The sequence below is a fragment of the Elgaria multicarinata genome, chromosome 9 (genome assembly GCF_023053635.1).
Source record: "Elgaria multicarinata webbii isolate HBS135686 ecotype San Diego chromosome 9, rElgMul1.1.pri, whole genome shotgun sequence".
In the NCBI taxonomy this organism is placed as follows: Eukaryota; Metazoa; Chordata; class Lepidosauria; order Squamata; family Anguidae; genus Elgaria; species Elgaria multicarinata.
In genome coordinates, this window is record NC_086179.1 from 91,535,830 (window position 1) to 91,824,187 (window position 288,358).

Sequence of the window (288,358 nt, forward strand, 5' to 3'; positions counted from 1 at the left end):
GCAGGAAGGGTTGAAACTGAAGTCTCTGGGGAAAGTTAGGTGTTACCTTGGTGTAGAGGTAGAAAAGTTTCCAAAGGAAATTACCTAAAAAGCCAGAAGCAGAAAGTTTTAAAATTGCTGAAAGTTTGCAAGTTGGAAGATTGCAAAGTAGTTCAACGCCCCAAAGCACAAAGTTTTTCAACAGTGCTTGGAAGAAGAAGAAAAGAAAAACTTACATATAAATAAGTCTCTGGGAAATGTAACACACAGAGAAATGTACACAATGTTGGGATTGTTGTAAACATGTAAAGTTGATTTCTTACAGGTGAAATGTAATGAAATGTAAATTGTATTTTTTCTGTAGTTAAAAATGAAAGGGTGTTGTGGTTAGGTTTTTAACCACAGAAGGAAAAGGACTCTAAAGAGTTAAAAAGATGTCCTTGGCCAGATTGTCTCTGCCAGGAGAAGTCCAGTATGAAGCAGATTCTTCCCTGGCCTACGTGCGGTACGAGATGTACAAGATGAAGAGACTATTGGTTAATTGGGCCAAGGAGAAAAGTGTATTTAAGAAGTCCATGTTGTATGGCTTCTTACTGCTGGAACTTACTGCTGGAACTTACTGCTGGAACTTACTGCTGGAACTTACTGCTGATGTTATACTGCTACGTTGTTGCTGTACTGTTGGTGAAAGGACTGTATATATGACCATTTATTCTGTAAGTAATTTATTTAGTGTCAGTAAAGCTTCTTACTGACCAAAGACCGTGAGTGCTTCTTTTTGTTCCTAAATTCAAGCTGAAACCATTTCCAGACTCTACGCTGCTGCTATTTCGCACTCTGCTATATTTTGGGTAAGCAATTACCCCGATAGATACAACATCATCTGCGCTAATGGAGTGACATAGTTTGATACTGCCTAATATTTCCGGGGTGGCTTAAAATATATTTCTGATAATGACTGAGCTATATCATACAACTGGTTTTCCTAAGTAGAAACTATTATAAATAGTCTAGGGCTGCTTCAAACAGTCCCTGGCCAGAGAAAAAAAGTCTACACATGAGCCTGGTTCAGACAACATGCTAAATTATGCTGCTTAACCACAAAATAGTTAATGGAACGCATTAAGGTCAATGCATTCCGTTAACCATTTTGTGGTTAAGCAGCGTGGTTTAGCGTGTTGTCTGAACCAGTCCATGGTGGGGTTTGGGAGCAAATGTTGGGCTTCCAGTCCCTACTTAAATAGACTAGCAACATTATTAGGAACATAATGCATCTCTATGCATGCTTACGCGCCTCACCTCTTTGATGTACCTACTTCTTATTTGCAGCAGAGCATATGTATAAACCAATTAAATGTGGCATTTATGGTCCTGTATGTGAGCTGGAGATTTATTCCCACCCTCCGTTCACAGAGAGCCAGCACTCTGCAGGAACTGTGTGAAACGGAGCCCTGTTTTCCTCAAATACTGTGGTTTCTGAATTACAAGACAGTGCTGTAATAAGTGAGCATGAGAATCAAGGACACATTTCTTTACGTTTCATGGCTTTCTTGGTTTTTGATGTATTAGTATAAAAAATTGGCAAATAAAAAAAAATATAATAAAAAAGATGACTTTTCCTTCTAAATGTCATTTTTGTATATTAAATGGTGAGCTCTCATACTTCTGCCAGTATCTCCAAAAGATACTGACGTTTTTGTACTATATTCTTTATTTAAATACGATCAGATAATTGGTTAAAAGGCAAATGGTAAATCAACAAAATACTTTAAAGTTTACAGCCCTATTAAGGCTGTTTTAATGTGAAGATGCCCCAATCTGGTGTGCTGCTTTACTGATTTTGTTTCTTGTTTTTATAGGAAGTGGCAGTGAGCATTTTGAAGTATCAGCTCTGCAAATATATTTGCAATCTAGAGTATGAAATAAAACTACCTTTTAGAAAATGCAAAAAAAGAAAAAAGAAAAAAGCAAACCCTAAAGCGGTCTACCCAGATGGAAAGGATGGGATTTGGAGGTCCTGTTCAGACAACACGTTAAACCATGCTGCTTAACCACAAAATGGTTAATGGAATGCATGTTGTCTGAATGGGGCCAAAGTATCAGGCATTCAGCGATACTGCCACGTTTTTTTCCTGTACAATTGCCATTTTATGAGGGTTCATCTACAGCAAGCAGATATTCCACAATGAAAGTGGTATGAAAGCAGTATATAAAAGGCAGGAGCCACACTACTGCTTTATAGTGGTATTTACAGTAAGTGTACTGACAACTGTTGGAGCCCATTGACAAATTCCATATACCGCTTTCATACCACTTTCATACTGTTATATCCTGCTTCATGTAGATGTGTCATGGGCCCCAACAGTTGTCAGTGCACTTCAGTACCGCTATAAAGCAGTAGTGTAGATCCTGCAGTGCACTTCAATACCACTATAAAGCAGTAGTGTGTCTCCTGCTTTTTATATACCGCTTTCATAACACTTTCATAGTGGAATATCCTGCTTGGTGTAGATGAGCCTTGAGAAAGGCAGCCTGCAGCTCACATTCCTATATATATTTGGAAAAGGCTCTCCCTCTCCCAGTTTTCTCAGTTTTAGGGGAAAATTCAGAATTCTCATCTGACAGAGCCTGGCTTATAAGTGGTTACTTATGACATAATGAATGTCATGGCTGTTCACACATAACGGCAGCAAATCATGGGTTGACTGATTATAGGTTAACTGTGGGTTGTTTTACCAGCGATTAACCTATAGTGTCCAGGTTTGCACATCACATAGCAATCCCTGGGGTTTGAATATTCAAAATGGCTGTGGCAAGCACCATAGCAAATTGTAGGTTAATTAAACCACAATTTGCCACCATTACATGTGAACTGGATCAATGTCTGGCTCTCAGCAGGTTGTTGCAAATTAAAATGACTGTGGGGGATCTGAATGTTTTCCTAACCAGAAGCCATATAAGCAGCCGTGGTGCATGAGCTTCTCTACATGAGCTATTTATTGCATGCTCGTGATGGGACACTCATGGATGTTTGCGGGTCCTTTACACATCTTCAACCTTCAGGACATCTCTCACACTTTCCCCCCTTTTATCTCAATTTCAAAAAGATCGGCAAGCTGTAATAAAAGATAATGCATAGCACTATAATATAACCACTAGATGGTGCTGTTTCACTGAACATATAGAGCATCGCCAAGAAAGGAAGTTTTCAATTCCAAACCACATATTTGCTGTTTAAAGGAGCCCATCGTAAACCTGGAAAGATTCTGGAAGAAGAAAGCCCAGTAAGGGTGTGGGATTTTTGCTGAATGTAGAGAAGCTCCATGTCTCTTCCACTACATTTTATTTTATTCTGCTTTTTATTCATGTGTGTTGTGTTTTGGGCTAATACATGGCAGTCAGGCCAAACTTTGGGGCACATTTAGAAAGTTTAAAATACTTAAAGGTTAAATATTTCACTTTGAAACTGTGTTTCTGTGTAGTAGTTTCTGCTTTTACCTTGGCATGTATCTCTCAATTTTTATGTAGCCCAGAAAATATGTGTTCAACTGCATTAGCCTGTATATAATACATAAGATAATTATATTTAGGAAAAATGTATATGCCCGTTCATCACTGTGCTACACCTAGGGCCAATTCTTATTCTTCAAACATCCATAATGTTAACAACTTGCACGTTATAAAAGAAGGGTACATTTCAGATATTCAGACTGTAATAATAACATCTGCACAATGGGGAAATAAAAGCATGTGAATGAGGTGCCAATATTCGGCATGAATTATGATTCATCCAACTCACACAAGAAATCATTTGCATGGTGCCAGGTAAGTGAATTCCAGAGGATTGCTCTCATCACAAGAAGGACTGAATTGGGCCAAAGATCTGGACACTTGATTTACAAAATAAAAAGGCCTGAAATGAAGGTACTATGAAAAAAAAAAATCAAGTCAACAGAACTGAGCACTAATGCCATGAATGTAAAAGGAAACAAGAAGAAACAGGAAACACAATTAAGTCACAAGGCTCACAACGAGTAAATAAAATTCTGAAGGTATTTTCTGATGCCCCAAATTGACCTAAATTGTCTTGTTAGTAGCACTTGGTTAGTAACTCTTTGTTTGTGTCAAACAAGGAATGGCTACTCAACTGACCATCTAAGACATCTAAGTTCTTCAATCTGCCAGCAGCCATTGCATGAGAGAGGTACACCTTGAAAATAGGTATAAGTAAGGGTTGATTTGTTTTTGTTAATTCTGCAGGTGGCGACTACAAATATGTTAAGTGCTGTCTTGTAACCTTTGGATAATATTCAATATAGCTACCTTTCTGTTGTTATGTATTGTTCCTTAAATTGCTTCTGGGTACAAGGCAGCCATCATACCTATTACCAACATTATTAGTTCTGGAAAGTACGATCAAAAGCAATATATTACAGACTTCATGCAATTTATTTAATATTGAACGTTTAAGAAAGGAAATAATAATATTCACGAGAGGCCAGCAGCTACACCATATAACATGGGAGGTAGTTTGAGCTTATACACATATGTTTCCAATATTTATATATATTTGCGAGGAGTGCCCATACTCATATCCTTTATCAAACTGGCACTACCTCCTATCAAGCAAGAATAACTTTGCAGAGTGCATAGCAATAGCACTTATAGTGATGTAATTTGCACATCACACCAAGTTCTTCACCTCCAGCGCTGGATCCATTAAAGTCTGGCTAAAATAAAATGATATGTAGATATGAAAGTGAGTCTAAAATGAAGATGTGCAGATACTGGTCTATTCTTGTAAGGAATTTTGTGGATCTGTCAGAAAACAACTATTCCAGTAATCTGATAAGTGGTACACCATCTCAAGAATTATTGGATTAGTAATGACAAAGTAGATGAGATGTGTAATTAATCTATATAGTTTTAAAAGCAGTAAATGATGTCAAAGGATTTCTATCATATAATGATTACATTTTAGAATTTGGATGACAAGTGATATTAGAAGTATTTTTTTATTTATGTTATATGTACATCATTTTTTAAAAAAATGCAAGGACGTCTGTAATATTTCTTTTGAAACAACATTCATAAGTCTAATGTTGGCATCTTGCACTATAAGGCAGTTATAATCAAGTATGGCATACATAGGGCTGTCTCCAAAAAGGTTGTACGCAAGTGAGACCCACTGCTTGTGCAATGGAGATTTAATTCTTCCTATAGGAGGCTCTGAAATGAGTGGAAAGGCTCATTCCTGGGTTGGGACAGGTCAGTGGTGCTCTCTTACTGAGCTCCACCAACCTGCCTCTTTCCAGAAACGAGCATTTTCGGTTGCTCTGAGAAGCACGAACTCTCCATTGTGCAAGTGGTGGGTCTGGCTACTGAAATGGGATCTGTGGGGGCACAGCACCCCATTGTATGCTGCCCAAACTAACATAGAAGGCCAGCCATACTGAATTAGAATAAACCAACCAACAATTATGAACCAGCAACCGATGGACTCATACTCATTCCACCGAACACATGGGAGCAACAAAATAATTACTTGCACCTATTTTCTAGGTTCACCACAAAAAACAAAAAAAAATACACAACTCCCCCCACAAAAAAACAAAAACGTTTTGTGCCCAGACTACATTGATGAAAATCAATCACTTATCATACAATTTCAATTTGCTTCAAAACAAAAATTGCAAATTTTTAAAAGGAATTGTATAATCTTATAAAATGATGTGGATAAACAGCCTAACAGCGACCTAGTAATCTAGCCCAGATCCTGCAAATGGAGCATTGGTGAGTATGGAAAGGGGAAAGCTCTCTGCAGAGTACAATTTCCATCACCTACCAAGAGCATATGCTCACCTGCCCTACCATGTACAAGCAAGGCTCTGGATTGTGGGAAAAGCATATATTTATATCTTGTACTTATTTAGATGTTCCATTAAAGGCAGGAAAACTGGTTATTATTTTTCCCTTGAATCTCTTCCATTGTATAATGAAAATTATTAGAGATCCCAAATTGTGTCCATAAGTCTATCATTCCACTGGCAACATTAGACACTAGTTGACTTTTGAAAATCTTATAACAGGGCCAAAAAACATTAGATTTTAGGATTAGATCTTGCCTAATCCATCAAACAAAAATCACACACCTATTTTATCTCCCTCGTTCTTCTTTTTTGGTTTATACGTCTCCACAAACCACCAATGGGGAACAATGAAATTTAGTTTTCCCCCATAAAATTTCACATACTATAAAGTTCAAGTGCAATTCAAAATCCAAGTATTATTTATACTACACACTCCTTTCGATACTCTTCTTTGCAGGTAGTTTCTTTGACCAGGTTGAACAGGTTTCTTCTTTGCTTAGAAGAAAACTTTTTTCCCTCTAAAAAATGGTTTAGAAATACATTTTCTAAAACAAAAGCTTTTCAGTGATAAAACTGAAGTGAAACTAGTGCAGACATTAATTTGGATCTTCAATTGGATGCACTGTGGAATCCAAAATTATTCTTCTTTGAAGTAAAAAAAAAATCCCATTCAAAATATTGGAGATTATAAAACGTTATAGTTATTCTTCAATATACAATTTAAGATAAAGACTGCTAAGGAGTCTTCAAATTAGCAAGAATGTTTCCACTGTCAAAGACGATACAATATTTGACAGGAATGCAAAACAGCAACAAAAAATGAAAAGCACTAGGAAGTTATTTGTATGGTCGTAGAAATCTGGAAACTTTTGATCGCAGTAACTTTATAAATGATCTTGGGAACATCTCCTTTGATTCTTGTGCCGTGTACTTGAAATAGTTTTGTGGATGTGCCAATACATCGAAAAGGGCTTTAATCAGTTTCTTGTCCTGCGGGAGACAATAAATATGTGTATATATAGAGAGAGAGCATATATAATATATATATTTCTGCAAAGGAATTCTATCCAGTCTCCCTTCCAGACCTCTGAGCACACTGACATTGTGTTCTTGACACTAGGAAGGAGCTTCTGCTTTCAATATTCTGATTTTAAAAAGGAAAGGAAAGGAACCTCTCGTGCAAGCACTTGAGTCACTGCTGACTCCTAGAGGGACGCCTGCTTTCGCTGATGTTTTCTTGGCAGACTTTGTAGCGGGGTGGTTTGCCACTGCCTTCCCCAGTCGCGGTTGCCTTTCCCCCAGCTAGCTGGGTACTCATTTTACCAACCTCGGAAGGATGGAAGGCTGAGTCGACCTGAGCCGGCTGCCTGAGAACCAGCTTCCGCAGGGATCGAACTCAGGCCATTGGGAGCGTTTCGGCTGCAGTAACTGCCACTTACCACTCTGCGCCACACGAGGCTCATTCTGATTTTAAGGGGCACTATAATCATTCATCAAGATTCACAGCTAATAGATCTAAACAATGGATGAAAAATAGCATCTTGGATATTGCAGAGTTAAAGAAAAGTTTACTAACTTTTAGAATTTCTTGATGATTTTCTGATGCGTATAGACGTCCATCTCGAACAATATCTTCTATTAACTGTTGATAATCCTCTGAAAAGCAAACAGCAAGACAACCAACTAAGCAACATTTCACTACTACATCACTGAAAGCATCTTCAGAGAGCAACTGACTCAGAAGCACTCAGGATCACACAGAATAGAGTTTATATCTATGTCTTGAACTCAGTCCTGAAGCCCCCTATGTTTTTGTTTACTTCAGCTTAACCATATTAGACAAAGTGACTTCAAACCTTGCCTACAAATTGGTTTAATGTTATCAGTGTTTAGCATTAGCATGGATGCAGGTGAACCATTACATTATGGTTAACACTGAAAAGGGGAGGATTTCGGAATTAAGAGATCAGCCAGAAAAAATGCCTGCACAAGATATTATTAAAGTCACTTGGGATTTTTGCACATAACTCTAAATCATGGTTTAGCACTATAGGAAGGAGCCTCAGATAGGAAGGAGCCTTCCTCCTTCTCCTCTAGCACAAACACAAGGAGAAGATTTTGGACAGTGGCACTTTAAAACAATGGGGGAAACCCAATAAATACGGTTTTTTACATCTTTTAAACTACTTTCCTTTAGAGATCTTTGTACTTATATGTATATTAGAGTGACAGAAAACGCCACAAACATTACCATCGTATGTTACATAGGGTACTTGGAATCCTTTCCCACTGTTCCCTTCGTTTGATTTGAACTGAATCCACAACTTGCGTGATCTGGAGGTGAATGCTATAGGCCTCTCATAGGTCTGGCAAGTTTCATAGGTAGTAATTGATGTGGGTGAAGCTGCAAAATAAAAATGCATATATGACAGGTTTTTGTAACATTTTCTCATTTTCAAGATACCCAACCCATAGTATTTTCAGTAGATTGACATAAGAAGCTGTATCAATTAACCACATTAGTTACTCAACCCAGGCCTACATAGAATCATAGGCCACAGCTAGACCTAAGGTTTATCCTGGGATCATCCAGGGTTCACCCCTGCCTGAGCATTGGATCCCCTGTGTGTCACCTAGGTGAACAGGTTTGACCCCTGGAAGATCCAGGGATAAACCTTAGGTCTAGCTATGGCCATAGAATGGTAGAGTTGGAAGGGACCTACAAGGCCATCGAGTCCAACCCCCTGCTCAATGCAGGAATCCACCCTAAAGCATCCCTGACAGATGGTAGTCCAGCCGCCTCTTGAAGGCCCCTAGTGTGGGAGAGCTCATAACCTCCCTAGGTAACTGGTTCCATTGTCATACTGCTCTAACAGGAAGTTTCCCCTGATGTCCTGCTGGAATCTGGCTTCCTCTAACTTGAGCCCATTACTCCGTGTCCTGCACTCTGGGAGGATCGAGAAGAGATCCTGGCCCTCCTCCGGGTGACAACCTTTTAAGTATTTGAAGAATGCTCTCGTGTCTCCCCTCAATCTTGTCTTCTCCAGGCTAAACATGCCCAGTCCTTTCAGTCTCTCTTCATAGGGCTTTGTTTCCAGGCCCCTGATCATCCTGGTTACCCTCCTCTGAACATGCTCCAGTGTTCAGAGGAGAACTGGATTGAGCCCAGAACTGGACTCAATACTCAAGATGAGGCCTAATACTTAGACAGCAACTCCATGATCTCAGGCAGAGGCCTGTCTGCGGTCATTTTTTCTGCACATGCTGGAGACTGAACCTGGGACCTTCTACATGTAAAGCATGAGCTCTGTGACTTGAGCTAAGGCTCTCTTCAATTAGAGATTAGGTTGCTAATCCATACCCTGCCACCCTGAAGCTGATAAATGATACATGGCTAGCTCATTCTGCTGTCCCACTTAAGACAAATATGGATACAGATGATCCTTAACCACACACAGGTGCCTTGTATATGTGTTGTTTTGAACTAATGTCTAAGCAAGTTTCTCTGCTCAGGAACAGATAGCTCTACTTGCTTGTTGCATTCCATTTGAGATGGTCTGGGGGTGAAAATAAAGCTAGGCTTAGTGAATGGCTGGATGCCAAAGATGAGAAGTGTACTGATACTATGTAACTGATACTATGATTCACAAGCTCCCAAATGGTTGGATGACAGGAAGCAGTTCCATGGAACACTCAATCCTAATAGAATCCTAGAGCAGCAGCCATTTTAGACACCATTATATGAACTGGATGGTTTTAATAAATGTCTTTATTGAACACTCTAGAGCAGCGGTTCTCAACCTGTGGGTCGGGACCCCTTTGGGGGTCGAACGGCCCTTTCACAGGGGTCACCTAAGACCATCGGAAAACACATATTTCCGATGGTCTTAGGAAACTGTATTGACTGAACTATGTCATGTATCATCTTTTGTATTATTAAAGCTATTGTTATGTATTATTTTCAATAGCAAACCATCCCATGACAATGGATCGTGTAGAGAAGTACGAAAATAATTTTATGGTTGGGGGTCACCACAACATGAGGAACTGTATTAAAGGGTCGCGGCATTAAGAAGGTTGAGAACCACTGCTCTAGAGTCTCCTGTCTGCATCATTTATTGAATTTACAACAACAGATATTAGCACCAATCTCTATGCAGATAGAACGACCAAATGGTAAGAATTTAAGGGGCCACTATGTAGTTTAGTAGCCTTCTGTATCCACCTCCAGTGGCACTGAAATTCAGTTCACTTCTGGGTTATGTTACGTTTTTGTAGATGTTTTCATGGCTTTTCTTGGACAGTAGAACAGCTTACCACTTTTCCTCATTACTAAAACATCACCACACTCATCTTCGATGGGAAGGAATATTTCCGGGACCACTATAAGAATCCGCCTCTTTGGGGGTGGGCTTATATTCCAAATGCATTCAACATTGGCTGGGTAATCTCCGGGATAGTTGGGAGACTCAATGTAGCCTGTGTAGTCTCCAAGTTCCCCACCACATTGTTGATCTATGGGGAAAAAAAGGTTAGAAAATGAGCTATGGGCTCAGTGGGCTGTCTTGCTAATTTTTCAGTTCCCTGTTTGTGAAATGAGAATTTTCACGGCCTCTCTGGATTGTTCTGAGAATGAAACGGATAGATATTGTAAATCATTTTGCATATTAAAGTGTGCTTCAGAAATTACTGTGAACAACAACGTCTCTGAGTGCCTCACTTTTGTGATCTGGATCTGCTTGTGCTGTCTTCTGTAAGCCTCTATCTACCTACCCACCTACCTAAGTACCTATCTAGATACAGATAACTGGGGCCCTAGCTAGACCTAAGGTTTATCCTGGGATCGTCCCGTGGTCATCCCTGTTAATGTAAATGACACACAGGATATCCTGGGAGCAGGCAAGGATGACCCTGGGACGATCCCAGGATAAACCTTAGGTCTAGCTAAGGCCTATATCTCTATATATAATACACACACACACAGAGAGAGAGAGAAAGGACTGCAATGTTTAATCAGCCAGTTCCTCCCTTTTATGATGTGGATCCAAGTAAAATTTGCTTCATAGTTACCCCTGTGCTTCCCTCTCTGGTACATTGGTGGTGGTACTCCTGATGAGCCCTCACTCCAAATTAGCTTAGTTTGCCCTCATTTACATCGGCATATAGCAAAATTGGGTGGGCTACGTGATAACATTGCCAATCAAGTCAGAACAAGACATATTTGATCAGGGCTGTAAACGCAGCATGCTGGCATGAAAAAATAACTGTTGGGGGACTTTTTAGTGAATATTTCAAGTGTCCCTTGGCATGGAAAATGTGTATGCAGCTAAATTATTATTAATACAAGTACACAGGTACGCTGGGGACTAAGTGGGTGCAGATGGAACATTGGGGTTGGGCTGGCATGCGCATGTCTCTTTCTCTAGCCCATGTCTCTTTCTCTAGCATGGTTCCCAATTGCATGTGTACGCCGTGTATGTGTGTTCTGCTCATGTTCAAGTGAATATGAGTAGAAGCTCCCTTCAGATTTCCCCCCTCAATTAAGAAGACCAGGAAATCATAGAACAGCAGAGTTGGAAGGGGCCTAGAAGGCCATTGAGTCCAACCCCCTGCTCAATGCAGGAATCCACCCTAAAGCATCCCTGACAGATGGTTGTCCAGCTGCCTCTTGAAGGCCTCTAGTGTGGGAGAGCCCACAACCTCCCTAGCAGGCAGAGTTGGTGCATGCAGGAATATTGGGGGTGGGGCTATTGCATGTGCCCTCTTAGGCCATGGCTAGATGGGGCGATATCCCGGTGATCGCCCCGGGATCATCCCTGTGTGTTCACATGATCCCGGGAGCAGGGAGGGATGATCTCAGCCTTTCCATGGGATATTGCCCTACCCTTCTAGCCTGCTTTTTCCATGGTCTCGGGCTGATCCTGAGACCGCGGAATGTGTGGCCGGGCGTTGGGGGTGGGAAGGGGGATTTTTTTTAAAAAAAAATACTCACATTTTGCACAGGAGCACTTGTTTGCTCCTCCTCCTTTAAGAAAAAAAATCAAAATGGCGGGTGCAATGTCCTCAACTCCCTGGGATGTCACGTGTAGATGAGGGCGATGATCTCGTGATCATAAAGCCGCGAGATCGTCGCCCTCAACCTCTGTCATCTAGCCATGGCCACAGATGCATTGATATACATTGTTTAAGCATCATGCTTGAATTTGGCTTGGGTGACCAGTCATAAACACTTGCAGTCTAGCACAAGTTCCATCTCTGATTGCCGCAACCCCCCCCCCCCCCCAAACAATATAACTTACTTTTACAGTGTGTAACATTAGTAGAGCCATCAAAATCTGTACTGGTATTCCCAGGGCAGGTGATGCAGTAGTTTTGACCAAATTCAGGCTGGTAAGTTCCAACAGGACATCTGATACATCTGTGGGTTGTAGAGTTGTAATAATGGCCAGGAGAACAATGAACTGTATAGTAGAAAGGCACGTTATTTTTCAATATATATTACAAATGAAGACACAAAGAATAGAGGAAAAATGAGACATGTAAGGCTGGGAACTTTGCAAGATATATACTAGAAGTACACAGTGCTGCCAAAAACAGCCCCATTTTGAGTGCCAACCCCACCATAAAATGAAGCACAACTTACCTCAGGCCTCAAGTATCCTTTTTTGACCCCCCAATACAAACTTCTAAGACAGGACCTCTCCCATACACATACCACGATCCCAGCCCATACATACAATCTTATGCATCACGAAAGAAACATTTCTATTTTAACACTGAAATTACATTTTTCTACATTTCTGAAATGGCCCACATGAGGCCTTTTCTCTCCCCCCACCCCACTTCATCTAGCCTGATGAAGTGTCTTATGGAGCCTGCTGACTATTTCATAACTTTTAGTTCTTCCTAATAAAGGGATTTTCTTCTTGATGTTTTAACTTTTTTATTCAAACGGACTATCTATCATGACTGCAAACATTTTATAACTAGACCGATACACTTTAAAGCTTTGTTTTTTCTGGCTTTTTTTCATTGCAAAATCATAAATTATCTCTTACATTTTTAGGCCAAAACCTGGACCTTTAAGAAAAACAACCATGAATCGGTTTAGCACTACAACTTTTTGTAAACCTTTTTCTGAATATGGTGGTGCTAATAGTGATGTTAGCTGACTATCTTTTGAAAGCATTACATTGGAGTTCCAGGATGCATCTGACAGCTTTTCTTCATTATACTGAAGATATATTGAAAGCATTTTGTTCATCTACTTCCCTAAATTAGAATATTGCTTGAGCCAGTCTATAAGCTTGTCAGTTTGGAAAAAAAAATAGAATTGATCAGTTTCTTTTAGCTTATTTTAGTTCCCCCCCCTTTTTTTTTTACATACTTACATTTCTGGCTACCTGGTTTGCATTTATAGCAAGAAATAACAGCGTAGTGTGTGGCTGTGTTTGGACAACACAATAGTCAACGTGTTGTTTATCTAGGGTGTACTCCTCACACAACATGATAATAATCAACCATGGTGTGGATGAGGATTAGCATTGAGCTGACTATTCGTCCATGCTGAGTTGACTCACTCATCCCCTCTCTCACTCCTCAGTCCTCCCGCTAGTATTCCATCAGCCATTGCTGCTGAAAATCTATCCTGCCACCTGGACTACAGAGGCAGGTGCTGCTTTGACCCATCTTGCCTTGTGACTCTGTGGCTGACAAAATAACCAACGGTGGCTGAAGAAATAACCAGCAGTGTCCTCCACATGACACAACAACCAATGGTGGTTCAAACAGCCAACTTTGCATAGCGTTGGTTATTTCAGCCAAATAACCAACCATTGGTTAAAAAACTCCCACCACACAACACAATAACCCACGGTGGGTTAAATAACCAACCATTGACTATATAAAACACTGTTGGTTATCGTGTTGTCCGAAGCCAGTCTGTGTGTGTACGTGCACATACATAAAATGTATGTGTACTCACAACTATCAACAGCACTGGTTCCCACTACCGCTGGGATCCAGTATTGTGCTTTGTCCATCCCACCAGCTATGCCTCCCTCCTGATTATGCATAAAGGAACTCTGGGGCTGATAATTCTTCAGAGAGTATATCACATAAGGAAGCACAAAGCGCTCTGTCTCTCAGACTCAAAATCCTAGTCTAAACTACACAAGCACACTCTTTTTATTCTAGAGATGGGCTTGTGCCAGTAATTCATTATTCAGAATGTTGCTTATGGTACTCTAACACCACTTCTGCTTGGCTGCAGCATATTTCACACGATCTAGGCAATAGGTAGGTATGTAGATAGAGGGAAATAAATTTCCATAAGTATCCTCAAGCATGATTTGCAATTTACCCTCCATTCCTCTCCCCCAATATGTTAATGTGGCAGCAGCCGGGGCTGGCCCCCCGAGCCACAGTAAAGTGTACCCTCTGTCCTCTCCCCATGCTTGGGCCCTGCTTCCAATGTCATTACACCATGTGTTTCCCTGTTCCCATTCCATATCAGTGTATATTTATTTATTTATTTATTCCATTTTTATACCGCCCAATAGCCGAAGCTCTCTGGGCGGGTCACAAAAATTAAAACCATAATAAAACAACCAACAGTCTAAAAACACAAATACAAAATACAGTATAAAAAGCACAACTAGGGTAAAACCACGCAGCAGAAATTGATATAAGATTAAAATACAGAATTAGAAGAATAAAATTTAAATTTAAGTTAAAATTAAGTGTTAAAATACTGAGAGAATAAAAAGGTCTTCAGCTATAGGTAGGGAAATGCTCAAAGAATCTAATTACATCAGCAGGACTTGGGGAAAGTTGAACTACATATTATTGTACAGAAGCACTTAACATGGAGGTTCCACTTTCAGTAGAAGCCCTGCATTTCTTATTTATTTATTTATTTATTATTACATTTCTATACTGCCCAATAGCCGGAGCTCTCTGGGCGGTTCACAAAAATTAAAAACATTCAAAGTATAAAACAACAGTATAAAACCATAATATAAAATACAATATAAAAGCTCAACCAGATAAAAACAGCAGCAATGCAAAACTACAAATTTAAAACACCAAGTTAAAATTTATTTATAGACTGTTAAAATGCTGGGAGAATAAAAAGCTCTTCACCTGGCGTCTAAAGGCATATAATGTAGGTGCCAAGCGAACCTCCTTAGGGAGCTCATTCCACAGCCGGGGTGCCACAGCAAAGAAGGCCCTCCTCCTGGTAGCCACCTGCCTCACTTCCTTTGGCAGGGGCTCGTGGAGAAGAACCCCTGAGGATGACCTTAGGGTCCGGGCAGGTACATATGGGAGGAGGCGTTCCTTCAGATAGCCTGGCCCCAAGCCGTTTAGGGCTTTAAATGTTAATACCAGCACTTTGAATCGGGCCCAGACCGATGAAGCTGGAAAAGGACTGGCATGATGTGGTCTCGTTGGCCATATAAATCCATACACACTCAAGTTTCAGTGGTTTCACTTTTATTGATCTGGATGCTGCTTAAATAGAGTAGCTGTTCTTGGTTTATTTAACCTTTTCGTTATTTTATGGTATTTTAAATATTTTATTGTAAGCTGCAGTCATAAACTTTATTTCAAGGGCGGATTATAAAGCCGGCTGCCTGCAGTCTTTACTTTAAAACTTACCCTTTGTTTCACAGTCCTGAAATGACACAGCGCCTTCGTATTTGGTCACTAGTCCTCCACCACATGGAAAGCAAAGGGTCCTTCCTGGTTCAGACTGATATGTGCCAAGCGGGCATAGTCTACAAGGTCTAAAGCCATCAGAAGAAAAATATCCAGGAGAACACTGCCCTAGAAATGGAAAAAGTTCTATCATGTTATTAAGCCCAATGCTCTACGGAAATGCAAAAATATTTAGACTTTAAATATTGATGAATGTAATGCTTGCTGGTTATTTCACTGGTATAAATTGTCAGCGGTGTTTTAAAATAAAGGGAATAGTCAATATCAATGGGCTAAAGTGCAGTGTTCTCAAGATGAGAAATCTTCAAATTACATCTACTGAGTAAGCATTCTCTTTAGCCTTCAGCACTGTGAACATGTGGGCACAGCAATGTTCTAAAATAGGACACGATGTAACCAAAGTTAAGTGCTTTTCAGCCTGCCCTTATTCATGTTTACTCATGAACAAGAATCTGGCATACAAATGCCAAAATGCCTGCCAATTCTTAGGATAGATTTTGCTGCTTAGATTCAGTAGAATAGGACAAAGGAAGTCCAGACCTAGCAGATCTAATTCAACAGTCGGAGAACAGATGCTGGCACTAATACAGGTCTGAAGTCACTTGCCCAGGAAATGCCTTAAAAAGAGATACAAATTATGGGTTATAAAAATGTCAGTATAGTTTTCGTTTTATTTATTTATTATTGCATTTATATACCGTCTTTTTTCCTGGAAGGAACCCAAGGCAGCATACATAACCTTCCTCCTCTTCTCCATTTTATCCTCACAACAACAACCCTGTGAGGTAGGTTGGGCTGAGAGTCTGTGACTGGCCCAAAGTCATCCAGTGGGTTTCCATGGCCAAGTGGGGACTAGAACCCGGATTTCCCGACTCTTAGTCTGACACTCTAGCCACTACACCACACTGGCTCTTATTTTCATGTTAGAGGCAGGTAAACCTAAAATTAAGATCTTTCCTGGATTAATTATGAATTAGCCTGCTACTATAGATCTTTTCATACACACCACATTATCATTGTAATCCGTGTATGGAGAGTAGGAGGAGCTGCAGGGGCCTTTAGGCCCCATCCTATACCCAGTGGCAGTAGATATTTCTGAAAAGACCTGCAGCTTTTCACCCCCATTTTGGAGATGACGTTATTTTCTATGTGCAAAGAACCTGTTGGAATGTGAGGTCTGAAGTGATACAGCTCAGACACAGATTTATCACCTCAGTGAGAAGAGAACGAGGTCTATATTTGCAAGCCGTATCATTTTAAGGTTTGTTTAACTGTTAATTGTACAGGATTACTGAAAAAAAGTCTGGCAAATTCCAATCATTTCTCTGCAGCCCAGGATAAGGAAGTCCTCACAAAATTCCCAGTGCCCTATGAAGTTCTCGTTTTTCTAAAAAGTAATTTCATAAGGCTCATTTTTATGGGTACTATCTCAATTTCTGTAAACCGCCCAGAGAGCCCTGGCTATGGGAGCAGTATATAAGTGTAATAAATAAATAAATAAATAAATAAAACAAATAAATGATCATTGAAGAAAGTGTATTATCATTCCCAGTGTATAGAAGAGGTAGCTTTCATTTAGAAATCCTACAGAACTCACCACTTACAGAATGCAGTGCTCACCCTCAAACTAGAAAGTGGTTTTCAAATTTTCTTCCTTAGATTCCTTGAAAACTTATCAGGGACTTCTTAAAGAGAAGATCAGTAACAGCAGAAAAGCTTCCCTGGAAGATAACTTGCCCCACACTTTTCATCTTCCTTTTGGTATATGCAGCTGCATGAAAGTGTTAGATGTGTTCTGGGGTGCACTCAGTTCACACAGAGCGATATTGAGGGTCAGCAGCCTTGGCTTGCGTGAACTGCCTGTGCAGCACCCTACAACGTGTCCCAGGTTCTTCTAACACAGCGGTTCTCAACCTGTGGGTCGGGACCCCTTTGGGGGTCGAATGACCCTTTCACAGGGGTCGCCTAAGACCATCGGAAAACACATATTTCCGATATTCTTAGGAAACTGTATTGACTGAACTATGTCATGTATCATCTTTTGTATTATTAAAGCTATTGTTATGTATTATTTTCATTAGCAAACCATCCCATGACAATGGATCGTGTAGAGAAGAACGAAAATAATTTTATGGTTGGGGGTCACCACAACATGAGGAGCTGTATTAAAGGGTCGCGGCATTAGGAAGGTTGAGAACCACTGCTCTAACAAGTCGACAATGAACAGTAATCCAAAGCACTGGCCTACAACCCTAACTCTCAGGCTTCCTCCTCTCCCTCCTCTTGACCTCCATACCTTACTTCTGAATGCAACTCTTACAGTCAAATTCCACTTGCCTCCACATTCTGACACATTCCGTGCTCCTGCTACTCCCTGTCCATCATTGCTTGGGCAAGGTTCACAAGAGAGTTGACCGTCTCTATCTTGATACGTTCCTGGTGAGCAAGGAATGCACTGATTATGTTCTCCACTATAAAAGGTGCCAGCGCTGCAGGTAACTGGGAAAATAAAAATGGAATCTATATTAAGGACCTTCATTCCATTATTATAATGTGTGTTCATAGCATTTGTCTTCCACTCCCTTCTTCTAATGGTGCATGAGGTCTTGGAATCTTTGGACCAAACCCTTCGATTATGTAAAGTACATAGCAAAGCTCTGAAGTCCCTTATTACAACAGGATATGGCTGAGGCATTTAAATATTATGCTTCCATGGGCTCCTTTCTGCAAAAATGGAAACCCTTTCCAGACCCCTCTGATGCTGGTTTAGGGCCCAGGTTGTACTACATCAGGTTAAATTCTGTTACCTGTATGAATTATGCACACCGAGCATAACGTGCACAATTTCTTGTTTTACATGATTTGTTTTGCACCTCTTTGCATAATTTACACCGGTTGCATTAGCCACAGGGGGAGGCAAGGAGTTATGCAGGGCACTGAAGCCCTACGCCCAACTGTAGGAAATTTGATCTTGGTCTAGATTTTGAGATTTCAGCAGGCACTCGATGGCCTTATAGGCCCCTTCCAACTCTACTATTCTATGATTCTATATGCTTCTCAAGCATATCTTCAACAATAGCCTTTTGTAGCCTTCACCGAAAAGATTTTGCCTTAAAGGGAAAAAAAGAAGAAGAGATTTTTTTGGATTGCTAAATTCTGTGCCCAAACCTGCCTTTCTGTGCTGCCAAGATCATGGCCTGTGCATACCTCGGAGTATTGCTATGAAAATGATTCTAATCTTGCACTGGGGGGAACTGTATGCGTGGTTGACCTGAACTACAATGGAGAAGTCGGGGAGTATCTCTGTTCAACTTTGTGCTTATGTTGTGAAGTGGTTTACTTGGCTCTTACCACACTTCCCATCCTGCTGCACTTGCCCTGTACTGCAAGGGTCATGTCCTTCAGCGACCACTTTAGCTGCCTTCTGAGCAACTTCATACTCTGTCCCAGAAAACTGAATGTAAAATTGCTGTTTGTTAATAGATTTCCTCAAAGTTTTGATTGCAGTTTGTAGCTTCTGTTCCATCCTTTTCCGCAAACAGTCAAGGTTACAGGTGTCTAAGTGGGAGAATGATAAGAAAGCTAGAAACAATTCAGAACTAGGACAGAGTTTTCCTGTCCTGATTCCCAGTGCACTTGCCCCAGTCTACTTGCAGAGACCCCTAGCATGACTTGAGAGAAATAAATTAATGACATTAAAGTCTCTTGGGATGCTGTGGTCATGCATCCTTCTAATCAGCCTCCAAGGAAGGCAGGGCACTCTGCTGTTTGTTTCTGCACCAGCAACAACAGAATTACAGAGGCAGGATCTACACTACTGCTTTAAACTGGTTTATAACAGTTTTGACAACTGTTGGGGCCCACGACACACTCCGGGCTCATCTACACCAAGCAGGATATAGCGGAATGAAAGCGGTATATGGTATGTGTCCACGGGCCCCAACAGTTGTCAGTGCACTTCAATACCACTATACAGCAGTAGTGTAACTCCTGCCTTTTATATACCACTTTCACAGTGGAATATCCTGCTTGGTGTAGATGTGCCCTCCATATACAATTTTTCAAACCGTTTTCAAAGTGTTTTATCCTGCTTGGTGTAGATCTGGCCCTAGTCTCATCCGATATAGGAGTGAACCAGAATTGTGCCTCTTTTAAAATACAACCACTCTGCGGGGAGCTGCAGAAATGTCTGAGAAGGACATTTCTGCCCATAGGATTGCGTTATGACCGGCCACTTCCATGGGATGCTGCATGTGTGAAACAAGCCCCACTGTCAAATGGAGATACAATGCTCTCTCATGCCAGCTCCTGCATGAACATCTCTGGCTATTGAGAAGGCCTGCAAGGGGCTTTACGCCATATTCCCATCTGAAATTAGGCAGGTGGTGATGGGAGACTGGGCCTTCTCAGTTGTGGAACTCCCTTCAGAGAAAGGCTAGCCTTTCACCAAACACTGAATAAAGATGGTGCAAGGTGAAAAACCTGCATTCGTTTAGGCTTTCGGTGGTTTTTTTTAAAAAATAATAATGTTACCTCCTGCTGCAAGTCATTGTTTTTTTTATCTGTCTCAATAAATGCCATAAAATAACAATGACATATATATTGACAGAGGCACACGCAACTGGGCTGGCAGAAATGGACTCCCCTCCTCCTCCTCCTCTTCCTCCTCCTTGCAGAAGCTCCTCCAGCTCCCAGAAAATGCTACAGAGGGAGAATCCACTGAATGGGGTTAGCTGTGGTGCAGGAGGCACCCCCAATATCAGGCTGAGGAACTTCCATGGAGGTTTACGGTATATATACTGTATGCTGCTCTGACAGCCAAGGCCGAAGAGTGGCTAATAACTGTTTTAATAAACAAACAATGTCACACTAGCATCAGTACGTTATGAATGTAGCAGCGCTCATAAAGGGACACCAAAGCAACATGTTTAGACACTATACAAATATCCCAACATTCGCAACACATTGTCACAGTCTAGAGTGACCCACGAAACTGAATCCAGGATGGAGTTATAGAGATAGGAGCACTCAGTGGATAATGCTCAGTCATCAGGGACAGACACCAGGTTTAGTCCTGAACTCGTTACCTCACAGTGGACCACTTGACTTTCTCCCATATAAGTGAATAGTTATCATTCATTGTGGGGAAATGAAGAGAGCTACATTTAGAGGATAACGTTGCAACAGGGGCCTAAACTACACCTACCGCTGTTTCGCAATGGAGGAGGGATGTTTGCGAGGTTTCCTGCTTCTGCGATTGTCCCTCACAGGGTACACGTGAGAGAAGTTTCCCGCGAGTGAAGGAGAGCCGTTGCAGGAGAACGTGTGCCCCATGATGACGCTTCTGAAGGTGTATCAGGAGAAGTGGGCAGGACTTGACAGATAAGAACAGGGTCCTGATTTTTTTTTAATATCTCCTCCAAGATGTGCATGAGCGCAGACACACAGCAACGCCGGGGGGGGGGATAGGTACTGTGTCAAAGATGCGCTCCTGTGCATCAATATGGTTGTGTTAAAAAAAATACACACAGTTGCTGCCAAAAGACACCGATAGCCAATCAAAAACTGTGCCGAAAATGGCGGCCGCCCACTCCTGCATATGTCCAAAATTGCTGGACACCCCCCTGACAGCAGGTTGGCTGTTCGCCGAGCTGGGCGCTTGTGCTGAACAGCAACAGCTTCAGGAAGGGGGGCACATCAGCCACGGACTTTGGGACCGTAGCAAGGGAGCTGGAAAAACCATGACAAAATGAGTCAGCGATATTCCTGAATAACTGTGGGGTCGTCCCTACATCACCACGGGAGGAGGTGAACGTCATGTGGCCCGGTAGGGATGACCTCAAGGTTATTCCGGAGTAAAGAGCTGGTGTAGACAAGGCCCTGATATCCACCTTTGCAATGGGATAGTTTATTCCTATTGACAGAGTTCCTGAAGAAGGGACAAGATGTTTGTGAAATATACAAGCCCCCCAAAAAACAGATTATGCTAATAAATAGATAATAATGTGTGAGCGAAACATCTTGCACTGAAATAATTATTTTGCTAATGCACAAATACTTGCTAAAAGCAACAGCAAAAGAGGACTTCCACAAACCTGAGGCTTCCTCGGATTTCATCTCGACTTCAAATTCAGCAGTGATGTGGGATACTTCCTTTGATGGCGATTTCCGGCCGCGACGTTTTTTCTTCGAGGAGTCACACTTGAGGTTCACAAAGGTCACCTGGCAGTTGTCTGTACAAGGGAACTGACCTCCTTTGCATAACAGAAGCAACATGGAAAAGAAATGTAGCAAGGCAGCATTGCGACAGTTGTGTCAGCTGTGTTATTATTGGTGCAGAAGGCAGTTTATCAAAGAGATCCTCACCTTTTGTGAGTGAGGGGTACAAAGACACCAATCCCATAAAGGACCGAGGGGACAGGAGCAGGCAGAAGTAACATCGGGGCCTGCTCCTGCTGGACTCTCTCTCTCTCTCTCTCTCTCTCTCTCTCACTCTCTCTCTCTTTCTCTCTCCTCCCTCCCTCCCTCCTTGACTCCTTTTCCTTGTGTGTCATGTCTTTATTAGATTGTAAGCCTGAGGGCAGGGACTGTCTTTTTTTGCCAAGTGTAAGCCGCTCCGAGAGCCTTTTTTGGCTGAGGAGCGGGGTATAAGTATGATAAATAAATAAATAAACATCACTGAAGTAGAATCTTGGTTATCAAAATCTTAGTCATCTGAATCTTCTGCTTATCCATATTCATAGAATCATAGAATAGCAGAGTTGGAAGGGGCCTACAAGGCCATCGAGTCCAACCCCCTGCTCAATGCAGGAATCCACCCTAAAGCATCCCTGGCAGATGGCTGTCCAGCTGCCTCTTGAATGCCTCTAGTGTGGGAGAGCCCACAACCTCCCTAGGTAACTGGTTCCATTGTCGTACTGCTCTAACAGTCAGGAAGTTTTTCCTGATGTCCAGCTGGAATCTGGCTTCCTGTCACTTGAGCCTGTTATTTCGTGTCCTGCACTCTGGGAGGATCGAGAAGAGATCCTGGCCCTCCTCTGTGTGACAACCTTTTAAGTATTTGAAGAGTGCTATTGTGTCTCCCCTCCATCTTCTCTTCTCCAGGCTAAACATGCCCAGTTCTTTCAGTCTCTCTTCATAGGTCTTTGTTTCCAGACCCGATCACCCTGGTTGCCCTCCTTTGAACACGCTCCAGCTTGTCTGCGTCCTTCTTGAATTGTGGAGCCCATAATATCCAAAAGAACATTTCACACCAACGGCTTCTCTCTCTTTCTGGCTCCACTTTCTTTCTTTCTTTCCTTCCTTCCTTCCTTCTTTCCATTACTCTAGTTTCTCTCCCTCTCTGGATCTTCTTTGCCTCTTTCTTCCTCTCCCCTTCTCTTCCCACCCCCATGCAAGCGAAGGGAGCAATTTCTCCATTCATTTGCACTGGGCAAAGAAAAGCCCCTCCTTGCCAAAAATCATCTGGAGGGAGGGGGCAAAGTCCACCAAAGGACCTGCTGCCCCAAGGATCCTTGGTGCGGGTGCACTTTGCCCCCTCCCCCAGCAAGTGAGCCTTAGTCCGTTATGTGCAGACATTACTGGATCTGGTTAGTATTGAGAAAACAACATTACAGTCCCTACCATGAGAAAGGACATTCATTTGGAAAGGCCTTCCGATGAAATACTCCCCACATGCAATTCCCTTAGTAAATTGCAAACCACATTAAAAACACACAGATAAGAATTAAAGGTTAGGGAAAGGACCTCATAAAAGCAAATTAATTTCCGGGTTAAGCAAATGCAAAACCAGGATCACATTGAGCTGGGAATATAGCTTTTAAAAGTACTACTAGATACTTTTCTTTTTTTTTTCTAAACAGGGGGAAAAACCCTAATCCCCCACCCCCCAATGAACACACATCTGGCTGATAGGCCAAAACACACCCACACCATACCTATAACAGCCTGCTGCTTTCTGACATCTTTAATTTTTTCTTTGCTGCGAGGCCTTAAGTGACACTTTGCATCCTTGATTTTAAACCGAGCCTTCTGTTTGATGGGCGGCGCTAATATGTCTAGAGAAAGAAAATTAAAAGTTGTCATTTTGTGCTGTATTTTTAAGGAAGTAACCAAAAGCAAGAGTTAAGGTAAGTAACTATATTTACAAGATCATATCACTAACAGTTAACGTCTGGAAAAGACATTAAACTTGCATATAAACTAGTAACCACCAAAGAATACACACATATAAACAAAGAAATTTTTATAAAAATGAAATGACAAAAACAGGTCAAACACGTTTCGACAGAGGTGTCTTCTTCAGTGACCCCTGAAAAATTTAAAACATGTAGAATAAATCAGAGAGAGAGAGAAACTTTAAACACTCCATAGCATTGTATTTCTACTGTAATTAGATTTCATACTGTTGATTTCTACGTAAACATACTACTTTTCAATAGTAAGAATTATTTTTAACTAATGTATGAAGAAATGAGGCTCAGGATGGAGTGGGAGTAGGAATTGTGAAAGATATATAAAGCTGAGAAATGCTTTACTTTTTCAGCAGGAACAGAAGATACAACAGTACGGAAGGTGGCAAAGAGGTCAAAAGAAGAACTTCTGCATGAAACTGGGGCCTTAGCTAGACCTAAGGTTTATCCCGGGATCGTCCCGGGGTCGTCCTGCCTGCTCCTGGGATATCCTGTGTGTCATTTACACGAACAGGGATGGCCCCAGAATGATCCCGGGATAAACCTTAGGTCTAGCTAAGGCCTGTGTCGCTGTTGATTGAAACAGACATTCTGAAGAAGTACAGCAACAATTCAAAGACCAGGATTCCAAGGAAGATGCTTCCAAAGCTTTCATCAAATCCATCCAGACCACAAAGTTGGCCCATACTAAGACAAAGGCAACTGGGACTAAGAAAGCACGTTGCCGGAAGATGAACATGTTTCTCTTTGGATGTGAAAGAAAATCATAGGGCAAGAGAAGTACCAGCCAATTGCACTTCAACTCTTCTGTCTCTACAAATAAAGGCATTTTTGTGGACATCGTGGTGATGGGATTTAGAGCTTCTGCCTGGCTTTGTTAAGAGCAGAAAATGTAGAAGCCAGAGAACTGACGGCAAAAAGGTATCACATTTTCTGCAGAAGGTTGAAAGAAGCCAGTAAATACTAGGATGGGGCCTGCGGCACGAGCCAACACACTTCCTTCTAGCAGAGATCAGCTCACAACTGATCAGCTCTGTTTCAGGACTAGCAGGGCAGTCCATTGAGGCAGTAGCTAAATCCTGTCGCTTTTTCCTGTATAATATTGCCAGGATTCGACCATTTCTGTCTGTCTCTTCTGCCAAGACGCTTGTTCATGCGCTGGTTATTTCTCGGTTGGCCTACTGCAACCTTCTTCTCTCTGGCCTTCCTTCTTCTCACATCAGTCCGTTGGTTTCTGTCCACCACGCTGCCGCTAAGATCATCTTCTTGGCTCGCCGCTCTGACCATGTAACTCTACTTCTGAAATCTCTCCATTGGCTTCCAATTCACTTCAGAATCCCATATAAACTTCTCCTGTTGACCTACAAAGCTTTTCACGGTCTAGCTCCTTCCTATCTTTCCTCTCTCATCTCACACTATTGCCCCGCTCGTGCTCTTCGCTCCTCTAGTGCCATGTTTCTCACCTGCCCAAGGGTCTCTACTTCCCTTGCTCGGCTTCGTCCATTCTCTTCTGCTGCCCCTTACACCTGGAATGCTCTCCCAGAACATCTGAGATCTACAAGTTCAATCTCAGTTTTTAAAGCTCAGCTAAAAACTTTTCTTTTCCCTAAAGCTTTTAAAACTTGATGTTACTCGGACTTTAGACTGTTAGTTATACTGTTAGTTTTTCCCTACCCTGTGCCTGTTTACCCTACCCAGTGCCTGTTTGCATTCTCTCCCCCTCCTTATTGCTTTACTATGACTTTATTAGAATGTAAGCCTATGCGGCAGGGTCTTGCTATTTACTGTTTTACTCTGTACAGCACCATGTACATTGATGGTGCTAAATAAATAAAATAATAATAATAATAATAATAATAATAATAATAATAATAATAATAATTGAGGACCTGGGTTGCATTTGATGGCTTTGTAGAAAGTGTTGATCAAAATGACCCTGAAGCATTTTTATGCAGAGGTTTTACCCACTCAGTAGGAGTTCAGGGCTCCAACGGGAGTCAACATAATCCTCTGCTAGAGCCCACCGGCTCCGTGCAAATTTCAGGTGGAACCAAAGACAAGCACGATTAGTTGTCACCACACTTCCTGCTCATCTCTCATTGTACAGATGCAACCCTGAACAGCTGTGCATACTTTAGTGGGAATTAAGGATTGAACTGCACACTTCCAGATGTCACCCTGCGACAATACAGGCACACCCGAAGCAGGGATGTATAAAAAGAAGCTCTAATAAAAGGCATCTAATTGTCCGATAAATTGTTTTACGTTGAAAAGCTATGATGAAAAGAAAATGAGAAACCCAAACCTTGCACTTGGCTGTGTTTTTGCACAATTGGTATTCAGCACTTAGAGGTACAAAAAGTTTATATGCCCTATTCAGGTGTTATGAAAAGTGGTACTGGAAGTAGCAGAGTCATCAGAACTAGCAGCCATTGATAGCCTTCGCAATTAATTTGTCTACCCCCCTATAAAAGCCATCCAAAGCCATCTTGTGGTAGTGAATTCCATAGTTCAACTTTTATCTTCCTGAACCTCCCACCAATCATGGGATGACCCCAGGTTCTAGTATTATGGGAGAGGGAGAAAAATGTCTCCCTGTCCACATTCTCCACACCATGCATATTTTGTACACCTCTATGATGTTTCTCCTTAGCCTCTTTTTCCCCAAGCTAAACAATCCCAGTTGATGTAACCTTCCCTCATAGGGGAGATGCTGCAGCCCCTGGATCATTTTAGTTCCCCTTTTCTGCACTTTTTCCAGCTCTATAATATCTTTTTTTTAGGTGTGGTGACCAGAACTGTCCACAGTACTCTAAGGGTGGTCCCACCATAGATTTGTATAAAGGCAGCATGATACTGGCCGTTTTATTCTCAATTCCTTTTCTAATAATGCCTAATATGGAGTTTGCTTCTTTACAGTGGCTGCACCCTGGGTCGGCATTTTCATTGAGCTGCCCACCACAACCTCAAGATCTCTTTCTTGGTCGGTCACCGTCAGCTCAGATCCCATCAGGTTATACTTGAAGCCCTGGAGACTTAAATGAGCCTCCAAGCCACCAGTTGTATATCCTTCCTATGTAGTTATACATCATAGAATTTATAATAGGACCACATCACAGTCATGGATATTTGGGAATTATAACTATCATCAGAATGTAAAGAATAATACCTGCACAGCTAGGAAGTGTAGTGTTGCGTTTCTGTTGTGATTTGCCCTGCTGCACTGGCACTCCACAGCTTACTGAATAACTATTCTCTGAGTCTGGACAAAAAGAAAAGTGGGGGGAAACCCACAAAATATAATGAGATAATGGAAGATCTTTCATTTCATTCACCTCCACTTTTGTATAAACATTCATTAGTTTTATTTATCACTTCGCATTCACAGATGATTTGGGATACATAGATATTCTGTCAGATAGACTGAAGATTAACCCAATTGGTTTTGTGGCATGTAAAATAGTCAATATGAACACACCCACCCAAAAGATGAGCCACTATTTCCAAAAATAATCCAACTGCTTATCACTTTTCCCCACAAAGGAACTGTAATCTAGGAATGCTCTCAGTCACAGTCAGACCAATTGGAAATTTATACAAGTTTTAGTTTTCAAAAAGTCTTGAAATGATCCATAGTAAACAAAACGAACTTTGCACTTTTTATTAACTAGGAAAAAGAAGCATAAGAAGAGCCCTGCTGGCTCAGACCAAGGGTGCATCTAGCCCCACATTCTGTTCACGTAGTGGCCACACAGGACACCCACGTTTCCCAGCAAGTGGTGTATGTCGCCATACTGCCTCTGATACTGGAGTTAGCACATAGCTATCAGGACTAGTAGTCATTCATAGCTTTCTCTTCCAGGAATTTTAAAACTATCAAATTGGTGGCCAACACTAGCAAGTTCCACAGTTTAACTATGTGCTGTGTGAAGAAGTACTTCCATTTATCTGTCTGGAATCTTCCACCAATGAGCTTCATGGATGACCCCAAGTTCTAGTATTGTGAGAGGGGGAGAAAACTGTCTCTCTATCTACATTCTCCACATCTTGCATAATTTTTTATACCTCTATCACGTCTCCCCTTACCGTCCTTTTTTCCAAGCTGAAGAATCCCAGCCATTGTAACCTTCCCTCATCGGGGGTTGTTCCAGGCCCATCATCATTTCTATTGCCCCTTTCTGCACTTTGTCCAGCTCCACAATAATTCTTCTTAAGTGCGGTGACCAAAACTGTACACAGTATTCTAAGGGTGTTCGCACCATAGATTTACATAAGGGCATTACAATATTGGCAGTGTTGTTTGATACAAACCTGGGACAAAAAGTGTGTTGGAGGGACAGGATAAGAAACAGCTCTCAATTCCTCCTGATTTGCTGCAGACCAGCTGAGCTTTTGGAGCTGGCTTGGCATTTGGAAGGCATTTCACCATCTCTGAGGAAGAAGCAGGAAATCACTCATTCAAACAGCTTCATGGTCTTCCAGTTAAGTGATTCCATTCTCCAAGTGGGGAATAAAATGGGAATGAATGAGCAGCAGAGCATGCATGCCAGCCTGAGGCCTGTTCTCAAGGGTAGAGTCAACCTTGGGTGAAAATAACGTCTGAAGATGTCCTGGATCCACAAGAAAGCCAAGATCTAGTTCATGGGATCACTTGTGAATATGTTTCTAAGATTTATGCAGGTACTCAAGATTTATAGAATAATAATTATGACCTGCTTTTCAAAGAATTTACAGAATTAATTGATCTATTGTCAAAATTAGTTTTGTTGCTCCTGAGTTGCATTTCAGTTAAAACGGTATTATTTCCTAAACTGAATTTCTTATTTTAGAGTACCCCACTCAAAATAAGAAATGGGAGAGTGTTTTATTTAAGTCTGTTTGAAATAATAAGAAAGCAAGAGTTAAGGCACTTACAGAGCAGGCCTGATGACTATCCAAGGTGAATTAGGATGGGGTGAAGTGCCGCTCTATTCTAATTTTAAATCGTACATTTTAATTAATGCCTGTCTATTTTTAATGATGATGTGATTTTTGAAATGGTCGGAAGACTTATTCAATAAAGCTTCATTCATTCATACTAGCAAGGGGGCAGAAAGCTCTGTGGATACACTGGGTTGGATCTAAACTAAGGGCATGTCTACACCAGCCCTATATCCCGGGATCATCCCTGTGCATCCAAATGACACACAGGGGATCCCGGGAGCAGACAGGGATGATCCCTCTATTTGCCTGGGATAATCCTTAGGTGTAGAAAGGGCCCAAGTCATGCTTAGAGCAGACTCATTAGTATCAATGAAACTTAAGTTAAGACAGACTAGTCCCATTGATTTCAATGGTCTACTCTAAGCATGACTATGTCTGGATTTATTTTAACCGATTGTAGCTAATATTAAAAAGTTAGTTTTGGAATATTTCTGGTCATCATGGTTTAACTTTTTCTTACATATGAACATTTGGGAGAAATGCTTTAAAGATGAGAAAATGGTTAATTAAGCCTGTAAAGGGTAGTAAAAAAAGAATAATTTAGCCCAATCTACTGGAAATGTATTGCGGTGAGTGGAGGTCGAGCAATAACGAGACGAGATGCAGAAAATGGGTTTAAATAGGGCCACATTTATTCAGTGATCTGCAAAGGGGGAAATCCTAAAATGGGCAACCTAATAAGGCCTGTTTACAGGCCTGTTCCTGAATCAGGAAAGCCACTCATCGCTCATGGATTGTTGCCTGGCACTTTGCCATCCCTCAGGTTTGCCCCTTTTGGGATAGGGAGACCTTCCGGTGTCACCCCCCCCCTCAGACTGCAGGGCTTCGAGTGGGTGAGGAGGGTTGGACTCAAAGGTAACCCTTATCTCACCAGCTAGGCCACAGGGCTTAGAGCTGGGAGCCTCAGGTATTACCAATCACCACGGAAATGTAAAATATTCTAGCTTTTCTATTAGTCGAAAAATATTGGAAGAAGATAAAAACATGGAATAAAAATCTGAATTAGATCAGACCACTTTTTTCTTTGGTCATATAATCATGGGTTAATAGAAAGACAACATTACAAACATATTAATTACGTATTTATTTAAAGCATTTTTGCCCTGCCCTTCGGCTGAAAAAAGCTCGTACAGTGGCTTACAAAGGTTAATAAGACAGGGCAGTTATGTTACTGTGGCTGAAAGAATCCTTTAGCATTACTAGAAAGACGATTTAGTAAAATCCCAGTTAATGAACGGATATGTCCCTGTGGTTCTGGAGCAATAGAATCTGTTGAACATGTCACTTTTCATTGTAACATGTATGAGGAATGCAGAAAAAAGTTAATCTTTCCTTTTCTGGATGTAACCCCACAACGTTGGTATTAATCTGTTTAAGGGATGTGTCCTCCCATATTACTGAAAGGGTCTCTAAGTTTCTCATGACCTCAATGCAAATTAGAAAAATAATGCTGCAATCCTTCTGAGAGAAGTAACTCACTGAGCTGTATTTTGTTTTTATGTCACCTTTGATCTATCCTTTGCATGTTTTGGTGTTGATTTTGCTGGTCTGTGACTGTAATAAATAACAATTTGAAAGAATCCTTTATTGAAAGAAGTCAAACGTATCTCATGTAAAGGAATAAATTATATGAAATAGTAGAATCATGTTGTCTGTCACTAAACTATCTAACTATATAAGTGTGAGGGAGGGAAAGGCAAACATTTACTAATTATACTACTAATTGGTTACCATTTAAATCAAAAGCTATATATCCCAGTTTACAATTTGAATATTGCCTTGATGTTTCTTTGTCTGTAAAATCTGTACAAATATTTATGCACTTTCATTCTTGTGTAGCAATCTCTTGAAGTACTATGTTAAAAAAAATCTGTATCTGGTAAAATTGAACTACTGGTTTGTGTGTATGTGTGTGTATTTGTGTGTGTAGATGTTTTTCTTAGTATTAACATACTTAAAACGTAAAAACAACCACCATCACCAACCCACCCATACTCAGCAATTTAATCCTGCCCATACTACAATTAAAAGTAAATAATGTTTTTTATGTTATGTATCCACAGGATGAATTCATAAAACAATCACAAAAACAGAAAGCATTAAGTTAAAGACAATCTGTTTTGGATACAAGATAGTATAACAAATTTCTATTTTCAATATGCTTTTAAAATATTTTATGCATTTTTTGAAAAGTAACCAGTAGGTGTCATCAGTACCCACAGATTTAAATGATCCGCACTAAAATGAATACAAACTAACAAGGGATATTTCATCAGCATTTTCTTCCCAACAATTTGATTGCAATTCTGACGCTAACTTGTTACTAAGCTAGTTTTTAAACTTTTAAATTTGTTATAAAGTACATTTTATGCAGATTAGCTTTATAATCTACGATGCTTCCAATGTAAATTGTATAAAATGAATATAACAGTAAAGTTTTCATTTGACTAAAAAAAATCTACTTCTAAAATAGTATTATTTATGCTCACTAATACCAGAGATGGATTGGAGTACCTTAAACTAGGCACAAAAAGGCATAAATGTGTATATTAGGGGAAAGGGCATAAAAATGCATGAAAATGTGTGTGCAAACTTTAAAAAGTAACATTTGCAAACTGTTGCAGAAATGGGAAAAAAGTTGTGCTTGGAAAAAAATGCTACATTATAGAAAGTGAAACAGACTGATTAATCCACCCATAATTATCACTTGTTCTATTTTGAAATTTTAAATCACAAAGCAATTACAAATGATATTTTTTTTAAAAACACACACACCTAAAATGAGTTTGTAAACATTAGATTTGGGTGGGTGGGTGTGTTTCCAGTTAAGCTAAAATACTACTTACAACTTGAAATTCTTTAAATACCTCCAGTACTGTAGCAAATATTGAAATAGACAGTTGGATTTGCTGACTTTCAAAACAGAAGAGATCAAAGCAGTCTAAGTATGAACTGATGTCTCAACCAAGAGGTTTGGAATCCTCTATGGACTCCTTCCCTCTTCCTCTTTCCTTTCCACATGCAAATTCCTTCCTCCTTTTCATTGTTGGAGCTAAATACGGTACAGCATCACGTGCATCAGGGTTTTCACTACTCATGGTTAGGTCTAAAATTCTAGTTTGCAACCATGGTTTGAAGTGGATTTGAAACCCAATGTTTGATCTAACCAATGCTGGTGGGCAAGTGATTCTATATGCCATGGTTAGCTCTGAAAACATAACGGATGGAAAAATCGGCAGAGAGTGGAGGACAGAAGCAGAAAGAGAGAGAAGAAATGTTTAAGTCTGCAGGTGATCTCCATCTTCTAATCATGGTTTGCAGATTGGGTTGTACTGCATCTGCACCAGACCACTGTTAGCTTGAAAAATGACCTTTCCTATGTGCATTTATCTATTTATTTATTTAATCAATCTATTTATAGGCTGCACCTCAGTACACGGCTTGGGGCCACAATACCTGCCCCGTACACTACGTTCAACATCTAAGGTCCTCCTCCGAGTGCCTACTCCAAGGGAAGCTTGGAGGATGGCAACAAGGGAGAGGGCCTTTTCAGTGGTGGCCCCCCAATTCTGGAATTATCTCCCCAATGAGGCTCGCCTGGAGCCAACTTTGTTATCTTTTCTGTGCCAGGTTAAGACTTTTCTCTTCTCCCAGGCAGTTAACAACATATGCTGAGTTTTTTTTAAAACTGACCCCAGAATAGTTGTTTTAAATGGATATTGCTGTTTTTATGCTTTTGATGGTTTTAAATTTCTGTATATTTGTTTTTAATGTTCACCGTTTTTAACTTTTGTAAACCGCCCAGAGAGCTTCGGCTATGGGACAGTATAGAAATGTAATAAATAAATAAACAGAAAATTTATGTTCTGAAATGTTACTTACCAACACAATCCTTTTTATTCCAGTGTAACTTCTTTCCAGATGGACATAAACATTCATAAGTTCCCATTGTATTAAGGCATCCATAGTCACAGCTCCCATTGCTGATGCTGCATTCATCAATATCTAAAAGTATATTTAAATAAAGTAGCATTGTACTATAAGTGTATACTGTAATATGCATGAGTACTAAATTATACACACACACATTGAGGCAAAGCACTAGATACACTACAGAGTTGTGTACAAGGTCTTCATAAAAGCCTTTCATACCACAATATATCCAGCCTTGGCAATATCTGTGGCATAATTAAATGACAGTTTACACTAATGAAAGTGGCTGTACAAACCATTCCTAATAAACAAGCAAAGGCCTGGGATAAGCCACTATGGGGCTAGCATCCAACATCCCATTTTTGGGCAAAGTATTGGAGCGTGTGGTGGCCTCCAAACTCCAGGGATTCTTGGATGAGACGGATTATCCAGATCCATTTCAATCTGGCTTCAAACTTGGTTATGGGACAGAAACAGCTTTGGTCGCCTTGGTGGATGACCTACGCCGGGAACTGGACAGGGGGAGTGTGCCCCTGTTGGTTCTGCTGGACCTCTCAGTGGCATTCGGTACCATCGACCACGGTATCTTTCTTGGCCGCCTTGCTGGGATGCGACTTGTAGGCACTGGTTTACAGTGGCTCCATTCCTTCTTGGAGGGTCAGACCCAGAAGGTGGTTCTGGGGGACTCCTGTTCGACTCCTTGGCCGTTGTGTGTTGCCACCAGTATGCTGAAGACACCCAACTCTACTTCTCCTTTCCACCCAATTCCAAGGAAGCAGTTTCTGTGCTAAACTGGTGTCTTATGGCAGTAATGGACTGGATGTGGGCAAACAAATTGAAGTTTAATCCAGACAAGACAGAGGTGCTCCTGGTCAGTCAAAAGGCAGATCAGGGAATAGGGATTCTGCTTGTGCTAGATAGAGTTACACTCCCCCTGAAGACACAGGTCCACAACTTGGGTGTACTTCTGGATTCAGCCTTGAGCCTGGATGCCCAGGTTTCGGTGGTGGCCAGGAGTGCATTTGCACAGTTAAAGCTAGTATGACAGCTGTGCCCATTCCTAGAGATGTCGGACCTGGCCACGGTGACACATGCCTTAGTTACAGCCCCATTGGATTACTGTAATGCGCTTTATGTGCGGTTTCCTTTAAAGAGTTTTTGGAAACTTCAGCTGGTTCAAAGAGCTGCAACTAGAGTGTTGACTGGGGCTAGTTACAGGGGGCACACAACTCCCCTATTAAAACAGCTCCACTGGCTTCCAGTGCTTTCCAGGCACAATTCAAAGTGCTGGTTATGACCTATAAAGTCCTATAAGGCTCGGGTCCAGGTTATCTGAAAGACCGTATGATCCTTTACAAGCCTGCCTGTGCTTTAAGATCTTCAGGGGAAGCCCTTCTCTCAGTCCCACCACCATCCCAGGCACACCTAGTGGGAACGTGGGAGAGGGCCTTCTCAGTGGCTGCTCCAATGCTCTGGAACTCTCTTCCTAGGGAAGCTAGACTGGCTCCCTCCTTGATGTATTTTAGGAGGCAGGCAAAGACTTTTTTGTTCTGGCAGGCCTTTGGTGAATAATTTGGACCTCTGTCTGTGCTAATGAACTTTTAAACTGTCATTTTAAATGTTTAAATATTTTAATATTGGAATATAATAATAATAATAATAATAATAATAATAATAATAATAATAATATACACAGAAGACATTACTACCCACTCCTACAACCACTAACTCACAATGTAGAGAACTGTAACCCTATGGGGAAGTGTTTTGATTACTTTTGTTTTTTTAATGGTACAAGGAACTTTCCTTTGTATTAATGTAGTCTGACTAGAGCCAAACTAATTTGTATAGAATTGATGAAGAGCCCTATGTGACATTTGAAGTCTATGCAGACTTTTATTAGCCAAAATAAATGCAGCCCACCTGTTTCTTCTCTTTCAATGTCAAAGTCTTAAACTTCAGCTCTAGAGGTAATTATTTTTATATCACAAATATACAGGACTCCAAATATTTTATCTAAATTAAAAGATGCCAAAATTACATTTTGCATTGTCTGATTGTGTTGGAAGAATATATGTATTTAAGCAAAGACTGTTGAGTCTGCTACTTAAATGGTCCTCAGGAAAATTATAGGCAGTCCAAGATACTTGTCTAATATATGTATCACTGATACACTAACAACAGACAACAATTTAGAGATATTTAGGCTGACTTCAACATAATTTGTTTAGTCTACTTTTATTAGCATTTAGGTATGGCTTCATGTACATGAAAAGTTTAATAAAAATCTGTCATCATTCCTAGAATTCAACTCAATAAATATGAATAGAATATTATTTTTACAATTAATTTAGACTGCAATCCTGAACAGAATGATAATGCTTAAATCTCACTGAAGTTAATGGCATTAAAGCTGACAAATATCTTCCTTGGAATTCCTTTAACGGTAGGGCTGGTTATCCCTTTTGTCACTACAATTCAATGAAGCCTTAAGAAAGGAAACAGCGTTTCAAAGAATTACATGTAAATGAAATAAAAAAGAATCAGATTCTCCAAACCTCCACAGTGCGTCATTCCATACAATGTGTAACCTTTATGACACAGGCATTCAAAACTTCCAGGATAGTTGATACAGGTATGGTCACATGTCCTTTCAAATGAACATTCATCTATATCTTGGTTTAGAAGAAAAAGATTAAAAAATATATATTGTGAGAAGTTGTGCAAGTTTGACAATTTAATGTAACATTCATGTTCAACAATGTGTCAATAATGGCTGATGAACTGGAGAGATATGAAAAAAGACATACAAGGTTTGGTTTCCTACATGTAATGCTTGCAGTTGCTTCCCAGTAAGGAGCAAAGCAGAACACCCATGTTTTCATCATATCCCTTCTCAAAGATTATCTTCATGTTGGAAATTGTCATGTGAAGCAGTTAACCAGACCGGATGAAGAAATGCTGAAATATGATTCGAAGTATAGGGTTGAAATAGAGGTGTGCACTAACTCCCAGATTTACCCTATGGTGTAGACTCAGGGCATGTCTACACCATAGGGTGTAGCAAGAGGGAGGGGGGATGATCCCGGACTTATCTGCTTCCGGGATCATCCCGGGCTGTCTAAACCGGAAGCACGACGTCCCGGAAGGGAAAAGGGCTGTTGCGCCCACCATTTTTTTTTTAAAAAAAGACAGGAGCTAGAGTACACTTGTGCTCCAGCGGAAAAGTAAGTAAAAAAAAAGGCCCTGACCCCACTCCCCCCCAATGTCCCTGGACTCACCCCCCTTCCCAGGTCCTTCCCTCTGCTGACCCCTGCTATTTTTGTGGATATGGACTTGAAACAATATTATTCTAGCTCTGCCCCTTCTCTTGTTATTTAGATTACCCAAATATGTTAGGACAACAGAATTTTCAATGATCAACACAAATGCTCTCTCTTGTCTTAACTATTCAGCAGTCACTGAATATTATAAGTATACAGCTGGGTCTATAAATTCATAATATTTATAAACCCATGCCCATGGAATTTTTAGTCAATGGAAATCATTTGAATGGTAGCAATATTAATATTTTAATTCCTTAGCCATCAACCCTTTAGAACAGGAGCATAGTTGAAATGAGGTAATCCTTGGGTTATATTTAATGTTAGCCCTACTTAGAGTAGACCCATTAAAATGAATACTTCAGCCAGGATTAAAGTTGGAGAGAAGGATATCGCCTGACCATCAAATGTACTTCTTTTCTCCAGTGACACATGTCCTTATTGTAAACAAATATATTTCTAGTAACCAGACTACCTCATTCGCAATATACTTCCAATTCTTATGTTAATGATTTTATTAAAAGAAGCATGTTAAAAAAGCAATAAGGCATTTTAAGCATTCAAATACAGCACTTCCTTCTTCAGCTACTTTCTGCTACTGCCTCCTTTCTGTCTCATTCCCTCAAAACTTTAAAGAGCAAATCAAAGATGCCTACCACCTTTAAACCTAAACTCTGCGGTTGATATCTGCACTCCTGGTAACGCCTGCTAGGCAATGTCCAATGGTCTGCATTTTCTGCAAACTTTCTCTATAGAATTACCAGTCCGTTGTGGAATTCAGCACTGCCCGTAGAAAAAAGAAAACTATTTCAACTACTTATTCTGTCGAAAAGGAAGCTTATTATGAGTTAAAGTGAGGACACTGGAATCTCTCTTTCATCCCTCTTCAGATTCCAAGATACAGGCTCTCAGTCAACTGCTGATTTCAACCTTCTCTTTGATTTATTCAGGCATTTGATTGTCACTTTTACAAAGCTATGCCCCTCTCTGTTCTTTTTAATGCTATTTAGTTTCTGCAAACAACAGTGCTAGTTACATTGCTACTGGCATGAAAGGGCAGCTGGTGTATTTAACTTCACGAAAGTTACCAAAATGGACATTTGGCAATTAACTAACATTTATTTGTAGACTCTGTTAATCTTGGGCAAAATGAATTTTAACTAGCACGCCTTGCCTGATAAAAGATGTGAAGCATACGGCACACAGAGATGAGTGTTATACTAAGGCAACACTTGTGGGCTATGTGCATTATCTGTGTCTATAAATTAAAGGGGCAATAGTATCTAGGTTAGAAAGACAAAACATTACATTTTAGCACTTTGAGCTGTGCAGATATAATGCTCCTAATCTCTGACCTATGTTTTTTAGAATACTTATTATTGATTTCCTTTCCTTTTTAAAAACATCAGAACATGTAACATTTAACAAACAGGTGACCTAGGCCATGGCTAGACCCACCGGGTCTAGAGCAACGGAAGGGGGAGGATCTCGCGATATGGTTATCACGAGATCTCTCCCTCTGTCTACACGTGGCGCACGACGTCCCAGGAAAAAGACGTTGCACCTGCCATTTTGGATTTTTTTTGTCTTTAAGGAGAAGCGCACGAGCGCTCAAACGCAAAATGTAAGTTGTTTGTTTGTTTAAAAAAACCCACTCCCCCACCCCACCCCCGATGGGCACAGAGCTCCTGAGGAGGTCTGTGCTCCGTCCCCAGGTTCCTCGCGAGGAGCCGGGACACCCTGCGACGCCCAGCCACACGTTCCGCGATCATTTCGAGACTGCGGAAAAAGCGAGTTAAAAGGGTAGGGTGATATCCCGGGCCAAGGGAGGGATCATCCCTCCCTGCTCCCGGGATCCGCTGTGCATCATGTGAACGCACAGGGGCAATCCCAGGGGTATCGCCCCATCTAGCCATGCCCCTAGTGTGAGTCATTAAAGGCCTATTAAGATCCCAAGGCTTTGGAGTTACTGAGGCACCAATTAACCTTCAAGAGAAAGTGCAAGACTCAAGGGCATGCCTTCACTTTATTATACTACCCACATGAAAAATAGTCATATGTTGCCATGTCCTGCTTGTTGAGAATTCTGAAGGCTCCCCTGGAGCCAGGAAAACCAACCAACCAACAAAAGAAGCAGCAACAACAAAACCACCAATGTATTGTAGGTAAAAACACACAGAGAAGCTGGAATCCCTGGGTGCCTTCCTTCCTTCCTTCCTTCCTTCCTTGTTTATCTCTACCCCACCACTCTTTCCATAGGACTGATTTCCCCTGTTCCCATTCCAATTCCTAAGAAAAACTAGCTGTAAAGCAGATATAAAAAACAGAGCCCGTGGCTCCTCTCTCCATGCAGGGCCGGTGCTACCATAGAGGCCACTCAGGCGGCCTCCTAGAGCGCCAAGGTAAGGGGAGCGCTGAATGCTGCACCCGGAAGCCGCTCTCCCACAGCGGCTCTGAGAGGGTGCCTTCCAGGTGCGCTGTTCCGCAGCCGCCCGCCCGCCCCAGTGTCCTGGCTTTGCTTTGGCTGGCGCCCACCCAGCTGAAGCGAAGCACCCCGCCCCCCCTCCAGCATTCTGGCTTCACTGTGGCTGGGTGGGCGCCCAGCCAAAGCGAAGCCAGTACGCTGGGGGCGGGGGCAGGCGGGCAGCTTCAGAACGGCACTGTTCTGAAGCTGCCGCCCCCACCCCAGCATCCTGGCTTCACTTCGGCTGGGCAGGCGAAATGGCACCCCATGCCCAGGTACGCTGGGGTGGTGTGGTGTGGGTGGGTGAAAGCAGCTCACCTGCCTAGGGCGCAAAATAGTCTGGCACTGGCCCAGTCTCCATGTATGCTTGCCTATGATCTACAACTTTTTCCTCTCTATTTCTGGTTGAGCCCTGTAACAGTCCAGGGTGTGGGTGGCTGGGAGCACAGACTGGGTGCCGGGACCCGGGAGAGTGAAGGTGTACAGAGACTAACACACACAAGCTGTCTTGGATAGACCGGTTTACTTGTACAACCACGACGTGGCAGAGCAAGTGGCAGGGGTGAGGTTCCGGGGGCAACCCAGTGGCGGAGACCAGAGTCCAACAGGGCTAGCAGTAGTAGCAACTCCAGGGTCGAACAATGGTTCAAAAGCAAGGTCCAACAGGGCCAGAAGCAAGGGCGTAGTCCAGGGCACAGTCCAAGGTCCGAACAAACAAGGCGGGGTAGAGGCAAGAGCAGTAGCATAGTCCAGAGAGCAGTCCGAGGTCAGGAACTAACACAGGAACAGGAGCCAAACACCACAGAAATGGTGTTGCTGTGGCAAAAGCTAGAGCCACAATGTTGGTCTTCAATAGCCCTGACTCTAGCTGCACTGAATTAACCCACCATGAACTGCTGCTGGCCAGGACCCGAATTCTGCCAGCACTCTGCACCAGAGCAGCCCTTTGAGCGCGGACCTGGGTCCGGCAAGCACTCAGCACTAGTACTGATCCTGACAAGCCCTCAAAAATCTCAACAAGCAGAATGAAACAACATGTGGTCACCTTCCGTGTGGTCAGTGCAACATGCAACCAATCTTTCACTTATTTAGGCAAGCATTTAGGACCTGTGGTGCGACTATAGACTGTCTGCTTGGTTGGTTTTTTATAGGGCTGTGGATTATGCTGTTAATGCTCTTGTTGTTGCATATGCATTTATGCTTAGTTTTTATGAATTTAATTAGATTTTTAAGTAGTCTCGAATGGTTGAAGAGGCAGAGTGTAAATGTTTTAAACAAACAAAGCATATAATTCTCACATTGGGAGAATCTAACATGCCTTTTAAGGGTTCCTTGTTCAGCTCAAATAATTTTTCTTGCTTGTATTTTAGAGGATGCAATTCTGTGCTTGTTTAGACAGAAGAAGAAAAAAATCCTACAAGTTGGCTGTAGAATATTGGGAATTGTAGAACTCTTTTCTGTCTAAACAGGGATCGTACTGTACCCTTCGTTACGTATACTTGGGCGTTGTAAAAGGCTGAACTGCAGCAGTGAACGGCAGCAAGGGTGGTGCAAAAGCTTCAGAGAAAAGGTGAATTTGGGGGTGGAGATTTGAAAGAAGTATGTGCCAGGAATACAAGGCGGAAAGGGAGAAAAGACACAGTCTTTTGAGGGAGTAGTGGAGCTGGAAGAGCAAAGATCATAATTAGGGCTAAGTAGTGATATAAGAGCAGACGTATGGACTGAGGAGATGAGGCAGATATGGAGGACTCTTAAGAGTCATACTCCCCATGGCTCCTTCCCTGCCATGGGCTGCCCTCTCCCCAAGGTATCTAACTTGGCAGTATCCACCATTCAGGTGACAAGCATCCCAGACCTTAGAGAGTTGAATTGTGTTTAGACAACTGAAAGCTAGACATGGCCATCAAGCTTTGACATCATGCCCAGGCCACATTTCGTCTCCCACACAGGCCCCGTTCAGACAACATGCTAAACCATGCTGCTTAACCACAAAATGGTTAATGGAATGCATGCATTCCATTAACCATTTTGTGGTTAAGCAGCATGGTTTAGCGTGTTGTCTGAACGGGGCCATTCTGAAATGTCTTTTGCCAAGACGATATTAGGCTAGATCAGCCTTCTCCAACTTGGCGCCGTCCAAAGACCTTGGACTACAACTCCCATCATCAACAGCCAGTGTGCCCATTGGCTGCACTTGCTGTGGATGGTGGGGGTTGTAGTCTAACACATCTGGAGTTCACAAGGTTGGGGAAGGCTGGGTTAAAGGGATGAGTGATAGAGTCCGGCAAGGTTGTCTTTTAGGTGAAGCTTTCTATGTTTGTTTATCGAAAGGAAAGTTTACTGCAAGGACAGAGGCAGCTTCGTGTGTGTTTCCTCATGTGGTGGAACCTTAGCAGTGAACTAAAGAAACCACTCCTGGGAGCAAGAGGGTGGATTTTCATTTTTCATGCTCATCCATCCAAGTCCATGACCTTGAACCTCTTTTACTGAAGCTTCCAAAATTTCCAATTACAGCAACACTAATTATGTGGGTGGTTTTGGTAATGTGGACACTTGCCTGCTTGTGGACTGGGAGCTGAGGCCACAAAGCAGCCATCAGACAGTAATGATTTTTGGCCAGTCCTGAACTGGTCTGGAGCCCTACCACTGTCTCAAAAGTGAAAGGCTCTCTGTTCCTGCTATTAGTTCCTCAATTTAGCACCTTGCACACTACTGATGATTCAAAGCTTACTCTGTTCAGCAAATAGCACTGTGAGTTTGAGACAAATGAGAGTAAGCAAAGGTCAATCTGGACTTTTGGGTGGCCTTGTCACAATGTGTCATGAATGTGAATCCATCAGTAGGAGCTTTTTAGCAGAGCCATATCTAGACACTGTGCCCAGTGCAGAGATGAAAAGCTCCATTCCTCCACCTCCACCACCTCAATGGTAAGTATTTTTGGGCATTCCATGTCAGTAGCATGGAAATCACTGTTGAAACAAGACATACCACTCTCTGCTGTTGGATAGTCTGGCTACTTGCCAGAGTTCTCCCCTAGTGTGCCCCACAGACAGCTGTATCCTGGGTAGCTACACTGCCACAGCGCCCTACTTATGGCCCTGCCTTAGGTTACCTGTGCATAATCCATAGAAAACAACAACACAAAATGCTGAAAACCTATTTTTGCATTCCTATCACTCCTCCTTTCTTCACCTGACAGTGAATACATACTGTGCCTGTCTACGCAGAAGTGCGTTCCACTGAATTCAGTGGGGCTTACTCCCAGGTAATTGGGTATAGTATTACAACCTAGAAAAACACTTCGAGATATTCTAAAATCCAAATTAGTGTAATGCCGTTACTAAACCAACCAAAAGACCATTAAAAAATGTGCAAGCTCTCCAGATCTACACTACTGCTTTAAAGCGCTTTATAACAGTTTTGACAACTGTATATGGAGTGTGTCCTGGGCCCCAACAGTTGTCAAAACTGTTATAAAGCGCTTTAAAGCAGTAGTGTAGATCCTGCCCAGATCTCTTCATCAGCCACAATGTTACAAAAAGCTGGTTTGGCAGAAGTGGGGTGATGAATTGGAGAGAGAGAGAAATCTGATTTGAGAGTGAAGTCGGATGTTCAGAATCCCAATATGAAGTGGGGCAGGAGGGATCTGCAGACATTCAAATTAAGCTCTGCAGGGCATCTGATAGTTACAAGGTTTGACCTGGAGGTGCCCCCATGGGCTGCTGGAAACCAGAGAGGAGAAAACATTGGAAATCCACCCACCCCATTTTGGATCTATAAAATCCAGCTGTTTCTGAGACATTTTCCACTCTGGGAGTAAGGTGTCTGGCCCACATAACCAGTGTCCCTGGTTTGAGAAGCCTGGTCCCTGACAACACCCTACCAAATCACACCTTTCACTTTTGTCTACACTTCCATTACCGATGATCCCTAAAATAGGGTGACCACATGGAAAGGAGGACCGAGCTCCTGTATCTTTAACAGTTGTATTGAAAAGGAAATTTCAGCAGGTGTCATTTGTATATATGGAGAACCCCTCTTCATTCCCACAGAAATTCCCTCTTCATCACCACAGTTAAAGTTGCAGGAGCCCTGCCCTCTTTTAAATATGGTCATACTAGTATAGCTCCTGCAGCTTTAACTGTGGTGATAAAGAGGGAATTTCACCAGGTTCCCCATATATACAAATGACACCTGCTGAAATTCCCCTTTCTATGCAACTGTTAAAGATACAGGAGCCCTGTCCTTTTCATATGGTTACCCTACCCTAAAAGAAACCTATGATAAGGCTTCAACTCTAACCAGTTTTCAGCTTCTCTCACAATCAGGGACACAGCCAAAGCCTCAGACCTTACCAGCTGCTATGACACAAGCAGGGAGGGCTTATGAATTTCCAGTTTAACGGGAGAGGCTAGCACAAAAGCTGAAGATAGCTAAAATGCCAGCAGCAAGTTCTCTTCTGGACACATTTGGAAATACAGACAGCTCCCTTGAGGGAATGTGTATTTTCTTCTTCTTCTTCCTTCACCCGCCACAAGCACACCCTCAAATTACATACACAAAACTGACAAGGTTTGTCTGTACACATTTGGTCTTAAAATAGTTATTTTCTGTTTTCCTTCTTTCCTCCCAAGTTTTACCTGCAGTCGGAAACACCCACACAATGTTGTCCATCTCACGGTCAAGATGCAAACTGAAGTCTTTGCTAGGGGCTGTCTGACAGACATCCATAGTTAGTAAGCACTGCAGGAATTCTGCAGTGAAAGCCACTACTTTCAGGCTTTCTCATTTAAATGATGGGGAGGGGGAAACCTGTTGGAAAATCTTTCTGTTATTCTTTTATTTCCAGCTTCATGTCTTGGATCATACATTTATAACTCCAGATCCCAAGTGAGTGCAAATAATGGTGTCTTGTCAAGGCTATTCTTCGAACAGAACTCCAAGTTACTGAAAGGTCTGTCAGTTATCTATTCCCACCAGCTTTGAACACCAGGCTGGTCCTCCCATCACCCATTTATCATTTGACCGTTGCAGTATTTTACTTACATCTATCTGCATCCCACCTTTTCTACAAGGAGCTCAGGGTAGCATACATAGATCATTCCAGTTTATTCTCACAACAACCCTGTGAAGTAGGATGAGCTTATACCAAATGCATCCAGCAGAATGAGGTGACAGAGACCTGAGGTGGTAGGATGGACTGCAGGTAGGGGTCAGATCTTTGAACGTTCCCTCAAGGAGACAAAACAAAACAAAAAACACCCCCTATTTGCATGTCCTAAAACTAGCAGCTTTCATCCCAATTTGATTGATTTTAATGACACCTACTGCTGACTAATGGGGCTTAGAGTTGGGGTGCTAGATTCTGAAGTACCTCAAGACTTTCCAAATCAGTTCCTCTTACATGCATCGCTATTCGAAGGCCTTAGCTAGATGGGGCGAAATCCCAGAGTGAAACCCGGGATCGTCCCTGTGCGTCCACATGACGCACAGGGGATCCTGGAATCAGGGAGGGATGATCCCTCCCTTGTCCTGGGATCTCGCCCTATTCTTTAGGCCCAGTTTTTCCGCAGTCTCGGGCTGAACCTGAGACTGCGGAATGTGCGGCTGGGTGCCGCGGTTTGTCCTGGCTCCTTGTGCTTCCTCGCGAGGAGCCGGGACCCACACACAGGGCGCAGAGGTCCTGAAGACGGGGGTGGAGTGGGGGCAGTGGAGGAAATATTCTTTAAGTACTTACCTTTTGCGCACGAGCGCTCCAGTCTCTTTAAAAATTAAACAAAAATGGCGGGCGCGACGCCTCTCCCTCTGAGGTCATCGCGCACCACGTGTGAACAGAGATCTTCACCCTTCCGCCCTGCTAGACTGCTAGGTCTAGCTAAGGCCAAAGCGCCTAACTGAGGATCGTAAAAAAGTGATACAACTCTCTCTTGATTTACAAGATGTATGCTTTGTAGGTATGAGGTTACAGCTATTATGTTTAAAAGTCTGCAATAGTAAAACAGTTAAAGAAAGGAGAACAGAAAACCTTTAATTGATCTAAAGTCCCTCATTTCATTGTTCCCCCCTCCCGCCCTGAAAACAAATGCTATTGTGAATATAAGAATTAATAGGGGTGAAAGGGGGAGAAGGAACCCTTCTTTGGGCTTCCTATTGCATGACTAACTTGCAATCAACTCTATTTAGTTGTTACGGAGACTTAGTTAATAATGTACTAATGATATGCAGAAGTGAAAAAAAACGTCTGGCATTGATTATGATACCTTTAAGTTGAGCTCTAAAGTATAAATGGTTCGGCCACATGTTCTGTTTCAAAAGCCAATACTAGGCAACTTTGTCCATTTTGATGAACTCTGACTTAGACAGAGTAGATGTTTATTTAAGAGTTTTATTGCTGACACTTAGCTATGTGATTAGTGAAGTCCAAATGCAACATGTTAATCAGAGAATAAAGGAACTCTGAAGGAAATTGGTTTTGCTCACAAGGGAACGTGCTTTCTGTTACGAATGATTAACTCTTGAAGAATTGAGAACTAGCAATGAAATTATAAATCCCAGAACACACTTACGTGCTACACTGATGAGACACACAATAAATAACCTCAGAAGGTATGTAAATACCAAATGCGGAGGCAAGTTAAAGCACTAAATGTATTTTCCTGTAGTTTCAGAATCAATTGACCCACAGGATCACTCCAATCGAAACATTAACTGTCTTGTATGCAAGATGCCCAGAGGTCTTTTCATGTTGCACCACTGCATAGCTTCGGCTATTGGGCGGTATAAAAATGTAATAAATAAATAAATAAATAAAAAAAATAGGGTGACCATGCTGCCTATTTTGCACCATTAACGGTAGGGTGACCCTATGAAAAGGAGGACAGGGCTCCTGTATCTTTAACAGTTGCATAGAAAAGGGAATTTCAGCTGGTGTCGTTTGTATGCATGCAGCACCTGGTGAAATTCCTTCTTCATCACAACAGTTAAATATGCAGGACCCCTTCGCTTTTGTATCTGATTAAGAGAGCAGGGCTCCTGCAGCTTCGACTGTTGTAATGAAGAGGGGATTTCACCAGGTGCTGCATGCATACAAATGACACCAGCTGAAATTCCCCATTCAATACAACCGTTAAAGATACAGGAGCCCTGTCCTCCCTTCCATAGGGTCACCTTACATAGATGTATAACATTTAATGAATCCTCATCATCTGAATTGCCCGATACCACATAACATATACTGGCTCAAGGATATGCCAGGGTCGGTGTACATATTTCAAACTACATATTATCTGAACATGTGTCCACTATTAAGCTGCATCTCCTGGCAACATTTAGCTAAAGGAGACCTGCAGTTTTATGTTATTCCACTCTGTCTCACCCATCTTCCTGCCTCCACAAGAGGCTGTCTGAGAAATGGAACTATGGTAGAAAAACTATGTAACCATGTCAAGCTTTGGATTTAACTAATATTAGGGTGGCAGCAGCCATGGTAATGTGCAGTTTCAACCCTTCTATGGGTGCTGCCTTCTCGTCACAGTTTTATGGATTGTTCGTAATTTGGAAACTTTTGTCCATAATAAAGGGAACATATATTATAAATGATGGTCATAAATATTTTCTATCAAAAATCAAAATACCCACGCTACGTCTTATAAGGACGAATGACATTGATGACAGTGAATGGAAATATGGGCACACATTTGTGTAAACGAGGCAAAAGATGATGTTTCGGGGAGCGACTGCAGAGAAATTTGAGGCTGGCTTATCCTAGAACACTTGTGCACTGTCGTGTCCTAAAGAAAGATGGCAGACACAATAAGCCTCTTAATGACCTACTTATCTTGCCGCACTTTGGATATGAATGAGTGGACAACCCATTCGCTCCATCCATAAAAGGCGGTATCCCAAGCTGCTCCCCATCCAAGGAGGTTAACTTATAAACCATCCTACTCAGGTTCAAGTGCAGATATACAATATGAGTCAGAGAGGGCAAACATTTAAGACTTCATGTCTTCTGATAATTCAATTGAGTTACTGATTTACCAATTTCACTATCATAGGCCTCCATATCTATTTAAAACCAAATTCTTCATTTCTAGGAAAGTTGAGGAAAAGACAATTTCCCAGTCTATCAAATGCCAGTGGTGAACATGGCCAGAGATGGCAGGGGGCAGGACCTGGGTCCTCCATCTCTCTCTCTCCCCCACCACCTCTTTCTTACATACACATGCTGCCCCAACACAAACAAACTTCCACCTACTCATTCCCCACTAACCCATTTACTGGGGCTTCACTTGACGAAGCGTTCGCCCCGGGGTGGCTTCGCAGTAGCGGCACGTCATCTACATGACACAGCCGCCATTGCAAAGCCATCCAGGGGCAAACCCCAGAAACTCCGCTGAAAAAAACTCGGGCGCTTACCTCAGTTTTTTTGTCTGTGGAGGCGTGACACAGCCAATGGCGCCCCCTGATTGGTTGTCATTGGCAGGACAGGGAAGCGGCTCAAGTAAATAAAAAAAATTAAAAAGTGGGGGAGGAGAGGAACAGGCCCCACACATCTATAAATTTAAAAAATGGGGTGGGGAGAGGAGAGGAACAGGGCCCGTTCTCCCCCCCCTATTTTTTTTATCTGTATCTGCACAGTTTCACAGATACTGATAAAAATAATAATAAAAAACTCGAGGGGGGGGGGAGGAACGGGCAGCCAGAGGGAGGTCAGAGGGAGGAGAAGTGGTTCGGGTGCCCCGCGTCCCTTTCCTCATAGAATCATAGAATAGCAGAGTTGGAAGGGGCCTACAAGGCCATCGAGTCCAACCCTCTGCTCAATGCAGGAATCCACCCTAAAGCATCCCTGACAGATGCTTGTCCAGCTGCCTCTTGAAGGCCTCTAGTGTGGGAGAGCCCACATCCTCCCTAGTCGGGTGACCATATTTTGGAAACCAAAAAGGAGGACAACATGGCCGCCCCATGGGGGTGTGCCCACCAACATGTCCAGCCCCCAAGGGGGCATGCCCACCAACATGTTCAGCCCCCAAGGGGGCATGCCCACCAACATGTTCAGCCCCCAAGGGGGCGTGCTCACCAACATGTCCAGCCCCCATGGGGGGGTGCCCACCAACATGTCCAGCCCCCAAGGGGGCATGCCCACCAACATGTTCAGCCCCCAAGGGGGCGTGCTCACCCAAACATGGCCTTGGTCACAGGTCTGATTTCACAGCACACAATTAAGACAAACCTGTTCTACATAACATCTTAATGTTAAAATCACTGGAATAAAGTATAAGTGAGACATTCAATGTATCTGAAATTAACTTCACTCATTCCTACTTCTGTAGCTTTTGCTGTACGTTGAAGCTTTTGCTATACTGTGTGCTCAGCTACACCAAGCAGGGTATTCCACTATGAAAGCGGTATATAAACGGCAGGAGCCACACTGTTACTTTATAGAGGTATTCAACTGCACTGCAGGAGCTACACTACTGCTTTATAGTGATACTGAAGTGCACTGACAAGTGTTGGGGCCCATGACACATCTACACCAAGCAGGATATAACACCATGAAAGTGTTATGAAAGTGGTATATGGTATGTGTCATGGGCCCCAACAGTTGTCAGTACACTTCAATACTGCTATAAAGCAGTAGTGTGGCTCCTAGCTTTTCTATACCGCTTTCAAAGTGGAATATCCTGCTTGGTGTAGATGAGCTCTGTGTGTGATAGTCTTCCCTTCCTTCAAATATCTTTTCTGACTGCAAATCCTTCACTGGATGACCATAGTCTAACCTTTCCTAACATTTAACACTGTTTCCCCATCACCTTACTGCATACTGCTACCACTGAACAAATGAAGCAGTTGGCAAGTATACAACAGCCAAACAACCAAGCATTCAGAAAGAGTATAAACTACTATTAGCCTGCAAACGTTAGCCATGGAACAAAATGGATTAAAGCTTGTCTTAGCTTGTTTCAACTTCAACCAGACATAACAGTCAAAAACAACCGAGAAAAACACACCTACATTGAAATTGCAATACCTAATGACAAAAATGTTGCAGAAAAGAAAAATATACACGACTGGATATGGAAGTTAAAGAACTATGGCAACAGGAAAAACTTACCATTATTTGTTAGTCACATCAGTCACCAGCATGACATCGTGGTTGTTTTTACAGAAAACCTCCAGAAATTAGGCCTACCCAAATACATGCACACCAACATCCAGAAAGCAGTCATACTTAGAACATGTTCAATAGTCAGGACATTTCTGAATCAGTAAAAGACAACATGACTTGGCAAAGCCCGTCATGTTCATCTAGAAAAACCACCACAAGCAAGAAAAGAGAGATAGATGATGATGATGATGATGATGATAATAGCAACCCTGTTATTTTTTTTAAAAGTTTAAGAAGGATGAACAATTGTCAGCCACTGTTACAAAATATACGTCATGCCAATTATAGTAAACAAATTGGAAAGGAAGGTCTATCGGTCTAAAATGCATTATTTAATAGGAACATCACCTCCAAATCATCCCCCCCCAACTCACAGAAAACTACAGCCACCCCCACTACAAACATGCACATGCATTCATTCAGTCAAACAACCAGGCATCCCATTCAGACATCAATACACTCACACTGCCAGCACACGTGTGCGTGCACGCACACACACACACACACACACACACACACACTCAGCATCACTCACTCCAAAACCACGCATGCACACGTGCATTCACTCAAAGACCCCATGCACCCCCACATTCTCTCTCACACACAAACCTCAGTCTTGTCTCCTCCTCTATCTTCTCCTCCTCCTGCTTGCTTCTTCTTCTGCTTCTTCTTGCTGCTTCTTCTTCTGCTTCTGCTTCTTCTGCGTTGGGGGGTGGGGTGCTGGAGGCTGCATTGCTGGAAATTCCTGCACGCAGCCCCCAACCACTCACTTCGCTCTCATTGCCCACCCCTCGCGGCGGCCATCTTGAATCTCGCCCGAACTCATGCGAGATCTCGGCTGTTGGCTGGGTCTTGCAGAGTTCCCAGCCAGCTGCCGAGATCTCGTGTGACTTCGGGCGAGATTCAAGATGGCCGCCGCCACTCGCCAGAGAAATTTAGACCCGGTAAGTTGGGGTTGTGGTTGCTGAGGGCCCAGTAACCACAACTCTGGTATTTTGGGCCCTAAGTCCGGTTGCTCCGGACCCCCAACTCTCCCTGGAGGTTTCCGGAACTTTCCGGAGGGTATGGGCAGCCTACTCCCTAGGTAACTGATTCCATTGTTGTACTGCTCTAACAGTCAGGAAGCTTTTCCTGATGTCCAGCTGGAATCTGGCTTCCTTTAACTTGAGCCTGTTATTCCTTGTCCTGCACTCTGGGAGGATCGAGAAGAGATCCTGGCCCTCCTCTGTGTGACAACCTTTTAAGTATTTGAAGAGTGCTATCATGTCTCCCCTCCATCTTCTCTTCTCCAGGCTAAACAAGCCCAGTTCTTTCAGTCTCTCTTCATAGGGCTTTGTTTCCAGACCCCTGATCATCCTCATCCTCCTCTGTCTGCCTCGTTCCTCCCTCATCCCTCCTGGTGCTCAGCACAGTGGCAGTGGCAACTCTGCACTTGTGTTCTTTCTTGTGCAGATGCCAGGAAGGAGTGCAAATGCAGGAGTCTGAGGCCTCATGGTGCCAAATCACCACCGTCAAGACAGGGGCATGGTTAATATTGCCCTTCGCCTACAACTCTCCCTTCCTGGTAGCATTTAGTAAGCCTTAGGCCATAGCTAGACCTAAGGTTTATCCCTGGATCGTCCAGGGGTCAAACCTGTTCATCTAGGTGACACACAGGGGATCCAGTGCTCAGGCAGGGGCGAACCCTGGATGATCCCAGGATAAACCTTAGGTCTAGCTGTGGCCTTAATTTGGTGGCTGTAGGACCAATAACAGCTAGGTCTCTCTTCAGTGATGTGATCAGAGTGTCAGGTATAGGCACAAGGCCGGCCTTTTACCTAGTGGTTAGATTTATTAGGAAATGGTTTGAGAATGTCAGGTGTTCTCTGCAAGCTAATCTCTATAAGCAGTTCCTGGAGAACTAGCTGTTTCAAGGCCAAGGCAAGGGAGTGAACCAGCTACTCCCATGGGAACTGCTTACAGAGATAACCTTGCAGAGAACACCTGACATTCTCAAGCCATTTCCTAATAAATCTAACCACTAGGTACAAGTCCGGCCTTGTACCTATACCTGACACAGAGCCAGTTTTATGTTCTGCTTTAGCAAAAAACATTAAAACAATTAACAATCAATTTCCTACTCTATGCTAACATTGGTTAGCTAGAAGATTCATCAAAAATACCTAATGAGAACAATAGCAAGGCTCTATTAAGGAGTAGTAATTAAATTCAGATGGAAAGCTGCTTTTATTTATCCTGTTATCAGACCATATGAAAGGGGCGGGATGGAGTGGGGTGGGAGAGAGACAAGGGGCCTTACTACCTGGGAAAAGCAGGAAATGTACCTGTGTGATTCGGGAAGCACACTGGAAGGATTCAGTCCCAGAGCCAGGAATTAAACCCACTGTAAATCCACAAACACCACACATTTCGTACACCGATGTCCCATGAACTCCAGACAAAGAACACAAAGGCTCAGGTTAGGCAAACAGCCAGGGAGGCCAGCCAAGGGGATTAAGCAGAATTTCAGGGGGCAGGCAGGGATGGAGAGGCAAGACCAGCTCCTAAACTGGAAAAACTAAACCAAAAGCTCATACTGGCAGCAAACCATGGTCTTCTGATGCAAAAACTCTCTGGATTTTTCAAGAAGCTAACTAAATAGTCCCTACAGCCAATCAGGTTGTAACTGGTCAGCAAGCAATGGGCTGGAGCTGGGGCTTAGGCACTAGAACGAACAGGATTAGACATTTATCCTGACAAGTTATTTAAAAATAATCAAAACCGATGGCTAAACATTAGCCCCAATTATTTCTACCCACTGTTTTTAAATGAACCTTTTTTTCTATGGATGTATTTCAAGAGTTTACTTGAGTCATATTCGTGTGGGAAATATGTTCTTTCATTGTATTTTAAGAATGCTTAGTTTACTTCTTTCTGCTAAGGAAAGTTGACCAACTCGCTTCTCTGTACAAGCTTCCCTCAGCACCACAGTGCATCCATTAGACAAATGCCTGGAGGAATAGTTACTAGTCCTGATGGCTATAGGCTAACTCCAATATCAGAGGCAGAACGTACACTATGTATACTAGGTGCTGGGGAACATGGGTGGGAAGGTGCTGTTGCACTCATGTCTTGCCTGTGGGTCTCCTGTCAACAGTTGGTTGGTCGCTGTATGAACAGGACGCTGGACTAGTATGGATCCAGAGTGGCTCTTCTTAGGTTCTTATGATCAGTGTCATTGTCTTGTCTTGTATTTTTTTAACGTATTGGCATAGAGCCATTTGTCTGGTATTTGTTCTCACCTTCTTTAGGGGTTGGCCTCGTATGGCGCAGAGCGGTAAAGCAGCAGTTTCTGCAGCTGAAACTCTCCCCACGGCCTGAGTTCGATCCCTGCGGAAGCTGGTTTCAGGTAGCCTGCTCGGGTCGACTCAGCCTTCCATCCTCCAGAGGGCGGTAAAATGAGTACCCAGTTGGCTGGGGGAAAGGTAATAATGGCCGGGGAAGGCAACAGCAAACCACCTCGCTATAAGGCCTGCCAAGAAAACGTCAGCGAAAGCTGGCGTCCCTCCAAGAGTCAGTAATGACTCAGTGTTTGCACGAATCATTCCTTTCCTTTCTTTAGGGGTTACTGCTTTACTCAGTCTGGTCTGGTAAACTGTGGGAGCCTCTCCTTGTTAGATGGCCCTGCCTTCTGCCTGGATGTGGGTGTGGGGGCACAACCCAAAGGATGCTGAATACCCACCTTTCTTCCTCGGAGAACTCAACTTTTTATTCTGATATCAGCAATTGTATTAAATGTTTTATGAGATGGGTTCCATTGACTGATTTGTTGAACATGGGCAATAGATAAGCAGGAGCTCAAGTCATGGAGAATTAATATATCCTAGGTGTGGTGCAGAGCGGTAAAGCAGCAGTTTCTGCAGCTGAAACTCTCCCTATGGCCTGAGTTCAATCCCAGTGGAAGCTGGTTTCAGGCAGCCGGCTCGGGTCGACTCAGCCTTCCATCCTCCCGGGGGTGGTAAAATTAGTACCCAGTTAGCTGGGGGAAAAGTAATAACGGCCAGAGAAGGCAACGGCAAACCACCCCGCTATAAGGCCTGCCAAGAAAACGTCAGCAAAAGCTGGCATCCCTCCAAGTGTCAGTAATGACTCGGTGCTTGCACGAGAGGTTCCTTTCCTTTCCTAGGTTTTGCAAAGCCCAGAATCAAATGATAGACTCAAGAATAGTGTTTTGGAATCACTACGATTTTCTTTGGTGCACTGGTATTGAGACACCATGCTCCATACTAGGAAGGCAAGGCAAGTGGAATCATCCCACAAAGCATAGGAAGAAGCATGTATTTCTGGTCTGCACGGTATGGTTTTGCAAGGAGCCAGCATTATATCTGCACCAGGCCATTGCAACTCAACAATACTAGCTTAAATTTAAAAAAAAAACATTTTTGAGACAATTCAAAGAGAAAAAGTGAGAATAGTCTTAAATCTCTGTGTTCAGCTTCTTTTGAACCTGACAACCATTGTTTTGTAGCTCTACAAATTTGTTGTCAGATGATCTATGATATGAAAACATCCAAGCCTTCCATCCTTCCGAGGTTGGTAAAATGAGTACCCAGCTAGCTGGGGGAAAGGTAACTGCGACTGGGGAAGGCAATGGCAAACCACCCCACTACAAAGTCTGCCAAGAAAACGTCAGCGAAAGCAGGCGTCCCTCTAGGAGTCAGCAATGACTCAAGTGCTTGCACAAGAGGTTCCTTTCCTTTTTTTTTTAAGGGTCAAGTGAAGTATTTTGGTGTGCATGCATACTTTTAATGTGCATTTGTTGGACATTGTACATTGGAGGGCAGTACAGATGATTCAATGACAGGGAAATAAATGCATATAGTCTTTTACTCTTCAGTTTTCCCTGGGTGTTTTTGGATCATTGTTTCCCAAAGCCTAGTTTTTGGTAGAGAATGCAACTTGATGTATTGATCATGAGAATGAAAACACTCAATAAAATGTGGTACGTTTTATGGATCGAATTTCTGCTGCCTTTATTGTGAAGTTGAAAAGCTGGACTTCACACTGTCAACAAAAGAAGTTGGATCCCATTTACATTAGAAGACGACTTTGTTCCTTTCAGGCTCCGCTGTATAATAATTTATGATTAGTAGTTCTGAAGTAATTTACTAAGAGGAATACTAAAAATGAATTTGTTGTTCATTAGCCACTTTAAGTCTCAATCAGTGAACCATAAGTAACCTTCAAGCTTGTTGGCTATACTGTTCCACAACATTCTGGTGATTTCTTCCTCTTCAGTGACCCAGACACAGGAGTGTCTCTGCCTAATGTATGAATAAGCAGGATTTACTCTCTTCTACCAGAATGGATAGCTTCCCTCGATCTCTGCTGAAAAATAAAGGGGCGCACTAGTATTATAACAGTATGGGGTAGTACCTGCCTCATCCCTGACATTGGAATCAGCAGTGCCCAGGACTGGGGACAAGTTTTGACCCTATCTAAACAATGTCCTTGGTTAGAGCCTTGCGAAAGTCGCCAACGGGAATTGCTGACTTCTAAGGGAGAAAGAGAGGTAATAATGTAAGGTGAAACCCCCAGGTCATCTTGTGACCAAACTGTCATTCCTCTGAGGCTGGAGAAGATCTTCCTTAACTTTCCCATGTCAAGACTTATATAGGAGACTGAGCAGTGAGCAGTTACAACTAAACTGGCTAAAGGAGTGAGGGTAGGTGACAACTGTGAGGAGTCCGGGCAGGAAAAAAAAAAGAGTACCATCTTTGTGGACTTGCACACAGAAGGCCTATTCTCATGGTATAAAACAAATGCGTGGAGGGAGATTGCACCCAGTGGCCTTACCTCTGACCTCCACACATTCAGCTAGATATGAAAGAGGCTCGACATACATACATTACAGAGCTGTATGTCAATAGGGCCTGTACACAGCATTGCAGTGTAAGGCAGGGATGCAGCCAGCAGACACAGAGAGGAGAGGTGCAAGACCATCTGACACAATCCTCCTCCTCTCTCCAAGGGTGAAGATTAAATGAGTACAGGGCTACTGCTTTATTGCCACCTCCCTGAATTCAGGAACAAGTCTTTAACAGCAATGAGAGCACTCCCAACTGGGGGGGGGGGGGGAAGATAAACCACCTGGAAGTTTGCCTGACCAAGATCCATGACCTGAAGCAGCAGTGATACATGACAGAAATGCAAATACAGCTCCCTGATTCTCTGCCTGTCAGTCATGCAAGTGGTAGAAATTATGAGAAAAAGAATGAGGAGCAATAGCACCTGGTGACAATGGCAGTGAGTGTCCCGGAGGGAGAGGGGCTCTCCCTCAAAAACATGGAGCTGGCACTAGTCAGAGTGTGGGCTTCTCATCCAGATTTTGACTAGGGTGCAGGGCTGGCGCTACCATTAGGCCAACTAGGCAGCTGCCTAGGGCGCAGACCTCAGAGGGGTGCTGTACTGACCTTTAAGGGTCACAGTTTTATACAAATTAGCTGTTAAAAGCTTAATAAAAGAGAAATACAATAGTTCAGAAACTCTTCTTGAACAGATGAATCAAAGTTGGCAACTTTTGGGTGTGTGTGTAGGCAAGTAGCTCGCCTTGCCTAGGGCGTAAAATAGTCTAGCACCAGCCCTGCTAGGGTGGAACTCTGCCCCATTCCTAGCTTTCGTTTCCCCTACCTGTTACTGAATATGAAAAAGAGGGTACAGTGATGGTTGAGTTGGAGGGGACATGAAGAGTTGGGATAGAAGAAGACTGTAGGACTAGAAGTAGAGCAAAGATTATCCGGTTGGCAATAAAAGAGTGGGAGTGAGGAGACGAGAAAATGGAACAGAATAGGAATGGAGGAGAAGGAAGTAAACTGAGGATAGAATTCTGTTGATCGGTAGTTATTAGGGTGTTTATTCTGGTCCAGTACTAGTTTAATATCTGCACAACTCCTTACTGCAGCTGAAGTGGGAAGAAAAAGTAAGAGGCCTGGATATTTTTAAACTGCTTGAACTCTTGCTACTTTTTCTCATGAACATAAAAGACACAGAGGCAGGGATGAAGTGCAAATGGAGAACCTGTAGGTGTTCCAGCTTTCAGAGGCTTTCCAAACCTTCCCAGAAGCCCATAGTGTCTGTGGTGTTCCCTTCCCTCTACTGAAGACAGAGTAAACCTTGACGTCCGTCTCATGTTCTGCCCTAGAGAAGGGACATCAAACCTGACCACCAGGATACCTGTTCAAACATGGGGTTTGTGTGGGCTTAGGTAAAAAATTATTTTAAAAATCACTTTGTGTTTGGATGCAAAATCTATTTTTAAAAGCAACCCATGTCACCTTCCTTGTGGTGCCCTCTGAATGCCCTCCTGCTTGGCCTCAGAGGATTGCATCAGTTTAATATTGCTCACATTTCCATCGACAAATAAAAGAGGAAAGTGCAGTGTTTTCTTCCTGTTGGTTTTCTAGTTTACAATTCAACCTATGCCCAATCCCCGTTCCTTTTACATTACAAGTTCTCAAAGCAGTTCCGTGTACAACTGGATGAAACGACAGATGGGAATAGAAAATGTTCTATTTGAAAGATCCAAGATTACTAGCTCTCCAAATCTTCTGCAAAAATAAAGTTTGGAAGCTTTTCCTTTAGATGGGTTGAGCGTTCTCTTTGCTCCTACTTCATTGTCAATTCCTCCCCTACTCTGCGAGAATTAACAGAAATTGTTTTTCTTATGTATACTTCGTGTAATTGGACAAACTTTAAACATTTGCTAGACGAGCTTTGGTTACAGAAAAAAAAAGTTAAATACATCAAAAAAAAGAAGGCTTGGCTAGAACCCTTCACTCTGATATGGTAGCTTTCCATGAGCACTTTTTACTTTCCCTATGACGCCCTACATCTTTCCTCACTTCTGCAGTCTATCTTTAACCGCCCGAAGAAAGCTGTTTGCTCAGTCAAGCATCCCTTCATCATGCTCAGATACATCTCCAGCTATAAGTTCTTACTATTGCTGAGGCCACCAGAAGGGGAGGAAGCAGCAGCCCTTCCATTGTGCTTAGATCTAGCTCCATGACCTGAAGAATGGAAGGTCAGCCATACCTGAAAAGGAATGCTGTTCTTTCCATCATTAGAATAATGTTTCACAGACTGAGACATTGGACCATCCGAGGAGGAAGGTGGAGCCAGGGTGGGAGAAGGAAGAAGAGCTGGGAACAACTTTGGTGGGCAAACACAGCAGAATGGATCAGAGGAGGATGGGTTGAAGGAAGAACATTGGGCACCTGGGCTGGAAGAATTCCAAGTGGACTGTATTGTAAATCATTTCAAAGCATAATGTCCTTGCTGCGTTTATGAAGCAAAATTACCTTGCTATGTGGATGAAACTAATTCTCTTTTATAAGATGTCTTGGGAGGCATTAGCCCTGAAATGTGGCATATAAATAAACAATAAATAAATAAATAAACAGTCTCCTGCCTGTGTTCTGTAGTACAGCTACTTCACCACTCACTTTTTCTGAACACGTAGGTTTACGCCCTTTACTCCTTTGTAGATTTGAAAAACCATAAATTTAAGCAATTCTTTAGCCACCAAATTAAGCGGAATTAAAGTAAACAGTACCTGTTAAAAGGTCAAAAATGGATGCAAAAATACATAAACAATACGAATAGCTACATCATCTTTCAACAAATATGTAATTAAATCTTTCTGATTCAGACTGTGGGAGGATTAAAACACCCAAAATAACCTGCCACAAGTCTCTCAAGAGCACTTTAAAATGCCTTGCCCAAAGGTTTCCAGAAAGAAAGAAAAACTGCAGAAGATTTATAAATTAAAACTGCACAAGGGTTACCAGCTAAAAAACTGTATTTTGCTATTAAGTTACTTTTTAATTATCTTTTACATGGTTTATATTAACGTTGCTGGTCTGTGACCATAATAAATGAAATGACAGTTATAAACAGACATGGTGAGAACCTCAAACCACCCTTGGGACTTCCATTTAAACAACAGCCACTGATGACGTTCTCTCAGTCAAGAAAGAAACAAAATACAGGTGATTCACACTTCGCTGATTCCTTGATTTCTATTAACTTCACTTTCTTCAACAACAGAAGTCATGCTGACTGCTTGAGTTCATCAATTACCCTCTAGGAACACCAGACAGGAGCTAAACACCAGACAGGCACTGGTTCAGGCTGTTCTGAACCAGTGCCTGGGCACGGTAATGGACTGGACGAGGGCTAACAAACTGAGACTCAATCCAGACAAGACAGAGGTACTGTTAGCGGGTGGTTTATCTGTCCGGCGAGGTGATGTTTGCCCTGTCCTGGACGGGGTTGCACTCTCCCTAAAGGATCGGGTCCGTAGTTTGGGGGTGCTCTTGGATCCAGAACTGTCACTTGAGGCACAGGTGAACGTGGCAAAGAGCACCTTTTATCAGCTTAGGCTGATATACCAACTGCGCCCTTATCTGGACAGAGATAACCTAGCTACTGTTATCCATGCTCTGATAACCTCTCGTTTGGATTACTGCAATGCGTTATACGTGGGGCTGCCTTTGAAAATGGTCCGGAAACTTCAACTGGTACAAAACAGGGCAGCACAGTTACTAATAGGGACTGGCCGACGAGACCACATCACACCAGTCTTTTTCCAGCTTCATTGGCTGCCAGTCCAGGTCCGGGCCCTATTCAAAGTGCTGGTATTAACATTTAAAGCCTTAAACATTTAAAGCCTTAAACGGCTTGGGGCCAGGCTATCTGAAGGAACGCCTCCTCCTTTTTGTACCTGCCCAGACCCTAAGGTCATCCTCAGGGGTCCTTCTCCGCGAGCCCCTGCCAAAGGAAGTGAGGCAGGTGGCTACCAGGAGGAGGGCCTTCTCTGCTGTGGCACCCCGGCTGTGGAATGAGCTCCCTAAGGAGGTTCGCTTGGCACCTACATTATATGCTTTTAGACGCCAGGTGAAGACCTTTTTATTCTCCTAGCATTTTAACAGTCTATAAATAAATTTTAACATGGTGTTTTAAATTTGTAATTTTGCATTGCTGCTGTTTTTATCTGGTTGAGCTTTTATATTGTATTTTATAGTATGGTTTTATACTGTTGTTTTATACTTTGAATATTTTTAATTTTTGTGAACTGCCCAGAGAGCTCTGGCTATTGGGCGGTATAGAAATGTAATAAATAAATAAATAAATAAATAAATAAATAAATAAAATAAAATAATCCAGGACTCACCTGTTTTTGTGAGTCAGATACTACTAACGATATAGCTGTTGTCAGCCTTTAGGTTCTAACTCCTCAGGCAGAAAACAAGAAAATATTTGCTGTTCATACCATGCCACTGTAACACCCAATGTTTCACCAGTAGAACACAGCTTTAATGGGGTTCTGTTGGTGAAAGTTGAACCCATGGAACTCATAAAACAAGGGAGACGGCCTTTTCAGTGGTGGCCCCCCCAATTATGGAATGATCTCCCTGATGAGGCTCGCCTGGCGCCAACATTGTTATCTTTTCGGCACCAGGTCAAGACTTTTCTCTTCTCCCAGGCATTTAACAGCATTTAACAACATATGCTAAGTTTGTTTGTTTTTTAACGGACTCCAGAACTGTTGTTGTTTAAATGGATACTGTTGTTTTATACTGTTGTTTTTATATTTTTTGATGGTTTTAAATTTTGTATCCTTTTTAATGTTCACTGTTTTTAACTTTTGTAAACCGCCCCAGAGAGCTTCGGCTATGGGGCGGTATATAAATTTAGTAAATAAATAAAAGTGAACAACAACAAAAAAGAGGAACAGCCAGCCTAGTCCCGTGGTATTCTTTTTCCCCTAAAGTCTCAATAGCTTTCTCAATAATATGACGGGGTGACCGGTTCAAAAATGTTCTATTATTCTGAGATACTGAGAAAGCAGTGGAGGCTGGTGGCTCCGATGTCAGTGGGGCAATGAATTTGCTCCGGGTTTCAGACAGGACTCTAAAGTCCTGACTGGTTTTGACTTAAACCTGGAGCAGATTCACCGCCTCACGGACATTGGAGCCACTAGCCTCCACTGTGGGAAAGTCTTCCCACCATAATGTTTTGTAAATGTTTTTCCACGTGAGGACTCCACCACATTTTTTTAAAAAAGGATCCAGACCTCAGATTCAGCATGTAATCCAGCCATTTTCTCTTTCACCACATGTTTTCTTAGCAGCCATTTCTCCCCTCATTTTCTCTATGATATATTTAGATATGAAACCATGAGGGAAAGAAACTTCCCTTACTCCAGCTGCTATTCTCCCTTCCTCTATTACAGTCGTCTCTTCCCATGACTTAGGGTGACCATATGGAAAGGAGGACTGGGCTCCTGTATCTTTAACAGTTGTATTGAAAAGGAAATTTCAGCAGGTGTCATTTGTATATATGGGGAACCTGGGGAAATTCCCTCTTCATCACACCAGTTAAAGCTGCAGGAGCCCTGCCCTCTTTTAAATCTGGTCACTCTTGTATAGCTCCTGCAGCTTTAACTGTTGTGATGGAGAGGGAATTTCACCAGGTTCCCCATATATACAAATGATACCTGCTGAAATTCCCTTTTCTGTGCAACTGTTAAAGATACAGGAGCCCTGTCCTCCTTTTCATAGGGTCACCCTACATGACTATTTGTTTTAGGTTATGTTGTCTTCTTGACCAAAAAGCTCTTCATGGCAGAGCCAATATTTTGCTACTGTCTAGTGAGCATAAGAGAAATCAATTTTGTTATTACCCATTAACACAATAACAATTAATAACTCTTTTCACCACCTACCACCAGCATTGCAATCCATCAAACATTTAAATAACATATTAGGGCAATATGACTCGGCTTCTCTCACGGAAAACGATTTTCTTTCCTGTACATATATTTTTAGTGGCATAAGAGTCAGTCACCACGAGGTCTATCTCAACAGTGAAACAACTGAATGAGCTCCGATGTTTAAAAGACAATTTGGTGGCACCTAACATCTCATATTACATATTCTCTTGTGGAATATGGAAGACTACCTGATGATACTTTGTAATTCCAAACTCCGTTTTGAGACACGTATGCCATGCCCTATTATTAATTTGTATACTGTATGCTAGAATCGAGGTAATAGAAATAATTTGTTGTTTTTCCTACTAAGTTTAAATGGGTACAATTTCGTTGTAAATAAAACTACCTTTCAATGGAATTATTTGTGACATTTTCCTCCAAACATCTCCCAAAAATTCTGTGTGAGTGTTTCGCCTCACAACAAGTCTGTAAGGTGTGTTAAACTCATTAAGAGGCCATGCAGTGAATGTAACTATGCAGAGATTTGAAACCATTTCCTATGTGCAAATCCAAGGGTCAAGGCAGACCACCATGCTCCAATGTGACTTAATAGTTCCATAGAATTCAAGCACAAGCATGACACATAGCTCTCCATTCCCCATAATACTTAATTTAAGACCGTGTCACCTTGTTGTGCAATGAAATCACTCAAGTTTCACATCAGTCTTGACATTATTTTGACAGACAAATGCCAGCTTCTTCTTGACTGACACCAGCCACGGTGCTATTTCCGCCGACTCACATAATACAATCTATGACATTCTATGCTCAGCTTGCCCTCTACCCACAATAGTCGACTTTATGCGGCAGGGTCTTGCTATTTACTGTTTTACTCTGTACAGCACCATGTACATTGATGGTGCTATATAAATAAATAATAATAATAATAATAATAATAATAATAATAATAATGCAGCCTACCCAAGGTCTAATCACACATTCTTCTCAGAGATGGACAATACCAATAGAAAGCTATAGGAAGTCTTAACATCTGTAATTCCCCCACCCCATCACCAGGGCTCTTCCATCCATTATATAAGACCATAGCTAGATGGGGCGAAATCCCAGGGCAACCCTGGGATTGTCCCTGTGCATTCACATGACGCACAAGGGATCCTGGGATCAGGGAGGGATGATCCCTCCCTTGCCCAGGGATCTTGCCCTACCCTTTGCGCCCGGTTTTTCCGTGGTCCTGGGCTGAGCCCAAGACCGTGGAATGTGTGGCCGGGCGTTGCAGTTTGTCCCGGTTCCTCGTGAGGAGCCAGGACCCACGCACAGGGTGCAGAGCTCCTCAGGAGCACTGCGCCCATTGGGGGTGGGGTGGGGTGGGAGCGGGGAATATATATATATATATATATATATATATATATATATATATACCATACCTTTTGCACACAAGCGCTCGTGCACATCTTCCCCTTTAAGAAAAAAACCCCAAATGGCGGGCGCGACGCCTCTCCCTCTGAAGTTGTCGCACCCCACGTGTGAACAGAGGGGGAAATCGCGCGATAAAAATATTGCGAGATCTTCACCCTTCCGTCCCGCTAGACCAGTCTAGCTAAGGCCTAAGGAATAGGGAGAGGTGAAAGCGATAATTATTAGATATTTCAAAATCTCCACCCACACCCCAATTTGATACTTTGTATGGTCCTTAAATATTCAAAATGCTGGGTAAACTTGCTTTAAATAAAAGCCATGGTTTTAGTTTTTGTGAACCGCCCAGGGAGCTTCGGCTGTTGGGCAGTATAAAAATGAAATAAATAAATAAATAAATAAATAAATATTTACTGCTATAATCAGGAAAATAAAAACCATGAATATATTCTTATGCTTTAAATTGCTCTCCAGTTACACATAGAACTAGCACATTTTTCTTCACACTCCAGAAAGCTTTGTTATCCTTCAAAATATAGGTTCTCCTTTGTGGGATTGTTTAAAGAACAGAAATATTTTTAATGTTTTTCCATATCTCAGAACACGTGCATCCTGTTCTGGGACTGACTGTGGAAATCATCCCATGACAAAAAGGGTGGTGTGAAGGGGTCTGAAGCACAAAATCTGGAAGGTTAAACTGAGAATGAGGTTGAAGTGAGGGTGGTGCTAAACAGGCCTTCATCGACATTTCCACAAGTTCCTTCTCTAAGTTCTACACAGCAAAAACATGTACTATGCAATTCATCATGCATATTCACAGCCCATAACTCCTGGGAGTGGCTCTGTAGGAGTATGGGCTGTAAGATTTATGCTTTTCAACATTTCGCAACACTAAGCCAAGTTGTTTCCTGTTTGGGATTTTAATCCCCCTATATGGGATCAATCCTAAACTAAGTCCAGTTAGTGATGTCTGATGAAGGCAGAGACTAGACTCACCGGTCCCACTTCCCAACTAGGGCGATATCCCGGGGATTGTCCCGGGATCATCCCTGTGCATCCACATGACGCACAGGGGATCCCGGGGGCGGGGGAGGGGATGATCCCTCCACTTCCCTGGGATATCGCCATACCCTTTCTTCGCAGCTTTTCCCGAGGTCCCAGGATGATCCCAAGGACTGTGGGTGGTGTGGCCACCCATCCCGGCTTCTTCCCCCTTCCCCATGAATAGCAGTGGTCATCAGAGGGAAGGAGCAGGGATGGGAAGAGACCAGGGCCATTGGGGGTGGGGAGTGGGGCTTTTTTAAATCACTATTTTGCTGGAGCGCACGTTCGCTCCAGCTCCTCTTCTTTTTTTAAAAAAAATGGCACGTGCAATGTCCTCCTTCCTCACTGGACGTCACGCGCTGCATGTGAACACATGGGGAGGATCTCATGATTTTATTTTTATTTATTTTATTGCATTTGTATACCGCCCCATAGCCGAAGCTCTCTGGGCGGTTCACATAAGATAAAAACACTTAAAAAAACCAATATATAAATATATACCAGCATATCGTGAGATCCTCCCCCTCCTTCCCAGAAGGCTGGGAGATGTAGACTTGCCCTAGGTTTGTTGAGATACCACTGATAAGCTAGAAGGATGCATGATCCAAGCACTCCATAAACAACTAGCATCTTGCTTAGCCTAGAGTGCCAGATATTACACACACATACATATACATACTCTCTCTCTTTCTTTCTCTCTCTCTCTCTCACACACACACACACACAAATCAAAAGTCAAAATCTCAAAGATGAGAATCTAGGCAACTTAACCAGGTCATCCAAGGCAGCTCAACAAGCTATTGGGCGGTATAAAAATGAAATAAATATATAAATAAATAAAATAAATACTCTGAGTTGGTATTTGAATTTAGAATATCTCACCTACCACAATTGAAACATATACAGACATCTATTTATCTGCTGCATAATTTCACTCTGTTAGAATTAAAGTATAAAGTGGGTCTTAAAATACAGGTTTATAGTGCTCTTAAAATAATGACCAATACACCTGCACCCAGTTGGTTAAAGGAGGGAGCTGGAAGGAGACAAGCCACACACCAGCAAAGAAGCCTCTTGTTGTGTTTCTCAGAACACTCCTGCTTTCAATGGGAGGCAAATGAGTAGGCTTGCTAAGTAATCTACAAAGCTTTTTTTAAGCAACAAACTCTTTTACCTGAATAGAGTCTTATCTCTTGAAAACGTCCCCCCGAGGCAAAACTATGCAAACTAAGCAAGACAACTGTCCATTCAAGAATAGGAAGCTACTTCTCAAACGCCCATAACTTCAGAACGCCTGGTATAGAGGCAGGTTCTGGCATAATCTAACTGACTTTCTTACACCTTCCTTAGGCATCGTGCATTTGAGCTTCGGGTGGACCTTAGCATCAGCTAGCTTGTCAGGACGCTCACCTCCGGAAGAAACCTCACTTCCCCCTGAGTGTGTAGGATTTGGCCTTGAGGAGATAAGCTCTGGAGAGGGCTGACTCCCAGCTGGGGAATCACCTGTGAGAGCTTCCTCCCCCACTGGTACAGGCTGGCTGGTGTCTGGAGCTGCATCTTCTAGTTCTGAATCTGATTCTGATTGATTACCTGAAACATCTTCTCCCAAAACAGGGGCAGTAGGGTTAGACATGACACCTCTTCACAACAACAGGCTACAGCTGGTTTGGTGATACACCTTAAACCCAGTTAAAGGTATTTAGATTAGGGACCTGAAAGCAATTCGGACATTTTGCAGGTTCTAGCAAAGTTTGACATTCTACCTAGAAAAACCTTTATTTTGGAAAATAACTGTAACAACTCAATTACAGCAATTCTATTACACCTTTTTCTGTAGAGACCTTTGTGATAGATATCCAAACAAGCCTTCTGGGGCTTGTATTTTTTTTTTTTAATCACTGAATTAATAAATTTGGTACCATCACAAATTTAAGAAGAAACCCATATAACCAAAATGTGATTAAAACAGTATTACCTTGGCAGGTTCGTTCATCTGTTAGTAGTTTATAGCCTTTCTGGCAGCTGCACTCAAAGCTGCCCACCGTGTTTCGGCAGAAGTGGTCACAACCACCATTGTTTACCAGACACTCATCTATATCTATCAGAAACAGAACAAAACAGAACAAAACATCAGTCCTATATCTTCTGAGGGGGAAAGGAGAGAAACATTAGTCTTCCCACTCCTCAGTCCCAATCCTTGGAAACAGTGAAATCGGTTCTGCAGAATGAATATCTGACCTAAGATTCTCACCATGGAGCATCCTTGCCCACTGAGATGAAGGAAGGCAAATAATTTAACGGGGGAAGATATTAGTGCAATGGGAAATACTCTGTCAAGAATTGGGGCGAAATGAAAAAAAACAAATGCTGAGGAAAATTGGTGAAGAGAAACTGAAACGCTGTTGAACGATCACATTCAGCCCTGTAAGTAGACCATTTCTACGCATCCGGTGCCTTTCAACTGTCCCATAGCCGTTACTAAAATTAATTAACTTCTATTAATGGCCCTCCTGGCCATCTTTCTGCTCTCACATCACTACTGTGACTGGTGCTCTTTCTGACCTGTATTCCTGGAACTTACTTCTTTCAAATCCTTCCCCCAAACCTACCTTTACTGTGATGCTTTTGCGCAACCCTCGCTCCCCTTCACTACTGCAATTAAGCCTCTAATAAAGCCCAAGTAGATGTAAAGACGGGTGCAATCTTATACCTGTTTAGACAGAAAAGAGTCCTACTACCCACAGCAGTTCCAGCGTTCCCCAGCCAGCCATGCATCCTCAGACAATTTATTCTGTTTATCTCTATCCACACCTTTCTCCCCATCCTGTTTTCCTCCCCTGACAAATTTTAGATTGGAAACTCCTCAGGGCAGGGACCCGTCCTCTTTTATTCTTTAAAATATCGTGTATGCTGAACTGCACCCTTATCTGGGCAAAGAAAGCCTAGCTACAGTTTTCCACGCTCTGCTAACCTCTCATCCAGGTTATTGCAATGCGTTATACGTGGAGCTGCCTTTAAAAACATTTTAAAAACTTCTGCTGGTACAAAACAGGGCAGCAAGACTGTTAACAGGGAGTGGCCAACGAGACCACATTATGCCAGTCCTTTTCTAGCTTCACTTGCTGCCAATCCCGATCAATTCAAAGTGCTGGTATTAACATTTAAAGCCCTAAATGGCTTGGGGCCAAGTTATCTGAAGGAACGCCTCCTCCCATATGTACCTGCCCAGACCCTAAGAACACCTTCAGGGTTCCTTGTCCTTGAGCCCCTGCCAAAGGAAGTGAGGCAGGTGGCTATCAGGAGGAGGGCCTTCTCTGCTGTGGCACCCTGGCTGTGGCATAAGCTCCCTAGAGAGGTTCGCCTGGCACCTAAGTTATACTCTTTTCAATACCAGGTGAAGACCTTTTTATTTTCCCAGTATTTAAACAGTTTACCATCTTAGTCTTTTAACTTTGCTGTTTTAAATCTGTATTTTAGATGTATTTATTTACTTTATTTATTTATTACACTTATATACCGACCCCATAGCCAGAGCTCTCTGGGCGGTTTACAGAAATTCTAAAATTGAGATAAAAACGAGTATACAAAATTTAAAATTTTAAAACACAGAACATACACACATAAAGCATTAAAAACCGTTAAAAAAACTAAGCATGTGAGTGATTAAGATGTGCTGCCATATGCCTGGGCAAAGACCTGTATAAATCTCTGCATTGCTGCTTGGTTTTACCCTGGTTGTGCTTTTATATTGTGTTTTTATACTGTTGTTTGTTTCATACTTTGAATTGTATTTGAAGGTTGTAACTTTTGTGAACCACCCAGAGAGCTTTGGCTATTGGGCGGTACAGAAATTCAATAAATGAATAAATAAATAAATAAATTTACAATTCTGTAGAAAGAGTGCCTACTTTGCTAACTTTTGGTCACTTAGATACATATTTTGAAACAGATAAATGAATACAACAAACAGCATACCCATTAACCCTGGTTATTCTAATGTTTGGATATCTCCCAGATCATTAGGCAAATGGCTTGGAAGAGTTATTGTGGCTAGACTGGGAGCTGGGTTCCATTGCTTCTTCTTTACTAGTTCTATGCACTTTGTGCAGTCCCACTGAAGGTAATCAAATGTAGTAAAACAATAATAAGAAACAGTAAAAGCATCAGTTCATAATCTTATGTTCATTTCTGCGCTGGTAAAGTCCTCATGGGGTGACCACATTTTCAGAAAGGCAAGAGTCTGTCTGAAATTGTGGTCTGAAAGTCCGATTCAAAACCAGTGCAAAGCTTGGGATGAATTGTTGTGGTTTTGGTTCTTCTGTCAGCACTACCACAAAGCAGATTTAAACAGAGGAATCCAATTTATTGCAGGATGTTAGAAAACAACTGAGCTGTTCCAAAGCTATGCAAACTTCACATCAGCTACAATAAAACTGTTATATTTTAATGTCTAACGCTGTGATTCCAAGTCAATAACCTTAGGCTGCTAACATTGAAAATAAATACCAGACTAAAGATGTCAAACTCTGGTCAAAATGGTCACCTCAGTGATAAAAACATACTAAATAGTCTGTTGGCTTATTTCTGCCCTAAGTGTTTCCCATATTCTGTTACTGATTCTGTAAGAAAATAAAATGGTGCAACATTCTATATAGTTCATGATATATCACGTGATTAGTTTTCTATAGATATCTGGAAACAAAACAGCAGATGTATTTTAGAAAATGCTTAATATTCTGAAGACTTTTCTTGACAATATAGTTTCAGCACAAATACCTGTTACTGTCCTAGGATAATTATGGGGGGCAGCATATAAAACAAATAAATAAAACTTACCAGTCATCCTGAATTTACCTCTGAACAAAAATGTTTTTGAATCTCTCTGAGAGTTTTAAACAGGGCTAAAATGGAATATGAAATACTACATTAAAGTAGTTAGCTACACCTGAAGATTCAGTGTTTTAGTCTTTTTTCTCAGAATCTCCAAGGAAAAGAGTAAATCTCAAGGCAAGCACCCAGGACCATGGGGCAGATTATCTTCTGCTTGTCCTTTTGCCATTTGGTCCAATGTCCATGTGCATCAAACTCCAACCTTGAAATAGTAGGCACAACTGCATGGCTTCCTTGACCTGCCTGATGCCATCCTCTGCTCCTACCAGGAACCACTAAGTTCCACCCATCGCTCACTATGCTCTTGAGTGGTGTTTGAATTTAAGCTCAGTGGTATTTAGAATGACAGCAATATGAAAAATCTGAACCACAAGTATTTCAATTTGAAAATCAGTGCACATTTTAATGCTTTGACATTTAAAAACCCTGCAAATAAAGGAAACTTTCTATGTCAGAGTTCACAGAATCACAAACCCAAATCCAAACCCCATGCTTCTTATCCAGTAAGTTCGCTAGAATTCTACATTCGTTTTGAATATTCATGTCCATTTTTATATTATTCACAGGGAATCCAACAGCAGCATCTGAATTTTTGCTTTATTTTATGTTTGAAGCAGAAACTACTTGGGGTATCAGAAATACAACAGAGAGGGCTGTAGAGAAACTCAAGAATGAACAAAAGAGAGGCCATGGCTAGACCAGGCCTATATCCCGGGATCATTCCGGGATCATCCCTGTGCATCCAAATGACACACAGGGGATCCCGGGAGCAGGCAGGGATGACCCTGCCATTTGCCTGGGAGTGGGATAATCCTTAGGTCTAGCTAAGGCCACAGAGAGAGAGAGAGAGAGAGAGAGAGGGAGGGAAAGACAGCTGCATAAATAGAATTGGTTCTCAATGTGTTCCAAAGAAACTCGTCATAAAGCAAAATGTGATGCCTATTGATGAAAAATACTTAGGAAAACTTTTCTACTTCAGGTCACCTAAGCAGACCCTTAGATACCAGGACGGAATAACGGTACACAAAAATGGATGTTTCCATGAACACCTTTACATGTTTGATATAATTTGATTCTATGCTTTAACATAATGCTAGCTCATCTTTTGGGGAGCCATAAAAGAAACACATGCACACGCACACACACACACACACACGAACCTCCTTTGACTATAGGAGACCCGGTTATTAGTTGGTGTGAACTGGTATTATTCCACTAAAGTTGATGAAGAATTGCTAATTTGGAAGCAACTGAAAAGTCTTGGATCAAAATTGAGAATCATGCACTTTCATGATGCGTTTTGAAACCAGAGCCTTCAAAACAGGAGGGAGATCAAAGCTGTTAACTGCAAAAACATTCTAAGCAACATAAATAATGCCATGTCTCATTTTCACTGTATTTCTTTCCATGGCTGTAGCAAGAATGTAAAAATTATTTCACTCTATGGAGGGCAGAACGTTACTGCATTTCACTTGAAAGGGAACAGAACCCAAATGTTTCACCTCTAACCAAGTCAATGGCTTCCATTATTTTTCTTTCCACAGCTGTAAAAAAAAAAAGTCTTGTGAAAATAACAAATGATCCCACAGCATGAAACAACCAGGGCTCATTTATCTTCGCATAGGTTGGTATCCAATTTTATAATATCCAAAGTATGAGATGCACTAAGTCATTGTTTTCGTCAAATATCTGTCCGCACAGCCGTAAATTTTAATAAAGAGAAAAGTAAAAAAACAAAATAAAAATCAATTCTTAGGGCATGTTCACAGATGCAAGCTAATCACTGGATTGCTACAGCAAATAACATTTCAAATGTGCATGCCTCATTACAAATGAACACCTCAGTGAAAACTTTCATTTGAGCATGCTCCTAGATAAGGCCTTTATTGTGCAATTGCCCTACCTCAGCTACAGAAAGAGTCACCATCAATTTGTAACCTTCTCATGTTTTCCCACTGCTTCTTCCATCTTTTTTCTTCACACTCACACAAATCCACGAAGGAGGAAAAGGCAAAACACCTGCACTACGTCTTGCATTTGGTGACACTTAAAGCAATCCTTTGGAAAACATCCCAGGAATCAATGCATGCGTGAACCGCATTGGAAGACAACAGGGTGATGACAAGAAGAAAAAGCAAGGTGTGAGCGTGAACAAATGCATGCACATATACTTGACCTTTGGGAAATCATTTTGTTGTATACATGGCTGCAACCCTATACACACTTACCTGGTAGTAAGGCTTAATGAATAAAGTGGGTTGTACTTCTGAGTATATATGTCTAGGATTGTGCTCTTAATGTTTGAAAATGGGTGAATCATAAATTGTAGAGGAATTGTAGGCAGCAAACCAAACGAAACCAAACCCAGAGCTGACATACAGGCCTGGCTTATGCCTCTGATTATACTCTATTGTTTCAGAAGCTTTAAGCAGGGGAACATAAAACCTAGGTGTCTTAAGATAAGTTGCATGGCTGCACACTGACAAGAAGGAACTGACAGTCCTTTTTGGTTTTAATGCCATGTCAGGAAGATTTGTTCAGTGTAATTGACATGGGTTCTCAAATGACTGGACCGACCTGGTTTGCATCAGATCTGTGTATGTACACACCCACCCACACACCCACCCCGACCATAAACTCCTCAAGTATGCCAATAAATTGTAAAGCAGATTTTTTTTTTACATTATAGTCTTTCAGAATCACCTACTTTCATAAAAGTTAGCTGGACAAGTATCTCCTTCATTCTGCTGTTCAAATGAAAGCATAATTCATTTATAACTCAGGTTGGCAAGTTAAGGATGGAACTGTACATGATGCATAACTCCAGGATTCTCAGTTTTTATACAATGGACCTGCTGAGGCTATAATTTGAAGTTGAAGACCAATATGGAGGGTGGGGTGTTTCTTAATGCTTTTCCGCTGGAAGTTACCCCCAAGTTACCCCCTTTGGAGAAAATATATGAAAACCCACATCTTTTCTTCCATGAGGGTAAAAGCAGCTGTGGGGGGTTGGGGAGGGTTGCGTTGATTTTCAGGCAGAGGTGGAAAGGGTTAAGAAGCCCCTTTCATCTATCCTGCCCTTTCTTGTCAAATCACAGCTTTCTTTAAGTAGGTTCCTCAAGAAAAGAATCTCTGATAGGCTTCCAGCAGTCAGGATGAACCTTCTGGCACACCCTAGTCTGTCCAACTGCTTGTGGAGTTTCGGTGCCCTATTGCGATGAGTCCAGAAACACTGAACTTCCCAAAACCACTTCTAAAAACATTAAAACACAAGTGGTAGATTTTAAACCACGCGGTCTTTCACATAGGGAAGAGTTCAGTGAGAAATTCCTTTTAAAACAACACAGCCAAATGACCAAATATAAAAAGAAGTTTATTTAAGGAAAAAAGGAGAAATGACAGGGAGAAACCAGGGAAAGCAACAGGCACACATATACACAGAATTCCAAATAAAATCAAAGAGTCAGGCCTTAGCTAAACCTAAGGTTTACCCGGGATTGTCCCGAGGTCATACCTGTACATGTAAATGACACACAGGGGATCCCGGGAGCAGGCAGGGACGACCCCAGGATAAACCTTAGGTTTAGCTAAGGTCTCAGTCTAACAGATCTAGTCACATCACCTCCCTGAGTACAACCTTGGATCCTACAGCATATGTCAATTTTTTTGCAGAGAAAGTGAGACCACTGGGCTTCCAGTTAGATGGTATAAAGGAAAAGCTGTAGAAGGACTGAGGGGATCTTTCTTATAGGGATCTCCACGCAGTAAAAGCCAGCCCCTTTGCAGAGCCTGATGGTTACTCTGTCAATAATGCAATAACCTCCATTTTTTATGTCAGTGGTCTTGCCGAAAATAACCTATTGGCTGGACCTACTCTCTTAATGAGGGTAAGTTATCTCTCAAAAGCCCAAGGTGCTTGGAACCAACCAGCCTATTCAAAGAAAGGGATGAAGGTTTTGTTCACACTGTGTAGGACAAAGAAGTGAGATAAGGCTAGATAAACCTATTAAGTTGCCCAGTAGAGTGCCAACTGACCAGGTGTTCTAGGGGGCACTGTGAATCTATGGGTTTGGTGCACTGGGGCGAATTCTCCTAGCTTCCAACTCAGTCATGAGCATGGCTCACTGTCATAGAATCATAGAATAGCAGAGTTGGAAGGGGCCTAAAAGGCCATCGAGTCCAACCCCCTGCTCAATGCAGGAATCCACCCTAAAGCATCCCTGACAGATGGCTGTCCAGCTGCCTCTTGAATGACTCTAGTGTGGGAGAGCCCACAACTTCCCTAGGTTCATCTACACATCTACATATGGCCATCTACACATGGCCATCTACACGTGGCCCTCCAAATGATAATAGACTCCAACTCCCATAAGCCCTAACCAGCATGGTCAATGGTCAGTAATTGTGAGAGTTGTAGTCCAGCAATATCTGGAGGGCCACAGGTTCCCCATCCCCTTAGAAGACCATGCAGATTAATATAGCAGCCAGGGAGCATACTACATCATCTCAGAGATCCCAGTGATGCTGAAACAACAACAAGCAACCTGCACCAAATAATTGTCCATCAGCAAAGGATATAGAGAGGGAAATAGATGGTCATGTTACACTGCTGTAGAAGACCACGCTTTGCCTTCTGAGTCAATCAATATAAATGGAGTTTTGTGTCAGGACCAGGCTTGGGACATGGCTGATTATGCCCAAAGGTAGACCTGGATGGATACTCTAGCTCAGGATTTCTTTCTACTATACTTTTCACCACTGCTCTACAGTCTCCCAGGCTCCCTGCAATTCCTGATCCAAAAATGCCCTATGGGAGGAATAAATTTATGATGTCTTCCCTTGGGTGCAAAACCAAGGAGCCTACAGGCTGTCAGAGAGATGACTGTACTATTTATTTATTTATTGCATTTCTATACTGCCCAATGTAGCCAAAGATCTCTGGGCAGTTCACAAAAATTAAAACCATGAAAAGCATTCAGAATATAAAACAAACAACAGTATAAAAAACATAGTATACTCGCTTTTTATCTGTCCTTTGCATGTTTTGGTGTTGATTTTGCTGGTCCGCGACCGTAATAAATAACAATTTAATTTAATTTAATAGTATAAAATACAATAAAAAAGAACAACCAGGATAAAATGAAGCAGCAATGCAGAAATTCATACAGATTTAAAATACAAATTTAAAACAGCAAAGTTAAAAATTAAGTTGCTAAACTGTTAAAATACTGAGAAAATAAAAAGGTCTTCATCTGGCGTCAAAAAGAGTATAATGTACATGCCAGGCGAACCTCTCTAGGGAGCTCATTCCACAGCCGGGGTGCCACAGCCGACAAGGCCCTCCTCCTTGTAGTCACCTGCCTCACTTCCTTTGGCAGGGGCTCACGGAAAAGGACTGGATATTCATACACACGCCTCAGTCATCTCATAAGTAAAGTAAGCACAAGAACTCTGAACTGAACCCATGAGAATTTCTCCAAAATGTCTTCTCTTTGAATTTCTTTCCAGAAGCAGTTTCTTTTCTATCAAATTGAGTTGAGAATGTTGACAATTTCTTGACGTTTTCGGCACAGCACTAATCTGAGCATACATTGCCCATAGTGGTAGATGGCTAGGCCTATCCTTAGCCCATGAGATTCCTGGTTTTCGACCCAAAATCTCTGACATTTACAAGAACTGGCATTTTTCATAGCAACCTGTTCTATAGGAAGTGCCATCCTGCACTGATTTATGCATGCAGAGGGGGTCCTTTTTATTCTCTTGACTTAACCTTCAAGATATTGGGAAAAAGAGTTCAATAAAATAAAAATAAATAAATAAATGAACTAGCGCTTCTGGGGGGAAATGTTTCCTTAATTAACAAGCTTGTGAAGTAGGTAGGAAGAGGCTGAATGAAATTTTCTTTCACATTCTGATTCCTGTAAAGCACTCAGCTCTGTACAAATACTCTCTGAAGACAGAAAAGCTGAGGCAGGTTTCAACAAATTTCTGTCATGTCACTTTCTCCTTTTTCATCTGTTATCTTTGCAATTTCCTGAAGGAGCATGCATTTAAAGACAAACAGTAATCTGTCACAGATGGATTTGAGTGTCAGCTATGTGCCTTCAGGACATATCAACTTTTAGCATTATCCATCAGCTAATCAATTTTAAAAAGACCTTCAAGGCTGCCAAGAGATCAATCACCTTGTAAAACAAACATCTATGACCTCTTACTTTTGTATTGGAGGCAATTAGATTTATACAAAACAAAAGGAGTAAACCCAAAGTGCATTTCACGCAGAGATGAAGTACCAAATTTTAATTTTCTGTAAGGGACAAAATATTCAACCTATGCAAAATCTTTTTTCTTAAAATGTAAGAGAAAATTCTGTCTGTGTGTGTTCGTTGTTTTTTTTAAAAAAAGATTAGATTTGTCAGTGAAGTAGTGTGAAACTAAAAGCAATAATACTGGAATGAGTAAGAAAAACTTCTCTTATCAAGAAGCATAAACGGTGCAACCGCTAAAAATGCTGAATGATCAAATAAAATTTTCAAATATAGATTAGTTTTCCAATACTATCCAAAAATGTAATTGGCAAAAGACACATTATGAAATTGTAATGTCTCTTTCCTACATGGGACTGAATCACCCAAACATTTCAGGTAGCAAAAGAAGCATTGCTCATTTTAACAAGGCTAGTCAGCTATTCAGTGCTTGAAGGTTATTACCAACTACCATATTTCTTCGATTGTAAGACGCCATCGATTGTAAGACGCACACTAATTTCAGTACCACCAACAGAAAAAAAAACACCCTAAGACACACCCGCGATTCTAAGACGCACCCCATTTTTAGAGATGTTTATATGAGGGAAAAAGTGTGTCTTAGAATCGAAGAAATAGGGTAATGAAGCAATGGGGGCGGGCAATTTTCCCCACTCAATCATTTCCCAGAAGAGGGGCAACAATTGGGTAGGAAAGGTTCCTGTGATTGGCCTCCTTTCACGCACACTCCTTTCACAGTGGCTCTGTGGGGAAGCAGCTGGGGGGAATCTGCACGTCGTTCTCAGGGCGCTTCCATCCGCCCCCAGTGCACCCCGAAAACGATCGTGTAACTCGCCTGTAAAAGAGCCGAGGAAGAAGCGTCCTTGCCGGCGCCGCCACCCAACTCCCTCCTCGCCGGCTGGGACGGAGAGCTCGGGGGAAGAAGGCGGGGGGCAAGGACGCTTCTTCCTCGGCTCTTTTACAGGCGAGTTACACGATCGTTTTCGGGGTGCACTGGGGGCGGATGGAAGCACCCTGAGAACGACGTGCGGATTCCCCCCTGATGTGGGTGCTTGTGCAGAGGGCCACATGCTGTAACCAAAGCGTCACACAGCTATCTTGTCCTGACTGGAAAGGGTGGCTGTCTTGGAAAGAGAATCCGTTTGTGTACAGCATTGTCTCATCTGCAAATCCAACAAGGAGTAGAAAAATTGCCAGATGGAGGCAGTAGGCAAATTTAGAGTCTCATTCCCATCTTGGCTGTTACCCTTCTTCTAACACAACAACTAGGTCAGACCAATTGCTCTCTGGGCATGGCTAGACGGGGTGATATCCTGGGGATCGCCCCGGGATCGTTCCTGTGCGTCTACATGATGCACAGGGCATCCCGGGAGAAGGCAGGGATGATTCCTCCCTTTCCCCGAGATATCGCCCTACCATTCCATCCCGGTTTTTCCCATGACCTCGGGATGATCTGGAGTGGCCGCCATTGTGGTTTTGTCCTGACTCCTCACAAGTAACTACAAGGAGCTGGGAACCAGGCACAGGGCACGTTGCTCCTCAGGAGCTCTGTGTCCATTGGGGGTGGGGTGGGGGGAGTGCAAGGTTGTTGTTGTTTTTTTTAAAAAAACACTGTTTTGTTCAAGCGCTTGTGCGCTCATTTACCTTTAAAAAAATCCAAAATGGTGGGCGTGACGTCCTCTTCCTCCTAGGACGTCGAGCGCTGTGTGTAGACGAGAGGGACTATCTTGCGATCATAAAATAATGAGATCATCCCCCTCCACCACCCCTCATCTAGCCACACCCTCTGTGAGAGATATAGGTGAGAGAGGAAGGAAGACAACAACATCACTACATGCCTACTCCTATTTCACCTGAGAGTTTTCCCTTCTGCTGCTCCTCTTCTTCAGGTTTAGAAAAAATAATAGTTCTTCATATTGGGAGGTGTTGCTTTTTTTTAAAGTTGAGATCAGCTTGTTTTTTTAAAATCCTTTTTTCAGCCTGTGCTTCTCTTCCTCCCCATGCTTTTCTCCTTACCTAGGGTTGTTCATGTGGTGTGTTTTTTGTTTTTTAAGGGACGCAGTCTCATATATGCAACTATGGCTATTCGCTTCCTTACGCCCGCCTTCTCTCCCTCCCTCCATCCTGGCTTCCCTCCCAACTCACGTGTCTGTACATACATTCACACACATTGTAAATGCATTCAAGGATCTGAAAACACAAGCGGTGGGGGCTTTTTCCTGCTGTGTCTGAAAGTCAAATGATAGGGATTTATTTCAAGGAAGTAGGCAGTGTATTACATAGCTGGGTAACCATGACAATGAGACAGAAAGAACTAAAAATGTTTGCTTAAAAGCGCATCCAGTCAAATAACAACCCCGTAGTTAAACACCATATGAGAAAGTTAAGAAGCATCCTTAAACTGGTAAAACAAAATGCCCTCATTTTTGAGATTTGTTGTTGCACAAAGGATGGCTGAGATGTCTAAACAAGTATATGTGACACCAATCAAAAGGTTTTGTTTTAGGCAAAGATGCAAATAAAGGATTAAAAAGAAAACATCGCATGAGCACTTATCCCTACAAAACACAGCTATGAATTGCTCTTGAAGGTCAGCTCCAGAACTCAATAATTCTTGGAAACATCACAATGTAAAGTTCACATTTCTTTACCTACTACATTATATCTGCCTAAGAGTCAGGGGCAAGAGCAGGCCCTCCATACATGGCAATCCAAAAATCTAAGGTTAATAGAAATCTCACTTATTTTATCAATGCGCTACTCTCACATGATGAATTCTAGAACAATCAGGATTAGGATACTTTTAGTATGCTTTTAGGACGTTTTTAACAGTGTATACTATGTTTTTAATCTTCATTTTATGAATTTTATGCTTGCTGTTGTTCCCCGTCTCGATCCAATCAGAGAGGTGGGTAAGAAATATATTATTATTATCATCATCATCATCATCATCAATACCAATACCATCTTCCTCCTTTGCCTCATTTTATGCCCAAGGAAACCTGTTTCTGAATTTCCTGTGGCAAACCAGATGCTGTGGCGGCGGCTGGGACTCTAATCTCAAATTGTTCAGAGCTCCCTATGATTTCCCACTCTTAAATCAGCTTATATCAAGTAAATCTCCTGCTCTGTCAGCGATACATGTTGTGTCTAATGTGATTAAATGCTAAACTGATTAGATGCTTTCTAGATTTCCGTCAAGGCAGATTAAGAATGGATTGAGCACCTGGCAAGAAAACTGCACAGAAGCCAAGAATTTGTGGATCAATGCCCAGTGAGCTGGAAGAGCAAGTGTCAAAAGGGGTAGTGGGGGACCTACAGGGTAATGAGGAATTGGGATGACAGCACTGATTGATACAACTTCTTTTCTGACACTCTCATTTTTTAGGAACTTGCTGGGCTACCCCGCATCATGAATAAGAAAATAGATCTGGGAAACTCTATACTTAGGGTGACCATATGAAAAGGAAGACAGGGCACTTGTATCTTTAACAGTTGAATAGAAAAGGGAATTTCAGCAGGTGTCATTTGTATGCATGTCTCACCTGGTGAAATTTCCTCTTCATCACAACAGTTAAAGCTGCAGGAGCTCTACTGCAGCTCTACTGTGACCAGATTTAAAAGGGAGCAGGGCTCCTGCAGCTTTAACTGTTGTGATGAAGAGGGAATTTCACCAGGTTCTCCATATATACAAATGACACCTGCTGAAATTCCCTTTTCAATACAACTGTTAAAGATACAGGAGCCCTGTCCTCCTTTTCATAGGGTCACCCTACTATACTGTACAGGAATGAAGTTATTTCATGGCAGCATTAACACAAAATGGCACCAGTTCTTCAAGACTGGAAATGTTGCAGGCCCCACATGTGGCAGGAAAGGACTTTAAGTGATAGCTCTGGCTCTAGAGCAGTAAATGTCAAAAGGTCTACCATCAGGAACCAAATTTAATTTGTCTGCTGGTGCACCATTACAGAGGATTGCGAGATGCATTCTAGGCTGTACTCTGAGTTTGCATAGGGGGCTAAGCAGGCCCACTGGATTTAGCTGTCAACCCCCAGTGAACTAAGAGGGTTACCCTAGAATGCATCTAACATGCACCTGGGTTTGTACATTGCAGGAGAAGAGTAGTACCAGAGAGAACCGCCCAGAGAGCTCCGGCTATTGGGCGGTATAGAAATGTAATAAATAAATAAATAAATAAATAGTAATGTTGGCCAAGCTCTTTTAGGAAACTGTGATTACCAGTGTTTTTACCAAGGAATGACTGAAAAGTATCTCAGGAATTCCGGGGTTCCATGGAATACAGTTTCAAACCATTGCTGTGGAGGAAAAGTACCCCCGCACACACCTCTGACGTTGCACTGTGCTCTGACCTGCAAGGATATAAATGCATTGTGCCCAATATGGGTATTCAATAAAGATATGAAGCTCAATTTCACTACCTGAGAAGTGGGCATTTTAGCCCCATAATGGCAAGACTAACCCCTATGCAACAGTTCCTTTTCTTGTTCTTTTCTTTTTTACAATCCTGCATAATTTCTGTGTTTCCTCTACATATCCTGCCTAAAAAAACTGAGATTCCTTATAGCTTCTTTCTTCTACTCCCAGCCCCCAGCCCCTGCAGAGAACAACAAAAACATTGTGCAAGAGATATGAAACCTAACTATTAAGACCAGGGAGTCAAGTGCATTAAAAAGCCACCAGATTGTTAAGTTTTCATGCCAATGAATCAGATTTAAAAAATCGCCTTGATAAAATTAAATTTAAAAGTTTGGGTAGTTCAGTCCTATGGCCCACATTCTATGGACCCCAGTACTAAAGTTCAAAGGTAAACAATGTCACTTTAAATTACACAGAATGTAGTAACACTTTTAGACACATAGAATCATAGAATAGTAGAGTTAGAAAGGGCCTATAAGGCCATCGAGTCCAACAGGAATCCACCCTAAAGCATATCTGATGGATGGTTGTCCAGCTGCCTCTTGAAGGCCTCTAGTGTGGGAGAGCCCACAACCTCCCTAGGTCACTGGTTCCATTTTCGCACTTCTCTAACAGTCAGGAAGTTTTTCCTGACGTCCAGCCGGAATCTGGCTTCCTGTAACTTGAGCCCATTATTCCATGTCCTGCACTCTGGGATGATTAAAAAGAGATCGTGGCCCTCCTCTGTGTGACAACCTTTTAAGTATTTCCAGCATCCATGACACCAACAACCACCATTCACAGCATATCATGGTGTTGATGCACCCATAATACCCATAAATGAAAGGAGCCACTTCACACACAGTCATAGTAGAATGCTTCTAACCCACTCTATTGAGAAGACACAACCTGACAGACACACAACTCAGTGCCTTCACCAGCTTGAACCACACTGGCTACTGAGCACACATCCTGCAACTGACACATTCCAGGAATCCCCTTATAACACCTACATCCCTACATACATCCAACAATTAACAATGCCATAGCTTAGTTGTCTTCCCAAGACAAGATTTTGTTCTGCTGGCTTATACTGCCCCTTTGATGGGAAAGAATCTTTTTGCAAGGTGAGAGAGAAACCAGGACAAGATATTATGGAAGCCATAGCTGAATGTTTGCAACTTTACAGGAATCAAACCTCTACAACAGTGTAGCAGGAAAGGATTACTGAAATAGGGGAGAGGTTGGATCTTGTCATGAGGAAATGTAGGATTGGTACAACTCACCTTTTAATGCCTGGTCAGCAGCCATCATGTCGGCAGTTTAAAAAAGAAGAAGAAGGAGGGCAGACAGGAGTGGGACTCAGACCTTACACTCCACAGAACAGCTCCCTAAATACAAACTACTGGAACACGCCAGCCCCTGAAGCCCAGACCACAGAGCAAGGACTGAGGGGGGATGCAGATGAATCTGAAGCCCTGTGAAATAGCACAGGTTTAATACACATTCACACTGTTTGTATGATCAGTACAGCCCATTGAAGCTTGTTTAAGCCCACGGACTGTGGCACAGTGGGTTGTGGCACATGCCCGACGGTTTTTGAATATTCAAGCTGTGGCTGTCCAAACCCAGGCAGAAGAGGCTGTTCAAGGGTTAAACAACCCTCAAATAATCCTAGAACAGGCAATGGTTATGCAGTCACTGTTTATTTAAGAAAGAAAGAGGAGGGGGATCAATGTTTGATTCACACTCTCTTGATTATTGTACAATCTCTGAATGCAGGTGGATGATTCAATTGAATATTCCAGTTTTCACAAATGTTCTGCTTTCAAACAGAAAAACATGCTGCCATTTCAGCAAATACTAATACAATTATCTCAAGCAGTGGTACCTCTTGGAGAAAGAGGAAAGTCTTCCCCAATGTTAATACACTTGTCACAGGACTCCCTTCCCAGGAAGAGCAGCGAAGTTCACCCAGTTTTCACATTTGGGAACCTGGACTCAACTCTTTTTTAAAAAATTCTGCAGGTTGTTTAAGAGTGCATCCTGCAGAATTGTATAAGATCTCCTCATTAGAGCAGAAACATACACACTTCACAGGCCCCAGGCACATAGAGAGACCAGGAGGAGTCAGAGAAACCTGAGGGAATCGCCGAGTCCTCAGCTCTGGAACATACCTCATCTGTAGAACTTGCAGAGTTGAGGGGAATTATGTATCTCAACTGGATTCATCTCTTGGCTCTGGATCCCAAACAATCACCTCTGGGACCTCAAGAGCACAGACAGTAACATCTGAGATGAAGCTCACACCACACAGGTCAGTGGACATCTGGTTGCATGAAGCATCTCATTTCAGAGCCCTGCTCAGGAGGAATCCTTACCATATGGTCACAATTAGAACAGGCTACAAAACCCGTCACCTGGTGCCTAGAAGCTGCAGATGAAACAACTCAATGAACCAGATCTAGTAACGTCCTGGACAGCTCCCCTGCTGTTCAGCACTTGGCTCTTGGACTTGTTGGACAGCTCTCCTGCTGATTAGTTCCCGCGTTGCCAGGCTCTTCATTCACGAGAACGTGTTGACTTGCTTCACCGCTCCCTTGCCTAGTCTAGAAGATTGGGGATGGGTTCAGCTGAATTCACACTGCTGCTGTTAGTTGGGCCATTGACCTCATTTAAAATTTACATTGCAGTTGGAACGGGGAAGATACTTGAGTTTTGGACTTCCTGGAAAGAGTACTCAGTAATGGTCAACAGCTTCAACAGATAGTTTGAGTGCAGATATTCAGTAGATCGTAGTGAGTGCTGCAACCTAGGTGTACTTCCAGTTCTCATACATCTTCCTAACTTCTCCTTGGTGATGTCCCTGATCTTGACATTTTAAGATTCATCTGTTTGGGAATACCATTGAGACAATACCCACTGTTCCCCTGTGGGGAGTTGCAAAGGAAATCTCTCGGCAGTTTGTTTGTGATACTCCGTTATGGCCAGGTTCTGGTCCTGAAAGGCAAAAGGAGTCATAGGCAGTAATAGTGAAGTGCCTGATATCTGCGAAGAAAGGTAGCTGGGCTCCCACTTTCTTCACTGGTACGTGGTAAAAGCTTACCTGCATGTGATGTTGCTTCGCTAGCAACTCTTACACATGCACACACACACACACATGTGCAACTCTTACACATGCACACACACACCCCTTTCTGCACTGTGTATACCTATCTTGTGTGCCCTGTGTAGGAGACAAGGCTACTAGGTGCTGAGAGAGGAAGGGTTGTTTAGCCAATATGTAAGACTTTCCATATATTTCTGGGCAGACATTACAGCAGTCATACTTTGAGACATGGAGTTCTGCCTTGCTTACCTTTATGGAATGCAGTATCCTTGCATCCCATGTTGGAAGAGTGGAGTAGAGATTCATATTGGATGTTTACTTTGGGAGCTCTTTGGGGTACCTGTAAGGGTTCTGAGAAGACAAGTGTTAGCAATATGCCTGTCCAACGTTTATCAAACCACGTTGTTTCTCTAAAGTGCCCCCTTTTTGTGCCAAGGCCCCTTTGAACACAGGTCCCATCACAAAAGCCCCCTCATTCATGCTCCACATTCTCTAGATAGGTGAGGCTCGAGTCCTACGACCCAAAGCATGAAACTACTGTATCTGAAATATGGTTTTTCTGTTTGCCCTTTATATACTGCTGTTGGTGTGCTGGGATTGGCTTCAACGTTTGCCATAAGTCTATGCTCTGTTGTGGCTGTGTAGGCAGAATGAAAGGAAGGGCACAGGAAGGGGGTTAATTTTGATTTTCCATTGAGTTCAGCTGGAACGTTTTAACTAAGGGCTCATCTACACCAAGCAGATATTCCACTATGAAAGTGGTATGAAAGCGGTATATAAAAGACAGGAGCCACACGACTGCTTTAGAATGGTACTGAAGTGCACTGACCACTGTTGGGACCCATGACACATACCATATACTGCTTCCATACCACTTTCTTAATGTTATATCCTGCTTGGAGCCCCAACAGTTGTCAGTGCACTTCAATACCACTATAAAGCAGTAGTGTGGCTCCTGACTGTTATATACCGCTTTCATAGTGGAATATCCTGCTTGGTGTAGATGAAGCTTAATACTACCTCTTTTGCTTTTATAACGGAAACACAGGATGGCATTGTTATATTAACCCAAAGGGGAAAATAACACTGGAAGTGAAATTTCACTCGCTGTTTATTTAATAAAGAAGGGGGGGAATCTTTGATTCACATTCTCTTGAATATTGCAGAATTTCTGAACACAGTTGAATGATTCAATTGAATATTCCAGTTTTGACAGATGGACAGATGTTCTGCTTTCAATCAAACAGGCAAACAGGGTGCTACTTCTGCAAATACTAATAAGATTATGCTCAAACAATGGTACCTCTTGGAGAAAGAGCAAACTCTTTAATCAAGCACTTGTTACAGAACTTCCTTCCTCGGAAGAGCAGCTAAGTCCACTCAGTTTTCACATTTGGGAAGCTGGACCCAACTTTTTTTTAAAAAAAACCCACCAAAATTCTGCAAGATGTTTAAGTTGAATGGATGACATTTGTAATTCAGCCATTTCACATGTGTTGTATTTCCATCAACGTTTAAATCTGCTGTTTTCGGATTTCTCATTGGTTTTTAATTTGCTGTATATATTTGCCCTGACGTTATAAGCTGTCCTGAGGGCCAGTTTGGTTCAAAGATGGTCTAGATATAAAATAAATAATAAGTAAAGCTCACTAATGAAGAACAACCTGAAAAACTGTCTTTTCCCACATGAACCTGCCCAGGTTTTAAGAAGCCCTTCTTTCAGAGTAGGGTTCTCGGTGGCCGCTCCCAGACTGCGGAACTCCCTTCTGAGGGAGGCTAGGTCACCTCCAACTCTGGAAGGCAAAGATATTTAATTTATGCAGGCCTTTGATGTGTAAGCTGGTCTGTTGGATTGGGTGCTGTGTTTTCAATGTATTGTTTTATTATTGTTGTAATCAAGTTTTACCGTTTAAAAAAACTTCTTATGAGTATAGGCTGCCTTGAGTGCCATTTTCTTGGTAGAAAGGCAGGGTACAAATCATATCAAATCAATCAATTGTACTTGAGTACCATTACACACAAGTGGAACTGGAAAATGATATCATAAGTATTGGTGGTGCAGTTAGGTAATTTCAGTCTCTGGTCTCCCTTTAGAAGTCAATGTATATTACTTCAAAATGTGGTAAGCAAGGTCTTAAAGGGGCGATAGCTTAACCTTTCCTCGCCTCAAAAGCTCATTGAAATGAAATTGTTTTTCAACATACTACAGTAGCCCTTATACTCAAAGCATGGCTCATTCCACCATACTACCTCCACCCATAAATATATATGGTGTAACATGATCCTACGCATACTTATTCAGAAGTAAGTCTCACTATGTTAAATAGCTCAGAAGTTAAGTCCCATTCTGTAGGTGGATTAAATTCTCAGTGCTCATTGGACTGTTTTCTGGAGGTTGCCCTTAGTTTTTTGTTTTTTTTTTTGTAAATACTTCTTTGTACTTCAACAAAACTTGGTATTCCCCCAAGTCAACTTGTACTTCCCTCTTGTGAGGAGATGGTACCATTTTGTCTACAAAAGGAATGGCACTCAGATCTAATCACTAATGGAGGGAGTTGTTATTGAATTACCTGGAAATAGTGTTGGAAAGATTTTGCAGAATGCATTTGTCCCATTTTAGAGATGGGAAGTACCAAGGATGATCATGACTTGCCAAAGAAAGGTACCCACAACGGAGATTTCTTAAGTATTAGTGTCCTGATATAGATGAGGAAGACAGAGAGAAATACTTATGCCCAAGGCCAGAGATAAAATCCTTGTGAAAAATTCTTAAGTATGTATGGTTTGGAATACATCCCACATACAACTATACAAAATAAATAGTTACTTCATACTACTACTGCACAAGCTCCCCTATGACACAAGCCAGGATTGACAGAAAGGAAAACACAGGATCTCCCATTTGAGAACCGCCCTGCCCAGGGCCAGTGCCAGACTATTTTGCACCCTAGGCAGGTGAGCTGCTTTCACCCACCCGCACCCACTCACACCCACCCCAGTGTACCTGGGCGTGGGGTGCCATCTCGCCCGCCCAGCCGAAGCGAAGCCAGAACGCTGGGGTAGGGGAGCTGCTTCAGAACGGCACACCCTTCCAGGCGCGCTGTTCCGAAGCCGCCTGCCCACCCCCCACCCCAGCATTGTGACTTCACTTTGGCTGGGCTCTCACTCAGCTGAAGCAAAGCCAGGACGCTAGGGGGTGGGCGTGGCTTCACTTCGGCTGGGTGGGCGCCCAGCCAAAGCAAAACCAGGACGCTGGGATGGGGTAGCCAGCGGGCAGGTGGCTTCGGAACAGTGCGCCCGGCCGGAAGCTGCTGCGACTTCTGGGTGCACTGTTCCGAAACTGCCCCCCCCCCCCAGTGTTCTGGCTTCGCTTCGGCTCCCACCCAGCCAAAGCGAAGCCAGGACACTGGGGTGGGCAGGCAGCTTTGGAACGGCGCACCCAGAAGCCGCCCTCTCAGAGCCGCTGTGGGAGAGCGGCTTCCGGGTGTGGCGTTCAGCACCCTCCTTACCTTGGTGCTCTAGGCGGCCACCTGAGCGGCCTCTATGGTAGCACCGGCCCTGGCCCTGCCCCCCACTCTACTGAGCAAGGCCCTGACTTCTTCCCCAAAGTCTAGTCCCGATGGCACCACTGATTAGTATAATAATATGATCTGATGATAAGGATGATCATACAATACTGCTGCTGACTAAATACAGGGACAATAATGTGATATAGTGAAATAATTGTGCAAAAATCAAGGAGTTTTGTACACCAGAACAGGCTGCAGAAAAATGGAAGAGCTGCTTCAGTCAATTCACTTCTTTAACATCAGCCAGTCCTTGAGTTCATCTATTCCTTCTTTAGCCCGCTCCTCTGGAGAGAAAAACTTGAAGCCTGGACTATGCCAACAACTGTCAGAGGCCAGAATAGAATGCAATACACACAGCCGTATATTCTTAATATCTTGTACTGTATTATTAAGCCACTTTTACTGAAAAATAAGGTATAAACGTAATAAGAATCTGACTGAAGGGCAGTATTAAAATACTTTAAATAAATAAATAAATAAATAAAACAATAGCTAATAAATTAAAGGAAAATCCAAGTAACTCTACAAAAACAGTTCATATAAAAACAACAACATCATGATAGCTAGCCATGAAAATCCATTATCATTATGGCATTATGATATTGGCAATTTAGTTTTTGATCTCTATTTTAATGATCCCTAGCAGAGGGTTCACCTTTTTCATAGTTGCCCCATACTGGGTCAACATTTTTATTGAGCTTTCCACCATGACCCCAAGGTTCTGTTCCTGGCCAGTTACCATGTCTGCAGACTCCATCAGTGTATATATGAAAAGTTAGACTTCTTTTGCCTAGTCTACATCACTTACTGAAAATACATTTACTGAAATCAATCTTTCAGATTCATTCCTTGGATTGCTCAGAGGACTGCAGCATCAGCCAATAACTTGCATTGTCAACAAGCCATCATCAATCAAAACACACCAATAGAGTTTTTAGATTTCACCAAGAAATGAGATGCCATGATGTGTACATATAGCTGAATCAGCACCTTGTTTCTTTAACCAAGGAAAAATATTGATATGCATAGTAAACGCATCAGTTCATTAGTGTGTTACCTTCTATTTAACAATGTATATAGTATGAAGCAGCTATGCAATGCTAGTCCTAAATTAGCCAATATTTGATGTTATTTGATGTCCTGCCCTGCTTATAGGTCCTTCCTAAAGAGCCAACTGATATTCAAAATCAGTTACTGAATAAATCTTCCTACAGAAGATCACCTTGACCAGTGAAATTAAGGCAATGCTTTATATAAGAAGACCACAGAGAAGACCCAGAGTTTGAAGAAAATACTGAAGCAAAAAACTATAGCCAAAGCATGCTACACTAGCCATTTAACTGTATAGATCTTTTCTTTATTCATCCAACCCTAAAAAGATTGTGTAAAGTTGCAATCATATACACACTTACCTGGGATTAAGCCACACTGAACAAAATGACCCTGTTCACACATAATAACAACCCATAGGTTGTTTCATCCGTGTGTTGTCAGGCATGACCAGGAACAAGCAAGTGCACTGCATCTGGGATGCTCCTCATTTCTACTTTTAGTAATCAATCCAGACACTCTGTGTTATTTAGAGGTCAAAAAACCCAAATTTAGCCTACAATTTGTTATTGGGTTAATCCTGGATTGTTTAACCCCTAAATAACCCAGAGTGCCCAGATTTAGACGCCACGCTCACAACATACAAATTGGGAGATCATAGGTTGAAGTGAAGGGCACACTGAAGGCTCTTGCTCATCCTTGCCAATTCTTGAGTTAAATAATCCATGGATTGCTGTCACATGCAAACCAGGTGACCACCTTTGATCCAAAGGCGTCTTGCCCCTTAGAATCAAAGAAGAGCCTCCCTAAAGATCAGAGATCCATCTTTGGCTGCAGACCCCTGCACCACATACCAAAGGATCCTCTAGCTACAGAAGAAGATTTTCAAGAGGTTACAGACAGAAAGGAGATGCAGCGAAATCCCATTCAGTGAATGGACCTGTGTTCCATTTACGGAATGGAAATTACGATCCAAGCCAATAGGATTTATAGCCAACTAAATATGCAAAATACTGCACTGCACAAGCTAGAGGATAGTCTGTCCCAAATGGGATTTCGACACTACAAAGGCAATGAACCACATGAGCCAATCAATATACCTACTAGCAAATGAATTAATGTATTGTTGTAGCACCCAGTAATTTATTCTTCATTACACCATAATGTTGGTCTTAAGTTCTTGTCTGCTCACACACATAGGTCTTCAGATTGTACCGTAAGTACTTGTCCCAAGATGTATGCAAGTTACCTGTAAACTTTATTATGATTAACAGTATACATTTTTCAAGGTAAGTCAAGGGTTAGGTCAATGGGAGAACACATTCTTTGCATGTGGAAGGGCCCAGGTTCAATCCTTGGCATCTCCAGGTAGAGGAATCTCAGGTAGCAGGTTTGGAAACTTCTCCAGTTAACACCCTGGAGAACTGCTGCCAATCAGAGTAGACAATATTTGTATTTATAAATATCTGTCTGTGAGTCTACCTACACACAAACCCAAATATACATATGCTGCTCTACCAAGGATCTATAACTTGGCTTCATTTATTTATTCTTTCTAATGGGTCATTATTATTTTATGGATGCATTGATTCTTTTAAGATTTTACATGCCTCTTAAAAATATAGAGTTTTCAAAATTGGGATCGATACTTCCACAGCATTTGCCCTTCCCTTAGTTTGTTAACAAACATACAAAAATAAAGCATGGAAAGATTTCTACTGGATGGTGCACCATGGGTATTTCACACACACCCCGAAATAATGATCCAAAAGACGTAGGGTTTGATCCAAATTTAGTCATATTTAGAGAGAAGACCCATTGAAATCAGTGGGACTTCAGCTGGATCCAACCCCCTTTAGATAATTTAGAAGAAAATCAGAAACACTAAAAAAAAAAAAAGCCTGTAAGGAAAATAAGGACCAACAATGACAACTGTACAGTGAGAGAAAAGGCAGATTTTCAAGTTGCGCTTACGGCACTGCTAAGAACCTCTATGCGTTGATTCTATTTCTGCACATTTCATCTCTGGTACTGAAACTGCAAAAGGGAAATGATGCATTCCAAAGCAAACAGAAGCTGACCTTTGCATGTTTTCCCATCAGGCTGCAGGGTAAATCCAACCGGGCAACTGCAGCGTACTCCTGTGGCTGTATCTTTGCAAGTACGGTCACAGCCTCCATTATTCACAGCACATGTTTCTGAGAAATGAAAGAGACAGGAAGAAAGAGAAGGATCAGGGAGGGGAGAGAGGGAGAATACAACACAACACATTGTAGTCCTCTTAGCGTTCTGCATAATGTTACCATGCCCATGTAAGCAATCTCTTCTTAAGCAAGCCTGATCAATATACCTCATCTGTTTATCACGAGGGTTTTAAGACTTTCTTGTACTGCAATCCCAAAGCTGATACATCCAAATTCTATGCTTATTGACTTGGAAATAAGTCTCACGGAATTCAATGGGGCTTACTCCCAAGTACGTGTGCATGGAATTGCTGGAAAATCCCATTTAAATTAATAGACGTTATTCCTAACTAAACTCATATAGGATTAGAGAAAGCAACTATGAGAGAGTATTCGTTATTGCAATCAAGATTGCATTGCTTTAGCCTATACCAGTGATTTTACATGCAGATTTTGAAAAACTAACAAGTTACCTTTCAAAGCAAGATCAATCAATAACACCCCAACCTAAACATAGCATATGGCGGTAAGATCCTGTGATTTCAGTGGAGCTTTACTTCCAAGTCATATGTTTGAATGGCCTATCAGACATTATCCAGTGATGGCTTTTTAATACCCGTTTTGTGGGGGGGGGAGAGAGATTGCTCTTGATAGACTGCTGAGTTTGGGGGGAAAAACTGCAGAAAAGCAAAACACAGAGCTGGACTTCAAATTGAGAATTTCAAACCCTTTTGTTCACAGAAAGAGTTAATAGAAAATGAACTACATATATCACTTTGACAGGAATCTACATGCCCAATCTGTTCTTACTGAACTACAAGAAAAAGGCATCTGGGTTTTGTCCACTTAAAGCTTTTTACAAATTGAAAGGAGTTTGGAGTGGATAGGAAGGGCATAATTGAGGTCACTGAACCCATTCCAAGCTGTGTCATTGAAATTTCCCAGTGCTTGTAGGATGTCAAATGGTGGTTGGGCAAACGTGGGGAAAAGAAAGCTGCAATAATTTTTGTAACTTTTACAATAACGGGAAATGGTTATTAGGGACCACTTCATGAAAAGAAGAGTGAAACTTCATTATATAAAAAAAATGCCACAATACATGTAAGTGCAGAGTGTCTGGGAAGAAAATAATAAACAACAGCCAAAATGGACTGTCTTAATCATAATTCATAGACAAGAGAAGAAGTAGCGGTGCCAATTTTAGTTATTGGATTGAGCCATGTTTTTATCTAACAGTTACTTCTCGGACTGGACCAAGGCATTATGGGCCAACATCTCCTCTTTTTCTCTTCCCTATTATCATCAACAAATACCATCAAACACGTCACATGATGTCATTGTGCTTCAAATTTCCCTGTCCACATAAGCAGCAGCCAATGGAGTTGATGCAGAAAAACTCAGAGCATAATTATCTTCTGTTGCACATTTTGTATTTTTGAATGCTACAGGGGGGAAAGGAGCAAAGGGGTTGTGGCTGTTGCATTTGGCTGCAGCCCCACATCTTTCATAATGCTTTGTTCTGCAATTTTGAGACTCTGGGGGAATATTTCCAAGTTTCTCATATGTGCTACTGATGAAATTTAAATCTGTAAGGTGATTCATTGCAGTCCATCCAGGCTTTCTATAAAGCTATATTAGCTACAGTAACTGCTCACTCAGGTTTATAGAAACCCTTTGGTGGGCTTTCATTTTCTGGTGGGTGTCCTAGGGCTGAACTACACATTACACTCAAACCACTTGTTCTAAGGAAAAGCAGTTTCAGAAGAGACAATATGGAGCAAAAAAGTGGAGGTAGGAAAATGGGGTATTGAACCTTTCCCCTTTCCATCATGTCTCCTACAATCCACCCCCTACCTTGGCATCCCAGGTATAATTATCTAATATTGTTTTTAAATATAGAATTGAAATGGTTACGACATCCACATGACACACACTACATATTTAATACCTATTTGACAGGTACCTGATCAACCACAATCCCTGAAGCATATAACTAGCTCCACCTGTAAAATCAGATTTGGGACCTGGATTTCTTGAACAGTAAACCCTCATGCAAACTGCTTTTGAAGTTAAATGGAGTTTAATAGCAGTTTGAGCTATGGCATGAATATGTGCTCTTTAAAAAAAGAGACAAAGGGCTCGTCTATTCCACTATGAAAGTGTTATATAAAAGGCAGGAGCCACACTACTGCTTTATAGCGGTATTGAAGTGCACTGCAGGATCTACACTACTGCTTTATAGTGGTACTGAAGTACACCGACAACTGTTGGGGCCCTTGATACACCTACACCAAACAGGATATAGCACTATGAAAGCGGTATATGGTATGTGTCAATGGGCTCCAACAGTTGTCAGTGCACTTCAATACTGCTATAAAGCAGTAGTGTGGCTCCTGCCTTTTATATTCCACTTTCATAGTGGAATATCCTGCTTGGTGTAGATGAGCCCCCAAAGACCCCTAAAATCCCACTGTAAAGGAGAGCTCTTTTGGCAAACCCTTTTTAGCTTTTCTGTTCTTGACCAAGTGCTATAATATGGAGAACTGCTCACAACTCGCTCCGTCACTTATGCTTATGATTCACATAGGCTAAGGATGGAAGGTGTCTTGAAACGTACAAAATTGATACCCTCTGCAAAAGTTGCCAGTTGTGAACTCGGTGGCCCTAAGTATATTTCCGTTGATATAAATGTTAAGTTACTTCCATATAAATTCCCTGATTCAGCAGTTCCAGTGCACATGTAGGTGCTCAAAAGTGTACAGTACATAGAAATAGGGTAAGCATGTAAAACGTTCACTAATATTAAATGGGTATGGGACATCTTTTCTTTGGGCATAGCTCTGTGTGCATGTTTCAGGCCTAGCTGGATATGGATGTCAACCTATTTCTTCCAGGGCTTCCCAACCTTCTAGGAAACGTTTGGAATTTTGAGAAAAGGTGTGGGTGCCACCACAAAGCGGCTGCCATTGGTGGCATGGCTAAACATGGCCAGTCACAAAATGGCAAGTCAGGTCTAGTAAATAAAAAAATGGATCATCATGAATTTGCATTATTGAGGCAACATTACCAAACACTTAGCTTTTAAAATACTGTAAACACTATAAGCACTGTATAAATAATAATAAAATAAAGCCTTAAGCTGTAAGAGGTGAGCCGGATACCATTTTTATTTAGAAATTTTCTATATGATTTTTAAAGGTTAAAAAATAATGGATATTCTAAAATGAACAATCCTTCCAAAAGATAGGAACTGCAATAAAGCAAAAAATAAATAAATATTATAAGTAAAACCTCTGATCGTTTTGCTGCGTTCCATAGTGCACCGCCAGTGTTCAGAAGGTGGCTTTTTGAACTCTGGCTTGTGCAAACTGTAGAACAGTGACTGAGAGATCAAGGTTTTGAGCAATGTCATTTTTGATGGACATCACACCTGCACCAGGCCCCATAAGTCCTCTGGTGGCCTTGCAAAACTGACTCTGGGGTGGGGGCACCAAAGGCACTCATTGCCCAGGGCACTATTTATCCTAGGGGCAGCCCTGACTGTTCTCTTCATTCCCTGGGGTGCTCTGCTTTTCCTCCCCACCCCCTGCCAATGTCCTTACCCATCCTGATGACATTACCCAAATAGGCAATGGTGCATCTGCATGGGAGCCACTTGGATCCAATTCTCAGGTGGCAGACATTTTAGAACCCCCAAAATTCATTCGCCACTGTCGTCCCCTTCATTGAGGATGTCCATGTAGGCAGATAGGAGTAGCAAGAGATATTGGCCTTATATTGGCCTATTGTGGTGTAGTGGCTAGAGTGTTGGACTGGGAGTCAGGAGATCCGGGTTCTAGTCCCCACTTGGCCATGGAAACCCACTGGGTGACTTTGGGCCAGTCACAGACTCTCAGCCCAACCTACCTCACAGGGTTGTTGTTGTGAGGATAAAATGGAGAGGAGGAGGGGAATTATGTATGTTGCCTTGGGTTCCTTGCAGGAAAAAAGGTGGGATATAAATGCAATAATAAATAATAATTAAAAAATCAGTTCATTTAGTGTAAGGAAACAGACCATAGGAATGATCCAGCCAAAGTTAATAATTTTTTAAGTGCCAATAATTTTAGCAGGAGGGAGATAAACATGTACTTAAGCAATGGGCTCCTAAAAGTGTTTAACTTTGATTGAATCACTCCCTGTATTTCCCTGTATCTATTACTCTCTTTTTTAAAAAAAAATCCTTTTTGGTGGCTGATTCTACAGTTCTAATAAAACAGGGATGTAAACATTAGGTAATTAAAAACTGTTTTGCCTAAAACAATTTCTAGGGAGAACTAGCAATTCAAAATTACAGAGTAGTTAGTAATGGCAAGCAACCATGTTTTACATTGAATAGGACTCTGGCACAGCACTGCAAAAAAGCAGTAAATCATAGAATAATTGTGCCTTATGAAAAGCACTATGGGTTTCTTTAAACAAGTGATTTATAGCACATTTGTGACTGGCCACTCACGGATGTTAGCGAGTTATTTTGATGACCTGTGAGCCTCATCAACTGAATCTCCCACTCCATTTCTCAACTTTAGCGTTAAAAAATAAGCCTCAGAAAACTTGACTCTTCTGAAATATGTTGGGATTTCCTGTTGTTTGCAGGTGAAGTGGTACTATAAAACACCCCCTAGAGAGTGCTGTCCCATTGAACTGTATGGGGCACATGGTTGCTGCTCTCTTCCCTGTGTTAATTTCAGCTTGTTTCAAATGCGTAAGAGAAGCAGGAAGCAGAGCAATGGTAAGGAAACACAATTTCCCCGTCTGAAAGTCTCCTATGCCAATGCAGCAATATCAGATAAACAAGCAGTGATATTACAGCTTGCTGGGTGACTTCCAGTGAAAATAAGCAGATAATTATCATGTATACTAACAGCGATCTCAATGCTTCAGGTATTGTTGCTTCTATAGACAAATGGCATCACGGACACACACAAGAAGGAGTGAAGAAACCCCAAGGTTTAAAGAAATCTTTCTCTAAAGATTTTTTAAAAAATTCCTAAGGGGACAACAAAAACAATCAGCCCAATGAGGACTGGACATTCTGACAATGTTGGGGGGCAGGCGATGAAATGGAGTGTCTGGAATTCTGAACAGAAGCACACACTACAACACTTATTTTCAGATCTGATGATGATGATGATGATTTGGCTAACATACTCATGTGCGGTCTCTATGGGGATTGGGGGGTGGAAATCATTTCTCTACTTCTTACTATATTAAAACTTTGGTGTATAGCACTACTCAAAAATCATGTTTTTTTTGGGGGGGGGGGAAGAACAATGACAAATTTGTCTCCCAAAAAGGAACCTTCACATCAGGTGTGGTTAAGATTCACTGACACTTTTTATGGACAAACGCTATTAAGTATTTTGATGATGTAATTAAGAACTTCTTGCTTATTTTATTTTTCAGTACAGCTGTCTTCTTTATAACAATTATATTACAGATAGAATATATTTTAAAAGAAGGTTAAAAATCACATTACAAAAAAGTATTAGGGCTGTGAGATAGAGAGCTCCAGCTGTTGGGAGGTATAGAAATGTAATAAATAAATAAATAAATAAATAAATAAATTCTGTAGAAGTAGCAAAATTGAAAGATATTCCAAATCTTACATGGCCTAAAAATGCTGAACATTGACTTATCTGGATCCATTTTCTGTGGTTTTGATCCCACAATCTTGAGAATATGAGCTGATTTTATGGTTTTGATTACAAACCAAGGAAAAATACATCGTTTAGATTGATTGCTTTGGCAGTTTGGACCATATATGAACCAGTGATGGAACAAAACCACTAACAATCAAGGAAAACTGGGTAAAAGGTTCATACAGTAACAAAACTGCCAAAATTTCTGTCTTCTTCTTTTATCATACTTGAAGTCTGACACCATCAATATTTGTGGGCAAATTACATGTTATGCTCAAGTAACACATTTCAACTTTAACAGAGACCCTATTTAATTTGGAAGACAGTCCACATCTATCATAGAATGCTGTCATTTTATAATGATCAGGACATGAGCACAGGCTTCATGAGTCAAAAGGCAAACAGGAAAAGAGTTATAAGACAGCGAGGGGCCTCTTACGCCTAGAACCCTCCCAGAACTCCCACGTACTGCTGTGTTTCTCCTTTCCTTCAAGTCTTTCCTCAGAACTAACATTAGTTATTGTCTAACTGAAATGAAACTCAGATATTCATTTTCTTAAATGTTGTAATTTCCACCAAAGACTTCTAGCTCTCACCATCTTCTTTGCACCATGTTTAACTGCATTTGTGCACATTCTTCTGCCTGGCAGTAAGTCCTTCCGAATGCAAAGGGACTTACTTCTGAGTAGACATGGATGGATTGTTCTCTTAGTAAGGAGCACTGTGTTTTATGTTGTTGTTGTTTAGTTAAAATGAGAAACTCCAGACAATGACCAAGCAAGAAGTGGAAATGATAGTTTATTTTTTGTTGTTGAAAAGGGAACAAGATAATTAAATCTAGAGCCAAAGGGATTGATTTCTATAACTAGACTTGCAACTTAAAAGTTATCTATTGTAAGCTGGAATCTGACTAGGTTTTGTGCGTGTGCTGGAAATTTGAGGCCTGAATTCTTTTTTTAACCAAGATAAAAAATTTCTACAGTTCACACGTCACAACTAAGTATGGGTTAAACAACCCGGTTAGCCGTGGCCACACCAGAGAAAGTGAGTCTTCTGACTCCTGCACGCTTGTCGCTTCTATTGTACATCCAGCTTTGTTGTTGAACAACCAAGTTTTTACCCAACGATAAAGCATGGGTGATGGTTTCATTAAAACTCTGGGTTGTTTAACCCTAAACAACCCAGAATGTCAGGTTTGTATGTCATGACAACAACCCAGGAACAGAGTATTCCTGGGCTGTTCACAAATGTAAAGTTGAAGCGACAGACACATGGGAGGTAGCATACTTGCTCGTTCCCATTGTATGCTGGCCCTGCAGTTATGTGTGAATCAGATCTCTGTGACTTGTTTAATGTTGGTGTTTTTTGTTTTTGCTATCTTCTATGATATTTTTAAATGTTCAAAAAATTTAAAAACTATAAACAAATTCTGGAAAAGTGCTGATTTCTTACATCCAAGAAATATTTAAATGCATGTATTGTTAGTATTCAGTCTTATGGCACAATCCTAAGCATCTTTATTCAGACGTTAATCCTACTTAATGAGGCTTTCTCCCCATAGCATTAAACACCTTAACAGCATTATCAACAGGTGTATCCTCCTAAACAAGGTATAAACCACCATTACATATATCAGAATAGATCTAGCCTCAAGGGCAAAAAAAGGGCAAGATATAATAAAACACTTTTGTAAACACAGAAGCCATATCCTGGAATAGACTCAACTGTAAGAGAAGTGTGGGGCAATATTTGGCAGTTGCACTTTTTCTTGTTACTGAAAAACGTATGGGCTAGAGAACCTTCGGCTGTGGAACTTCTGTTTCCTCAGAGTTTGTGAAGGGAAGATGCCTCCTGATAATTCTGGAATACAGATATATGGCTCCTGTCAATCATAAGTTTGAAGGATTTGACTGTTAACAACAAAACCCTCACAAAAGAAATGAACTGGAAGAACATGAGACAGATTGCTATTGCACCCAATTAATCCTTAAAATATGGGTACTGCTATGGCCCTGAGAATCTGTGCTCTTTTCTAGATTTCTGATGATGTACAATGACAGTTTCCTTAATGGATATAGATGCCCACCAGGCTAGCCTTAAAAATAAAAAGCTATTGTTGAATTTACCTCAAGCCACACCTACTTGTACAGAGGGGGCTGAACAGAAGAGTTACTGTAGTTTGAATTTGAGCAGTGAGAGAAAGCAGCTGGGGAGAGCAATCCTATGCACCCTAGACAGTGTCTGGGGGACATTGAATATTTCAGTTTCCTGGCTCCGTGATCAGGGACAGGAAACCACACTCCCCACCCTCTCCCCCTTGCGGTCAACATGAAAAGAACCATGCTGGTTGTTGCTATGAGCTCCCAAATGCAAACTCATAGGGGGTGAAAGGCAGCGCTCCCAGGGACAAGGAGGCGGCTGAAAAAGTGGGGCTATGAGGTATCACCAGTTGTCTCCAACCTCCTTCCCTTCTGCTCCCCCAAACCTTCACTAGATGGGCGAAATCACCCATCTAGCTAAAATGCAGAGTGGGAGGTGCCACCTGCTATGTATTGGGTAGTCATAAGACTCCGAGTTGAGAGGGTTATGAGTACTCAGGGTACATCTCATAGGATTGTGCACTTAATTTGTTAGAGCTGGCTTGGGAGAAATTAAAGAATGTGCTGTTACTTTGAGGATAGTTTAAAGACTAGCCCTCTATACATCTGTAGCTTACTTGCTTCCTACACAGGCCCCGTTCAGACAACACGCTAAACTATGCTGCTTAACCACAAAATGGTTAACCATTTTGTGGTTAAGCAGCATGGTTTAGCGTGTTGTCTGAACGGGGCCTTACTCTACTTGTATATTTGTAAATAAACAGATATTTGAAAAATGCCACAAATTTCCAGTATTCTCTCCTTACAAGGAAACTGACCCTGGAATGTCCTACTATTCAGGGAAGTGCTGAGTGCAAAATAATATTTAATTTAAATTCCATTTCATACAAGTGTCAAATTGCCCATTTTTCTATGTAGTGAACCTTACAGAACTGTCTTCTGGCTCCTGCTTTCATTAATTTGTATTGGAAGAATTCAAAGCACTGGATCCATACTATTGCCCTCTGACCAAAATGTTCAGTGTAATCATGAGATGGAGAACGCAATCAGGGAGCCATTAAAAGGAGAAAGTGTTCTAGTGAAGGGTGATTTCAATTACCCAGATACAAAGTGGGTTAATTCATGTTCTGTACACAACAAAGTGGTGAAATTTCCAGCACAGAGGGAAGGCAGTTTGTTCCCTAGACTTAATCCAAAGGGGTGCGGCGTGCAATGCAAGTGCAGTGACCACAGTCCTATCAAATTCAATGTATATGTAACTGGACAATTGCCAAGGAAGACCCAACACAGTCCCATTTGACTTCAGAAGAGGAAACATCTCAAAAATGAGGTAATGAATAAAAAGGAGGTTGAAAAAGAAAAGTCAAAAGTGTCAAACCTCTCTGAACACTTGTGGGTTGTTCAAACCACAAGAATAGAAGCTCAGCTAGAAAGTATACTGATGAACAGTGACTAACCAGGAAAGTGATCTTGGGGTCATGATGGATAGCTTACTAAAAATGTTTAAAATGTTGATGTAGTGTGTAACAACTGTGAAAAAGTTGTATTCCTTATTAGGGATCATAAGGAACACAAGAGATTTACTAGGTACACCTCAAAAAGGTAGCATACAGCTGGGAAAGTGGAGAAATAGGACAACCAAGTGTCTGTAGCGCAACTCACCCACAAGGAAAAGTTACAATGTTTGAGGCTTTGTAAAGGGTACATGATAAGAGATTTATAAAATGGGACATGACCCAGAGAACTTGGACAGAGATAGTTTTTTCTTCTTCTCTCTTAATATTAGAACTTGAAATCATCCAAATCAGTTGAATGGTGGGAAATTCAGGACAGACAAAAGGGAGTACTTCTTCACAAAGCACGTAGTTAAACTTTGGAATTCATTAACACAAGATGAGACAGCTTTAAAAAGGGTTGAACAAATTCATGGAGGACTATCAATGGTCACAAGTCAAAATAAGGCAAGTGGTTGGTAGAATCTACCATGTTTATAAAATGTATACTGAGCTTAGATGGCTAATGAACTTTAATATTTTCATTATTTAGAGTGACCAAACAACAGGAAAAATCCGGATTTATTGGAAATTTTGCTAACAACTCTGGGACGGGGGAGGATTTGTGAAATTTGAAGAGAACTCAGGATTTTTTCTGTCCTCTCCACCCAAAAGGCCTCTGAAGTTAATGTCATGACCACTCTCAATTTTTCCTATATCTATGGCTGCAAACTACACTGGCCTAGTGGCCGTAAAGACGAATGGTTCCCATAGTTTACAGCAAAAGATATAGTAAAAGCAGAGCTGCCATGACTTTAACTTCATAGGCCTGGGAAATAGGGCAGACCCCCACCCTCGTCATAAGGGCTTTATGTAAAGGCAGGGGGTGAGTGAGTGGGTTTGGGGGCGAGAGGAGGAAGAGGAGGCTGACACCCGATGCATTTTAAGAGTGGGCTGGCCTGACTGACTATGCGTAGCAAAAAGAGGAGGGAAAATGGTAGGAAAGAGACCTGGGCCGAGGGAGGGGCGGCAGTGGAGTATGTTTACTCAGAAGTAAGTCCCACCTATGTTCAGTGAGGCTTACTCCCAGGAAAATGTAATTGAATTGCAGCACAACTGTCCTATTGCAATGTTACCCTCTGCCAACTCATCCTTTTGCACGTTTAGCCTCACATGTCAGGAATCTTCTGTCTGGAATGGGAGTCATTAATATTCTTTTGCAAATGGAAACTGAGGGTGAGTGGTGATAACAATATGTGGCAGCAATCCTATGTACACATAGTTGGAACCCTTGGAGTAAATCTCATTGAACTCTGTGAGACTTTATTCTGAGTAAATATGCAATAAATATTTTATTGTTTTACTCTGTACAGCACCATGTACACTGATGGTGCTATATAAATAATAATAATAATAATAATAATAATAATAATAATAATAATAATGGCCTGGTCTCCACAACATCACTCTAGGGTCTTTGAGGGGAGGGTGGAACTTTACAACTGCCTTGCTAATGTATCTCACTGGCAAGTCTCCCATTAAGGTATTTCCATTGGAATTCTTCTGATGAAAATTCTGACCAGCAAAATATTTCAAACTATGCCAATATGAGCGAGATTTCCTAAAACCTTTGCTGGGTCATCATCATACTTGGGATCAGGGACTTTGAGTCATGAAGAAAATTATTTCCCGACAAAAATAGTTGTTTTTAGCCATCCTTTGTGGTATATGGTTTGGATCGCTTGCTTGAGTCATTTGTGCCTACTTGCTCCCTAGTGCAAAGGAAGAAGTGGGTCTCTAGCTGGTGCTAGAAGATAGTAATTCATTTTTTAAATAATGCATTTTGACCCATAGACCTTCCTTTCCAATTTGCTTTGATATAATTGGCATGACATATATTTTGCAACAACAATTGCTAATGGTTAATCTTTCTTAAAAAATCTTTAAAATAATAATAATAATAATAATAATAATAATAATAATAATAATAATAACTATCATCTCTCTTTTGTTGTTCATGGTGGTTTTTATAGATGAACATGATGGGCTTTGCTAAGTCATACTGTCTTTTACTGATTCAGAAATTTCCTGACTATTGAACGTGTTTTAAGTATGACAGCTTTCTGTATGTTGGTGTGGATGTATTTTGGTAGGCCCAGTTTCTGAAGGTTTTCTGTAAAAAAAACACCCAACAACAGCAAAAAGCGATGTTTTTCCTGTTGCCATAGTTCTTTAACTTCCATAACCAGTGGCATATATTTTCTCTCTTTTCCTCTTCCTTTTCTGCAACATTTTTGTCATTAGGTATTGCTGTGTCAATGAGGTAGTTATGTTTTTCTTTTTTGTTTATGTCAGGTCATTTGCAAAGTATTGTCTTGTTCCAGAATTGGTCTGTCCTAGCAAGATAATACATGAGTGCATTGCGTGGCTTGTCTTGACTTGTCTGAGTGTGTCTGGATCTCCTAGGCTCTCAAAGCATCTTTCTGGAGAGCACCTGCTGCTTGCATGATCCAAAGTACAGCAAAGCTACAAAAGTAGGAGTGAATTTAAGTTAATTTCAGATACACTGAATGTCTCACTTGTTCTTTATTTCAGTGATTTTAACATTAAGATGTTATGTTGAACAGGTTTGTCTTGTGTGCTGTGAAATCAGACATGTGACCAAGGCCATGTTCGGGTGGGCATGCCCCCGTGGGGGCTGGACATGTTGGGGGGCAGCCATGTTGTCCTCCTTTTTGGTTTCCAAAATATGGTCACCCTACATTATTTAACTGAAATTGATTATGAGTGCCTGCTCAGTCTGCAGAACTAAAGCATCTAAACTCCATGTGAGAGTTCTATTGGCCTCATGTCCTAATTTTGAACTTATCATGGGCATGTGGTTAGCCACTATGTTAAATAGGATACTGGATTTGACGGGCCTTTGGTGTGATCCAGCATGGCTCTTCTTATATTATTAATACATGAACAGTAGAATATGACCTGCTTCTAAAGCGTTTTATTATTCTGTATGCGCTAAGACAGAGAGCTTCAGCTATTGGGCAGTATAGAAATGCAATAAATGAATACTTTGTTTTCCCAATCCCTTGAGGATTTGCAAAAGCTTCAAAACATATTTGTTGGTTACTGTACATTAAATAACCTTGAACTGAAATTGATGCCCTATTAAAATCAAGAAATCCAAAGTGCATCAATAAAAATGTTTATGTTCTGAAAACAGAATCATCAGATATAAAATTAAAGGAGGATTTTGATGGTACTTTTATTTTATTTTAAAAGTCTGCTAGGGCTGTACAGATAGCAGCTCTATGTTCTTCATGAAATAACTTAATAGTGTTTAAAAAACAGTCCATCCATATTTTATAAGTCGTGCTCTTTTAAAATCTCCCATTCCAGTCAGCTGAAGCCTTTAAAGACATTCAAGATTACAACTGACAGGAAGATTAAATTTCTTTCCCCCTCTTTTTATTATGATGGATACCATTCAATACACTTTTAAAATTAACCCCAATCTCCTAGATAGAAAGATCTTATTTGTTCATGTACAGACCTTACACATTAATATATATTTTCTGGGTAGATTTCAAGGATCCTGAAAAGACTTCCTGTATCCCATCTTAAATATTAGGGACAGCAGGCTTGAAAGCGTTGGTAAATTTTAGCTTCAAGCCTTCCCTAAACCAGATTCCTGTTCCTGTGAAGTCTTTTAATTGTAGCTTCGCCTTCTTTCATAGCAGTAAGTTATGAAAACGTTTAAAGCTTTAGTTTGCAAAATGTTCATTCATTTATCACATTTCTGAAGGATACCCCAGCCCCGAACATCTTAAATGTTCAGCAAAAGAGCTAGGTTGCAGTTAGAAATATCTAGAAGCAACGCCCTACTCTTCCTTCCACCTCACCATTGAATAAATTGAAATTCTTGCTTCGAGTAGTTAAAATTGTGAAGTAAATACCTTGCTGTACACTCTAGCTTGGGAAGATTTTGCACATTCCTACCCATCCAAACTTGTTGCCAGCTTAACTCCCACTTGGTCTTTAGAAGCCTTGCATGAGGAATAGGCACAAATATTTCTTTATCTGCATGGTTTGCTAGCAATTACTCAAGTTTATTGAAAGATCTATGTATAAACAATCCATGGATTATATGACTTGTATACCAGGTTTATTCCCCCCCACTCCAAGGAAACGTTTCTGCTGTTTTAATGGAAGTAGACGGCAAGAGGAAACTTATATTGTATGAAATATTTGCTATACCTTGCTATACCTGTATTCAGATATTCGGATCATTGCTACTATCTATGATTTAGGAAATCTACCTATTATGCAGAATGAGGTGGTCGAATTCTGGACCATACTAGTTCAGAATGCAGGTGCGGAATTAATTTTTGAATAATCCCCATTGTAGAAACTTCCTACATGTAGAAATAATACATGTATAAACTTCCTACATGTAATAATACAGTCCATCTGGCGCCAAACTGTATTCCTTTCGTCGCCAGCTGAAGACCTTTTTATTCTCTCAGTATTTTAACACTTAATTTTAACTTAAATTTAAATTTTATTCTTTTAATTGTGTATTTTAATCTTATATCCATTTCTGATACATGGTTTTATCCTGGTTGTGCTTTTTATACTATGTTTTGTATTTGTGTTTTTAGACTGTTGGTTGTTTTATTATGGTTTTAATCTTTGTGAACCACCCAGAGAGCTTCGGCTATTGGGCGGTATAAAAATGTAATAAATAAATAAATAAATAAATTAAAAAATCTAGAACATCAGAGCAAGGTGTTACACTAATTCCCCTCTCCTTGATGTGCTGGTTTACTACATACAGAGCATTTTTTAAAAATATGGAAGAGCAACATACGAATATTGATCTGATGTCTGAAATGATACAGTTCAGAATTCTACCACCTCATTCTCTATAATATGTGTGTAGATTAGCTCTAGAACAATTTATGGAGGACAAGAGAGAATGAGAAAATGTTTTGCAATTGAAACACACAATGTCCTTACAACTATTTCTCTGTATCACCAAGAATATTCAGAGATGGCATCCAGTGGCTGCCAAACAAGTTATTCTTATTATTCACATTTCTATACCGCCCCATAGCTGAAGCGCTCTGGGCGGTTTACAAAATGAAAAATAGTATTCTTTGCCCCACTCCATTGAACTGGCAAAAGCCCTGAGGTTTGCAGGTGGAAAAAGATATCATTTGAAGTATTGAATCCAGATGCCAGGGATTAGACTTCAAACTTGTTGTGTCCCTCTTTCCTGCCTCAAGTTCTAGGATTCTATGAGTAAGGTAATGAAATGCTCTGTGCCATTATTATTATTATTATTATTATTGGTGGATGAAGGCCATGGCTAGACCAGGCCTATATCCCGGGATCATCCCTGTACATCCAAATGGCACACAAGGGTTACCAGGGGCAGGCAAGGACAATCCCTCCATTTGCCTGGGATAATCCTTAGGTCTATCTAAGGCCGAAATTTCCATCAATAAAACATGCAAAAAATGTGCAGAAATGTATACTAAAAACAATAATATTAATGGGGGGGAAATCCCTTCCCGCAAATCTGTGGAAGTATTCAACAATCCAAATTCAGTTGCAAATACATGTTTGATGGCAGCCAGAATATGACAAGAATCTTGCCAAAACCTTAATACAATAGGTTGGGAGAAGAAACGTTAAGGGAAAAAAACAAGCAAGAAAAGTCCTTTTTATTTGTTCAAGCAGTAGCAGGAGCAATCAGTTCTTGAAGCTGTTGTATTAAACAATCACCTCATTAAATAGCAACACAGTGGACTTATGTCATCATCTAAGCGTTCTCTTCAATGTATGTGTTCTGGGGCAAGACATTCAGGAAAAGCAATACATTCCTCTTACCCTGGATCACTGTTTTCAGTCATGTGTGTTTGGTTCAGGGAGATGCAAGTAAACCTCTGGTTAAACTCCACCTGGAAGGAAGTACCCAACCTTGGTGGGTAGCATGTAACTATTGCTAACCCACATATCAGTTTCAAATGTCAAAGACACACCCACATGTAGTCTATGGGGTGGGTAGGTTACATGTATGCTTTTTTGCACGTCTTTTTCGATGAGTTGAGAACAAGAGCTTAGTAACTACTATGGGGTAGAGGGAAATCCTTCCAATAATTTCAAACCCTGAGGAGATAAAATTCTTTCAAACAATAGTCTAATATTTCAACCAAAAGTACGGTAAAATACTGTATTAAATATGCACAAAAAGAACACCAATAATTTTATAACTTCAAACCCAAATATATTTGCACTCACAGAAACACACAAGTCACATGTGAAAAGCAGACTTGCAACAAGTAGGTAAGGTTAGTGGCAAAAGTTTTCTTCTCCACACCAAAGACTTTCCACGTTAAAACTACAGTGTTAGAGGGATTGGGTGGGGAGAGAATAGATTTAAAATGGGAAATAAACTTTTTGATGGAAGATCAGGATTCTAAACAAATTGTGACCTCAGCACACAGATGAATAAATTAAGAACAAAAATAATTGAACACCCCAACCCCCATACACACAGAGACAAAAGTTGAGAGCACATCAAAGGAAGTGGAAGAAAAGTGTTACCCATAAGTAGCCGCCGTTTCACCCGCTTGTCCACATCAGCTACTGACGTGGCATTGAACTCAGAACTCTCAATTGCAGCCTCATCCTTCTCTAAAACACAAGTAAGGGACAAACATGGAGCAGTTGGTTAATGAAAAGCCCAATTTTCCACTGCCGAAGACAGTTTCTTGGCCTGGTGCAACCGAAGCCAAGAAGCATGAAAGCACTAAAACCCCATTTAGAGAGTTAATTCCATTTGAAATCCCAGAAATAAATCAAAGTGTGTTGGAGGGAAGGAGAGAGTGGAGGAGGTGGGCAGAAAAGAATGATGATGAAAACAAAGTAATTAGCCAGCCAAACACATGTCAAGCTGGTCTCACACTAGTAATAACACAAACACAAAGGAGAAGGTGCCCCAGATCGGTGTTAATTAAGAAATTAAATGTATAAGATTCTAAGTTCAACACATTGTTAAAAAAACAAAAGACAAACTAAGTGCTGCAGGCGGAGAGAAATGCCAGCTCCTGAACACAGCTGGCACGCAGAACAGAGCTAAAAGAATCCGGTGATGGATGGGTACGTGACAGATTTGTGCATGTTGACACAGTGTATAAAAAAAAAAGGCATGCAAATTTTTTAAAAAATAAAATATAAAACAAAACAAACACAATTTTTTTAAAAACAAAACAATTAAGTTGGGCAGTGCTGGTTGCCTGCTTGTCTATGGAACACGACTAGCTAAACATTCAATGCTAGAAAAAAGATGTCGCAGGAATAGACTAGTAATTTTAGAAGCATGCAGCAAAGCAGGGGTGGTGTTAGCACAGGACATCTTGCAGGTAGTTTCTGATGTCCAGTATATGAAAAAGTCCAATCCAGCATTACAAGGTGTTAAGTTATGCAATATTTAGAAATATACCGAAAACGATCCATTTGCAAGAATGGGAAGAGTTGATGAAGGGAATAAAGGGTCTCATACAAAGGGGAAAAGGCAGTACAGAAAGCTGAGTTATTAAAATAATGTATGTGGGATGGAGAACTGCATTTAAAAGGAAAAAAATATAAAACACAAGTGGGGACTTTTCACATGCAGCAGACATAAAATAAGAGGATAAGTCAAGAAAACAAAGACCAAATGGATTAGACAAAGGGGTATTTATGCGCCATTGCAGACATTTGCCTACTTGCAGAGATGTCCAAATTACAGACACCACTGAAGACAGCAAACAGTAGGTAGACAGGAAAAGGAAGTGGAGAAGGAATCAGAGAAAGTGGAGGCAGCTGGCAGGTTTGATCTGTGGTAACACTAAATGGTTGAGTTGTAACAAGACATTGTTCTAAGAAGAAACCAAGTTCTAGATGGGATCAGGCTGCAATAGAGGCTTTGGTTTGAGGTTGTTTGCTTTTCTTTTAATATTTTTTTCCAGAAATTATTAATGAACATCAGGTATCAGACAAGACAGGCAATCAGGAACCATCACCAGAAAGCAGGAATAAAAATGAAAACAAAACAAAACTTTAAAAAATATCTAACAGAAAAAGCTACTCAGGAGGAGGAGGGAAAGGAGAGCGGGAAAACCAACACAGGAACAGAAAATGTAACATGAAGTCATATTATATAGCAACATTGCAAAAATGGAGGGGGGAGTGCAGTTTTCAACAGTTCAAAGGTTGTTCTATATGCCAGATCACATCAACAAACATCTCCCTAAAATTCTAGTAAGAGGGAAATTTAAACAAAATCTACTTATCATCAACTCCCTCAACAAAATCTGTATCCAGATTGCCAATTCTGCAAAAACTCTACATGGCCCTCTGCAGTTGTGTATAATAGGTGGATATACCGTATTTCTTCGATTCTAAGACACACTTTTTTCTCCATATAAACATCTCTAAAAACGGGGTGCGTCTTAGAATCGCGGGTGCGTTTATTATTTCTTAGAATCAAAGCTTTTTTTCTGTTGGTGGTACTGAAATTAGTGTGCGTCTTACAATCGATAGCGTCTTACAATCGAAGAAATAAGGTACTTATGGGGATAAGACCCAGGTATTCAAAATAAAACTGAGAAACCCAAGAACAAGCTGAACACAGTCAATATAATAACAGCTATATTTTAACCGTAATTAGATTTGTTTTTAATAAAGGCAGAAAGGCCTCAGTCTTACACTCAAATCTGCTTGTTTCATCCATGGAGTACCAAACTGATTGTACTGAACATTTTGCTTAGCCATGGGACAACTTGAATGGTTTCTGTGTATACACAGTCAAAGTTGGATGAAAGAATATTGAATTTCTTCAGTTCAACAGACTTTAATGTAAGTATACGTTTGAAGGAATTATACATTTATCCATGTCAACATATGTTAATTTCACCACAGATATACACACACCTTTAATTAAGCAAAATGTTAAGTTTTAAAGAGGAGATGCTGTTTAAACGATATAGTGATAGCTCTCAGAATACAAATTTTGTGGGAATAAATTTTATTAACATTGTATGATTAGATGTGAGTCACCGAAAATTGGTCTTTTATCTCGTTCAATGTTTCATTTTCAGGATCTACGGGGAATTACTATTGGACTCTCTAGTTTTCAAAACACTTACACTTAAAACATTAAGTAAACTTGCTTTCACGTGTTATCTGTCAGAATTCTTTAAATATCAAACCAAATTTTGCCATGCCTAATAGCAAATTATCAGCAAAATCCAGCCAAAGCCCCATGGATTTTAAGTCCCACAGATTTATTATGTGATTAACGCACCCATTGAGATCAATTAGGACTTAGCTTAACTTGGCTAGATAATAGCCTGTGTTCTTAAGCACATCTCTCCACTGAAATCAATGGGATTTAAAAGTGTGTAGCTCTGGCTGATTTTTTAAAAATATTTTTACATTAGTGTAAAATTTTAGATTGCTCTAATGCTTTCAAATTGATGTAAAATTTCTGGAGGAAATTTAAAAATTATATCTCATTAAAATGAACTGACTGCCCCATCACTGATTGCCCCCATAAACCAAATACAAAATCTTCTGTTCGTTCTAAGCTTGCAACCACAATCAACCCTAGACAAAAACAAAACAAAAACCTCAACGGACAATATTTTGCTTTGTATGACACTTATACGATGATACAAAAATGGTCCAAATGACTACTCCATGTCAGAAAACATGCATTGTACATAATTCATAAGCTGTCATACACTTTCGTTCCAGTGAAATGACTTTTCTTTGAAATTCATACTCCATCTCTCACATTGCCCAGATGTCCTGGCTATATCCATCAGTGCTCAGGTTCTCATGATGGAGTTCAATATAGTCAGTATTACTATATTCATTTTACTGTGAATATATAACAAACTTGCTTAAACAACTGCTTGCTCAATATACACAGCACAGCTTTTTAAAACAGTAACTTAATAAATAAAGATGTTGGCTCCTTTTTTCCAATGAGCAGAAATGCTTTACAAAATTACAAAAAAATGCTCATATAGAATATGTAGCAATCTAGAATCATAGAATAGCAGAGGTGGAAGGGGTCTATAAGGCCATTGAATCCAACCCCCTGCTCAATGCAGGAATCTACCCTAAAGCATCCCTGACAGATAGTTGTCCAGCTGCCTCTTGAATGCCTCTAGTGTAGGAGAGCCCACGACCTCCCTAGGTAACTGGTTCCATTGTCATACTGCTCTAACGGTCAGGAAGTTTTTCCTGATGTCCAGCCCAATCTACATGGGTTGCTGCTAATTATGCAACCAGGTCAGTTCCGTCCCACATGGTAAGCTGTTTTTGAAGTGATTCCTCACATGTTCTGGATGTTTATCACTAAAATCGCCACTTCTCTTTTTTTGGAGTTAAAATCCACCAGAACATATGTGGAGAGCCACTCACACAAATGGGTTGATGGGTTGGATTCTGGCCATATGGTTGTGCTAAGAATGCATGCCCACATGGGTCACTACATGTTTAAAAATGTATTTTATACATAAAAGAAATATTGATTTATGTTAGCATTTCCCCCCAGAAAAGCATTACTAAAAAGTTCCTATCACAATGGAAATAGTTTATGCTCAAAAAATCTTAAAGGGGGGAAATGTAAAACTATGGTTAACTGAATATTCCAGATATATACTTCCGGTTAGTTTTACTTTTATTCATGAACAGACGAGGGTTCTTACTCTTGCATTTAACAAAAAAAGATAGGGGCAAAGAACTGAGGTGCATTTGCCAGTATCTAGTAGTATATAAAATACAATCGTAGAGTATTTATACATATATACACAAACATATATGTGGACAAGAAGTTATTAAACAGTGACAGATCCTTAACCGACAAATATAGAATAGCTTTTAACTGCTGGTTCCCATGACCTTCACAAATCCAATCCTACTAAATAAGATAAAGAGTTGATTACACTTTCTTTTAAACAGTATTTCCATTCTCAACACACACACCGACACACTTCTACTATTTAGAGAGGAACTTACCAATGCATGTTCGGCCGTCCGAGTGTAGGGCATACTTCTGATGACAACCGCATACAGGACCAGTATCTGTGTCATCACAGGTGTGTTGGCAGCCTCCATTTCCATAGTTACAGGTTACTAGTTATTCCCCCAAAAATATGTGTATATATATATATGTATGAATAAAACAACAATGAAACCCATTAGTTTCTTTGTGGAGGGATGGGGGGACAGTTCTAGGCAAACAGAAGAAATTATATTTTTAAGGCAATGCATATAACAACATAGCAACATTAATATAAATATAGTTGTTTCTAATATCTCCTATCCTTCTCGAACAGCAATATTCTATGCAGCCATTAGTCCTGTGCACACGATCAAAGCATATAGCCTACACATGTAGTGGTGACAGGGTCAGGATTGTGTCTATTATCTCACTCTTTGACTTGCTGGACCTCTATACGTTCAAGATTCAGCCTGCACTGATTGTATATGTGGTGACAGGAGTCCGCTGACTTGTAGCAAATTGAGCACTTTGTAAAAGTGTTATGTACATATACATACACCAGGGGCTATAGACACATAAAATAGCTTAGCAAAATCAGAGCTAGCTTCCTACAACAACCTTGGCTGCCACAGTGCTCCAACACCCCAATTCACAGTTAATATATGACATTATGTACTTAACCTTAGATAGACAATGAGGATAGCTCGTGAAAAAATTACACATTAAAGCAAATCTCCAAAATTTGGTGAACAAATGAAACCTGCAACAAAATGTTGCAGTGTATCTTCTCTGCTATTAGGAGTGCTCCTGTTTAGGGGTCCGGTTGACCCTGCCTCCAAGCAGGCATTCTACTGGTTTTCCCCTCCCTGGTTTTCCATTATTCTTTTCCAATTGACAAGCAACATTCCATGGCTATTGAGCATGCTCTGCTCTTTTAGGGGTTCTTTGGTATAGTGGTGTGTGTGTGTGTTTTTAATAGATTTGTTGTACTCTGCAAACGGCACGGTTCCTCCGACCACGCTGATACCCCCTCACTACCTTTTCTTTCTCATCCTCAATAGCTGAGCTCGCCACATGAGCTATAAATGCTGAAAACATATACATATGAATGCTGACAATCCTTAATATATTTTGTGAATGCGTGAAAATGTTGTATATTTCCCATATCTTTAACGTAAACCATTGAATGCTGACAACTGGTGTCTGAAGACAGTTTTGGGGTGCATGAAGACAGTGGTCCTGTGGTTTGGGAAATGTCCTGATTTGCATGAAGGTGTGCGGCCTAGTTTGAGGGGATGGGGTTGCACTCCCTCTGAAGAGACAGGTATGCAGTTGAGGCGCTCTTGACCGAAGCGCAAGTGGCAACTGTGGACAGGAGCTTCATCTGGCTCGCCAACGGTGGCCTGGCCCTATCTGGAAAAAGCAGGCCTTGATTCAATGATTCATTATTGCGCTGCACTCTCTGTGGGATTGGCTTCAAAAGTGGGTTGGAACATTCAATTGGCACAAATTACAGCAGCAAGGTTGCTTGTGTGAGCTGGGCAAATGGAATGTGTGACATCTATTCAATACCAACTGGTGTAAAACCCCTATCGCCATGGGCGGTAGTAATCTGAGGGTGAAACGCACTGTTCTTTGACTCCTGCTATGTCAGTCGTCCAGAAACTGTATGAAGGTTACTTTCTTTCAATGCAACTGAGAACTTTTGGCCCTCGCTTCCTCACACCAGTCGCTGCTGAATGACATTCACTTCTTCCTCTCAGGCCTCAAGCCCACCTCCTTCTCTCTTTCCCCACATTTTAAAACCTGGATTTTTCTAGCGCCATTTCTTTCCCTCTGCTTTGCTGCACCACCATTCCAACTGTCAATATGGCCAATCCAAGAGCAGGCTTGATTCACAAAGCCTTAGGCCTTCGCTCTCCTCTGTCCCGGCCTTTGTGTTTTTCTCCTTGTGTGCATGTTCAGAGTGGAGCTACATGGGAACTGTAGTTCCCCCAATGCCTCAGGCTCCTGGCCAGGCCACAGAAACATACACCTTGGCAATTAAAAATAAGTTTTGAACTTTTTTTGGTGGTTCAAAAGGTTCTGCATGTCTACATTGCTCAAGCAATGATCTCTTCTGGCAGGCCTATCCAGTAGAATTTTAAGATGTTTTTAGAATATTTTAGGATGTTTTTTAGGATGTTTTAAACAATGTACATTATGTTTTAATTCAGTTTTATGTATTTTACCGCTTATTGTTGTTTCCCACCTCGATCAAAATGGAGAGGGGGGTAAGAAATAAATGTATTATTATTATTAATCTTCAGGTTATTTTTTTTTAAAAAAATGAGCAAAATTGGTCTGGTAGATTTCTAGTCATATAACTTACACCACCTAAGGTATAAAAAAAAGCTATAAAGACTGATCTCTTCCGGCAGGCCTATCCAGTTGAATTTTAAGAAGTCTGGCTGTTTTTAACAATGTATTAATTTTATATGTTTTCATCAGTTTTCTGTATTTTATGTTATTTTTGTATTTCATGTTGTTCTAGAGGATCTAGAGGAAAGGCGGGTAATAAATAAATAAATATATTATTATTATTTCCTTATATATGATTAAAATGACTGTCTGATTGTTTCCTAAATTGCATGGGATCTGGCTACCTGAAAGACCGTCTGCACCTGTATGCACCTGCCTATACACTGAATGTCTGCAACCCTGCTTCTGGGCCTATCATTAAGGTATGTTAGGCCATAGCTAGCCCCTGCCAAAGGAAGTGAGGCAGGTGGCTACCAGGAGGAGGGCCTTCTCTGCTGTGGCACCCCGGCTGTGGAATGAGCTCCCTAAGGAGGTTCGCTTGGCACCTACATTATATGCTTTTACATGCCAGGTGAACACCTTTTTATTCTCCCAGTATTTTAACAGTCTATAAATAAATTTTAACTTGGTGTTTTAAGTTTGTAATTTTGTATTGCTGCTGTTTTTATCTGGTTGAGCTTTTATATTGTATTTTATATTACGGTTTTATACTGTTGTTTTATACTTTGAATGTTTTTAATTTTTGTGAACAGCCCAGAGAGCTCCAGCTATTGGGCGGTATAGAAATGTAATAAATAAATAAATAAATAAAATAGACCTAAGGTTTATCCCTGGATCGTCCAGGGGTCAAACCTGTTCATGTAGGTGACACACAGGGATGCAGTGCTCAGGCAGGGGAGAACCCTGGATGATCCCAGGATAAAACTTAGGTCTAGCTGTGGCCTTAGACTAGTGGGTATCAGGAACAGGGTATTCTCAGCGGTGGCCCCAAATTTGTAGAATTCGCTCCTAGCCCTGAGGTTCGTGCAGCTCCATTATTATCCATTTTAAACAAAACCAAAAAACCAAAAACCATTGAAGCCCGTTAAATTTAAATTAGTGTTTTTGAAAAAAGGCTTTCGTATAGATACTTAGTACTGTTCATTGTAGATGTGTTTGTGCATAAATTTTAAGAATGGTGATTTTATATTGGTATTACCATATTAGTATGTTTTATTTATTGTTTTTACACAACCTTGGGCGTGCTTTAAGTCCTGAAAGGTGGTTTAAACTCCATTTGTAAACACATAACCCACATTTAGGTGGCTGTCAACATTTGCCAGTGCATGTAGCATTGGACATTCACAATATTGATCTAGGATTGCCAACCATAGTGTAAATGTTCATTCACTGAATTCTGGATATTGTAGCATAACATATTATATATAAAATTACATCTGTGCACACAGGGATATACTGCGTGCCAAAAAGCAACATGAGGTTATCAGAAACTGTACAGTTCTGGTCACCACACGTAAAAAAGGATATTATAGAGCTGGAAAAATGCAGAAAAGGGCAACTAAAATGATCAAGGGGCTGGAGCATCTCCCCTACGAGGGAAGGTTACATCAACTGGGATTGTTTAGCTTGGAGAAGAGGAGGCTGAGGGGAGACATGATAGAGGGGTACAAGATTATGCATGGTCTGGAGAATGTGGATAGGGAGACCTTTTTCTCCCTCTCTCAAAATACTAGAACCCAAAGGGGTCATCCCATGAAACTGATTGGTGGGAGATCCAGGACGAATAAAAGGAAGGATTTCTTCACACAGCACAGAGTTAAATTATGGAACTCACTACCACAAGATGTAGTGATGACCACCAATCGGGATGGCTTTAAAAGGGGGTTGGATAAATTCCTGGAGGCAAAGGCTATCAGTGGCTACTAGCCCTGATGGTTGTGTGCTATCTTCAGTATTCGAGGCAATAAGCCTGTGTGCACCAGTTGCTGGGGAACATGGGCAGGAGGGTGCTGTTGTACCATGTCCTGCTTGTTCATCCCTGGCCACTGGCTGGTGGGCCCGTGTGTGAACAGAGTCCTGGACTAGATGGACCCTTGGTCGATCCAGCATGGAACTTCTTATGTTCTTATGTTCTTAAAAGCATGATCAGTTCGAACACTCAGAAGTCAGGAAATACCAGGACTAAGTTCCTTATTGCAACTACCTCCTTGTCTATATAGAAAGATAAAATAAATATGTCCACTTAAATGTCTTCTCCTTGAAATAGCTCACACAGAATATGTTTCACATTTGTTCCATTTATATCCTATTCTTATTACAAGGAGTTAAGGATAATGTAGATGGGGCTTTTCTATGGATATCTGCTACTAATCTAGAATAAGGATAATAATATTCTGGACATCTGGATAATTAATCTAGAGGACTGGGAAACTGGCACACCATGACTAGAGGCCTCAATCCTTGCTGCAAACTGTTCACACTGTAAATGTGTGACCCGTATGCATTTCTTATTAGATGCCATGAAATGGCCATAACAATTCATTCCTAATTTAATAATAATAATAATAATAATAATAACAACAACAACAATAATACTAATTTCATTATAATTATTATTACAATTTCATTATAATAGTAATCATAATAATAATTCCTGACGAGGAACTGAAACACTGGACATGGTGTGTCTAGCGATGCTGGGGAATATTGAAGCTTCATTCATTTCAATACTGTTCGCTGAGGAGGCTTCCAAAAACCCAATCCAGATCCACTGTAGACCAGAGTCTGGGGGCTCATCTACACCAAGCAGGATATTCCACTATGAAAGTGGTATATAAAAGGCAGGAGCCACACTACTGCTTCATAGCGATATTGAAGTGCACTGCAGGATCTACACTACTGCTTTATAGTGGTACTGAAGTGCACTGAAAACTGTTGGGGCCCATGACGCATCTACACCAAGCAGGATATAACAGTGTCATGGGCCCCAATAGTTGTCAGTGCACTTCAATACCACTATAAAGCAGTAGTGTGGCTCCTGCCTTTTATATACCGCTTTCGTACCACTTTCATGGTGGAATATCCTGCTTGATGTAGATGAGCCTTGGGTTTCGTAGAGTTCGCTGCCATCTCTCTTATCTCATTTTATAGGCACAGCTATCAGGTGAGGTAGATTAGGTTGAGACACAGTGACTCACCCAAGGCTACAGCTAGAACTAAGTGAGAACTTGAAGTTCTCTTTGGGCAACATCCAGCAGTCTACCACAATAACTGTGTTATCCATCTCTCTGTTGGGGAAGGTTCAGATGATGAGGAATAATACACTTTAAGTTTTTAAAAAACATAAGATGTAGCACTTGTTACTATTTTGGGAGGGGTTGCCTTTGCTTTCGGCCACATGGTTAAGTCCAGTGGTACCACTTTGCAAGATTCCCAACTAGCTGAGGAGGGCCAGTGGGGTGTACTGTAGGAAACAAGGTTCAAATTCTTGCCCCACTGTGGCCTTGGGGCAATCGCCACCTCTCAGCCCCCAAAATCCTAATACAGTCAATTGATAGAATATTTCTCCATGTTTATTAATTGTACTGCTTTTTGGGGGTGGGGAAATATAAGTCTTTACCTAGACTTTTTTTTAAAGGTGCTTCATTCACCATGCAATGTGTGTCAAATCAATTGCTTCAATTATACCTCCTGAGAGACAATTTCTGATTATAAAGACTGTGTCATACCAAGGAGGCAGGGTCAAGGTTAGAACCACAATTTTAGCTATGGCATTTCCTTACTTCAGGGTTTTGGCCTGGTAGTAGTAATAACATTCTTTTACTGAAATATTCTTGCATAATTTATACGAGTAGCCATTATCCAGCCCAAAATCAATCCACTTGGAATTCAAGATTTTTACAAGCTCCTTGGCCTCAATCTTAAAATGCTTGTCTCTTTCCAAACTCTAAATAAGATGAGTTATTTTTTAAAAATCAACTGTATGAATTCAAGCCATATTTAGGAAACAAGCTGGCTTTAACACACTTAAAATCTGCAATTACATTATTAAGTGTCTAATAATAATAATAATAATAATAATAATAATAATAATAATAATTTATTACCTGCCTCTCCCTCTGGATCCCTTATTACCCAGATAACTATTTTGGTCATTAAGTTGGCACAGGACCATTGAAGGATGGTTAGCAAATTGTTCTCCAGTATATAATCAACTTTTAAAGCAGGATGGATACAACAGTTTTACAAAAGTCTTCTAACTGTGGTTCTCTGAATTGTGGATTAGCTGTTTACGGATTTTGCATTCATTTTATGGCATAACTTGCTGGCTTATATGGCACTGTAGTCCTTTGAAATTTGCAGGACAACTTAAAATACCAAAGTTGACTTAAATGAATGAATAAATAAATAAATAAATAAATAAGCATAACGATGGATTGTATAATGCTGTGTGTACAGAAAAATATTTTTGTCTATTTAAAATGTATTCTATCCCATAGTTTCAATACTATTTGTAGGGCAACAATTGTAGGGCAACAAAGCCACTCACCAACAGGACAGGGGTGAAAAAGAATTTGATCTTGGTGAGCAAGGATACTCAGGTTGCATTACAGAAGCTAAATTAAGTTGCCTGAAAAACCTGGAATAGATTTTTGGAAGAAAGTCTGTTTTGTAAGGCATTAGGAAGGATTTCTTCTCTTTCCCCTCTCTTCCCTTTCTCAGAAAAGTGCAGATCTGATGGGCAAGTGGGAAGGAAGGGAGAATGGCCACACCATTTCAGTCTTTCTGTGGTGCTGCTCAGTTAATTTCTTCTCCTCTCTGTATTTAAAGCTGCTTCCTCCAACACAGAGGCCTTAGCTAGACCTAAGGTTTATCCCTGGATCGTCCCTGCCTGCTCCCGGGATATCCTGTGTGTCATTTACATGAACAGGGATGACCCCGGGATGATTCCGGGATAATCCTTAGGTCTAGTTAAGGCCACAATCTCTTTTGCCCTTTGCTCCAGGACTATCCTCTTCCTGGGACTTCGCAGCAGCAGCAGCAGCAGCAGCAGCAGCAGCAGCAGCAGCAGCAGCTAAATAACCACTGAAACCCCATAATATATCCTGCGGGTGTGGGGTTTCACCTCTCATCCTCAGGATATATTCCTTCCAAATCCAGTCAACAACCTCCTTCATTCCAATTGAACTTAAGTATATTTTTAAGAACAAGGAAGTTTTGCTTTGAAACTGAATGACTGTGCAGGCAATTTCAAAGGTCCAGTTTTAAAGCTGAGTCATTTAGTGCCTGCTTCATTTCCACTGTGGCCATAGCTAGACCTAAGGTTTATCCCTGGATCATCCAGGGGTCAAACCTGTTCATCTAGGTGACACACAGGGGATCCAGTGCTCAGGCAGGGGCGAACCCTGGATGATCCCAGGATAAACCTTAGGTCTAGCTGTGGCCTGTGTCTCCACCACTGGAGTCTTTCTCCATTCTCCAGCCCCACTTGCAACTGGTTGCTCTCTCTATAACTCCTACTTTCCATACCACGAAGAAGAAGAAGAAGAAGAAGAAGAAGAAGAAGAAGAAGAAGAAGAAGAAGAAGAAGAGCACTTTATGTTTAGTCCTTCAGAAGTTAATTAAGAAACAAACAAACAAAAGATTGAGTTGTGAAACAGCTGCTGCAGGGAAGAAAGAAAAAACTGGAGTGGATTTTTTTTTGAAAGAGATATTTTTGTGTCTCCTAGCATTTTTAACCCTGGTGTTTTCAGGCTTATCAGGGAAGTGGGGGCAATATTTAATGTTTAAAAAGAGCCCTACAGGCTAATGGGGAACAATGCCAACAATTTCTGTTGGAGGGGAAGTGTGGCACTTGATATTTGACTGTTATTTTAATATTGTATTAGTTTTATATGTTTTAATCAGTTTTATGTATTTTCTGGTATTTGTATTTAATGTTGTTCCCCACCTTGATCCAGAGGGAGAGGCGGGTAAGGAATTATTATTATTATTATTATTATTATTATTATTGTTGTTGTTGTTGTTGTTGTTATTATTTATTAGTATCTGCATGTATTCAGAGGCACTTTTACTTGATGGCTGAAAGAAATATTTTTTTCTTGGACATAACTTGTGTAGGACATATCTACACCACACTTTTAAACTGATTTAAGTAGTGCCCAGTTCTCAAGGAACAGGGCCAATTCCATGTTTCAGGGGATTCCCTGCGAAATACTGATGGGATCTCTCTTACATTGATGGGCCCCTTCAGTCTCACCTTGCAGTGGCAGTAGCACTTCAACAGTGGCTGGGAGCTACTATTTTAATTTTTCACAGGACCCCAAAATGACATAGGCTACAGCTAGACCTAAGGTTTATCCTGGGATCATCCAGGGTTCGCCCCTGTCTGAGCAATGGATTCCCTGTGTGTCACCTAGGTGAACAGGTTTGACCCCTGGATGATCCAGGGATAAACCTTAGGTCTAGCTATGGCCATAGTGTCATTCTGTGACAATGGGAGGCTCACAGATCCTGCTGTCGAATGTTGAAGGCCTGATTCAGGGATCACCATTGAGGAGGCCCTGCCAGGGTACTACAGCCTAGGAGCTGCCCTAAAATGTCAAGTGCTGATGCTGGGCCTGCTAAAACGGCCTAGGTATTGTGGTTCTGTGAGGGAGTCTAGAAATTCCTAACAGAGAATTGTCAGTACTCTCACTAAATTACAATTCCCAGGATTGAAGTCACAACAGTTAAAGGAGTAAAGCCCATATTGGTTTGTCATTTAGATATGCCCAAACTGTCTGGCTGGAAGTTCCCCATTTGCTCTATATTTGAAAACTATTAGGTAAGGATTTTTCAGGTGTATGATGGCAATCTAAGCTTTTGTCACTATATTACCAATTACTTCTATTTTTTCAGTCATGGACAAATATTTGTCAGTGGATTCCTGATAATTTCCCAGTACATGGCAATTTTACCTTGAATTTCCCTCAAACATAAGGGATGTATAAATCAGGTATATGGAATGACCTCCTCTTGGACGCTCCATTGGCGCCAACACTGATTTTATTTCGACGCCAAGTAAAAATATGGCTTTTTAACAAAGCCTTTGATGGTTAAACTCACTGGCACATTGTTTTAACTCTTTTAATTGCTTTTACTGCTCTTAAATTATATATTGTTTTAACTTGTTCATGGTTTAATTTGTTTTTAACTGTGCATATTTATTGTTTTATACTGTATGCTTTTATCTGTATGCCGCTCTGAGATCTTAATGATATAGGGCGGGATATAAATGTTTTAAATAAATAAATAATAAATAAATATCTGCTATTGAAAGAGAGAGAAATGTAAGTGCTTAATAATCACAGAATAGCCTGTTGATTCTAAAGAGATTGCAACATTTTCTGTAAGGAAGAACAAACCAGAAGGTATTTTCTGTACTCTTTGAGATGCCAGGACTAGAGAAATATACACTTCTGTTTTGCAAATCTTTTACTTAGTGATGTTTGTTTTTAATTCCTACATTCTTTCAGAGTCTTCAAGATAAAATTTGGCAGTTTGCCGTCAGCTGCATGGCTCCCTCTGGATTGAACTATTGTGACATCATGGAATGTTCACAAACATGCTGTCTTCTATTCTTTATTCTAAAATTCCTTCACAACAGCACTCAGTCAAAAGGCAATTTAAAAGCATATAAGGGCCAATACAACAGACAGATTTATAATAAAAAAAACCTCAGACATGTTCAGCACTTGAAGGCTTGTAGGTCTTTGCTGAGTATTGGTGACAACTATGAAGGTTGCAGCCTATATGATGGGGCTTCGACATCTCTCTGCCCTATAAGGGGCAGAATGATTGTGGGGGCAAGGACTATGGTCAAGGCCAAATCCACTATATGTTTCTGAATTCCATGCTGGGTAATTGAACAGTTCCCATTTTGCCTCCCAGCCCAAAATACAATGTGCAAGAGGCCTTTGCAAAGGCTGCAGACTGAACTCTAAAGTCTGAGATCATATTGGGCAAGGTGACTGCATAGGTGACAGCATTGTTTTGACTGAAATATGTTCTGAGGTCTACATGGATCCTGCATGAACATTTGAAGCAGGGTGTGGGGAGTATTTTGCAGACTGATTAATGGAATTTCTTTAGATGAATTCACTCATTCCGTTTTAGTATTTTAAAAGAACAAACCCCAAATGGCAATCTAAGCTCTTCCTCCATTTTGTATCAGTTCTGTTCAATGTCAATGCTTAGACTGACTTACAGATTTAAGAGATGGATGCAATGTTCTCCAACCATCTATTCATAAATGTACAGTTTGTGTTCCTACTGCATGTCCTGTTTGTTAAACACATTTAATAACTCAGTTCCTACTGTTTCTGCTTACACACACACATATTAAAAAACCTCAGGTCAATAAAAGCAAAGTGATTTCTTGATTATTATTATTTTTTTAAAAATAACAGCAATATGGAAAATAAGACATGTTGGGCATTTGAGATGTAGTCTGCATCTACCTACATTTGCAGTCCTTCTGGTTTTTGGCAAGTTCAAAGCCAGGCCTACATTCACAGGCAACCCCACCTTTGGGTGTCTCTCGGCAGATATGTGCGCACCCATGATCTTTGTTCATACAGTTCATACCCTCTGGAGAAAGAGAAAGAGAAAACGCACAAATCTGAAAACAATCTAAATGACAATCAGCTCTAAGCTGTCATAAAGCTCTACTGACACCTTTCACACTACAGAAAACAAATTGTCCCACTTTAGGTATTTGAACTGTTTCATCCCTGCAGTTCCCCATTTCCCCAACTGCAAACACCCAGAGGTATTTGCTGCAGAGTTCACTTCCTTGGGTGAAGAGAGCTCTGGAGACTTCAGGCAGTTTGTTTACAACTGCACCTGTTGCAGCACCTGTTTATTTACAAATATACATGATGAACATGGGAAATTAAGAAAGCAATCACAGAGAGCAAAGCAGCATCAGTTCTCAAAAAGAAGCAAACAGCACTCATACGGAGACTCCCCGGTCTCTCGGCTCATCCAGGTAACTAGCTACAAAACTCAAGCTTCTGTCTTCTTTGCTGGTCACTCTAAAATTTACAAATGGTTTTCCCACCCCATTCCGTACCTCAGCAATCATTTATGTTCAATGAATTAACACCTACCCTTCATTTATTATTATTTTAATCATTTCTTCTATGCCTTTCCATCCCCAAACATGGCTTTAAAAAAACCCATCACAAAACTGCAACATCTAAAAACAATAACAAAAAGTATATCCATTAAAACTTACTATGACAGCCAAGAAAAAGTGCTGCAAGCAGAATTAAAAGATATCCAAAGGCTCAATGAAACATTAGTGCAGAGAAAATATCCCCAGATACCTCCAGAACCATGCTGACCATCACGGACAAATCACAAGCAATCAAGTTATTTATTTATTTTATTTAAAACATTTATATCCCGCCCTATATCATTAAGATCTCAAATTAAACCATGAACCAAGTTAAAACAATATATAATTTAAAAGCAGTTAAATCTCTTCACACATTATTGTAACACTCCCACTAGTCTATTTATCTATCTATCTATCATCAGAAGACCTAAAGATGGCAGTGCATGTGCTGGTAACTTCGAGGCTCAACTTCTGCAATGCGCTCTACATAGGGCTACCTTTGTGCCTAGTCCGGAAATTTCAACTAGTTCAAAATATGGCAGCCAGGCTGGTCACTGGTACACCTAGGGGTGACCACATTACACCAGTTTTAAAATCTCTTCACTGGCTGCCAATTAGTTTCCGGGCGAAGTATAAAGTGTTGTTTATCACCTTTAAAGCCCTACACGGTTTGGGTCCAGGCTACCTGCGGGATCGCCTTCTCCTGTACAATCCGCCCCGCACACTCAGGTCCTCTGGGGAGAACTTCCTTCAGCTAGCCAAAATTAGGCTGACAGGCATTACCCAGAGGACCTTCTCTTCTGCTGCTCCCAGACTGTGGAATGGCCTGCCGGAGGACATTCGTCAACTTAACAGTCTTTTAGCATTTAAGAAAGCTATAAAGACTGATCTCTTCTGGCAGGCCTATCCAATGGAATTTTAGGATGCTTTTAGTATGTTTTTTTAGGAAGTTTTAACAATGTATACTATGTTTTTAATAAATATTTTATGTATTTTATACTTATTGTTGTTCCTCGCCTCAATCAGGATGGAGACGCGGATAAGAAATAATAATAATAATAATAATAATAATAATAATAATAATTATCTATCATCTATCTATCTATTTGCTATACCAATTTAGTAGGAACTGCTACTTCAGACTAGGTCAAATGTGCTATGATTGGATTTCGATGGCATGATAACCCACAATGGATTAAATAAGCCACAATGGTTTATTTAACCCACAGTGGGTTGTTGTGTCATCTGTCTGGTATTTTTTTAAGCCACCATGGCTTGTTTGGCCACTCTGATAACCCATGGTCTGCAGAAGTGGCTATTTAACCCATCATTGGTTATTGTGTTGTCTGGCAGTCACTGTGGGTTATTTTGGTCGCCTACAGAGTTGTGTGGCAAGAGCAGATCATATTGCTACCACTCTGTTCCTTGCAGACATTCTCTGTATAATGAAAACAGCTTACACAGGCTATTTCAGCAGTGTTTATGGGGTGAGATGCGCAACCGGTAACACCTCAAATCCTCCATGCCAGCAATGTCTACGGAGAGAAATGCGCAATTGTGCTTTAGCGTTGTAGCCCTTTAGTGGTACTGAGAACACTTGAAGGCGTCTACATCAGCAGCAATGTCTACGGGGAAAATGTGCAATTGCACTTTAGCAAATGAGCAAAAGAGCGCTACAGTGCTCCAATGTACGATATTGCCAGTGGGAGAAACACAAGGAATGGGTAAAAAAAGGGCTGCCGTATTTTGAGGGTGTGTCAGGTGCCTTGTCCCACTCCTTGTCGGGGTGTAGCTGGAAGCAACTGAATGAAGCCCCTGTCCTTTACCGCACACCTCTCCCCTCTCATTGGGGTCTTGTGGGAGATTAAAATAGTCTGCTGTGATATCGGCAATAGGTGAAAGAGTAGTGGATCAGGTGGGAGGGCTGCAGCAAGCATGGGAGTGACTCACATTACGTACAGTTGCTCAATAAGCAACTCAAAGTAGTTTATTTGTCTGATTGTGTGGGGGATAACAGTAGCTTATTTTCAAAATAAGCTGCCGAATGTAGTCTATTAAGTCATCATGGCTTAAAGTGATGTCCAAACCCAACCAGGGAAACGTGGCACATCTTTTACTATCTCTTGCATTCTATTGGCCATTTGACCTTACTATAAACAACTTTCTTCCTCCAAGCATTACCAGATTAGGATACTTCTTCATGTATCTGATGAAGAACCTCTATACCGTGAAAATGTATACCACCAGAAATATGTTCATCTTTAAGGTACAACAAGACTCTGTTGTTTTAACGAATAAATATGTGATCTACACTCAGGGTATGTTCACACGCTGGTTTCTGAAGAGCAATAGGCGTAACTTGCTTCTTAATACTTCCACGGCACTAACCTCATTGGTAACAAAGCAAATGTAACTGGGAGTAGGGGTGTGGTAGCCTGTTAATTCCTATCCTGATTTATACTTGCAGCCGTTCTTTTTAGTCCCATAAAAATGACCTTAGTGGCCTAATTGATTATATCAGCTTGCATACCACTTCTGGACTAGTCAGCCTGTTTCCCAATGGAAATAATAACAAAACATTCTTGAATAGCGGGCACTGCCAAGAAGCTGATCCATTCTTGCCATTTTTCTTTTCTTTTTATAGAACATTTGTGAATATATGGATAAGTGCCCAATCTGTCCTATTCTGAAGAAAAGAAAGAAGCAAAAGCTTTTCAAAACAGTTCAAAACTTACCTTGGCATGTGGGTTGAGGGTCATTCAAGAGCACATTTCTTGTCAAGAATGTGATCAAATAGATCCCAATAACAATAATACCAACATATATACACACTTATTACAGACATAATGGTTGTACTGTGGGAGCAGCCTTTGCACACTGCCCGAAGTCTGCAAATTAAGTTTGGACCAAAAAAAGGGGTAAACACATGTTCTGCAACCAATGATACCATCTCCGCCCTGTGGAGTACACAGCATCAGTATACAGCCTCATTCGCTCATTATCATAAATATGGTCCATATTGATGTACTTTTGTTTCTAGCTGTACTAAGTATTCCGAGAACACTGGGTTTATGTAAATCACAAAGGTTGAGAAGTGTTTATAGAATAACTGGTGCAATCTAGGCCTGAAGGTTTAAAAGGCAGGAAATGAATCAGAGGAACAAATCTTACTGCTGAAATCTTGCCGCCCATATTGTATGTCTTGCGTTGGTGGGACGCAGATCTCAAAACTCAGGCAGGCATGTATAGGGAGAGGCACTCCTTCAAGTACCGAGGTGCCAAGCCGTTTAGGGATTTTAATGTCATCATCACCAACACCTTGAATTCTGACTGGAAACGTATAGGCAGCCAAGGCAATTCTTTTTAGACCAATGTTATGTGGTCTTTATAATATGTTCTGATGAGCAGTCTAGCTGCTGCATTTTGCATCAGCTGCAACTTCCAAGTCATCTTCAAAGACAGTACATTGCAGTAGTCTAATCAGGAAGTTTCCAGCACGTGAACTACTGTGGCTAGGTTGTCCCTGTTCAGGAAAGGCCGTAGCTGGCAGATCAGCCAAAGCTCACGCCAAGTACTCTGGGCCATGGAGTCCACCTGGGCCTCCAGTAACAAGGATGGATCTAGGAGTACTCCCAAGCTATGCACCTGCTCCTTCAGAGGGAGTGCAATCCCATCCAGAACAGGTCGTTTATCCAATTCCTGGACTTGGGAACCACCAATCCACAGAGCTTCTGTCTTATCAGGATTCAGCTTCAGTTTATTAGCTCTCATCCAGCCCATTATAGTATCCAGGCACTGGTCCAGCACATAGACGTGCACAGTACATTTCATTAGGGGGTTCGGCCAGGGATTTTTTTTTTAAGGTAAACATTGATTGAATATATAGTAATAAAGGACTTTTTTTCATTCATCAAACAAACGAAATAAACGAAAACTGAAATAAACTGTATTTTTTTAATTAACAAGAAATCTGTACTTTAAAAATACACATTTTAAAATGGAGACTCTGAATACTATTTTTTTGCTGTAGTGATAACCAGGCATATATAAAGATACAGTCAATTTTCATCATCTTTAAATTTAATCAGAGGAGGCTGCTATGTACTGTCAATAGGTCTCGCCTTTTGAGTAGACCTGCATAGGACGGCACGGTAGATTAGTTTGCTTTCTCCATGCCTGTCCAAAATTCCAGTTTCCTGGGCTGAATCTCCTGGGTCCCTTTGAATCCCCTGGCAGGAATAGCCTCTAAACACAGAACAACTTTAACCCTTAAATGGCCAAACAGTGAGAGCCTTCCTTAGCTCTTTCATTATGCAGTTCATCTCCTTTAAGGGTTAAACTGAAAAGCCAACATTTTCTCATTGGAGTGCCTGCCCCTGAGTCAGCGCCCCAGGAAGTTCCTGCACACAGGAGGAAGCCGGCATCTGCAAATCTCGCCGGGCAGGAAGGAACCCGTAAGTCTACGGGATGGGAGCAGCAACCGGCAGCAGACAATACATGGGGGGGGGGGACTCAGAGTGCGCCGGCCATATAGAGCTCGGGCCAGAGTGGCGGAGCCTCGCTTGTCCTCTCTCCCTCAAGTTGCTCCCTCAAGTAGGCTGACCATATTTTGGAAACCAAAAAGGAGGACAATATGGCCGCCCTCAAGGAGGTGTGCCCACCCCAACATGCCCAGCCCCCAAGGCAGGTCCATCTTGACATGTCTGGTCTCTAAGGGGGTGCGGCCTTGGTCACATGTCTAATTCTACACCGGACAATTAAGGTAAACCTGTTCTACGTAACATGTTAATATTAAAATCACTGAAATAAAGAACAAGTGAGACATTCAATGTATCAGAAATTAAAAATGACAAAATATTGGATTACACTAAATATAGGATTGAATCTTTAATTTCTTTAGCCTGAGCAGATGTTATCCTAACCACTAGGCCTGGCCAGTGGCTTTTATTATTGTTTTGTTTTATTCCTTGGGCCAGTTGTCAGAAGGCTAGGGTGGTTTCTCTCTGCCAGCTTTTGTTTAACTGTATACATTAAATGGACACATTTTTGGTGGTGAAGTCCACTGCCCAAATCACCCAAAAGCCATTTTATTTGGGCCCAAGATCTGCCCCCCCCCCAAAAAAAACCCCACAGCAACACTGGGCGCTGCCCCTGGATTGGGCTTACTTTGAGCTCCATCACCCAGGCTGCCAACTTTAGTTTTCAAAGCATTCTTGCACCTCAGGTTGAGTACAGGTGCGGAGCCCATCTTTAGGAAGGGGATCAAGTTGTTGCTGGGTTTTTGTTTTGTTTTTAAGTGGGATTAAGGTCATTGATGGGAATAAACTTTTATTTGTAAAAATGGATCTAAGGCCAGAGTATTTTTGAGCAGGTGCCAACAACAGCTGTCAACAACCTGGTGCTCTCTGGATGTTTTGGACTTCAACTCCTATCAGCTCCAATGGTGAAGAATGCTGGGAGTTGAAATCCAACATATATGGAGGTCACCAGGTTGCAGAAGACTGGAAGACACAAACAGTACACCTTTGGATTGCCACCATAAGAACATATCCTATGCATAGTGACTGGGTAATAAACACACTGTTCACTATTTATCATGCTTTGCGGTTTATCATGTTCATTTGTGAACTTTCTCCATGTCCAGTGCCCAGTATTTCCTACAAATTCTCCATTCATCTCACATTAACACTAGTCACACCATAACTAATCAAAAATCCCACACAACCTCCAACATACATACAGAACTATTGCACCACTTGCTCGAAGTTTCTCCTTTAAAATATTTCATCCATGTGCCAAACTGATGTTAAAACTTTTCAAATCTTTCCTATTATAGGCATCATTGTTAATACTTTAGCACTAAGAAAATCAGACAGAAGAATCAATTTAACTGCTATCTTCCTGTAAGCAGAAAGGGGCAGTCTCTCAATAATTCTTCTCCATATACCACCATAATACTAAAAGACCAAATATTCAAAGTAAAATCCTATTAAATTAGCCATAAAATATTTTGGCCTTCCAACAGTCTCAAGATCAGGGGCCAGTGCTTTGGCATGGGCCTGGTGTTAATTTAATTTGCCCATAATAAACCTTGTTGGTTTCATAACAATTTGCCATGAACCATTGGACAGTTAAAGCTCCTCTGGATTCAAATAACTAGTTCTTTGCATACTACTTGTTCCTTGAGCTTTTTGTGACTAGTTGCAGCATAGAAAAAAGAACCTATTTTCAACTACTAGAATGCAAAGGCACAGCAACCAGCCAGGCAGTGAGTGAGAGAGGAAGGGGAAGCAAGACACACTGTGACAGAAGAAATAACTTTCCTTCAGGCATTAGATAAATAAAAAGTACAGGAAATAAAGCCTAGGCTACGTGGATTTTCCCACTCAAATTTATAAAAAGAGGGGAACAAGAAATTCTATATCACCCCTCTTCTATCCTTGTTTCCCTCCACTAACGAACACTGTACGGGGTGAAAAGGAAAGACTTCAACTTACAAACTCTCCCTCAAAACTAGGGTGACCAACTGTCAGGATTTCCCCGGATTTGTCCTGGTTTTTGTTCTTTCCATGGTGTCAGGGGGGATTTTCTATAATTTTCAATAATGTCCTGGAATCACACACCTTCCCCTTTAAGGCTGCCATTAGCATGGCAGGAGGGAATGACATGCTTTCTTGAGGCACATCATTCCCCCACTCCGAGCTCCAATTGAGGTCTTAAAGGGGAAAGTGGGTCATTCGTGGGCATTATAGAAAAGGCCCCAGTTGGAGTGGATGGTGGTGGTGCAGAATGAAATCCTTTCCCCTCCTCCACTCCAATCGGGTTCTTTAAGGTGGCGGGGGAATAACGTACTTTCTGCAGGACTCAGAAAGCTGCTTCCCCACACACACACTAGGTGTCCTCTTTTTTGGTTTCCCAAATATGGTCACCCTACTCAAAACACATACACTCACCTGCTACCTGGAAGACACAAGATCTCATCAGCATGTCCTTGACTTCCTAACAGCCAGGGCGGGAGGGAACAAACAAGCCCAGGCACGTGGGGCTGCATGGTAGGTCCAGCCGGGAAGGAGCAAAGATGTAGGCCCAGCCAGGAAGGAGTGAGCGAGCAAGCAAGCAACCTGGGCAAGGCCAAGCTGCCGCCACTGCAACTGTAAGCCCAGGAGAGAAGGAGGGAGAGCCGCCGCCACCGCCACAATTGTAGGCCCGGGAGGAAGGTAAGGAGCAAGCTGAGGCAAGGCAAAGTTGTAGGCCCAGCTAGGAAGAAGCGAGTGAGTGAGCAAGCAAGCAAGCAAGCCCGCGCAAAGCGAAGCTTGGGAGGGAAGGCGCGAGTGGGGCAAGGCAAAGCTGCTGCTGCTGCCGTAACTATAGGCCCAGGAGGGAGGGAGCAGGGGGGGAAGGAGGGAAGGAGTAAGCTGGGCCAAGGCAAAGCTGACGCAAGGGGGCTGCGTACCTTCACAACAATGTCAGTCGTTCTTGTTGCCGCTGCTGGCCTTGTTGTGATGCCGCCGCCAAAGCATGCTCACGCTGCTGCCTCTGGCTGGACTGATTTTGGCCCGAAATCACGCCCACCTTCAAGTTGCTCGTGGCGTGGGCGGGGCAAACATGGTGGGAGCGGCAGATTAGGGGGTTCAACTTAACCCCTTGAACCTGTTGTCTGCACGCTAATGGTCCAGCACTTTCACCGCCCCAGCTGACTCCCATGAAAAGGAGAAATAGAGCTGAGTATCATCAGCATACTGATGGCGCCCAACACCCAAACCCCTAATGACCTCACCCAGCAGCTACATATAGATGTTGAACAGCATGGGGGATAGAATAGAGCCCTCTGGCACCCCACAGCTTAATAGCCATGGGGTGGAACAGAGATCCACCAATACCACTCTCTGGAATTAGCCCTGCAAGAAGGAGTGGAACCACTTTAACACAGTGCCTCCTACTCCCATCTTGCAAAGCCGATCCAGTAAGATACCAGGAAGATCAACAGGGTAGCACACCACCCCCATCTTTCACCCAGAGTAGGTCATTGGTCAGAGCAACCAAGGCTGTTTCAGTGCCGTGCCCTGGCCTGAAACCAGACTGAAATGGGTCCAGATAATCACTTTCCTCCAAGAACATCTGAAGCTGCCCAGGCACCACACACTCAAGCACCTTGCCCCAAAAGCAATGGGGCGATAGTTCTCACATACCTCTGGGTCCAGGGAGGTCCTCTTCAGGAGAGGGTGCACTACAGCCTTTTTCAAGGCAGCAGGCACCACCCCCTGACAGTGGTGCCTACCACCCCCCCAGACCCACCCAATCAATCCACTTCTGCTAGATCATATTAGCCAAGATGGGCAAGGGTCAAACTTACATGGCTGATTCAAACATCTTGTCCACATCATCAGGCTGCAACAACTGGAACTGATACCAGGAAGCATGACCAGACGGGCCCCTGGATACCTCCCCAGGCTCTGCGATAACTGTGGCATCAAGTTCTGAGTGAATACAAGCAACTTTCTCCTTGAAGTGCCTTGCGAATTTATTACAGCGGATGACCGAGGGTTCTAATCCTGGTTTCTCTAAACCCGAGAGGCTCTTAACCACTCAGAATAATTCTTACTGAAGATGCCATGGAACTAACTTGGGACTTCCTGCATGCGAAACATGCGCTCAATCACTAAGCTACAGAAACGCATGTAGTACAGAAATAAGAAAAAGCTTCCTCCTTGGCAATGAGATTCATGTCTATGGAAATACACACTAGTCTCAGGATAATGCGCCGAAAATTGGAAAAATAACTACAAGCAACTACAATGTTTGCCATTTTTATGGACATGCTGTGCAGCCTTTTCACTTATGGCCTTGCTGGCCTGCTACTGCAGAACTCTTGTTTTGATCTCACAGAGCTGTTTTAGCGCCTCTACTCTTGTTGATTTTTGCAGGGATATGTGTGTGCGTGTACTAGCTTCCAGAATTGATGAGATCATAAGTCAAGTGAAAGATCACAAGTTCGCAAGTCAAGTGAAAGCCTGAACGAATATGAGAGGGAATCCTCTGGATCTTGAAAAAGTTCCTCACTTTACAGCTTCAGTACTAAAATGTGGAATAATAGAAGGATTTTAGCTATTTATCTTGTCATCTTCAATACAGTTTTTAAAGTGTGTCTTTAGAAAAAAGATGCATAAGGCAATTGGTAAGATTTGCTGCCTGCACAGTGCAGTAAGAGGTTATCTCACCCATTTCCATGGGAGTTGCAAAGAAGGGCTTTGAACTAGATTGCACTTATGCCATTTTGTCCCATGTAATAAAATGATACATTTGTACTAAGATAAGAAATCCACTGCATCTGAACTCTTTCTAAGTAGTGTATGAAAAGTAAACAGATTACCTAACCAAATGAGGAAAGTTGCCTGTCAAGCCTTTAAATTTTGCCAGGGTGGTCCAAACTAAAATATAAATTTTGCTGCGTGGTTTTATCCTGGTTGTGCTTTTTATATTGTATTTTGTATTTGTGTTTTTAACCTGTTGGTTGTTTTATTATGGTTTTAATTTTTGTGAACCGCCCAGAGAGCTTCGGCTATTGGGTGGTATAAAAATGTAATAAATAAATAAATAAATAAATAAAATAAAAATAAATAAATAAAATCTCCCTCATCCATGGGCTCATCTACACCAAGCAGGATATGCCACTATGAAAGTGGCATGAAAGCGGTATATAAAAGGCAGGAGCCACACTACTGCTTTTTAGTGGTATACTGTCAAGAAATACTTTTGTAAGCCGCCATGAGAGCCTTTTTTGGCTGAATGGCGGCATAAAAATGCTTAAATAAATAAATATATTCAAGTGCACTGCAGGATCTACACTACTGCTTCACAGTGGTACTGAAGTGCACTGACAACTGTTGGGGCCCATTGACACATCTACACCAAGTAGGATATAACACTATGAAAGCGGTATGAAAACAGTATGAAAACAGTATATGGTGTGTGTCATGGGCTCCAACAGTTGTCAGTGCACTTCAGTACCACTATAAAGCAGTGGTGTGGCTCCTGCCTTTTATATACCGCTTTCATACCACTTTTACAGTGGAATATCCTGCTTGATGTAGATGAGCCCCGTTAAGAAGGCTGAAGTGGTCTACACTACCAAGAACTGGAAGGAGGAGCTGGAAGGACTAAAGTCTCTCCCAACTGTGCCCTTCTGGGTACTCTGTGTACTGGGAGTGCTGGGATTCATAGGAATTCTGTGTCCTTCCCTAAACTTCCTGTCCATTTCAGTGCCAATTGTAAGTGCTTCTATCTTGGTGTTCAGTGTTAAGGACAAATTAAGGATTCTACTGGTGTATGACCACTCTGTTGCCCATTAGTCTCCTTACCTGAGCTCACAAAGCCGGTCTCAAATTTGGCATTGAGGACCCCAGGATGATTGCAGCGAGGCTACCAGATCCTGGCTGACTCAGGATGTCAAAGACACCATGGCAACCATGGGGTTGTTCCAGCGTGACAGTGGCCCAACCCATGCAGTAGGACTCATTTATTCTTTAGTTTTCCCAACCAGACAAAATGGTGCTGACCTGAAAGTGAGGGATTTAACACCTACCCTTGTCATGGTCAAATCATTTACTATTGAGGTTTAGTCTTTCAGCACCCTTTTCCCTTTGTTAGGGTGAGTGACATATTAAAATGGCCCACCCACAGAGGCGAATGGATTCTGATAGGCTCTGGTATGGGTGGATCATCCTTTTGAAGTCCTGGATCATTTGTAGGATATGGTGATGACTTGTTGACTTATACGTTTGTGCCCAAGTCCTCAGAGCAGAACCTGTGCACATCTGAGCTGAGGACAATGAACCAAGATCGGAGATATCTTGAATGCAGGTGTACGAAGACTCGTGCTGAGTATGATAAAAAAAAATGGATTGCAGCTTACTATTGAGCTTATTCTACTCTTTTCAATTACTATGCATCTTAGTGTCATTTAGCAGAGCTTTAGCCATATAGTTAAAATTTGGACCACAGAGATATTTGGTGAAACCATTGAAAGCACATTGTGGCAAGTTTTCAAGATAGTTTGAAAATAAAATCCGTCACATTTCATCATGACTTATCCAAGTTTTCTGCAGTTCCATTACTGCAGGTGTCTAGATTGCCATCTGGTCCACATTTATTGACTTGAAAAAAAGCTCTTTGCTCTCCCCAGTCACTGTCTACTTTGAGTTTTCCACCACCTGACTTCTACTTAACATCGTAACTATCATAGGTGTGCGCAGCACATTTCATTAGGGGGTTCAGCCAGGGATTTTTTTTAAGGTAAACATTGATTAAATATACAGTAATAAAGGACTTTTTTTCATTCTTCAAACAAACAAAATAAATGAAAACTGAAGTAAACTGTATTTTTTTAATTAACAAGTAATCTGTACTTTAAAAATACACATTTTAAAATGGAGACTCTGAATACTATTTTTTTGCTGTAGTGATAACCAGGCATATATAAAGATACAGTCAATTTTCACCATCTTTAAATTTAATCAGATAATGACCTAATCCAAACTTACTAAAACAGATTCACATTTAAAACAGATTCTATCACATTAACAACGAGTGTCATCTTAAGTTCCAGCACCATACAGAGAATACACCATACATAAAATGCCCTAATAATGATTTTAAAAGATTGCCCTGTGTGCTGCTGAGCAAAGAATTTGGAATGAGGTCCAGGAGAGAGACTTCTGGGGTGAATATAGTGAGGACGAGGGGTGGCTGCGAGCCTAGCGTAAGAGAGGGCTGGTTGGCAAGATTTGGAGAACTTGGGGGAGTGTAGGAGATCTGGAAGTAGGGACATCTCTGGAAGGCCGCGAAGGGGCTATTGGCAGAAGACAGGAGATGAAGGAGAAAAGAGAGGATGGGAAACCGTCACAAGGGCACATCAGTCTTCTTTACTGATCAATTGTAAGCCGCTCCGGGAGCCTTTTAGGCTGAGGTGCGGGATAAAAATACTCTAAATAAAAATACTCTAAATAAAATAAGGGCAGAAGAAGAGGATTGGCGTAGGGGGAGCCCTGGGGAAAGAAGAGAGAGAAATGCCCCTATGTGTGGGGGTAGAAGAGGGAGAGAGGGTGCAGACAGGAGAGGTATGAGTGTCCCGGAGGGGAGAGGAAACAGAGGTAATGTTTAGCCTTGAGGAGAAGCCTGAGGGGAGACATGATAACATTCCTCAAATACTTGAAAGATTGACACACACAGGAGGGCCAGGATCTCTTCTCGATCATCCCAGAGTGCAGGACACGGAATAATGGGCTCAAGTTACAGGAAGTCAGATTCCGGCTGGACATCAGGAAAAACTTCCTGACTGTTAGAGTATGACAATAGAACCAGTTACCTAGGAAGGTTGTGGGCTCTCCCACACTAGAGGCATTCAAGAAGCAGCTAGACAACCACCTGTCAAAGATGCTTTAAGCTGGATTCTTGCATTGAGCGGGGGGTTGGACTTGATGGCCTTATAGACCTCTTCCAACTCTATGATTCTATGATTCTATGAAAACAGTAGTGTAGATCCTGCTTGAGACACCTGGGCCCTGTACACCTAGGAAACCCAATGCATGTTGTTCAGTATCTAAATTATAGCCAGCTCTTGCCAGGGCTGGCCCAAGACATTTTGCTGCCCAAAGTGGAATAGCAAATGACATGACCCCCCACCCCACCCCCAAACTCACAGTGCAAAGCCAGTAAAGTCATTTTGGCACTTGAGGCCAGTGGACAACAGCTTATTAGGCCATAATAAAGTTGTGAGTCTTCCAGATCTCACGGGATACTTTATGGCTTTTGAACACAAAAGAAGAAGAGGACTATACCACAACCTGGCCTTGTGGGTCATGTAACCAGCAAGTACAGTCCAGAAAGGAAATCCAGACACAAGCAATTCAAGCCAAACCACACCACATACCCACATACTGTATTATTTTGCCCCAGTCCAAACATTGGTGCTCATATTTATTTATTTATTTAGAGTATTTTTATCCCGCACCTCAGCCAAAAGGCTCTCGGAGCGGCTTACAATGTATCAATAAAGAAGACAGTCCCTACCCTCAGGCTTACATTCTAAAAAAAGACGTGACACACAAGGAAAAGTGGATGGGGAGGGAAGAGGGAGAAAATAAAAAGAAATTAAGGAGACTGCTTAGGCTGGCGGGAAGGCCCTGCTCCGTCCTCTCCTCTCCGTCCTCTCCTCTCCCAATGGAGGGGCAAACCAACAGCTCCTTCTTCCCCACAAGCTTGGAAGAAGCAACAAGAAGTAACAAGTAAAGCACTCCACTGAACATGTCAACAGCCAGTCTACCCACTCCTCCCCTTGCCAGGAGTCACACTGCCTATAATGGCAAAGTATCGTAATTGCCTGGGCATCTCTCTCTGCATAATCAAGTAGTAGCTTACAATGGTGTTAAGCAATTTTAGAAACCATATGTAATAGTCTTATAGACCCCTTTATGTCTTAAAATGCGTTGCTTCAGTTCAAATGGCAGATATATCTTCCACACTGACAGCTGCTACATTCCTGATACTAGACCAATAGTATATATATGATTCAACACATGTGAGGAGTTTCACATTTTAAACTCATTTAAGGTGCAAGCCTGTGCATATTTAGAATGAAAAGAAGTCCTACAATTCTCAGCATACCCCAGCCAGCCATGCCAGCTAGGGGATCCTAGGAGTTGAAGGACTTTTTTCTGTCTAAACATGCATAAAATTGTGCCTTTAACTTATCATGTCACACTAACAGGAATACAGGAATAAAATAGGATTTCCTTCTTCAGTGGGACACACTTACTTAGGAGTAAGTACCATTTTGTTATAGGAAAGGATAATATATTTTTAATTAAAATTTAAAAATAACTATCACCTGGTACAGAGTTTTCCTATGGAAGACTTGGCTGGTTCACTGTTGTAATTATTAGATTGGGACTGAAGTAGAGGGGCACTAATTTTGCTGTACTTATTGTCTTTAAATATGGTTAAATATCCCAGTGTGGGATGTACTTAATATGGTTAAATATCCCACAGTTACCTTGCTATTCTATTTCTACAATTCTTTTTCTCCTGTCATTTCTTCATCCTCTCTTCATTTTCAGGCTGCATCCGGTGAACATTTACCTCAAAGTAAGTTTGATTGATCTCAGTGGGGCTTACTTCTGAGTAGACATACATAGGATTGTGCTGCAGCTCTGTTTTTATGGTGACACAAGATGCACACATCCAATGTTTACCAAAAGAATGGCTTGAAAAAAGGGGGATGGACACCCTAAAATAAGCAAGGGCAGATAGGAATTGTTTTAGCATGTATTCTGAAAAAGGTGCTGCTGAATGAACCCTCCTTAGCCAGGAGGTCCTGGGGGGGGGCATTGCAGTTCTCCCCCCTTCCCCCTTTCTTTTCTCTTGCTGGAGACCAGACAATAAGCAAAATATGACTGTTAGTTGACTGTCAAACTAAAGAACATAATATGCAAACTACTTTAACAGTATGCCATTCAAAAGTTGCAGCTCTCCAAATCGTAGTTCCCACATGATTTTATTGGGGTAGATATGAGAGCCAGTAATGTAGTTGTCATTAGAGTGTTGGACTGGGACTCAGCAGACCTTAGCTAGATCTACACTTGAGCTTTTTAGCAGCATTGAACTGCATTAATAACTGTTGGGGCACATTACACATCTGTATACTGCTTTTCTAGCATTTGTTCCTGCTCTTTATTCTGTATTATCTAAAATGCCACAACATTGTGTGCGCTACAAGGTATAAATGCGCAAGAAAGATATAGAGTCACCATGGTGGGATCCTATCGATATGACACAAGGTGTACATCTGGCCCTGGGTTCTATTGACCACTTGGCTAGGCAAGTCAATGACTTGCAGCCTAAACTTCCTCACAGGGCCGTTGTAAGGATAAAATGGATAGGAGGAGGATCATATACAACTCCTTGTAGGAAAGGCAAGATATATATGTAATAAACAAGTCTTTGGATTTTCATTTTGGATCCACCCATCCACAATAGCTTATCTGTAGTTCCATGCAATTGCTAAACATTCTTTTCATGGTTGCTCAGAAGTGTTTAGAATTATGTTTAGAATTGCAGGATTTATTCCCAAGTGTTTAGAACTGCAGCCTCAGAATCATGTTTGCAACATGTATTCACAGGCCAGATTATACACTTGAAGGCTGCAGTCCTATGCATGCTTACTTGTATCACCAATGGAGCTTAATTCCGAGATTTGGCATGCATTGCATGTAATTTGAGTGGCTGTAAACAACAAGTTAGCACCATCTGCTGTCTTGTTCTTTCCCGATTTCTTCAGCACTTTATTCAAAGAGCAAACTTTAGATGAGTCAAGCCTGTTTTGCTTAGGCAGAAGCTATTTATTTATTTCCTATTTGGACACCCCCCCCTCCAAAAAAACCCCAAAAAACTGTTTTGCAACGGCTTTCAAACTGTCCTTTTTAACAAGTCCTGCCTTTCTGTGGTACCAAGTATGTTGCATCTGTGCCTAAAATCATGATGATTGAGTTGCACATTTCCGTTTTTTACTTTAGAATTATGCAAAGCAAGCCTGGGTGCAGTATTATCATTACTTGTATCCCATCTCTTCCTCTTCCATTCAGCACAGAGTGAATGGGGATTACTCACTTTATGCTCACAACAACCTTGTGAGGAAAGTTAAACTGATGCTTCTGACCAAAGCTGACTCAGGGCGTTGCTAGACCTACCGGGTGTTCCGTCGTTGAGGAGCGGTGAAAGCGGCTTTTCCCGTTCAGCCGTGACGCCTCATGCTCCACACCTGCCTTCAATTTGTGGCGGAAGTTTGCGCCGGTTGTGCTGCTGCCGCCGCGAGAACGGTTGCGCAGCCACACCGGCCTGATTGCCGCGCCTTTTTTTTTCGCTCGCTGCACGGTTTGCGCACGTCCGAAAGACCGCAAACTTGCGCAGCCGTCAGCGATGCCGCCGCCGGCCCTGGCGGCGGCAGCGGCGGCAGTGCCAGTGCCAGCTGAAGTGCTGCTGGTGCTGTTGAGGGTCAACATTGATGCGCTCACTTCCTGATGGGGGTCGTGGCGGGTGTCATATGACCCGAGGTCAATCGTCTGCATGGCCACTCTGTGCCTACATCTCCCATCATGCCTCTGAGGTGTCGGCGGCGATGACCGCCTCTGTGCCCTGTGCCCCATCCCAAGGAGCCAACCCACATCTGGCCGTAGCCATGGCAGCAGCCCACAAACAGCTCTGCCCTCTGCCAGCCTGGTACCCACACTAACAGGCAGCGTACAGCACCGCCATTATGCGGCCACGGTAGCTGCCCACCGCAAGGAGTCACCAGCCACTTTTCCGGTCCTCCGGTCCTGCGCAAACTGTCACTGGGGAAATAAAAAAAAAAAGCCGCTCCGCCGCGCTGCCCCAGCTGGTGGACTGCGCGCAAATGGCGGAGGCGGCTTGACCGAAGCCGCTGACCACTCCCCCTTAGCACGCCTTTTCCTGACCAGTGCCGACCGCAGTGACCTCACATCCTCCCACACGTACTCCGAATTACCGCAGGACAGCAGGAAAAGGCGCCCTAAAACTCACTTTTTTAAAGTCGGGAGAAAGAGGCTTCACCGCGGGATAACGGCGGATCCTCGTGAACGTCATCTGGAAGCCTCGACGTGACTGCGGAAGGTAACGCGCGCTAGAGCCTCGTCTAGTAACGCCCTCAGTGAACTTTATGGCTAAGGAGGGATTTGAACCCTGATCTCCCCTGCCCAAATCCAACACTTTAATCTCTTCTACACAACAGCTGTTGGAATTTGAGATCAGAGATTGAACTAGCTGTAATTGTGAGAGCAGCAATCTGTGCATAAAGGAGTACAGTCGGGGAAGGAAATCCGTGCGAGGGATTTGGTCCTGAGGAGAAACGGCTTAGGAGAACATATAAATGTACGTCGTAGTTTTAGGGAAACGGAGGCAGCAGGTGAGGGTGAGGCACGTCAGGGGCGTTTCAAAGGGTCGGAAAGTGCATTCCTATGGATGTTTACTCAGAAGTGGGGCAGGATCTACACTACTGCTTTAAAACACTTTATAACAGTAGTGACAACTGTTGGGGCCCAGACACACTCCATATGCAGTTTTCAAAGTGTCATATCCTGCTTGTTGTAGATCTGAGTTCAGCAGGGCTCTCCCCTACACAAGCGTGCATAGGGTAGCCTTAATAAGGAAAAGTGTAAGCCTCGGGCGGAGGGCGCTTTTATCTCCCGCCTTTCCGCTTGCGGGGGGGGTCTCGGCACACAGCCGACAGGAGGAGCTGCCGGCGGAGGGCCAAAGGCCAGCCGGTCCCCTTTGCCGCTCGCTGTGCGGCCGAGCGCGACGCTGCCGTCCCTTGCTAGTACCTGAGGCCGCCGTGTCTCCCCAGAAGCCTGAGGCGCAGCCGATACGCACAGAGCTCGGCTGAGGGCTGCACGGCTCACTGCTCCAACGGCGGCGGCAGCTGCTGCTGCTTCCCGCCCCCAAGAGCCGCGGGGCAGTAACGGCTGCCCGGAGGCCCAGCAGCGCGGCGCAGCTCATGGTGTCTCCTCGTCAGGCGTGGCCTGGGCGGGCTTCTCCAAGGGAAGTTGCGCCGAGGAGGAAGAGGCGCCGACAGTAACTGACTGGAAACACTCGCCCAGCCTCTCGCTGGTTGTGGCTAATGTAGCCGCCTCCTCATTGCTAATAGTTCCTCAACTTTTGCGACTGGAAGTTTCGTGTTTTTTTCATGGCGGACTGCAGAAGGCGTTCATCCCTCCCCTGGGGCAGGAGGACTTACGTGCTTTTATCATATGGAGTCTCTCCCTGAAGTTGCTCGGCAGGGATGGGGCAAACATGGCGGCGGCAGCGTATTAGGGGGTTCAGCTGAACCCCCTGAACCCCCTGTCTGCACGCCAATGGTAACTATTTCTTTGCCTCCAGCTCCCCACAGAACCAAGGAGCCAAATGGGATCTCCTTAGGAGGAGGTGGCACTTGGGAACAATTTTGTCCACTGCTCAGGTTATCTCCATATGCCACAGAGCAGCCAGGTGTTCAATATGAGCACTTGCAAAACTAATAAGAAATTTTCTGAGGGCTCTCAGGAATCCATTTGAACCCATCAACTTTCAGGGGCAGATAATTCTAATTGGTCCTTCACCTCTACAGAAGAAGAATTTGCAGCAAGCTTCCTTTGAAAAAAGAGTCAAAGTCCCAAGATCACAACTTTAATGCCCAGATAAAAATACCAAATCCAAAATGTGACCAGAAGCATGTTGAGAGAGCCCTGTAGTTTTCATGGCCATGAAGTCCTGAGCTGCCCCCAACAAGGGAGCCAAAGCACAAAGGAAGCACAAAGGATCTGCCAAGATCAACACCAATCCTGAGACTATCTCAGACTGTTAGGCAGCAGCGTGGTGGTACACTCACAGAATCCCCAGTCCCAATTGCCCATCTCCAGATACAAACACTTGTAATCGGACTGATAAGAGAGAAGTCTGGAGAAAGATATGGAATCCTTACAGATCACAACAACCCCACTTCCCCAACCACATAGCCTATATTGGTGCTGACCATGAGAAACCACACGGACACAGCTGAGATACACACCACACAGGTTGTCCACCCACATCTCATTAACGCAAGCCAAAGTAGACTTATTCCTCCATGTCAGAACCTAAGGATAGAGAAATTGGGATGATCATGCTTAGCTTAAGTGCACAGATGAGGACTTACTTTGACACCAGTTTGGGTCAGACTGTTTCACCCACTGGTTTGCTCAACTGCTTTGGGCAAAGGTGGAGGAGGGTGAGCCCCTCTCAGATTCCTCCTTGACAACCCGACCAGGGCGGGTCTGTCAAAGATATCTAAGTACCAAACTGCATTTTACCTACAAACACATGTAACCATAGTGAAATAGATTTTGGGGTGGGTGGGGGAGCTATTTGGGGGGAGACATGCCACAGGGAGAAGTTGCTTAATTATTTATTCACTATTTCTCTCTCTCTCACACACACACACACACACACCCCAAACCGCTTTTTAAAGTATCGTCTCTGACCCTTGGTAGGATTAAAAGATATGTCAGCAATTTGAAATAGGGAAACAGTGGGCAATGAGCAAAAGATGATTTGAGCACCCCTCTCGTGCTCTGTGCTATCAAGTGCCTCCTCCTGAAGTCACCTTTCAATCAAAAAAGGGTCACCAAGCTAAAGTTTTACATTTGCTTTTAAATTTGCCTTTGAACGCCATTGGCAAGGCAGTCACTTTAATGGTGGTAGACTCAGATCAGTCTGGTGTACAGATTCAAAATTAAAACTGTGAAAGAATGAAAATTATTGCTGTGTGAGGAACTCCGCTTAAGTCACTTAATTTGCATTCTAAACACAAATAGAGGTCTATTGTATAATGTTTCTGAAAGCTAAACCAAAGACTTTAGCTCCATCCAATGCACGTTTTCTCGGAAATGTCCCACTAGGTTCAGTGGAACTTACGGCTAAAGACGTGTGCATAGGATTGTAGCCTAAGGATTAACTGTTGGCCGCACAACTGAAAGATGGCGTCTCCAATTTATTTGGTCTTGTGATTGATTATTTCGTGTTAGTTTTCAGTTTTCAACAACCTTTCAAGTATCTGTTTTGCCTTTTTGATAGAGGAAATGTTTATGTCCTCCCAGCCACAATGTGCACCCCTGTGATTCTCCACTTTCTATCACAATGCGATGCACACAGAAGGTAAAGGACACTGGAATCCTTTCTGCCCTAAACCAGTCTGTAAATCTTCAGAAAAGCAAAGTTCATGAGTGCATTTTCAAGGGGCACAATCTGTTTGTGCTTAAAAGAAAGCTGCTGCCCCCCCCTCCCAACTCACATTTGTGTGTCTGGAATAACAATGCCAGAATGTTTATTCTTAAGGACTGTTGTCATGGCAATGCCATCAATAACATCATTTTCTGCACCCTCCTTTAAAACATAACATCAGAGTACTTAGGAAAGGACAATTATCTTTTATCACTCAACTAAAAAAAACAAAAAAAAAAACACCCCTTCATCCGTAGAAAATTATGTAGAAAGGAATAATAAAAGACTATTTCAAGAAGCACCCAGAAACCTATTATTCCCTTTCCATGAATAATTACATCTCTTCAAGAAGAAATCAGCCTGAGCTAAGGGCCCTTTGCAAGCTTTAGACAGTAAAACAAACATTTGACTATTCAAAGATTTCCCTTTCATGTACCTGTCCAAGAGGCGGAAAGACAAGGCAGTGGAGTGGGGAAAACAAGTAAAACTTCAGAGTGCTGGGAGGGAAGACAAAATCCAGAAGGAACATCTGCAGCAACTACAATTTTTAAAAATCCAGCACACTTCAAAATAAAACGCTCATATCAAAGCGAGGACACTAGTTGCTGAATCAATAAGGACTTTGAGCTAGCAGGAACACCACGCTTGTGCTGGAAAACTTCTGTCATTTAAATTAAATGGTATTTTAAACACTACTGCATGCAGCATCAATTAATGAATAACTAAAAAATTTTTTAAAAAAATCTTCAGCAGGAGATATGCTATTATACTAATAAATGAGCAAAAAGGTTTTTTAATTAACATTTTAAAAAGCAACACTGTAGTTTCAGTAACCGCTCAAAAACGGAGATGTTTTAGATTATCAATAATGAGGGTTAAAATGAAAAATATTCTTGCAGAGTCTTTCATGGGAGTTTATCTTTCAGATATTATGCACCAGGTATAAACACAAATGCATTATCCATAAGTAGATTTTAACCATCCTTCTGGCCACACAGTGAAGCTTGGTGTGAACAGGTAGTCAGTCAAGTTTATTGCTTTTGGCGAATGGCCTTTGCATAAAACAAACAACACAACAACAGTACAATCAGCAACAAATATGGAAAGACAAAGAATTTACAGAAGTTAAACATATGCATATGGACATAATTCACATAATACTGGATATACAAAATTTAAAAATATAAAATAGTATAAAATAGTGTGTCATTGGTGATGCATAAGTGATATGATGTAAATCAGATATGGTCAAATGCAATCATCTCCTTTACAATTGATGGCTATCTCTGCTATATATTTCTTTCTGATCTTTTTGGCAGCTGTGGCAAACAGAGCTACACGCCAAGTCACATATTTATCCATATCCACTAGGAGGTAAAAAATCACATCCAGTGGGCTCTGGGAAGGAGAATTTTCGATCAAGGGTGTCACAAATTGTCCCCTTGGGTCATTGTATAGTGGACAGTGCAAAACATAATGGCAAGGTCCTCTGGCTCAGGGTGACCACAAATGCAAGTATGCTCATTTATTGGGACGCCCCTGATGAACAGGTAATGCTTAGGGAGGTTCGGAGGATGGCAATATGATTGGAGAAGGCCTTTTTGGTGGTGTCCGTCCCCCCCCCGGGTGATTGTCAAATGCTCTTCCAAGTAGGGTTTACTTGGCACCAACATTGTCATCTTTTTGAAATCAGGTTAAGACTTTCCTCTTCTCCTTTCCTCTTCTTCGTTTTAATTCAGTTGCTTTAACAAAACTTCGCATTTTATTACTAATTGTTTTTATTTGCTTGAAATTGTTTTAATTTGTAAGAAATCTTGAATCTTTTCCTGAGAAAGCCATCTAATATATTATCGTCGTCATCATCGTCATCATCATCTCCTTATCCCATCATTGCTTTTGCAAGAATTCACCAGAATTATATTTTAGCCCACCCCATCTCAAGGACACAGAACGGGTAACAATATGTAATAGGAACATAAGAAGCTGCCTTATGTATCTAGAGCCTAGTAATATCAACACTGACTGACAAAGGCTCTCCCATGCTATTTAACACATGCCTGAAACCCTGGGAGAATATTTATTTATTTATTACATTTATATTATTTATTTATTTATTTATATAGCACCATCAGTGTACATGGTGCTGTACAGAGTAAAACAATAAAATAGCAAAACCCTGCCACATAGGCTTACATTCTAGTAAAATCATAATAAAACAATAAGAAGGGGAAGAGAATGCACCAAACAGGCACAGGGTAGAGTAAAACTAAGAGTATAAAAGTCAGATCAAAATCAAGTTTTAAAAGCTTTAGGAAAAAGAAAAGTTTTTAGCTGAGCTTTAAAAACTGTGATTGAACTGGTAGTTCGCAAATGTTCTGGAAGAGCGTTCCAGGCGTAAGGGGCAGCGGAAGAAAATGGACGAAGCCGAGCAAGGAAGTAGAGACCCTTGGGCAGGTAAGAAACATAGCATTAGAGGAGCGAAGAGCACGAGTGGGGCAATAGTGTGAGATGAGAGAGGAAAGACAGGTAGGAGCTAGACCGTGAAAAGCTTTGTAGGTCAACAGGAGAAGTTAATACTGGATTCTGAGGTGAATTGGAAGCCAATGAAGAGATTTCAGAATATCCCACCTTTCTTCCATTGCGGAACTCAAGGTGACTACATGTGGTTCCCAGGTGGTCTCCCCCGCCAAGCACTGACCAGATCCAGACCTGCTTTGCTTCAGCAAGGTAGCTGCCTCATGTGCCTTCAGACTACCAGTATGGTGATGATGACACCCAACTCTATCTCTCCTTTCCCTCTAAATCCAAGGATATTGTTCAGGTTCTAAACCGGTGCCTGATGTTGGAAATGAGGGCAAACAAATTGATGCTTAATCCAAACAAGACAGAAGTGTCCCTGGTAAGTCAGAAGGCAGAAAAGGGAATCTGTGCTGGATGGGGTTACACTCCTCCTGAAGACTCAGTCTTGCAGTTTTGCTGTATTTCTGGACTCAGCCATGAAAGCAGATGGTCAGGACAGTGGCCAAGAGAGTGTGTGCCACCTGAAAGACCACCTTCTCCCATATGAGCCCGCCTGCCAGTGCTTGAGACCTTTTCAAGATGCCCTTCTTTAGGGACCGTCACCACTAGAGGCACATTTGGTGGTGACATGAGAGAGGGCCTTGTCGATGGCTGCTATCAGGCTGTAAAACTCCCTCCCAAAGGAGACTACGTTGGCTCCCTCTCTGCTATCCTTCCAATGTCAGGTAAAGACTGCTTTATTCAAGGAGGCCTTTGAGCTGTAAGTGGGCCTGCGTGTCAGGTGCTGCTTTTATTCTGTAATTATTATGTTCCTATTGTATTAAAATGTGTTGTATTGTTATAATATATTGAGTACCATTTTTCGTAGAAAAGCAGGGTATAAATCAAATAATAAATTAAATAATCCAATCAGTGGTTTTTCCAGCAAATTATTTAAGAAGTAGAATCAGGTACTATTTCATATTTTGATAACCCAATTTGTTCTTTTATGTTCTTATTTGCTATTGGATTATTTTATATACTGTTTTCAACTTTCTTGCTTTAAATTTGTATAATGCTGTTGTTATTTTAAAAATAATACAACTAACTTTGGAACCTTTGCATCATTATCATTGAGCACGCAATTAGGTTTGCATCACCCCAAAGATGTTGAAGAACACTGTCCCCACTCCTCAATAGCATTTTGTGGGAAGCATCTGATTTCACCACTATAATCTTCCCAACCACAGAAAATTGCAAACAAACCACATGTGTTAGGATCCCAGACCAGAAAAGGTTTTGAATATTCCCCTCTTGTTACTGATGTAAGAACAGTGGGTACTCCTATCCCAGAAGACAGGAAGATATTGAGAATGAAAGATGACCCTACAATAACTTAATCCGGGATATCAGCACAAGTATTAGGTTGCACTTACTACATTGAAATGTGTTTCTTAAAAGCATTTTGAAGGACGCCTGTGGAAATGAGGGATTTAGGTGGAAATAATAACTATTTCCTGCTTCATCAGAAATTATTATCAGGGGTATCACAGTGGTATGGATCTCAAAATTCTGCTGCAAAGCTTTACTTTTTGTATCATTTAATAAATAGTCAACAGTGAGTAATTTCTAAGATGAGTGGTACCAGGGCTTAGGTTTGGATGGCATGGCCAATATCATGGGGTACATGGGTGGGGAAAGTTGGACCTTGGCCATGTACTCAGAGAATTAGAGACTGAAGTTCAGTAGTACTATCAGGAGATAGGGCCACAAATAGATCCTTCTGCACTCCAGATACTATCCCTTCCACAGCCTCTTCTCTGCCCAACTGGTAATCACTGTTGTAATATAAAATCCAAGAGCACCTTCAACTTAACTATCAATCTGGCTTCAAAGTCAAACTGTGGTAAGCCAATGGATCAACAAATTACTCTATGACCTGGTCCGCACATAACAACAAACCATGGGTTGATATTATGTACAAACCCAGAACTCTGGGTTCATCATGGGTTGTTTCATGTAAACCAGGAACTCTAGGTTAACTATGGATTGGGTTGTTGTTGGATTCTGAACTGTGGGCTGTCATTACATGTGAAACCAGGATCATGGGCGGTTTTGCCAGACTACGGTAACAGCGGGCAAGAATGGGGGGGGGGCATCTTAGATGCCAGTTCCAGAAAGGGAGTTGGGATACAGAGGCAGAGAAGGCGAAGGAGGAGCGAAACATACAACCCAGGGAATGAGAAAACAAACAACAGTTTGTTCAATCCTCTGCCAGACAAAACCTGGGTAGGTACAAACCACAGTTAAAATAAATCACGGGTTAATTTTAGGTGTGAACTAGTCTATTTCCTATCTGTGTCACTTTGACATGTGTTCACCAAGACGTCTGTTCCATCACATTTCTGCATTAATCTTTGTTCTTTAAAATCTGTGCATGTTTGATACATATTTTCTCTCAATATATGCTTTTCTAAATGTATTTTGTCGAAATACACATTTCTAAATATATTTCCCCCCTCAAAATAGATATTTTAAAATGTATTTTTGACACCTCCTTTGAGCCAAGAACTGTGTCAAAACAGTTGGGAAGGACAAAAGCCAGTATATTAGTCCTGCATATTAGTCTGGAAAGTGGTCAGCATCCCCAAATGAACCCTGTCTCAAATTAAGAACAGCTTTTCATGATGCTCTAAAATAACATCATTTTTGTCACTGCCCAAGAAACAAAGAAGCAATTCACAAAAGGTGCAAGGCAGAGATAAGTTATGGGACACAGAAAATAATTGGGATAGGAAATTGCCTTTCCCCCCCCCCCCAAGCTGATAGGCTGATTTTTTTTTTTAAAAAATCACCAAATAAAGTTGCATTTCCCTTTTCTGTTCAACGGGTTGCTGCTGTGGATTCAAAATACTGCTTTTGTGTAAATCCATTTACACTGTATTTTGCCCCTGAAGAAGGATTTATATTTGAAACACTTTGGGCTCAATAAAAATTAGGAGGTTTCCTCCATTTCCTCCCCTCCTTTCGGTGTTTCCCGTTTTTCCTTTCCTGTGCTTAATTCATTAATGGTTTCAACCATTTATAGTGACTGTATTCTTTTCATGAAGATAACTGATAACTGACTGTAGCAATTTCAAAGTGTAAAACCATTGATTCAAGCTAGTTAGCAAATAGTTTACACAGTTCTAAAAATGATGAATGGTCCACAAGCTAAACTGAGCCTGACCAAATCTGAAATGAGTGTGTGTGTGTGTGTGTGTGTGTGTGTGCACAATCACTAGGGTGACCATATGAAAAGGAGGACAGGGCTCCTATATCATCCTCAGGGGTCCTTCTCCGCGAGCCCCTGCCAAAGGAAGTGAGGCAGGTGGCTACCAGGAGGAGGGCCTTCTCTGCTGTGGCACCCCGGCTGTGGAATGAGCTCCCTAAGGAGGTTCGCTTGGCACCTACATTATATGCTTTTAGACGCCAGGTGAAGACCTTTTAATTCTCCCAGCATTTTAACAGTCTATAAATAAATTTTAACTTGGTGTTTTAAATTTATAATTTTGCATTGCTGCTGTTTTTGTCTGACTGAGCTTTTATATTGTATTTTATAGTATGGTTTTATACTGTTGTTTTATACTTTGAATGTTTTTAATTTTTGTGAACCGCCCAGAGAGCTCCGGCTATTGGGAGGTATATAAATGTAATTAATAAATAATAAATAAATAAATATATCTTTAACAGTTGTATTGAAAAGGAAATTTCAGTAGGTGTCATTTCTATATATGGGGATCCTGGTGGAATTTCCTCTTCATCACAACAGTTAAAGCTGCAGGTGCCCTGCCCTTTTTTAAATCTGGTCACTCTAGTATAGCTCCTGCAGCTTTAACTGCTGTGATGAAGAGGGAATTTCACCAGGTTCTCCATATATACAAATGATACCAGCTGAAATCCCCTTTTCTATGCAACTGTTAAAGATACAGGAGCCCTGTCCTCCTTTTCATATGGTCACCCTACAATCACAGTGGGATCCCATGCCAGCAGTGGGGTGGTCCCACACACTGCAGGCATGGGGTCCCTGACATTCTTGCCCACAACCAATTTAGCCCTTGGGACTAAAGTGATTCCCCACCACCCCATTAGGTTGTGGTGGGGGATGAGAGCCATGAAGTAACTCTGCTCAGAATAAAATACATGAGATGGTAACAGACTCCAAAAATCCTGATTAAGGGCCTCTCTTTACCCACTTCTTAGTTTAGGTACTCTTAAGCGTTAAGTGTATCCCTTAAAAGGTAAAATATGAATATGTCAAATTTGTTTAAAAATGTGTGTACCACACCAATACATCTGTCAGTGAGCTTGGATTGGATGTGGGTCCCTGCTCAGTTGCAAATCCAGGTTTCTTTCTGTGAAACAACTCATAGTGCAAAAGATTAGATTAGAAGCTCTTGAACGTCAGGTTCGACACTGCCAATAGAGAGGGATGGATGATCACAGATTTACTTTCCAATCCAATTTGCTGGTAATCCATATCCATAAATATTTATATAGTACTGCACCAGGAATTGTGCTCAACAATAATTATATTAGTCTAGCCAAAGAAGAAAGCACAGTGCTAATTTTAGGCTGTCTATGTTTACTGATTCAGAAGAACTACCCTTACTTTGTGTGTTAATTTGTTCTGCCAAGAGAATGAAAATTAAAGGCCAAGTGTTGGGGTGCCAGAAATCGGCAAATTTGGAATGGCACGTAAATTCCCTTCCCAGCAAGACTGTGCAGGGAGCATGGCCCCACCCGCACCCAAAACTCTTTGGAGGAGTTGTTTTCATAACTGTATTGAGATCAACCATGGGCCAAGCAATGGTACAGCAGTAGATCCACATGTTCAAACAGAGATTTGCCTCAAGTTATAAAAAGAAGGCGATCCAGTTAAAAATAAAAATAACACCAAATAAAACAAGCTGAGCATCCTACTGCCTTTTCCACCATCCCAAAACAGAAAAGTTTTGGACATTTTCCTAAAAGTTGTGAAAAAATGGACCTGGCAAATCCAATGTGGTAATAAATTCCTAAGCATAGGCACTACCACTGTAAAGGCCATATGTATGTATGTATGTATTACATTTATATCCCATCTTTTTTCTTCCAAGAAACCCAAGGTAGTGTGCATAATCCTCCTCCTTTCCATTTTATCCTCACAACCACCACCACCACCCTATGAGGTAGGTTGGGCTGAGAGTCTGTGACTGGCCCAAAGTCACCCAGTGAGCTTCCATGGCTGAGTGGGGACAAGAACCCAGATCTCCTGACTCCCAGTCCAACACTCTAGCCACTACACCACACCTTACTTCTTGCATGCTCTTCTATCTATCCTGGGCCACTCAGAACTACTTGAAAGGAGGAATACGTTGCAGAAAACTACGAAAGCAAGGGAAGGAAATAGAGGCAATAGGGGTAAATCTTTTCTTCGCTTTTCCCTCTACCTCTTCTCCCACTTGGAGAGAAACAGGCCATAGCTAGACCTAAGGTTTATCCCTGGATCGTCCAGGGGTCAAACCTGTTAATCTAGGTGACACACAGGGGATCCAGTGCTCAGGCAGGGGAGAACCCTGGATGATCCCAGGATAAACCTTAGGTCTAGCTGTGGCCATAGTAGCCCTGTTCAGGCATTGTATACCCGAACAGAGTGAGCACTGAGTCCCTTCTCAAGCGTTTCCATCGCCCTGTACTTGTAGAGGGTGATGGTCTGAAGAGGAGAGCCTCCTGTATTAATGGAGGCCCTCTACGAGAGTCAGAATTGTGGAATGAATAGGGCTAGTGTGGTATAGTAGTGAAAATGTTGGACTAGGAGTGGAGAGACCTGTGTTCAAATCTCTAGTCAACAACGACGTTTCCTGGGTGAGTTTGAGTTAAATTGGTCAGGAAGTTATGATACAATTTATTTAGCTAATATTCATACTTGTCTGCTTAATCTTTTTATGAGTCCTTCAGCATTAAATATCAGATGCTTTTGGGGGTGGATGGGCGGAAACCCAAACCCCCTACTGTTTTTTATAGAAACAATTTGCTATTTGTGATTTTTAGAAAATACAATTTTAAGACACAGTTGCCTGGACTTATTTATTTATTGTCAAAATGACATTTAAAGTATTGCACTATTTTACTGTTGACGCCACCGCTAAGTGACTAAAGCGTGTGATATTGTGGATGAAATCTAAGCCAGTTCTCACACTAAACAGCTGTCTCTTGTTTCTTCAGCTACGAGTTGGTAATTGATCCATCATGTTCGTTAGGCTGCACTGCTGTCTTGTATATCTTCAACTGCTGAAATTTGTGTACCTTAACCATCCCAGTTTCATGGGATATATGGCAAATATTAGGTTTTGACTTGGCCAGAGTTTGTGAGTATGGAAATTCATAATTTAGAAACAGGGCCCTGATTTTCCTCTGCTCTCCAGTCCTACCTGGGAGTAGTAAAGGTAGGATAAAAGAAGACTGAGGGTTAAATTACATGTTTTGATAATCTCGGGGCTGGAGCTGAGAACCTACCCCATCCTCTGCCACCATCAGGCTGGGTTTCCCCTCATCCAACCCATGATGTGGACAGAGAAACAGCTGGTATGAAGACGTCAGGACATAAGTTTTCCTCTAAAAGAAGAACTCAACACAAGACGGCTGTTTTTGGCAGCAGTTCCATGTTTATCATACTGTGTAGTTTATTTAATTTTATTCTGCAGATTTATAGCTGTCTTTCAGTCAAGCGATCTCCAAGGTGGCTTAGAACAGATTAGGCAATACAATAATAAAACAAAAAGAACTTAAGACAACTCTAGCCTCCATAGTAGATGGCAGTACCCAGGGGTAATGGGACTAAAGCCTATACTTAGGCAGCTATTTATTTATTTATTACATTTATATACCGCCCCACAGCCAAAGCTCTCTGGGTGGTTCACAAAAGCTAAAAACAGTAAACATTAAAAAAAAGTATACAAAATTTAAAAACCATCAGAGACATAAAAACAACAGTATAAAAACAGCAGCAGCCAGCAGCTATGCCACAAGCCTTCTACTTGCATCAGTGATAGTGACTGATAATTGGGTCATACCACAACCTAAGGTGGGTGAGACAAGAGCCATTTTAAAAAATTAAGTCTTTACTGAAACCGAGGCTGGTTTTGCATGATGATGGAAGGGGGAAAAAACCACATGCCTTGTTTTCCCTTCCCATGCATGCTGGTAGGGAAGCCATCTAATTAGCATAATTACCCTCTCTGGGTGGAGGTTGTCATGACATCTGAACCCAGCAAGGGTGGATGGTAGGGGTGGATTACAAAGCACCCTTGTCCTAGGGTTTCAGGATAGTTTGTAAATCACCCCAGCCAGCTACCCTCGTCGGATTCAGGGCCTTCCTAGACCTGGTTGAAAATCCGGGGGAGAGGAGGGGAGAACTCGCATTATGAATAACGCGAGATCTTGCCCTTATTCACGTGAGCCGCGACGAGCTCTGGAGGAGAGCTGTTGTGGCCGCCATTTTTTATTTATAAAGTGGCGGCAGCAGCGCAGGAGACAGGAAATTCTCCTTCCCCCCATCCGGAAGCTTCATCAGGGAGCTTCGGCTATTGGGTGGTATAAAAATGCAATAAATAATAATAATAATAATAATAATAATAATAATAATAATAATCCATGATCTCCCCCCTGGCCCCACCTGCCCCCCGCCCGCAATGTCCGATCCCATCCGCCCATGATCCCCCCCATGCCCCCCCATAGCCCTGATGCCCGCAGCGCTCCTGTGGAGCCCTGCGGCCCGTCCGCCACTTTCCCAGGCTACTCAGGAGGAAATCTGGTAGCTGGGAAAAGCGGCGGACCTGGCTACACGCCTGTGGTCTCGGGCTCAGCCCGAGACCACAGGAAAAACCGGGCCTGAAGCGGTGCCGATTACCCCGGACCCAGGGAGGGTTCACCTCTGCCTGAGCCTGGGATACCCTGTGCGTCTTCTGGATGCACAGGAGTGAGCCCAGGGCTCACACCAGGCTAAAGCCCTGTCTAGCAAGGCCCTCAGACTTCATAACAACCTGTGCCCGGCAAAAGTAATTATACTAATTAGACAGCTTGCGACCAGCACACATGGGATGGAAAATAAGCCACCATAGCTTATTTTTCCTGTGACTGTGCAAACCCGCCCAGAGACTATCGACAGAGCATAGGCACAGAGTATTTAACAAACATCAAGAGAGGAAAAAGAGAGAATTAAAAGTATGTCCAATGTTGAAGATTTGGTGATAGACCTGAAAAAAGTTAGAAACTATTAGGCTGAGGAGTCCAAGAAAGGCTTGCCAGAAGTGGATATGTAGGAGAGATTCGAAGGAAGTGTTATCAAGAAGAAGAAAAGTATTTGTATGAGGGTCAAAAATGGTACTAGTGCTAAATGTCAACCAAAGCCTAAACAGGAAAATCAATTATTATTTACAAAAACATGTAACTGAGAAAATGAGAAGGCAATGATAGATTGCACTGGTTTGAGTAAAATACCCAGACACAAGGGCTTAAATGAAGTTGGGTATTTGAAGGGGGGTGGTATTGTGGCATAGCCAAGAGCAAGTTGTGGTTCAAGGAAGTATTGAAATGACCAAGTAATCACAGTATGCACAACTGTGCCTCTAAACATTTTTGTAAAGAGCACTGGGGAAGCTAGTCTCTAAATGACAGAGAACCTTTGAATAAACAAGAAATAACTTCCTCAAACAGAATGACAGAAATTAGAGAAGATAATTGTAGGTGTTATTAGGTCATTATTGCCTACTTCTTCCCCCAATTCCGGGCTCTTTTTAAAGCACTGGCTTCAAAGCTTTAATTTGGTTTAGTACCAATCTCTAGCCGTGGGGTTTCCACCATTCTCAGTGGGAGACTAGTACATTACTCATTATTCTTGCTGTTGGAAAATGTTCCCTGTGACATTCAGTATAAGTCATTCACTGCTCTGCTCCCAGGTTTGTTTCATGATGTTGAAATCTCAATCTCTCTCTCTCTCTCTCTCTCTCTCTCTCTCTCTCTCTCTCTCAGTAATGCTCAGAACAGCTTGACAAATATGAAGGATGCTATGTTATTGGATCATGGTGCTGAAACCGACAAAGAGGCCTTCGACTCCAAACCCATGTAAGATAGAACTGCCAAGTAAAAGGGCTAAATGAAACATCTTTCACCATAATTGCTAAGACAACAGCATTATTATTATTATTATTATTATTATTATTATTATTATTATTATTATTATTATTTATATCCTGCCTTTTCCCCAGTACTGGGACTGAAGGCGGTTTACAAAATTAAAACATGTACAATTAAAACATATAAATATAAATTACAAAAGTTAAAATAGAATTAAACATACAGTAAAATTAAAAACATGTTTAAAATTTAAAAAACTGTAAAAGGTTAAAAGGTGGTGGTGGGGGATGCAACCAATTAAGACAGGTCCAGTATAGTTCCAAAAGCCTGCTGAAACAAAAAGGTTTCTGCCTGCCTCCGAAACTGTAGCACAGAGGCAGCCAGCCTAGCCTCCCTGGGAAGGGAGTTCCAGAGCCTTGGAGCAGCCACCGAGAAGGCCCTCTCTCATGTACCCATCAGGTGTGTCTGGGATATTGGTGGGACTGAGAGAAAGGCCTCCCCAGAAGATCTCAGAGCACGGGCAGGCTCATATGGGAGAATACGGTCTTTCAGATAGCCTGGACCTGAGCCGTAATATGCCCAGCTACTTTAGGATGGCATGTTAGTTCCAGCCTTTTAGGATAATGGATCACCATTAGGGTTACCAACGAGCTAGTCTGTCAAGTTAATCAGTATCCAAGACTCAGCAGGTCTACCCACTAAGTACCAGATTCTGCCTTAGCACCACCACTAATCTGCTTAATTTCACCCTGGTTCTATCCTGTTCTGACTCCACCTGTTTTGGCCAGTATTTAAAAAAATATATAAAAATGTTGGCAATACTAAGGTACATACATGCTGAAGTGCCCACTTTGTCATGCAAACTCCACATCCAACCAGTTGAGTATTCTGGATCAAATTTAGAACATAATGCGGAATACATTAAGACAGAAATTCCTGTAGTGCACTGTAAGAAATTAATTCAAAGCTCCTGAGAGTACCCAAAGTCTCCTCCCATTTAGGAAGCTGGAAACTGCATCCCTGCAAAGGTTCACTGCTCTGGATTTGCCTCCTTCCAATCTGCCTGCACTGAGGACCACATTGAGTGAAACTGGATGTAGAGATACTATAGAAATACCAGCTTCCTAGGAAGACATACTCAAAACTCAGAGAAACTCACAGGTAGACAGACTAATTGTCACATGCACACCTCTATATGCAGCAACCTAGCTACCCTAATCACATCTTCTCTTTCCCCAGCTAGAAGGAAGGATAAGGGACCCCACCTGACCAGCTGGGGAGAAAGAGCAGGGAGCTTTCTGGTTTAAGACTGCCTCCTTCCTGGTTTAAGACTGCAGTGTGGCAACCTAAATTCGCTGTGCCCTGTAAGTCTGTAGTTAATGTTATTAAAGCAAACTTTCCTAACTTATACAGAGGATTTGCATCTATATTGCATCTATATCTTCTTCATAGATGAAGATTTTTCTTCATGTAATTTTTGCTTTTAATTCATGAGCTTTTCAGAAGAAAGAACCACCTTGTGTCCTCTGTCATGCAAGATGTTTTAATAGTCTATAAATAAAACGTTACTATTTATAGGATTAATGTGGCAGCAAAACGTTGCATAACTGCTGTTCAGAGCTACAGGTTTCAAGTCAAAGCAAATCATTCTGGTACAGCTGCTAATTTAACAGTGTGGGTTTTTTTACACACAAGTACTTGACTAGTTAACAACACAGACTGAATTATCATATTTACACGGAATGGGTGCGCTACTGTCCGGCAGTTTTACGGGAAATCCTGTGCAATGAATTTAATGGCTCGTAAGAACTCTTTTTCTTTTCTTTTTTGGGTTTTAAACAAAAAATTGTCTCCTGCCTACAGAAAAACAAAGAGGGTTCATTCATTCAAGTAGTTACCATCAGGATTCTTTTGAATTTACAAAAAATTGCCATTCCTCTTGCCACTTATGTTTGCTACATGACTTTGGCCTGATTGATTATGGGGGAAACACAAGATGTTACCATATATATACATATACACACACACAGTGGTGGCCAAAATTGTGGACACTTTTTGAAATTTTCATGCTTTGCAGCTTTGCATGCTTATAGAAAATGTTCTGTTTCACGAAATTCAAATGTTCATATATCAGTTGAAAGAGAATTTAATGCTGAATTCAATACAAAAAACAAATGCAAATATCTGCAGTATAAAAAAAAGTTATGCTTACTTTAGTCTAAAAACAAACAGGTGTGATTGAGTGAAGAAGCGGATTGGAATTGCAAACCCTACTGGCCAATCACAGTCCTTGTTCTGGGGACCAATCACACGGCAGTAGCTGCGATACATCATGTTTCAAGTTGGGGAAAGTCAGTTTTGCTGTTTGTTCTGTAACTGAAGCGCAACTGGAGATTGTGTGAATATTTGAAGTATTTCTCAAATTAAAAGTGTATGTACGTACATCATAAATAGAGCAATGGCACCAAAGATTGTTATATTACGTGAATCAGGTCTTTCAACTGATATATAAACATTTGAATTTCGTGAAACAGAACACTTTCTATAAGCATGCAAAGTTGCAAAACATGAAAATTTCAAAAAGTGTCCATAATTTCGGCCACCACTGTGTGTGTGTGTGTGTGTGTGTGTGTGTGTGTATGTATATATATATATATATATATATATATATATATATATATATATAGTGAACTGCCCAGAGAGCTCCGGCTATTTTGTAAATGTAATAAATAAATAAATAAATAAATAAATAAATAAATAAATAAAATATATATAGCCACCATACGCATGATGCAAAAAAGATAGATTCTTGCCCAAATCTAAAATTTCACACAAAGGGCTGTGGGTTGTAGAAGAAGATGGAGGTGAAAGGGTTGTCACTGATGGTGACTAACCTGTCGAAGGATTTTGCCATAAATGCCTGAAGAACCTTCTCGCACACAATTCTGCCTAAGAATTAAGCATGCACTTCCTGTCCCTCAGATATATAGGAGGTGGTCAGAAAAGAGACAGCCTTTTCTTTAGTTGTAAAGAGACTCTAGAATGTCTCCCATCGGAGATCTGCCTGAATTTATCACTGCTTGTCTTTGCAGGGCTGGTTTCAACAAGTTGCTCATCAACTCTTTCTATAGATTTTAGTCTGCTGATATTTGTTTGCTGATATTGTAGCATGATGTGGTGTATAGCTACTTTAGTATGTGTGTGGTTAACCTTTAAAACTCTTCAAGATTTAGGACCAGGGTACCAGTAATCTCTATATAAGCTCACCTGTAGGAAGGTCAAAAAAATCTGCAGTGGAATTGAATGAATTTGGATTTCTATGAATCTGATGTACAGACTTGTGAACTGTTGTTATTTTTTACTTCCCAGAATTTTATGCACATTTAGTTGTAGAAAAATGTGTAAAAGTAAAAAAAAGTCCCCCCAAATGTGCATTTCACCCATGGGCTGAAAATGCACATTTTGAGGAGATTTGTGCATTTTCACTTGTGCGAATTTGGGAACTGGAAAAAATCTAATTTTGCCAATTTAGCAGATAATAGGGGGGGAAAGGCACCTGACAATCTGCGAAACACAAACAGGAGGGAAATCTGTACATCCCTACTTACTTGTAACCTGAGGTTAGTTCTAGAAAATTTTATCTCTGGTGATTGGTTTTTATGTTTCTCTGCCATCTGCTATTAGGGAGGTTATTTCTGTTGTTGTTTGATTGTGTACACCTTATTATTTTTATTCTACTAATGTAGTCCTAATTTTATTGTGATGTCAACCTAGACAAGTTTCTTTGAAGGCTGGGATATAAAAATGACTAAATAAATAAGTAAATAGTATTATGTACATTTTACCCTAATACCACATTTTTGCCAGCTGATTTTATCATCGTATAGATAAGCAGGACAAAAAAAATCAATTGAAATTAAAAAAAATCAACATAAAATTGGAAGTTCTTCCTCACCTGCGGAAAACAGTATTAAAATTTTTCACAATGGCATTTGCACAAAGCTAATTAGGTAAACGCGTTCAAGAAGGGTGTTATACAAAATAATCTCTATTGTTTATCCAGAGGGATGATTCCTTCCCTCCCACCTCAGACACCTAAGTAACTCCAACACTGATTCATTGTACTTGTGGTGGTCGATTAGAACTAGCTTAGTGGGAGACATTTTCTTTATGACTACATAAATCTTTTCCATTAAAATTAGAGTTATTTATGCTTAGGACTACCTGTACTTGCCCCAGACCTGGTGGGCCAGGAGAAAGCCCTGCCAAGACCACAGACTAACCCAGACCTCCAGAGATTTCCAGTCAGCCATAAGGAGTGGTTTAAGAATGTAGGTTTTTGAAGTTGGGTTACGAGTCCCAAAGGGCTTAGCAGCTTATTTTAAAAGAGAGAGGGAGAGAGAAAAATTCTGTAACTTTTTACCATATATTGACACCAATGTGAAAAGAGGCAATGCTATGAATAATAGCACAAAACGTTATCTTTTAAAAGCCCCACTCTGAATCATCTGCTTAAATACCTTCCAAGCTCTGCTGTGAATCTATAAAAAGCAGTATCTCAATTTCAACATGAAGAGCATATTGTGCGCATGCAATATAATACAATAGGAGACATTGAAAAAGTCACATTTATAAAATTCTGAGCAAATATTTGTGCTAATGAAGGTTAAGGAGCTGGCAGTCCTGGAAACTGTACGCCTCTATTTATCCAGTCTAATTTCAATGCAGGCAGCTGGAGTGCAAGCTTCCCTCCATGGGCCTGGCAACACTTTCAACCCCAACTTAAACGGACCCTCTATAGGAGAAAGACATAATTTATTCTTTATGCTGACTGGGCTCTGGTCCTCTTTCAAGCCATGGCAGCCAATTCCACAAAATTCACACGTAGGGTTTTACAACATGGCATGTGGGGAACTAGTATCTGGAGACCACCTAAGACTCAGTGGTTCTCAACCTGGGGCACTCCAGATGTGTTGGACTGCATCTCCCAGAATGCCCCAGCCAGCTGGCTGGGGCATTCTGGGAGTTGTAGTCCAACACATCTGGAGCGCCCCAGGTTGAGAACCACTGACCTAAGTCATTCCATTAAGGCAGCACATTGTAGTTGAACTAGATAGAAAAGGCCAGGATCGTTATTTGCTTTTGTCTTGTGATGCATTTTCCAAACTAAGTGAAGTGAGCTATGTATATCAGACACATCCATCTAGGCACCAACGCTGCTACTTCCACCAAAAAGGTCGGGAAAACTTGAAACGCTACTTTGTACTGACAAATCTCTTAAGGTGTAAGTCCTTCTGAGGTCCACAGGCCTGATCGTTTCTTCTCATACCTATTAAAAGTTATTATGATCCTCACTTATTGGAACAATCCATTTTTGAACAATAACAGTGCTTACAGTCTGCATGAACCAAGATGTCTCATTGTTCATCTTAAATACACAAGACCCAAAAGCCTCTGTTTCCCACTGAAGACAATGAGCATTACAATATTCACATAATTGAAGATCATCGTCATCATCATCAACATCATCATCACTATTTTATAAAGTTACCTTTCCCTTCCTGCTGCTGAGCTACTCCAGATGTCAGTCTGGTCCTTTCATGCTAGGATTAGCAGCCAGGACAGCCGGAGCGGGAAACAGTTGGCAGGGAGTTGACGGAAAGTAGAGAGAGTATAATGAGTGCCCTCTGTATACTTATTTGCAAGGATACTTCCTATTTGAAATAAACCTTTCTCTAATGTTTTCCAAAAACAATGAGGACTTCGAAACATATTTGGCACAATTTTTTCCAGCGTTGGTGTAGTGCCTGTACACCAATGGCGCGCTACAGTGTTTAGAGAGCCCTGGGGGGAATCCGCACGTCGTTCTGAGATCGCTTCTAAGCAACCCCAGTGTGGCGTGAAAGCGAGTGTGTAACTTGCCTTTTGAAGAGCCGACGAAGAGACGTCCTTCCCGCCGCCGCCACCATCCAACTCCCTCCTCGCCGACCGGCGAGGAGAGCTTGGCTGAAGAAGGCGGGGTTGAGAGCGGAATAAGCTCTCCACCCCACCTTCTTCCCCCGAGCTCTCCGTCCCAGCTGGCGAGGAGGGAGTTGGGTGGCGGCGGGGGCGGGAAGGACGTCTCTTCGTCGGCTCTTCAAAAGGCAAGTTACACGCTCGCTTTCATGCCGCACTGGGGTCGCTTAGAAGCGATCTCAGAACGACGTGCGGATTCCCCCCTGCTTTCCTCTTCTCCCTGATAGGTATGCAGAACACAATTGCCCATTCCTCAGGCTATGCCAGCCCATTGCATGAGGGCTTACCAAGGGGACAAAAAGAAAATAGGGCTCTCTTTAGCACTATGGGGGAATCACCCCTTAGAATCGTAGAATCATAGAATAGTAGAGTTGGAAGGCACCTAGAAGGCCATCGAGTCCAACCCCCTGCTCAATGCAGGAATCCACCCTAAAGCATCCCTGACAGATAGCTGTCCAGCTGCCTCTTGAAGGCCTCTAGTGTGGGAGAGCCCACAACCTCCCTAGGTAATTGGTTCCATTGTCTAAGGCAGGATCTACACTTCTGCTTATAACGGTTTATAATGGTTTTGACAACTGTTCAAGCCCAGGACACATTACATACAGAGTGTTGTATCCTGCTTAGTGTAGATCAGGCCTAACAGTCAGGAAGTTTTTCCTGATGTCCAGCCGGAATCTGGTTTCCTGTAACTTGAGCCCGTTATTCCATGTCCTGCACTCTGGAAGGATCGAGAAGACATCCTGGCCCTCCTCTGTGTGACAACCTTTTAAGTATTTGAAGAGTGCCATCATGTCTCCCCTCAGTCTTCTCTTCTCCAGGCTAAACATGCCCAGTTCTTTCAGTCTCTCCTCATAGGGCTTTGTTTCCAGACCCCTGATCATCGTGGTTGCCCTCCTCTGAACACGCTCAAAATGAGGCCTTGAATATTTGCCTTCATATGAGCACTCTACGTAAGTTGGGAAGAAACAGGCCCATTGTTCCTGCATTTAAAAATGAGATGTTTCATTGTATTATTTATTTTTACATGGCTTACAAAGTTGCCCAACTACTTCACACCTTGGTGATCAGTAACTCTCCTGGTAATTGATTTATAGTAATCTGTAACTGAATGGCTAATTTAAAAAATGCTGTCTTTGAAAATGAGGAAGAAGAAAATGCACGTGAGTTTTCCTTCTTTTTATTTTAACCAAAATTGCCTCAGGGGCCATATTTGATTTACAGGTCACCAGCGGGCCAGTTACAGGCCCTAGTGAGCCATCCTATTCTCAATTTAAATGTTCTGTAGTAAACTAATGGGATTTTGCTTTTAATATTCAGTGAAAGCAATTATGCACCACAACGTAAATGAGGCACAACGACCTAACGGAGATATACCAAATAATTTTTGGCTATTAACAGTAGGGTGACCATATGAAAAGGAGGACAGGGCTCCTGTATCTTTAAGAGTTGCAGAGAAAAGGGAATTTCAGCAGGTGTCATCTGTATGCATGTCACACCTGGTGAAATTCCCTCTTCATCACAGCACTTAAAGCTGCAGGAGCTACACTGTGACCACATTTACAAGAGGGCAGGGCCCCTGCAGCTTTAACTGTTGTGATGAAGAGGAAATTTCACCAGGTTCTCCATATATACAAATGACACCTGCTGAAATTCAGTATAACTGTTAAAGATACAGAAGCCCTGTCCTCCTTTTCATATGGTCACCCTAATTAACAGGTACCATACGGAGGGCTTTACACAACTCCATTGCCAGCAGGCTCACCTTGAAGAGAGGGAGAAAGAATAAAATACCAAAACAAGCACCAGAAATCCTCGTGCCAGTGAGGTGAAAGCAACAGCTACAGCTTTAAAAAGTGAAGTGGAAAATGTTGACCTTCCTGTCCAGCTGAAAGTTATTTCCTGGTAAAGAGGGTTTTTTTTAAGCCATTTACCCCACAAAGAAGCAGGGCTCTGTAAAATATTAAGTAGTGTATTTGAATGAAAGGAAATGTGTTTTATAGTATATTTCTGGTTATGCTCTGGGTTTACTTTGAGATGTATTTGATATTGTTGCCTGTCACTGAACTGCATTTCTTTTCTCACCTTTTGCAAAAAAAGAAAAGAAAAAAGGAGGAGGCAGTAGCAGGAAGGCAGGCAGGCATATTGCTGGCAAGTGCTAATATTTTTCTGGGTGGGTGTTCATTTGCTTTCACTAGAAAAAAAGAAGTGCAATTCACTAAGGACCCAATTTGCCAGGAAGTTGTAGTGGAACAAAGTAAATGCATTATTCTAACAATTCAAAAGAAGAAGAAGAGGCAACTAAAGAATTTCCAATCTGTATAAGGGAGCTCCTATGATTTTTTCCCAATTTAAAGTAATGCCGAAATTCAAATTGTGATAAGCTATGCAGATAAAAGGCTTGATTACAACTCCCCTGTTAAAACAGCTCCACTGGCTTCCAGTCTGTTTCCGGGCACAATTCAAAGTGCTGGTTATGACCTATAAAGCTCTATATGGTTCGGGTCCAGGTTATTTGAAAGAACGTATTCTCCCTTATGAGCCTGCCCGTGCTTTGAGATCTTCTGGAGAAGCCCTTCTTTCAGTCCCACCTTCTTCACAGGCACGCTTGGTGGGAACATGGGAGAGGGCCTTCTCGGTGGTTGCTCCGGTGCTCTGGAACTCTCTTCCTGGGGAAGCTAGGCTGGCTCCCTCCTTGATGGGCTTTCGGAAGCAGGCTAAAACTTTTTTGTTCCAGCAGGCCTTTGGAGAATAAGCCAGCCCTCCATCTATGTTAATGTTTTATAATTTTGTTGTGTATTTTTTAATTGTTTATGGTTTTGTTTCCCCCCCCCCCCCATATGTATATTTTAAACTTTGTAAGGCCGCCTTGAGGCCCAGCATTGGGCAAAAGGCGGGATACAAATAAATATAATAAATATGATAATAATAATAATAGTAGTAATAATTGATTCTCTGTGGCTACCATTAAATGCGAGGATACCTTGAAGGCAGAATCTACCCCTCATCCTGAACACTGGGATCACCTAGGGATGGGAACAGGTTGCTCCTGCCTCAGTGGTGTCCATAAGTACACCCCTTTACTTTCTTACATAAGAGGGAATCGATGCCATTCAACTAGGGTGACCATATGAAAAGGAGGACAGGGCTCCTGTATCTTTAACAGTTGCACAGAAAAGGGAATTTCAGCAGGTGTCATCTGTATATATGGAGAACTGGTGAAATACCCTCTTCATCACAACAGTTAAAGGTGCAAGAGCTATACTAGAGTGACCAGATTTAAAAGAGGGCAGGGCACCTGCAACTTTAACTGTTGTGATGAAGAGGGAATTTCCCCAGGTTCCCCATATATACAAATGACACCTGCTGAAATTTCCCTTTCAATACAACTGTTAAAGATACAGGAGCCCGGTCCTCCTTTTCATATGGTCACCCTAATTCAACTCATGGTGAAAAAGTAAAACACTGCCCATGACTGAAGGCAATACGCCCCACCTGAGGGCTGGTCCTCTCTCTGCCTTCTGAGCAATAGCCAAGCGCATTGACAACACCCACCAAAGACATGAAATGACATCCACTCTTCTGACATTAGGCATTTTTTCATATTTTGTTTATTTATACCTCACCTTTCTACCAAAAATGGCACTTAAGGTGGCTTACAAAAGCAATTTAAAATACATTAAAACTGTGAAATGCATTAAATAAATAAATACAAAACCAATATAGGCAACAACACCCTCCTGCATAGGGCCTCTGATTCTGGAGATAGCTCATTCAGTGGTGAGAAAAAGGTTGTGAACCCCTTGTGTGAACAACACACAAACATAACACTTTTTCAACACTTATTTATCCACAACTGATTCAACATTCAATATTCATTTGTAAAAAGTATGTTGACCTTTAGATTCAGTAACTGGTGGCACCCCCTTGAGCAGCAAGGACTTCAAGTAAGCATCTCCGGTAACTGTTGGTCAATCTCTCACATCGGGTTTGAGGAATTTTGGCCCATTCCTCCTTACAGAACTGGCTCAACTCCATGATATTTGAGGATTTCCTTGCACGAACAGCTTGCTTCAGGTCCTGCCACAACATTTCAAAGGGGTTTAGGTATGGACTTTTGACTAGGCCATTCTAAAACACGTAATTTCCTCGCCTGCAACCATTCTTTTGTAGATTTGCTTGTATGTTTAGGAGAATTGTTGGTTCAGCTTTAGCTCACGGACGGATGACCTGACATTCTCTTCTAGAATCTTCTGATACACTGCAGAATTCATGGTTGTGTCAATGATGGCAAGCCATCCAGGTCCTGAGGCAGCAAAGCAGCCCAAACCATTACATTCCCACCACCATGCTTGATGGCTGGGTTGAAGTTCTTCTGTTTGAACTCAGTGTTCGTTTTTCACCTTACATTACATTTCTCATTGAGGCTCAAAAGTTCTACCTTTGACTTGTATGTCCAGAAAACATTGTTTCAGAAGTCTTAGGGATCATCTATGTGATCTTTAGCGAACTTCAGACTGGCAGCAATGTTCTTTTTAGAGAGCAGTGGTTTCCTGCTGGCTGTCCTCCCATGAACACCATTCTTGTTCAGTCTTTTTCTGATCGTTGAATCATGAACACTCACATTAATCAAGGCGAGACTGGCCTGCAGATCTTTGGATGTTACTTGGGGATTCTTTTTGACTTTCTGGATAATACGCCAGTTTGTTCTTGGAGAGATTTTGGTAGGACAACTGCTCCTGGGTAGAGTGACGGTAGTCGAACTTTCTCCATTTATAGACTTTCTGTCTTGCAGTGGATCAGTGGAGCCCCAAACCCTTAGAAATGGTATTGTAACCCTTTCTAGACTGATGAGCACCAATAACTGCTTTTCTGAGGTCATCAGAGATATCCTTTGATTGTGGCGTGATGTATTTCCACACAACCATAAAGTGAAGACCAATCTCACAAAGGTTCTCATCCTTTTATAGGGTGGGGCCTCCCAAACTAAAATCTGAAGCTCTACTTAATTACTTAGACATCTGATGCTAATTATTCCCTTTAATTGAGCTGAAGCAACCAGGGGTTCACTTACTTTTGCACATACCCTGACTCTTAAGTACTCATCATTTTCCTAATTTATACATTGTTTTATTTCACAAGACATGGAATTGGTTAATATATACCCTATTGAATATTTAGAAAAGGACTGGTTTTGATTCACGAAGGCTATCATGGTAAAATTATGGAATTTCCATAATTATCATTAGAGTTCACAACCTTTTTGTCACCACTGTAATGTCTCACTCGTTTTAGGCAGTGATCTTCACTATCGTTTATATCAAATTCTCAAAACCTCCCTTGAGGTTTTTCAAGCATTCACCCTAGAACATTAAAAAACTGAGTTAATGGGAGGGAGACAGAGATGGAGGGGGATTGTCCCTAGGTCCTCCTTTCTCTCCTGTGCTGAATTGCTCAGAATGCGAAAGAAGGAAAGCCTCAAAACCCTGGCTGGGTGCCATTCTGCCATATGGAGTTTCCCAAACTGAGTGCCTGATTTCAGTTGTATGATAAACCCGGCAGGACATAGTAAGTGGGGGGGAAATAGCACCCACTTTTTGTTCCTTAATATGGAAACTGAATAGGTCTTAGGGCATGACTAGATGGGGCAATATCCCGGGGATCTCCCTGGGATTGTCCCTGTGCGTCCACATGACACACAGGGGATCCTGGGAGCAGGGAGGGATGATCCCTCCCTTGCCCCGGGATATCGCCCTACCCTTTAGTTGTGTTTTTTTCCACGGTCTCAGGATGATCCCAAGACTGCGGGACGTGTGACCCACCATCGTGGTTTCGTCCCAGCTCCTCGCGAGTAACCGGGGGTGGGGTGGGGTGAATGGGAGGGTTTTGTTTTTTTAAAACTCCCTTTTTCAGTGGAGCACTTGTGCGCTCTTTCTCGATTAAAAAAAATAAACAAAATGGTGGGTGTGACGTCCTCTGTCCTCCCTGGATGTCACATGCCACGTGTAGACTGAGGGGGTGGATCTCGCAAGCATAATTCCGCAAGATCCTCCCCCTTCCCTCCCCCCCCCCGGAAAGCTGGGAGGTCTAGACATGCCCCTAGTCAAACGCACGTTGACGGATTTCCATTCCTTGGTGGGGAAAAGGATGGATGGTTTGAACCTCTGACAGAGAACTTTGCAAATTTTTCTATCAAGGTCTTGCAGAATTAGAAAAAAAGCATAAGAATAAAAGGAAAACCCTTCTTGATGCGATCAAATTCCTCATCTACCCCAGCATTCCTACAGGAGGTGGACAGATGTTTTCCTCCGCCAGTTGTTTGACTTAGTAGCTGATGTTCAGAGGTATATTATTCTGGAGGTTCCTGTTTAGCTATCATGGCTAAAAATTACTAAATGATTCTTTGACCTATTATATCTTAAAGATCTTTTTGCCCAGCCACAATACCGACTGTAAAAGGCCATGCCCCTTCCCTTGCACAATGCCACCGACAAACAGACGTTTTACCTCTTCAGCCTCCAGTCACAGTTGAGGAAGATTTAGCAGCAGAAAAAGAAAATAGCATCAGCACGCTCAGAGCCAGCTCCTGTGGTGAAATATTCATCACCTAAGTGATAGTTATATGCCTTTCCAAAGTGTAAAATAAATAGACTTTTCTAAATCAAGACTCCCCCTGTTTTATTTTAAAACCACTTATGAAGGAAAACACTTATTTGTCCCTCTGTTCACAGCATTTGTACAGTTTCATTATCACATTGTACTAAACGCTAAATATTTGGTATTAGAAAAGCACTGCCAAATGGAAAACTGTAGGGAGAAAGGAAATATACATTAATCAAACTCTAAAATTGCTCATAAATTGTAGATAGAAGTTAAAACTTCTATCAGAGAATTGAGGATATTGTCAGTGCCAGAATTTAAAATGGATGCAAGAAAGCTGAAGACATTTGGCATTTAAAACACATTGCCTGAAGGATGTTATGAAGGCACAGGATACGTTCCACAACTAAAGCTAAGCAGATCAGACTCTTCGTACGTTCTGATAAAGAGTAGTGGTACCAATGTAAGGGATCAATGTATCGTAGAATACTTTGAGTAAAATTAACCTAGGGGGTGTCTATATGCTCGATTAACCCCTTATTGGCTACGCAGTGGTTCTGTATTTTTTAAATGACACAGCTGCTAACCCACCCACCCCCAAAACTGTGTGTTTTCAAAGCGCCGATTTACAGCGAGTATTACCTTTGCTCTGAGTTATTCAGTGGGCGAAAAAGCTCTAATCGGCTACTGGCGAGAGAGGCTGTGTTATGACGGCAAAGCGCGGGAACGCAGGGCAGGGGGCAGGTTTTTCCAGCCTGGTAGCCCGAGCTTCCTCCTATCCTGTCTAGATTTATCAGTTTAACCTTGCCACAGTGATGCTGCGAGCTTTTGAGCTGACACCGCCCCTAGCAATCTTCCTATACACAATATTTCACGCAAAGGTATTTCTATATCTGCCTGTTCTATTCGTTTTCACCCTAACTGGGTTGGATCTAAGACTACATAATAAATTATGTTGAGATTATTTATACACACACACACACACACACACACACACACATTGTTTATTTCTTTTGGCAAAGTACTATATATGATGTTCTTTTGCATTTAAATTTGTATTTTTGCATTTATTTATTTATTTATTTATTACATTTTTATACCGCCCAATAGCCGAAGCTCTCTGGGCGGTTTACAATATATGTGCTTCTGAATAAGGGAAGGGGTTACTTGATACCTGAATGTACATAACAGTTTAAGTCTATTTCATGTTACATATGAACAAAGTCGGTGAACATTTTTGGAAGCTCTGTTTTTATCTGTTTTTATTGCTGCTGTTTTTATCTTGGTTGTGCTTTTATATTGTATTTTATATTATGGTTTTATACTGTTGTTTTATACTGTTGTTTTATACTTTGAATGGTCTTGATTTTGTGAACAAGCCCAGAGAGCTTCAGCTGTTTGGCGGTATGGGAATGCAATAATAAATAAATAAATAAATAAGCAATTTCTTTCATTACAGTGTCATATGCATTGGAATAAGCAGGGGTAGACAGAGAAGGAGAAACAACATTTTTAGAGCAAACCATTTTAACTGAGTCACTCTCGTCAGAGCAGTACACATTATGCTTGCTCCACTTCACTAAATCAGTACCCAACTTTTACCATACCAACAATATAATACAGCACCACACACACACACACACAGAAAAAACACACATCCCAAAAACACATACACAAAGAAAGCACTCACTCACCCATGGAAAGCACCTCTTAACACAAAGACACAAAGACCTTTTCTACACAAGGCTGTTAATCAGCTGTCAATCCACTGTATCTACTTTCAGTTTCATCGCTGATTTAAGATCTGAGCGCTACACGAGGCGCACCTCCTTTCCTCTATTCCACTACCAAGCCCCTAGGTGGCAGTGTGGCATTGCAGAACAGCTCAAATGCACAAGAGGAAACCTGTTTTCTTGTCCTTTCACAGAGCTTTTCTATAGGAGGCATTTATTGTGCTCATGATTCCTTACTCAAGGTTGTGTCATGGCTAACCCTACTGCCCCTGTTTTGGGAGATGTTTCAGGTAATCAATCAGAATCAGATTCAGAACTAGAAGACACAGTGCCAGACACCAGCCAGCCTGTACCAGTGGGGGAGGAAGCTCTCACGGGTGGTTCACCAGCCGGAAATCAGCCCTCTCCAGAGCTTATCTCCTCAAGGCTAAATCCTACACACTCAGTGGGAAGTGAGGTTTCTTCCGGGGGTGAACATCTCGATAAGTTAGCTGATGCTAGGGTCTGCTGGAAGCTGAAACGCACAGCATGAAAGGAAGGCGTGAGAAAGTCGGTGAGATCACGCCAGAACCCGCCTCCGCACCAGGCGCTCTGAAGTTACGGGCGTTTGAGAAGTGGCTTCTTATTCTTCTTGAACAGACAATTGTCTTGCTTAGCTTGCATAATTTTGCCTAGGGGGCCATTTCCAAGAGGTTAGACGCTGTTCAGGTAGAAGAGACGTTTATTGCTTAATAAAAGCTTTGTGGATTACTTAGCAAGCCTCGTCATTTGCCTCCCATCGAAAACAGGAGTGTTCTGAGAAACACGACAGGTTGTGTATGGGTTCTCTAGACAATGTCGTAATCCTCTAGTTTTGCTTCTGTTTCTTAAACAGCACTTCCCTGGAGCTTTTCAGAGTGGGGAAAATGGGATATTATTTCTGAAATCTAAATAATAGCCCATTGTGTAATTTAACACCGCACCACAAGAGCAGGAAAGCAGAAAAGGAAAAACTCTGTGTAGAGTTCAGATATCAATTCACCAAAGTAAATACAGCAATAAACAGCATCCAGAAGAAAAGTTCACGATTAAATGATGCATTTTCTCTGCTCTAAAAAACACTAAAAAAAAAAAAAAACACTTGCCAAAAGTTCGGGGCAACCTACACAGAGATGCTTTCCAATGCAATTCAGTTTAAAACTGCATTTCCATCAAATCAGATTTGCTCCTCTTGTGGCTCAGGCAGCCAACTAAAGCGGCATATATATATATATATAAAAGAACCATCTTTTCCACTAAATACATATTACACAATAAGGAATAATGTGTTGCCAAGTGTGGCAACAATGAAAACTTTCCATACACACATAGAGAGAGGGAGAGAGAGAGAGAGATCTTTTGCAATAAGCTTCCATACTGATTAATACCTTCCTTTGCTTCAAACACATATGCACACACCTTTTTTTCAACTAGAGTAACTAACGACAATCTCAAATTAGCAGCAGTTTCTGCAGCTGAAACTCTCCCCATGGCCTGAGTTCGATCCCAGCTGAAGCTGGTTTCAGGCAGCTGGCTCGGGTCGACTCAGCCTTCCATCCTCCTGAGGACGGTAAAATGAGTACCCAGTTAGCTGGGGGAAAGGTAATAACGGCTGGGGAAGGCAACGGCAAACCACCCCACTATAAGGCCTGCCAAGGAAACGTCAGCGAAAGCTGGCGTCCCTCCAAGAGTCAGTAATGACTCAGTGCTTGCACGAGAGGTTCCTTTCCTTTCATTTACGGAAAGCAGTATTAATTACATTAATCACCAATATTTTGATTAGTTAACAATTTGCAGTGTAATCCTATGCTTTTCTAAAGGGAAGTAAGGCCCACTGGGTTCAATTGCATTAATTCACAGGCAAGTGTGCATATTGGATTGCAGCCTAAATCAATCACATACACAATGTTGGTTTTGTCTGTCTGAACTTAAAGCTGTGCAGCTTCCTTTTCTTATTTGATTTTCAATTAAGGGGTGCAATTGGACCCTGATTGATAAGTAATCTCTGAAGCTCTGTATGCTTTTCATGATAGCACTCTTCAAATACTCTACAAGCACTCTTCAGATAAACATGATAGCACTCTTCAAATACTTAAAAGGTTGTCACACAGAGGAGGGCCAGGATCTCTTCTCGATCCTCCCAGAGTGCAGGACACAGAATAATGGGCTCAAGTTAAAGGAAGCCAGATTCCGGCTGGACATCAGGAAAAACTTCCTGACTGTTAGAGCAGTACGACAATGGAACCAGTTACCTAGGGAGGTTGTGGGCTCTCCCACCCTAGAGTCATTCAAGAGGCCGCTGGACAACCATCTGTCAGGGATGCTTTAGGGTGGATTCCTGCATTGAACAGGGGGTTGGACTCGATGGCCTTGTAGGCCCCTTCCAACTCTGCTATTCTATGATTCTATGATTCTATGAATTGGCCAGGAGGTGGCAGGCTTTTCTTTCAGAACCTTCAGCTGTCACTCAAGCTTTTATCTGCTAGAGGTAGTAGGGTGATATGGGGTGTTTATATGTAGAGAATTTTAATAAAGCTGCCAACATTTCTGACACCACAAGAGTGCTCATTTGGAATAGAAGATTATGGCGCCCACAGGTATTTAGATAGAGGTAAATGTTTTCTATACATGTCTTGCTTGACCGCAGCCAGCCTCTATCTGGAGCCTGTACCCTGGTGGAGGTATCTGTGTTATCTGTAGCACACAAGCTGTGTCACAAAATAGTTACTGTACTTCAGGTGTACAGGCAAATCAGGATTCTCTTGTTAAACAAAGGATCATTATTTCTTATGCCCATTTCCCAAAGAGTTCCATGTTATCGTACATGGATCTGCAATGCTTAACCAGGGTTAGCTTGGTTAGAATGTGCAAACGTGGATTGTGTGAACCATCCAATATAGATTCTCAAAGCAGGCTTGCAGCTGAAATTAAGCTATGTTTATTTTATATTTCGATGCTGATGATGTCTTAACAGTATTTCTATGCCACCCCCATAACTGAAGTTCTCTGGGAGGTATACATAAAAATAGTTAAAATACATTGTGAACAATAAAGATATAATTGACAGTAAAAAAAACAACACTGCAAAGATTAAGCAGTATAAAAGGCTTTAAAAAGCTGAAACATCAAAGTCCATCAAAAAGCCCCAAAACAGTCCCTAAAAAGTTTGGGAGAATAAAAGTTATTCACCTAGCCCTGCTCACATTCATTCATTCATTTATTAAAACTTTTATATCCTGCTCTTTATCACAGGGATCTCGGGGTGGCAATCCATCCACAGAAAAATGCTGGTGTGAACAAGCCCTAAAACATGCCCAGTGTCAGCGGTAGGCATAGCTACCCACACCCCAGGCAGAGGCCTTCTGTCAAGAGCTCCCTAGACCTGATTCTCTTCTTCACCACTGCAACCTGCTTGTTCATCTACCTCTCATTCTGGCTCAGATAACAGTGGTGGTGCAGAAGAAGCCACTGCCTATATATTCTTTGGTTCTCCTGCCTGCCAAGCAAGCAGGAATGGGAGAAGGACCTGGTGGCAATTCTGGTAAAACAGTAGACTCACCGAAGGAGGAGCCTGCTGAGGTTGTCTTGTCCAAGGGTCCTCCAAGCTCTGGAGCTGGCACTGCCCTGAGGATAATCTCTTGATAGCAGAAGGTAAGTAATCTCTTGCTCTTTCCCTATCACAATATTAGGGGTTATCAAATGGTGCAAAGTCCCTCAGCTTTGCTTACCATGTGGAACTGAAACTTTACTATACTGACCAAAAAAAGCCTTCAACTATACAACAGCAACACAGACGCATGTACGTATCGCTGAAAATGCAGAGATTATTTCCAATATATTTATGAAGTGCAGATGAAATTTTCAGTCTCTTGCTCTGATGTACATATTCTGATCTGTTCTTAATACTGTGGTTAGCAACTTCTTTGACAGGATGGCCACTTTCTGCAATGGCTACCATGAGACTGGCTAGTGTTTGGATGGGCGAGCGGGTTTGATCCTGAGGCCTCTAGTTGCCAAACCCTAATTTAATGGCTACAGTATGCCTATGATTAAAATACTTAAACATGCTTGGAAAATAAGATGTAAGCTTTTTATGTACTTGTGAAACGGGATATTTAAAAAATGCCAATTGGAGACAGGTAGAAGCCGAACATAAATCAATGTTTGGGGTCTATGCCAGATAAATAATACTTAGGAAATTTAGCATTGCTAAGTTGACTCTTTCAAAATGAAGGGTTATGGGAGCAGAGCTGGAGAAAGACTACAAGTGTCCTGTGTTAAAGTCAAGTTGTATTATCAATAGCTATCCAGAACATAAAAATGAAAGCAAATATTTTTTTAAACCTCAATTAAGTTGAATTTCATGATTATTTCAAGCTACCTCTTCCTATGCCAATGTAATTACGTAAACAGATTTTCATAGAAATCTCTCTCTCTCTCTCTCTCTCTCTCTCTAAATTGGGCGTGCCATATGTGGGTTTAATTTGTGCCAGGGCCATTCCATAGCTCAATTCTGATGTGCATTTTCAGTGTCAAGACTGAAAGCCAGAGCAGATGTAGAATATATGAAAGTAGAATCAAGAATTAGGGGGAAGGGCTTCTGAATCAAAGGTTAGTGTATACAAATAAACTTGAGTCCTGTCATCCTTTTCTTTTCCCTAGAAAAAGAGCGCTGCCCACAGGCCATTAAATGCTGCAAAATGCAAGTCACTTTCCCCCACAAACTACATGCAGACAAATGGATAAAACAGCCATCTCTGTGCCTGCTAACAAAGTTCTACGACTAATGCCCAACACAGTGTTAATTAGGGTGGAGGAACCTTGCTAGTTTCAACGCTACCCTGAAACCGTGCCTTTTGATCAGGAAGTAGGGTTGGCTCTAGAGTGAAGTGAGGTTGGGCATTTGATGGGGTCCCATGACAAGGAAGGGGTGCATTGTCCCAACTGTCATTCTGCCTGGGATACTCAGAAAGGTCAAGGCTGCCTGCACAGCATCTTCCAGATTAAGGTGGTGGTGGGAAGCTTGCAAAAGAATCCCAAAATATTGGAGACAGCACTACAAGAAAGCTCTTTCTTCTAATCTCAGGCTGTCTGTGATTACTCAGTGGGGAGAAAACACACTCTGCATATGCCCCAAAACACTTCTTCACTGAAACACGGCACAGGAAAGTAGTTGATGGGTGGATTCCTGCCTCCAACACTGACATTATTTTTCCACTGTACAAACAGCACATTTGGGTGGTCCTTCTATAATAAAGCAAACACAACAGAAGTTAGATGTTCTGTTTCCACTAACCAAGCAAGGCTTTACTTTTAAATTTTAACATGTGGGCTCTGAATAATAATTCTTATTCTCTATTGCCGCTCTCTGGGTTCTGCTCAATTGAGGGTGTTTCCACAAGGCATTCCTACCATGTTGTAAAATGCTCACATCTATTCAGAAATGTAATCAAATTTACAGTCTCCCACAGCAGCTTTTCGTTAAAAGATAAATAAAAGGGTGGCAGTTACATGCATCTGCCATATAATATCTACCTTGGCGCTTAATCACACTGAACTTCAGATATGTAGCTGCGCTGGCACGCACCCAAGCAACATGGCAGGCGGATGGTGGAGCTACTGTGCCTCCCTCTTCTAAGAATTCTGTAGAGTTCCCTTTCTCTATGCAGGGAGGCCAGCTCCTGGAGCTGCTCAGTTAAAGCACTGGAATACATGGTGGTAGAAGAACCTTATCCTTTATTTATTTAATTTTTCTATACTGTCCAATTTCTTCAGGCAACGTTCATTCCACCATTTCCAGGCTTGCAGGGCAGAGGTGTCTTGTGACCAGCCCACATCTGGTGTGACACCAATCCATGTGAGCATGTCTAGACAGGGCAATAACCCCGGGATCGCCCCTGGGCATCCACATGACACATGACACACAGGGCATCCCGGGAGCAGGGAGGGATGATTCCTCCCTTTCTCCAGGATATCGCCCTACCCTTCCATCCTGCTTTTTCCTGCAGTCTTGGGATGATCCTGAGACCGCGGGATGTGTGGCCCGCCATCATGGTTTTTCCCCAGCTCCTCATGAGTAACCGAGAGGAGCCGGGAGCCAGGCACAGGACTCCTCAGGAGCTCAGTGCCCATCGAGGGTGGGGGGAGCGTGATTTTTTTAAAAAAATCCCTCTCGGTTCAGTTTGAGCGCTCGTGCGCTCCTTTTCCTTTAAAAAAAAATATCCAAAATGGCGGCTGCAACGTCGCACGCCATATGTAGACAAGGGGGACGATCTCACTATCATAAAATAGCGAGATCATCCCCCTCAACCCCACTCGTCTAGCCAGGCCTTGGGTATATAATAATTTCAAACAAATACTAGCCCTTTTCTAGTTTCTTAGACAGCAGTAGACAAGGAAAAAATAGCTCATTCAGGGTACATGTTGAGGCTTGCCTAACCATCAGTATATTAGGCAAAGGGCATAGCTCAGTGGTAGAGCACAGGCATTGCTCGCAGAAGGCCCCAGGGATCAATCCCTGGCATCTCCAAGAGAATTCCTTGGAGAGAATTCCTGAGAGAATTCTGAGAGAATTCCTGCCTGAAACCCTGGAGGGCCAGTGTCAGTCAGTATTGACAATACTGGGCTAGGTGGACTGATGATCTGACTCAGTAAAAGGTGGCTCCCTGTGTTCCTATGTCTCACCTACACAGTGGTGTAATGATTGAGTCCCCACAGCCACACCAAAATTGCAGGCAGGAGCAGGACTCCTGTAAAGCTAATGGGCCTTAATTGCCCATTCAAGGTACCCCAAAATACTTTGCATTACAACAGGGAACAATATATTGTTGCTGGGAAAATTCATTCCCCCACAACTGCTGTGAAGATTGCAGCTAAGCTCAGAGGGAACAAGGAAATCTTTCTCTGCTGCATCTCTGTGAGCCCTGGCTACACTATGCCACCGCCTATGCTTAAAAAGAGCAAATTTCCATTTCCTTTCCAAGAGTGCTCTCAAAAGGGTTTGCACAGCAAATGAACCCTTCCATAGAGTGGATTCCTGGTATGTCTGGGTTTTGCTAAGCTAGGTTGCCGGAGGCGGTAGTTGGCTGTTGAACCAACACAACAGGGCAAAACTGAGGACTGTGCCCTTAGAATTCTCTCTCTCTCTCTCTCTCTCTCTCTCTCTCTCTCTCTCTCTCTCTCACACACACACACACACACACACACACAATTTCAACTGCATTTGTGCTCCTCCGTAATGTCACACAAGGTGTTTTGATTTGTCTTTCTTTCTTTTTACCATAACAGAAAATTAATAATACATTGACATTAAAAAAAAATCCATTGCTATGAGACACTGCCCAATTTTTAAGCATTTAGGAGGGGAAGTGACAGTTTTACTGTCCAGACAAACTCTGTAAGCGTTAGGCGCTGAAAAAGGCTGGCGGACCATGCAAGTATGTTGAAGCTCATAGATGGGTTGAATGATAGCTTGGGAAGAGCCATCGTTATTGATTCAAGGATTATTATTTGTCTTTTCTCACTGTCAGCACCCTTCTATCTTGCATCAGACTTCAAGAGTGAGCATAAAGCATTCTTGCAATCATGTAAGCAAACCAATTGCCTGCCTTCCCTTTGTTCCCTTCACTACTGTTGGAATTTAGCTTGTAAGCTCCTTAGAACAGGGTCCTGGCTTTTTTCTGATGAAATTCTTTAAAGGGCTTGATGATGCGCGATGGAGGCTGGTGACTCCAATGTCAGTAGGGTGGTGAATCCTCTCTGGAACTCTAAAGAAGCTTTCCAAGATTCTCCACACCTTAGATCGGTGGTTCCCAAAGTGGGCGGTACTGCCCCCTTGGGGGCGGTGGGATTGCATAGGGGGGCTTTAAGAGGCAAGGGGGCAGCAGGGGGGCACTAAGAGGCAAAGGGGCGGCAGGAGAGTGCTCCAGGTGGTCTTTCCCTTCAGTGGCGTCCCCGGTGGTGGTGGTCCTGCCTCCGCCTCTTATCACACAATCATAGAATAGCAGAGTTGGAAGGGGCCTACAAGGCCATCGAGTCCAACCCTCAGCTCAACCTTATGCCTCAGCTCACAAATTTGTTTGCAGTTACTACTGACCATGGACTTTTTACATGGCTAATGAACCAGAGATATAATGACACTTTTTAAGATTAGTTTCTCATTGATAAATCAGAAGTGGAAACAAACTAAGGGGTGGAGGTGAGAAGTGACTGCAACAAGCCTTTAGTCCATAAAAACATGCCGGATTAGACCATGGGTCCATCTAGTCCAGCACTCTGTTCACACAGTGGCCAATCAGCTGTTGGCCAGGGACCAATAAAGTAGGACATAGTGCAACAGAACTCTCTCACCCATGTTCCCCAGCAACTGATGCACACAGACTTACTGCCTCGGACACTGGAGGTAGCGCATAACCATCAGGGCTAGTAACCATTGATAGCCTTCACCTCCAGGAATTTATCCAATCCCCTTTCAAATTGGTGGCCATTGCTGCATCCTGTGGTAGTGAATTCCATAATTTAACTACGCACTTTGTGAAGAAGTACTTCCTTTTATCTGTCCTGAATCTCCCACCAATCAGCTTCATGAGATGACCTGGGGTTCTAGTATTTTGAGAGAGGGAGAAAAATGTCTCCCTGTCCACATTCTCCATACCATGCATAATTTTGTACACCTCTATCATGTCTCCCCTTAGCCTCCTTTTTTCCAAGCTAAACAATCCCAGTTGATGTAACCTTCCCTCATAGGGGAGATGCTCCAGCCCCTTAATCATTTTAGTTCCCCTTTTCTGCACCTTTTCCAGCTCTATAATATATTATATATACAGGTGTGGTGACCAGAGCTGTACATCATAGATTTGTTTAAAGGCAGCATGATACTGACAGTTTTATTCTCAATTCCTTTTCTTATATTGCCTAACATGGAGTTTGCCTTCTTTACAGCTGCCGCACACTGGGTGGACAATTTCATCGAGCTGTCCACCACAACCCCAAGATCTCTTTCTTGTTCGGTCAGTCCATTTTGTTCCATGGCTAATGTTTGCAGGATAATAGTATTTTATAATCTTTCTGAACGCTTGTTTGATAGTTTGTTGTTGTACTAGATTTTTCTGCACTTGTCAACTTTTTCATTTGTTCAGTGGTATCAGTATGCTGAATCTGTGAGAATGGATATGAGAAAGGTGATGGGGAAAGAGAGTTAAATGTTAGGAAAGGTGAGACTATGGACATACAGTCAAGGTTTTGCAGTCAGAAAAGATATTTGAAGGAAGGGCAGACTGTACCACACACAGTATAGCAAAAGCTTCAAAGTACAGCAAAAGCTACAGAAGTAGGAGTAAGTGAAGTTAATTTCAGATACACTTAATGTCTCTCTTCTTTATTTCAGTGATTTTAACATTAAGATGTTATATAGAACAGGTTTGTCTTAATTGTGTGCTTTGAAATCAGACATGTGACCAAGGCCATGTTTGGGTGGGTACATGTCCAGCCTCCTTGGGGGCTGGATATGTTGGTGGGTACACCCCCTTGGGGCCCGGCCATGCTGTCCTCCTTTTTGGTTTCCAAAATATGGTCACCCTAACAGGTTTTCTTGGCAGGATTGGGTTTATTTGCATATTGTTTCTTATGTTGATACTTTTCATCCAACATTAGTATCAGCTGGCTTCTAGAAGTTGCTTTCTAGATTTTATGTTCCTTGCTTTACAATAATCCTGAGCAAGCATTATGACAAGAAATATTGGTACACTTCCAGTACTGAGTGATTTGTGAAGCCCCCTTCCCCCAGCATTTTACATATTTTCCCTTGTTGGAAAATACTGCTTTCCAGTGTATTTTCCCACCCGTGCGTACAGCTGTCTATTCTCATCAGTGCTGCCACTCAGTCTGGAGTTTGCCTGAAGACTGTTCAACTATTTTTATTTTCACACAGGTGTGGAGAGATTTTTTTTTAAATTTCACTTCTCTTCTCTTTCTCTCTCTCCCTGGCAAGCAGCCTGCCTGTCAAGTTGCCGGTGCCGATTTTAAACAGTGTCTCGTTTCACAAGACACTTCTTAATATCTTTAGCGGAATGAATTCTGACACATTTCCCTTTCAGTTCCTCCACAAAAAGGCACTTTACATTGAAACCCTGCAGAAGTAATGCTCATGTCATTCATCTACCACCACTTTTAACTGACCGAGGAGGGGAAAGCCTCATGTCCTTTCCTCCAGATCCGTGTTTTTGTAGGCTTCCTACTTACAGGAGTGCTTTTCCATGTCAATTCATCTTCCACATAACTCCGCTGCAGAAACCTTACATCAGGGCTGCACAACCTTTCCGGTCCCGAGGGCTGCAGTGTCTGCTGGAGTGCCAGGGGTCACATACGTGCCGACATGCACACACATACACACTCCCACTTACACACTCATTCACATATTCAACCATGCATATACATTTAAACTCATACACATACACACAGATATACACATACACTCATTCATACATACATACACACACACACACTAATGCACACGCAAACACTCTTTCTCCTCCTACAGCCCCCAGACAGGGCTTTCTCTCGTTAGTGCTAGAAAGGGAAACAGTACCTTTAACTCCAATCTCCCAGGAAAGATCAGAGATAAGGGAAGGGTTCCTACTGCTACCTCTAAGCATTACCACTGGCAAGGAAAATCCCAGGCTTTCCCTAGCTAGTGCTAACAAGGAAAATTCTGGGCAGGGTCCCCCTGGCTCTGCGGGCTGCACTGGAAGTACGTGATAGCCGCATGCAGCCTAATGCCCATGGGTTGTGTCCCTCTTCCATACTTGTTGCAGAAGATGCTGGGTCGATTCTAAGGGAAAGGATTCTGGGCAGTTTTTAAGTCACACTCTCAGTTCCCACACTCTCACCTGTAGCTCTAGTAAAGTGAGGACAGTGTACTAGAACGTACCCAAAACTTCCTTCTGTCTGCACATTTTAGGAGAAGTTCATCTACTGATCTTCTCAGTGAGGAGACCCCGACAAGTTTTTTTTAACGGTTTTTAATGCTTTATGTGTGTATGTTCTGTGTTTTAAAATTTAAAATTTTGTATACTTGTTTTTATCTCAATTCTAGAATTTCTGTAAACCACCCAGAGAGCTCTGGCTATGGGGGCGGTATATAAGTGTAATAAATAAATAAATAAATAAATAAATAAATAAAATAAGCTTCTGAAGTGCCTCTAGATTCCTCAATAACAGTTTAAAGATCATGGTTCAGTATGTTTAATTAGTGAGTTATTCTACCCAAGATCAACGATTCCACAAGGGAAGGAGAAGAGGCTCAATGCGTTGTTACACACTCCCATTTTCCCCAAATTGCATGCTACAGAATTTGGCTTCCTTCGAATGAGTGTTGGAATATTTGCTTTATTATAAATATATCTGCAGAGCATAGAGGAAACAAACAGGCACTTCTATTGCAGGCTTCCTCTTCTCAAGTCAAACAGACAGTTTTTCATATACACACACAGCCCGACAAGCACTGTTCTGATACTACACATGCCATGCAGATAGATTCAGGAACATGAATGAAAATACAATAGACCTGATTCATACAGATAGCTCTGCTTCACAGTAAAGGTTAAAGCAGAGGAGACACGTTTCCGTCAGGGATTGTTGATCCCTGTGAAAATTAAGGTTGTAGAAGGGGGAACAGAGCTGGCTTTTCAATCAGGATGCTGAGGGACCCCACTGAGATAGTCAAGCTTTAAGATTACAAGAGAATATTTACCATGAAAAATATTTAAGAAATTCTATCCATTTGAATCCAATGACAGTATCATTTGATAAAATGTATTCATAGAATAGTAGAGTTGGAAGGGGCCTCTAAGGCCATCGAGTCCAACCCCCTGCTCAATGCAGGAATCCACCCTAAAGCATCCCTGACAGATGGCTGTCCAGCTGCCTCTTGAAGGCCTCCAGTGTGGGAGAGCCCACCATCTCCCTAGGTAACTGGTTCCATTGTCACACTGCTCTAATAGTCAGGACTGTGGCTCTTTCCCCCCCTTTTTTTGGTCAAGGAGACAACAGGATAGACGAGTAAGGAGGACTTCCAGCAGTAGTATTGGTCTGTAGTCGCTGTTTGAACCAGTGTACCCCAAACTGGGCCCTCCAGATGTATTGAACTAGAATCCCCATAATCCCCAGTCAGCATGGCAATTTTTGGCTGGAGATAATGGGATCTGTAGTCCAGCACATCTGAAGGCTAAATCACAGTGGCTTCTTAATAGGACTTCATTAGGAGCTCAACATGTGAATTGGCCTTTAGAAGATATGTTAAGACCAGGTAATATTTGTGACTGTAGACCTCATGGGAAATTTTAAAATCTCAGTGTGATATCTTTATTGACAAACTTTGATCAGAATCTCTAAAAATTTCCCCTATGCACTGAATAACCTTTCAAGCTAAATACTTGAATTTAAATATTATATATATATATATATATATATATATATATATATATATATATATGTATGAGACAAAGGTTAAAATTCTTCTAAACCATTTAAGTGTGATATGCCTCAAGGAACTATGGCCCAGGGTATACAAAGTATAGTTTTAGGCCACATTAAACCCAAGGATTAATGTATTTTGACTGTTTCCCCTGTGGGCAGAAATACATCTGATCATTTAACTAAATTTAATGTTTTTGACAGAACTGACAGCAAAACCCACAAAGTCAAATGATTTTAATTCTACAGTAATGACATTCGGTTCAAAGCTAATTTCAAAATAATTAATGTTGAGACTGAGGTGTCTAGGTTTCAAAATAAAAAGTAAAAAATTGTCAAGAGCTCTAAGACTGGGTCAGTCCAAGTCTTATAAGGCAAAGATGCTACCTCTGTGCTTCTGCCCCATGGCAGTTGAAATGTGGGGTGCCACAGGGAACCATCCTTTCCCCAATGTTATTTAATATCTCTATGAAGCCGTTGAGAGCAGTTATGAGATTTGGGCAAGGTGCCACCAGTATGCTGATGACACCCGGCTCTAGTTCTCTGTAACATCTGAATCAGGAGAGGATGTGCACGTTCTGAACCAGTGCTTCGATACAGTTATGGCTTGGAAGAGGGCCAACAAACTGAAGCTGAATCCTGATAAGACAGAGGCTATGTGGGTTGGTGGTTCCCAGGTCCGGGAATTGGGGTGTTTGCCTGTTCTGGATGGGGTTGCACTCCCTCTGAAGGAGCAGGTCCATAGCTTGGGGGTGCTTCTAGATCCATCTTTGTCACTAGACCAGGTGACCTCAGTGGCCTGGAGTGCCTATCATCAACTTCAGTTGGTATGTCAACTATGCCCGTCTCCAATAGGGATAGCCTAGCCATGGTCGTTCATGCACTGGTAACCTAATGATTAGACTTCTGTAATGCACTCTGTGTGGAGCTACCCATGTGTGTAGTTCAGAAGCTGCAGCTAGTGCAGAACACAGCAGCTAGGGTGCTCACGGGGACACCTAGCTATGCTCATATAAGGGGGGGGGGAGGAAAGGAACCTCTCATGCAAGCACTGAGTCATTACTGACTCTTGGAGGGACGCCAGCTTTCACTGACGTTTTCTTGGCAGGTCTTATAGCGGGGTGGTTTGCCGTTGCCTTCCCCAGCTGTTATTACCTTTCCCCCAGCTAACTGGGTACTCATTTTACCGACCTCGGGAGGATGGAAGGCTGAGTCGACCCGAATCTGTGTTAAAAGAACTCCACTGGCTGCCTGTTAGCTACTGAGCCACATACAAGCTTATGCTGTTATCCTACAAAGCCATAAACAACTTGGGACCAGCAGACCGCCTTCCTTTATATACACCTGGACAACAACTACGATTCTCAAAAGAGGTCCAACTGGTCATTCCAAAATGAACGGACTGCCGCCATGAAGAACCGCAGCAGCGGGCTTTCTCATAGCGGCACCCACCCTCTGGAAAACCCTCCCTCGTGCGGTTCAGGTGGTGGAAAACACAATATCTTTTAGATGCCTCCTGAAAACATACCTTTTCACATAGGCTTTCCCTGAATTTTAACTTAGCTGCTTTTTATACTGCCTTTTTTAACTTTTAATGTTTTACATTTATTTATAGTTGTCATATTTTATGATTTTTAATTGTGCACTGCCCACAGAGCTTCAGCTGATGGGCAGTATATTTATTTATTTATTTTATTACATTTATATACTGCCCATCAGCTGAAGCTCTGGCAGTGCACAATTAAAAATAATAAAATATGACAAGTATAAATAAATGTAAAACACCAGTAGCTTTCTCCAACTGGTGCCCCCCAGACATTTATAGACTAAAATTCCCATGAGCTTCAGTCAGCAGGGCCACTGGTTATGGATTATGGAAGTTGCAGTGCAAAACCTATGGAGGCAACCAGGCCAGGGAACACTGCTCTAGAGAATAACTCTAAATGCATATTGCAGGGAGCTGTCACAAAAGGTAGTCAGACTGTCTTTAAAGGACAACTACAATCAAAGTTCTCAATACACGTTCCTCAGAACAGTTTCAAAGCCAAAATCATTACTCAATGATTGATAGCTGAATGTGTCTCCTCTAGAACACTTTAGTCCTATTCTCACCTTCCCTCCAAGCATAGATTGAAGGCATAGTGGGGAAACGAGAACATATTCGTTGGCCCTACTCCAACCTCCATGCATTCAGCAGAACTTGAGAATGGGCTGAATGGGCTTCCAGTCAGGGTCCTGGATTGCTTTTACCAGTTCTACACACATAGAGCCCCTTCTCACCTTCTGTTAAAAGTGAAGAAATCAGGAGTAAGGTCAGCAGATGTGCAGAGACTGGAGCAGAGTCAACAGGTTCATCTCCCTCCCCTCCCCCCCTCCAGGGAAGTTGAGAACACAGCTATTGTGTTTCATGAATGATTTAATATGATATGTCAACTATGAGAAAGGGATTATAGGCAGATTCAATTCATGACTGAAAGGGATGACTTCCATGTGCGAAACAGGCCACTCACATGCAAAACCAGGGCTGGTGCCAGACTATTTTGCACCCTAGGCAAGGTGAGCTACTTTCACCCACTCACCCCCCCAAAAAATGCCAACTTTGATTTTTAAGAACATATGTTTCCTGGAAAAAATAAGAAGCACAAAACTTGAAACTGCTAAATTTATTTTAAAGTGCAAGAAATACATCATGCCAATTATAGCAAACAAATTGGAAAGGAATGTCTAAGGGTCTAAAATGCATTATTTAATAGGAATATCACCTCCAAATCACACACACACACGTACACACACACACTCCAAAACACACACGCATGAACACATGCATTCACTCAAAGACCCCATGCACCCCATTCACCCATATATTCTCTCTCTCTCTCTCTCTCTCTCTCTCTCTCTCTCTCTTCCGAGCGTGTTCCGGAAGTCCAAACGTGGAGCCGCCCCACCCCCACCCCAGCGTCTCTGGCTTTGCTTCGGCTGGGCGGGCGCGGGGCGCCATCTCGCCCGCCCAGGCCCAGCTCAACCCTCGGCCTGGGCTGGCTCACAGCCAACGCGTGAGTGCTCCGCTGCGCCCGGCGCCCCTCTTAGCTTGGCGCTCTAGGCGGCTGCCTGAGTGGCCTCTAAGGTAGCACCGGCCCTGTGCAAAACGCCACTGAGCAGAAGTGAGCAGATATCAAATACAAGTAAAGAGAAGAAAACTAGTGTGCTATTTTAATAGTAGATTTCAATCTGCTGAAGCAAAATCTTGTACAAATTCTACAAGAAAATCCAGACGTTGGTTCTAAGTAGGTTTAAAAAGATCAGCCGCTCCATTTAAATTGCTAACTCCAAGCAGCTGATTAGCTCAGCTAATTGTACATGTTCTGATTCTGTACATAGTTAACTGGCTTTGGAAACACCTTTAACAGCTGTAGGCTACATCCCTTGTACAATCACAATGAGCACAGAATTACAAGATGATGTTTTCATGGTAAACTCAAAATAAGCTAATATTTTAGTTTTGAAAGAGTCACAAAGCCTTTTGCAATTTTTTCTACATGTACTTAAAAATAATAATTAAATAACCAAACTGTATTCCTTTAATCAAGGAGTCAATTTGGTCCACAAGTAAGGTAATCTTTATATAAAAAAGCTCACAACAAATAAACATCACCCCAGACATCTTCGTTACTTGTTCTATGGCAGTGAACCCTTAAATCATCTTTGTAAACAAGGAAGTCTCTCTCGCCATAAATGCATGCAGTTTCTTTCAATATACATTTTTAAATGCCCTTGAAGTTCCACTTTTCATTTATTTCATTAACTTCTATCTTGACTAGCCAAGTTCTCCCTCATTACAGCTGTAGCTTTTATAACGTGCAAATTGAAATAATTATTCTATCTCAGTTTTCAGCAAATGGTTTTCATTAAACCTCCAATCTACTATACCTTGCTCTGTTGGATATCTTTCTATTAATATTCTGGACAGAAATTTGAACAATTTATGCTGAACAAATAAGCCCAAATCTATTAGATAAAATTAGATACAATCCTCCACTGGGTATTCTGGTAGTGCATCAACTCTTCCAAGCCTCCTTACCAAGTTTATAGATGTGATCATAGAATCATAGAATCATAGAATCATAGAATAGCAGAGTTGGAAGGGGCCTACAAGGCCATCGAGTCCAACCCCCTGCTCAATGCAGGAATCCACCTAAAGCATCCCTGACAGATGGTTGTCCAGCTGCCTCTTGAATGCCTCTAGTGTGGGAGAGCCCACAACCTCCCTAGGTAGCTGATTCCATTGTCGCACTGCTCTAACAGTCAGGAAGTTTTTCCTGATGTCCAGCCGGAATCTGGCTTCCTTTAACTTGAGCCCGTTATTCCGTGTCCTGCACTCTGGGAGGATCGAGAAGAGATCCTGGCCCTCCTCTGTGTGACAACCTTTTAAGTATTTGAAGACTGCTATCATGTCTCCCCTCAATCTTCTCTTCTCCAGGCTAAACATGCCCAGTTCTTTCAGTCTCTCTTCATAGGGCTTTGTTTCTAGACCTCTGATCATCCTGGTTGCCCTCTTCTGAACATGCTCCAGCTTGTCTGCGTCCTTCTTGAATTGTGGAGCCCAGAACTGGACGCAATACTCTAGATGAGGCCTAACCAGGGCCGAATAGAGAGGAACCAGTACCTCACGTGATTTGGAAGCTATACTTCTATTAATGCAGCCCAAAATAGCATTTGCCTTTCTTGCAGCCATATCGCACTGTTGGCTCATATTCAGCTTGTGATCTACAACAATTCCAAGATCTTTCTCGTTTGTAGTATTGCTGAGCCAAGTGTCCCCCATCTTGTAACTGTGCATTTGGTTTCTATTCCCTAAATGTAGAACTTGGCATTTATCCCTATTAAATTTCATTCTGTTGTTTTCAGCCCAGCACTCCAGCCTATCAAGATCACTTTGAAGTTTGTTTCTGTCTTCCAGGGTATTAGCTATCCCACCCAATTTTGTGTCATCTGCAAATTTGATCAGCGTTCCCTGCACCTCCTCGTCCAAATCATTAATAAAAATGTTGAAGAGCGCTGGGCCCAGGACTGAGCCCTGCGGCACCCCACTCATTGCCTCTCCCCAGTTTGAGAAGGTTCCATTGATAAGTACTCTTTGAGTCCGATTCTGTAGCCAACTACAGACTTACTATTGAGGTCTCAGAAACTGATATTGTTGGAGGACTTCAACATTCAACACTGAACACTCCTAACTGGTTACTTTTCAGGACTTCCTGATTGCCATAAAACCAGCCTTTACATTACAGGCACAACATTTGCTATTACGCACTGGTCCAGGGACAAATGGGAATATGCACAACTTTGTCTTTCCAGGGGCACAACATTATCTAGTGAAGGTCCATTATTATTATTTTTGCAGTCTATCTGCAGGGGAAACATACTACAGACATCCTGAATTATTGAGAGAGTAATGAGTTGCAGAAAATGCTTAGAGTTCTATTATAGGATATTGATGATGGCTCTGTTGGCCCAATGGCCTGGTTAGTCATTGGACCAGGGCACTGATTTGAGCCACAAAGCATCCACACACATACCACACCAACACCCCAATCCCTGAGGAGTTTGGGGCGCTGTGGTGTCGTGGCAGAGAATCAGAGTGTTTGCGGTAGAAAACTCGTGAAGAATCTGAGCCATCTAAAGGTCTATTTCAACTGGTAATCGTTGCAAAATATTCTTCTTACTTTTAGTCACCACTGATCCATTTTTAATAAAATGTTGTTAATAAAAATTAATAAAAGCCTGCAGCTTTATGAAGCAGAAATCCAAAACACAGATCTCAGCCATTGTTTAACTTTATAATATTTGTTTCAAATATTTAATAATGGGCAAACCTTATCCATCTTTTAAAATAAAAAACATGATTTATTTCTATGCTCATGTAAACACAATGCCCGAAATACAAACTGGAGAGACTGTTTACCAGGAACATCTAGTTTTTCAATCAATATGATGACAGGCAGCTACAGTAATAGATATATTCAACAAAGTACTCTGATTAAATTTTGTGACTTACAATTACAGTATTTGCAAATGCAGTAGAAATTTACAGGGTGGTCATAGCGTTGATCATCAACTTTTCATTTTATTATAATCATGGACATAATTTAAATGGTTATTATATTCAGTATATATTTTCTATGGTCAAGTCTGAATGCAAGCTGTATTCAGTTTTACCAGCCCTCATTATTTCATTACCATCATTTTGCTATTTGCTAATTGGTACCTTTCAAAGGCCTGGAGGCAGAAAGAAACCTTAGTTATCTGGACCTCCCACATTCAAATGTCTCTATGTTCTTAACGTTCACTAGGTCCACCACTCCAATTTTCCTATATAATATATAAGTCAGTCCTTGCAGGCAACTTTCATGTCTGCATAACCAAAGTGCAATCCTGAAGATAACTGGAGCTGCCTCAAAATTTATATCATATTCTGTTGTTCTTTGCTACAAATGGCTAAAGTGTGAAGATGAGAGAGACATGTCCCCAAACACTTGGAAACAAGCACTTGAGAGATCCATGTTTATTCATGTACCCCTCTTCAATGTCCATTGTGTGAGTTTCAAGATTGTCATCTGCCTTGCACATTTGATGTATTTACCATAAAGAACCCCAAGAGACCCAAGCTGTTGCCTTTAGAGTGAAGCAGAGCGAAGACGTAAAGTACTATTAAAATAAAAATTTGTCTGCAAGGTTAGAGCTGTTCAGAACAGACTGTGCTAACTCTAGGTGCTGTTTTCAATCTAGTAGGTGAAGAATCTGATCACTTTTTCTATATATTATAGGAGGTCAAAGGTGAGACTGGCAACAATTCTTTAAAATAACCCGGTTGAGGCCACGATCCTATACATGTTTAGGCAGGAAAAAGTCCTACACCTCCCAGCATGATTGGCTGGGAAATACTGGGAGCTGTAGGACTTTTTCTGTCTAAACATGCATAAGACTGTATTCCAAGTCCTGCAGCATTTTAAAGTCCATCAGTTTTATTGTGGCATAAACTTTTGTGGACTAGAACTCACTTTGTTAAATGCATCCATTGGTTTCCAATTCATTCAGTGGATTCAAATCATGCCACAATAAAATTAATAACGTTTTAAAAGGGCTACCCACTTTAGAAGCCAGCTTAATAAATTATAAGCATCTTTACTATGTACATTTAGACCTTTCCTCTCCAAGCAGGCATTTAATCTTTAATTTGTTGCTTTGATTATTAATTTTATGGCTCACTTTAATATTTTTAATGTCTTTAATGCTTTAATATTTTATTATGTTGATATTTTCATCGATGTATTTATTGAATTTAATTTTTTTTAAAAAAAATGATTGTAAACAGTCCCAAGAACATTCACCAGTTGAACGGTAGATAAATGCATTAAAAATATAAATAAGCATTATGGATATTTTTCCTTTTCTATGTTTATAATCCATAAGAGATGAGAGATGCTTCCACCAGCAAAATTTCCTTCAGCTGTCCTTATGTTCTCAAACTTAGCCCTTCATCAGCTTATTGTTGTGCAAAGAGTTTCATAGCTTGGAACAAATGGCTCCAATACAAATACTAGCCTGCATATAGAGTCACTGGTTTAGAGGCAAAGGCTCCAATTCATATGCAAGACCTTCCTCATTCACTTCAACTTTGAGAAATCTTCAATTTGCCAAGCGTTTCTCACTGCTTAAGTGACTATTTGTGTAGACCAGCATGGGTGTCCTGGAGTTTCAGATTGGAATCCTTGGTTTTTGGAACGGTTCACAAACCAGCTACTGAAGAAAAGGCAGTGATTTAGGAACAAAAGAAGGGAAGTAATTTTTTCCAGATGTAAACTCTACTATTATACAGTTTACTTGAAAACACAATAGACAAATTATTTCTCTCTCGTTGACAGCTTGATGAAGTCCTTGAGTTAGAAAATACGTTATATGTTAAGTATACGTTACGTGAACTTTTTAGATGAGGTATCTATAAATTCTGACCAATGACCTCTCAAGTCTTAGTGGGATTTGTAACAATTCTCTGCTAGATCTCATATTTTTCATGCATGAAGTCCCAATCTTAGACCACAACATTAGCTAATGGTTTTAAGATAGCAAAGCTGACAAAAGTCCCTACTAGAAGCTCCAGAAAAACTGCACCCAACAATTGTGATCTATTGAGGAGCACACACACACACAGAGATCTTCCTAGATGTTACCTTTTCACCTCAAGAACCAACTCTCCCCTCTCCCCTGCCTCATCCCACTGGCACATGGGAGAGGGGTTGCTCAGAAACTATGCTCATAATCCAGTTTCAAAACCAAGACTACAATTTGGGTGGATATTAGGCATGGTAGATGTTGGCCAAGCAGGGTAAGTCTGTGAGAGGTGGCCTTCACCTTTTCCTGGTGCTGGAGACCAGGGTTACTCGGGTCCTGGAGAAATTTGAGTTTTTTTTCAAAATGATGAAACATTTTATCTACTTTATCCATCTTAAAGATATCATGAAACTCTTGCAATGAAATGGCCAAGGCAAAAGAAAACAACCAAACAACCAACTCCACTATATCATATTGATGGAGATATAATAATTTCTTCACGTTTCCTTGGCATTCTGATCCAACTAATATATATCCCATGTTCTCTCAAAAGAGAGGGAAACAAAATCAATAGACATAATGGTATGATACGTCAAGGTTAAATAATGAACAACATACATGCATCATTCATTCCAGGTAATTGTTGTGGCCCTCACATCCTTCTGTTCCAGTTAACTTCATTCTCATTACAATATTACATGATCACGTCATATAAAATAATTGTAGTTTTCAATGTGTCTTCTTATGGCTAACAGACCCACCCAATTCTTCATATGACATCATCATAGGAAGTAGGCAGGCCCTACATGTGGACATCCCACTACCTAATGGACCTGAGAAGGACAAAGGTGTAATTCTCATTAAAGATGGCATTAACTTTGTTACAGCCCAACAGAGTTACTTTAGCATGAGGAACAACCATATCTGAATTTGGATTGGCGGACTCACTGCATGCACCACAGACCGGAAACTTACCATTGGAGCGGTGAATGCAGGTGTGCTGGTTATCGCTCAGGAAAAAGCCTTCCTTGCACTGGCATTCATAGCTTCCCATAGTATTGACACAAATTTGCTGGCAGCCACCATTATTATCCAGACATTCGTCCACATCTAGAGAAGCAAATTTTAATAAGAACGGTTAATATGCATGGGGGGAAAGCATGTCTTGGTAAGAACCCACCAAGTCATCATTCTACCCAATTCAAACATAACAATCTTGGTCTAATAAAACATTTTTTTTTGGATTAAGATGAGTGTTGTGCCCATGTGTTCCTTTTCCTTTTTTCACATGCCATAATGCACAACTTTCAGGGTTTGTTAAACTAGAGATTAAACAGTAGTTTAATCTTAAACATGAAGTCAGGATCAGGTCAAAATATGGCTCCTTAGGGTATTTCAGGTGACAAAATTCCTAATAATTCCACCTTGGAAAACCAAAACCTCATCCATTCATGAGCAGCAAAGATGGGGAGATTCTGATAAACTTGCAAGTATCTAGTGTATATTACTTATACACAAGTAATTGTCCTCTTGTCTCTCCCAGAAACCTTCCATCCTTAACTCTGGCCATGGCTAGACCAGGCCTATATCCTGGGATTGTCCCGGGATCATCTCTGTGCATCCAAATGACACACAGGGGATCCCGGGAGCAGGCAGGGACAACCCCTCCATTTGCCTGGGATAATCCTTAGGTCTAGCTAAAGCCTCTGATGTATGACACCAAATAAATGGAATTGGGTCTTTATTCATTTTAATTCATTTTTCTCCACCACCCCATACTTTCCTTTGTTTTGCCTAGTCTTGATCTACTGTTTTGTAGTTGCAGTATTGCTATAAATGTCCAGGAGAGGACAAAGTGTGGATTGTTGGGTTATTGTGCCAGAACTTTTCTCTCTCTGGAACTCTGTTTGTGCTCAGAAACAAACACACATCACGCAGGTCTTACACAGCAGAGCTGGTTTATTTCCTTCAGGCTTCTGTGCAGTTCAGTTCAGATCAGCACACTGAGGCATACACAGAGAGCAGTGATCAGTAAGCAGTGATCAGTTCCATTTTACACAAGTGAGAAACTATATACACATCTTACACAATTCTTATCTACATTACATACAGCTGTGATGAGGCTAACTTAGAATCTTGGCAAGGTTCCCAGAACAGCCTCTATCTCAAGGTAATTGCCCACAGATAGACTTTCTCTGTTTAACCCTGAGATAGCCATACACACACAATTTTAATGACTAAGCAAGTATTTCTTTTCATATACTTAACAGTCCTCCTCTTGTGCATGTTGTTTAAATTGTGTTACAATCTGAGACCCAGCTTTAAAAGCATCTCTTTGTGTTTTACCATTGAACATTCCACCTGTCCTTTCTCATTTTGTTTTACTTTGAATACCCATTTACTGGTAATGGCTTTACGACCTTCAGGTAAAGGTACTAGCTCCCACGTTTCATTTTTTTCCATTGCTCTGATTTCCTCTGACATTGCTTCATGCCAGCCCTGAGCTTCTGTAGGTTCCATTTCCTGAATTTCCTCAAATGAAGTAGGTTCATAGGCTATTAGTAAAGCTCTATGAGAAACCTGTTTGCTTTGGTATTCATCTGAGTAACGAATTGGAGCTTTGCGTTCCCTTTCTGATCGTCTTGGCATAGTTACAGGCATAGTTTCCTCCTCTACAGTTTCTTCCCCCTCCCTCTCTTGCTGAGATTGTTCAGGAATTTCTTCTGTTTCTACAGCTTTCTGTTTTACAGGCAAACTTACATACTGTTTTGTTTCCTGCATTTGTTCATGAAAAACTACATCTCTGCTCACAATTACACTTTTGTGATATGGAGACCACAAACGATAGCCTTTTGTTTGTGTATCATATCCCAACAGTTTACATTCCAAACCTCTTTGAGCTAGCTTTCCTGGTCTGTTTTCTTTCTGAACATGAGCAAAACATTTACTTCCAAAAACCCTTATATGTGACACTCTAGGTTTTCTTTTGTAAAACATTTCATATGGAGTTTTTTTCATGTACAGAGTGGTAAAGCCTGTTTAACAAATAATTTGAGGTGGACAAAGCTTCTGCCCAGAACAGGTTAGACAATCCTGACTCTCTCAACAGAGCTCTTAACATGTTCTGCAAGGTTCTGTTTTTCCTTTCTGCAACTCCATTTTGAAATGGTGAATATGGAGCAGTAAGGTCATGTTGTATACCCTCATCACTGAGGAATTTTTTAAATTGGTTGCTAAGAAATTCACCTCCCCGGTCCGTTCTTAGATTAGCTATAGGTTCTTTAAATCTATTTTTACTCCACTTAACAAAGGCTTTAAACTTTCCAAAAGTTTCACTCTTCTGTTTTAACACATACACAAATCCAAATCTACTGTAATCATCAACAATAGACAAGAAAAATCTGTTTCCTCCTTGACTTGTCTCAAAAGGACCTGCAAGATCTGCATGAATTAATTCAAAAATTCTTTTTGTTGTTCTCTCACTATGTTTTGGAATGTTTGACTTATGACACTTGGTTTCACTGCATACATTACATTCTACATAGTTAGAACATGGTTTGATTTTCACCCCTTCACACAATTCTGGAATCTTAGAAATTGTTTTATAGTTAGCATGACCAAACCTTTTATGAGTTAAATGGATACATTCTTGGTGTGGTTTGCAATTGGCTATTGTTTTTGTTGTGACTTTGCTGGCTACAACTTCATTTTCTGTACAAGTATTAATCACATACAAAGATTCTTTCATTATTCCCTGCACACACACCTTGTTTCCCTGTTTTATAGTACAATTTTCTTCAGTAAAACAAACCTCATACCCCATTTCTGTTAACTGAAACACACTTAGAAGGTTTGTTTCCAATTCTGGTACATATAAAACACTTTGTAGTTCAACTCCCAGACAATCAAAATATACATTACCCACACCACAAATCTGGATTTTTGTTCCATTTGCAAGGGTAACACACTTTTGCTCTGAAGTAGAAGTTTCCAAGGTTACAAATGAAAGTTTGTCTTTTGCCATACTTATTGAAGCCCCAGAGTCCAAAAACCAAGGATTCATTGTCTCTTTGACTCTTGCTAGAAGACACTTCTTTGTTGATTCAGCTTCATTCATTTTGTTTTCTTCTCTCCACTTTGCTGTCGACTGCTTTTTCTTCTTGTTGTTGTTGCAATCCCGCCGTAAATGTTCTGTGGAACCACAGTTAAAGCATTTCCTTGCCTTTAATGCAGCCACCACATCAGAAGATTTATGGCTTTGTTGAAATTCAGCCACAGGATGTTTAAGGCTCTGTTGTTTTGAAGCTTGTCTTCTTTCATAGGTTTCCAGTAGTTTTCCAGCTACATACTCGAGGGTTAAATTTTTCTCCTCTTGACTTTCCATCATGGTGACAACCGCGTCGTACGATGAATCAAGACTTGACAAAATCACATAGACTTGGTGTATAGTTGTAAACTCCATCCCTCGTGCCCTGAGTTGATTGAAGATTTCTCTCATGCTTTTCAAATGGTTTGACATAGACTCCCCTAGTTTCAGCTTCATTCCATACAGTTTCCGGGTTAGAATTATTTTACTGCCCGCTGTTTCTCTTTGATATACAGCTTGTAGCGCATTCCAGCACTCTTTTGATGTATTCAAAAACTGAATGAAGGAAATTTGAGAGTCTTCCACAGCTAATGCAATAACTGCCATTGCTTTTGCATCGTCCTTAAACCATTTAGCATTCTGTGGATCTGCTCTATCTGGTGGATCCTCTGTGACTACATACCACAGTTCAGCCTGAATCAGATACATTTGCATTTTGTAAGACCATAATGCATAGTTAGAGTCATTCAGCTTTTCCAACAATTGATGCAAACCAGACATATTAGCTCCTGCCATTCCCTCTGCTTTAGGAATTGGTATCTCACCGTCCTCCTGCTCAGAGTCCTCCTCAGAGTCAGCCGACTGAGATTTTTCCTCACTTTGCAGCACTGGCTTTAGCTTGATGTCTTCCTTCATCAACAGTTTTCTGTTTTAGCAGACTCTTGGTTCTGGTTCTGATACTGCACCATTCCCATCAAGTTCTGGTTCTTCTAGTTATGCTGACGTAGCTTGCCTGGACTGGACTGGTCTAGGCTGGTCTAGACTGGGCCCATAACCTTTGTTGGGTTATTGTGCCAGAACTTTTCTCTCTCTGGAACTCTGTTTGTGCTCAGAAACAAACACACATCACGCAGGTCTTACACAGCAGAGCTGGTTTATTTCCTTCAGGCTTCTGTGCAGTTCAGTTCAGATCAGCATACTGAGGCATACACAGAGAGCAGTGATCAGTAAGCAGTGATCAGTTCCATTTTACACAAGTGAGAAACTATATACACATCTTACACAATTCTTATCTACATTACATACAGCTGTGATGAGGCTAACTTAGAATCTTGGCAAGGTTCCCAGAACAGCCTCTATCTCAAGGTAATTGCCCACAGATAGACTTTCTCTGTTTAACCCTGAGATAGCCATACACACACAATTTTAATGACTAAGCAAGTATTTCTTTTCATATACTTAACATGGATGAGTTTTAACATGTCCATCTACATCCTAGATGTTACGACATATCTGCTAATGTTGTATTCAGGAATACATCTGTGACTTTTGGATGTTGTCAGATAAGTTCCTTAAATTACAGAGGAATCAAAGAAGAGAGGAAGTGGGAGGGGGGAAGGCATGATATGTGCGCTATAAAAAGAAGAAACCAATAAAATGCTAATTTTAAAAGGAAGGAAAAGTTGGTAGCATAACACACTTTAGATAGGGGTGCTGGTACATGTGGACCATGGCCCACTGGTTGAAAATCCATGTTTTACATTATATGTTGTGCATTGTTGTTGTTGATGATGATAGCACTGCATCCAAAATCTTATTAAACCCCATTGTGGATTCACACGAGGATATGTCAACGACTAATTTATTTGGTTTTGAAAAAGTAATAAACAACTTTATAGAAGATGTCCATCAATGACTATTACCCATTATAACTGTAACAGAACTCCTATGAGCACCAAGAGGGGAAGATTACCACCTTCATGTGAACAGTAAGAACCATTTCACTGGACACTGCTGAAAACATAATAGAGAACTAAATGGAACTTAGTTATAATAAAGGACATCTAGCAACACGTTATTTTTTTTAATCTGTGAGAAAAGTCGCATTTACAGTTCCTTTTTGCAAATGGGAAACCAAAGTTAGCAGCGTGCAGTATTTGGGCCCATATCTCTCAGTGTAAGCACAGTGTACCATCTCCTGAACCATATTAGCTCTTTCCTAAAATATATTCTGGTAGAGCCTCGTGTGGTGCAGAGCGGTAAAGCAGCAGTTTCTGCAGCTTGAAACTCTCCCCACGGCCTGAGTTCGATCCCAGCGGAAGCTGGTTTCAGGCAGCCGGCTCGGGTCGACTCAGCCTTCCATCCTCCCGAGGACGGTAAAATGAGTACCCAGTTAGCTGGGGGAAAGGTAATCACGGCCGGGGAAGGCAACGGCAAACCACCCTGCTATAAGGCCTGCCAAGAAAACGTCAGCGAAAGCTGGCTTCCCTCCAAGAGTCAGTAATGACTCAGTGCTTGCACGAGAGGTTCCTTTCCTTTCCTAAAATATATTCTAATTGCTTCTATGTTTGGTTTAGCAGTGGCTTGGCGGGATAGAGAGGACAACCCGAAGAGCCATTCTTCATTAAAACATTCCCGGTCCCTAAAGCTGCCATGTTTATTGAAGGAGAGAGGATTTATTGTATGAAAGCATATATCTGCTTGGCCAGTTCTAACAGAGAAGAAAGAGGCACCAAGATGATGCCTTTATTTTTCTTAAGCACAGTAAGATTCTTTTAAAAATTAAAGATAGAAATGCAAAGACAATCTCAATGTTTTGATTAACTATGTCAAAGTGGCCCTTTAGATTAAGAATTCATTAAGTGACTTCTTCTTGTCAAATAATGCATAAACCAGGTTGGATAAGGAGTGACCTGCTTATCAGTGAGATGCATTTCACTTATACGCCCTGGAAGATCCTTCCGAAAGCAAAGTACCACGGTATATTAAAAACAGTAGCCAACTGCTTATCAAATGTCAAGTGCATTGCATTTACTAGCCTGCAATTATCAGTCATCACTGCCATAATGTAATTGGGTACTCATCTCCTTCCACAGTCCTAGCTCCAAGCATTTCAAATTTAGGCAATTTAACTTCACTTAACGGGGCTATTTATGGAAGTAAATTGTTTTCTGGATCATTCAAAAACTGGCTAAAACGGAATAGGTATGGTTGCAGCACTTTAAAAATCAATACATAAATGGAAGAATATTTTTAAAGGTATTGACACAGCCCTAAGTAACAATAAAATATCTCTTCTTGCCATTTTGCAGACAGCAAGGGTAGTCCGGTCTGTCTTCTTAGCATTCAAGATAAAGATCATCTGTTTCTCCCCCTTGAATTAGTTCCAGTCTTTTAAAACAACATTTGCCACTGTACATCTTAATTTATTTATTTTTAAAGAAAACTAAGATGGAAATCAGGTACAGCGGAACAAGACAATACAGAGCTATGGCAGTTCTGTATCCTTGTGTTTCCCTCCCCGCCTCCCCACTCTCATGTTCTTGGTAATGCCTAACACCAGAAGGTGTGACATGACATCACCACACTGCATGTCTTTGTCCCTGTTGTCTAGGGTGACCATGTGAAAAGGAGGACCAGGGCTCCTGTATCCTTAACAGTTGTATAGACAAGGGAATTTCAGCAGCTGTTATTTGTATATATGGATAACCTGGTGAAATGTCCTCTTCATCACAACAGTTAAAGGTGCAGGTGCTCTGCCCTCTTTTAAATCTGGTCACAGTATAGCTCCTGCAGCTTTAACTGTTGTGATGAAGAGGAAATTTCACCAGGTTCTCCATATATACAAATAACACCTGCTAAAATTCCCTTTTCAATACAACTGTTAAAGATACAGGAGCCCTGTCCTCCTTTTCATATGGTCACCCTACTGTTGTCAGTACCCAGTAATGTGAATCTGGGGTGGGGGGAAATACACAGCACAATGACATCACACTAGGAAAAGGGGAGAGAAAGACACAGGGAAGAGCTCCATATTTCCTGCAATGCCGATTTCAACTCCTGCGCTATGGCCTGGTCTATAACAGGTGGGCAGTATTACTTCAGAATGCAGATGGAAGAACACCAATCGTTCTTGGAAGTGCTTTCCAATGTAAAAAAACCAAAAAACCCTTTCTATAATTACAAAAAAACTAGCACAAACCTCTCCTTTCTATAGTAGATTTCTACTTGCAGGGATTTAATTTCATATCTGCTGTCTAAAATAGACAAGTTAAATCTATGACCACGGGAGTCGACCATCTCTTTTCTACTGTGCTACAAGTGGGTTCGCATCAAGAAAAATAAGCCACACTGCACGGTTAACAAGCCATCCTGCAGAAAATGTTCTGGGTTCAAACAACACGCTAACCCACGGTTCAATAACAACCCACACTCAACCACTGGGTATGGATTAGCGTGTTATCATAGGACAAAGAAGAACTTCTTTATAGATTTAAAAAATAACTTGTTAACAATGGATGTTATCCCTAAATGACTTCTAAAATTTTGGACGGCTTTCATATGTCAGCATGTACCAAATTTAAAAGATTAAAAGTTGAAGTTTTAAAGATGAATTCCTCATCTTCAAAGCTCTCCAGGGTCCTGCCCACATATCTCCATCTGTTGTCAAGCAGACATAAAAAAAAAAAAAACCCACTGAGAAAAAGGGGGGACTAAGACTCAATGAATATGCATGAAATTTAATCAGACTCCTTTTCTGAGCTATAGCTATCACTATCAGTTTCTGCTTCAAATGGCAGTGCCCCCTAGAGGCAGAAAATGAATCTTGCTCTTGCATTTGAGAGTTGTAGTCTCAGTTTGCAGCTAGGACTTGCTTGTCCTCAGTGCACAGAAATTGTAATAATCTGATACTGTACATAGCTTTTAGAAATCATTTGGAGAAATAAATATATGAACACCTTGTCTTAAACATTTTAAGACAAATGTGGAATGATCTCCCCGATGAGGCTCGCCTGGCGCCAACATTGTTATCTTTTCGGCGCCAGGTCAAGACTTTTCTCTTCTCCCAGGCATTTTTAACAGCATTTTAACAGCATTTAACAACGTTAAGTTTGTTTTTAATGGACCCCACAATTGTTGTTTTTAAATGGATACTGTTGTTTTTATACTGTTTTTTATGTGTGTGTGTGTGTGTGTGTTTTAAATTGTATACTTTTAATGTTTACTATTTTTAAATGTTGTAAACCGCCCAGAGAGCTTCGGCTGTGGGGCAGTATATAAATGTAATTAATTAAATTAAATTAAATTAAATTAAATCAAGCTAAAATAAAATATTCCATAATCTATTTTTTCTTCATTTTTTTTCAATTTTTTCAATTTGTAGGAAAAAACCTCAAAAACGGCTTTGGGGGGAAATAACGGGGGGGGGATTTTTTTCATTTCCCCCCCCCCCAGGCTTTCACATCTCTAGACCTGACATAGGGCGCTACATGTTGCAGTGCTAAATATATAGAGATTTAATTAACAGAGAAAACCTAGCGCCCAGATCTCCAGGTTGGAGAGGGGGTTAGGATGGGGTGGAGGTGCCAAGTACATCCGTGCCATCCTCTGCAGCCAGAGATCTACTGCCAGCTGTGACTCCATGGGCAATAACTGGTCGTAGTCCCTGAAATGGCGCAGGATGGAAGCAGCCTTGGATCTGCTGAATCCAAAGCTCCTTAGAATCATAGAATAGTAGAGTTGGAAGGGTAAGGCCATTGAGTCCAACCCCCTGCTCAATGCAGGAATCCACATTAAAGCATACCTGACAGATGGCTGTCCAGCTGCCTCTTGAATGCCTCTAGTGTGGGCCAGCCCACTACCTCCCTAGGTAATTGGTTACATTGTCATACTGTTCTAATAGTCAGGAAGATTTTCCTGATTTCCAGCTGGAATGTGACCTCCTGTAACTTGAGCCCATTATTCCATGTCCTGCACTCTGGGATGATCAAGAGATCCTGGCCCTCCTTTGTGTGACAACCTTTCAAGTATTTGAACAGTTCTATCTTGACTCCCCTGGGTCTTCTCTTCTCATAGCTAAACATGCCCAGTTCTTTCAGTCTCTCCTCATAGACCCTTGATCATCATCGTTGCCCTCTACTGAACCCCCTCCAGCTTGTCTGCATCCTTCTTGAAGCGTGGCGCCCAGAACTTGATGCAGTACTCAAGATGAGGCCTAACCAGTGCCGAATAGAGGGGAACCAGTACCTCGTGCGATTTGGAAGCTATTAATGCAGCCCAAAATAGCATTTGTTCATTCAACAGAAGCCCCAAGACTGGGCTCCTGCTCTATATCAGCCTGCAGTTGGTGTTATTAATTTCCTCACAAATGGCGAGGGGAATTAAAACAACGACAAAGCACTGTATGGAACAAGGAAAAGACTCCTCCCCTATCATACACAGACACAGACACCCCTCCTGCTCTGACTGGTTCATGGCTACACTTTGTTCTCCTACAAACCCACTTAGAACTTTACTATGAGAGCTTAAATGCTTTCTCAGGAAAAGACCAGCGGTCTAACCAATCATTATTTGAACTTTTGTCTAAACAACAAAGACCGTGACATTTTGGACAAGGTTGCTTCTTCTGCTTTTGTGGCTGCAAAGATAGCTGAGAAGTCTAGTTGTACATGTCTGACAGAGTGGTTTTATGACGATTGATTTATCTAAATATACACCTTCATGTCTCTTCTATGTGCTTGCATATATTTTCTAGAAAACACAACTCTGTATAACCTACGAGCTGCTTAAATAAACTATAACTCACTCAGACCTATCAGATATTTTCCTAGGCAAATAAGACAGTGCAGTATCCCTATTTGTATATCTTTCCATGTAGCTACTGTAGTGCAGTTTGTTGTAAACAAACGTTGACTTTTCATACTATAAATATTTGCCAAATAAAGAAAAGCACTGACACGCAAAACTACCAGTAGTATTGATGCTGAATTCATTCCAAACCAGAATTCAGGGCTGGGCTGGGGCATATACTGAAACTCAACGGGGTCCTTCTTTGCACTGGAAATGGTCAGATGGGTAATGAAGACTGGTAATGATTGGATCTGTGCAGAAGCACCTAATGCTATATACAAATCGTAATTGTGTTTTTAACCTGTTGGATGTTTTTTGTGGTTTTAATTTTTGTGAACCGCCCAGAGAGCTTCGGCTATTGGGCGGTATAAAAATGTAATAAATAAATAAATAAATAAATAAATGCTACTGGGAAGCTATGATGTCACTGGCCAAGACTTGTGGCTAGAGGATTCTAAAGCCAACAAAAAGGGGAACCCCCAAGGAATGCCAAAAAGACAAAAGCAGAGGGGTAAGCAAAAAGGATGTTTTATTGAATGAAAGAAAAAGGTTCCAACGCATTTCGGACCACAGTCAGGTCTTTCTTTAGGAAAATGTATAATTCAACAAGTTTTGTTTACTCTTTAAATACCAGTTTCATAAGCTATGGGCTTAATTACATGAGGCTATTATGGCCCACTCATAATCGTTGGTCACTCACGGATGTTTGCAGGTCCTTTACACAAGGTCATTAACCTCTGAGGCATCTCCCACACTTTTTGAGCTTTATCTCGCTTTCAAAAAGATTGGGGAAAACCCAATAAGAAGACTTCAAAGCGCGATTCTTTCCCATGGAATTCTGGAGTTGCGATATAATCACAGCACCAACTAGCGGCTGTAAAATGAAACATATAAGGCCTGGTCAGACAACACACTAAGCCATGGTTAAGCCACTAATCCTTTTGCAGCAAATGGTTAGTGAGCGTGTTTAAATCATGGTTTAAATCATGGTTTAAATCATGGTAGTTATAGCTACCATGTTTATGAATGGTTTACACAACATGTTAATCCATGCTCAACATGCTTAACCACCATGGCTCAGGGTGTTTCCTGAACAGGATCCCTGAAAGGGATTCCCCAAATCAAAGCACGTGTCCACCAGTGCAAATGAGCCAATCTTACTCTCGCAAAGAATCCAGAAGCAGAAGCCCCGGGAAGGATGCGAGATTTTAGCCCTGTGAAGTGAAGTCCTATGTCCTTTTTCTTTTGTTGAATAAAACACCCCTGCTCTTGGCTAGAGGATTCTGCCAAGCATTCACATACGCAACGTAGTCTAGGCTTTCCCATCCTACAGAGGATGGGAAGGGAGGGGGGTCTGTGCAACGTAGGACACAGTCTGGCAGAAGCCCTGGATATTACTGCAGTTTCCATGATGCAGCACAGTGTGAATTAAACATGCATATATGAAAGCAGCCAACCAGCCAGTCACACACTACACTGTGGAAATTGGTGTTCATATATGCAACAGCATTCCCAACAACTGGGCTTGAACTATTGTGCTGGGGAAAGAGGCAATCGTGGCTTCTCTCTTCCCACGCCCCCCATTCCCACACGTGCAACCACTATTTGCATAATGCCCCGTGATGCAGTGTGGGTTGGCATGTCATGTGAACCTGACTTGGGATGCAGCAGGGTGGGGGATATACTGATGGTACAACCTATGGCATGAAGTAGAGGTTGTGAGGTAGGTACAAAGCCGCCTCAGCTGTGCCTGGTTTGCTTAACAATCCAATCCATGCCGCATTGCATGGGGTTATACAAATGGTGGTGGCACACATGCCATGGGTGAAAGGAGAAGCCACGGACAATATAGCATAAACGTGACAGATGCTAGGAGGACAAGATCCTACCTGCTCAGATCGCATCCTGCCTGGGAACCTTTATATACCAGTAAATGCCAATGAGGTCATTTTTCTATACAAGCATTTAGAGGCTTCAAGCACTTCTCCATAGCATGTAGACTATTCATCTCTCTCTCTGTGTGCTGCTTCCTGGATAGGAAGGTACAAGTTTCAGACAAGTTTGAGCCTTAACACTGTTCTGCTTAGAAACTGAGCCCTATTCCACATAGTCCCAGTTTGCACATCACCTCAATTCCCTGGGTTGTAAAACAACCCAGCATCAACCCAACAACAAACCATGGGTTAACTCTGGGTTGCTTTTACACCTAAACAACCCGGGTTTTCCAGGTTAGCACATCAAAAAACAATCCAGGATTGGAACATTCCTGAACTGTTAACTGAAAACCGAAGTGGGCTACTGTGCACTCACAAACAACTCATGATTAACAAGAGATGGGTTATTTGATCATGCAAACTGGGTCATAGTGAAATGGTGGCTGTTAGAAATCAGTCATACGTCTGAAAATGTAGTTTGAAAAGAGAGAATGCTTTCTCTGCTGTGGCACTCCGGTTGTGGAACGAGCTCCCCAGAGAGGTTCGCTTGGCACCTACGTTGTTTTCTTTCCGTCGCCAGCTGAAGACCTTTTTATTTTCTCAGCATTTTAACACCTAATTTAACTTAAATTTAAACTTTGCTGTTTTAATCTCATATTTTAACCTATATTAATTTTTGCTGTGTGGTTTTATTCTGGTTGTACTTTTTATATTGTATTTCGTATGCGTATTTTAAATTTGTTGGTTGTTTTTATGCTCCTCATGGTTTTTAATTTTTGTGAACTGCCCAGAGAGCTTCGGCTATTGGGCGGTATAAAAATGTAATAAATAAATAAATAACTTGGTTAAGGAAGACAAAGGCACTTCAAACTTTCAAGAGCAGTTCAGCACTCCTAATGTACTCTTCCAGCCCACATGGCATTTTCAGACAGATCATCAACAGAATCAGAAACATTTATGGAAAAGCAGCTCCACATATTTATTTATTTATATTTACAATATTTATATACTGCTCCCCATTCAAAATTTCAGAGTGGTGGACAAAATAAAATAGAATAAAAGCAGAATAAAAAGACATTAAAAGTACATTTTAAAAGAAATACAGTGCGGAAGTTTAATGGCAAATGGGTTTGTTGGCTAGCAGATAAAGTATGAATGCCTTCAAACATGCAAACATGAGCCTCAATTAAGCTGGAACTTCCAGGGATGCATACCCTAGTGTTTATGGATATGTGCCTGTCATCTGCACTTTACACATTTGCAGGGGGGGACGCCAGCGAACCTGTAGCAGCCGTGACTGCTGCATCACACCAGTAAATGCATCACACTCAAAATTGTAATGCAGAATACACCCACCCATCAGGAACAAAATATTGTACAGAAGGCGCACAAAGCAAGAGGCCAATTTTTGCATTTCCTCTCACAAATATTTTGTGTTTATACAACATTCAAAGCCTTCCAAACGTTGTTTAGTTTCTGTTAACAATGTTCAGTGTTTTAACAGAGAGGGGGAAAAAACCTAGCTGAGCTGTTGGATAACGTAAAGACAAACAAACATCAACAGCAGAAACATTCATTTAGGGTTCCTATGACCCACACGTTGCACGCAGCTGTCCAAAGAGAGAAGAAAAACAAAGCTAACAAATCAAAAAAGAAAAGGAAGTGTTGCTCTCTTTAATCACAGCAGTGATTATGCAATCTTAAATCAATTAATGCTACAACTTGTTGACATTTTACATCTGGCGGTTTATGAAATGATTTCCTACACAACTGTAAATCTTCTTTCACTTGATGTTTGGAGAATGATTATAATGTTCCACTTTAAAAGGGGAGGGGGGAGAGTTAGGTAGGCCAGATTATGTGACTGATGGATTGTGTAGAAGCAAACTACCTTTTTATGTGCAGATGCTGAAATGGACATGTACCATAGTACTGAAGATAAATCTACCAACAGCTGATAGGCTGCTTTTAAAAAAAAACAAACTAAAATTGTCTCAAACGGTTCTCTACACTTCTGGCGGCAGCAGGTAACAACCTGGGCAAACCTCGTTGGTTTTAGGATGCTGTTTCTCAAACTTTCTACTGTTAGGGAACACTTACTACGCTTACTTCAGGATACTAGAGAGAATCCTGGCAATGTTCTAAAATTCACACTGAATTCACGGCCAGGTCAGAGGGCTCCTCCCTGACACTGCACCCTAAAACATCTGCAGCACTGCCGGGAAAGATTATTATAGTCAGGTAAGCTGACTTTCAGGGAATCTTTTTCACCAATACTGAGATTCTCTTTGAGGAAACCCTGATGAGCTTTCAAGGAACCTTCAGTGTTCCCCAGATCACAGGATGGAATCCACTCCTCTATGAGAGAAGGAGTAGCACTCTTCAAATACTTGAAGGGCTGTCACATAGAAGAGGGCAAGACCTGTTCTCTGCTGCCCCAGAGAACCAAGGCTAGATCTAATGAGCTTAAGTCACAGGAAGGTAGATGTTAGCTGACCCTTAGAAGAAACTCCTTGACAGTAAGAGCTGTTTGGCAATAGAACCAGTTGCCTAGAGAGGTGGTGGGCTGTTCCTCCCTGGAGGCCTTCAAGCAAAGGCTGGACTGTAGGGGTTCTCTTAGCTCTGGAGTTCCTGCATCAAGCAGGGGGTTGGACTAGATGGCCTAGGATTCTATGGTAAGTGATATGTTTAACAGTATTTGGATGTGTTCAGAAGACACCTTAAACCCTTCTGTTTAAGGCTTTTGGTTAAGCAGCAAAGTTTAAGGTGTCTTGTGCAATGCGTTTTGCTGAACCCTGCTCACTCACTAACCACAGTCAGACCGTCTGCAGCAGGGTTAACAGTTCTAACTGTGGCTTAAAGTGTTGTGTGTGACAGCACAGCTTGTGGTTAGTGCTATCCCCAGAGAACCACAGTTTCGCTAACCACAGAGCCTGATGTGTCATCTGAACAAGCCCATAATTTATTTATTTCATTTCTATACCACCCAATAGCTGAAGCTCTCTGAGCCATTTCACAAAAGTTAAAACAAGATTTACAGATTTTAAATAGCAGAGTTAAAAGAGTAGGATAGTAAATTGCTAAAGTACTGAGAAAATAAAAAATGTCTTCACCTGGCACCGGAAAGAGTATAATATAAGTGCCAGGTGAACCTCTCTGCAGATCACATTCCACAGCCAGGGTGCCACAACAGAAAAGGCCATCCTCCTGGTATCCACCCACCTCACTTCATTTGGCAGAGAAGGACCCCTGAAGATGATTTTAGGGTCTGGCCAGGTACCTATGGGAGGAGATAACCTTTCAGATGACCTGGCTCCAAGCAGTAGACAGTCAGTAGCATGGTGAGGGATGAAAAATGTGTGCAATGCACTGGGCTCCACGAAATATAGTCTGTCAAAGTAATGTGGGTGAAGAAAAATGTTGCGGCTAAATTGTATACAATTTGTAAAATATATTAAAATGAGAGCAAGTGTAGTGCAATGCCTTCAGGAGATGCTAGATCTGTGTGCAGCTTCCCTGAGTGATGAACCATTGAATTGCAGGTGGCAGCTTCTCAGTGAAGAACCTTCTGGATTGACTCTACCTACCCAGGCTGACCATTGGATCCTTCTGGACAGGAAAGAATCAAGTTTCCCAGTCTTTGGGGATTTGATTGATTGGCTCAGACTACCTGATCTGAAAAGAACGTGTCACGTTCTCTGCTTCTAAACTTATGGAAAATAGAACCAATACTCCTACAGTAAATGTACTGAAAAACAGGGGGCTAGTGGATTCAGCGTGCTATGATTCTTCAAATACCACAAATTTGGGTCAAAGCAAGCTGATAGGGAGATATGCAAATTAATTATCCTATGTTAATCAGAAGTAAATCCCATTGTTCAGTGGAGTCTACTCCTAGGCAATATGGCTTAGTTTGCATTGCAATCTAAACCCTTGACTGCATTCTGGCTGTTTTTTAAAATTCCAGATTAACAACCGTGGGCATTGTCAGCACAATCCTCTGCACATCTACAGAGAAAAAGGTTCCTCCCAGGTATGTCAGCATAGCATTGCAGATAGAGCCTTTTAAGAGTGTTTGTTGGCATTACTTTAAAATGCCTTAACTATGGAAATGTTATTCATACAGGGCAGACCCCCCCCCCCCCCCGACACACACAAATCTCTCTTTTCTTTACTTTTCTTCTCTTTTCTGCAAAGTGATTTGTTCCTTGGGTATCTATTCCAATTGCTTTGACCCAATTGTTGGTTTTAGCAATACTTACTCGGTGTATAGAACCAGTGTTATGTAGGAAACCAGTGAGCTGGCCAGAAATATAGATGGTCCTAAGAAATCATCATACATGGGACAACCACCTTTAAAATAGAGCCGCTAAATATAGACCATATGTCCAATCTACCACCCAGTTAACCTGAATTCCTAAATTAGTTCTATACTATCTGTAAAAGGAAATTTTCTGAACCAGAAATTTTCTGCACCAGCTGTGTTGCTTGATTTTAAGTTATTAATGCAGTTAAAAGAAAAACACAAGTGCCTACTAGCATATTTTGAACGATAAGGTCACGGTGTTCCCAATTATGGAGAGATGTATTTCAGTTATAGTGTTATTTCTAAATTTACATCTATTCATATATATTAGCATATGCAATTTTTATGAAAAAAATGTTTATTGTGATTGGCCTATAGGAGCATGCCCTAACTCTTTTAACTTGTAACACCTCTGGTTGTAATGTTAAGGAAAGTAAAAATAGAAGAAATCAATGTCCCTTTTCTGACAACATGCTAAGTCACGGAAGTTAAGGATTTTGAACTAAATATTATGGCTTAATGTGTCATGTGAACCATGACTTACTGTGTCGTGTAAACAATTCCTAACCATGGTAGCTACATAACCGTGGTCTAAACAGGCTCATTAACCATTTGCTGCCAAAGAGTTAATGGCCTAACCATGGCTTAGCGTGTTGTCTGAACAGGCCCAATATAAGCCTGGCTCTGCCATGCCTCCTAATTTGTTTCCAGGCCAAATTCAAAATGTTGGTTTTAATCTATAAGCCCCACAGGGTTCCGACCCCAGTACCTCAAGGACCGCCTCTCCCCAAATGAAACTATCAAATCCCTGACGGTACGATCATGGTTAGCTAAACAAGCCGCTGTGGCTTGTTTAAGCCACGGCACATGCCAGATACAATTTGCATAATCACCCACTTGGCCACAACTTGTTGTTCCAGCCAAACCTAGTAGGCACGGCATGTCTGAGAGGGAAACAACCCTCAAATAACCCATGGGCTGTTGTTGGGTTATTTGAGTGTTGTTTTCCCCTCAAACAAGGACAGGTTGCTTACCTGTAACTGTGGTTCTTCGAGTGGTCATCTATGCAGTCACACATATGGGCTCGGCGCCTGTGCGAAGCCCCGCTTCGGGAATTTTCTATAGCTAAACGGCATTTTGGGCGGGAAACCCTCCCCCTCCACTGTGCATATGCAGGAGGGTTCCCGCCCAGAATCCCCAGTTCTTCTGAGACTTAAGAGCCTCGTCTGAGGATTATAGACACCTGTAGGTGTATCTGAAAAAATACTAACAGTAACATTAGTAACAAATGATGGACACCAAGTGGGGAGTATGATGGGAGGGTTGTGTGACTGCACAGATGACCACTCGAAGAACCACAGTTACAGGTAAGCAACCTGTCCTTCTTTTTCGTGGTCTCTGTGCATCACACATATGGGTGATTAGCGAGCTTTTACTCACCGGAGGAGGGTTGGTGTCCTTAGGTGAAGACAGATGACAACCCGGCTCTGCCAAAGGAGCAGTCGGACCTTGACCTGACGTCCAGTTTGTAGTGAGATACAAACGTCATCGGTCTGGCCCATGTTGCTGCCTTGCATATTTCTGGGATCGTGACACCACGATGAAAAGCAGAGGATGTGGAGACAGCTCTAGTAGAGTGCCCTCTGACTGAAGTCGGGGGGTCTAACTTTTGCAACTGGTAAGCTAGGATGATACATTGCACCAGCCACGAAGAGAGTCTCTGAGTTGATACTGGTAAGCCTTTCTTGTTTTGTCCATGACATACAAATAGGCGTTGCGACTGGCGGAAAGAGGCAGTGCGATCCTTGTAAAAGGCTAAGGCCCTTCTGACATCTAACAAGTGCAAGGTTCATTAGAAACATTAGATTGTTTTTAGATTATGTGTTGATGATGTTTAGTTTTATTTGTGTTATTGTGCCAATTATGGTTTATATTGATTTTGGGGGTTTTCTGTTATGTTAAAGCATGGATTTTTGTATATGCGTGTGTGTAAGTCATTTTAAGACCGCTTTTTGGAGTGGAAAACAACACATTAATAAATAATAATAATAATAATAATAATAATAATAATAATAATAATAATAATATCCCAGAAAACTGATGCTCCCCACCCCATGAATCCATTTTATGCTGTTCAGAAAATAACAGTGGGGGTGGGGTACCAAAATTGCATCTTGTCTAGGGCACCAAAATACTTTGTGCTGGCCCTGCTTGCCCTGAGCTCCCTGAAGGATGGAATTGAAATATAACAAATAAAGTAAGTGGTAATATACAACATGACTAGCAGTTTAAACATTCTATAATCATTACTTACTGTAAACTCCTTGGAAAAAGGAAAGGAACCTCTCGTGCAAGCACTGAGTCATTACTGACTCTTGGAGGGACGCCAGCTTTCGCTGACATTTTCTAGGCAGGCCTTATAGCGGGGTGGTTTGCCGTTGCCTTCCCCGGCTGTTATTACCTTTCCCCCAGCTAACTGGGTACTCATTTTACCAACCTCGGGAGGATGGAAGGCTGAGTTGACCCAAGCCGGCTGCCTGAAACCAGCTTCCGCTGGGATCGAACTCAGGCCGTGGGGAGAGTTTCAGCTGCAGAAACTGCTGCTTTACCGCTCTGCGCCACACGAAGCTCCTAAACTCCTTGGACAATTATCTTTTCCATGTGTGATCATGCTCTAATGCACCATGTACATTGGGAGCCAGTGTGGTGTAGTGGCTAAGGTGTTGGACTGTGAGTCGGGAGATCTGGGTTCTAGTCCCCACTCGGCCATGGAAACCCACTGGGTGACTTTGGGCTAGTCACAGACTCTCAGCCCAACCTACCTCACAGGGTTGTTGTTGTAAGGATAAAATGGAGAAGAGGAGGAAGAGGATGTACACCGCCTTGGGTTCATTGGTGGAAAAAATGGTAGGGTATAAATGCAATAATAATAATAACAATAATAATGGTGCTGAATAAGTAATAAACATCTACAAAAGACAGGGTATGCCTCTGGTTTTTTTTAATGTAATACATGGTTCCATTTTATGAATAGTGCTATTTTAGAATGAGATGGCACTACTACATCTCATTCGAAGCGTGTCATGGTCTTGCACCTTCTTATCTTTCTTCTCTCATTTCACTTTACCATCCCCCTTCGTACCCTCCGTTCTTCAAATGTTATGTCGCTTTCCTCCCGAGAGTTTCTATCTCTCTTGCCCGGCTTCACCCATTCTCTCTGGCTGCCCCGTTTGCTTGGAATGCTCTTCCAGAGTAACTACGTACCACGAGTTCCATTGTAGATTTTAAAACGCATTTGAAAACTCATTTGTTTTCAATAGCTTTTGGTATTTTAGCTTGATTTACTGTTCTTATTACTATGATTTTTCTCTAATTTCTGCTTTGTGAACCCCTTCCCCCCCCCTTCATATGTTTTAATGTGATTTTAGATTGTAAGCCTCTAGGCAGGGTACCACTGTTTTATTTGTATATTTTGTACAGCACCAAGTACATCATTGGTGCTAAATAAATAAATAAATAAATAATAATACATTAAGTTATGACCAGACCTGAAATGCACTGCTGCTTTGCGACTAATTATCTGATTCTAATCATGTTTACTAATTCTCTGACCCTAGGCATGTTTACTTTCTCCTAATAAAATATGCATAGGATTGCAGTCATGCAGCCCAACCTTACGCCTGTTTACTTGGAACAAAAGCCCACTGACACCAATCAAACTTACTTTCAAGTAAATGGGCATACAATTGCAACCTTAGAATAATCTGAGAAGTCACTATTTAAAAGAAAATGCTTCTCCTACTCCAACGGAACTTGCAGAGTTATCAAACAGTTTGGGCATTTCCATTTACATGTAACATAAAATGGCTTAACATATTTTGCACTGAAATCCCCAATGTTCAACTGATATTTGACCTCATGAAAGGAAAAGAATGATGGAAAGTGACTATATATATATATATATATATATATATATACCCCAAAGCGTGAGAGGAGGGAGGGGAAATCAATTAATCAATAAGTCAATGGGAAAGAACATCAAACAGAAAAGAACATCTGGACAAATATGCTACTTGCTTATAAGAAAACAAAGTATTTTCCCTCATGCCCAGGAACAGAAAGTTTATTTCACCACCGGTTTCAAATTAAGGCTTAAAGAAACCTTCGTTTCATAAGGCTAAATATTAATCTTGTGTCCACTGAACTGAACTTGAAATAATAATCTTCACGAAGAACTACTGCAATTTCAAGTGATTACAATGCTAAAAGCAATTATATTTAACCAGATGAGGATCTCACCATAGTTTAAATTCCCCATAGTGTCATTTCATGTTATATTTGAGAAATTCCTCAATAAAAATGTCAAATAGAGAATGAGTTGAGTTCCTCCAAGGACAGACTTGGAACATTTCCAATATAAATGTGTAGCCAAAGAATCTCAACCAAAAGAAGGGGGAGGGGGAATAAAGCTCATTCGATTAGAGTAGAAAGAGAGAGAATGAGGGCAAATCCCATCTCCTCTAATTAAAATGGAGAAGAAATTTCTTTTCATTCTTTGTAGGAGGAGGAGGAGGAGGATTCAATGGCAACATTAGTGCAAAACAGGTCCTGAAAGAAGGTTTGTCTCATGGGGACCTTCTGTGAAACAATTACTTAGAAATACCCTTCTAAATATTCTTTAAAAGATAAATATCCCAATACCACGAGAAAAAACCTGAAATTGGTCCAAAACTGCAAAAACGGTTGCAACATATTTTATTTATTTCTGGCAAGCCTGCACAAGGTGGCTTACAAGAAAAATGCTGAAAACAAAACAATGGAATAAACACATTCATTAAAAAGTCATTTCTGTAACAATCCTTTAAAAAGGTCTTAGCAGAGAGCAATCCTATGTACCCTGGGGAGCAGGAAAGAATGCCCACAGCATCCTTGGCCCTGATGGAGGGAGGTATTCCCACTGGTATTCTATTGTGTGTTTTCCCTCCCATTGACTGGAACAAGAACAAAATTAACTACTCCAGCTCTGGGGCCGGTGTAGTTTTGGGCGCAAATCCATAGGCATGTCAGAAGGACAAAAGAACTTTGGGTCCTGCAGTTCTAAGCCCATCCCTGACATGCCCACAGTAGACCCCATTTCAGTTCCTGCCACTGGTTGAAAGTAACAGCATGATTGGTACATCTAAACCTGCGGAACTTTCCGTGGCCATACTGGGGTGCCTCCAAGGGGGTACAATTGCTAACCCACTGGCAGAGCAGCATTGCCACCGCATCCCAGGACCCTTCATCTGGCAATGGGGAGAGTTTAGGATTTCTCCCTAAGAAAGTTTAGGCTGCAATCTTATATAAATTTACCTGACAGTAAGTTCCATTGAATTCAATGGAACTTACTTCTGAGTAATATGTCTAGACGTTATTTTAAGCAATCCTTGTCAGCAGACGATATGAAGAAACCAAACTCATCATGTTGACCTCCACAGATGAGAAATGAATCACAGTCCATGCTGCCTCCCAGTCCAAGGAGCAAGATAATATTGAGAATTATTAATTCAATAAAAACAGCGGCTTAAGCTTCAGAGAGCTCATCCTCAAGCTAATATGTGACAGCTAGTATAAAACCTAAACTAACGCATGATGTTGATATTGCATGTCAACTTGAAGATCTCTAAAATTAAGAACATAACAGAAGAAGAGCCATGATGGATAAAACCATGTATCCTGTCCCCACAGTAGCCAATTATGCCTAACATGAAATTTGCCTTTTTTACAGCAGCTGCACACTGGGTTGACAATTTCATTGAGCTGTCCACCACAATCCCAAGATCTCTTTCTTGATCAGCCACTGACTGGGTTCAGACGACACATTAGTCAACAGCAGTTTAAATAGTCAATCACTGCTCAAATAGTCAGACTATTAGTCAGACTAAATAGTCCAGCTTGCAGACAAACTGGAGCGTGTTCAGAGGAGGGCAACCAGGATGATCAGGGGTCTGGAAACAAAGCCCTATGAAGAGAGACTGAAAGAACTGGGCGTGTTTAGCCTGGAGAAGAGAAGATTGAGGGGAGACATGATAGCACTCTTCAAATACTTAAAAGGTTGTCACACAGAGGAGGGCCAGGATCTTTTCTCGATCCTCCCAGGCAGGACACGGAATAACGGGCTCAAGTTAAAGGAAGCCAGATTCCGGCTGGACATCAGGAAAAACTTCCTGACTGTTAGAGCAGTACGACAATGGAACCAGTTACCTAGGGAGGTTGTGGGTTCTCCCACACTAGAGGCCTTCAAGAGGCAGCTGGACAACCATCTGTCAGGGATTGTTTAGGGTGGATTCCTGCATTGAGCCGGGGGTTGGACTCGATGGCCTTGTAGGCCCCTTCCAACTCTGCTATTCTATGATTCTATTGTGTCATCTGTTGGGACTTTTCTACATGACAGTTGGTTATTTGGCCGAAATAAGCAACAGAGATAACCAATGCTGAGCAGAGTTGATTATTTGAACAAGCGTTGGTTATTGTGTCATGTGTTGGGCACTGCTGACTATTTCATTGCACACAGTTGGTTTTGGCAGCTACAGAGTCCCCTGGCAAGAGCAACCAAAGCGGCGGCTGCCATTCTAGTCCAGCCAGTAGAACTTGCAATGGCTGATGGGATACTAGCAGGCAAACTGAGGGGGGGGAGAGGGGGGGCATGAGTGAGTCAACTCAACATGGACTAATAGTCAATTCAACACTGATACTAATCCACACAATGGTTGATTATTATCTCCTAGATAACCAACTGAGTTTATTATTACTCCACAGTTGAATATCATGTTGTCTGAATGCAGCCAGTGAGTGGCTGCATTTGGACAACTCAGTAGTCAATGGTGGGTTAATAGTCAACTCCATGGTTGATTATCTAGGGGGTATTCCAACACAATATGATTATAATCAACCGTGATGTGGATTAAGGCCAGTGTTGAGTTGACTATTACTCAACATTTTGTTTGATTGACACAAAACTATCCAAAAAACTATCCTTCCGACTGAACTAGAGTGATAGCCACTACTTTGACCACTCTTGCTTTGTGACTTTTTGGCTTACGAAATAACCAACAGTGGCCAAGGAAATAACCAACGGTACCCTCCACACAATACGATAACCAATGGTAGTTCAAATAGCCAACTTTGCACAGCGTTGGTTATTTGCTTTGGTTATTTTGGCCAAATAACCAACTGTTGGTTAAAAAAACTCCTTCCACACAACACAATAATCCATGGTGGGTTAAATAACCAACCTTTGACTATTTAAACCAACATTGGTTATCGTGTTGTCTGCACCCAGTCACTGCTAGGTTAGATCCCATCAACTTATACTTGAAGTTGGGATTTTTTGCCTCAACACGCATCACTTTACACTTGCTTACGTTGAACTGCATTTCCCATTTTGATGCCCATTCTCTCAGTTTGGAGAGAACCTTTGATGCTCCTTGAAATTCCTTTTTATTTAATCACCCTCAATAATTTGGTTTCAAAATTAAATTTGGAATTTGCAGAACCCATCCTTTTATTTCTTTAGAGTTTTCTGATGTACCACCTCATGGTGGTACATCTATAGAAACTATATATAGTTAGTTTCTAGCTATCTATAGAAACTCCACAGAGTCTCAGATTGTTATTTCCAAACAATTTCTGCTTACATGTACATTTCCCTAACTACGGTGCCACATAAATGTACACTACCTAATTCTCATGGAAAGGCTGCAAACTAGCAACTCTGAAGCTGAGTAGTTGTTCTGAGTAGCAACTGTGAAACTGAGTAGCACCTCTACAGCCAATTTAAGGTCCTCCAGTTTTGAGTGAAAATGACAATAGGTTTTAAATTTCTTGTCAATTTCACCTTTACAGTGAAGAGGAGCTCACTTGCTGAAGAGTGGAAGAAGGCGGTTAGTTTCATGGCTGCTCTTTACAGTCAAATCCAAGTATGTGAAAAATGCTGCAAATCCATTGACCTCTAATTATTTTCTCTGGGCAGTATATGCATGGGTTTGTGCATCCAACTATTGATAATAGTTAACAACCTTGGGAGGAGCTGTAAGTCAGCTTGGGAGGGCTTCTGCCCTGAACAGAAGGCAAGAAAGAGTTTAAATGAATAACTAAGTTGTTTTCTCCAGTAGAAATTATATTGGACGGAACTGAACATAAGGAAGATCCATGATACTTGGCCACATCAGCAGAACTACACAGGCCTGAATCAGATAGCACGCTTAGCCATGCTGCTTAACCACAAAATGGTTAAGGGAATGCATTAACCTTAATGCATGCTGTGGTTAAGCAGCATGGTTTAGCGTTTTGTCTGAACCAGGCCAAAATCTTTATTAGAAAACTAAATCGGTGGATTATTGCAGCATCCCTAGATTAAACTTGGCATGTTACATAGTAGAACAAACATGTATGCAGTATTGTTATCTGACTGGATACTTTGCCTGATGTTATCTACAGGCAACTTACTGTTGACTATTGCGTCATCTGTCAAGTCTTTTCCACACAACGGTTGGTTATTTCAGTGAAATAACCAATGCAAATAATCAACGGTGTACAGAGTTGACTATCTGCACAACCATTGATTATTGTGTGGTGTGTGGTGGGCTCTGTTGACTATTTCATGTGCCTACAGAGTCGCGAGGCAAGAGCAGCAGAAACCCCTGCCGGTCTTGCCCAGCGGGGCTCTGTAGGCATGTGCCATTCGTCCTGGGAAGCGCGTGGAGAGCCTCCAATCGTGCGGCTCCCCACACACTTCCCAGGACATGCACAAATGGAGATTGGGGTGAAGGAGTGTAAGGCTCTCTCCTGGGACTGCAGCATCAAACCATGGGAGAAACCCCACCCTCAGCCCTGATACCCGAAAAGAATTTGCCTGCCTTCCACTTGATTTCTCGGGGAAATGAATTTTCTTAATGCAAATGGTGTATTTTTACTGCAGAAGGAAAGGAGGTCAGCCTGTAGAAGTCACCTGGATAGGAGACTGCTGGGAGATCGCATGTAAGCCAACCTAAGCTATTCAGAAGAAGAGTACGGATAAGTGAAATACGTACATAAATAATATTGGGCCCCATCTGTAAAGATGAAAATAATGAATGGAACTGCCACCGAAATTAAAACCAGATTTGGGGTTGCAAAAACTGGTGTGAGAAAATGGGGGACGGGTACATTTCTAGGCAGTCACTGGATTCTACTTAAAGCAAATTTTAAAGACAATTTGGAAATTCCTCCTAAGGAATTTTGGGAGAACCCAAAATAATTTTGGTAAGACCAGCACCATTTCCCAGGTGGCTTTAGCCCATCCTTCTTCTTCTTAGGTTGCCTTCTCCTATTGGAAATTGGCTATCATTACAGCCATTTTTCGTTTTGATGCCACTGCTCTAAATAATTGTATAGAAGTACAGCTATACCATTCCCTCAAATTCTTTAGCCATGATGTTCGTCTTCTTCCCATCCTTCACCATGACTAATTAAATGAAATATACCTAACTGAATCTTGCATTACAAAAGAAATCTTGCACTCATTAGTTTTAACCATGCTTTTAAACCACATTCACAAGCATTTATATATATATATATATGATTTTAAGTACAATTAATACCAACTTCAAGAAAATATACCCATTTATTCACAACATGAATAATTGGATACGCTTTAGTGGAAATGCAAAAAATAAATAAATCCATTTACTCTTACTATTGCAATTAGCTGAATTATAATGTCCCAGCTTCAATGATGCCATTTTAAAATCTGCCTACATCTAGATGACTAAAAGTATGCAAATGAGCAAAAGCAAGGATTTTTCTTCCTATGGGAAACATAGCAACTCAATATTATTCGAGGCCACAGAACCACCAATTTCCCCCCACCCTGGTTATTACTTTTGATTCTGCTTGTTTCAGGGAATGAATGTCTAACACTATATTTAAAAGAACTAAATGAGCTTTTATAATAATAATAATAATAATAATAATAATAATAATAATAATAATTTCTATGATAACTTAAATGTAAATGCTCATATCAAAAGCAGCAAATGGACTGATTCTGCAATCCATCTAAATTAACATCCCCTTACAAATATGAATGAAGGATAATGCAAAGCTGAAGAATTACCAAAATCTATTCCAGAAATTCCCCCTTTGCCTACAGTCACACTGAGTGCAAATTGACATCGGTGAAATTTTGTATAATTATCTCCTTCATTCATATTGGTAGGGAATGTTTGGATTGGATCCAAAGATCCCATTGCACCCTCCAGAGGAACTTTTGGGGATTGAGTGCGGAGGAATCAGTGAGACATATACAGCAATATTTTGGATCCAAGCCAATATGTTTTGAATGATACTTACGATAACTGAATTTAATGTAACAGAAATTCTCAGTCATGAATCATGAGATTCGAGCAATATCCATCTAGATATTGCTGGATGAGAGTTATGTACTACTAGAAATCAATAACTGAGCTCTACAGTTGCACAACCAAGTTTCAGCATCATGAATCACTCACTGCTAGAACATCTGCATTACTTTATTTTGTCATAAGAACAGCATTCTCTGTTCTTATGCACAAATAGAAGCCTCAGAACTAAACAGAAAACATTTACAGAGTATTTGTCATAATATCCTAAATTACCATTAGAAAATACTCTGTTTTCTCAGATATACCATTTAATAAACACACACACACACAGGCTGGTTTGGAACACTGTTCCAGTGCCTTCTCAATGCTCAATAGCAGTGCCTTCTCAATGCTCATAGCACCTTATAATCTGAACAGCATGAGCAAAATGCTGGGGGATACTCAGTTCAAGGTCTGGCATAAAATTATCCTGATCTCCTTCCCAAACTTATAACTGGATAATAGTGAGCTTTAGGCAAATGTTGGAAATGTGAGGAAGAAGGAACTTTTCATCATCTCTGGTGGACTTGTAAAAAAGCTTTTGTTCTTTCTGGACAAAAATCGCTCTTTAATTCAAAAAATATTAAAGACTAATATACAAATGAAACCAGAAGCCTTTCTATTGGGACTAATCAACAACCAACTGAAAGAGAAGGGGGGAACTTTGTTTTTATACATGACAACGGCAGCAAGACTACTAAACGCACAGAAGTGGAAAAATGAAGCAACGCCAACAATGGAAGAATGCCTGTTGAAGATATTGGAGTTGGCCGAGATGGCAAAACTTACAGCGATAATGAGAGATAAATCAACAGCCACGTTCATATCGGAATGGAATCCTCTGGTAGAATTTTTGCAAGAAACAGAGAAAAAACTGTCTGTGGATCCAGTGTATGAGATATAGTTAACTTAGAGGGGGGAAAAGAATTTGAGTATTGTGTTAAATGTATCAAACAAGGAGATAATATAATTCACGTTTGTGATATGTAGAGAGCTGAAAATAACCTTTGTGTGTGTGTTTTTCTTCTTCTTCCCTTTTTCCTTTCCCCCCTTTTCCTTGGATGTAATGTCATTATGTAATGCTTTTATATTATGTATGTTTGTGAAACAATAAAAATTTGATGATGATGATGATGATGATGATGATGATGGTGATGATAATAATAATAATAATAATATAATAGTGGGCTTTGTTTGACAAAAGCTATGTGAGGTATTGCATAAAATGACCAAGCAATTTTTCCACAAAATGACTCACCGAGGCAGTTGTGACCATCATGAGCCAACATGAACCCATCGTAGCATGTACACCTGTAGTTGCCTGGAATGTTGATGCATTCATGTACGCAGCCTCCATTGTAGAAGTCATTTTCACACTCATCAATGTCTAAGGGGAGGGAGGGGAAGAAACCAGTATTCAGATTAGCAAAAAAGCCGCACCATGTATATTGTACACAATGAACTAGGAACATCATTGCTTTATAAAAAATAACCATGAAATATTTTTCAGTAGTAGATTACCTGTAACGTCATAATTTCTGTTTATTAGAGTACACTAAAGCCATTCCCTTCTTATCTAAACAGAAGTGTTACCTACTTCTGGCTATTTGAGAAACAGACATGAGTACATTGAATATTCCTGAGGTGGGTTGGCAGGTGTGCCATCAGCCTAGTTCAGACACAACATTCCAAACCATCAATTGTTGGAAGTTGGAGAAGTGATGTGCTTGAGCACTTCCTCTTTCCTTGACAGTTGGAAAAAAACTCTAAAAACTGAGAAGGCAGCTGCATGGACAAAGTGAATGGGACCCTATTGCAGTGTGTGTGTGGGTGTTCTGAGGATGCTGCTGGCCATTTGCTCTATCCCGTTCTGTCACCCTCTAAGGATTAGGTTTTTTAAAACTGTCAGTAATATCTGCGCAATTGTTTAGGACTGGGAAGTAAATGGAAAAGCACTGCAGGTGCTTAAATTTCCTCTCCATTTACTTCCCAGCCCTTAACTTTGCATATCTCTTTGCATTAAAAAAAAACAAAAAACTTTAGCAGTAAGTGTTTCAAAAACTTCAGTCACTGCAGTAGTAAGTGCTCAGAAAAGTAGAAGTGGAAAGTGGGGGCAAGTTAATCTCTCCCCTTTCTGGAGTAGCTGGAGAGTCAGGGAAGTGTTGAAAAGATGGGGAGACACTGAAAATTGTTAAACACCTAAGAGTGGGAGGATCCCATTTTCAAGGGAGAGATATTGTCCCTCCACCACTCACTTCCTTGGCTTCCCCTCTTCATTTTCAGTACTTTTTGAATTGTGTCATTATTTCTCCAACCACTAACAGTCATTTGCAACTGTCTGCAAGTTAGCTGATATGTGACCTTATCTTGTCAATTTCCTTGTACCTTACCTACTCCCCTTTCCCTGCTCCCTTTGACAGGTGAAACCCACAAGTAAATTGAACTGGCAAGACTGCATATATTGGCAGCCTTAAGTGCACACTTGCATAAGACTGACATATATATATATATATATATATATATACACACACACACACACACACACATACACGAAATTACGACCAAGTGTGCATTATTGAGGAACCAAAAAATAAAATTAAAAATCCCGGGGAACAAAAAGTGGTAGCGATTGGAACGACACCGAAAAATAATAATTAAACAAGGAAGGAAGGAAAGGAACCTCTCGTGCAAGCACTGAGTCATTACTGACTCTTGGAGGGACGCCAGCTTTCGCTGACATTTTCTAGGCAGGCCTTATAGCAGGGTGGTTTGCCGTTGCCTTTCCTGGCCGCTATTACTTTTCCCCCAGCTAACTGGGTACTCATTTTACCGACCTCGGGAGGATGGAAGGCTGAGTGGACCCGAGCTGGCTGCCTGAAACCAGCTTCTGCTGGGATCGAACTCCGGCCGTGGGGAGAGTTTCAGCTGCAGAAACTGCTGCTTTACCGCTCTGCGCCACACGAGGCTCTTTAAACAAGGGGTTGCACAAAAAGGGGTAGTGAAAAGGGGTAGAAATCGGAGCAAGAGGGGTGAGACAAGACACTTTTTGCCATAAAGTCCCCTGGGATATGTGCCAGAATTGGCTGGAGGGAAGAACAAACCATGGTTAGCCCAATTGTCTGTCAGGCATACTGTGGGTTGTTCCATGAACAACCAACCCACTATGGCTTATTCACAGGGTGGCTTACACATGTTACCATTCAGATTTACACTTCCCTAGCTCATGCCTCTGCATAGCATTTTGATTAATCTGAATGGTAACATGTGTAAGCCACCCTGTGAATAAGCCATAGTGGGTTGTTTAATTTTTCTTTTCTTTTCTTTACCTTTATACTAGTAAAGGATGCTTTTATGGTAACAGACGAAGTCATCCACCAGAAGAAAAATGAACAACAATAATATTAAACTATAGTCTAGACTCCCCTACCCTAAGCATTGTCTCTGAGCTTGTATGATGACAGATCTTCAAACTTGAGCCATATTTAGTCAGAATGTATGTTTTTCTTTCATACTGTGCCCTTTTACAATTGGATCTGGAACTAATTTGGGAAGCATAAATTGCAATTGACTTTCAATAATTTATGTTCTTGAACCTCTGCAGAAATACAGCCATCAGGAAGCTGTCTGCCTGCATAAATCTTAAACATCTTTTCATCTAAATCAGCTATCCAATTGCAAAACATAGCACTTGGGGAAATCATATACAGCAGAGTTTGGGTACTAAAATGACTTGAAATGTAATGTTTTCATTGCTGATATGTCAGCAGTTGGCTATATGGAAGTATTTATTCAGACATCTGAAGGGAATATATATGTTGAAAAAATACAATTTGAAATATATGATGTGTCAGTAAAGAAGCATTGAAGAGGAAAACTGGCTTCGTTTAAAGACATGGAAATATAATGAACAAACCATATTAATGCATATATGTGGGAATCCATAACCTACAATTCTAATACACATCTCAGAATACATTTGGATGGTTTTACTTTTTGAAAATCAGTTAGAACTGTCATTCTATTCAAGAAAACTTAGTCAATTAATCATATCTGCTGTAACTAATTTATTCACTCTGTATACATCTTTATATTAATACAATCATTCATTCCAAAAGAAAAAGAAGCACTTGCTTTGTCTTTTAGATGAACCAGACATGAGTCAAAAGAAGTATAATCTTACAAGAAGCATTTTGTCCTGTGTGGGATAGAAGGTGGAATACCTCTTCCAAAATTGTGCCTGTATATTATTTGCAAACACCTGCATTACAAGCAATCAAAATTGTTTTAAAATTCTGCTGCCCAATTAATTGGAGCCTTTTTTTTTAGAAAATCAAAAAGTTTTTAACCAATTAATTTAAATAATTATTCAGCTAAACACTCCTGACCTAATATTAACAGATACGTTTCTCATCTTTACTGAAATAATCAGTCAAAATTGATCTAATCTGCTTCAAGCGTACAAAACACTTTGCATATTTTAAGTGAGGTGCAGTGCAATATTATATGTGTTTACTCAGAAAGTAGAAGCAAGTGTCCTAAACCACACACACACACACACATATATATACACACGCAAACTTAAGAATGTTTATAAATGAGTGTCTCATTCCGCTCTGACAATAAAGGAATTTGCTTACTGATCACAACATTCTAAGTGGTTATATTTCAGAATTAAAATGTCCAGGTATGCTAAGTGATACCTGATCTTAAAGGAGTTAACGCTGTAATCCTATACATTAGTGTCTTGGAATAAGTCTCAGTAAACTCAGTGCATCTTATTATGAGTAGACATGTATAAGATTGCTCAATAAGGCTTACTTCTGAGTAGACATTTATAGGATTGCACTGTAATTCATATTAGTTGTAAAAAGTACATGACAATGCATGAACTGTAGCTTTAACTTCCACAATTCATGTGTATTTCAGAAATCAGAAGAACCTTTAAATAGCAAGTTGCAATTATTTAATATATTTATTACACAGTAGTCAAGCGAGGAGTTTTAAGATGATCAACCATTAATGCTTTAACCATCAATGAGTAACTGATTAAATTTAAATACTGTTTAGTATGGTGAGATCATCCATATGGGTACCTTCTGAGATCAGCTTCTGTCCTGATCCCTGCATAATCTCTGATGACCTCTACCCAAATAATACCTAAGAATATTTGCTTACTAGTTGTGTAAATTTCTATGATTATTCTCAGTCTCACCAATAAACATTTGCTTGGGGAGAAAAGTGTGAACTTCAATATGTCATTAATTATCAAAATGAGCTTCAATTTATCAGTTAAAGCTATGAGCCCAAGTCTCTATTCATGTTATCAAGAACTGATGTCTGCACTTCAGCAAGATTTTCAGAAATCAGATAGAAAAATACTTAAGGCTACAATTGTGGAAGTAAATCCCACTGAACTCAATGGAACTTACTTCTGAGTAGGCATGTATAGGATTGCTCTGTCAGTCTTATTTCCTAACTACTTTTTAAAGGAACGTGTCCTCATACCTGGATCTTAGTATGTGAGTAGAGCTGGAAAAGTAACTCACATTTAGAGGGACTTGCATTTCTGCTAGATTTCTCACTCTCTCTCTCTTGCGTTCTCTGCATGTGCTAGAGCAAGGGTCCCCAACCCCCAGACCACAGACCACGGACCGGTCCCGGTCCGTGGCCTGTTAGGAACCGGGCCGCATTCTCATTGACAACAACCAAAACGAGATTATGGAGTAGACTGGACATAAGCAACACACTTCGGGTGTCACTGTCTCCCATCACCCCCAGATGGGAGTGTCTAGTTGCAGGAAAACAAGCTCAGGGCTCCCACTGATTCTGCATTATGGTGAGTTGAATAATTATTTCATTATATATTACAATGTAATAATAATAGAAATAAAGTGCACAATAAATGTAATGCGCTTGAATCATCCCAAAACCATCCCCTCAACACACACACACCCGGTCCGTGGAAAAACTGTCTTCCGCGAAACCGATCCCTGGTGCCAAAAAGGTTGGGGACTGCTGTGCTAGAGGACATGGGAGGAGGTGCATTGAAAACCACAAATTCAGCTAAAAGTAGTGGATCCACATTTAAAAGGGGTGCTTTAGCCTTTCCTCATACTAAAGATTTTCCAATTCCAGGTTCGTTTGAGCTGCCCTTTGCTAGATCTATAATAATCCTTTTTGAGATGGGATCATTAGGGCTTAATTTTCTTCCATTAGATGCTCTGCAATATAAACATGTGCACCTCATGTCCATTATCTAAAGTCATTGAGCATTTTAAGCAGATATTTCCTTAACTACAAACATGAACCAAATACTGACAGACAACCTTGATTGTATTTAGATTCCCTGATAATCTACCACAGAGTATTTTGTCAGTGATAAGTATTCTCTTTGACTTGCAGTCTGAACTAGACAAAAGTTTAGAATTGCATTTTTTTTAATGATGTATTAAATGCAATGCAAGATTCTCTTCCCTTAGGTACTTGCTTGATAGTGGTTAATTTGATTTCCATGAAACAAAGAAAACCATGCATGAAGTCATTAGCTTCCCTTCCTTCTAGTACTAAAGAACGAGACACATATATAAAACATGGCCTTTGTTAAGATGAATGCATTTTGCCTCTAAACATTATGGCCTTGCAATTGACATGCACTTTTTTTAAAAAAAAGAAAGAAAGAAAATCAATTAAACACACTCCACATGCTTCTTTGTTTTTATTGCTTTCCAGTTGTCATGATGTTTTCAAGATGTTAGTGCCCGAGGAAACTGTAAAATTTTAAAAAGCCTGAGGACTGTTTGTGGAGACAAGGTCAAGGGTGAGCATTGGGAATGGGAGAACCAAAGAAAGAAAACCTGACGTTCATTAGGACAAGAGGAAAGGTACAAGTGCAACAGCTTCCAGGGGCTTGGATTGCTTTGGTAAAAGCAGATTAAAAAAAAAAAAGATGAAAAAGGCCTTGTTAATTAACATAGGAACATTGGTTTACTAATGAAGAGGGCTCTAGTCCATGAAAGTTTACCATAATTTCTTCATCTTTAACGTGACACAATACACTTCGTCGTTTTTCTAACTTTATTTAGAAAAAGTTCTTCCTATTTCTGTGGTCAGCCAGAAAAAGAACTTCGAAACTCAGCTCACCAATATTAAAAAGCTAGCAAAATGCCCATCTCTGATGTTTAAGGAGGTGTTGAAGGACACATCCATGGATCCTGGTCATAGAGGGTGAGACTATCCAGCAATCAGATACGGAGAACAGATTTTGTCCTCACTGTAACAATGTTCTTAAGAGCAACATTTTAACTTTCTCAATAGGAATTCATGGCAATCATTCACTTCAACTGAAGAAAATAGACTGCATTGGGTGATTGCAGCCAGCCAGCCAGCCAGCCCCCAACAGCCCAGCTTACAATCACAAAACAACATTAAACATCACAATAACTAAAAACAGGTAGAAACAGCATTAATTTAAAAAAGAAGTCAATATCAACAGAATCAAAACAGAAAAAAGCAGTGCACTACTTTCCAAAAGCCTGGTGAAAATGGAAAAGCTTCGGGCTGCTCCCAATATAAGGAGAGAAAAACTAGTCCAGCAAATTTGCTGAGCTTCAGAATTCCACAGGCCAGGTGTCAGAGCAAAGGAGACTCTTATTGTACAGGGATTTTTTTTACAAAGGCAAATAGCATCAGCTGGAAGGGCTGATCATTATCAGAATCCCATAAGGCATTGGGCTGCTGTGGGGGGAAGTAATTTAATCTTTCCTCTCCTGCTGTCCTCTGCAGCTGGTATTGAGAAATCAACCAGTGCAGACCACCACCACCACCTTGAAGATTTTAACATACAGGGGCATTGATACAGGAGGAGATCTTCTCTCAACATGAGAGCAGGAAGCTCCAGGAGAAATCTCCTTGTGGGGAGAAAGTATTGCAGATGTGCAGTTTACAATAAATAAAAATGTTCAGTTCCTGCAAATAAACAAATTGAGCAAATAAACAAATCAGCTCTATTCGGCCCTGGTTAGGCCTCATCTAGAGTATTGCGTCCTGTTCTGGGCTCCACAATTCAAGAAGGACGCAGACAAGCTGGAGCGTGTTCAGAGGACGGCAACCAGGATGATCAGGGGTCTGGAAACAAAGCCCTATGTAGAGAGATACTGAAAGAACTGAGCAGGTTTAGCCTGGAGAAGAGAAGATTGAGGGGAGACATGATAGCACTCTTCAAATACTTAAAAGGTTGTCACACAAAGGAGGGCCAGGATCACTTCTTGATCCTCCCAGAGTGCAGGACACGGAATAACGGGCTCATGTTACAGGAAGCCAGATTCCGACTGGACATCAGGAAAAACTTCCTGACTGTTAGATCAGTACGACAATGGAACCAGTTACCTAGGGAGGTTGTGGGCTCTCCCACACTAGAGTCATTCGAGAGGCAGCTGGACAACCATCTGTCAGGGATGCTTTAGGGTGGATTCCTGCATTGAGCACGGGGTTGGACTCGATGGCCTTGTAGGCCCCTTCCAACTCGACTATTCTATGATTCAGATGTGAAGGTCGGGTAGAGCACACAGGCATACTTTTGCACATCCTTCCCTCTCTACACATTTGGGAGGTGCCACATGGAGTAAGGCTGAGCTACCACATACTCTTTCAGCTGGTTAAGGCTGCCTTCTCCCAGCCATCTCCAAATGTCAAACTTCTTTGACAGATTAAAATTTGCCTTCCTCGCAACGTCCTCTCAGCAGTGGCACACATCCTTCCAAGAACACTGGTCTCAGACCTCACCCTTGCAGGAGACTAGCATTCTTGGTTCTAGCAACCTCAATGGTTCCTGTTAAGGAAGCGTCTGGAGTTATGAAGTTATACAGCAGCCAAGAGAAAGAGTAATCTTTTCACTCTACGTAATAAAATAGCATAGCTTTTGAGTATTTTTAATGTTCAGTGTTTTAATCTTTGAAAACTATCCAGAGAGCTTCGGCTATGGGGCGGTATATAAATGTAATAATAAATAAATAAATAATGGCAATAATAACTATGGCAATGGAAAAAGGTCACAATTATTCCGTTAGTCTCATTGGTCACTGGCATCACATCAAAAAACTATACAGAAAACCTTCAGAAACTGGGCCTACCAAAATACATCCACACCAACATCCAGAAAGCAGTCATACCTAAAACATGCTCAATTGTCAGGAAATTCCTGAATCAGTAAAAGACAGCATGACTTGCAATGCCTGTCATGTCCGTCTAGAAAAACCGTCGGAGTGATAATAATAATAATAATAATAATAATAATAATAATAATAATAATAATAATCATGAAGGATCTGAGTCAAATGCTCCAGTATTTGTAGCTTTGGAAACAGTAATTTTGCATAAACTTTAACATTTTAAATATGTCTGATGGATATATTTTCTTCTCGTTCCTTCAGTACTGATTGACAGCTTAGCCATATATATAGGGAGCACTAACTGCTGCACCAGATTACTTTGTGCTGTTTGCACTGCCATTTAAGAGAGGATTAAACATCTGCAGTTTCTCTTAGCTTTACCCCAACGTTGGGAAGAATACGGCTATCCTATATTCCCTAGTGGATGTTGCTGCCTATATGCCCCCCCACCCCCACCCCCACCCCCCAAAGGAAAAACAAACTGTAGTCTTATAGGACATTGAACTCAATTATTTTTGCCCATGATGAGAGATGTAGCCAGCAGAGATGGACTACTTCTGTCAAGCTGACCAGAACAGTGTTGTTTCCTTGGAAAGTCATGGTGGAGGTTTGTGCATGCTATTAACTTTGCTTTTATTGTTTGTTAATTCTAACATGTTTATGTTTTATCTATTTTGTAAGCCACTTTGGAAAAGCAGCCAAATATGTAACTAAGTAAACGTAATTAATGAAAGAAAAGAAAACAAACCATGCCAGAGCTTCCATTCTCCTTCTATTACACATTTCTGAAAGCTCTTCTACATTTGCAGTAGTCTGTGTTTCTTTGTTCTGCAACAGCATGTCCTGCTTTCACTTTTTAAGGGAAGGTGTGCTAATTCCCTTAACCACGTGCAGCAAACCATCTTGGGTCAGCACTGGGAGTGTTGTCTGCATTTTAGGGAGGCAATCCCAGTTCAGGCAAAGCAATTAAGAGGCTCAATAACCATTAGCCCACACTCTGCAAGGAATAATGTGGTAGACCCTACAACATGCCTCAGAATCTTTTACAATGCACACAGTTCTGCAGCAGACACAAAAGGGTTCCTCAGCAGGCAAAACAGTCTGGAAAGGGTTTCCTGAAGGTAGAAATTCTTAAGACTACTATCCTAGGGGAAGAAGCAGTGAACAAAATCTAAATCATCCAGCAGTAATTAAACATCGCTCTAGGCACTCCAGGATAACTCCAAATTAGGCATTCTACCCAAGAAAGGCAAGTTTATCAGTAGCTCCAATTTAAGCCAGTGGTTTAAAAAGAACATTTAAGAAATCTATGCAAACTGGAAAGACTCCATGACAGCATAACAGCTGGTTTACCTGGACCAGTTAGTACCAGTTAGGACCAGATTAAGGATGGTGGTGGAGACACCTTGGGTGTCTCCACCACCCAAGGGCAGTGTAGAGCAAAACAATGTAATTGCTATGTAATTGCAATGTAATTGCAAGGGCAGTGTAGAGCAAAACAATGTATTTCCCTTCCTTTTTTTTACATTTCAGAAATCGATCATGGGATACTCAACCTAGTTTAAAGAACATTTTTGGGCTTCTCCAAATTTGTACCTGACACATTGATTCTTTGGCTTCAAAGTCCAATAGAATCAGCTGAGCTGAGCTGAGCTCCACTAAAATGCATTAAAGAACCTAGTGGGGTTCTTTAGGAAACCACATTTGGGCTGACTATTTTATTGGCTCCACAATTCCTATCATCTGCAATCAGCATGGTTTGAGGTGGTCATAATGGGAACTGCAATCTGAAACATACAGAAGGCACCAGGTTGGGGAAAGGAAAGGAAAGGAACCTCTCGTGCAAGCACTGAGTTATTACTGACTCTTGGAGGGACGCCAGCTTTCGCTGACGTTTTCTTGGCAGGCCTTATAGCGGGGTGGTTTGCCGTTGCCTTCCCCGGCCGTTATTGTTAGAAGCTGTGAGGTATCTGATGATGAGGAGTCTGGGGATGAAGAGCCGCAGGCTGGACCCAGTATCAGCATGGCTGGGCAGCAGCCAGCAGAGGCTCCCTCCAGCTCAGCCTTAGAGGAAGAGCAAACAAACATCTTACCGGTGCCATCGTTCAAACAACAAAGGGCGGAGAAGGAGGCGTTACGCAGATCCAAGCGTATTGCTACTAAACGCCAGATAAACCGGGAACAGCTGTGATTCTGGGCTTGGGTATTTAAGTAACAGTGCGCAGGCCAGGATCTTGTCAGACTTAATCTGGTTTGCCTGAGAAAGCTCTGGACCTTGAAACCTTGGCCTTGTCGTGTTTCTGCTGTACTGGTTGGACTACGGACTTCTTGGACTCTGTGACTCTCTCCTGCCCTTTGGAACTCGGACTGGCTTTGTGGACTGTCGTGATCCTCTCTCCCGGACCCTTTATGACAACTGGATGGATTTATGGACTGGCTTTGACTTCGGCGTAAGCACAGAAAGACTGTTCTGTTTCTTTATGTTTTGAACTGTGTGAGAAATACAAATTAAGTGTTATCTCTTCATTTGGTGGGTTTGCTGGTACCTGGCGGCCTTCCCAGTCTGGGCACACAGCCCATGTAGATAAGTTAAAAAGTGGCTGGTTGCAAAGCCGCTTCCTCAGGACAGTTATTACCTTTCCCCCAGCTAGCTGGGTACTCATTTTACCGAGGATGGAAGGCGGAGTCGACCCGAGGCGGCTGCCTGAAACCAGCTTCTGCTGGGATCGAACTCAGGCTGTGGGGAGAATTTCAGCTGCAGAAACGGCTGCTTTACCGCTCTGCGCCACACGAGGCTAGGTTGGGGAATCCTGGGTTAAAATATTCAACACACACAGCAGTTCCAGCACAGAGCCATGGAAGAGAGGGGTCAACAGCTCTCCAAGTACATCCGATGAGTTATTTAGCTCTCTAACATACAAGAAGCAATCTGCCATGGTGTCATCTAAACCTTAGTCACTTCTTTCTCCAAATGGTCATGAAGAAATGTTTAGTAGAAATTAAGGCAAAGAGAAGGTGCAGTTGCTGGTTTAAGAAAACGACAAAGTATTTCAGATATTTAAATAATCTTAAAATTTCGAAGAGAAAAAAACACTACGTTATGTGGCATTAAGCCCCAAAGAACAACGATTGTTCTTTCTTCTTCTATGAGTAAAGACCAGATAAAAGCAACTTTTGCCAATCATGGCTCCTGGGCATGCCCCATTTATGAATGAACGAATGAATGAATGAGTCTTGCACAGAAGCAAAGTCTGATTAGATTGCACTTCTGTACTGGCAAGCACATAACTGACAAGTGCCTAGAGACAATTCTGGCATTAAACTACTCACTATATAATTAAAGCTTATTAAAACTATACTCCACTGTTTGTTTTTAAATGATCAAAGACCACTGGGGATTTAAAATATTTATAGAATGTTTAATATTTATAATTCATGTTTCTCCCAGGTGGAAGCCAGAGCAGACACTGCAGGCCTAATCCGTTACAGTACAATACTATGCATACCTACTCAGAAGTAAGTCACTTTGAATTGAACGAAGCTCACTCCCCGTTAAACATGCATTTATTTATTATTTGTTTTATTTATTACATATTTATACTGCCCAACAGCCTAGACTCTCTGGGCAGTTTACAACTAAAACCATAATATAACAACAAGCCAGATTAAAGCTTAAATCTTTAAAAGCCACATAAAACCAGAATAAGTTACAGTCCAGGGAAGGCTTGTCTAAAAAGATATGTTTTTAGGAGGCATTTAAAAGCTATTACAGTTTCCTAAATAAACCCACTAGGTTCTTTAATGCATTTCAGTGGAGCTCTTGCACTTCTACTGCACTTTGAAGCCAAAGAATCAATGTGTCAGATACAAATCTGGAGAAGCCCAAAAATTTTCTTTAAACTAGGTTGAGTATCCCATGATCGATTTCTGAAATGTAGAAAAAAAGGAAGGGAAATATAGTGTTTTGCTCTACACTGCCCTTGCAATTAGTATTTCCAAGGTGTCTCCACCTTCCTTAATCTGGTCCTAACTGTAGTCAAGGTAAACCAGCTGTCAAATGGAGGTTGGATCATGCTGTCATGGAGTCTTTCCAGTTTGCATAGATTTCTTAAATGTTCTTTTTAAACCACTGGCTTAAATTCATTCAATCATTGTTCTTTATTCCAGTCGCAGACCAGCAAAATCAACACCAAAACATGCAAAGGATAGATAAAAAGTGACATTTAAACAAAATGCAGCTTGGTGAGTTGCTTCTCTCAGAAGGATTGCGATGTTATTTTTCTAATTTGCATTGTGGTCTTGAGAAACTTAGGCCACAGCTAGACCGAAGGTTTATCCTGGGATCATCCAGGCTTCACCCCTGCCTAAGCACTGGATCCCCTGTGTGTCACCTAGATGAACAGGTTTGACCCCTGGACAATCCAGGAATAAACCTTAGGTCTAGCTACAGCCTTAGAAACTCTTTCAGTAATATGGGAGGACACATCCCTTAAACAGATTAATACCAACGTTGTGGGGTTACATCCAGAAAAGGCTTTTAATAAAGGAAAGTTTAACTTCTTTCTGCATTCCTCATGCATGTTACAATGCAAAATGACATGTTCAACAGATTCTATTGCTCCAGAACCACAGGGACATATCTGTTCATTAACTGGGATTTTACTAAATCGTCCTTCTAGTAATGCTGATGGCAACACATTAAAGCAAGCAAGGGTAAATGCTCTCCTATACTTGGGAATTGTTAAAGCATACAGATATGAAGCTGCAGTGAGTCTATAGTTATTAAAATTATTGTAGAGCAGTGGAGAGCAAGATTTGTTAGCAGCAGTTCTTAAATGCTGTAGATCTAGATCTATTAGTCTTTGAAAAACAAGAAATTGGGCCTTCTGGAGCCCATAATCGCCCACAGCTTCCACAGAGAAGCCCAGCCTAAGTAGCTTCTTCTCCATCTCTCTTATCCAACGAGTGACATAGGGATCTGAGAGCAGTAAAGAGAGATAGCAACCAGGAGCTGCAAGGAAGTGTAGCCGTAGCCACCATTTAAAGGCCTCGATCCATGCCTTGCATTCAACTGATCTAATATCCCCTTCCAGATAAATAGCTGTGTTCCCCACACAGGAAGGAAGGTCCAGTAGTTTTCTAAGAAATACAGATTGGACTCTTTCAATTTGGGCATTAAATCCCAGTATCCAAATAGGGATAACGTAAGTAAGTTGGGCCAGAGTCTTAGCTTTGTAAATCTGAATTGCAGAAGGGATGAATTGACCACCTTGTCTGAAAAAGAATCTTAGGATCAGCTGCTGACTAGAATTTGCTGAATTAATTGTCTGCCTTCTTTGTTCAGACGACGCTCCAGTGCTCTGCATTTGTATGCCTAGATATTTTATATGGGCAACTTGCTCAATGATATTACCATTTAAAGTCCATCTGTATTGCTTCCGAGCTTTAGAGAACACCAAAACTTTCGACTTACTATAATTGATAGTCAAACTATTCCCAGAGCAATAGGTCCCAAATGCAGAGAGTAATAGTTTTAACCCAATTCTAGAAAGTGATAACAGTACAGCATCATCAGCATACAGAAGTAAAGGTAATTTGGTGCTGGACAATTTGGGAGCATGGGAATCAACACTGCAAAGATAAGAAGCCAAATCATTTAAAAATAGATTAAAAAGAAAAGGGGCCAAAATGCAGCTCCCTAAAAATCCTTACCCATTTGTACACCAATTATACCAGTTCCTAGATAGAGATAGCCTTGCCGCGGACATTCATGCACTGGCAACCTCCCGATTAGACTTCTGTAATGTGCTCTATGTGGGGCTACCCATGTTCGGAAGCTGCAACTTGTGCAGAACACAGCAGCTAGGATGCTCACTGGGACGTCTAGATCTGTCCACATAAAACCATTGTTAAAAGAACTGCACTGGCTTCTGTTAGCTACTGAGCCATGTACAAGGTCATGCTATTATCTTATAAAGCCCTAAACCAGTGGTTCCCAATTGGTGGTCCGCAGACCCCAGGGGGTCCACGTAACCCACCCAGGGGGCTCGTGGCACCATTCACATATTCACCATTCATTTCTGGAGTCCACTGATGACAAATTCCTACCAAAAGTAAAATATGACATCATGAGCACCTGCGTGATTTAGCGACTAGCTTCAGAGATTACTTCCCTGCACCTGAAAACTCATGGAGAAGGAATCCTTTTCAATGTGGTGATGTACAACTAACAACTCTATCTGCGGAAGAGCAAGATGCACTTGTTGACATGACTTGTGATGGTTCATTGAAATCATTTTTCAAAGAATATAGACTGGACCAATTCTGGGTGAAGGTTTCTCCTGATTATAAGAAGTTAGGTGAAAAAGCTTTGAAACATCTAGTTCCCTTTTGTTCCACATATTTTTGTGAACAAACATTTTTGACATTTTGTTATGTGAAGAACAAGCATAGAAATCAGCTCGCTGTTGATCTAGATTTGAGATTAAAAGTAGGAAATATTGAACTGGATGTGGAAGGGATTGTTCGGGACAAAAAGAGGCATGATTTCTCCCATCACATTTAGGTTTAGTAGCTGATAGACATGTCATAATTTGTTCAATTGTAAACTAGACATTAGTAAAATTAAATTCATCTTTATATTCTTAAGTAAATCATTGTCATTTTTACGTGTCAGTATCACAAATATCACAAATTTTATGGTCTGTTTTTTAGTATACCTAAAATCCTTTGCTTATTAGGAGCTACCCCTTATTTTCTCCAAAAAATTGCTTTGCACAGGTAACTACCATAGAGAGAACACATTTTTCAAAAGTAGGGGGTCCATGGCTTGGCATTTGAAAAACAAGGGGTCCGTAGTACATAGCTAATTGGGAACCACTGCCCTAAACAACTTGGGACCAGGATACCTAGCAGACCGCCTTCCCAGGCAACATTTACAATCATCAGAGGAATGTCCTGCTCATCATTCTGACATGAAGAGAATGTTGTCATGAAGAACCTCGACAGCGGGCCTTCTCTGCAGCGGCACCTACCCTCTGGAAAACCTTCCCTCATGCTGTTTTGGGGTGGAAAATGTAATAGCTTTTAAATGCCTCCTAAAAACATATCTTTTTAGACAAGCCTTCCCTGGACTGTAACTTATTTTGGTTTTATGTGACTAGGTTCTTTAATGCATTTCAGTGGAGCTCTTGCACTTCTATTGCACATTGCCCTGCCCTCTTCTGTATCTGGTCACACTAGATAGGGCTCCTGCAGCTTTAACTGTTGTGATGAAGAGGGAATTTCACCAGGTGCTGCATGCATACAAATGACACCTGCTGAAATTCCCTTTTCTGTGTAACTGTTAAAGATACAGGAGCCCTGCCCTCCTTTTCATATGGCCACCCTACCTTTACTATTTTTCTAAACACCTGAAATTTGGGTCTGAGGCAAAAACGCATTTGGTAGGACCTCTGTAGATAACCTGCAAATTCACCTGAATATTCATATTTAACTGAACTTAATTTGTAACAGACTGAACTGTCTTGGAGTATTTTAAAAATGGACAAAGCTAATACTTATGTGAATTTCACATGCTGATTTAGGAATTTGTAACATCCCAAAAGGGTAAGGAAAGCAAACAACAATCCATTTGCAAAATCCATTACTCAAAGTCCCTCTATACAAATAATTCCATAGTCAAAACTTAAGTCAAAACCACATGGAGAAGGCTTTTACATGTTTTAATTAACTGCAATACATCTATAGTAATGAGTAGCTGTATGGAGACTAAATTATTATCTAAAGGTATTTGAGCTTTCAAACAAGCCATTTAAGAAAGTCATACTGGTGAGTTTTTAAAAAGTAGGCTGTTTCTGATTATAAAGGAAAGCTTTTAATTAAGATTAGAACAGCCTAATTCAAGCAATAATTTGGTTCTTTAGTTAGTAAGCCTCTATTAAAAACAAAGCAATTAAGGTTAAATGGGTTGAGGCACTTAAAGTTCTCTCCCACCTCAAATAATATAATAGTAGGGAAGGATATGTCAGGGACTAATTCAGACCAGAAAACACATGTTTCAAACAAGTTTGTGTTTTCCTGTTAATAACAGGGTTGCATTTAATGTTTCACCAAAGACTAGTGCATTTGTAAACTAGATGTTCAACAGAACATCAGTGTGGGGGGAAAGATGTAATCATAGAAAAGAGAGCTATTACTCAACCCTTTCATTGTGTGCCTCCCTCCCTGAAACCTATACCTGCATTTTTATAACTTAATGCAAATGGTTAGTTTAAGAGCAAAGCAAACGACATTAGCTTTACGAAGTGATTAAGCTATTCAGCATTTGATATCCTTTATCCTTTTATCGCACTGGTTCTTAAACACTGCACTTACAGGTGCCCCCCAAAGATCATAATAAAAAGAGAGGAAAATACCGAGGAACAAAAGTGTTCTTTGAAGTTTCTATTACGCACTGAAGAGGTAAATGGTTTTTCAGTGTCAGTTCAAAGAATGGAAGGATAGTGCAACCACACGGAGAGGCAAGCATGGTAGTGAGGGAGGCACCTGGATGAGGGAACTTTTGCGCATTCTCTCATGTAATGGCTGTGAAGAATGAAAATGAGGTTGTCTGCAAATAAAAATAAAGCAGCAATCTTTAAGAACCCTTAATTTATTTTATATGGTGTAGAATAGGTACAGGGAGAGAGACAGGGGGAGTGCGACCCTGTTGGTTCTCCTGGACCTCTCAGCGGCCTTCGATACCATCGACCATGGTATCCTTCTGGATAGGTTGTCTGAGCTGGGAGTTGGAGGTACTGCGTTACAGTGGTTCCGCTCCTACTTGGATGGCCGATTCCAGAAGGTGGTGCTGGGGGATTATTGCTCTGTGCCGTGGCTCCTAAGCCATGGGGTTCCACAGGGCTCTATCTTATCCCCTATGCTGTTTAACATATACATGAAGCCGCTGGGGGGGGGGGTGTTATCCGGAGATGTGGACTGAGGTGTCATCAATATGCGGATGATACCCAGCTCTACCTTTCCTTTTCATCAAACCCAGGTGAGGCAGTGACTGTTCTGAACCGGTGCCTGGGCATGGTAATGGACTGGATGAGGGTTAACGAACTGAGACTCAATCCAGACAAGACGGAGGTACTGTTAGCGGGTGGTTCATCTGTCCGGCGAGGTGATGTTTGCCCTGTCCTGGACGGGGTTGTACTCTCCCTAAAGGATCGGGTCCGTAGTTTGGGGGTGCTCTTGGATCCAGAACTGTCACTTGAGGCACAGGTGAACTCAGTGGCAAAGAGCACCTTTTATCAGCTTAGGTTGATATACCAACTACGCACTTATCTGGACAGAGATAGCCTAGCTACAGTTATCCATGCTCTGATAACCTCTCGCTTGGATTACTGCAATGCGTTATACGTGGGGCTGCCTTTGAAAACGGTCTGGAAGCTTCTGCTGGTACAAAACAGGGCAGCCCGTTTACCAACAGGGACTGGCCGGCGAGATCACATTACGCCAGTCCTTTTCCAGCTTCATTGGCTGCCAGTCCAGGTCCGGGCCCAATTTAAAGTGCTGGTATTGACATTTAAAGCCCTAAACGGTTTGGGGCCAGGTTATTTGAAGGAACGCCTCCTCCCATATGTACCTGCCCGGACCTTAAGATCATCTACAGGAGCCCTTCTCCGTGAGCCCCTGCCAAAGGAAGTGAGGCAGGTGGCTACTAGGAGAAGGGCTTTCTCCACTGTGGCACCCCGGTTGTGGAATGAGCTCCCCAGAGAGGTCCGCCTGGCACCTACACTGTACTGCTTTCGTCGCCAGCTAAAGACCTTTTTATTCCCTCAATATTTTAACACTTAATTTTAACATAAATTTAAATTTTACTGTTTTAACTCTGTATTTTAATCTTATATCAATTTTGCTGCGTGGTTTTTTCCTGGTTGTGCTTTTAATACTGTATTTTGTAATTGTGCTTTTAACCTGTTGGTTGTTTTATTGTGGTTTTAATTTTTGTGAACCGCCCAGAGAGCTTCGGCTATTCGGCGGTATAAAAATGTAATAAAGAAAGAAAGAAAGAAAGAAAGAAAAGCCTGCCACCTCCTGGCCAATTCATAGAAACATAGAATAACAGAATAGCAGAGTTGGAAGGGGCCTACAAGGCCATCAAGTCCAACCCCCTGCTCAATGCAGGAATCCACCCTAAAGCATCCCTGACAGATGGTTGTCCAGCTGCCTCTCGAATGACTCTAGTGTGGGAGAGCCCACAACCTCCCTAGGTAACTGATTCCATTGTCGTACTGCTCTAACAGTCAGGAAGTTTTTCCTGATGTCCAGCCGGAATCTGGCTTCCTTTAACTTGAGCCCATTATTCCGTGTCCTGCACTCTGGGAGGATTGAGAAGAGGTCCTGGCCCTCCTCTGTGTGACAACCTTTTAAGTATTTGAAGAGTGCTATCATGTTTACCTGAAGAGTGCTTGTAGAGTATTTGAAGAGTGCTATCATGAAAAGCATACAGATCTTCAGAGATTACTTATCAATCAGGGTCCAATTGCACCCCTTAATTGAAAATCAAATAAGAAAAGGAAGCTGCACAGCTTTAAGTTCAGACAGACAAATTCAACTTCGTGTATGTGATTGATTTAGGCTGCAATCCAATATGCACACTTGCCTGTGAATTAATACAATTGAACCCAGTGGACCTTACTTCCCTTTAGAAAAGCATAGGATTACGCTGCAAATTGTTAACTAATCAAAATATTGGTGATTAATGTAATTAATACTGCTTTCTGTAAATGAGATACCTTTAAATTTGAGCTTGTCATTAGTTACTGTAGTTGAAAAAAAGGTGTGTGCATATGTGTTTGAAGCAAAGGAAGGGATTAATCAGTATGGAAGCTTATTGCAAAAGATCTCTCTCTCTCTCTCCCTCTCTCTATGTGTGTATGGATGAAATTTCATTGACTTGTTAACCAGAAGTAACCAAAAAAGGAAGAATAAATATTGTGATCCAGTCAGTTCTGAATTCTGCTCCAAAACATCTGACAGGCATTTCAAAACTTGCCATGCTTTTGTTGAGTACCTATGCCTCATGGATCAGAAAGTTTTCATTGTTGCCACACTTGTGTCACCAAGCATTATTCCTTATTGTGTAATATGTATTTAGTGGAAAAGATGTTTCTTTTTTGTTCTTTTTTTGTATATGCCGCTTTAGTTGGCTGCCTGAGCCACAAGAGGAGCAAATCTGATTTGATGGAAATGCAGTTTTAAACTGAATTGCATTGGAAAGCATCTCTGTGTAGGTTGCCCCGAACTTTTGGCAAGTGGTTGTTTTTTTTTTTAGTGTTTTTTTAGAGCAGAGAAAATGCATCATTTAATCGTGAACTTTTCTTCTGGATGCTGTTTATTGCTGTATTTACTTTGGTGAATTGATATCTGAACTCTACACAGAGTTTTTCCTTTTCTGCTTTCCTGCTCTGGTGGTGCGGTGCTAAATTACACAATGGGCTATTATTTAGATTTCAGAAATAATATCCCATTTTCCCCACTTTGAAAAGCTCCAGGGAAGTGCTGTTTAAGAAACAGAAACAAAACTAGAGGATTACGACATTGTCTAGAGAACCCATACACAACCTGTCGTGTTTCTCAGAACACTCCTGTTTTCGATGGGAGGCAAATGACGAGGCTTGCTAAGTAATCCACAAAGCTTTTATTAAGCAATAAACGTCTCTTCTACCTAAACAGCGTCTAACCTCTTGGAAATGTCCCCCTAGGCAAAATTATGCAAGCTAAGCAAGACAATTGTCTGTTCAAGAAGAATAAGAAGCCACTTCTCAAACGCCCGTAACTTCAGAGCGCCTGGTGCGGAGGCAGGTTCTGGCGTGATCTCACCGACTTTCTCACACCTTCCTTTCACGCTGTGCGTTTCAGCTTCCAGCAGACCCTAGCATCAGCTAACTTATCGGGATGTTCACCCCCGGAAGAAACCTCACTTCCCACTGAGTGTGTAGGATTTAGCCTTGAGGAGATAAGCTCTGGAGGAAGTGAGGCAGGTGGCTACTAGGAGGAAGGCCTTCTCCGCTGTGGCACCCCGGTTGTGGGATGAGCTCCCCAGAGAAGTCCACCTGGTGCCTACACTGTACTCCTCTCGTCACCAGCTGAAGACCTTTTTATTCTCTCAGTATTTTAACACTTAATTTTAACTTAAATTTAAATTTTACTGTTTTAATCTGTATTTTAATCTTATATCAATTTTGCTGCATGGTTTTATCCTGGTTGTGCTTGTTATACTGTATTTTGTATTTGTGCTTTTAACCTGTTGGTTGTTTTATGATGGTTTTAATTTTTGTGAACCGCCCAGAGAGCTTCGGCTATTGGGCGGTAGAAAAATGTAATAAATAAATAAATAAATAAATAAATAGGTACATGGAATGTATGGCTCTCCAGATGGGTTGGACTGAAACTCCCCTCACCATTGACTATGCTGGCTAGAGCTGACGGGATTCATACGCCAGCTGCGCCCCTTCCTAGAGTCTGAAGACCTAAAGACGGTAGTACACGTGCTGAACACTTCGAGGCTCGACTTCTGCAATGCGCTCTACATAGGGCTACCTTTGTGCCTAGTCCGGAAACTTCAACTAGTTCAAAATATGGCAGCCAGGCTGGTCACCGGTACACCTAGGGGTGACCACATTACACCAGTTTTAAAATCTCTTCACTGGCTGCCAATTAGTTTCCGGGTGAAGTTTAAAGTGTTGGTTATTACCTTTACATGGTTTGGGTCCAGGCTACCTGCAGGATCTCCTTCTCCCGTACAATCCATCAATTGGCTGCCAGTGAAGTGATTTTAAAATTGAGATGATCGAAAAGAGATAATAGCCCTCCTCTGTGTGACAACATTTCAAGTACTTGAAGAGTGCTGTCATGTCTCCCCTTGGTCTTCTCTTCTCAAGGCTCAACATGCCCAGTTGTTTCAGTCTCTCCTCATAGGGCTTTTTCCCCAGACCCCTAATCATCCTCATTGCCCTCCAACGAACCCCCTCCAGCTTGTCTGCATCCTTGAAATGTGGTGCCCAGAACTCGACAGTACTCAAGATGAGGCCTAACCAACATCAGAGGGCCACATGTTCCCCATCTGTGCTATAGAAAAACAATACCAATTTTATCCCTGCTCCACAGTTCCATGAGCCTATACAGACTTCTTAATCAAAATGGAGGGACGTAAATATGCACCTAAACTTCTTCTGTTGCAACAAACAGTGAAGTGAAAGATCTGGAAGTTGGGGTTATTGGCGCTACTACCCCTGGAGGAGTTTTATTTATTTATTTTATTTATGGCATTTTTATACCGCCCAATAGCTGAAGCTCCCTGGGCGGTTCACAAAAATTAAATCTATTCGAAGTATAAAACTAACAGTATAAAAACATCATATACAACACAATATAAAAGCACAACCAGGATAAAATCAGCAGCAGTGCAGAAATACAAATTTAAAAATTTAATACAAATTTAAAATTTGATCAACTAGAAGAGGGTTGCTGGGTTGCACAGAAATACAAGAATTTCAAAGATTCCAATCCAAATTTTACACCCAACGAATGCATAATGCACATTCAGGTTTCTGAGATAATTTAAATAAAAAGTATCTAGTGCTCAGAAACTGTTTAAAAAATACAAGAAAATGCACTGGTTTCTTGGCGAAAGCAACGATGCCCACTTTTGTCTCTGATCTGACCAATGCGAACAAGGCTACTGCTGTGATCAACAGGCAAAATAGGTAAACAGCCATTCTACTCTGTGTACAATGCGTGTAGTGGGCAGGGCCACTGTCTTCCTCTTCCATGTCAATTATATCAGTGCGTTAGATCTCCCAGGCCTAAACCCTAGGAAATTTGGAGGAGGGCCAAGTTTATTCATGGTGTGTTGGCTCAGGGCTTGGCCGACATCAAGGGCCTTGCATTAACCTACCCGTTAATGCGGAGAGGAGAAGGAGCGAGGCCGCGCTGCAGCTAGCGCGGGCCGTTGCCCTTTTCTACACGTAAGACGCGACGGGGAAAGAAAAGCCCCGTCGCATCCTGCATTTTAAAAAAACTTAAACGGCCATGTGCGCAGGAGCGCACCAATGAAAAGGTAAGTCCTTGTTTTTTAAAAAAAGGGTTTCCCGCTCCCCCTGCCCCCGATTTCCCCCATAATGTATGATACCCCTCGCTCGCCCGTCTGTCCACTCACCTCCCACTCACCCCCTCGCTCACTCGCCCCTTCGCTCACTCACCCCCCCTCGCCCGCTCACCTGTCTGCCCCCCCGCTCGCCATGTCCATCCCCCCGCTCACTCGCCCACTTGCCATGTCCGATGCCCCCTACGCCCCCCCGTGATCTCCCCCCCAGTGCGCAGCTTCTCCCAGCTACTCGCAAGTAAGCAAGCAGCCAGGAAAAGCCACGGAACTAACTAGACCTTCCGCAGCCCCAGGCTCAGGCCGGGGCTGTGGAAAAACCGGGCCATAAGCGGATCCGGTTATCCCGGGTCAAGGGAGGGTTTAGCCCGGCCTGACCCCGGAATCCCCTGTGCATTGTCTGCATGCACAGCAGGGAGCCCGGGCCTCGCACTGGGCTAAACTCTCGTCTAGCAACAGCCCAAGAGGAAGGGCTAGCTGGTGCATTCTCAGAAGCCATTTCACATGTATGGGGTCCAAACCACTGAAGAAGGCTATGGTTGGCATTATGTAGATGCTCTTGAAGGGGATTCATGGCATAAGGGAAAGTAAGGGAGAATGGACAGGCTTACTTTAGAGTGCAGGGAACCTTTAAGTCGGTGAGCGTAGTAATGTTGAGAGGAATGCTGCTTGGGGTTTTCTGAAAATATGTTTCAGGAAAGTGATAATATGGTGTTTTCCTATCTGGTCATTTTGAAATAACAAGAAAGATGGGCTTCTCCATTAGCCCTGCTTCTCTTCTTGATTAGAGTTCTTTTCCCCATGGAGAGATATGCCCATATGCGGGTGGGGGGGGGAGGGCTTCAGGCTGACACCGATTGTGCAACAGACTGGTGTCCAGGGAGTGGGACTAGCTGGCATATTCTTAAAAGCCCCTTCACACTTTCAGTACTATAGTTATTTTTTTCTCTTCCATCCAATTTCTCCTCACATCCTGTTGGCTTAGCCCTTTAGTCCTAACAGAAACTAAGGGCCTTGCTAGACGAAGGGTTAGCTTGGTGCGAGCCCCGGGCCCACCCCTGTGCGTCCAGATGATGCATAGGGGATCCCGGGCTCAGGCAGTGGTAACTTTCCCTTGGCCCGGGATAACCGGCACCGCTTGTGGCCCGGTATGTAGTCCAGTCCACCGCTTTTCCCGGCTACCGCAATTACTCATGAGTAGCTGGGAAAAGCGGCGGATGGGGCGCAGCACTCCGCAGGAGCACTGGGCCCACCAGGGCAGGGGGAGAGATTGGGGGGTGGGGAGATCACTGGGGGGAAGCGGAGATCACAGGGGGAAAGCGGGAATTGCGGCCTGAGTGGGGAAATCGGGGGTGCGGGGGGAGTGGGGAACCCTTTTTAAAAAAACCTTACCATTGCCGGTGGTGCGCTCCTGCGCACCCGGCCCTTTAAGTCAAAAACAAAATGGCGGACGCGACGGGGCTTTCCTGTAGCCCGTCACATCTGATGTGTGGATAGGAGCGACAGACCACGCTACTTGTAGCACGGGCTGGCCCCTCCACACACCCAGATTTTCAAGTAGGTCTAACAAGGCCCTAAGGCAAAACAGGCATATTCTTTGCACTATTCTTGCCTCTGTCTTGTCTTTCCATTCATCCCCCCCGTTAACACCTTGGGGAAAGGGAATTATCTTTGCTTATGTTATTCTGTGAATCACCAGCGACATGAATCGCTTGCACAATGTAAAGATTCAATCGAGCTCCTCTAGCACTATTTGAGTTTGCGGAATGACACCGCTGGATACTGCCAGATATGTATTATAAATAACTGTAAGGCATGTAAATGCGATCATGCATAGCAGTAATATAGGGCTTTAAAAGGGCTCCCTGTAAATTATCTAGTAAATCATTACAAAAAGCCTGCAAGGTAGCGATGTGTTATCATCTGTATATCATTGCTAAAAGGACAGAAACGCTGGCTCCCAAAGGCATGAACTCACACGATGGTAACGTGTGAAACTTGAACTAGGGACTTCCTGGCTCAGATTCTTAGTGATTATAATACTGTCTACCAGTGTAGCATGTGCAATCTGTATAATATGCATTATCCACCATCTAGATTTGTGGGACTGAACTATGATATCCCTTTACTGTACACTAATATTATGAAATAGAAGAGCAGGATATTTTCACCCTACTTTTCACCTTATCTTGCTGGTAAAAATATCTTGTAAATGAATACAAGATTCATTGCCTGAGCATAAGGGAGTAGAGGCTGGAATCTCAAGGTGGCGCCTCAAGATGTGTCTGCAGAAGAGATCTCAACCCTTTCCTGTTAGCTGATCCCCAGTAGAGCATTATCACTCCCCCCGCCATGTTTTCAAAATATTATGTCTCTCTTGGATAGTGTCCTCATCTGTCACAAGAGCATAGGAAGAGCCGTGCAGGATCAGTCCAATGTTCTGACCCCACAGTGGCCAACTAGCTGCCCCCCAGGGAAACCCACAAGCAGAAAATGTGTGCAACAACACCCTCCCACCCATGTTCCCCAGCAACTGATTTACAGAGGCATACTGCCTCTGATACTGGAAGTACCATACAGTCATCAGGACTAGCAGCCACTGAGAGCCTTATCCTCCTTCCATTTGTTCTAATTCCCTTTCAAAGTGATCCAGGTGGGTGGTGATCACTGCATCTTGTGGCAGTGAATTCCACAGTTTAACAATGTGCTGTGGGGTGGTGACAGAAATGTACATACTAGAGTGGTTGCACCATTATTTATTTATTTATTTATTACATTTTTATACCACCCAATAGCCGAAGCTCTCTGGGCGGTTCACAATAGTCACACCAAAGGTGTTATGATACTGGGCAGTTTTATTTTTAATTTCGTTCCCAACTATTTGCCTTTTTTGAAAACAGCCTAACACTGGGTCATCTGAATTTATAAACAACTTATAATCTCGATCTCCTAATCTGCAGAAGGATCTGAACTTAACAGAGATCCTGTTTGTAATCCAAACTGAAAGACATGCATTGGTTCATGCATTTACCACGACCCATTCAAGTCTGCCATTCTGAAGAAAAGGGATGCAAATGTCTCATTTTCAGACATGACTAGTAAACGTAGCATCTTAGACTACAGCATGTGTATACCAAATTCCAGAACTTTGCCTCATTAGGACGTACCCTAATAATGTTGATACTCCTGTGAATGAGTCACAGTAAGGCCCAAGTAAGCGTGGGGATATGTAAACATACCAACAAAAGGTAGGATTAAAGCTATACCCCTCAATCCAGCAAAAGTGATGCCATGTACAGACATATATCTTATACACACAGATTCCTGGACTTCATCCGCAGTCACACGTGCGTATTGGGTATGATGTGTATTTGAGCAATGCCTCCATTCATAGCAATGCCTCCTGACTTGCATATTTCTATCTGCACCGCATTTAGAGTTACAATATGTGTCAGAATCCTTGAACGTTTCTTATGTAACTGACACTGACAGGTTTGCCTTATTTGTTTATTTATTTCGGCAGGTGTCCCCTAAAACAGTTTAGAAGAATATAATTAAAATAAATAGAACAGTAAAGAAGAGAAAATTCACAGAAAACTTAACTGTCACGCAGGCCCTAGTCACATCTTATTTTATTTTATTTATTTATTTATTACTTTTTTATACCGCCTAATAGCCGAAGCTCTAGTGTACTTTAACTGGATTTTATTGTATTTTTCTCTCCGTTTAATGTGAGCTATTTGGGAGTTCTTTTTAGGACTGAAAAGCAGCATATAAATACTGATATAAATCAATAAGCATGCATTCCTATTCAGAGAACTGCAATGCACTCTATGTGGAGCTGCCTTTTAAATGTATCAGGAAACTGTGGCTGCTGCAGAATGTTGTGGCCAGGCTGATCACAGGCCTCTCATTCAGAATGTTGTGATTCGGGTTTTTTTGTTCAATCTGCATTTGGTTCAGGTGTGTTATGAGCCCAATTCAAAGGGCTGGCTGTTGTCTTTAAAGCCCTGAACAATTTTGGGCCAGGTTACTTAAAAGACTGCCTGCTCCCACATAATCCTGGTTGCCCGTTTTGAGATCTGCCACATAGGTCTTGTTCTTTATTCCACCACCAGTTGAAGTGCAGTTGGTGGCTACAAGCACTTTATCTCCTGTATTTATTTATTTATTTATTGCATTTCTATACCGCCCAATAGCCGGAGCTCTCTGGGCGGTTCACAAAAATTAAAACCATTCAAAGTATAAAACAACAGTATAGAACCATAATATAAAATACAATATAAAAGCTCAACCGGATAAAAACAGCAACAATGCAAAATTACAAATTTAAAACACCATGTTAAAATTTATTTATAGACTGTTAAAATGCTGGGAGAATAAAAAGGTCTTCACCTGGCGTCTAAAAGCATATAATGTAGGTGCCAAGCGAACCTCCTTAGGGAGCTCATTCCACAGCCGAGGTGCCACAGCAGAGAAGGCCCTCCTCCTGGTAGCCACCTGCCTCACTTCCTTTGGCAGGGGCTCGTGGAGAAGGACCCCTGAGGGTGACCTTTGGGTCCAGGCCTCAAGCCGTTTAGGGCTTTAAATGTTAATACCAGCACTTTGAATCAGACCCGGACCTGGACTGGCAGCCAATGAAGCTGGAAAAGGACTGGTGTGATGTGGTCTCGTCGGCCAGTCCCTGTTAGCAACCGTGCTGCCCTGTTTTGTACCAGTTGAAGTTTCCGGACTGTTTTCAAAGGCAGCCCCACGTATAACGCATTGTAGTAATCCAAACGAGAGGTTATCAGAGCATGGATAACTGTAGCTAGGCTATCACTGTCCAGATAAGGGCGCAGTTGGTATATCAGCCTAAGCTGATAAAAGATGCTCTTTGCCACTGAGTTCACCTGCGCCTCAAGTGACAGTTCTGGATCCAAGAGCACCCCCAAACTACGGACCCGATCCTTTAGGGAGAGTGCAACCCCGTCCAGGACAGGGCAAACATCACCTCGCCGGACAGATGAACCACCCGCTAACAGTACCTCCGTCTTGTCTGGATTGAGTCTCAGTTTATTAGCCCTCATCCAGTCCATTACCGTACCCAGGCACTGGTTCAGAACAGCCACTGCCTCACCTGGGTTTGATGAAAAGGAAAGGTAGAGCTGGGTCTCATCCGCACCCAGACATGGAACACCATCTCTCATTGGGACCATCTGTACGCTTTTATCTGGTTTCTTCTTGTATTGTGTTTACTGTGTTCCCATGCATTACTGCTAATGTGGGCAAGAAAAGATCATGTCACTTTTAAAAAAGCTTGCCAAATAGTGAGCCCCTGCCAAAGGAAGTGAGGTGGGTGGCTTCCAGGAGGAGGGCCTTCTCTGCTGTGGCACCCCAGCTGTGGAATGAGCTCCCTAAGGAGGTTCGCCTGGCACCTACACTATATTCTTTCAGACGCCAGGTGGAGATCTTATTCTCTCAGCATTTTAAAAATCTATAAATTTAATTTTAACTTAATTTTGCTGTTTTAAATTTGTATTTTAAATAGGTATTTCTACACTGGTGCAGATTTTATCCTGGTTGTGCTTTTATATTGTATTTTATATCATGGTTTCATACTGTTTGTTTTATACTTTGAATGGTTTTAATTTCTGTGAACCGCCCAGGGAGCGTCGGCTATTGGGCGGTATAAAAAAGCAATAAATAAATAAATACATATTTTTTAGAAATGCCAGCTACAGAAATGAGAGTGACTTCTTTCAGCTTTTGTTAAAATAATGGGACAAGTCTGCTCTGGAAATATTTCTGCAAACCAGGATATTTTTTGCCAGACATTCTCATCCAAATAATCACCCTATAGAACAGATCCAAAGTAGACCAGGCCTCTACCACAGTACTTGCTGTGAGCTTACATGAAGGAGCAGTTGGCAGGCCTGATGTCAAATGTTGCGGTAGGGCCTCCATTACATCCTGGATTGTGCTGCTAATACACTCTGCAATAACAGAATATGCTGGGAATGATGTGAAATGCAACATCTGTGACAGCACCCATTCCATGGGGCATGAGACATGGTGTGCAACTACTTTTTCCATAGTTCCCTGAGTCTCTAGATACTGTGAAACTGGGTAGGATCCAACGTTAATCCTACTTAGAGTTGACCCATTGAAACAAATGGGACTTGAATTCGTTGTCCCATTAATTTCAATGTGTCAACTCTACATAGGACTAACATTGGATACTGCCCACTGGCAGCCCAATGGAGGACTTTCATCAGCATCCCCCAAGGCCCTTCCTTGCCTCTCCTCTCAGTAATGAAAGGAAAAGGCGAGCAACAGAGAGGGAGGTTGAAATTAATCCAGTTAGGATGGATCCAGACTTCAGGATGGTCGAATCCTAATTGGAAGGGGGATGCCAGGAATTCTATTATAAAAGCCCCCAGTATTATTTTGCACTAATATTAATAATTAATGTGTGGACTTCTACATGAAATCATTACGATTTGTGGTTATCAACATGTACAAGGAAGACAAGTTGTTATGGGATTATGGCTGAAGGCAGATGCAGCTTTTCTTTGAGCAGTAATAATGATTCAACCACAGCATGTACCTAGCTTTGCAACAGTGGTACAAACTTGCAACCAGCAAGTCAATTACTGGAACTGTGAGTGAGTCTTGCCTTCCTTGGGCTATCTGTCCTTTATTTTATTTTATTTTATTTTTAATTGAAGGGGCAAAAAAGCATTTATGCATGCATGTATATTTATCTCTCGTGTTGTGCGGATTATTATTTTTTATAACTACTTCAAGAATTGAGGGATAGGCAATGCATGTTACTGATGCGGGATGCCCATCACTGCTGTAGCACGCAGCTTTTTCAAAACCAGACGAAAAGCTTGCAAAACTGCAGTGCTCAGCCCTGTGATTGAAAAGTGTGTGTGTGCATACTGAGGGCAGTCAAAGTGCTATGTGTCTTCACTTAAAATGACTAAAGCAGCACCATGGTCTATTTTGTGATGGGAGTAGTAGTTATGAGTCTTGACTCATTAACAAAACTCATATATATAATCACATCTTTCTAATTTCTGCATAATTCCCTCTTGGGAGAGAGATAGTCATTTGAAAAACCCTACATTGACTCCAACATACGTGGGAATGTTCTCAGTACAGCTTTGTGTCAAGAGGTGTCATAAGTCCATCATCGGTCTACAGTTAAAAATTGTTGACCTTGTACAGGAAGAGGTAACTCAAACTAGCTACGTAAGAACATCCAAAGGGAGTCTAGGAATTTTCTATGAAAACAAAATTCCAGCAAGAGAACAAAGCTTATCGATACGTTAAGCATGCTTTTAACTCAAGATGTAGACTCCATCCAAAGCAGGAATCCACCAAATGTACGGCACTATTTAGATCAAGAATGCAAGACGAAATCAGAAAGGAAGAGGTGATATCACTAAAAGAACCCTATTATGAAAAGGCAACATTTGGACAGGGGACTGTTGGTAGGACAAATAGCTAAACCTGGGTACATGCACTATTGTAAGGTTATTTCAAATATCATAGAACCAGCCACTACTGTTGCAGTAAGAAAAGTATAATAAATATTTACCATCATAAACGTATTAGAAGGAACTCTTTAATACAGTTAAACACTCAGAATGGACCATGAGATTGCACACTCCATTCTTAAGAACACCTCCAGCGCAAAATATCTCCTCTTGCCTTAACAGTGTTAGCAATGATGCTAACCATAACTAAAATTTAAGCTAACCTTGACGTGGCTAAGCAGGAGGACCGCTGGTTATCCTTACCGCCAATTAAGATGGGGAATGGGGAACAATCTTATTCATGCCCTGCCCTGGTCTAGGATAAGAGTAGCTGAGCCAATGGCAAACAAAAACCCTGAAGATTCGAGCAACCCAACTAAGGATTTGTTAATTCCATTCTGTCTGTGTTTCGCAGACTGTCGGGCAACTTTTGTCCTGTTATCCGCTCAATGACAGTCGGGGGTGTGGGTGGGATTGTATGAAAATTCAAACATGCAATTGTTTATTTCAAATGTGCAATTATGCTAATACACATTATCACAACCCCCCCCCCCCGGAATAAAACAAATGGTCTGCAAGGCCACACAACTTGGAAAAAGGTGCCTTGCTGCAGATTCTGCATGTTGGATTCACAGAAATTTGATCTCATCTGAAGCCGTGGTGTTGCCGATTTCTCTAAGCTCAACCAAGAGTCAGCAGAGGTCCTATCTTGCTCTGCTCAGACCTTACAAGACCAGCAGGCAGTTGAGACAATCACTGGTATAGGTTTCATCATGACCACCACCACATAACACATTGGCCGTTGCTAGACGAGGAGTTAGCCCGGTGTGAGGCCCGGTCTCCCTCCTGTGCATCCAGATGACGCACAGGGGATCCCGGGGTCAGGCCGGACTAAGTCCTCCCTTAACCCGGGATAACCGGATGCGGTTACGGCCCAGCTTTTCCGCAGCCCCAGGCTGAGGCCGGGGCTGCGGAAAGTCTAGCAGGGTCCGTGGCTTTTCCCGGCTGCTCGCTTACTCGCGAGTAGCTGGGAGAAGCCACGGACTGGGCACAGCGCTCCATAGGAGCACTGTGCCGATCGGGCCGGGGGGGAATCACGGGGGGGAGATAGGGGCCGGGGGAAAGACCGGACCTGGCAGGAGAGGGGGGGAAGGACGGGGACAGGCATGGCGAGCAGGGACGGGCATCGGGGATGGGCATGGCGAGTGGGGATGGGCATCGGAGACGGGGGGAAGAAGGACGGGGACAGGCATGGGGAGCAGGGACGGGCATCGGGGACGGGGGACAGGGCATGGCGAGTGGGGACGGGGGACGGGCAGGGGGAGCGGGGAACCCTTTAATTTTTTTTAAAAAAAGTACTTACCTTTTCGTTGGTGCACTCCTGCGTGCATGGCCCTTTAAGAGGGGGAAAATGGAGGACGCGACGGAGCTTCCCTCGGCCCCGTTGCGTCTTACGTGTGGACGGGGCCTACAGGCCGCGCTACTTCTAGCGCGGCCTTGCCCCTCCTCCCACACGGATTATCTGGTAGGTCTAGCAAGGCCCATTGACTCACTAGAATATACTCTCTTTTAAGTTCATCGCCTGGATTTGTTCTTTCACATTACCTTTTTCACTACAAATGTAACATGCTATCTTGACCACAAAACTGTATAAGAGAGCTCAAGGAATTGTTATTGTGAGGGTGTTTTTTTTAATGGATACGGAGTAGTATTTTTAGTCCAAATTCAGTGGAAACATCATTCCTGGATAAACAAACCCCATCAAAATATATTAACTTACAAGCCATACATTTTTGAAGACGTGCTTTGTGGTCAGAAGATTCTTCCCCCAGAAGATTTATACAACAATATGGACTCTTTATATATTGAATATCAGCAAATGTTATGAGGCAAATGTGAAGGCCCTTTGGCCAGTTATCCCATAATGTATTTTCATAAGTTAGATAGGAAATGGGCAACAAATCAAAATCCATTTGGAGCAATCCTGCTTCAAGCAGATGGAATAATTCCTTTACAGAAGCTCTGGTTTACATGCATGTAGATACCTATTTGGCATAGCTTGCCAGATGAATTCCTCTTTGCTTTCAGGGACAGAACCATAACTTACAAAATAGTTCTTAACAGTCTGTCTTGAAATACGGTATTAAGTGGAAATGAATACTGCCTTGCTATTTGTGTCTGTGGTTTTGTAAATTCGACCTCCTGGCCACAAGATCAGTATTTTCTTGTTGAGCAGACGAGGCCTTCACCCCGCCACCAGTGTGCCTCATGACCTTGTCTCCTTGCTCAAATACATATTCATTAAAAAAAGGGGGTGCAGCAATGTTCCTCTACCGCTTCCAAGAGAAATTGTGAATATAATAGACTGAAATATACTCTGAGAGAGTTTAAGATGTTTTTAATTTGTGGCTGAAATGCTTGCAAGTAAATCCCATTGAACTCAGGGGAATTGTGTCCAAGGAAGGAAGCATAGGATTGGGCTGCACAGGTTTTAATATAATCAGAAGCGTTTGTTTTTTACTTGCCAAATTATGCATTCTTTTCATCATAATTATGGGATATGAAGCATGTTTCACATTCAGTAAGTATTACAATAGCCCTGTAAGGTAGGCCAGTATCATCATTCTTTGTAATACCTTAAAATTCATGCCTGACGAGAGGAGAGCCTGTGATGCAAGTATCGCAGGATCCCGCCCTCGGTCTACAAGCGAGGCGCAACGGGCTAAAGGAAAGAGCCGTCGCGTCCGCCATTTTACATTTTTTTTAAAGGGGCCACATGTACACAAACGCTCAGGTAAGTAATTTTTTTTTTTTAAAAAAAATCATTCTCCCCACTCCCCCCACCCTGCCCCCGATGGGCGCAGCTTCTCCAAGCTATGTGTGAGTAATCACTAGTAGCCAGGAAAAGCGGCAGAACAGGCTACACGCTCATGGTCTCGGGCTCAGCCCGAGGCCGCAAGAAAAATCGGGCCAAAAGTGGTGCCCATTATCCCAGGGCAAGGGAGGGTTGATCCCTGCCTGAGCCCGGGATCCCCTGTGCGTCATCTGGACGCACAGGGCAATCCCGGGTATCAGCCTGGAATAACCCCTCATCTAGCTAAGGCCCAATTCAAGTCTTCAAGTGCTTGCTGATTTGGAGCCAAAATTGCAGAACCCACAGACAAGACAGAGGGATCAGCAGATTCAGGGTAACCCTGACCTTTGCAGAGATGCTCAAGGGGAAAGCCTAGTGAAATGAAAAATCCTCAAATAGCCCCATAATAACAACTCTCAGGATACCTGAGAGAGCGCCTTCTCCCTTACCAACCTGCCCGGTCACTGAGGTCATCCGAGGGCCTGCTCCTGGTGGTTCCACATAGATCCATCCTCCGATTGGAATCCACCAGGGGAAGAGCCTTCAGCGTGGTGGCGCCCCTCCTGTGGAATTCCCTGCCTCTGGAGGTCAGGCAGGCGCCAACCTTGTACTCCTTTCGGCGCCTCCTGAAAACATCTTTATTCCAAGAAGCCTTTCTTTAATATGCAGCCTTGGATTTCTGTTTTTGCTTCTTTTAAATTTTGTTTTAACTGTTTTATTCTGTTTTTATTTTCATTTTATCTTGTACACCGCTCCGAAATTTTTCAATGGGGAGCGGTATATAAATATTCTAAATAATAATAATAATAATAATAATAATAATAATAACAACAACAACAACAACTCAGAGGCTCAGAATGGGTGTGGGAGTGGGAGGGGACAGGACTGACAACAGGTCACGAGGAACAGAATGGAATGGCTGAAAAACGGGGGGGAGGAGTCACATAGATGTACAGAAAATATAGCAAGACTAATTTCATTGTCTGGATAGGTCATTTCTACATTCATAGAGAGATTATTTTAATATATCTCTTGAAAAGAAGTGAGGCTGTCTAATGGAGAAATGAACCATTTTAATGTAGCTGGGACTGGTCACAAGTGTGGAACCCTGCAGAAACATTGTGTTGCAGGGTCCCACTTGTTTACTTATATTGTTGATGTAGGAGTGAGGTTGAATTATAGTGGCTTGCCAAAGGCGATCTCGTGAGCTTGTGTTGAGACAACATTTGAACCATGACATCATGGCTCAAACACTTAGCTACTGTAGTACACTACGCCAACTCTCCGGGTGATCATTTTACATGATTAATAAAGAACTCATGTTTTATATTAAAGCTGAAATACCATAGCCAAACTCCTGAATTTAGGAAGAGAGTATGTGTCTTTAATACAGCACTGCCTCAAAAGACATGGAACAGCAGTGTTTGGAGGACGTTTACCACAGGAGCCCATAGAGACGACCGTATCATTTGAAGTATATAATCTATAAAGAAATTATTGGTATTTAATGTTTTTAAAATGCTCTGGAGCAGAGCTCCTATAGTGCAGTAATGTTTTTATAGGACACCAAATTATTCAGTATGGCTAACAAACTGGCTAATGAGGTTGAGTGTAAGTAACTATAAAGTGAATACATTGCAATAATGTCACATATGCAATGTGTGGGAGGAATTAGTGGTTACTAGGTAGGAGATCTTGGGATTATGGTGGAATAGCACAATGAAAAAAGCAGCTCAGTGTGTTGCAGCAACGGAAAATGAAAATTCCATCATAAAGATCATTAAGAAAAGATTTGAAAAATAAAACAGGTAGAATTGTAATAACATTTTAAAAAAATCTATAGTACAACTGCATTTGGACTAATGTGTCCCATTCTTGTTACAAGGGTAGACAATGTGGTACCCTCCAGATGTTTGGGACTACAACTTCCATACTTTCTGACCACTAGCCAAAATGGCTGGGGCCGAGGGGAGTAGTAGTCCAAAATATCTGGAGGGCACCAAGCTGCCTACTCCAAAGTAGGAAAAGATTCAGAAAAAGGTAATTAAAATGATCAAGGGGCTGGAGTACATTCCCAAAGAGGAAAGGGACCTCAGCTTGAGAACCATGACTGAACAGGTCTTTCAGCATGAGAGCTGACTGACCGCCATGGGTCCACAGAAATACACTTTCCCTTCAGTTTCCCAACACTGTTATCTTTCAGGCACCAGGTCAAGACTTTTCTCTTCTCCCAGGCATTTAACAGCATTTAACAATGCTAAGTTTGTTTTTTAACGGACCCCAGAACTGTTGTTTTCAAATGGATACTGTTGTTTTTATACTGTTGCTTTTATGTTTTTGATGGTTTTAAATTTTGTATACTTTTAAAATGTTTACTGTTTTAAACTTTTGTAAACCACCCAGAGAGCTTTGGCTATGGGGCGGTATATAAATGTAATAAATAAATAGTAAATAATAACGTCATAGTGTTTGCCATGGGAGTCATGGTAGACACTCCAAAACCCTTTTCCACATTGCATGAGGTGTCCCCCAGAAAAACATGAAAAGTAGGGTTTCATTGATGGGGCCATTTGATTGGCGATAACAAGTCTAGACACAAGTCACTCAATCCATGGCTGTATATAACATGTTCTATTCTAGACAGCCTGAAAGGTACTAGACAAGAATTGACCAGGAGTTGGCCAGGAAAAGGGAATTGACTTCAAGGAAACTAACATGGAATGTGGTAGCAAAAGGTCAGGACAAGCCTCAGAGACAAAGGCCGTTGCTAGACGAGGCGTTAGCGCGGTGTGAGGCCCGGTTTCCCTCCTGTGCATCCAGATGACCCACAGGGGAATCCGGGGTCAGGCCACGCTAAAACCTCCCTTAAACCAGCATAAGCGAATTCGCTTATGGCTCGGTTGGTCTAGCAGTATCTGTGGCTTTTTGCGGCTGCTCGCTTACTCGTGAGTAGCCGGGAGAAGCCACGGACTGGGCACAGCGCTCATAGGAGCACTGTGCCCATCGGGCCGGGGGGGGATCCGGGGGGGAGATAGGGGCCGCGGGGGAAGGCCGGACTCGGCAGGAGAGAGGGGGGAGAAGGCATCAGGCATGGGGCATGGGATGGGGGACAAGGCATCGGGCATCGGGCATGGGCCAAGGGAAGAAGGCCGGGCATCGGGAATGGGGGGAGGGAAGAAGGCCGGGCATCGGCCATCAGGAATGGGGGGAGGGAAGAAGGCCGGGCATTGGGCATTGGGCAAGGGAAGAAGGCCGGGCATCGGCCATCGGGAATGGGGGGAGGGAAGAAGGCCGGGCATTGGGCATGGGGCAAGGGAAGAAGGCCAGGCATCGGCCATCGGGAATGGGGGGAGGACAGGCGAGCGAGGGGGAGGGGGTCATTGGGCATTGGGGGGAATCAGGGGCAGGGGGAGTGGGGGGGGGCTTTATTTTTTTAAAAAAAGCACTTACCTTCTCCGTCGGCTCTCCGGCGCACATGGCCCCTTTAACTGGAAAAAAAAATGTCGGACACGACGGGGCTTCCCCTTGCCCCTTTGCATCTTATGTCTAGAAGCCGTCGACGGCGCGCGCTAACTCTAGCACGCCGTCGCCCCTCCTCCCTGCCGGCTTATCCGGCAGGTCTAGCAAGGCCCCCAGTTTCAAGTACTTTGGTCAAAGACGCAGAAACATGTTTTGTAGAAACCAAGGTAACTCTGAGGAACTGTGAGTTGACCAAATGAAATTCAGAACTCCGATGAGTCCATATGTCCCCCAAAGGCTTTGATGACTGCCAGAGCTTTGGCCCAGAAGCAGCAGCAGGGATTTTAAAGGAGCAGCACTTTGGTTTGATCTGTCCCTTCTGTTGCTGTTAAATGTCCTCATACAGTGTCCTATGCCTTTTCCAATAACGACATCTTAGAGAAAAATCAGCTTTGGGAGATGGTTGCACTTCTCACCTGAAAGGTCTGAACTGCCAGCTCCAGGTTCATGGCCTGGCATGTCCTCCTGCTGCTGCCCCTCGTCCCACCCCAACCCCAACCCTAGTTAGTTCATCAAGGATCTCCCACTTCTGGAAGATTCAAGGACTCAGAACCACAAAGACACAATTGCACAAAATTGTTCCCAATTTTGGAACAAATGGGACACTGCCGGCTCCCTTAAAACACTGTGTGCACATTGGAGCTACTGGATTGGAACCCAGACAGTTTTCCTATAAACCTCATATATTACAGTTGAGAACATAACAGCTCTTTAATAATTAACACAAACCAGACATATCTCACACATATACACAACATAATCCCTAGTAAGCTATTAAAATTAAGATCTCAGATGAAGAACATGTCCAAGTTTGCCCTACTTCTCTTACTTATTCACTGTCAGATGCTAAATACCATCACGTGTGTGAAAGTTTAAAATTAGTCATGCAAATTCCATTTCATACATGGATTTCTGTAGGGTAATCTCTGGCTTTAATTCCTCACAGAGCCCTCTTATTTTGAGTGAGCCAAGGTATGTTGGGACAGAAAGAAAGTTATGCATTAAATAAGCATGGATTGCAGCCAGGTCTACCATTAAACAGAAATCACCATCTAAAATATGAGTAATTTTAAGACGCAGGAAAACTTTTGATGTGGCAAGCTGGCCCAGCTACAAGGATCAACACTGAAGATACTGCCTCATGTAGCTATAGCCTGAAATAGGTCTTCCCGGAGTGTAGCATTAATTCCTTGGAAGACATTGCTGGAAATGGGGGCGGGGGGGGGTGGAGGAAAAAAGGAAAGCAAGGCTATATAAATATTCTCTCTTTGTCTCTCTGTTTGCAAGAGGCAAAAGCTGACTTCCAAAGCACAGAACTTCCAAGGCACTGAGCACAGTAGATTTAAAATGTATCTATCGTATTGGAGCCCATGATAGAAATAATACAATGACCACAAAAATGTTTTACAAGGGCACTTGACCAAACATTTTCAATGCCCTTGGAGAATATGAAGTTCCTTTTTTTTTTAATTGAAGACTTCAGTAAAGCAATCTTCAGGTCTTTAATCTTTTTAATAGATTGACCTTATACTGTGCTAAACATTTCAAATATGGTTTCAGCCTGTGATTGGAGAGGCATTTATAGAAATGCTAACTTCGTTTATAAGTGAAGAAAAGCCACATGTCTTACTTACAAGGCACTATGCTGACTTCAGTGTTAACATTTGCCAAAATGGAGGTATCTGGGTAAAAATGAATGTGCACATTGAAGTCATTGATATACAATATGGTTATTAATTTACATAATGTCTATAAATGAAGGTATCTTTTACTGTGATTGGAATAAATCTTGGCTTGCCAATTTGGCTTCTGGTTTGGTTTATCTTTTTATTTGCTTAATATAAGTACACACATTGAATTCAGAATTGGACAGCTGCTTCCTCCATAGAATTCAGTTTAAAGCCCTCCTGATGAAGTTCCTCTTACTGTGGCCAAACACATTCTTCCCAGTCCTTTTGAGGTGCAACCTATCACTTGCCAGCAGCCCATCTTCCAAGAAGCGTAGCCCATGGTCTCAGAATCCAACTCTCTCATGTTGGCATCACTTTCATAGAATCATAGAATCATAGAATAGCAGAGTTGGAAGGGGCCTACAAGGCCATCGAGTCCAACCCCGTGCTCAATGCAGGAATCCACCCTAAAGCATCTCTGACAGATGGTTGTCCAGCTGCCTCTTGAAGGTCTCTAGTGTGGGAGAGCCCACAACCTTCCTAGGTAACTGATTCCATTGTCGTACTGCTCTAACAGTCAGGAAGTTTTTCCTGATGTCCAGCTGGAATCTGGCTTCCTGTAACTTCAGCCCGTTATTCCGTGTCCTGCACTCTGGGAGGATCGAGAAGAGATCCTGGCCCTCCTCTGTGTGACAACCTTTTACGTATTTGAAGAGTGCTATCATGTCTCCCCTAAGTCTTCTCTTCTCCAGGCTAAACATGCCCAGTTCTTTCAGTCTCTCTTCATAGGGCTTTGTTTCCAGACCCCTGATCATCCTGGTTGCCCTCCTCTGAACACGCTCCAGCTTGTCTGCGTCCTTCTTGAATGGTGGAGCCCAGAACTGGACGCAATACTCTAGATGAGGCCTAACCAGGGCCGAATAGAGAGGAACCAGTACCTCACGTGATTTGGAAGCTATGCTTCTATTAACGCAGCCCAAAATATCATTTGCCTTTCTTGCAGCCATATCGCACTGTTGGCTCATATTCAGCTTGCGATCTACAACTTTCATAACCAGTCATTCACCTGGAGTATTTTTCTTTCCCTTTCTATTCTCAAAGTTCTTGAGTTTTCTTCCCAAAGCTTCAAAGTCTGATGCAATTTCTTTGTAGCTCCACTTGGCAGTGTCATTTGTTCCCAAGAAAAGAGTATGTGTCAGTGGGCTTTACAGCATTGGCAACCCTTCAGTCACATCTCTAATATGTCTTCCAGGGATACAGCATATCTGCTGAATTCTCGGATCTTCATGACATACTTGGGTTTTTTCGTACGAAATAGATGAATTTATCCAATAGCAGTTTGCACCCTCTCAGTTAGAGGGAGCTCTATGTATACCCCAGTTGAAACTAGAGCTGTGTAAAATAAATTCCCTCTTTTGACAGTAGACTGATTTACTGTACTGTATTATGACTGATCTTAATCCCTTACCACTTAGGCACCTCAAATGTACGTTGAGTTGTATATGTATAATTCTAAAGAGTGTTTATTTCTTCACTTTTGTTTCTTAAGCAACATTGTTCAAAATAAAAATCAACATAATTCACAATAACTGAGTTACTAGATCCAAGCAGAACTCTTTATAAGAGTTCTGTTTCTCGGTGAGATTGCAAGAGGCCAGCCACAAATCAATTAAGACAAGAATTCTAAAATATATTTAAATCTACAGGGCCAGGCTTAAAATATGGACAGGTTGATTTCATGAATGTATTTATTCTCATTATATTTAGGAGAACTCCAGAAATATTAAAATTCCGGATCAACATCAGGGCATAGCAACTGTGATGCACTACTGAAATGTAGATGAGAAGACGACGATTTGGAGTTTTGAAGGAAGTCAGATGTGGTAACTTAACTGGAAATGTGACTTCTGCTTTAGTGGCAGTGCATATATGGCAGAAATATCTTGAAACAAATACAGAAAGATTATCTTAATAAGAAAGATATGTTTGCACTTGTCGGGCAGTATCCTATGGTGTCAAACTGCAAACAAAAAATATGTTGTGCTAGCTTAAGGGACCTCAAGCAATGCAAATAGTGTTAGCTTACATGATGGGTTTTCTGATGAGTCTCGTCTGGCAAGCTAATGCTGTTGACTTTGTGCTAGGGATCCCTTATGCTAGCTAGCGCAATATAATTTATAGAGAATACTGTCCATCATTTTCTGAATTGTAATTTTATCACATCTACACAAATAAAAGTCCTTACTTACTAGTCAACAGCATAAAAGGGTAGAGGCACCAGGGCCGTTTCTACACCTGCCTTTTTTCCAGGGATCGTCCCGGGATCATCCCTGTGCAGGCAAATGACACACAGGGGTTCCCGGGAGCAGGCAGGGACGATCCCTCCATTTTCCTGGGATAATCCTTAGGTGTAGAAAGGGCCCAGGGCAACCCTGACAGCATTAATATTTTCACCACAGGGCAAAGTATACCTATTTTATCCTCGCAGCTCACTCAACCTTGTTTTTGTGTTAAGGTGCACATCCAGTACAACAGGAAGGATGTCATTATAGAAACGTGCTTTAATCCTTCTTTGATTTTCAGAAAACAGCAGCTATGGCCTTAGCTAGACCTACCTTAAAAGGTGCAACGGAGGAGGGGAGAGCCCACAATACAACTATCGCGGACTGTCGCCCTTGTCTACACGTCAGATGGGACGGGCTAAAGGAAAGACCCGTTGCGTCCGCCATTTAAAAAAAAAATTAAAGGGGCCGGATGCGCACGAACGCTCATGCGCTTAGGTGAGTAGATTTTCTTTAAAAAAAAAATAGTTTTCCCTGCTCCCCCCCCCCGCCCCTGCTCCCCCACCCTGCCCTCAATGGGCGCAGCTTCTCCCGGCTACACGCAAGTAATCGTGCGTAGCTGGGAAAAGCAGTGGAACGGGCTACACACTTGCGGTCTTGGGCTCAGCCTGAGACCACGGGAAAAATTGGGCCAAAAGTGGTGCCCATTATCCCAGGGCAAGGGAGGGTTGATCCCTGCCTGAGCCCGGGATCCCCTGTGCGTCATCTGGATGCACAGGGGCGATCCCGGGTATCAGCCCAGGATAACCCCTCACCTAGCTAAGGCCCAGGTCTCAGTATCCAATATAGGGAAGTAACCCAATGCCCCTCTGGGGTTTGTGTGAAGAGGGTCTCTGTAGAAAAATCTCCATTTATTTCAATTTTGCAAACTGCCACCAAAGAAACGCCTATAGCTAACTATACGCTGTTGAGTGGGATTGATGAGTGGCCATGAAACAGAGCGGGGAAAGCAACGCAGTCACAGAAGCAATGTAATGTTATTGTTTCAGGAAGTAGGTGCTAGCAGGGCACATTTTTCCTGATCCGAGACTCCATTGTAACATGTCCCTTCTTAAGAGAAGGAGTTTTCGTCCTGATCAGTAGGGTGCAATTTGACTTTGTGTTTCAGATATAAAAATGGATAATACTGGTGTTGGCTTTTGTCTGTACTGGCTCTCAATAAAGCACTCAGCTAACGTAATCATTTTGTAAAATTCCATTTAAAAACTTTAGTTATTATGGACAAAGTATATTTACAGTAGCGTGGAAAATGACACAGGTAGCAGTGTGTGTGTTTTTCTCACCCAAGTCTTTTCTTCGTATGCTTTTGTTTTTCTTTCAGCATGGCTACAGAGCCCCTTTCTTGTTAAAGAGACCGGTACTGTGCCCCTGGCCCCATCCCTGACATTGCCAGTGTGGTGTAGTGGCTACAGTGTCAGACTGGGAGTCGGGAGATCTGGGTTCTAGTCCCCACTTGGCCATGGAAAACCACTGGGTGACTTTGGGCCAGTCACAGACTCTCAGCCCAACCCACCTCACAGGGCTGTTGTTGTTGTGAGGATTAAAATGGAGAGGAGGAAGAGGATTATGTATGCTGCCTTGGGTTCCTTGGAGAAAAAAGCCGGGATATAAATGTAATAAATAAATAAATAAATAAATAAATAATAATAATAAAAAAAAACTTTGCAACCAGAAAGACTAGAACTTTCCTTCTTTCTTAAAGAAAAGCAATTGTGTGTCTTTGGAAGTGAGATTCTGTGCCCAATGCCACATTCCGTGCCTCAGTTTCAGACTACAGAAAAGGCATATATACAGAGCCCTTGCTATCACAGACAAAGCCACATGTCATGAGGCATTGAGACAATGCAGAGCTCATGGATTCAGGGCTGACAGCAACAAACATATGAAAACAACACATACCCCTGTCTCCATGTAGACTTTTATCTTTATTGACTAGTCACTATTTCTGAGAGGCTCAACTGACCCAGAAGAGGAGCCCAACATATGGCAACGATACAGCTACAGCAGACATTCAGAACTTTCATACTATATATGCACACACACACACACACTTCGCTTCCCACACTAGGTTTTAAAATAAAGTTACACTTGGTTTCCCAGAAGCAGCTCACCGTGCTGCAGTTTAAGATACAGAACAATTAGCAGAAGCAGCAGGGGATCTTTCCAATAAACACCAGGATCTGAGGATAAGCAGCTGTAAATCTACATTAATCGTTTCAGGAATTCTGCTATTTACAGAAGCGCTTGCAGAGTAAATAAAATGGGAGGGGGGAGTTGGACAGAAATAAGAGCCAGCCACCTTACCTTCACATTGCTTTCCTTCTCCTTTATAACCTGGTTTGCAAATGCATTTGTACGACTTTGGCGTGTTTTGACAAATGGCATCAATGTGGCAGTCATCCGTCCCTTCTGTACATTCATCAGCATCTGTGTCGTATAATATTTAAAAAAATGGGGGAGGGGGGAACAATAAGAGATCTCATGAAAACCATTGAGAGATTCCACCTACAGAAGCTCTTTAACCAAGTTTGTTCCAGGTATCACCATAGGCAAAAATAAAATTATCCAGATGTCACAACTGCAACATATACTCCATATATAGGCATGAATGACTCAATTTAGCAAAGATATCTATGTGCAAAAGCAGTTTAACACGCGTGTGGTGATAAAAGAAAGGTAACCTGGAACCCACTGAACTATCTGGGTATCTCATGATAGCCATGGAATATGTATCTTCCTTCAGCATTAGGAGCTGTAACATGTGACTAGCTGCTTGACACTAGAGCTAATTAGGTTTATGCCTTTAGGGTGACTATATGAAAAGGAGGACAGGGCTCCCTTATCTTTAACAGCTGCATAGAAAAGGGATTTTCAGCAGGTGTCATTTGTATATAAGGAGAACCTGGTGAAATTCCCTCTTCATCACAACAGTTAAAGGTGCAGGAGCTATACTAGAGTGACCAGATTTAAAAGAGGGCAGGGCACCTGCAGCTTTAACTGTTGTGATGAAGAGGAAATTTCACCAGGTTCCCCATATATACAAATGACACCTGCTGAAATTCCCTTTTCAATACAACTGTTAAAGATACAGGAGCCCTGTCCTCCTTTTCATAGGGTCACCCTACCTTAGAAACATTTATTCAAACTCTGTAAAATGACCCATATTCATCACATGAAACTGGGGCCATTTCTTGCAATATCTTTAGCAAATCTGGTGAGCTTAGGCAGGAGCAAAACACACGCATATCCCAACAAGTGCGATGCGTGCATGTTGTTTGTTTTAGCGGTTTTGTCGCTTTAAAAGAGACGTTAGTGGGAACCTGATCATTTCCTGATCTTTGCTTGCATGTGTTTTAAAAGAGACACAAGCACTGAAAGACGTGTACCTGTGTACATAGGTATGAGTGATCAAACACAAAAATGGTGTACACCTTAGAAGTACAAATTAGATTGTAAGCCTATGCGGCAGGGTCTTGCTATTTACTGTGTAATCTGTACAGCACCATGTACATTGATGGTGCTATATAAATAAATAATAATAATAATAATAATAAGAAGAAGAAGTACACCTAAGGGGGCTTCCAGAGATCAACTAACCTACCAACAGGACCACCAGCCCTGGGAGTGAAAAAGTAACTAATTAAAGCAGGGTGTGTGATGGCTCCATCATTAGAGTAAAGGTTGTTTCCCCATTTTGATGACTTACAGTATACTTGACTAGCAACAATCAGCATGGAGATTGGCTCACTGAAAATCGGGCTGGTTGTTGCTCAGGTCACCTAATCAGTGTGCTGATCACCTGCAAAAGTTCTCTGATCACCAGAGAACAAGATCATCTCAAATTCTTCAGCTCTAAAGTAAAAAATAAAACCCTATTCCTAGGTTACCACAAGCAGAATTTGTCCACACGTTATATTCAGGTTGAGGATAATCATTATCCAGCTGGGACTTTTGTTTAGGTGACTCTGTACAGCACCATGTCTATTGATAGTGTTATCTAAATAATCATCTTGTAGCAGATGCATGTCTTGTAGCAGATGCAAATTCCCATGAGCACCACTCTATCTTGTACTGACCCTTAATTCAGACATAATGCAGTGCCATCACCTGTAAACCTAGCAGTATGTCACTGACCACATGGAAAGCCACAGTTTTTTTTTAAAAAAAAATACAATTCCAAGCTTGCCCAGGTTTCTAATTGTGTACAAATGTGTGGAAAAATCACCAACTTCCCCCATGGTCACGAGTGCATTGCAGGATGTTTACAAGAAGCAACCACAGCATAAATAGTTAACTATAGCCAATACTGTGATGATAGTATGCATGTATGCAGTGCCACTATCCTTCGTCACATTTCATTTCAGTTTAATACAGTACTTTATTTCCCGCTGGGGACAGGAACTCCCCATATAACCCTAGTCAAACAACGGCCTTTCCTCTGCATAAGCAACTGGTGGTAGCACCCCTAAGAGAGACAGATTTAGCTCAGGGACCTACTATACAGATATTCTTGCTCCTTTAGGGAACGAAAACCAAATACACACACACACACACACACACACACACATAAATATAAAATACACAATTAAACTGTGCATGAGTAAATTTGATGTGCTGTACAAAAAAGTGTTTGTGTTCCTATAATGAAGTCAGAAGCAGAAGAAAAGGTAGGATGAAAGACATTATAAGGCTGTTGCTCAAAGTAAACCAAAGAACAGAAGATCAGTACTTCCTTAATGAGCAACTAGTATCTACAGCAGCAGAGTAGTGGAGTCTTTCGCAGGAATCTTGCACTGTCTTCATGCAAAGCATATGTTTAGTTACGTCCCCTTCCCTTCATGTAAAGAAACCAAGAAACTGAATGTTCATTGCAAGTGGGGGGAAGGAGGTGTCACTTAGGGCATGTCTACACCAGCCTTATATCCTGGGATTGTCCCAGGGATCATTCCTGTGCAGGAAAATGCCACACAGGGGATCCCGGGAGCAGGCAGGGACGATCCCTCCATTTCCCTGGGATAACCCTTAGGTGTAGAAAGGGCCTTAGTGATGGAATTGGCACGTCACTATTTTCTGTCACTAAGTGTTCAACTGCTGTAATGAATCCATTGAGTCTTGCATTTTAAACATTGCTTTAGAAACACTTTTTAAAAACTTTTTGTTTTGTATTTGTAAATCATCTTGTGGATCTGCCAGATTAAAATGCAAGGAATGCATTTTATATGTAAATAAAGTTAAGAAGTAGTTAGTAATAGACTTCTCAGGCATTACATCCATGATAGTTTATGGGCTTGAAGCATTGCAGCCTTTCAAGGTTGCTCACAGTTTTAAACCTTGATCATGATTGACCCTATTTAGTATAATAGTTAGTGTGTTAGACATGGACTAGGAAAAGCAGTTTGGGCCATTGACCATATCTCAGTTTAACTTACATCATAGGGACATTGTAAAGTTAAAATGAGATAACTGCAGATACACTATCCTGTGCTCCAAAGCGGGAAAGGATGCAAATAAACACATTTCAGTGGAGAGGAACTAATGACTCTTTAAACAGGTGAATGATGCAGGCAATAATCATGTGAAACATACTCAGGGCTGGATTTTCCATTGGCTACTAGAGGCATGGAGCCTAGAACCTACGAAACTTATGAAAAAGTCTGGAGAGCTGCCAGATTTAACAGGCCATGAAGGGCAAGAATCCAATACAGAAATGGCCAGAGGAACCAGTCCAAATACCTTGTCACTGTCCTCAAGCTGTACCAACTGAAACTCATCCAATAAAACTGGAAAAGGCTGCAGTCTGGATACCTAAGCTGATTCACCAGCTGTAATCCTGGAGTCAAAGTCTCAGCAGATGCAAGAAATTTCATCTTGGAAATGCCTTGCAAACATATCGTAGCAGACCTCTGATGGGTCCACAGCCTACTTAGGGCTGGCATATAATACACCTCAGACAACCCTAAAATGGTCAGCTGGGCAGGATACAGGGGATTCAATATGATCATTTCTCTCACTGATATCCTGTCTGCATAGATACATGAGAGCAACAGAAATGCATCTGTGAATGCATGTTGAATGCTCTTGCTTTAGAGGCCAGTTCATACTGGAAATAGCCCTATCCATAAGAAAACTAAACCTTTCATAGAGTGTGGCATATGCTGCTTATTTTTTGCCCATCTCAATGGTAAGTCTATCCATTATTGGATAGAAGAACTGTGTGTGGAATTTGTCACTAGCACTCAAAGCCAAGTGAGTATGATCCATGCCAACTTAAAATAAAACAAAAGAGGTTCTCAGTCGTTTGCCTTGTGTAGTCTCCTTACGTGGTGTGAGTTCTTTTGCAGCAGCATACTTCTTGGCTAATGGCAAAGCACAGGTTTCAGAAATTTTAAGCTTGCCAAATATTAAGGGCGGATGTCGCCATATGTTCTGTCCTAATTGGTCAGTGTTCCAACCCTTTTGAAAAGTGATAGTAAAACTACCAGGCAAATATTTCTTTCTCCTCATGGAGAACAGAGATTGGGTTTCTCTGGGCCATTGCAGCAACGTTTCTGATCAGCTGTGTTATGTAAGAGTAATTGATGGCATCAGCACAGACCAGGATAATGACAGAAAAGTCCCAGTATGTTTAAATGGAGTATCTAGGGACACTGGACTATTGTTTTGGGGTTCCCAGTGGATATTTTGGAAGCTAGAATCTTCTCAGGGCTGGACCCCATTAGCCCAAGGTAACACCCACATGGCCCCGGTGTATAAATCGATGATTATGGGACCTATACAATGTAAATATTTATTTATAGGGCTATCTTGCGGGTCTACGATTATGAAAATGCCTAGGGCCTACAAACACTTTATTCAGGCCCTGAACATACCTAGCAGCATTTAAGCACGAACTGAAGCACAGAAGTGTCATCAAATTGATAGCTATTCAAGGAGTTACAATAATTTCCCATATTAAGGCACAAAAGGAATGGGTGAGAAAATGCTTAAAGTGACAGGTGCAAAAAACATATTTTCATTGCCAACTGAGCAACCCTACTAAACATTTTTCAAAATAAAGTGAAAATAGATACATAAGTGTTGTATTGTTAAGAAGGTGAGCACTCCTAAAGATATTTCAATGGGGGAAAGTACAACTCCCCCCTTCTCTCTCTCTCTCTCTCTCTCTTTGTAAAGAGAAAAGGAGAAATGCTTGCTGTTGAGAAAATTAATGAAGGAAACTATAAACATAATAAAATATGCAGATAAAGGGCCAAGGAGAAATTCATCAATCCTCATTCTATGTTGTTTTATATTGTTAATTGGAGGGGGGATATTGTCAACAGAAACAGGAGTCATTGCATAAGGAGAAGGCAGTGGGAATCAGCTGACCTTTTGGAAGAACATTTGTCTATTAGAGCCAGGCCTTGGGAGACCTTGGTGTTCATAGAAGAAAGTGGCCCAAGGCTATTGATTACTGCCTAAATGTCAATCAGGCAAATCCGCATTATAGTGAGAACAGCCTTTAAATGGATTTCCTCATAATTTAATGCCAGAGGCCCATCTGGGGCTCTTTAGCTTATTGGATGCATATCCATCACGAATAATAATATAGCTAACAATTAACTCCCTAAAACTATGATCCAGTAAATGCAAAGATTTAAATTTATAATACAGATGGTTTGGGGGGAAGAGGGAAGATGAGTGTGTGTGTGCGCGCGCGACTGCCCTGCCATCCATGTGCTGTATGTTCATGCCAATTAGATTAAGAGATCCTAAGAAAAGGTGCACCAAAGTGAAAAACACTTTGATTGTTAGCTTGAAATCCTAACGCTAATTGTTTCAGAAATGCTCACTCAGCCATCTCCAGCGATAAAACAAGGATTCTTCAAAGTCACCAAGGAGGGGAGGGAGGGGGCTGGTTAGGAGGCAGCAGGAATAATCAGATATTGTGGCCAGGCACACATCAGAGAACTTTGGAAAGGGAAGGAATATAAAGCAAATGGAAAGTTTTTTTGCTGTTGTTATTTTGGGTGAACCTTCTTCTAAGAATCTTAGAAGTCAAATTTTTAATAAACACATACAACAATGAAGTAACCTTGCTTTTCACAAAGCAGTACTGAAAGGGAAAAAGAAGTTTGCCCTCCTCTCCACCACTGAAATGTGGGAGGAGGAGGAAGAGGAAGAAGGGTGGCTTTAATTGGTTTCTTTCTTGTGATTTTTTTTTTAGCTGCTCAGCCAGTTCAAAACTAGCTGTGATTTTTATTTTATTTTAAATGGTAAATTTGCTTAGGGGCTTTGAGGGCACAGTTCAGATCACATACACATGCCACTATATATGCAATCAGGCAGGGGATAAAGCAGGAGGCGGCGCTTTTGTTTCAAATGCCTACGTTCATACTTTTCACTCATTAAAAGGGGCAACTAGCGCTCCCATCAAGCTCAGTAGAAGTGACAGCTGGGCTCCTTTCTAATGCCGTCAAAAACCTCAACCGCACTGAGTCCAAAGGAGACATTTCACAGCAACCCGAGGATGCCTGAGAGTCAGGCGTGTGAATGCCAATGAGTCAAATGGAAAGGGCAAATCCAACGGTGAAAACTTCCTCTATTGCAGGGTTCCTGCTAGGTTACTTAGACATTATATTTTTAATCCTTGACCCCTTCACATTTCTAGAGGCATCATCTGCTTATAGGGAAAGAGATACATGTATCTAGATATTTAGATCTATACTAGCTGTCCCCAAACTTGTGATAAGTGAGGTAATTTTATTTTTGAGGTACTTAACTCTTGCTCTTCAAAAAGGATGACTTTTCAGAATGTATAACAGCAGGAATTACCTGCCCCAACAGGAACCAAACCCCTGTATTTTTGTGTGCGTGAGGTCACTGTTCTGGCTTCACCGCCACTGCTGTGCCTCTGGATCGGAAGACAGTGAATGCTCCGGTCATACGTGATCCAGAGATGGGGCACAATTAACTGCCCCCTGACAGGCTGATTGAAAAGACGTGAGGCCAGAGCAGGGATCATGCAGAGACACGGTGGGCAACCTCCTGCATGGGCGGGAGCTTTGAATATTCACAAGAGCTTTAAATTGTTACTTTTCTAAGCATGCTAGCATAGCCGTGGACATAGTATGGAAATTATAATTCTAGGTGCCCTCCAGATGTGTTGGGACTACAACTCACAGGATGGGAGTTGGAGTCCGATACATCTAGAGGGCACCAGGTTGGGGAAGGCTGTTCTAGGGGCAGCATTCACCTATAAGGCATGGTGTAAAATAGCTAGTCTCTACAGATTGATATACCCTATTTCTTCAATTCTAAGACGCACTCCCCCCCCATATAAACATCTCTAAAAATGTGTGTTTTAGAATCGCGGGTGTGTCTTAGGTTTTTTTTTTTCTGTTGGTGGTACTGAAATTAGTGTGCGTCTTACAATCAAAGAAATACGGTAATCCAATCCAATCCAAATCTCACATAATATGAATAGATCCATCAAGATACCCTAAAGTTTTGCTCAGAAAGTGAGGAACGTATTGCTCCGGTCTACTAACACCACCATCTGCAGGTTAACCACGCTGCTGATATTATTTGGAAATCTAAACGGGGGCAGAAAATAAAGTCTGCGTCACTTTGCTTCTCACATCACACTTTACAGTTACCCCCTCCTCTGCACAGAATCCCAATAAAAAAAGCTATCAGGCACTTTTGAACATAGGATATCCTAAAGCATAATAAGAACAGTCCTGTGAAAAATTATTTGGAACAGGAAAGTGGCTGGGTAAAGGAGAGTGAAAACAAGTTGGAGTTAATAAATCCCCCTAATTAACGTTTTGCACAGATTTATGGGAGCCAATGTATTTATCTGTCTAGACAGGTTGACCTGTACGCTACTAAATGGCCATGTTGCATCTCAGCCCTGGTGGAGGAGTCCTAATTGAAAACAACGTGAAGGTGTTTGAGGAGAGGAAAAGTGAGGTGCATTAGACAAAGCCATTGGGTCCTGCACCAAGTGCAACTTTTCAAGAAGGCTGCAGAAAAGACAGCACACGCACACGCACACACACCCCTAACCCATCCCATAGCACCTTTTAAGAGGTAGTCCCGTCATCAGAGGACATGCTTTATTTTTTAATTTTTATTTTCCTTTCCCCAAAAGGGACTGGTGAGCAGAAGGAGAGGGAGAAGAAGTGGTGAAAGGGGGGTGGGGTGGGGTGGGGTGGGGAGAAAAAAAGGAAGGCAGGAAAAAAGAAATCTCTGCCTTTGCCTTACCTGGGACCCCACTGCCGCCTGCAAACCTGCCAGGGTGGAAGAAAGCGAGCGCCAGGTACAAGTGCCATGCAAAACAAACAGCCCCCATGGTAATGATGGTACAGATTCAAAGCAAGTTGGCGTGTTCCTTTGATAAGGAGACGCGCTTAGGGCTGGCAGAGGGCAGCCACAGAAACTGACGCGCTGACAGCATCCCGCTGATTCGCAGAGGGACCAGCAGGGTGGGCGGGACTAGGCGAGGAGGAATGCCAATCGCTCATCGGGCTCGGGAGAGGGGGGGGGGGAAGAGGAGGAGGAGGAGAGAGGGGGGAGGGGCCGGCCGGGTTCAGTCTATTCAAGCGCCTCACAAGGCGCGGAGATGAGGCGGCGGCTTCCACAGATAGTCATTTCACACATACACATATATATATTAAAAAATAGGCCAATATTTCCACATACTTTTCAATTTACCCTCCCCCCTCTTGTTTTTCTTTCTCTCGCAAAAGACGGGCAGGAAGCCTAGAGAGAATTTTTGTTCTACTTTATAAGGAATAAAGTCGTTGTCGTCGTCGTCCCACACACCGCCCCATGGGTCATTAAAGCCAGTGGGGTGGAAGTCCAGACCGTGGGCCAATCTACACCAAGCAGGCGATAACACTTTAAAAACGGTGTGAAAACGGTATATGTCATGTGTCCTGGGCCTGAACAGTTGTCATAAGCATTATAAACCGTTATAAGCAGTAGTGTAGATCCTGGCCTTAAAGCAAGCTGCTCCTCTTCACTTTCCTGCCCCTTGACCTGTAATCTGAAGGCATGAATACGCGCCTTCCTTCCTGAAACGTTTGTTGTGGTAATGAGGTGAAGTTGGGTTGCCAACTGATGGGTGGTGGTTCTTCCCCCCCACCACCACCACCACTAGTCCTGTTGCCCCTAATATCAGGATATTAGGAGCAAAGCTTTTCCTGGTATGGAGAAATGAAGTGGGGAAAGCTTCAGATGCTACGTTTCTGTGTGCCAGGCTGCTACTAAAGGCACAGGAGCGGTAAAAAAAGAAAAGACAAAAAAGTTGGCAACCTTATATGTGAAGTGCTTTGGCTCTCTGAAATACACTATATTATCTTTGTGAGAATTTGCATAATATTCTTCTGTTCATAATCTGGCAGGGAGAGCAATTGAAGGCTTGTGGGCCCCTTGCAGCCTCATCTTAGCCTTATTCAGAAGCTTGTTTAGCATTACTGGCTTATATCTGCCTGTATGTTGTCTTGCCAGAGAACGACCACCATTTCTAGCAACACAATTTTATTTTCTTTGCTTTTTTTCAAGCTGAAGGCTTGATCTGCTCCCTTCATTCCCTTCCATCCTGGGCATAGCTGATAACTTTTCATGGGCCCCACCGCCTGGCCTATTCATGTGTACTGTGTTCAATGGGACTCATTTCCTAATAACTGTTCTTAGGATTGCAGCCTTCAACATTTTCAGAGCTCCTCGGCTTCTGTTCTCCCCTTCTCAAGGGTTTCAGTGACTGCCTGATTTGCAAAGAAATGGCTCCTCTCAAGCTAAAGGCAGGATGCTTTGAAGCCCCACAGTCCAGCAAACCCAACAGCAGATCTCCTTGACAACCAGTAAGAGGGTTGCCCCCCTTCCTGGGCACAGACTAAAAGAAAACTTTTTTGTATGTGTCCTTCCCCCCCCCCCCCCCTTGGCTTTCCCTTCAGGCTCATCTAACCCTTAGTGCTGCCTTTTCCACTTGCTCCAGGTCATTACCATTAATACCAGCCAATAGATTTCCATAACGTTTGAACAGAGCTAAACAGGACACACACACACACTTTGGGTATTTTAATTGCCTGCAATGTCAAGTGTTGACGTTCTTGTTGATTTTAACAAGGAAATATCAAATTGTCAAGATTCCCAAACTATTGATTGATAAAATTCAATTCTATTTATTTAAAAAAGGGGGGATCCAAATTGCCACTTAAATGTAGGTAATAATGTCAAAGTTTTTTTTATGTGCAAATACTTGTAGATCTTGCATTCACCTTTCATGATCTTGATTCCATTCTTTTCACAATTTCCCAAGAATAAGAAATAAATAAATCCTGTTCTTTGCAGAATTTCTTTCCTAAAATCACTTTTGTTAGATATTCCGAGTAATACTGTCTGAAAAGAACAAAATGTGTGTGGTTAAGCCTTCTTCCAACACAACTACATACACTTCACTTTTAAAAGATTATCATTGGACTAATGCACTGCATTTGTATTAGTTCCGTTACTGAAAATACTTCCTGAAGTAGTGAATGGCTAGTTGAAACCATTAGGACAGAGAGCCTGTGAGAAGTAAAATAAATTATATCATTACATATAAACAGTAATTGGAGATAATATCATTAAATTCCACTCCAACAAACCATGCATAATGCATTATTAGCTCAATATATGGGTGTTTCAGGAGAAAAATGATTTAGTGTTTTTAAAGTCCTCATTAAGTTTTAATTATAAAATAAATCAACAGAATGTTGATTCTCCATCCCTTATGTCCATTTACATTACCTTCATTAACTCAAGACTCATTTCTCAAATGCCTCTCCTTTGAATGTGGATTTTTATTATTTCTTTAAGGTTTCTCTTTCTCCATTATCCTATAAATGTGTGCAAAAATTCTGAAAGAAGAGATTGTGCATTTATTGCTAAGGTATCTCTCTGTATATGTCCAGCGCAGCTTCTGTTTCTGTCCCCAGGGAAGTTTACCTGGTACCTTAGAGCTCCATCTAGTGAGTTGCAATTCATGTCAAGAAGAAATTTCATGCTTTAAAGAAACATTCATATCTAACCTACCACTTAACAAATAGCTTTCAGCAGAGCAAATACTGTATTCTGAGTATGACTTTGCTGAGAAGGTTGCATCCAATGTTAGAGTAGACCCATTGAAATGAATGGGACTTAAGTTAGACTAACATTGGATATACACACACATGCATGCATGCACACACAGCTCTGAATAAAGCCATATGGCAAATTTAATGCTAGACTCTTTTTTTCTGAATTCCCAACCATCTAAGGGTTACTCAACTAATAAAGAAAACCTCAGGATTTATATACGACTTTAAAGTACTTCTTATGCATTATTTAATAACTTTACAGACACATTCCTAAAATACAATTAAAACAATAAATCACATTAAAAACCAACAATTGAAATAGAAATTCAATATATAATAAGCAGCTAAAAAAATTGAGGCACTAGCCCCCAAAAAATGAATGTCTAAAGAAATTGCCTAAAGTAGGGTGACCATATGAAAAGGAGGACAAGGCTCCTGTATCTTTAACAGTTGCATTGAAAAGGGAATTTCAGCAGGTGTCATTTGTATATATGGAGAACCTGGTGAAATTCCCTCTTCATCACAACAGTTAAAGCTGCAGGAGCTATACTAGAGTGACCAGATTTAAAAGAAGGCAGGGCACCTGCAGCTTTAACTGTTGTGATGAAGAGGAAATTTCCCCAGATTCCCCATATATACAAATGACACCTGCTGAAATTCCCTTTTCAATACAACTTACATCTGCAGAAATTCCCACCTGTTAAAGATACAGGAGCCCTGTCCTCCTTTTCATATGGTCACCCTACCTACAGAAATAGGTATTGAATTTTTATATAATGGAGCTTAGAAAGGGAATGAAATGCAGTTCAATTTGAAGCGTTTCCGATCCATGCCACCACCACTGAAAAGGCTCTGTCCCTCATGTGCACTCACAGAACATGATGTGGTGGCACTGAGAGCAGGGCTTCTGAGGCTGATCTTGAAGCCTGGATGGGTCTTATATGGGAGCAAGAAGTCTTTGAAGTAACATACTTCCGGAGGTTGGGAGGGAGTGTGGAGACCCTGCTGTAGTAGCGGCGGAGGAATAGACAACAATTCCACAATTGTGGAGCCTGGAAATTGTGCTGTAGCGCTTTTATGAATGGGAACCAGGTGTGAAAGCTACAGCTGCACAACTATGGAAGCTAGAAATAGTGTTTTTAAGAATGGGGATAGTTACTCTGACTGGTGACAGTAGTGCCAATGGGGGAAAAGAGTGAATGGGGGGGGGGGTGGCCCCATATCTTGAACACATCACTGCCAGATCACAGCCATGTCATACGCAAGCCCTGGATTTAATGGGCACATTGCAGTGGAACTGCTTGGGAGCTGCTTTAAGAGAAAATACACACTAAAAGGACTTTTAGAAAATGTGGCTTTTCAAAAGGGAAGCTGTTGGTTGGCTGCAGATTGGCAATAATGTTATGTGTCACAAAAGACCTCAAACTGTTTTCCCTCTGCACTAAATCGCTGGTGTAGATTACCCCCCGGATGTCTGGATGTAATGAAAAATTGTGATTTAAACAAACCACAACAGAAGTTCTGAAGCCAGCAAACGAGGTAGGAGTACATGTAGATACAACACTCATTCTCAGGTTTATTTATTTATTACATTTTTATACCGCCCAATAGCCGAAGCTCTCTGGGCGGTTCACAAAAATTAAAACCATAATAAAACAACCAACAGGTTAAAAGCACAAATACAAATACAAACCTGTTTTTATCAGGTTGAGCTTTTATATTGTATTTTATACTATGGTTTTATACTGTTGTTTTCCTTTGGCAGGGGCTCATGGAGAAGGGCCCCTGTAGATGATCTTAAGGTCCGGGCAGGTACATATGGGAGGAGGTGTTTCTTCAAATAACCTGGCCCCAAACCGTTTAGGGCTTTAAATGTCAATACCAGCACTTTGAATTGGGCCCGGACCTGGACTGGCAGCCAATGAAGTTGTAAAAGGACTGGCGTAATGTGATCTCGCCGGCCAGTCCCTGTTAGTACCCTATTTCTTCAATTCTAAGACACACTTTTTTCCCCATATAAACATCTCTAAAAATGGGGTGTGTCTTAGAATCCCAGGTGTGTCTTAAGTTTTTTTTTCTGTTGATGGTACTGAAATTAGTGTGCGTCTTACAATCGATGGCATCTTACAATCGAAGAAATACGGTAATAATAATTACTATTATTACCTGCCTAATAAACTATACGTCTGTATTGGGCCACTTTAAGGGAATTACAATGCACTTCTATGCCTATCTGCTCAGAAGTAAGTCCCATTGTATAAGATTGCAGCTAAATATTACTTGCCAAGTCCCTCTGAACTCAGTAAGTCTTACTTCTGAATAAACAGGTTTAGGATCAGGCTGACAGTGTTAATGTGCTGTAAATTGTATCAGATTGAAGGGAGTTCTTTCCAGTAACGGTACTTTTTTATTTCATTTCATTAATTGATTACACTTCTATCCTGACCAATAGCCAAAGGTTTCTGAGCAGTTCACAAAGATTAAAAACATTTAACAACAACAACAATATTGTGCATAAAAAAAAAAAAGTTTAGCTACAAGTATATGAACAGACAGCAGACAACATGCATACACACATATCCAAACATTCTCCCATAACCTGGTTAAAAACTTATCATGTGCTGTTAAATGCCCGGGACTAGAAGAAGGTCTTAACCTGATACCAATGTTGGTGCTATGTAGGCCTTGTTGAGGAGTTCATTCCGTAATTGAGGTGCCACCACTGAGAAGGCCCTCTCTCTTGTTGCTACCTTCTGAGCCTGCCTTGAAGGGGGCATCTGGAGGAGGGTTTTTTAAAGGCTCTTTTCATAGTCCATTTCCTTTATTCCATCTTTTTTTTTTAAGTTCTAATTATGTTTAGCCCAAGTAGTCACCATGTTGAGTCATGTAAAAGTATCATAGAAGCATGCAAAAATCTTTGGAAGGCATTTGTTTTTCCTTTCTCATTATTGGTGCAATTTTTTTTTAAAGCAGGAGGTATGTTCAATTTCACACCAGATTTAAAGAAAAATGACAAACATTCCAAGTTGGAAACTAAATCCAGAACTTTTGTACAAGAGGCTGTTAATTGGTTGTTAATCTGCTTTCCTTTTCATTGCAGTATGGAGATCTGAGCATTATGCAAAGAGTGTTTCCTTTCCTGCTTTATAACCTCTAGGTGGCACTATGGTAGAACAGAACAGCACAAATACACAAGTGAAAAAAATGGTTCCTTTTGCTTTCACAATTAAATTTGTAGATGAAATACTGCCTAGGGTATTCTGTATATAGGAGAGATATCAGTTGAACAAATCATCATCAAAAGGGGACAAAAGAGGACACAAATTTGCATAATATTTACTTGCAGTTATCTATGGGTATACATACAAATCTAGAAATAAGTATTATAATTTAAGAGAAATATTATACATTTACTTCTCATGGTGCTTTATCTTTAAACCACACTTGGATTGGACAGTCCTCCAAGAGGGACTGTCCCATGTAATGTAGACACATGGCCACTGTACAAGAAAGGGGGGGATGGATCTTTACTACAGAGTGAAATGTGGTTTGTATGTATTTTGTCCTCTAGGGGAGCACTATTTGGAGGGACAAAATTGCAACAAATAAATAAATAAATAACCCCAAAACCCAATCACCCTGAAAATTTGGCTCAAGCCTTCATGCTATGCATAAAATACCATGGAACAAATAAAATTAGAAGGAGGGGAATAACTAAGCATAGCTCTAGTCCTTTATCCCCTTCTGATGTATTGATTTCATCTTTGATTATTTTATAGTCAAAAACTTGAGATACAACATTGTAATGTGCGAGCTTATTTTGAAATCAGTTTGGAAGACTGGTGACCTAATTTGCATGATGAGCCTACACAGAGTGAAAAGGTTCCCCACAGTAAATGTTATCCTTCAAGATGAGAGGGCCTGGGCGGGGCCACGTGGCCTCAGAGACAGGGCTAAACCCACAGCCCTGGAGCCTCTATCTATTCAATTGACCATTGTGTAATACTTATGTAGGGTTATGTAATGGAAGGTGGGGACAAAGTTTTGGCCTGCCTTTCTGAAAAGCAGGGCGCTGTATCTGGTTAACTATTAGTTTGAGTTTGGAGGAGTTTGTCCTGGGTGGAACCTAGCAGGAAAGAAAAGAAGGGCAGCATGATGGAAGGAAAAGATCATTGTAACTATGGTTGGGAAAGAAGCTGGAGATAATCAATGAAATGTTATCTGGGAAATGCTGGAATTCCTTCCTTATGGCAGAAGGGACAAACACAAAACGGCATGGCTGGGAGAGGAGAGGAGGTTTTGCTTCTGTAGCCCTATTTTGCTGCTGTCATGCACCCCTGTGTAGGACGAGGCAAATGTATGTATGGGTGGAGAAGAGGTGTTATGGAACCCACAAAAATTGGAGACACACATTTGTGGATTTCATATACATAGCTAACAGATATGATGACAGGACACCCATGTATTGAAAACCAGGTTCTGATTTGAAGTGTGTAAGGGGTGCGTGGGCATTGGGTGCTAACCCACACCCCCATGGCAACCCCCATCCCTTTGCAATCTTCCCCCAATGTCACTTTTCCTTCTGCTAAGCTTGGTGAACTGAGCCCAGCTGTCCCTCTCTCTTTTGGGACAGAGTTAATGGGCTGAGGCCAGCTGAGAGTGATGGGATGGTCAACAATTTGCACCTCTCTTGCTCTTAAAATCAGATCGCCACCACACTCAACCTCCACTTTACATGTGATTGGGGGCAGTCCTGTTTGAAGTAGGGTTGTGCACGGACCCCCCGCTCCGCCCCGCGGGCTGATCCGAAAATTTCGGATCGGCCCGCTCCACGCCGCTCCGCCCATAGTCCACTCCTCTTCGCCGCAGAGCTCCGGCTCCGAATCGGAGCTCCGCAGTGGAGGGGAGTGGCGCCAGGTAAGGCCCCCCTCCCTCCTCTCCCTTACCTGCGTCCGTCCGCGGTCCCTCGGCTTCTTCAATTGAGCCCGTGGCTCAACTAGGAAGTCTGGGCCGTGTGGCCTAGACTTCCTGGTTGAGCCACGGGCTCAATTGAAGAAGCCGAGGGACCGCGGACGGACGCAGGTAAGGGAGAGGAGGGAGGGGTTTTTTACCGGGCCCTGCCGCTGTTGCTGCATGGGTGACAGTGACAGCGGCAGGGCCCAGGAAACCGCGCTTACCTTTCTTGCGGAGCTCCGGATCGAGGCGAAGGATCCGCCTTCACCTCGATCCTCTTTGCAACGCTCCGCCGGCCCCCCAATCCTCTTCGCCTCCGCTTTAAGGGGAGGCGAAGCACCCCACTCCGCTTCTAATTTGCCGGTCCGATTAGAAGCGGAGCACATCCCTAGTTTGAAGCACCTAGGCCGGCTGTTGCTGTGTTTCCTGTGAAAGTCAGCGTGCAGGCACAGGTATCCCTAAGAAATGGTCACATTGGGTGTTTCACTGCTCCTTGCCTCTCCAAAACGAAGCCCATCATTGTAATCAGATGAAAAGGAAGAATGTGAGCTGAATTCCATTGTGGTTAGCTTTCAGTGACACTCCTAACCCAGATCAACTTCATCATAAAACAACTACAAACAGAAATTGTGTGTGGCTCATAAAATACAAATAATTATGTAAATCCAGATGCATTCTTCCTTTTCTCTGTGACTTTGTACACACTGTAAACACAGAAGCATGTTCTTAGTGTATCCTCTGTCTGGTTGTGACTTGTTTTGGGTGCAGCTACCCAATAAGCGCTGTCCTTAAAGTTTGGTAACTGTATCCTACTGCAACATGGTTGAATAATGCCATTAGCCTAACAGCACTAATTCTTGTCAGACTTATTTCCTTGCAAGGCAACACCTTCTTCTGTATAACAAATTGTTCCCAGAGAGTAGCATCTACTAGACCTTATGTCTGTTCACTTGGAATGAGGGGGGAAAGTGTGAGGTGTTATGCCTTTTTAAAAACCAACCACTGTAGCTATGGGGAAAATAATATTTATTCAGAAACTTTCAGATTCTACCTCCACCCTATCCTTGTCTTCTGACAATGTTGAGCAGTGTTTACAACACGATGGAAAAAGTAGGATTCAGGGTTAATAAGAACAAAACAGCAGACAAGAAAAGCATCCAAACGGTCTCACGTATATGAATACCGGATAACAAGCAGACTCTAAAGTACATAATATATTACCACAGGAAGAACCATAATAATCAAATACAGCATATGAAACTGCCTTATACTGAGGCAGACCATTGGTCCATTTAGCCCCATATTGTTAGTTTAGCAGGCACTGACTTTTCAGGCTGGTGGGAAGAAGTATTTTCCCATCATCTGCTACCTGAAGATGCCAGGTGGCACTGAATTTGGGACCTTGTGCTTTGCAAAGCAGACGTTCTACCACTGAGCTATGGCCCAATTGTAAACGGTTGTAATCAAACATTGCAATTTATGAGTTAAATGCAAAATGATCGTCTTATCCTTTTATATCAGGAGTGTAGAAGCTTCCAATTCAGGCTTCTGGGGTTCCCCATATGGCCATGCTCCCTTCCCCCAGGCCCACCCCTTTCTCATGACCATGGATCGTTTCCTGGCTTTTGTGCTTTTCCCTCCATCCTAATGCCTCTCTGAAGGCTTAGTTAATGGCTGTAAGAGCTTTAGGGCACAATGTTATGCATGTTTAGACATCAAAAAGCCCCAAAACTCCCAGCATTCCCCAGCGAGCTTTGTTGGCTAGGAAATCATGGGACATGTATGACTTCCGGGACTTTTTTCTGTCTAAACATGCATAGGAATGTGCTAGTATTTTGGCCCCACCCCTGTTGCCTTGGACTACTGCTCTGCCTACCACTGGAATATAGCTCTGAGATCTTCTCTGAAATAGAACTCGTTTCTTGAGCTGAAAGTGATTCAACACACCTGCTCTATATAAAAGTCAGTTCTCACCATTTAACATTCCATCATGATCAAGAACCAGAATTAGAATGGAGCTATGAAGACAAAGGGGCAGGCTATGCAGTTAGGAGCAGCTGTGATTTTCAGTGACTGGGGTCACCATGAATAGGAAGCAGATTTAGCCCTCAGCCCAATGTTATTTCTAAGGTATCATCTAAATGTATTCCTTTAGTTTCACCCATGTAAGTGAATGCTTGATATTCAATCCCGATGGAAATGTTGCACACTGCTTGTAGTGAGAGCAAATCTGGCCATCTATCCTTGACATTTGTTGGGCTAACTGAGGCTTCATTGACTTGGATTTTGGAAAAGAGTTTTGTTTTAGAAGTGGTCCAATGTATTCAGCCTGGCCATTTTTATTATTATTATTATTATTATTATTATTATTATTATTATTATTATTATTACTATTATTTTATTTATATAGCACCATCAATGTACAATTTTACTTTTAGGGAGGGCAAAAACTACCCTGTAAAGATCAGAATAATTTCCAGGGGATATCTTAGGCCTGGGATAGGTGAAATGTAAGAACAGGGTTGGTGATCTTAACTTAAAGAGGAGATGACTGCTGTGCTTTTTTTTCATTTGCTTTACCAAAAGAATAAAACTTTGCCACGTTTTAAGTAGCAGGTTGGTTGTCCTCATCGGTCTGGTGGTGTTCCCTCGGGGATGTAGGAGAGGGAGAATGTCCCCCGAGTACAACACTACATCACGGCATTCTCGGAAGGAAAAGGTGGCTCCTCCCACTGACCAATGGGGCGTCGTTGAGGGCAGCCATTCTTTTTCCCAAGGATGCCCCTGGGAGCAACACTACGTTATGATACGGTGTCATTCCCATGGGACATTCTATCCCAAATCACAAAGGGAACCATGCTTCGCTGCTGAGAGCAGCCAAGCTATGGCTTGAAGTGGTGGCAAAGCTTCCAATGCAGTTTGGGGGGGGGAAACTTGTTCAGGACCACATTTCCAGCCGTAATTCGGAAATACAAGGAACACTGTAGTGCTTTTCTAGCACAATAATAATTGAAATTAATGGGGGGGGGGGATGCAATAGCACTAACGGCAATGGCGTTTGTGCACTTACAATATCCTGTTGGTTTGTGCCCCATGACGTCCTGGATTCTATCACAATAAATTTTACTACAGCACTGCAACCAACTATTTATTCATTATTTATTTATTATTAAAAAAAACATTTTTAATATGCCCTTCATCCTAATGGACAGATGGGTGGTAAACAATGGGCAAGAAAAAGCTAAAATATGTTACAAATACAATACACTAAAACAGTGAAATAACAAAACAAATCAGAGGCTTAAAAGCAACAGAGCAGATTAGTCATAAACCAGCTTTAAAGCTTTTAAATGGCTGAGCAAATAATGATGCTTTTGCCTATTTATTAATAGATTTATATACCACTCAACATAATTAAAAATATATCTGACCCTGCACTCGAATAACAGTAATGTCAGCACCTGTCAAGCTTCTACAGGGAGAGCATGCCAAAGACTGAGTGCCACCGCTGAGAAGTTCTTCTCCCTTGTCCCTACACAATAAGCTCCCCCTGGCAAAGAAATCTGGAGAAAAGCCTCCTCTGAAGATCTTAAATCACTGGCAGGTTGGTACAGGAAGAAGCCCTTCAGGAGTGAATAGGCAGCCAATGTAACCTTTTAAGAAGCAATGCTAGATAATCCCATCAGGCTGTGTCAGTTAGTATTGTGGAAGCTGCTTTCTGCACTAATCGAATCTTTCAGGTTGGCTACAAGAGCAGGCCCATGTAAAATACATTGTAATAATCCAACTGGGAGGTTACCAGTATATAGATCATCATGACCAGACTACCCCTGCCCAGAAATGATCATAGCTGGCAAAATGTGAAGACTGTAAAAGGCAGCCCATGCTACTGAGGCCACCTGAGCCGCAAGTGGCAATGACGAATCCAGGAGTATCCCCAGTCTGCATAGGTACTCTTTCAAGGGGAGTGTAAGGCCAATTAGAACAGGTTGTATAGTTAATTCCTGGATATGAGAACCACTTACTCACCTTCACCTTCAATATATTGGCCCTAATCTAGCCAACTCCAGGCACCTGTCCGGTACCTGCACAACCTCACCTGACTCAGATGGCATAGAGAGATAGAGCTGCACCCTAAACCCCATGACAACCTCACCCAGCAGCTTCATATAGATATTAAAGAGTATGGGAGATAAAGTGGGATCTTGTGAGACCCCATAGTATAATTGCTATGAGCTCAAACAGAAATAACTCAATGCTACTTTCTGAAATCACTCCAACAGATAGGAGTAGAACCACATATCATTGTGCCTCCTATTTCTATTCTGCTGAGCCACGCTGATGGTATCAAAACCCACTGAGAGATCAAGGAAAATTAACAGGGTAGCACTCTCCCAACAAAGGCCCCCATCAGAGCAACCAAGTCTGCCTGAGCACCAACCCTGAACCCAGATTGAAATGCATCTAAATAAACTGCTTCATTCAAAAGTATCTGAATTTGAACTACCAACACCCTCTCAAGCTCTTTGCCCAAAAAAAAGATATTAATGACTAGAGAATAGTTGTTACAGCCTGTCAGATCCAATGAGGGCTTCTTAATTGTCTTCTTCAAGATGGCCGGCACTACTTTCTTTTGCAAAGAAACATTAATCACCTCTTGGACCCACCAAGTCAATCCCCACTGGCATGTTGTTAATAATTAAGGGTGCAAGTTTATGCATAGTTAAACAGCAAAAAGGATGCTGCGAGTTGTAGGACTTTTGCTGTCTAAACATGCATAGGATTGTACCCTAAGATTGACAAGGGTCAAATATAGAAGTGGTTGGCTGAACCTTTGTCAGCACTAAGTCCACATCCGCAGGCTGCATCAATTGAAACTGATCCCATCAACCCAGTCTAAATGGTGCTCTATCATCTCCATGGGAACTGCATCAATACTGGGGTCAACATCAGCCCAAATATGAGTGATTATACCTTCACAGTGCCAGGCAAATATTGCACAGCAGACTCCACTTCTTCATTATTGTCTGATCATAATAAGCCATTTGGCATCCAAAAAACTCTTCTGGATGGTTATTCATGGATGCAATGGTGGTTGCAAATCCATCACACACATTGCCACCCAACGGTGGGGCTTCTACAGGGTGCTTCTACCTGAGGTGACCACTTGTGACCACTTCTGAAATCAGCATATCAGGTCTTCCAGAACTAAGAAAATAACCCCCACAGAAGCCTACACAATTCTGCCATAGTAAAGAGACTTTACTATTAATTAAAGGGAGTTTTAATTCATAGTAAAGGGAATTTAATTCATCTAGTGCTATGCAGGTAGTTCTGATAAAGTTAGAAACAGAATTCAAACAAGACATTGGACTGCGTTCTCGAGTGCTCAAAACACAGATTACAACACACAAGACCTAGACAAAAATGTATATGATGAAAAAGGTTGAACCGGCTCTCCCAATTCCGAAGCTTTTCTTGGTCTTGCATTGTTCAAAATATATGCTTCTTATCAAGGTACAACAGCCGCTAATTAGGGTTGAACTACATTCTTAACAAAGGAAGAAGCTCAAACTTGATGTCTCTTGAAACATGGTTTACCTTTCATCTACATAGTAACAGTTTTATCCATATATATATTTTTCACAGAAGCCAATTTGGCAGAATTGTGGGGAATTTTTTTTTAACAAAATAAGTGGTATGTTCTAAAAAATTCTTTAGCTGAAATCACAATTACAACAGTCTCCAAAAAATCAGTTGTTTTACAAAGGCAGACATTATAGTTCGTTCTAGTTTTTACTGAGATTGAGCCAACTGACATCTTGTTGCCAACACTACAGTAATCAAGATGATAGAATTATTTCAGTTGCTAAAGCCAAGATACAATGTGCTACAAATTAGAATTGAGCATTAAATAAAAGAAAGATAAGCAATACAAGAGAAGATGAAGGCTAATAAAAAAATGAAAGTTTTACATTTTTCCCATGGTTCCAAGCCATGGAATTTGACAAATAACACACAAAAATTTAAGCTTGTCTCTATTACTTCAGTTATGATGGGAAATTACTAAAAATAAATAAATTGGTATTTGACAAATACAAACAATTCTGAAATAATTTTCTATCAGACAGAGGAAAATGTTGTGTATTAATGGGGAGACCTGTTCATGGGAAAAGGGGACCTTCAGGCAACCATGAATAATACGGCCACTTGTGAAATAAAGCAAGTATTTGTATGAAAGGTCTTAAAGATGAAAGGCATTACGTAAAGTGCAAGATATTATTGTTAATATACCTTTTACAAAGCTTGCCAGCCAAACCACTAAATAAATAATGCTGTAGCTTGGTTTGTTCTTCAACTACTTTATTTTCACAAGCAACTTCATAACGTATATGCTTGGAAGCCAATATGTTTGCTCAAAGTCGATATTTATGAGACTTTACCGATTTTGAGTCAGAGAAAGGGCCAAGCTGCCAATATCTTTGTAGAGTAATTCCATCTTTTAAAAGGTATCTTTCTATATCTACTAACCTCCACCCATTTTCATCCAATGATTTTTGGGACTCTTCTACACTTCGTCAGCCCTCCCCTTCTCCCTCTTTCCTTCGTCTTTATAAGAATATTGTTTTGAAGTCGGCCAACGAAACATGTTTTATTTAAGTACTATATTCCTGGAGCAATGGATTCTTTGGAGAGCTAAAGGCTGCGGAGCACTTCATTAGTTCCACATAATGAAAGAATGGTGCAATTGAAGGAGGTCTCTAAGGGAGAATGCCGTGAAAATTAGAGATCCGTCTGCTCACTTGCAAAAAAAAATTGTGGATTTGCTAAATAAAGCACACCATCTCCATTCAAGTCCACTGAGAAAAGGGTCCCTCACTCAATCCTCTTACCGTTGACAATATAATAAAACCAGAGGGACTTTTTTGAAGTAGATCTGCGCATTCCACATTTGGATTGAGGGGCAATGGACTGTTTAAATTGCTATTTACATTTCCAGCTGTTTTACCAGTGATTTGCCCATCTTAATAGCTCTTTAAGCTTTTAAACAAGAAAATAGCTATTCTCACGACTCAAAGAAGAAACCATGGTTATTTCAGACTGCCCCTATTGTAAAAGGCTTATCTCCCTCTGTCTTTATATATGCCTTTCTCTTTATACTACTTCCCTTTTTTCATCCCCTGCAAGTTTCTAAATTCTACCACTTTTTCTTTTTAATTTTTACATTATATATTTTAGTAACATAAGTCTTTCCTGATACTGCTGATTCAAGGAGGGAAAAAAGCCTACAAAGCCACGCTGTTTCCCTAGAGAGGCCTAAGCCAGCCAGAAAATGAGAATTGAGACTGTAATTTCTGCTGGTTATTGGAGAGTTAGGCTAACGTTAAATGCAACAAATGAAAACTGTGTATTTATTTACCCACTTTTTTTCTGGAGGTACATCAAATTTAGTAACGTGTTTAGGCATGATTTAAACCTCTATTTCTTACTTATTTATAAGGGTTTTGAGAAGAAAAACAACAGACTGGTCTACATGTTAGACTTAAAAACTGGGTGGAGGGAGTTTATTTCAATATAAATTTATACATCACTGCAGCAATTCTGTTAAAACATAAAACCATTAATTTCCTTCAACAAAATACCTTTAAATTCTTATTCATGTTTGGGGGAAACCACCCCACTCACTGCCTACATTGATCAAAGCTTTAGCATTTGTCTTTTATTCTCTCTAAATGTCTTCTCTGTTTAAATAAAATGTCTCCTAGATCACTATATAGACGTTTGAACCTTATGAAAAGTGTTAGAAACAGCTCTTCTTGAAACTTTGAAAGCTGATACTGTTCACTAACGCTCTTCGCTATCGGAAGCATTGACTGGAAAATATTCAGACCACTCACTGCAAAGAAAATTGACAGCCCATAATTGTTAAGCATTATTGTTTCTAATCACCGCAGTCAAGAAATGTGAATTCGGATTTGTGATTTTTTTTCTTTATTGAAAAATGTACAGATTCTGTGTCTTTATGTCTCAGATAACCTGAGAAAGCTAATAGGATTACTTGAGAGTAAGTGGCTTTGAAGTGTGTAGACAATGCAGCAACAATTGCAATTGTATACTCACTTATCTGGGAGTAAACCACATTAAAGTTTATAGGTCTTATTTCTGGGTAGACATGTATCAGACTCCCCCCAACCCAAATCCCACTAATCACATTCAAAATTAAAACTACTAAGCAGGATCAATCACCAAACTTTACTGTAAGGTAGCAATGACCTTTTACTATGAATACATGAATTTAGAAACCCAAATTGTAGTTGATGCAAATTGCATCACCAATTACACTTAATATTTTGAAGTGGATGGAATCAACTATACCTACCTTAGCAATAAAAACAGTAGTTGTTTCTTTTCCTCTCTCCAATCTCCTTTGCTGGGAAGAGTCAAGTGCCCATGCCAGAGATCTTATGTAGAATTGTATAGTTCATTGTTTCTGATTGACTTTTCAATTCTTATTGGACATCCATCTTTGACCTCTGCCTGTGAGTTTAGCCTCTGAATAAACCCAGGCCGGGCAACTTCCTTTGGGTCAAGGGTCACATGTGGTGTTAGAAGGGTAACCAGGGTCCGCACACCTGTGCATGTACATGCATTCACACATACATACATATACACACATGTACACATAAGCATTGCTTACCTAAATTCCAAGCAAATTTAGAAATCGCACTGAAAATGAGCCAATGATCACTCTTAGAAAAACTCACATTTCCCATAGACCATTTGCCAAAAATTTGCCCCATTGTAAACCACTAATTCAGTGGGGAGGGGGGAAATCACTGAGTTGGCAGAAATGCTACTGACACATAGTTCCAAGAGAGGGATGGGGTGCTGGAAATGATCATTCGGAATTTAAAAGTCATAGTTATGCACTTTCCTGTCCTTATTCCACGGATAGGCACAGAAACGTCCATTGTGTGATGACATCATATCATGCAGTGAGTTCCATTCGATATATTGAGGGAGAACTAGACATGGGGATAGATGCTGTCAGTAGCATTCATAACCTCTAGTTTTGTTTTACAAAGCAACCCATTTTAATGTCTATGTCCCTGTTCAGATGACACAAAGACACAGTGGTTAAACATTTTGAGCTAAACATTACGGCTTAGCATGTTGTGAGAACCATTCCTAACCATGATGGCTACATAACCACAGTTTAAACCACATGCTTACTAACCATTTGCTGCAAAAGTTAGTGGACTAACTATGGTTTAGTGTGTTGTCTGAACAGGCCCAAATAAAGAAACCACTTCTTTACAACAAGTACTGTGAGGCATGTTACATTATGAGCTCCATTACACCTACTTCCCCCCCCCCCCCGGTATGCACCTGCAATTTCCACCTCCATTTCATTAGCACGTCAAGTGTTAGTAACTTTCACGGGTGTGCATTGTTGCGCTATTTCGCCTTGTTTACCTTTTCATTTGAGCCAGCTCACGTTGCCTGGTATTGCAGTTCATTGGTTCTTGTGGTTGATGGGCATTCTGATAGACATGGGCGCCTTCCCCCCCCCCCCCTTTCCCTCATAACTGAAGCTAGATTTTATGCAAAATGAGAAAACACAAATGACAAAACACACCTAGGACTGGTCTGAAAGGGTAGTCAATTTATTAGACTGGAACTGGGTGAACAGTGTATTAAGCCTGCAGTACCACGCTCACCACTCAGGACTTACTTCTGAGTAAACATGCAGAAGATCCAGGGTGCAAACCTCCCTGCAAAAGTACACTGTGTTGGAATTCTATGTACACTTTCCTGCGGGTAAGCTTCATTAAACATAACAGGGCTTAGTTCTGAGTAGGCATAGATAGGATTGTATAAGTGAGTAGTATTTATCTCCCCTCCATATCCAGCCTTTCCAAAACTTTTTATTAAAGCTTTCTGTTCATAGGATCTTAGGAATCAGCCTTATAGTGAGTCAGAATCTTGGTCCATCTAGCCCAATATTGTTGACACTGACTGGCAGCCGTGGCTCTCCAGGGTTTCAGGCAGAATTCCTTCCTGGCCCTACCTGGAGATAATGGGGATTGAATAGGGTGACCACATGGAAAGGAGGACAGGGCTCCTGTATCTTTAACAGTTGTATTGAAAAGGAAATTTCAGCAGGTGTCATTTCTATATATGGGGAACCCAGTGAAATTCCCTCTTCATCACACCAGTTAAAGCTACAGGTGCCCTGCCCTCTTTTAAATCTGGTCACTCTAGTATAGCTCCTGCAGCTTTAACTGCTGTGATGAAGAGGGAATCCCACCAGGTTCCCCATATATACGAATGATACCTGCTGAAATTCCCTTTTCTATACAACTGTTAAAGATACAGGAGCCCTGCCCTCCTTTTCATATGGTCACCCTAATCGGATTGAACCTGGTACCTTCTGCATGTGCTCAGCTACAGCCTTTTCTATTGCTGGTTAATGGCAACTGACAGACAAAACAGCCCCAGACTCGCTCCTCTGCAACCATGTGAACCTACTTTTTTTGAAGATGTGGGTGAAGGGGAGAGAAAGAGAAGGAGAAAACAAACACTCTTCTCCGTTTGTATAAAGTCAATTATAGCTAGGGTAACCATATGGAAAGGAGGACAGGGCTCCTGTATCTTTAACAGTTGTATTGAAAGGGGAATTTCAGCAGGTGTTATTTGTATGCATGCAGCACCTCATGAAATTCCTGCTTCAACACAACAGTTAAAGCTGCAGGAGCTATACTAGAGTAACCAGATACAAAAGAAGGCAGGGCACCCTTAGTCTCTGTTTTTCCAAGCTAACAATCCCAGCTGTTGTAACCTTCCCTCATAGCTGAATTGCTCCAGTCCCTTATCATTTTAGGTGCCCTTTTCTACACTTTCTTCAGTTCTTTCCTGCTATAGACATCTGCAGCTAAGGGGGGATTACACCTGATTTGGTATTATAAATTATGACCAGTGTTGAGGGAGATTTTTTTCTCCTCCCTCTCTCATAACACTAGAATTCACCCCACACAATTGATCAGCAATACATTTAGAATGGACAGGAGGACGTATTTCTTTACACGATGTAGTTAACTTATGACATTTGCTGCCACAGGATGTGTTGGTAGTACTGGCTTTTAAAAAGGGTTTCGCCATTTCAGGGAGGACAGATTCTCAACTGAGCAGTGGTGCTGCTAGAGCAAAATGTCCAGGGTCCCACAGCTCAGAATCCAAGTGACCACTAAGGCCACAGCTAGACCTAAGGTTTATCCTGGGATCATCCAGGGTTCGCTCCTGCCTGAGCACTGGATCCCCTGTGTGTCACCTAGATGAACAGGTTTGACCCCTGGACGATCCAGGGATAAACCTTAGGTCTAGCTGTGGCCCCAGAGAGCATCAGGTGCAGAAGTAAACTCTTATTTTATTCCTGTAATCATGATGGTGCTGTGATTTCAGTGAGATTAAAATGCAACTGCAGACACTTGGCGTATTTTATTTATTTATTATTTTTAACCAGGGTTGGCAAACTTTTGCTCTTGGGCTAATATGTTAGGCATGTGAAGTCATTTTAAAGCATGGAATGGCAGTTGCAGCAGGGGAAGAAAGATATTGGTTGTGTGTTTCCCAAAAGAAGTAATGCACGTGTCCATCAAAAGAGGGAAGGGCACAAGACCATTCAGTATAATTAAGCAGCTGCACCATTGCCACTGAAGTTAGTCACGATCATTGATGGAACCTCCAGATTCAGGGGCAGCATGCCTCTGAATGTTATAAGCTGGATGCATTCAACACAGGAGGGCTGCTGCCTTCAGATTCCGCTTGTGAGCACTCAGAAGCATCATTCAGCTACTGTGAGAAGCAGAATGCTGAATTACATGGGCGTTGGCCTGATCCAGCAAGGCCATTTTTGTGCTCTTATGAGATTTCCTTTTCAGAACGTGGCCCAAAGTGTTCCATCTCCGTGGGGTTGCTTCTTTCCCTCCCTCCTCCATATTCTTGCCCTTTCATGTGGTTTTATAGAAACTGAAGAGGCTGCTTACTCATTTTTCAAAGAAAACTAAAGTCTTACTTTAGGTTCCAAATAATTAAATGCCAATTATTTCAATTTGCTGCTGACCTTGGGTGGGACAAGTTATTGTCTCGAGAGAGCATCACACTGTTCTGTCCTCAGAAGCTTTCAAAATACCAAGGCAAACAGTGCGCTTTGTACTCCAGGTTGACATTTACGCATGAGCCTGGGGTGTTAAAATAGGAGCAGCAGCTTGAAATAGCTCCAGGCACCATCACTGGGCACCTTTCCTGGACCATGAGAAAGGGCCTGTCGTCAACTCACCCCACCCCACCCCACCCCACCCCGGTTAACTAGTGATGCTGTGCACCAGACTTGGCTGAAGGCCTTTTCGGACCACTTCTCCCCTCTTCCCTCTATGTCATCCAAGCAAGACCTGTTCCTCAGCCACTGTAACAATATGAAGAAACTACTGGATTCAGCCTGAATGGGCTGTGCTTACTAGGAGGAACCAGGCCAACGTCCACTGCTTCTCATCTGGAGGGAGAGAGGCCACAGCCTGAGACTGTGGACAATATGGAAAAGCCATATTGTTTAAACAAAAGTATGCTTATAAAGCAGAGTGTCTGATTCTATAACTTTGAAACATGATGGCAGAGGTGACCGAAGAAGGAGAAGGAGGAGGAGAAGGAGAAGGAGAAGGAGAAGAATGGAGGGCCTGAAGCCAATGAGAACATTAAATCTGCAAGCTCAGAACTGAAAGCTTTATCACACGTACCTGCTTCCCTCGGATTATCCCCATAGCACTTAGCTTTCTTGGTTGTTGTTGTTTTTGCTACCAGGCAACAGCGATCCTTTGCATACCCGGAAGTTAGTTTAAGGGGGGAAATGTAGAAAAATCATTTTAAAAATCAACAGATGACCCAATTCAATTTAAATTTGGTATGCTTAAAGCTCTCCCTAATACCTATTACTGTGCCAATTTTGGTGACTTTATCTTTAAAGCTTACACAGATGTAAGCATTTCTTTAAAATCCTCCTCCTGCGCCCCGGTGGCCACTTGGAAGAAATGCTCAAAAAGCAGGGGCTGAATATGGCAAATCTTTTGCCTTTGAAGCACAATTAAAGCAGGATACATGGGAGCACTTCACAATCAAAGCAGATTATAAGGTGGAAAACTTCTGAGTCCTTTGCATGCAATTCACAGTGATTGCACAGTATAACTCTGGTGTGATAAAGCTTTTAGCCCAGACATAGAAAACCTAGAAAGAGGAGTTTAATTTCTATGTGGACACTACGATGGCAGATAAAGAGGAGTCTGTGAAAATGAAACTGTTTCTAAATTTGTTTGGCAAATGGCAGAGAGAAATAAATGGAAAAAAACTGTGTGCAAAACGTTCCCCAAACTTAGCGTACTTTGGCTACAATAATAGGTCGTTTTGATGCCCACTGCAATCCTAGAAAGAATGGAGCAGTGGAAAGTTACAGTTTCTTCGGATGGGACCAACCAAAAGGCATTGAAAATATTGCGAGGTTTAAAGATGTTAGCAGCCACTTGCAATTTCATAGGTATCAAAGACTCCTTGATAAGGGACTAGGGTTTTATGGACCCAGCAAGGTTAACCCTATGAGCGCTCCCCCCCAACGCATGCACCCAGCCCCGTGAACCAGGCCTTAAAGGCCCTATTAACGCAAGTGTTAATCAGACATTTAAGGTGCCCATTGGCAGGGGAAGGGAAATGCATCATTTCCCCAACGCTGAGGAAATTGTGTATTTTCTTGGGGAAATTGCATATCTCCCCAGCCCTGGGGAAATCACACGTCGTCGTCCCCCACCAGTAGGGGCCTTAAAGTCCCTATTAACCCTTGCATTAATAGGCCCTTTAAGGCCCCCATTGACATGGGAGCAGAATGCGTGATTTCCCCAAAGTTGGGGAAATTGCATATTTCCTCTTGCTACATTAATGGCAGCTGCCGTTAATGCAGCAGGAGAAAAGAGCAAGAACTGAAAATGCACCAGAGTCTGCTGAGCCTTGAGACAGGCTGTGTGGGCCTGGGGTGGTCCATGAACTCAGCTTGGGGAGCCAAGCCAAGGGGAGCTCGCCAGGCTTTGAGCTCAGGGCAAACTCTTGCAGCATCCCTATAAGGGACCAGATAGTGTGTGGAATACAGGACACTCGAATACAAGAGAGATTGCTGGGGGAAGCAGTTTTGACCTTAGAGAAAAGCTTGGAGATTTGCAGGGCAGCCGAGTTGGTTAGAGCCCTGGAACAACAGATGATGGAACCTGTCCATACAGTACAGAAGAAAGAGAGTGAGAAATGGCATGTAAGGACAACAGTGAACACTATGGACTAATGCAAGCACTATTGGGTGGGACGGACACACAAGACAGAAAGACAGTTGCTCAGTTTATGGGAAGAAATGTCACAACGGTGACAAAGTTAACCACTTCTGTCTATCAAAACAGAAAAAACACAAAGCTAGAGTCACACTGTAAATTTGGAGAGTGACGGTGAATATGAAGATATTCTGTGGGTAACAGTTCAACTAGTAAACACACTGTGGGAAAAGCCAACAATAAACAATTGAATGCAACTATGTGCCTGGGAGATAAAGCATTACCATTAAAGAAGAGAAAGAAACATCAGGGGCGGATCCGCACGTCGGCCCCAGAGCGCATTTATGCGACCCCAGGGCACCCCGAAAACGATAGTCTGTACTTGCCTGTAAAAAGAAACGAGGAAGAGACGCCGACGATGACGCTGCCGACGCCACCCAGCTTCCTGCTCCCCGGCCGGGACGGAGAGCTGGGTGGAGAGCGGAAAAAGCTCTCTACCCTGCCTTCTTCAAAAAGAGCTCTCCGAGCCGGCCGGGGAACAGGAAGCTGGGTGGCGTCGGCGGCGTCAGC

General features: G+C 41.8%; 1 protein-coding gene across 1 annotated transcript; it reads right to left on the reverse strand.

Annotated features, from left to right (window-relative positions):
• Positions 1 to 6,666: 6,666 nt before the first annotated feature.
• On the reverse strand, positions 6,667 to 140,439 carry SCUBE1 (signal peptide, CUB domain and EGF like domain containing 1). The gene is made up of 20 exons (XM_063134325.1): positions 140,387 to 140,439; positions 119,490 to 119,615; positions 108,698 to 108,814; positions 104,231 to 104,320; positions 88,247 to 88,363; positions 64,838 to 64,960; positions 35,236 to 35,352; positions 32,627 to 32,749; positions 28,073 to 28,192; positions 26,931 to 27,023; positions 23,507 to 23,626; positions 21,665 to 21,823; positions 18,921 to 19,127; positions 17,907 to 18,068; positions 15,510 to 15,677; positions 12,149 to 12,310; positions 10,167 to 10,364; positions 8,101 to 8,253; positions 7,426 to 7,505; positions 6,667 to 6,839 (listed from the first exon to the last, which is right to left on the reverse strand). Exons 2-20 carry the CDS (start codon positions 119,608 to 119,610, stop codon positions 6,687 to 6,689), a joined length of 2,583 nt encoding a protein of 860 aa, XP_062990395.1. The 5' UTR covers positions 119,611 to 119,615; positions 140,387 to 140,439; the 3' UTR covers positions 6,667 to 6,686.
• Positions 140,440 to 288,358: the final 147,919 nt, after the last annotated feature.

What these genes read in the sequence shown, in the direction of transcription:
- SCUBE1 (XM_063134325.1), bottom strand. Translation starts at nt 119,610, where the DNA reads ATGAACTGTATGAACAAAGATCATGGGTGCGCACATATCTGCCGAGAG. An exon ending in GAATAAAAAGGATTGTGTTG is followed by an intron (nt 28,193 to 32,626) that starts GTAAGTAACATT and finishes CTTCTTCCTCAG; the next exon opens with AGATGGTGAAATGCCTTCCA. An exon ending in TAATGTTACACACTGTAAAA is followed by an intron (nt 10,365 to 12,148) that starts GTAAGTTATATT and finishes TTTTCCCCATAG; the next exon opens with ATCAACAATGTGGTGGGGAA.